This window comes from Aspergillus karnatakaensis, assembly GCF_047715665.1.
Source record: "Aspergillus karnatakaensis strain CBS 102800 unplaced genomic scaffold BJY04scaffold_60, whole genome shotgun sequence".
NCBI classification, from domain to species: domain Eukaryota; kingdom Fungi; phylum Ascomycota; class Eurotiomycetes; order Eurotiales; family Aspergillaceae; genus Aspergillus; species Aspergillus karnatakaensis.
This window is the reverse complement of record NW_027395772.1, coordinates 1-234470: the sequence shown is the minus strand read 5'-3', so window position 1 is coordinate 234470 and position 234470 is coordinate 1. Positions and strand designations below refer to the sequence as shown.

At 47.4% G+C, this 234470-nt stretch overlaps 83 protein-coding genes across 83 annotated transcripts; 54 read left to right on the top strand and 29 right to left on the bottom strand.

Moving 5' to 3' along the window:
* Positions 1–32667: 32667 nt before the first annotated feature.
* Positions 32668–37602, bottom strand: BJY04DRAFT_231180 (uncharacterized protein; the record flags this gene model as incomplete). The annotated part of the gene is made up of 9 exons (XM_073719458.1): positions 32668–33318; positions 33371–33928; positions 33988–34114; positions 34173–34356; positions 34406–35332; positions 35391–35600; positions 35659–36153; positions 36211–37515; positions 37549–37602. 9 exons carry the CDS (start codon positions 37600–37602, stop codon positions 32739–32741), a joined length of 4440 nt encoding a protein of 1479 aa, XP_073566864.1. The 3' UTR covers positions 32668–32738.
* Positions 37603–38272: 670 nt separating this feature from the next.
* On the top strand, positions 38273–39294 carry BJY04DRAFT_231178 (uncharacterized protein; the record flags this gene model as incomplete). The annotated part of the gene is made up of 2 exons (XM_073719457.1): positions 38273–39008; positions 39197–39294. The coding sequence occupies 2 exons, from the start codon at positions 38273–38275 to the stop codon at positions 39292–39294; spliced, it is 834 nt and encodes a 277-aa protein (XP_073566863.1).
* Positions 39295–39735: 441 nt separating this feature from the next.
* On the top strand, positions 39736–40592 carry BJY04DRAFT_231176 (LysM peptidoglycan-binding domain-containing protein; the record flags this gene model as incomplete). The annotated part of the gene is made up of 2 exons (XM_073719456.1): positions 39736–40243; positions 40303–40592. The coding sequence occupies exons 1-2, from the start codon at positions 39769–39771 to the stop codon at positions 40590–40592; spliced, it is 765 nt and encodes a 254-aa protein (XP_073566862.1). The 5' UTR covers positions 39736–39768.
* A 1036-nt stretch (positions 40593–41628) lies between these two features.
* On the bottom strand, positions 41629–43113 carry BJY04DRAFT_199159 (uncharacterized protein). The gene is made up of 2 exons (XM_073712726.1): positions 42672–43113; positions 41629–42619 (listed from the first exon to the last, which is right to left on the bottom strand). The coding sequence occupies exons 1-2, from the start codon at positions 43070–43072 to the stop codon at positions 41728–41730; spliced, it is 1293 nt and encodes a 430-aa protein (XP_073566861.1). The 5' UTR covers positions 43073–43113; the 3' UTR covers positions 41629–41727.
* Positions 43114–45587: 2474 nt separating this feature from the next.
* Positions 45588–45934, top strand: BJY04DRAFT_199157 (Dabb family protein; the record flags this gene model as incomplete). Its single annotated transcript, XM_073712725.1, has 2 exons — positions 45588–45615; positions 45676–45934. Coding segments are annotated over 2 exons (184 nt in total), but the record flags the coding sequence as incomplete, so codon positions are not given.
* Positions 45935–45975: 41 nt separating this feature from the next.
* Positions 45976–46365, bottom strand: BJY04DRAFT_199156 (uncharacterized protein). The gene has a single exon (XM_073712724.1). The coding sequence runs from the start codon at positions 46335–46337 to the stop codon at positions 46116–46118; it is 222 nt and encodes a 73-aa protein (XP_073566859.1). The 5' UTR covers positions 46338–46365; the 3' UTR covers positions 45976–46115.
* Positions 46366–47435: 1070 nt separating this feature from the next.
* BJY04DRAFT_222542 (uncharacterized protein) lies at positions 47436–49077 on the bottom strand (the record flags this gene model as incomplete). The annotated part of the gene is made up of 3 exons (XM_073717411.1): positions 47436–48221; positions 48269–48356; positions 48413–49077. 3 exons carry the CDS (start codon positions 49075–49077, stop codon positions 47436–47438), a joined length of 1539 nt encoding a protein of 512 aa, XP_073566858.1.
* Positions 49078–52381: 3304 nt separating this feature from the next.
* On the top strand, positions 52382–53894 carry BJY04DRAFT_210261 (uncharacterized protein; the record flags this gene model as incomplete). The annotated part of the gene is made up of 5 exons (XM_073714230.1): positions 52382–52662; positions 52726–52819; positions 52899–53170; positions 53205–53435; positions 53507–53894. 5 exons carry the CDS (start codon positions 52382–52384, stop codon positions 53892–53894), a joined length of 1266 nt encoding a protein of 421 aa, XP_073566857.1.
* A 2271-nt stretch (positions 53895–56165) lies between these two features.
* On the top strand, positions 56166–56859 carry BJY04DRAFT_138031 (uncharacterized protein). The gene is made up of 3 exons (XM_073708631.1): positions 56166–56539; positions 56618–56674; positions 56735–56859. The coding sequence occupies exons 1-3, from the start codon at positions 56249–56251 to the stop codon at positions 56738–56740; spliced, it is 354 nt and encodes a 117-aa protein (XP_073566856.1). The 5' UTR covers positions 56166–56248; the 3' UTR covers positions 56741–56859.
* Positions 56860–57811: 952 nt separating this feature from the next.
* On the top strand, positions 57812–59033 carry BJY04DRAFT_231174 (short-chain dehydrogenase). The gene has a single exon (XM_073719455.1). The coding sequence runs from the start codon at positions 57972–57974 to the stop codon at positions 58965–58967; it is 996 nt and encodes a 331-aa protein (XP_073566855.1). The 5' UTR covers positions 57812–57971; the 3' UTR covers positions 58968–59033.
* A 471-nt stretch (positions 59034–59504) lies between these two features.
* On the bottom strand, positions 59505–61118 carry BJY04DRAFT_210259 (uncharacterized protein; the record flags this gene model as incomplete). Its single annotated transcript, XM_073714229.1, has 8 exons — positions 59505–59645; positions 59679–59883; positions 59966–60061; positions 60147–60431; positions 60501–60568; positions 60637–60704; positions 60759–60795; positions 60903–61118. The coding sequence occupies 8 exons, from the start codon at positions 61116–61118 to the stop codon at positions 59505–59507; spliced, it is 1116 nt and encodes a 371-aa protein (XP_073566854.1).
* Positions 61119–62070: 952 nt separating this feature from the next.
* Positions 62071–64032, top strand: BJY04DRAFT_210258 (cytochrome P450; the record flags this gene model as incomplete). Its single annotated transcript, XM_073714228.1, has 6 exons — positions 62071–62494; positions 62543–62716; positions 62769–63112; positions 63171–63283; positions 63357–63643; positions 63731–64032. 6 exons carry the CDS (start codon positions 62071–62073, stop codon positions 64030–64032), a joined length of 1644 nt encoding a protein of 547 aa, XP_073566853.1.
* Positions 64033–64577: 545 nt separating this feature from the next.
* On the top strand, positions 64578–66409 carry BJY04DRAFT_222536 (uncharacterized protein; the record flags this gene model as incomplete). Its single annotated transcript, XM_073717410.1, has 6 exons — positions 64578–64635; positions 64686–65154; positions 65208–65366; positions 65435–65572; positions 65637–65759; positions 65845–66409. The coding sequence occupies 6 exons, from the start codon at positions 64578–64580 to the stop codon at positions 66407–66409; spliced, it is 1512 nt and encodes a 503-aa protein (XP_073566852.1).
* Positions 66410–66851: 442 nt separating this feature from the next.
* Positions 66852–68339, top strand: BJY04DRAFT_137972 (NAD(P)-binding protein). Its single transcript, XM_073708630.1, has 2 exons — positions 66852–67741; positions 67834–68339. The coding sequence occupies exons 1-2, from the start codon at positions 67067–67069 to the stop codon at positions 68215–68217; spliced, it is 1059 nt and encodes a 352-aa protein (XP_073566851.1). The 5' UTR covers positions 66852–67066; the 3' UTR covers positions 68218–68339.
* Positions 68340–68617: 278 nt separating this feature from the next.
* BJY04DRAFT_199142 (putative 2,3-diketo-5-methylthio-1-phosphopentane phosphatase) lies at positions 68618–69789 on the bottom strand. Its single transcript, XM_073712723.1, has 3 exons — positions 69713–69789; positions 68906–69654; positions 68618–68842 (listed from the first exon to the last, which is right to left on the bottom strand). The coding sequence occupies exons 1-3, from the start codon at positions 69747–69749 to the stop codon at positions 68732–68734; spliced, it is 897 nt and encodes a 298-aa protein (XP_073566850.1). The 5' UTR covers positions 69750–69789; the 3' UTR covers positions 68618–68731.
* A 688-nt stretch (positions 69790–70477) lies between these two features.
* BJY04DRAFT_199139 (putative quinol monooxygenase) lies at positions 70478–71503 on the bottom strand. Its single transcript, XM_073712722.1, has 3 exons — positions 71135–71503; positions 71001–71067; positions 70478–70904 (listed from the first exon to the last, which is right to left on the bottom strand). The coding sequence occupies exons 1-3, from the start codon at positions 71369–71371 to the stop codon at positions 70837–70839; spliced, it is 372 nt and encodes a 123-aa protein (XP_073566849.1). The 5' UTR covers positions 71372–71503; the 3' UTR covers positions 70478–70836.
* A 121-nt stretch (positions 71504–71624) lies between these two features.
* On the bottom strand, positions 71625–73729 carry BJY04DRAFT_199137 (uncharacterized protein). The gene is made up of 2 exons (XM_073712721.1): positions 73298–73729; positions 71625–73233 (listed from the first exon to the last, which is right to left on the bottom strand). The coding sequence occupies exons 1-2, from the start codon at positions 73673–73675 to the stop codon at positions 72310–72312; spliced, it is 1302 nt and encodes a 433-aa protein (XP_073566848.1). The 5' UTR covers positions 73676–73729; the 3' UTR covers positions 71625–72309.
* A 400-nt stretch (positions 73730–74129) lies between these two features.
* BJY04DRAFT_137933 (uncharacterized protein) lies at positions 74130–75168 on the top strand. Its single transcript, XM_073708629.1, has 3 exons — positions 74130–74146; positions 74213–75080; positions 75135–75168. The coding sequence occupies exon 2, from the start codon at positions 74368–74370 to the stop codon at positions 74893–74895; it is 528 nt and encodes a 175-aa protein (XP_073566847.1). The 5' UTR covers positions 74130–74146; positions 74213–74367; the 3' UTR covers positions 74896–75080; positions 75135–75168.
* A 3432-nt stretch (positions 75169–78600) lies between these two features.
* Positions 78601–79561, top strand: BJY04DRAFT_199123 (uncharacterized protein). The gene has a single exon (XM_073712720.1). It carries the CDS (start codon positions 78845–78847, stop codon positions 79415–79417), a length of 573 nt encoding a protein of 190 aa, XP_073566846.1. The 5' UTR covers positions 78601–78844; the 3' UTR covers positions 79418–79561.
* A 221-nt stretch (positions 79562–79782) lies between these two features.
* BJY04DRAFT_222529 (DUF4267 domain-containing protein) lies at positions 79783–80094 on the bottom strand (the record flags this gene model as incomplete). The annotated part of the gene is made up of 1 exon (XM_073717409.1): positions 79783–80094. The coding sequence occupies one exon, from the start codon at positions 80092–80094 to the stop codon at positions 79783–79785; it is 312 nt and encodes a 103-aa protein (XP_073566845.1).
* A 1607-nt stretch (positions 80095–81701) lies between these two features.
* BJY04DRAFT_222528 (uncharacterized protein) lies at positions 81702–82259 on the top strand (the record flags this gene model as incomplete). The annotated part of the gene is made up of 1 exon (XM_073717408.1): positions 81702–82259. The coding sequence occupies one exon, from the start codon at positions 81702–81704 to the stop codon at positions 82257–82259; it is 558 nt and encodes a 185-aa protein (XP_073566844.1).
* A 1965-nt stretch (positions 82260–84224) lies between these two features.
* On the top strand, positions 84225–84826 carry BJY04DRAFT_199120 (uncharacterized protein). Its single transcript, XM_073712719.1, has 3 exons — positions 84225–84414; positions 84467–84639; positions 84692–84826. The coding sequence occupies exons 1-2, from the start codon at positions 84354–84356 to the stop codon at positions 84616–84618; spliced, it is 213 nt and encodes a 70-aa protein (XP_073566843.1). The 5' UTR covers positions 84225–84353; the 3' UTR covers positions 84619–84639; positions 84692–84826.
* Positions 84827–85807: 981 nt separating this feature from the next.
* BJY04DRAFT_222526 (uncharacterized protein) lies at positions 85808–86389 on the top strand (the record flags this gene model as incomplete). Its single annotated transcript, XM_073717407.1, has 1 exon — positions 85808–86389. The coding sequence occupies one exon, from the start codon at positions 85808–85810 to the stop codon at positions 86387–86389; it is 582 nt and encodes a 193-aa protein (XP_073566842.1).
* Positions 86390–87157: 768 nt separating this feature from the next.
* Positions 87158–87694, top strand: BJY04DRAFT_222525 (uncharacterized protein; the record flags this gene model as incomplete). Its single annotated transcript, XM_073717406.1, has 1 exon — positions 87158–87694. The coding sequence occupies one exon, from the start codon at positions 87158–87160 to the stop codon at positions 87692–87694; it is 537 nt and encodes a 178-aa protein (XP_073566841.1).
* A 489-nt stretch (positions 87695–88183) lies between these two features.
* On the bottom strand, positions 88184–89331 carry BJY04DRAFT_199119 (aromatic alcohol reductase). The gene has a single exon (XM_073712718.1). The coding sequence runs from the start codon at positions 89296–89298 to the stop codon at positions 88360–88362; it is 939 nt and encodes a 312-aa protein (XP_073566840.1). The 5' UTR covers positions 89299–89331; the 3' UTR covers positions 88184–88359.
* Positions 89332–89643: 312 nt separating this feature from the next.
* On the bottom strand, positions 89644–90347 carry BJY04DRAFT_199118 (uncharacterized protein). Its single transcript, XM_073712717.1, has one exon. The coding sequence runs from the start codon at positions 90251–90253 to the stop codon at positions 89903–89905; it is 351 nt and encodes a 116-aa protein (XP_073566839.1). The 5' UTR covers positions 90254–90347; the 3' UTR covers positions 89644–89902.
* Positions 90348–93034: 2687 nt separating this feature from the next.
* BJY04DRAFT_222522 (uncharacterized protein) lies at positions 93035–93373 on the bottom strand (the record flags this gene model as incomplete). Its single annotated transcript, XM_073717405.1, has 1 exon — positions 93035–93373. One exon carries the CDS (start codon positions 93371–93373, stop codon positions 93035–93037), a length of 339 nt encoding a protein of 112 aa, XP_073566838.1.
* Positions 93374–94474: 1101 nt separating this feature from the next.
* BJY04DRAFT_137857 (F-box protein) lies at positions 94475–96161 on the top strand. The gene has a single exon (XM_073708626.1). It carries the CDS (start codon positions 94663–94665, stop codon positions 96076–96078), a length of 1416 nt encoding a protein of 471 aa, XP_073566837.1. The 5' UTR covers positions 94475–94662; the 3' UTR covers positions 96079–96161.
* BJY04DRAFT_137864 (uncharacterized protein) lies at positions 96162–96816 on the top strand. The gene has a single exon (XM_073708627.1). It carries the CDS (start codon positions 96245–96247, stop codon positions 96587–96589), a length of 345 nt encoding a protein of 114 aa, XP_073566836.1. The 5' UTR covers positions 96162–96244; the 3' UTR covers positions 96590–96816.
* Positions 96767–98105, top strand: BJY04DRAFT_137855 (alpha/beta fold hydrolase). The gene has a single exon (XM_073708625.1). The coding sequence runs from the start codon at positions 96944–96946 to the stop codon at positions 97808–97810; it is 867 nt and encodes a 288-aa protein (XP_073566835.1). The 5' UTR covers positions 96767–96943; the 3' UTR covers positions 97811–98105.
* Positions 98106–99088: 983 nt separating this feature from the next.
* On the top strand, positions 99089–103562 carry BJY04DRAFT_137867 (non-ribosomal peptide synthetase). The gene has a single exon (XM_073708628.1). The coding sequence runs from the start codon at positions 99553–99555 to the stop codon at positions 103369–103371; it is 3819 nt and encodes a 1272-aa protein (XP_073566834.1). The 5' UTR covers positions 99089–99552; the 3' UTR covers positions 103372–103562.
* Positions 103563–103775: 213 nt separating this feature from the next.
* Positions 103776–104206, top strand: BJY04DRAFT_137839 (uncharacterized protein). Its single transcript, XM_073708622.1, has one exon. It carries the CDS (start codon positions 103851–103853, stop codon positions 104106–104108), a length of 258 nt encoding a protein of 85 aa, XP_073566833.1. The 5' UTR covers positions 103776–103850; the 3' UTR covers positions 104109–104206.
* On the top strand, positions 104207–104782 carry BJY04DRAFT_137840 (uncharacterized protein). The gene is made up of 2 exons (XM_073708623.1): positions 104207–104444; positions 104508–104782. The coding sequence occupies exons 1-2, from the start codon at positions 104305–104307 to the stop codon at positions 104653–104655; spliced, it is 288 nt and encodes a 95-aa protein (XP_073566832.1). The 5' UTR covers positions 104207–104304; the 3' UTR covers positions 104656–104782.
* A 127-nt stretch (positions 104783–104909) lies between these two features.
* Positions 104910–105824, top strand: BJY04DRAFT_222518 (BTB/POZ domain-containing protein; the record flags this gene model as incomplete). The annotated part of the gene is made up of 2 exons (XM_073717404.1): positions 104910–105426; positions 105487–105824. 2 exons carry the CDS (start codon positions 104910–104912, stop codon positions 105822–105824), a joined length of 855 nt encoding a protein of 284 aa, XP_073566831.1.
* Positions 105825–106527: 703 nt separating this feature from the next.
* BJY04DRAFT_222517 (BTB/POZ domain-containing protein) lies at positions 106528–107517 on the top strand (the record flags this gene model as incomplete). The annotated part of the gene is made up of 3 exons (XM_073717403.1): positions 106528–106834; positions 106903–107049; positions 107111–107517. 3 exons carry the CDS (start codon positions 106528–106530, stop codon positions 107515–107517), a joined length of 861 nt encoding a protein of 286 aa, XP_073566830.1.
* Positions 107518–108173: 656 nt separating this feature from the next.
* On the top strand, positions 108174–108743 carry BJY04DRAFT_222516 (uncharacterized protein; the record flags this gene model as incomplete). The annotated part of the gene is made up of 1 exon (XM_073717402.1): positions 108174–108743. One exon carries the CDS (start codon positions 108174–108176, stop codon positions 108741–108743), a length of 570 nt encoding a protein of 189 aa, XP_073566829.1.
* Positions 108744–109843: 1100 nt separating this feature from the next.
* On the top strand, positions 109844–110817 carry BJY04DRAFT_222515 (uncharacterized protein; the record flags this gene model as incomplete). The annotated part of the gene is made up of 2 exons (XM_073717401.1): positions 109844–110378; positions 110456–110817. 2 exons carry the CDS (start codon positions 109844–109846, stop codon positions 110815–110817), a joined length of 897 nt encoding a protein of 298 aa, XP_073566828.1.
* A 756-nt stretch (positions 110818–111573) lies between these two features.
* Positions 111574–112566, top strand: BJY04DRAFT_222514 (uncharacterized protein; the record flags this gene model as incomplete). Its single annotated transcript, XM_073717400.1, has 2 exons — positions 111574–112099; positions 112169–112566. The coding sequence occupies 2 exons, from the start codon at positions 111574–111576 to the stop codon at positions 112564–112566; spliced, it is 924 nt and encodes a 307-aa protein (XP_073566827.1).
* A 1470-nt stretch (positions 112567–114036) lies between these two features.
* Positions 114037–115760, bottom strand: BJY04DRAFT_231168 (Aldehyde/histidinol dehydrogenase; the record flags this gene model as incomplete). Its single annotated transcript, XM_073719454.1, has 4 exons — positions 114037–114578; positions 114645–115012; positions 115105–115377; positions 115467–115760. 4 exons carry the CDS (start codon positions 115758–115760, stop codon positions 114062–114064), a joined length of 1452 nt encoding a protein of 483 aa, XP_073566826.1. The 3' UTR covers positions 114037–114061.
* Positions 115761–116697: 937 nt separating this feature from the next.
* BJY04DRAFT_222512 (uncharacterized protein) lies at positions 116698–117637 on the top strand (the record flags this gene model as incomplete). Its single annotated transcript, XM_073717399.1, has 2 exons — positions 116698–116794; positions 117039–117637. 2 exons carry the CDS (start codon positions 116698–116700, stop codon positions 117635–117637), a joined length of 696 nt encoding a protein of 231 aa, XP_073566825.1.
* A 212-nt stretch (positions 117638–117849) lies between these two features.
* On the bottom strand, positions 117850–119611 carry BJY04DRAFT_222511 (pyridoxal phosphate-dependent transferase; the record flags this gene model as incomplete). The annotated part of the gene is made up of 6 exons (XM_073717398.1): positions 117850–117968; positions 118015–118573; positions 118642–118890; positions 119093–119271; positions 119330–119436; positions 119508–119611. The coding sequence occupies 6 exons, from the start codon at positions 119609–119611 to the stop codon at positions 117850–117852; spliced, it is 1317 nt and encodes a 438-aa protein (XP_073566824.1).
* A 204-nt stretch (positions 119612–119815) lies between these two features.
* On the top strand, positions 119816–120898 carry BJY04DRAFT_222510 (uncharacterized protein; the record flags this gene model as incomplete). Its single annotated transcript, XM_073717397.1, has 2 exons — positions 119816–120058; positions 120158–120898. 2 exons carry the CDS (start codon positions 119816–119818, stop codon positions 120896–120898), a joined length of 984 nt encoding a protein of 327 aa, XP_073566823.1.
* Positions 120899–121401: 503 nt separating this feature from the next.
* On the bottom strand, positions 121402–123441 carry BJY04DRAFT_231161 (general substrate transporter; the record flags this gene model as incomplete). The annotated part of the gene is made up of 5 exons (XM_073719453.1): positions 121402–121754; positions 121818–122070; positions 122189–122925; positions 122958–123212; positions 123278–123441. The coding sequence occupies 5 exons, from the start codon at positions 123439–123441 to the stop codon at positions 121607–121609; spliced, it is 1557 nt and encodes a 518-aa protein (XP_073566822.1). The 3' UTR covers positions 121402–121606.
* Positions 123442–124216: 775 nt separating this feature from the next.
* BJY04DRAFT_231159 (uncharacterized protein) lies at positions 124217–125695 on the top strand (the record flags this gene model as incomplete). The annotated part of the gene is made up of 1 exon (XM_073719452.1): positions 124217–125695. Exon 1 carries the CDS (start codon positions 124223–124225, stop codon positions 125693–125695), a length of 1473 nt encoding a protein of 490 aa, XP_073566821.1. The 5' UTR covers positions 124217–124222.
* An 848-nt stretch (positions 125696–126543) lies between these two features.
* On the top strand, positions 126544–130012 carry BJY04DRAFT_231157 (Six-hairpin glycosidase-like protein; the record flags this gene model as incomplete). The annotated part of the gene is made up of 4 exons (XM_073719451.1): positions 126544–126582; positions 127903–128235; positions 128287–129039; positions 129137–130012. 4 exons carry the CDS (start codon positions 126544–126546, stop codon positions 130010–130012), a joined length of 2001 nt encoding a protein of 666 aa, XP_073566820.1.
* Positions 130013–132980: 2968 nt separating this feature from the next.
* Positions 132981–135153, top strand: BJY04DRAFT_231155 (sugar porter family MFS transporter; the record flags this gene model as incomplete). The annotated part of the gene is made up of 5 exons (XM_073719450.1): positions 132981–133347; positions 133389–133465; positions 133515–133878; positions 133926–134819; positions 134867–135153. The coding sequence occupies 5 exons, from the start codon at positions 132981–132983 to the stop codon at positions 135133–135135; spliced, it is 1971 nt and encodes a 656-aa protein (XP_073566819.1). The 3' UTR covers positions 135136–135153.
* A 679-nt stretch (positions 135154–135832) lies between these two features.
* On the top strand, positions 135833–137708 carry BJY04DRAFT_210244 (Alpha/Beta hydrolase protein; the record flags this gene model as incomplete). The annotated part of the gene is made up of 4 exons (XM_073714227.1): positions 135833–136114; positions 136180–136366; positions 136421–137041; positions 137095–137708. The coding sequence occupies 4 exons, from the start codon at positions 135833–135835 to the stop codon at positions 137706–137708; spliced, it is 1704 nt and encodes a 567-aa protein (XP_073566818.1).
* A 989-nt stretch (positions 137709–138697) lies between these two features.
* On the top strand, positions 138698–139240 carry BJY04DRAFT_222504 (uncharacterized protein; the record flags this gene model as incomplete). The annotated part of the gene is made up of 1 exon (XM_073717396.1): positions 138698–139240. The coding sequence occupies one exon, from the start codon at positions 138698–138700 to the stop codon at positions 139238–139240; it is 543 nt and encodes a 180-aa protein (XP_073566817.1).
* A 163-nt stretch (positions 139241–139403) lies between these two features.
* Positions 139404–142170, bottom strand: BJY04DRAFT_199101 (major facilitator superfamily domain-containing protein). Its single transcript, XM_073712716.1, has 12 exons — positions 141713–142170; positions 141593–141650; positions 141378–141516; positions 141229–141307; positions 140977–141163; positions 140782–140887; positions 140575–140699; positions 140461–140502; positions 140286–140389; positions 140148–140203; positions 139957–140072; positions 139404–139861 (listed from the first exon to the last, which is right to left on the bottom strand). The coding sequence occupies exons 1-12, from the start codon at positions 141912–141914 to the stop codon at positions 139639–139641; spliced, it is 1437 nt and encodes a 478-aa protein (XP_073566816.1). The 5' UTR covers positions 141915–142170; the 3' UTR covers positions 139404–139638.
* Positions 142171–142363: 193 nt separating this feature from the next.
* On the top strand, positions 142364–143071 carry BJY04DRAFT_199099 (uncharacterized protein). Its single transcript, XM_073712715.1, has one exon. The coding sequence runs from the start codon at positions 142541–142543 to the stop codon at positions 142739–142741; it is 201 nt and encodes a 66-aa protein (XP_073566815.1). The 5' UTR covers positions 142364–142540; the 3' UTR covers positions 142742–143071.
* A 2650-nt stretch (positions 143072–145721) lies between these two features.
* On the top strand, positions 145722–147526 carry BJY04DRAFT_210242 (Cupredoxin; the record flags this gene model as incomplete). The annotated part of the gene is made up of 2 exons (XM_073714226.1): positions 145722–145973; positions 146039–147526. 2 exons carry the CDS (start codon positions 145722–145724, stop codon positions 147524–147526), a joined length of 1740 nt encoding a protein of 579 aa, XP_073566814.1.
* A 92-nt stretch (positions 147527–147618) lies between these two features.
* Positions 147619–149508, bottom strand: BJY04DRAFT_222501 (uncharacterized protein; the record flags this gene model as incomplete). Its single annotated transcript, XM_073717395.1, has 8 exons — positions 147619–148323; positions 148377–148731; positions 148787–148885; positions 148946–149022; positions 149080–149089; positions 149145–149216; positions 149296–149392; positions 149448–149508. 8 exons carry the CDS (start codon positions 149506–149508, stop codon positions 147619–147621), a joined length of 1476 nt encoding a protein of 491 aa, XP_073566813.1.
* Positions 149509–152807: 3299 nt separating this feature from the next.
* BJY04DRAFT_231152 (uncharacterized protein) lies at positions 152808–153861 on the top strand (the record flags this gene model as incomplete). The annotated part of the gene is made up of 2 exons (XM_073719449.1): positions 152808–153336; positions 153425–153861. The coding sequence occupies 2 exons, from the start codon at positions 152808–152810 to the stop codon at positions 153859–153861; spliced, it is 966 nt and encodes a 321-aa protein (XP_073566812.1).
* Positions 153862–155925: 2064 nt separating this feature from the next.
* Positions 155926–156576, top strand: BJY04DRAFT_222499 (TNT domain-containing protein; the record flags this gene model as incomplete). The annotated part of the gene is made up of 1 exon (XM_073717394.1): positions 155926–156576. The coding sequence occupies one exon, from the start codon at positions 155926–155928 to the stop codon at positions 156574–156576; it is 651 nt and encodes a 216-aa protein (XP_073566811.1).
* Positions 156577–158402: 1826 nt separating this feature from the next.
* BJY04DRAFT_210240 (galactose mutarotase-like domain-containing protein) lies at positions 158403–159669 on the bottom strand (the record flags this gene model as incomplete). Its single annotated transcript, XM_073714225.1, has 6 exons — positions 158403–158544; positions 158607–158903; positions 158978–159057; positions 159100–159142; positions 159222–159485; positions 159623–159669. 6 exons carry the CDS (start codon positions 159667–159669, stop codon positions 158403–158405), a joined length of 873 nt encoding a protein of 290 aa, XP_073566810.1.
* Positions 159670–165240: 5571 nt separating this feature from the next.
* Positions 165241–166711, top strand: BJY04DRAFT_210239 (putative lipase; the record flags this gene model as incomplete). The annotated part of the gene is made up of 2 exons (XM_073714224.1): positions 165241–166436; positions 166675–166711. 2 exons carry the CDS (start codon positions 165241–165243, stop codon positions 166709–166711), a joined length of 1233 nt encoding a protein of 410 aa, XP_073566809.1.
* Positions 166712–169524: 2813 nt separating this feature from the next.
* Positions 169525–170863, bottom strand: BJY04DRAFT_199095 (class I SAM-dependent methyltransferase). The gene has a single exon (XM_073712714.1). It carries the CDS (start codon positions 170475–170477, stop codon positions 169734–169736), a length of 744 nt encoding a protein of 247 aa, XP_073566808.1. The 5' UTR covers positions 170478–170863; the 3' UTR covers positions 169525–169733.
* A 6475-nt stretch (positions 170864–177338) lies between these two features.
* Positions 177339–178310, bottom strand: BJY04DRAFT_222495 (uncharacterized protein; the record flags this gene model as incomplete). Its single annotated transcript, XM_073717393.1, has 1 exon — positions 177339–178310. One exon carries the CDS (start codon positions 178308–178310, stop codon positions 177339–177341), a length of 972 nt encoding a protein of 323 aa, XP_073566807.1.
* Positions 178311–180668: 2358 nt separating this feature from the next.
* On the top strand, positions 180669–182339 carry BJY04DRAFT_210238 (Zn-dependent exopeptidase; the record flags this gene model as incomplete). The annotated part of the gene is made up of 7 exons (XM_073714223.1): positions 180669–180700; positions 180760–180797; positions 180851–180918; positions 180981–181451; positions 181602–182134; positions 182186–182200; positions 182231–182339. The coding sequence occupies 7 exons, from the start codon at positions 180669–180671 to the stop codon at positions 182337–182339; spliced, it is 1266 nt and encodes a 421-aa protein (XP_073566806.1).
* A 1364-nt stretch (positions 182340–183703) lies between these two features.
* BJY04DRAFT_222492 (phosphatidylserine decarboxylase) lies at positions 183704–185051 on the top strand (the record flags this gene model as incomplete). Its single annotated transcript, XM_073717392.1, has 2 exons — positions 183704–184155; positions 184211–185051. 2 exons carry the CDS (start codon positions 183704–183706, stop codon positions 185049–185051), a joined length of 1293 nt encoding a protein of 430 aa, XP_073566805.1.
* Positions 185052–188189: 3138 nt separating this feature from the next.
* BJY04DRAFT_222491 (uncharacterized protein) lies at positions 188190–190565 on the top strand (the record flags this gene model as incomplete). The annotated part of the gene is made up of 2 exons (XM_073717391.1): positions 188190–188442; positions 190276–190565. The coding sequence occupies 2 exons, from the start codon at positions 188190–188192 to the stop codon at positions 190563–190565; spliced, it is 543 nt and encodes a 180-aa protein (XP_073566804.1).
* A 1767-nt stretch (positions 190566–192332) lies between these two features.
* On the top strand, positions 192333–192830 carry BJY04DRAFT_222490 (uncharacterized protein; the record flags this gene model as incomplete). Its single annotated transcript, XM_073717390.1, has 1 exon — positions 192333–192830. The coding sequence occupies one exon, from the start codon at positions 192333–192335 to the stop codon at positions 192828–192830; it is 498 nt and encodes a 165-aa protein (XP_073566803.1).
* An 824-nt stretch (positions 192831–193654) lies between these two features.
* On the top strand, positions 193655–194547 carry BJY04DRAFT_231150 (HpcH/HpaI aldolase family protein; the record flags this gene model as incomplete). The annotated part of the gene is made up of 1 exon (XM_073719448.1): positions 193655–194547. The coding sequence occupies one exon, from the start codon at positions 193655–193657 to the stop codon at positions 194492–194494; it is 840 nt and encodes a 279-aa protein (XP_073566802.1). The 3' UTR covers positions 194495–194547.
* On the bottom strand, positions 194142–196786 carry BJY04DRAFT_231148 (Zn(II)2Cys6 transcription factor domain-containing protein). Its single transcript, XM_073719447.1, has 5 exons — positions 196691–196786; positions 196529–196623; positions 196309–196482; positions 196103–196255; positions 194142–196057 (listed from the first exon to the last, which is right to left on the bottom strand). Exons 1-5 carry the CDS (start codon positions 196757–196759, stop codon positions 194512–194514), a joined length of 2037 nt encoding a protein of 678 aa, XP_073566801.1. The 5' UTR covers positions 196760–196786; the 3' UTR covers positions 194142–194511.
* A 396-nt stretch (positions 196787–197182) lies between these two features.
* On the top strand, positions 197183–203543 carry BJY04DRAFT_231142 (MFS transporter/fungal specific transcription factor domain-containing protein; the record flags this gene model as incomplete). The annotated part of the gene is made up of 15 exons (XM_073719446.1): positions 197183–197251; positions 197350–198287; positions 198332–198392; positions 198443–199042; positions 199309–200220; positions 200291–200491; positions 200744–200815; positions 200846–200882; positions 201031–201082; positions 201140–201275; positions 201628–201755; positions 201841–201940; positions 201989–202174; positions 202234–203235; positions 203286–203543. The coding sequence occupies 15 exons, from the start codon at positions 197183–197185 to the stop codon at positions 203535–203537; spliced, it is 4746 nt and encodes a 1581-aa protein (XP_073566800.1). The 3' UTR covers positions 203538–203543.
* Positions 203544–203646: 103 nt separating this feature from the next.
* Positions 203647–204114, bottom strand: BJY04DRAFT_199087 (uncharacterized protein). The gene has a single exon (XM_073712713.1). The coding sequence runs from the start codon at positions 204026–204028 to the stop codon at positions 203759–203761; it is 270 nt and encodes an 89-aa protein (XP_073566799.1). The 5' UTR covers positions 204029–204114; the 3' UTR covers positions 203647–203758.
* A 145-nt stretch (positions 204115–204259) lies between these two features.
* BJY04DRAFT_199086 (uncharacterized protein) lies at positions 204260–205222 on the top strand. The gene has a single exon (XM_073712712.1). It carries the CDS (start codon positions 204277–204279, stop codon positions 205189–205191), a length of 915 nt encoding a protein of 304 aa, XP_073566798.1. The 5' UTR covers positions 204260–204276; the 3' UTR covers positions 205192–205222.
* BJY04DRAFT_199085 (uncharacterized protein) lies at positions 205218–206522 on the bottom strand. The gene is made up of 3 exons (XM_073712711.1): positions 206477–206522; positions 205527–206405; positions 205218–205474 (listed from the first exon to the last, which is right to left on the bottom strand). Exons 1-3 carry the CDS (start codon positions 206516–206518, stop codon positions 205406–205408), a joined length of 990 nt encoding a protein of 329 aa, XP_073566797.1. The 5' UTR covers positions 206519–206522; the 3' UTR covers positions 205218–205405.
* Positions 206523–206840: 318 nt separating this feature from the next.
* Positions 206841–208180, top strand: BJY04DRAFT_199083 (uncharacterized protein). The gene is made up of 2 exons (XM_073712710.1): positions 206841–207372; positions 207433–208180. Exons 1-2 carry the CDS (start codon positions 206980–206982, stop codon positions 207547–207549), a joined length of 510 nt encoding a protein of 169 aa, XP_073566796.1. The 5' UTR covers positions 206841–206979; the 3' UTR covers positions 207550–208180.
* Positions 208181–208199: 19 nt separating this feature from the next.
* BJY04DRAFT_231138 (Zn(II)2Cys6 transcription factor) lies at positions 208200–210139 on the top strand (the record flags this gene model as incomplete). Its single annotated transcript, XM_073719445.1, has 2 exons — positions 208200–208270; positions 208321–210139. 2 exons carry the CDS (start codon positions 208200–208202, stop codon positions 209924–209926), a joined length of 1677 nt encoding a protein of 558 aa, XP_073566795.1. The 3' UTR covers positions 209927–210139.
* BJY04DRAFT_137648 (GPI anchored serine-threonine rich family protein) lies at positions 210140–211968 on the top strand. Its single transcript, XM_073708621.1, has 2 exons — positions 210140–210560; positions 210636–211968. Exons 1-2 carry the CDS (start codon positions 210353–210355, stop codon positions 211337–211339), a joined length of 912 nt encoding a protein of 303 aa, XP_073566794.1. The 5' UTR covers positions 210140–210352; the 3' UTR covers positions 211340–211968.
* On the bottom strand, positions 211475–213555 carry BJY04DRAFT_137644 (major facilitator superfamily domain-containing protein). Its single transcript, XM_073708620.1, has 4 exons — positions 213079–213555; positions 212288–213029; positions 211974–212222; positions 211475–211900 (listed from the first exon to the last, which is right to left on the bottom strand). Exons 1-4 carry the CDS (start codon positions 213291–213293, stop codon positions 211610–211612), a joined length of 1497 nt encoding a protein of 498 aa, XP_073566793.1. The 5' UTR covers positions 213294–213555; the 3' UTR covers positions 211475–211609.
* Positions 213556–213818: 263 nt separating this feature from the next.
* Positions 213819–215150, bottom strand: BJY04DRAFT_210229 (cytochrome P450; the record flags this gene model as incomplete). The annotated part of the gene is made up of 2 exons (XM_073714222.1): positions 213819–214727; positions 214827–215150. The coding sequence occupies 2 exons, from the start codon at positions 215148–215150 to the stop codon at positions 213819–213821; spliced, it is 1233 nt and encodes a 410-aa protein (XP_073566792.1).
* A 621-nt stretch (positions 215151–215771) lies between these two features.
* Positions 215772–216477, top strand: BJY04DRAFT_222476 (uncharacterized protein; the record flags this gene model as incomplete). The annotated part of the gene is made up of 2 exons (XM_073717389.1): positions 215772–216303; positions 216353–216477. The coding sequence occupies 2 exons, from the start codon at positions 215772–215774 to the stop codon at positions 216475–216477; spliced, it is 657 nt and encodes a 218-aa protein (XP_073566791.1).
* Positions 216478–216655: 178 nt separating this feature from the next.
* Positions 216656–218962, top strand: fos-1 (sensor histidine kinase/response regulator Fos-1/TcsA). The gene has a single exon (XM_073712709.1). It carries the CDS (start codon positions 216777–216779, stop codon positions 218817–218819), a length of 2043 nt encoding a protein of 680 aa, XP_073566790.1. The 5' UTR covers positions 216656–216776; the 3' UTR covers positions 218820–218962.
* Positions 218963–219219: 257 nt separating this feature from the next.
* BJY04DRAFT_222474 (mitochondrial carrier domain-containing protein) lies at positions 219220–220501 on the top strand (the record flags this gene model as incomplete). The annotated part of the gene is made up of 6 exons (XM_073717388.1): positions 219220–219283; positions 219345–219369; positions 219446–219464; positions 219522–219618; positions 219686–220364; positions 220450–220501. The coding sequence occupies 6 exons, from the start codon at positions 219220–219222 to the stop codon at positions 220499–220501; spliced, it is 936 nt and encodes a 311-aa protein (XP_073566789.1).
* Positions 220502–220987: 486 nt separating this feature from the next.
* Positions 220988–222031, bottom strand: BJY04DRAFT_210226 (uncharacterized protein; the record flags this gene model as incomplete). The annotated part of the gene is made up of 3 exons (XM_073714221.1): positions 220988–221153; positions 221208–221907; positions 221971–222031. 3 exons carry the CDS (start codon positions 222029–222031, stop codon positions 220988–220990), a joined length of 927 nt encoding a protein of 308 aa, XP_073566788.1.
* A 271-nt stretch (positions 222032–222302) lies between these two features.
* On the top strand, positions 222303–223192 carry BJY04DRAFT_199067 (RraA family protein). The gene is made up of 2 exons (XM_073712708.1): positions 222303–222402; positions 222453–223192. The coding sequence occupies exons 1-2, from the start codon at positions 222349–222351 to the stop codon at positions 223077–223079; spliced, it is 681 nt and encodes a 226-aa protein (XP_073566787.1). The 5' UTR covers positions 222303–222348; the 3' UTR covers positions 223080–223192.
* A 492-nt stretch (positions 223193–223684) lies between these two features.
* Positions 223685–224296, top strand: BJY04DRAFT_199066 (uncharacterized protein). Its single transcript, XM_073712707.1, has one exon. The coding sequence runs from the start codon at positions 223702–223704 to the stop codon at positions 224038–224040; it is 339 nt and encodes a 112-aa protein (XP_073566786.1). The 5' UTR covers positions 223685–223701; the 3' UTR covers positions 224041–224296.
* Positions 224297–224519: 223 nt separating this feature from the next.
* On the bottom strand, positions 224520–226385 carry BJY04DRAFT_231126 (Clavaminate synthase-like protein). Its single transcript, XM_073719444.1, has 4 exons — positions 225898–226385; positions 225747–225838; positions 225159–225694; positions 224520–225106 (listed from the first exon to the last, which is right to left on the bottom strand). Exons 1-4 carry the CDS (start codon positions 226039–226041, stop codon positions 224832–224834), a joined length of 1047 nt encoding a protein of 348 aa, XP_073566785.1. The 5' UTR covers positions 226042–226385; the 3' UTR covers positions 224520–224831.
* Positions 226386–226729: 344 nt separating this feature from the next.
* Positions 226730–229703, bottom strand: BJY04DRAFT_231118 (Zn(II)2Cys6 transcription factor; the record flags this gene model as incomplete). The annotated part of the gene is made up of 2 exons (XM_073719443.1): positions 228911–229703; positions 226730–228833 (listed from the first exon to the last, which is right to left on the bottom strand). The coding sequence occupies exons 1-2, from the start codon at positions 229090–229092 to the stop codon at positions 226730–226732; spliced, it is 2286 nt and encodes a 761-aa protein (XP_073566784.1). The 5' UTR covers positions 229093–229703.
* BJY04DRAFT_199057 (cation transport protein-domain-containing protein) lies at positions 229688–232321 on the top strand. Its single transcript, XM_073712706.1, has 8 exons — positions 229688–229779; positions 229838–229958; positions 230018–230154; positions 230206–230302; positions 230354–230971; positions 231024–231738; positions 231800–231843; positions 231943–232321. Exons 1-8 carry the CDS (start codon positions 229743–229745, stop codon positions 232184–232186), a joined length of 2013 nt encoding a protein of 670 aa, XP_073566783.1. The 5' UTR covers positions 229688–229742; the 3' UTR covers positions 232187–232321.
* On the bottom strand, positions 232322–234201 carry BJY04DRAFT_199055 (uncharacterized protein). The gene is made up of 2 exons (XM_073712705.1): positions 234065–234201; positions 232322–234003 (listed from the first exon to the last, which is right to left on the bottom strand). The coding sequence occupies exon 2, from the start codon at positions 233978–233980 to the stop codon at positions 232421–232423; it is 1560 nt and encodes a 519-aa protein (XP_073566782.1). The 5' UTR covers positions 233981–234003; positions 234065–234201; the 3' UTR covers positions 232322–232420.
* Positions 234202–234470: the final 269 nt, after the last annotated feature.

Sequence of the window (234470 nt, the reverse complement as noted above, 5' to 3'; positions counted from 1 at the left end):
AAAAAACTAGTTTTAAAAGTTTAAGTTATATATTAGTACCAAAAACTATAAGAGCTATAAGCTTAATTTTATTAAATATCTTGTATATCTAGCTTCTATAACTTATTTATATATAATAAATAATTAGCAAGCACTTAAAAAGTATTAAATAACTTATTAAAAACTTACTTTAAAATTACTTATAATAATATTAAGTACTTTCCACGGTAATTAGATTTATTATATATTTGCTTAATAATATTTATACTTTTCTAAATTAAATTAAAAATATAATAGGGAATAAGAGAGTAATACTTATTAAGCCCTATTATAATAATTAAGCTTTTCTTATACTAAGCTTAATTTTAAATTATAAAATACTTATATTCTAAGATTAATTAGCTAGTAAGTACTTATAAAGTAGTTACGAGCTAGTTAAGAATTACTTATAAATTAAATAATTATATTATTTTTAGTAATTTTCTTTAGACTTATAATCTAGAAGTACTACTATTCGTGCCCTAAAATATTAATTTAGAGAATTTTTATAAAGAGTTTTATAAATACCTTAAAGAAAATATACCTAATATAAAATAAGAATATTCTTTAAAATCTAGAGTTATAAATAATACCCTAGGTTAATCTTTATTAAAAACTAAGATAGCCCTTTTTAAATAGTTAGCTACTACTTAATAAGTACTTAAAAAATAATTAGAAAATACTTTTAATTTATTTATTATTTATATCTATTACTAGAGTATAAAGTCTAGTATTATATATAATATAAAAAGTAAGCTTTTTACTAGTTAATTTATAAATAATATTATAAACTTTTTTAAATATAATATAATAGCCTTCTGTTGTATCCTTAGTTATAAAAACCTAATATAAAGTAATAACTATAATTAAGTAGTTAGTAGCTACTTACTAACTAGTTATAAAATAGCTTTATACTTTTTTTCTAATTATTTAGATATATAATAAATACTAATTCCTTTAGCTCTTTTAACCAAACATACTTATATAATATATTAATCTTAACTAAAAATAAAGTTTAAAAAAGTTTAGCTTAGTCCTTAAAAATATAAATAATAAAAACCTAATTATTATTTTAGTAGATCTCCTGTACATATTCCTAAGTAATATAATTAGTTATTAAGTAGTTATAAAGTAGTTATAAGGTACTTACCTTAAGCTTTATATTCTTTCCTAATTTAAAAATTACCTTATTAATATCTTGACTAGCTAGATAATATAAAAAGTATTATTTTTTAATAATAGCCCTAATTAAGTCTAGATTCAAGAAACTATTATAAATTTACTAGATTATATAATAACTATATTTAATATAAAATAATTATAATACTAGATTTTTTAGGAAAGCACTTATATAATAATTAATAATTACTAATAATTTACTTTTAAATTACTTAGGGAATACTTATTAAGTATTAAGCTTAGACTTTAAGCCTGGTTAATTAGTTATAAAATTTTATTTATAATTTTTACTAGGGCCTTTTAAGAAGGCAGAGAAGCATATATATAAATATTATAAAATATAAAAATAAAATAAGGATTATAATTAAGATTTATAGGAACTAACTAGTAAAATATAACCTTATATTTAGTATATACTAATTTTCCTGGTCCCTAAGAGTAATCATAGGCTAAGTAAGTACTTAGCAAGTAGTTAGTAAGTAATTAGGAAAAATCTCTTAAGTACTTATTACAGAAAAGTAACTTGGATTTAACCATTTTAACTACACCGCATTTCTTAGTATTAATAATAACCTCACTAGTAAATAGTTCTTCGAGAAACTAAAAATAAACTAAGCCATTCTTAGGTACTTGATAGGTATAATGCCCGGCAGGATTAGATAGTATATTAATATACTTAACATAAGAGTTAAAACTACCTAATAAATTCTAGACTTAGTTAGCAAGCAATCTAAAACTAGTTAATAAGTAATTAACTTACTAGGATAGATAACTAAGCTAGTTATAGCTAGCAAGAATCTTAGAATTTAAAATAAGACCGTTTATTCTTAAAAAGATTCTTTACCACGCGGTAAAATCTAGTAGAAACTAGTTAGAAAGTAGTTACTAAAAGTATGCTAAGTACTTTATACCTATACGCAGTATCTTTAGTTATATCTCTCTTAACTTTGCTAATTTTATATCAAATACCTTATAAAATAGCCTATAAATTATCTATAAGATAAGTATAGTACATATTTTTAAGCTATACGCCTGCATGTTCACAGATCTTTACTCCAGAATATTAATAGGATAAGCTAAAGTAAGATATTCCAAGAAACAAAGACTAGCTACAAGGCCTGTTGCGATATTTTTATTAAATATAATACTAAATCTATTAAGTAGTTAGTAGTCGCTTGACAGGCATTTAATAAGCGCTTACGCTATTAACCATGTCCTCCACGGTTTCCCTTCGCTAATTAGGAGGCACGTTTATAATATAGCCATATCCTATTAGATTAGTTGCCAGATATTCAAGAAGATTATTACTATATTCTAATTTCAGAACCTTTAATAGGTTCCTCGAGGCATTAGTAAGTAGAATTAAGATATTTTCTTCCTCCTAATTAGTTAGCGAGCGCTTGGCAATTAGTTACTAGTAACCTACCTCGTGTAATTAATTACTTAATTCACTTTCGATTAATTAAAACAGATTATCTTATAAAGAAAAGCTAGAATTATCAAGATCTATTATAAAGCAGTTAATAAGTAGTTATTAAGTACTTCAGGAATTTATCTCTCAAATCAGGAGAAAAAAGAAACTAAAATCTAAACTAAAATTCAGGGAATTTACGGTTATTTAAATTTTTTACATACTAGGGGTAATATCAAATTCCACGCGGTCAGCTGACTTGCGAGTGGCGGGACCCGCTTTTAATATTAATACTACCTACCCTCTCTCACTCTACGAGGATTCTAAAGTTAGTGTACGCTTAGTCAGCCCGCGGCTGAGTCAGTACTGGCAGAACATTCGCGTGTCCTTACACAGAAGTGAAGCTAAGCACTGCAAAAGACTAATACTATTAATAAGAGTACCCTTAGTCACAGGGAGTAATGCATCAGCCATCCTCTCTAGAAATTATCTTTCTAGGGTTGAAATATTAGAACTAAAGCCAAAAATACTAAAGCTGTAGAGAGATATGCATACTGTTTCAGAGATATTAAAGCCCTAATAAGAGTTTTAAGATATATTAGCCTAGAGTCTTTCTAATCAAAGAGCAGACTAGTCGCCAGCCAGCAAAATAGTTAATCAATACTATCCTTATATATTAGCTGGATACTTTGTAGACATAGAAAGCATAAGAGGCATGCAGATAATACTTAGATATTATTATATTTTATTCTGGCTTGCCAATAAGCCACTAAAATAAGTATAGATTAATATATATAATAATTACTTCCCTGGAAAGCTCTATAATTACTCCGTTTAATCTCTTATAAATTCTTCTAGTATATAAACACAGAGTCAAAAATATTCCCAAGATAAAATATCTGGCTGCCTATTAATATAAGACTTATATTAGATAAAAGTTTATTATAATACTTACTAGGGTTAATAAGCTTAGGTACCCTGTAGTAAACTGCTTTTATATACTAGGCAAATATAGAGTTAGAAATATCTTCAAGGCGTCTAAACCCTAAGGCAGAAAAGGTAATATAGAGTATCTTATAAAAAATATAGAATATAGATAGCTCCAAGTCCCTGAAATATATATAACAAACTTCTCAAAGAGCCATCTTCGTCGAAAAGCTTTATTATCATGTGTAGAAGTTTGATTGGTAGTTAGTCCATGCAAGTAGATAATATAGTATATACACTATTAAAGATTAGCTAAGAAGGCCTTTATAAAGGATAAAAGAAAGTTATTTATCAGAGTCTTAATAGTAGACTATTAGTTTTTGATAATTTAGAGCTGCTTGATATACTATTTAGTGTTATAATAAGAGGTGGAGTTATGCCCGGAAGCCTAACCTATCCGCGAACTCAAACAGGGTCGCGCGGTAAAATAGGCATATTAGAGTAGCACTTCGGAAACAAATTATATATATCTAAAGAATCCATATAATAAACATGATTTGAGATACTAGATATATTTCTTATTAATATACTATTATCTGTACTTTATTATAGTTAATCCAAATTTGTCTGCTCTACCTAAGCTATCCTTACTAGATATATCTAGGTTCAAGACTCCTAGCCTTTACTTTATATAGTCCTAGACTATAATCATAGCCGCAAAGCTATATAGTATTAGGGGTATAGAAGATATAATTAATACTTACTTAGTAGATTTTCTTTAGCTTTTCCTTTATAACTAGCAAAGAGATAGTCTTTTTTCTACCTTAAGATCATGGCCTGATAATTAAAACAGCAAGTCTCTATAGTAACCCGCTATTATTCCTTTATATATTTTAAGATTTACCTAAGAAACCTAGTACTACCTAGTTTTAGTTAGACAATACCTTCAACTTGTTAAACGTATTTATATATTAAAGATAGAGAGAAAGAGAGCACCAAATGCCCGGTTGAACAAGGGACAGCGTGTGGATTCTCTTAGAGCTATTCTAGTATTATAAGAAATATATAAAGACTAGGACTCTATTAATAAGAAACTACAGGTAAAAAGAAGATTACGGTTTTAACAAGAGAATAAAGAAGCTAGGAAATAGCTTCTAGCAGCATCTAGATTATCTTTAAGTATTTTAATACTATATAGAAAACTACTTGAGAAGTAAATATATATTACTACTCTATCCTGCAGTAAAAGGAATATTAACAGAATATAGTACCAAGCAGACTACTAAGAGCCTAGTCATTTTATCTACCGCCTAGATCGCGAAAGATTTCCCTTTAGTAGTTAAGACTTACCATCTTTTTAATACAGTGGTTAAAGAACTTCTAAACTAGAAGAGGGCTTGGACTCTTGTTAACTTAAAGGTAATTATTACACAGATTAAGGAGTAATTTTAGCCTGTATCTAATACTAGCTTCTTTTAATCTTATTCTGTTAAGCTTACCGTGTCGCCTATTAGGTCTAATAACTTACTAAGCCAGGAAAGACCTAACCCTAAATCTGCGGCGACAATAATAGAGGAATTTATAGAGTCTTGTAAAGAGCTTAAATATAAAGAGACTTTGAGACTAGCCTTGAGAGATTATCAGGCAGCTGAAGGGCATACTCCATCTTAAAGCCACATAACTATTAAAAAGTAGAAATAAGAGAGAACTTTTCAGATCCTATAGTAGAAGAATTATATTATTTGTAGCTTTTCTCGCCCCCTAACCCAGGGATGTTATAAACTCATATATATGCCTAAGCTAACGTCCGCGAAGCCTTATTCTAATTATAATCGAAGCTCTCTATAACGATCTTCTTGAAAAGCCCGTTAATATGTTATTGGATAGGTTCGTCGCAGAACTACACCCTGCGACTGTCTCGCTTAACGTAGGTCTACAGCCTACAGATTTTCTACAAGGCAATTAGGTAGATATCGACGGTGATTAGTATTTGCTTAGTTAGCTTAGTACTCCGTGTACTTACGTGCTAATTAACTAGTTACTTGCTCTAGAGACTATTTAAGTCCCTAGAGACCCTTTTCACAAGGATTATTATATTTAATTATGCTTTATTCTCTTTTTTATTCATAATATACCTGAGGGCTTAGGTAATTAGTTAACTAGTTAGTTAAATAGGACTAAAAGAGGTCGAACCTTTAGAGCAGGTGGTATTAGAGGGTAGTATACTCTGAAAGACTTTAGTTATCCTGCCACGAACGTTGCGATATAGAAACAGCTCGCAGGAAACATGGATAAGTCACGTAACGTTCCTATACTAGATAGTACCACACCTGTTTAGTTTCGCAGGACTAAGCACTATTAATAGTTAATAATAGTTAAAAGCTAGTCTTCTTATATTTATTATGTAATAGTAGTGCTTTTCTAATATTCTTATACTATAATATCGTCTTTAGGTTCTCTAATTAAACTAGCATATTACCACTAAACTGCTCTTTTTAAAACCCTATTATTATTAGTTCTAGTAGAGATAGCAGTGTTAAGAACCCAGCCAGGCGGTCTACGCGGCAGAATAATACGGACCAGTAACGTTGCGACGAGATAATAGTATCCCAGAACACTATTATTAGGAGAGAAATATTATTAGCCACAAAAAATTACGCTAATATAATATTTAGGCTTTTTATATATTTACTACCTTTAGTATTAGAATAGACCTAGTAATACTAACAGGCACGGATAAATACTAACTATTATATAATAAAGCTTACCTAGCGAGATACTTACGAAGAAAAATCACGTGCGTATACTATAGCAAAGGATTAAGGGAATAGTATACTAGGATAGTACCTAGGTACCTGGTTAAAGACTATAAAGATAGTATACTAGAATAGTATACTAGTAAAGGATATTTAAGGATACTTATTACTACTATATCTAGTCTTACTTATTTTTTATAATTAATATAAATTATTATCTTAGAGTTACTTTTAGAATAGTAATATACTTGTACGAGCTACTTTATAAGTATCTTATATATAAGATACTTGGCCTTGCCTATTTTAACTAAGCTTAACCCTAATTATAACTAGTCTTTATACTAGTTAAATATAAAACTATTAGGAAAAAGGATTAAGTAAGTTAAGTATTATAAGCTTATAAGAGATTACTAGGGTTAGGGAGAAGCCAGAGGTTAGTTCTTTTATAATATATTAATTACTAGTTAACACGAGTATCTTATCTTAATTTAAAGTAATTATTATTATAGCCTCTAGAAGAAATTAGTAAGCTAATTAACCTTTTACTAATATAAAATAACTCTAGTCTATTATTTATACTATACAGGAGTAGCTTAATAATTAAGCCGTGATTATTAATAGCTTAACTAATAACCTTAATTAATATAATATTACTTTTACTAGTAAAGCCTAAGAAATAATTAAATAGCTCTAAGAGCAGGTTTTTAAACTTAGTAATAAACTTACTATAAAAATTATAAAGCTTAAAACCCCTAAGCCTTTTAATAATACTTAATCTAAGCTTAGGTATTAGCAGACCTAAATAAATACCTCTCTTAATATTAATAAAAATAAGTTTATAAAATAAGGAAATAAAGTTCTTTTTACTTTTACTTACTTTACTAGGGCAGCTTATAAATAGTTTGAACCTTTTATAAAGAAATATTAAACTACTAATATAGATAATATAACTAATAATACTAAAGAAATCTTTACAGACTATAATATCTTTAAGAAGTACTTAAAAAATACCTTTAGTAATATTAATACTACTTAAAATACTAAACAAGAAATAAAATAACTAAGGTAGACAGGTAATATATCTTACTACGTGTCTAAGTTCGCGTAGTTATAATCGTATATATCTTAGGATAACAAGGCCTTTATTAGGTAATTTAAGGAAGAACTTAAGTAAAAGATCCTTAAAAAAATAATTATTATAAATAGACCTAAGACTATTAAAAAAATAGTTAGGCAAGTAGTACAAATTAATAACTAACTCTAAGACTTATAAGTAAGAAAAAAAGGTTATTATTAGTACTAGCGTAATAAATACTAGGTATTATATTTCTATTAATCTAGTAGGACTAGAAGAAACTATACTAATATTAGATAATAATTTTAGCTAAGAAATTAGGGATATAATAATCCTTACAAACCTTAACTAATAAACCTTAATATAATACTTTCTAAGAAGGAAAGGGAATAGTGCTAAAAAAAAAATCTATACTTTACCTGCGGTAAATCAGGCTATAAAGTAGTAAATTATTCTTAGAAAAAAAAGCAGGGCTAGAAAAACTATAAAAGTTCTAGATAAAGAAAATAATTAAATACTACCGCAAAGCTAATAATACTTAATATAACTAGGGAAAAAGACCCTTTTACTATATTCCCGGAAGAAGTAGAGTATATAAAAAGTATAAACATATCTTTAACCTATAAAAAAACTACAAAAATTACCTAGGAAATAAAAAAACTAGTTAGGTATATATTATATTAAGCTAGGGAATTAAGGGCAAGGGAATACCTAAGCAACTTACTTTTAAACTAGAGTAAATAAAATAAATAAGCCCTTAATAATATAACTAATATAAAGCTAGAAGCCTACATACGTATTTAGGCTAGAAAATATAATACTAGTTATAATAGCAAGGCCCGTGGGCTTATATATAGGCGCTATACTAAAGAATATTAATTCTAATAGATTTTATAAAATAATTAAGTTAAGAGGTTAGATAGGACTTATAAAAATAAATTTATTACTAAGCTAGTTTAAGAAAGGGAGTATAATAAATTCCTAGCTATCACGTGGGATTTTAACCCTCTTAATAAATAATTTAGTACTTAAGTAGAAGGCCCTAATCCTAGTAAGAAGGAACTTATTAAGATACTTAAAACCTTAATTAAAAACCTTATTTAAGAAGGATTTAAGGATCTTTTTAAATTATTAGGTAATAAAAAAAGGCCTAACTTTATAGAATAAAATTACTAAGAACGCAGGAGGACTAAAATTAAGTAAGAGTAATAATAATTCTAGTAATAAATCGCGTTTTAATATTACTATATCTAGCTAATATACTAGGACAGGACTAATAAGGATTAGGTAATATATAAATAGTTTTATAATAAATATCCACGGTTTTATAGAGCCTGCGGGCGAGATAACCAAGATTATTATAATAACCTAAGAGAAACTAGTAAGAAGTAAAAAAGCCTACTTAATTATAAGTATTACTACTACTAATAATATAACTACAAGTACTATATTAAATACCTTAAGTATAACTAGTAATTATAGGTTACTTATTATAAATAAAAGTATCTAGTACTATAGTATAATATTTTAAAAGATCTAGTAGAATATAACCTGGTCGCGCCTAGATATATTAAAAATAATATAAAATACTCGTGTTATTAGATAAACTATACGTATAAGGAATATAAGAGATACCTAGATTATATATTTAAGACGTGGCTCTACTACTATAAAATACTATATTTTTATTATAATATAAAAAAGAAGGAGGCAGGACTAGTACTAATATTATTATAGTATAGTAGGATACCTAACTAGGAAATTAAATCTCTAGAAAGTAATAAACTAGCCTTACTAGGATTTTTAGTAGTAATATAATAAGAATAATATCTTAAACTATTAATCTAGATTAATAGATAGCTAGCAAATATTATAATAAACTTAAGAGTAACTAGTAATTTTATAAATCCTAAATTTATAAACTTTTATAAATTACTAAGTATAAGGAAAAAAGTTCCCACGCTAATTAATAGATTAAATAGCGAGAACCTAGGAATTCTTAAACTAATAATTAAATTAGTACTGCTGCCCGTGGTAGTATATAAGAAATATTATAAACTAAGTTTTAACGTGACCTTTTTAAGCAGGTATAATATAATATTAGGGATTCTATAGCTTAAGGATTATAACCTAGATATTAATTAGAGTAAGAAGATACTTTAATAAAAAAAAAATTTTAAATAAAAAAGAAAGTACTAGTTAAGGCTGGTAGCTAGTAGCGCGTTTAAAATAAGATTAAGTAGATAATTAAATAACTTATAGGGAGGTTAATACCTAGAGGTAATTATATAACCCTAAAAAAAATCTAGTTATTTTTATTATTATAGTAATAAAGCAGCTATTAGAGCGAGTATAATTAATAAATATTCCTGGTTAGGCTACTAATAAAACGAGATAATACTACAAAATCATAGAAAATAAAGAAAAAGATAGGGAAGATGCTTAGTAGCTAGTAGTAGTCACGGATAATACTAAGCTATTTTAGAAAGTCCTAAAAAAGTATAGTTAATTTTAAGATATTTTTAAAAAACCTAAGAACCCGGCGCTACTACCGCACGGGCCCTATAACTACACTATACTTATTTAGGAAGGAAAAGTATTAGATTACTAATAAATAATCCTACTAAATAATTAATATAATAAGTTATTAAAAGAATATATTAATGCTAAAGAACCTATTAGGATTATCTAGAAGTTAAAGTCTCTTATAAAACACGGGGTCTTATTTATTCTAAAAAAAGAAAAAGAGGAGTAACTTTATATTAATTACTAACTACTTAATAATATAATAATTAAAGATTAGTACATTTTACTCTTAATTAATAGTATCTAAGATAAACTACGCGGGGTAAAATAGTTTATAAAACTTAATATAACTAACGCGTATTACTATATTAGGATTAAGGAAGGAAAGAAATAGAAAACTATTTTTAGAATAAAATAAGGTTTTTATAAATACTAGGTTATATTATTCGGGCTAACTAATATACTAGTATTATTCTAGTAATATATTAAAGAAGTACTATAGAAGGTTTTACCTAGATATACATGCGTGTATATTAATAATATTATTATTTACTTAGAAACTTTCGAATAATATATACTAGATATATAAGAAATACTAGTAAAGTTATAAAAAGTAAATCTTAAATATAAGCTTAAGAAATACAAGTTCTATACTAAAGAAATAAAGTTCTTAGGGTACTAGATCACCAAGGACAGTATCCAGGCAGAAGTATTAAAGGTTAAGGCGATTTAGGAATAGCCTACACCTAAGAACCTTAAGGAATTATAATAATTTATTAGCCTACTAAACTATTACTAATACTATATTAAAAGATACGCCTATAGTATAGAACCTTTATTTAAGTTATTAAAGAAAAATATTCCTTATAAGTAAACTAATAAATAATAACAGGCTTTTAAAAGGGCTAAAGGAAACTTAATTAATTTACTAGTTTAGAAGTAGTATAATCCTGTTTTACTTATAGTAATAAAAACAAATATATTAGACTATGCTTTAGAAGTTATAATAACCTAAACCAGAACTAATAGTAAGAAAAAATTAGTAGCTTTTTATTTAAGAAAGTTTATATTACTAGAAGTAAATTATAATATTTATAATAAAAAACTACTAGCTATTATAGTAGTATTTAAATATTAGGAAATCTACCTAGAAAATATAAGGTACTAAGTTATAGTTAGGTCTGATTACAAGAATCTAACTTACTTTATAATAATTAAAGTATTAATAAAAAGATAAGCTAGATAAGCTAAACTACTATTATAGTTTAATTATAAGATAATATATTATAAAAGAACTAAAAACACGTAAGCGAATGCTCTTAGCTAAAGACTAGATTATAAAAATAAAGAAAAAAGTCTGAAACTAGCGATCCTATAAGTTAATAAAAATAAAATACTTAGAAATAACCTAATAATCCTGGCCGTAATAATAGAAGTTAGTAGACTAGAAGTCCTAGATAAGGTTAAAAAAGCCTTAAAAAATAATAAGCTTATATAATAAATCCTAGAAGCGTTAAACAACAGGATTAAATACTAAAATAATATAATTTAAATTAAGGGATTAATTTATATCCTACCTATACTAATTAATAAAATTATCTTATTATATTATAATAGTCTAATAAAAAGATACTTTAGAATTAATAAAATATACAAAAAGATTACAAGGAACTATTATATTAAAAATATAAGGAAAAAAGTTAAAAAATATATTAGCAAATATAAAAGCTATATTAGGAACAAGCCTGTGAGGCATGCTTTATATAAAAAGTTATAGAACCTAGAAGTATAAATAAAACTATAAGAGTAGATTATAATTAACTTTATAAGTCTTTTATTAATTATAATATTAGGAAGGGACTATCTTGTAGTTATTATAGACTAACTTATAAAATATATTTACCTAGTACTAATAATAATAATTATAATCACGAGGGATATATATTACCTATTTATTAATACTATTATTATAAATTATAATATACTAAAATATATTATATTAGATAAAAATAAACTATTCACTATAAAATTCTAGAAGTTAGTTATAGACTAAATAGGGATTAAGCTATAAATAATTATTATATACTAATTATAATCTAACAGACAAACTAAAAGAGTAAACTAAATTATTAAATAATACCTGTAATATTACGTAAATTATATATAAACTAACTAGGAGAATAACCTACTAATAGCCTAGTTTATATATAATAACTTAGTCTATAACATAACTAGTATAATATTATTTAAAGCTAATTATAAGTATTACCTAAGTATATATAAGGAATTATTATAAAAAGAATTAATAGCTAAGGAAGCTAACTTCTTTATAAATAAATTAAAGATAATCTAAGCCTAATTATTAAGAGACTTAGAATTTATTAATATATAAATAGTAACTTATTATAATAAGAAAAGATCTAAAAGACTAGATTTAAAAGAGGGGGGGAAAGTCTTTCTCCTATAATAAAATATTAAAATAAAATAACTAAGTATAAAGCTAGACCACGTCTGCCTAGGACTATTTAAAATTAAAAAGTAATTAGGACTAGTTAATTATTAACTAAAGCTACTAGCTTTAATAAAATATATATACCTAGTTTTTTATATCTTATTATTAGAACTAGTACCTGTTAACGCTAAACTCACTAAATATATAGAAATTAAAGAAATAAATAAAATAAAATATAAAATTAAGAAAATTCTAGACTATAAGCGAGTTAGTGGCAAAACTTAATACTTAGTAAAGTAAAAAAAATATAATATCTTTAAAAATACCTAGGAACTTATTAAGAACCTAATAGGTTATTAGAAAAAGGTTTAGGAGTACTACTAGGGATCTTAAAAGTAGAGAAATCTATATTCTACTAGAATATTAGAGATCTAATTATTTAAGTTAGACTAGTTTAGTCTAATATCGCGGCTAGCTAAGTAACTATAACCTTATCTTTATTAGCTAGGCGCTCGAGTTTAGAATAATCTTTAATAATTAAAAGATTTTTTTTATTTAACTAATCTATTACTATTATATTATAATCTAATATCTTAGCACTATAATCTTTAAGGAATTTCTATTATTTTTAAAGGTAGAGAATCTTTAATATTACTTCTTATATTTTTTAATTATATTCTAACTAGACACGTTAGGTCTCTTCTAGCTTAGAAGCAAGCCTTGCCTTGTTTTAATCAAGATTATTTTATTCTTTATTACTATAGAATTATCTTTTATATTTCTAACCATAATAAGTACACGACGTATAATTCTAATTTTTCGAATTTATAATATAAGGAATATTACGAGCAAAGTAATAACTACAAGACTATTTAATAAGGGAATCTTTAAAAGTAATTATATTAGCCTGTTAATAATATTTTTAGTAGTAGTTACGCTTAGGAGGTATAGTAAGCTATTTTTAGAGAAGAAGAAGGGGGAACCAGGACTTACAGATACGCGGGGAGTTTATAATACTTATACTTTCCAGGATAAAAAATAAGAAGAGGGGGAGATAATATTAAGAACCTAGCCAGGTAGTCTACGCGGCAGAATAATATAAACTAGTAATATTATAATAAGATAATAATATCCTAGAATACTATTATTAGGAAAGAAATATTATTAGCCACGGAAAATTATACTAGTATAATATTTAGGCTCTTTATATATTTATTATTTTTAGTATTAAAATAGATCTAGTAATACTAACAGGCATAGATAAATACTAATTATTATATAATAAAGCTTACCTAGTAAGACGCCCATAAAAAAAAGTTATGTGCGTATATTATAGCAAAGAACTAAGAGAATAGTATACTAGGATAGTACCTAAGTACCCGGTTAAAAACTATAAAAATAATATACTAGAATAGTATACTAGTAAAGGATATTTAAGGATACTTATTACTATTATATTTAGTCTTACTTATTCTTTGTAATTAATATAAATTATTATCTTAAAGTTATTTTTAGAATAGTAATATACTCGTACGAGCTACTCTACAAGTATTTTATATATAAGATACTTAGCCTTGCTTATTTTAACTAAGCTTAACCCTAACTATAACTAGTCTTTATACTAGTTAGATATAAAGCTATTAGGAGAAAGGATTAAGTAAGTTAAGTTAAGTATTACAAGCTTACGAGAGGTTACCAGGGTTAGGGAGAAGCCAGAGGTTAGTTCTTCCGTAACAAGCAGTTACTAATCATAATTTTATTAAGTATAGTTCTCCTTATAACTAGCTAGACTAATTATTTGTTAGCTTATACCCCTTATAAAATAAAATTAATATTATTAAGCTCAAGAATAGGTCCCTAATTAGATTTGTTAGTTATTATAATCTAGATACCAAAAATATCCTACTTTAGTATCTAACCTAAGTTACACACCCAAGCTACTTACTTGTTAACGAAGTATTTGTCTCTAAGGGAAATATTTAGTTTTTTTATAAAGAATAAGGTATTATATTAGATCAGGTCCGGAAGATATCTCTAGTTTTTTAGCTTGGGGAGGTAGAAGTTATAATTATTTATAAGAAGGTAACTATCCTTTTAAATATATATAAAGAATAACTAAAGCTAATACTAGTAGATCTTATAGGGCCTCTTATATATTTATAAAGATCTAAATATCTTTTATAGCAACCTCAAGTACTCGGATATTATTATCACGCGTAAAGGTAATATTAAAATTAGTAATAGCCCTTAATCCGAGTATATACACTTTAAAACTAACTAATAAAGTAGGTATTAAAAAAATATTATTTTAAAAGCCTAGTCTCCTAGGTAAAAATAGGGATATCTAGGATATCTATAATATTACGTATCTACTCTTAGAATAAGGTGGGGTCACTGCTTGTGAACCTATTTAATTATTAGCCAAGGACTTTATTAGTTTTCCTTTAACTACAAAAGCTAAAGCACTACTTAAGGTATAAGTATATTATAATAGTAATAAATCTTATTAATTTATAATCTTTATAGCACCCGTTCCTTTAGATAAGCACGCTAGTATAATATCTTAAACCTGTGCCCATGCTTTATTTAATTACTTAAGAGAAAAAGGCTCTATAATAAGGAAGAAGTAGATATGAAATAGAAAACTTAATATCTATATATAATTAAGAAGATATGTATATACTAATAAAATTAGTTTATATATATTATGTTACCTTAGGCAGTTATATTACTTAATTAGCTTAACCCTACTATTAAACCTACTATATAAGTATAAATATAGTGCTACCCTACTCTTTTCTCCTGCTTGCTCTATTAACCCTAAAGTCTAATTTATTATAAAATACTTTATAGTGCTAGACACTACTTTAGATACCCCTAATAAGTACTTAACCCTAAGCAGAAGTAATACTATATTTATTAAAACATAGTATATATAGATACTTCTTGATCTAGACTATATATCCTAGTATTATAATATAACCTCAAGCACTGCAAACTAGGTGCTTCTTACTAGATACTTAATTATCTTAGGAATATTTATCTTGTTATAGAAATCGGATACTCTAGATAAGAGTTTAAGTATAATAAAAACTAATCAAGCTATTATTACTACTATTTAGAACCTACTATTACTAGTTATTATATATTCCTTTCTAATAGTAGGAGCAGCCTGTATAACTTAGCTCTTCTAAAGGTGATATAATAATTATATCTAGCTTATTAACCAACTATTTATATAAGCCAGCCCTAAACTTAAAAAAAGCTATATTCTTAGCTAATAGGAATATACAGACCTACCTATCTTAATAGTCTAGCAGGTTTGCTAACAACTATTATTAATATATATATAATAAAAAGTGGTGATTAGTCTATTATAGTATTTTTAACTATACTTATTACTCGATTAGCTTTATTAATATTAGTAGCTCTAATTATTATTTACAAGTTTAGAAAGCTTAAGAGGCTATAACAGGAGTATAATCTAGAAATAAAAGCTAGATTCTATAAAGTTAGTATTAAGCAAGTCTAATTACCTGGCTATTAAGATATCTAAGCCTACTCTATTAACAGGCGACTTAGTCGAGCTTTATAGTTTATTAGCATAATTTGATATTATTACCTTCCTATCTCTAGTTTAATTTTGGTTTAAGATTATTAGCCCTTGACCTCTCCTACTATAAAGTAAAAGTTTTAACTAAGCTAAGTCACTACTACTGCTGCTAATATGCTATTCCTGCAAATAACTAGTAACTACCTGTATCAATAATTAAGCTCCGCGTTATTTCCTTCTTTATTTATATTAAGGTATAATAATAGTAATAGCAGGATACTAAGAAGTCCCTAAACCCTAAGCCTATAATTATAAGCTGCTTTTATATTATAGACCGCCTCCGTGCTAGCAAACATCCTTAATATCCACAGCTTAAAATACTATAATAAATATACTATAATAGCTAATAATCTATTTATATATATTAGCTTAGAGATAAGATTTAGACTTATATCTTTATTAAAATAACTATACTTCCTAATATCTATATTCTTAGTTCGTGAGTAGGTCTTTTTAAAAAGGAAACATGGAAGAATACTGCTAAAAAAACCTATATATATAGTATAAGTAAAGTGACTACATATACTTGGGAAGTAAAAGCATAATTATAGGTAGGAGTGCAACAGGCCTAAAGACTGTTTGCCCAGGGATACTGTATCCTGATCCAGAGCCAGGAGCAGTTGTTGAAATTAGATAGGCCATTATAGAGGACGATAAAGCTCTAGATAAAGAAATCAGACTAATCATGAAAGAGTATTAAGGACAATTCCAAAATCGATATTTAAATTATGAACCGCATGTAATACTTAGTACGAAATATTATTAATAGCTTTGCGATGCCTAAATTAGCTTGTAGTAGTTCTAGATAGTATCTACACGTGCTAAGCAAAGCCTATGGGTCGAGATACTAAGTTAATCTACAGGGTTCCTATGATCGCAAATCACTTTTATATAGAATAAATATTACTCTAGAGTATGTTCTTAGCCACTGCCAAAAGGGGTTTTTGTTAAGAACCTAGCAAGGCGGGGTTGCAAGGCAGAAACAGGGACAGCTATTCTAGCTATTCTAGCTAGAAAGAAAAGGACAGCAGGTTAGTTAGGACTATAATTATAAAAAAATAGTAGTTAAGGAAGGATAAAAACCCTATAAAAATAGTAGTCTACGGAGGACTACTACTAAGAGAAGATAGTAGTCTGTAGTAGACTATTATTAAAAAAAGGACCACTATTAAGAAGGGATAGTAGTTACAGGGTAGCAGCTATTATCCTAGGATAATAATCTAGTATATTTTAGTAGTAAGCTACTAGAGAGGTAGAAAAAGGCTAAGGTAAGTTACGGGTTATATAAGACTACTACAGGGACTATTATAGGGTATAATAGTTAAGGAAGTAGTTACTAAAAACTACTATAAAAACTACTATAAAGGTTAGTAGTCAAGATAATAGTTAAAATAAAAAATAGTTAAGGATACTTATTACTACTATATCTAGTCTTACTTGTTCTTTATAATTAATATTATATTATTATTTAGAGTTATTTTTAGAATAGTAATATACTTGTATAAACTACTTTATAGGTATTTTATATATAAGATACTTAGCCTTACTTATTTTAACTAAGCTTAACCCTAATTATAACTAGTCTTTATACTAGTTAGATATAAAGCTATTTAGAAAAAGGATTAAGTAAGTTAAGTTAAGTATCACGAGCTTACGAGAGGTTACTAGGGTTAGGAAGAAGCCTGAGGTTGGTTCTTCCATAACAGTTTTATTCGAGCCCGGCAACTACTTCCTGCTCAGGGACAGCTATAATACCACTCTATAATACTAAGTAATACCTTGTACTACTTATAGAAAAGTTATATACTAACTAAAAATAGTTTCTTTACTAGCAGAATTTTAACGTGCCTTGTAGGCCCTGCTAAAAAAGTATTTTAGGTTTATACTAAGGTACTTAATAGCTTCCTAAAACTATAAATTATTAAAGAACTTAGAACTAGCGCTGGTTATGTTACTATCTACTTTCTAGATATAGATAAGATAATATTTAGGTATTATTATAAGTTTGCTTATACTATGAATTATTCTATTAGTATTACCCCTGGACTAGTAACTAGGAATAGACATATTAGCAATATAAAAAAATATTTTTTTAATTACAATATTCTTACCTGCAACCTCTTCTATCCTTAGCTTCTACTATATTTCTATAACCTCTTATAGAGATATGCGAATACCTGCCTAATATTCTAGCTTTTAAAATATGCAGATAACTACACAGAAATATTATTATATTATATTTATATATATTATTATGCTTTTAGCTCTGATTATCCTATTATATATGTTTTCTCTCTTAATTACCTTGTTAAGTTACTAGAAGGTCTTGTCTTATGCCCTAGGTATATTAAGAACCTTTTAAAACTATTTAAAGTTTGTCTTTAAGAAGGGTAAGTCTAGTAATTACTTATAACATATCTTATATAATTATATAATATAGAATATTAAGGCTTAAATGCAGGATTCTATATTCCTTGATTTTCTTAACAGGTCTCCTAACTTAGAGAGAAGTATATTTTATAAGATATGGGTATAAGATACTAAACCTTCTTACCTATATATATTATATAATTTTCTTGCTATAGTACCTGACTAATTTAGTAGTTACTTATCTTACTTAGAATTTACTATATCTTCTAATTAATATATGGTTTCCGGAAACTGGTGTCACTATTTATACTCCTTTGATTATTTCAGTAACCCTAACTTTAAAATGCGCAAAAGCCCTTTCATGAACAAAGTGGAATATCTATTATCCGTGATTACAATCTTAATACGACAGTACGTGATTCACATTCGCAGGTTAGATCACCATTTATACTCCTTTGATTGTTTTAGTAACCCTAACTTTAAAATGCGCAAAAGCCCTTTCGTGAACAAAGTGGAATATCTATTATCCGTGATTACATTCTTAATACGACAGTACGTGATTCACTCCCGCAGATTAGCTGTTCAGGACAGGCGCGCGGATCAGGATGATCTGGACTGGTCGCTGACACGAGACTGAGCTGAGGCGGCACTCCCCACAGTCTCACCACACATACTCTGATTCTTGTAGGAAAAATCAGTTAGCTGGATCTGTATTATCCTTATCACGTACATTGCGGCGCAAATATTCCTTATAAGATGCACGAAGGACTTACTTTATTTCTCCATAAATAATACTAACAACTATATTCTAGGTAAAATCTGCGGGCATAATATTATTATTACTATATTATCTACCAGGGAATATACTATATAGCTTCCCTAATATTAAGCTTGGTCTTATAGTTAGTATAGCTAGCAGTGCGCCATGCCTGCATAATAATATTATTTATAATATCTAGCTTAGGGAGCTTAACAGGCCGCGGGAGGGGTAGAGTTCTCTAGTACGACTTTAGCATATAGCAGCAGGAAGGTTTTATACTAACTAGATTCTTAAACTAGCCACTAGTTATCCTTTAGATAGTAGTTAGCGGGCTAAGGTCTTAGTATAAGATACTAGCCACGGGCTCTAAGAGGCTATTAATACTAGATTATAAATTATTCCTTATTAAAGCTAGAGCTGCTCGGTCCAATCCTTCAAGCTATTACCTTCGGCCGTCACAGAAGATTATAGTAGTGTTGGATAAACTCTCTAAAAGTGGTTAGTCAGGGGTAATTAGATTACCCCGCTGCCTATTTATACTCACTACCTAAACACGCTAACCAACCCCTCCGGAATCCTACAGTGTCGCGCCTTAGCGCGACCCTGCCAGCCACCCGGCGGGTACGGCCACCCAGCTAACTTGTTTGGATAAAGCTATTTAAATAATATTATCTTAATAAATTTTAAAGATATAAAGCTGTAAATACATGGATTCAAGAGCTCTGATTTGTCGCTTTCTTATAACTTAATTATTACTTTTTTACGATAATTCCCCGTTAAATATACTTATCTAAAAGTCCGGCGATCGAATGCTTGTACTTTGCCCTTATCTTTATTTTATCCTTTTCCTTATTAATTTTTTTGTTAATTTTCTTTATTTTTTTAATATTATAACTCGAGATAATACTACTAGTTTGTATATATTATTTAGAAGCTATTACTCGCTTAGCATAAGCTCTGTTAGCCTTAGTATACTTAGTAACTTAATCCTTAAGCGCCTTAGTATATAAAGCCATCTCTACCGCGCCCTTCGCCAGCTAATTTAAATAATCTATAAAATAGCTACAATTAATATCTTATAGATATACTATCTTATCCTTTATTAATTAAAATTTTTTTATAGTTTTTGGTGTACTGCCTGCCGATTTAATATAGTAACTTTATATTATAAAGGGTGTCACGGGCGCGGGCAGAGTAAGTAATATATCTAGAATAACTAAAGGCTTAAAGGAATATATGCCTGTTAGCTTAAAGCTATGCTATATAATTATTTTCTTAAAAGTTTTAGTACAAATTTCCCTTAGGGTATAAAGAAATTTAACTTTTATAAACTTCGAGTAGCTAGAGTATATTACTGCTGTAACTATAGTTAAATAGTACTACTTATAGGCGGAAAATATACTAATATTAAGCGGCTACAAGAAATAACTTGTATATAAAAGTAAGAAGAATATAATAATCTTATGCTGCTCGCAGAACTGTATAAATTTGAATATTATATAAGATCTGTAGCCGTCGTAGATAAGGAGGCTTTTTATACCGCGTTATTACTAGTATATACTATACTAGAAGTTCTGTATCTATATAAAAACGAGTATATTTATTATATAGCTATTATTAGAGTATTTTATATAGTACTCTTTATTAACAGTACTAACTTTAAACTATCCTAAAAAAATATAGCAAGATCTTATATAATAGTTGGCGGAGCATACTATCTAGCTATATTTACGGCCTTAATAATACTAATATATTTATAATTAGTAGAGAGGCTAATATAAGGCTTTTTAGGATTTATATTACGAGTAACTATTTATTAATCCCTAGTAACGCTAATTTAAAAGCTAGTTTTATTAAAATTCTATATATCTTTAGGGGGGAAGCCCTAAATAGCTTTATATAGCTTGTTAAACTATACCTTAATTTCCTTATAATTCTCTACCTATTTCTAATTAAGTTTTATAGCTCTACTATAGTATTTCTTATACTAAAAATACTTTTTAAGCTATTAATTAAACTATTTTAGGCTGATTATTAAGGAATTACTAATTCCTGTATAGGCCTCTTTAAAAATTAAATTAGTAGCGTCCTTAGCTATTTAAAGTATTACCTTTATTAAATTCCTTTCTAGGAAATCTAAATAATAGTAAAATACTTTATCCTAGCTTGGGGATAGCTTTAAGTTCGTGGGATCTTAATTTTTTAAGAAATTATGTTTTTTCTATCGCGTATCAAGCGTCCGCGGCTTTATATCAAATATAATAATAGTTCGGGTAATATTTAGTTTTTCTTAGGTATTTAACGCGCGAATCGCCTTCTAGATTTAATCCTCGTAATCCTTGTTAAATTTAGGCATGTTATTATTAAGATATCGCGTGTTAAAGTTGAGGCGTTAATTCTATAAAAATTTTGGCCGGGTGGCCGTACCCGCCGGGTGGCTGGCGGGGTCGCGCTAAGGCGCGACACCCTAGGATTCCGGAGGGGTCGGTTAGTTGCTTCCCAGGGGAGTGCTGGTAGCATAGTGGTGTTAAGAACCCAGCCAAGGCGGTCTACGCGGCAGAATAATACGGACCAGTAACATCGCGACGAGATAATAGTATCCTAGGACACTATTATTAAGGAAGAAATATTATTAGCCATAGAAGATTATACTATTATAATATTTAGGCTCTTGACACGTTAACTACCTTTAATATTAGGATAGATCTAGTAATACTAACAGGCACAGACAAGTACTAATTATTATATAATAGAAGTTACCTAGTAATATACCTATAAAAGAAATCACGTGCGTATATTATCTAGTAAACCAGGAACTAGTAAGGAAATAGTAGATAAGGAAGTATCCTTATTAGGTATACTACTTAGTATACCTTAGAAAGGTATATAGGATAGTATATAATATAAAGGATATTTAAGAATACTTATTACTACTATATCTAGTCTTACTTATTTTTCGTGATTAATATAAATTATTATCTTAGAATTATTTTTGGAAATAGTAATATACTTATATAAACTACTTTATAAGTATTTTATATATAGGATACTTGGCCTTGCTTATTTTAACTAAGCTTAATCCTAATTATAACTAGTCTTTATACTAGTTAGATATAAAATTATTTAGAAAAAGGATTAAATAAGTTAAGTTAAGTATTACAAGCTTACGAGAGGTTACCAGGGTTAGGAAGAAGCCAGAGGTTGGTTTTTCCGTAACAAGTGGACGAATGAAACCCAGACCTTCAGTCCCTGCTTGCGAAAATCCTACATCTAATCTTGACCAGTCTTAATTCCTGCGAAATTAGGGTTTTCGTGCTAGTGAATAAGAGGCTGCGAGATATTTGCCTACCTTCTTTTTTTTATAAGGTAAGGTTTAATTTCTTAGAAGCTAGGCTTGATAAGCTCTGATAGCTTAAAAACTTAGTAGTATATCTATATATTAAATCCTTAAATTATATAGTCCTGTAGTTAATCAACCCGGGTAAATAGCTTGAGAGTATTCATGATACTACGTGGGGTAGCGAAATACCTATATAATTGCGGCTACCCCGCGGACAAATGCCCTCCATATATGGTTATTTATGAAACGCTCCGCGATCTTTTAACCTGAAAGATTTCTATAATACACTAATATGTGAGTACAGGTCCTTGTAATCTGTAATTATAAGCACCCCTGATGCTTCTAATTAGATTTCTCTTATTAATATAATTCTATATTAGCTGACGTATGTACTATGCTTCTACTCAAGTCCCCGCTATTTATATAATAAGAAGCTTAAGATAGCAAGCTCTATTATAATTTCTTCTTCTTCCCCTTAGCTTTACTAGCCATAGGTTGCGGTGGCGTTTCATTACCTATCTCTTTCTCTGCTTCCTCGGGTTGTATTTTATAACTTAGCGTTAGTTCAGGGGTGAAGTAGCAGTTATCAAACCTATTAGTAAGAGAAAATAAAGTAAATTTAATAATTATAAGTTTAGCTGCGTCTTATCCGCTAAATTCTTCTAAAATTTTAGAAGAGCTTTTGAAGGAGCTATTATAATTATCTTAGCTATAAAATTAGTTATCCTTTTAGATCTCTATTATACTATAAGTATACTCTCGTACCTAGAATTATAATACTTACTAGAGGCCCTAATTCTGATAAATTATTTATATATCTTATAGCCTGTCCTTAAGATCTAGAGTTTTTTATTTAATTATTCGCGTAGTACTTAATTCTCCTTATATTCTCCTGTGATTCGTGTGACTTTCTTGGCGGGCATATTAAAAATAGTAATAACAAAAAAGATACTAGGTAGCGCGGATACAAGTTTAGCTTTAATAACTTTATTTACTATATTATTAATAAATTATTTTAGAGTAACTTAAAAATAGTTAGCGATTAAATTCGGGCTGGGCGCTTATAATAATTTTATTTTATAATAAGAGAGCAGACAATCTAGTACTTCTAATAATAAGAAATAATTTATATTAGGCTTAAAATTTTAAGTAGATTCTTTAGAAGCTGCTTAGGGTAGATATTACTATTAGAATAATAAGGTTCTTCTAGGTTATTTATTTTAAAGAAATCTTTAAGGATATCATGTAAATTATACTTATACTGCTAAGTACAAATCTTCTACAAAGTTTTTATAAAGTAATAATTATAAGTAATTAGATAACCCTCTAATATAATAAAAGGAATTCTTTTATTTTCTACTATAGTATTTACCGCAGGTCCTCCAAGGCAGGTATAATAATCTCCTTAAGTAAAGCCTTTATAATAGCTTTATCTATAATATAGCTAATAACTAGTTAAAGAAACTCTCTTATAGTTTCTTAAATTATTATAATATATCTTATTATTAACCCTTCTTATAAATTATATTACTCTAGGAACAAGTCCCGTATAATTATTAGGTTAAATATTCCTAGTAACTCACGACCTCTTGTTTTTTTAAGTAAAGACTTAATATAACTAATATAGTTATTACAGGTAACTAGAAGCTGTCCTTCTAATATAAATAATTTATAATATAAAGAATAGAGCTGGTAATAAGCCTTATACGTAGTAATCTCTTTTATAAAGTTTTTATTTAAGTTTTAAATAATAGCTTGCAAGTGCTTTAGATATTTATCCACAGACTAAATATCTTTAAAAAAGGGTTTATTATATATACTATTAACTACAGTATAAATAAGGGATTAAAAAGATTAACTAATTTATAAAAAATAAGACTATTATTTATTAATTAAAATTTAAGGCTCTTTAAGTTTCTTAAGTTAACTCTAGTAGTCTTGGCTCTTAGTATAAATCTTATTAATTAAACTAGGTAGCTTAGAGGCAATTTATTATAAAATTAATCTACTAAGTTAATTATATAGGGCGTTAATACTAACTATACTACGTAATATATTAGCCCATGCACCTTATAAGAAGAAGTTTGATTCCTTATTATTTTAACTTGCTAGTGTCTAGTTTCCTTTCTCTAAATTTATATTCTTAAGTATATACTAGTTAAGTATAAACTTAACTTCCTAGTTCTTAGCTAAGAATAAAAATATAACCTTATTCTTAGAGTCTGTTATTAGCGCGTCTAGCTTTGTAATAATCCTAAAAGTTTAAGTTCTAGCTTTATTTATATTTCAGGCAAGCCGCAAGATAATCTAGTTAGTAAAGTTATTTTTAGCTAATACTACCACAAGTATAATATAACGCGGCTCTTAAATATAAGACTAGATTATATCCTAAATAAGCTAAATATCTACAGCTAATTAGAGCTTTATTTCTAAATAAATAAGGCTTAAAAGATCTATAATTATTAAATAAGGTCTATCAGGACCGGAAATCTCTATATAAAAAATATTATTAGAAAATACCCTTTTATTTGTCGAAATTCCTATAACTACCTTTATATTCTTAATAAGGTTTAGAAGTTTCTTAAAGTTATTAAGCTCCTCGTAGAAGCTATTAAGGCGTTCTTACTTTATAATAGTATATAATTAATAAGCTATAATAAAGACTTTAACACTAGCTTATAGATACTTATATAAGATAAGCTCTATAAGAAACTATATATAAAAATTATTTCTAATAAGAAAAGAAACCCTAGAAATAGCTTCTAATATAGAGCTTTTACCCGAAGACTAGTCTCTATAAATAATAATTTAGGGAAGGAAGATATAATAACTAATTCCTTAAGATCACAGAGAATTAATCTAATTTAAAAGTTTAAGTTACTTATAAGTATATAGGTCCTTAAAAGTATTTATTATAAGCTCTCTTAGTACTATAATATCCTAGGATATTATAAGTAAGTAAACTTAGTAATTAATTAGTAAGTAATAATAAAGGAAAAGGTATTAGTTATTCGTGTGAGAGTAGCTGTCTATCTATAATATAGCAGGGATTATCAGATAATAAGTAATACCTAGGCGTAATACTTGCTTATTAAATATATTATAAATTTTATTAACTGCAAGGGGTATTAATATGCCCGCCCGGGGTATATAGTAAGGTATAATTATATATATACTCCCCCCTTTTCTTTACCTAAGCCTTCTAGAAACGTAACAAAGCAAGGTTTGCTTATAATTATTATTAAACAAGGTTAATTAATTAATAGCCCACAGGGATGCCTAAATATTAATTAAATAAATCTCCTAGCTACCTATAATAAAGAAATTAGTAAATATAAAGACTCTAGCAGCAACTCTATTAACATACCTAGTTTAATATTTTATATAAAGTTAATACCCTGGCCGTAAGTAAGGAGTAGTATACCTAAGAAGATAATAGCTTTATTACTTTATAATATCTTTTACTATTATAAATCTCTTTAAGTAACGAGGTCTAGACCTAATAAAAGTTTGCATAGTATTATAAAACTAAGTATTAAAGAAAAAATATTTCTTTATATATTATATAATAGGCCCCCTTTATTTCTGCCCTTCTGGAGCTCTATAAAGATATTATATAAGATAGTCACGGGGATACTAGAGTTACTCTTTAACTTGACTTACTATTATTACAAGGCGCTAAACTAAAATTTCTAGTAATATTTAAGATAGCTAAGTAAACTATAAGAAGTTAGCCTAATATTACACGCAAGCAAGCCCTGCAACCTTTTTTTAAAATATATAAAAAATAAAGGTTACTTTCTTCTCTTATTTCCTAGGCTTTTAGCCTAACCTGTTTTTCTTTATAATTAATAAATTTTCTTGTCTAGTATATTATATAAGTTAGACTACTAATTCTAAGAAATATAAATAAGAACTAGCTAATTTTGCAAGTACTAAGTTCGTATATTATTATAATATTAATAATAAGCTCTAAAATTATCAAGCTCTTATTTAAGAATTAGGAATTAAGAGATTATTTACTACTATTAACTAGTACTAGAAGGTTTATTTCTACCTATTCCTAACTCTAAAATATCCAGGTTAATAAGGCTAAATAATAAAGGCTCTTGCTAAGGCGCATGTAAATTTATTTAACTTAATTAACTCTTAATATATAAGAATAACTACTTAGAAATTTCTAAATTAAGCCGCGCTAAAGAAGTATACTAGGGAAATATAAAAATATTTTTTAAGTAAGTAGCCAAGGCAGACAGCTTTCTTAAAAACCTTTTATATAAAATTATATAATTAGGAATAACCTGCAGAGCTTGTTAGTTAACTATATAATAAGTTTATTACTTTCTGTCTTAGCTGCTAAGGCATAGATCATAATTTAGAGTTTAAAATATTCTCTTACTTATATAATATGCTAGATAAGAATACTTATTAGTTATAAAGAATAGATTAGCTTAAAGCCTACTAATTTTTTATTACTTAACTACTTAAACTAAGTAATTTAGGGATAGATAAAAAAGTAGATATTACTTATTTATAGCTCTAATCTTCCTTTTTAGGCTTTAAGCCGCCGCAGCTTTCCTATAATTATAAGGTATTCTTATTTTTATTCTTATCTAGTTATTTTATCTAAAATTCCTGCTATATTTAGAGACTTAGTTATATAATATTAGGTTATTAGCAGCTGTAGCCATCTTATAAAGTAAGTTCTTATATATACTAGCAAGCAACACAGGCGATATAATTAAATATCCTTTATATATACTAGCCTTGCTAATACCCTAGATTATATAAATTAACTAGTATCTAAGCTACTATAAAAAGTATATATAAAATATATCTAGAATAATTAGTTCAAGGCGCAGATATTTATTCTTACTTCAGGAACTTTACTAGAAACTAGCTAAGCTAGTAATCATACATGATCTTAAATATTTCTCCTATTCTAACTAAAGGGAATTCTACTATAGGATAGTACAGGTAAATCTTTGGCCTGGAGTCATAAAAGTATGCGTAGAGTATACTATTTATGCAAGGTATTTGCCCCTTATACTAAAAAAATATCAGGTAGATTCCTAGATATAATACCTAGGCTTCTAATACTAAATATATAATAGTCTTAGTCAAGCTTACCTTTTAAGGGAGTAGTTAAAGAACTCTATTATTTATCCTTATATACAGAGCTATAAGGGGCTTAGAATATTTATATTATACTTATAGTAGTATTATATTAGTATTATAGCATAGCTACTAAGCCTTTTACCTTAACCTTCTTTTTTAATTTATAAGAGTTACTATACCTAAGACATAACAAAAAGTTATAGAGATTTAAATAATACTGCGATTATAGATCTAAAAAATAGGATAATTCTTGAATATAAGGAGCGAAGGGATAAGATGCATGAAGTAGTTAACAATATTAAGGCAAATATTAAGGGACAGCTATAATACGTACTGTATTCTTTAACACCTATTATATTATAATAATAATTACTTATAATAGCCTTTATAGCCCTCTAAATTAAAATAATATTATAAAATAGTGCTTTATTTAGAATTACTTTGACTGGTGCCTTAAGTATTCTACTATATCTACTAATAATCACGGGGAGGTCACGATGCGTTTATCTAGCTAGTCAAGAGATAAAACTAATAATATAGTTTTAAAGGGTCTATAAATATTATCAGGAAGTGCGGCTCCCTAGATATAAATATAAACTATAATATTATCTGTTGTGGTAAGTTAAAAAATTCTACCAGGCGGCTCTATTAAACATGGCTAGTATATTTAAGGCACAAGACGAGCTCGGCAACTCTAAGAATAAGAGAACTTACTAGGTTTATAGATTAGTTTTTATATATCTGCGCGGTGAAGGCAAGGCTCTTATTATTTCTATGATTATTATAGTATAATATATATAGTATCCGTAGCTATTTCTGTTTAATATACTTAGATATCTTTTAAACTCCTATACTATCTTCCTTGTTAATAATCTACTTTCTTTTAATAGATAAACAGTTCTGACGAGGCTCTTTAATTAAATAGGTATTAAAAAAATATTATTATAGCTAGAGGCTACTACTATATAACTTATTTTTATAATAGGGATAAGGACAACTAATTTAGTCCTCTTGATTTATTATGTCCAAGTAACTATTAATATATTATATAAGGGTAGCTTTTTTCTACTATTATTAAAAGCGTATATTAGGGTCCTTAATATAATTACCTAAATAAAACAGGCAGAATCTAGGAGCTACTAATATAGAATAAAATATAAGAAGCCTATAGCAAGATTATAATAAAAATAAATAAAACTTGTAATATTTTTTCTAATCTTCTGTAGTATAAAACTACTTTATACATAAGTAATACTACTCTAGGAAAGATTTTAAAACCTTTTAGTATACTTACTTTCTATTCTTATATCTTTATTAATATAGTGTAGTATTCTATAACTTTCTCCTGCATTATAAGATATATTAAGAACAGCCTTGTATATTAATACTTTAAGAATTAGTAGTTAGAACAGTTATATTAGAGTTAAATAAACCTAGATATTTCTTTCTAATAAATTAGGTACTTCCTATCTAGGGGTGATTTACTAGGATAATATACCACGTGTTCTTATAAGGTTATAAGGCTTAGTATATCTTATAAGTATTACCTTCTAAGGTTACTATAAATTAAGATTTCTATAAAGAGATTTTATTATAACTAGGCTCTTTCTAGCATATACCTGTAATATATATAAAAAAAGTTTATAAGATCTCGCTTATTAAAATCATTCCCCGCAACATATTTATTATAAGATATCTTCTACCAGGGCTTAATAATCTCCTATTTCTTAGTATAATATTTTTTTGCTACTTTATTATACTAAATAGCTTGCTTAGCTACTAGGTATTTATATTTATAGGGTTAACTAGCAATTCTTCTAGTAAGCTTATTAATTATCTAGTATATTTTAACTATTTTAAGGTTTTTCTCTATTTTAGCCAGACTAGCAGCGTCTAGCTTGTATAAGGAATTAATATTATAATAATAAGCTATACTTTGCTCTACTATATAGGATTTATAATCTACATCTTTATTCTAGAAGCAGGCACCTATATCAAGCTGTTTTAAAGTTAACTAATACTTAAAGAAAGTATTAGCGTTTTAGTAATCTAATACTTAAGTACGCGCGGCTTCGGAGGCCTTGGCTATATAATTCTTAGTATTTATTAGAATATATATATAGCAGTATAACTTATAATTAATAGTATTTATAGTACCGGACCTAATTCTATAAACTTATAAATTAGCGCGGAAATAGGCCTTTTCTACTAGCAAACTATAGTAATATTACAGAGATAAAAAAATTAAAGCACGAGATAAATAGGGACTAGAAATAGTTATTATCTAAAGTACTAGTAAGTATTAAGTAAACTTAGCCTATTTAAAAGTCTATAATTCCCGTCCTTTTAAAGGGGTTATTACAAGTAAATTATCTAGAGTTTAAATTCTCTTAAAGGCTTTATTAGTAATGCCGTATATAATAAGCTAGAAGGTAAAGTTTCTTCCAAGAATTTTTTACTTTCTAACCTAATTCTTTAGCCTACTTCCTATTAGTAAATACTTAAACATAAATAATAATCCTAGAAAGACTATATAGAATAGTTTTATTATTATAATAATAACCCTTTAAAAATTCTAGACTAATTATAACCTAATATTTGACCTTCTACCCACTATCCTACCTTAGATCTAAAGAGAGATACTTTAAAAATAATATTAATACATGACTTGCTTCTTGTGATAGACATAATAATTACCTAATATTATAAAGCCTTATTAGTTCTTTAATAAATACTAGACTTAATAATAGTACCTGCTCTAGCTCTAGAAAGGAAAATAATAATAAGTTAAAGGCCTATTAAAAGTAATAATATTCGTGGATATAATCATGCTGATTATCCTTATAAAGATACTTAATAAGAATATTAAGGTCGACCTTGGTTATAGGGAACTTTTCTCTATATTTAGTACTAAGCCTGTACTTAGGAGTAAGTTTATTCTTAATATATTATAACTATTAAAATAGATATAAATTAATAGGGGGGAATAATAAACAAATATTATAAGCATTATCTTTAAAATTATTTAGTAATATAATTAACCTTGCCCTTTCTTATTTACTTATAAAATAAGAGAGATTTTATAGGATACTATACTAACTTAGTAAAGGGCCCTTATAAAGTATAATATAGCTCTCTGTAAATAGTTTATAAACTTAAATAAGAAAATAAGGGTTATTTACCTTAAAGTACTAATTATTAGGCTAGTTTCTTAATAGTATTTATTTATTTTATTATAGTAATTAACTTTCTAATATTCTTAACTCTAGGATTAACTAAACTTATATTCTCTAATTATTAATAGTATATTTATACTTCTTATTAGTAACTAAAGACCTTTTCTTATAACTAATAATATTCTCTTTATTAATATAGTCCTTTTAGTATTCTTTTATAAATCTACGTAGTTCTGCTAACTTTTAAAGTAGTTTAAGCTTCTTATATTTTGATTCCTCTTTAGATAGGGCTATATAGTCACGTGAGTAATTAATAAGAGGAAACTATAAATAAAGTAAAGATAAAAATATCTTATATATAGCTAAAAAGTATTAGATAAAAATAGGAGAAGCCCTTGCTATTTATATTAGGCTTAAAGAAATAAAGTAGTAGCTTAAATTTTAGTTTCTACCCTTCTTACCTTTCCTTACCTTTCCTTACTAAAGTAAGTAATATTCTTACCCTGTTATTACCTATCTTACCTGTACTTACTTAAGTCTTAGCGTTTATTACTCCTAAAAGTAGTAACGCACTTAGGGCTTGTTTTACTTCTGGCCACGTTAATAATAGAGGCTTAAGTACGGCTGAGCGGACGGGAAGCCCTGTTCTCCTCACCCTATGGTCGTATGTACAAGCATAATCTAGTTCATGGTTTAGATCGCTGTTGTTCGCATTAGGGAAGCCAACTGTTACCACCTGCAGATCCGTGGTTTCACAGCAACAGGCCCCTATCCCGTCCTATGCCGCCTGGTTGGGAAAAAATCTTTTTTGCAATTACGGCCCTTCCTGAATCCTGGAGGTAATGACCTTTTTACCTTGCGGCTCAAATCTGTATGGTCTAGGCCTGGCGAAACCCGTTGCCCCGATCGGCAATCATATATAAAGGCGAGATCTGTCAAGGATTGGAGTAATTCGACATCAATACTTGACGATTTGACTCTTGGAGCAACCAAAGATCTTCCGTATACTTGTAGCCGTCATCACCTCCTCCTGGGAATGGACAGCAGGATCATAAAACGGGAACAGAATTGAAGGCTTATATTCTGTAATACGACCCTGGTGGTAATATTAACGAATGTTCTATAAAACCCTACCATCATACCCCTGCCAAATTGCACATCTGCGTCTGCCACAACGTAAAATGGGCCAATACCCGCGAAGGTAGAGTGCAGAATTACTTAAACAAGGTGATCTGATCTACACACCAATTCCGTTGCTGACCTGGCCCTTATTTGCTCTGGCCGTCTTCGGTAAGAGATATGAAACCCCTACGACCCAGAAAAGAAGATCTTCAGCTAATACCAACCGAGTCTCATTGGGTGGCTTCCTGTTCGGCTACCTGGAATGGATGATTTCCTGCGTCGCTATGGACGAATGGATTCTGATAGGGTCTTCTATTTCACCAACGCCCGGGCCGGACTAATCGTGGCTTTAGTATGGCATGCGCACAATCCTCATAGTAGACATTCATATCTAACCTTCTAATGTAGCTGCTCTTATAGATGCACCGATCGCTGACCAGATAGGCAGAAAATGGTCAGGAAGTGGCTGCTGTGCATGAATATGCATAGGTGTCACCATTCGGATCTCTTCACCGTCTGGCAAGTGGTATCAAATGGCCTTGGGCCGCTGCGTTGCTGGGCTGGGAGTATGAGGGCTAGGTATCGCTGTCTACATGCCAACATTGGAGAATTTTCCCTCTCTCTTTAAACCAACTCGACATAGTACGTTCCACAATGTCAAAGATGTATGGCATTATCCACAGTTACTATGCACTCAAGATGGAGTTCGCCGAAATGAAGAGAAATACCAGCTGGAGATCGAACAGGGTCCAGCAACCTGGATCCGATTTTTGATCAAACCCCTAAAGAAACACTCTAAGCTGTTCCTATCTGTCCTCCGCGTTTCCAACATCACTCCCGATCGATCATCGAATTATTCAACCCCACCAATAAAGAAAACAGCCATCCACTGCCCCTAGTATAATCCCCACTCTACATGCTGCTGCTTGGTGTTCCCATCGCAATACATTTTCCCCTTAGCTCCAACCTTGCCATCGCCGCCGTACCTCTCGATAGCGCCCTCAATAATATCCACAATATCCCCTGCCCCGATAAAGTACTGTACGTTGCCGTTGCTTGCATCCAGACTATCAATGCCAAACGCACACCCGCCAGCCTCCACCAGCTGGTGCTGCGTGCCGACAACATTCTCTATGTCCCATTCACCCTCAGTGCCCTTGATTCTCTCCACGATCGTCAAGCAATCCTCGATGTCGGGCGATGCGTCGCTTGTCTCGTTATCCCAGGTTGTCTCGCCGCACCGGTCATGCATTTCCAGCAAGTTGCACGGGTAATCCGGTTTGTCGGCGCCGTCGCCACCATTAGTGTGGTCGGTCCAGGAGCCGTGCGCTCTGCTGGCCGTGCAGACGGGGATTTTGATGAAGCCGGGCGTGGTGATGTCCTGGTTGAAGAGGTCTTCCTGCGTACTGCCGTCTTCGGGATCGGCCGTTTTGCCGCCGTTCGTGTTGCCGTTTGCTTGGTATGTTCGGACAGATCTAGTACGTTAACTTGAAATCAAACAGAGAAAGGAGAGAGAGAGGTAGGTACCCCTTGATGATATCCTCCACGGTAATCCCCCCAAAGATGTCTCCGTCCAGCGTATCCACTCCAGGAAGACTGGAAAATTGATTGTCGGTGCAGTGACTGTCGTCGCAGGTGAATGCCTCTCCATCCGGGTGGGCCAGGAAATAAAGCTTGCCCTCGAAACAAGTCCCGGTAGTCTCCATCGTTTCGTCCTTCAGATAATCATCGAGTGGATTCTCCGCATTGCAATCAAACCCGGAGTCAACAACAAAGGGGTATTTGCCAGACACCGTCCAGAGCGTCGGGATCGCGAAGCCATAGAAGGTATGGCTGAGACTACGTCGGAGGCCGCTGGCTGTATCCTCGGGGAGCTCGTCCGGGTCGGTCGGGGGCACGAAGACCGTCTCGCCGTCGCCCTCGATAAGTTTTCCGTCGGAGATGAGCTCGGTGAGGAGTTCGATGGATGAGTCGGAACCGTCGAAGAGAGCTCGCAGAGATCTTTCCGTGGCGTCGCCCCAGGCTGAGATCGACTGGCCCATATAGTTGCTGAAGGCGTCTTGTTTCTCGGGCGTCCATCCGTCACTGAAGTGTGTCAGCGCTGTAATTAGTGGACGTAACCTGAATCCTGAGGAAGATCTTACGGGTCAGAACCCTCTAGCATATCCTTGGTGATGGTGGTACTCTGCGAAATGACAGTCAGGGTGGTGTCCTTTGCATTATCAAGCGCCGAGCCATCCCGGAGCTTAAAAAAGGGCATTCTCGAGAGAACTATGAACGCAGAATTAGTCTTCCAACGGCCGTTCATCTTCGGATCTGGCAGACTGACCGTTATTGAAAAAAGGAGCTGCCACAGACGCCGAACCCAGCGTGATCATATCGATCAGCAGCAGCAGCCATCTATCATCCGGCGGTGCTGGGATCGGAGCGAACTTGTTCTCTAGGTCGTCAAGTGAGTTGGTGATCTCCGATGCGGCGGCGTCGAACAGGGCTCGGTAGTAGCTCGCGTACATCTGGATTGTCAGCTGACCCAACAAAAATCTACGCATGGGTGAGACAAACCTGATGGACAACCACGAGCGAATTCCAAATTAGCCAGCCTGCAGCTCCCGAACTCATCGTCTCAAAACCATCACACTGCAACGTTTGCCCACAGTTACTGGACTCCAGGAGAGTGCCACATTGTGCATTCGGGGGGCCCTTGATGATGGACGACAGCGACGCTGTAAATGTATATGTACTCTTATCACGATGTTCCGCCTTCCACACCTCGATCACATCCGCCCACGCATGCTTCGCATCCAATCTCTCCCAGCGCTCGGATGGACTCATTGATAACGGATTCGCAACGGCCTTGTCGGTGCAGGGGATTTCAGTCCAGTTGCCTGTTCGATCGCCGACTTGGTTCGGATCTTCTCCGTTCTTGATCGCCATCTTGAAATCCGCCCAGCTTTTCCATTCCCCAGGCGGGTCGTTATACGCCTGGAGATCTGTTGCCCAGTCGCTTGTCCCGCCCATGGCCAGGATCCGGTACATATTCGTGCGAGAGGCTTTGGTTTGGGGACTCATGGACGCCACCCATTGGTCGTTGTCGTAAATCAGGATGTCGCTGTCACTGGTGGCATCCTTATATTGGCGCGTCACTCGCGCAGCGCGCTTCGCGACCCCGTTCGCATCGAAGCTGACCCCGTTGATGATCTCATCGAGCTCTGCATCTGCGATGTACCCGCCCGTGGCGGTGCATACTCCCGGTGTTGCCTGGGAGTCATACGGACCGCCGGTGAACTTGCAGTCCGGTCCCCAACAAGAAGGATCAGACATTTGGAACCCACGGCCGTAACTGGTTACGCCGATGACGGCTTTGTTGCTCTTTACGCCGGCTTTGGTGAACATCACCATCGCGTTGATGGTCTCGGTGAGGTTAACCTGGCTGCGGAGGCAGTTGCCCGAAGGACAGCCGACCTGGGCGTGAATGTTTCCAGAGTCCCACTGTGGAAGGTTTCAGGTTAGCTACAGCAATGCCAGAGACTGGTGATCAAACCCGTACCTGTCCGTGGAGATCATAGGTCATGAAGACGATATAGTCACAGATCTTGCTAATGGCCTCGATGGGAAAGTATTTCAGATAGAAATACGACGACGCCGCAGCAATTGAGACCGACTTGCCCGGAAGCAGGTTCTTGAGAATAACCAGTAGGGAGAGGTAGTTGTCGCCAGAATCCTCATAATCCGGAGGAATTCCCGGAATATCAGGGGCCTATGGGTCGAATTAGCCAGAAGTGACAACTCAGAAACAGATCGAACAGCGAGCATACCCCCGGATACTCCCAATCAAGATCAATCCCGTCCAAGCCCGTCTCTTTGACAAAGTTGGCCAAGTTGGTGGCCAGCTTCATACGGTTCTCTGGCTTGACACCCTCCCGAAAGATCATATACGTCTCCGGCTTCGTGGAGAAATCCCACCCGCCAAATGATATGATCTTCTTCGGCCCCTGAATCCGCAGAAAGTTATAGAACTGGTACTCTGTCAGATCGTCTTGGAACTTGACCTCGTAGTCGTGCGTGAGCTCGCCAAACCCGAAATGCATGTGCGTGTACTTCGTCCCGTCGACTTGCAGGGCATCCTGGTATAGACAGTCACGGCTGCTGAAGCCGTAGCCCTGGTAGTAGGCGATGCGCCGGAACTCCGCGGGGGGTTCGCTGGGGACGATCTGCATGCCGCAGTTGGAAATGCAGCCGTTTGTTCCTGGTTTCGCGCTGCCGGGGGCTCCGGTGCTGGTGTCTGTGCAGAATTCGTCGGTGATGCCGCACTAACGCTGTCAGTTTAGCATGCTCATGTGGGAACGGGGGAAAGAAGACAGGCATACCTGGCCCCAGACATTACAACACGCATTCAAAGGGCACGGGTTTAGGTCTGCGATGTCAGAAGTATCTTCCGGGGTTTCAGTCCCGGGCTTCTGCGGTCCACAGACGGCATTGGACAATGGCGCAGGCATTGGCGGCGTGCCCTTGCTGGTGCAAATAATACTCCCAATCCAAAGAGTCTCGCAGCCGTTCCAGCCCCAAGTCTTCTTGTTGAACTCCTCGAGATCCTCCTTTTCAAGGGTAAACTGTGCGGCCAGGTCAACGCAGTTGTCATCTGTCTTGATGGTGTATGTGGCGCAAGAGCCGTCAGGGTTCGGCTTCGGTGCAAGGTCTGGCATCGTTCCTGCCGAGCAGCAGACGTGCTGGCCTGGTTTGAGCGATGAGCAGAGGTCCTTGTCTGGGTTATACTTGTTGAAGTCGGTGGCGGAGATTCCACACCGCGTCGCAAGCATAGCGCAGCTGTCGCCGCCTTTGACTTGGGTTGTTTTGCAGTCCGCGCGTGCGACAAGATGATTTCTGGATTCGATGCCCGGGGTGGGGAGAAGCACCGGGGAAGAGCTTGGGCTGGGCTTAGACTGGCTGCTGTTATTTGCGTGTTTCGGGAAAGACGTCGTGAGTACTACCGGACCTTTGATGTCCTTGGTTTCATCAAACATGAGGCACCCTCCTGTAGCCCATGTTTTAATGGCTTCTTGCACTGGGGTAAAGCTGCCTGTGCTGGAGGCGAACAGACCAAATGTGTGTTCATTGTTTAATTTTGAATCACACAGCTGCAGCGCCACATTGCTAGAGTTGACAGGTGAAATATATAAGGTGTCCTCGAGTGCCTCGAGGGCAAAAGCGCCAACCTCATCTGCCTTCAACCCTTCGCCGATATACACACCGACAGCGGTGCGGCCAGATTTGGCGAAGAGAATCTTGTTGGGCCGCGTCTCGTCCGTAGCGACATGCTCGCTCCGCAGATATTGGCGCATCTCCTTGGAGACGGTGGCAAGATCCGTGGCCGCGAGGGTCCCGTTATCCCACCAACCCAGGGTATAGTCCAAGTCCACACGCTCGACCGCCTGCTGGGTAGTCGAGGACTCGAGGTGTGCCCAGTCGGCCCCGTAGGATGTGCAGACGTAAATGCGATGCAGAATGTCAGGACGATCGACCTGATCATAAAGGGAAAAATCATAAAAGAGGGTCTTGTCGCAGGCCTGCAACTGGTCAAAGTTGTGGTACGCCGACCAGTTGCCTGGGTTGGGACCGGCGACATTGCACGCCACCGGACAGGCATCTCTGATGTTGTAGCTGGGGCTGGCGGGCTTTCGCAGCGCGGGGATAGATGCAGATGCTACCGAGAGCAAGAGGGCGGTGGCCCCCGCGGCATGAATGCGCCAACATGGGGTCATCACGATGGCGGAGAAACGAAAGAAGGTAATGAATGTGAAATACAAATGAAAGAATGAATGACTGTGTCACAGTAAAGAGTAGCTGTGGAAGGTGCTGGTGTAACTGACAACCCGGGCTTCATCGCGCCTTTTGTAGGCGTTTGCCACCAGGGTCTACAGTCGTTGTGTCAGATAGTCATTCACCTCAAGGCATCCCATCCGAGAATCAGCATGGTGTCAGGCCATCTCATCAGGAAATTCACATATCCTACGAAGAATCCATACATCCGAGATTTCACTAACATGGAAGGATGGTAGTGTGTGATCCAGCGGACTTTTGCACGAGAGAATAACCCGCCAGTTAGAAGTCAGCCTGAGGGGTTTAGTGCTTGAGCTCCACAATACACAGAGGCTGACACTCTGGGGGCTAGGAAAGCGAAGAAGGATACAGAGACTAAAGAAACTAAGGTAAGGCCCGCCATGACTCCCGTTAGGCCCTCGGACCCTCCGGTCCTAGAACAGTCGATGTCACCGCTTGGCTCTAACGATGTTAATATCTAGCCTAATTAGAGCCCTGTTCCTGCTCATCAGGGGTCAGTCGACAATATTAGAGAGCTCGCCGCCCCCATCCTGTCGGCCTTAATCCGTCTTCTTCAGTGCGACCCCATTCTCTGTTGACCTTCCCTCCACGATGTCGCCTCCGACCAAAAACCTCATCGAGCACGCTTGCTTTCTGCTAGCGCTTGTGCAGCTTGCAACTCGCAGTCAGGCGTCCACTACCCCCGGCAGCATCGAGGTGGACTTGATTTTTCCGCAGAACAGCAGCTACGCCCCCTCGCCCTTGATGCCGATTGTCTTCGCCGTGCAAAATCCGGCGCTGGCTATGACTCTCAGCCCTAGTATCTCCTGGTACATTGAGCAACAAAACATCCAGCCCAATCAGACTGACCGTGTCACCGGCCTGGTCCACCTCTCGGACCTCAATACCTCTACCAGTGACCCATACTTCCTGCATGCCACCACGCAGCAGCTGAACAAGGAAGGGCCCTTCGTTTTCGCATGGGAGCTCAGCCTGCACAATTGCTCGAGAGACCCTGACTCGGACACCGCGGTCCAAGTTGGCAGTTACGGCGATCGACGCTATCAGGTTTACTTTTCTATCGAAGAGGGCTCGTCGGCGCCGGATCTGGTGGCCGCGACGAGCGACGACACGTGCAAGAACTCTCTCGCGCAGGCTGTCGAAGTCATTGATCTGCTGGAGATTCCGGCTAAGCAGAAACAGCCCGCTTCTTCTTGTGCCGTGCTTCCCTCTACGCTGGCTACCCCGAGCCCGTGCAAGGTGAAGATTGATAGCTCGACCGCGGAGAGTCTTGCTGTAGCCATGACCTCTGCTGCATGTGCTGCTCCGACAGTGGAAGGAATTGAGTGTCCACCTTCTGAGAATGCAGGCCGTGGGGGTTTTGGGGGTACTGCTGGAGTGTTGACATCGCTCGTTATCGTATTCTTCATTTCCAGTCTGGCTTGATGGTTGATTCGTTCGGTCATATTACATTAAGTGGTCTTTGCCAATCTGTTTTTAACATTTAGTCTACACATTTTGTCGCTTTGAATATAGTGCAATTTCGTATCAATATAACCGGTCAGCTTTCGATTCCTGCAAACCAGTCGCGGCAGATAGAAACAGGTCTTGGCGATACAACTTACTCTGTATGATTACCCATGTTGCCACTTGGGCCAAGACCCTCGCTTAATGCTTGCATGTCAGGCTTCCTGCTGATCCGGCGAAGGGCCGAATCTTCCAAGCGGAGCACATATCAGGCGGTGCACGGGTGGCCCTATATGGTTCACTTGCTGCATCCCGGGTTCTCTAATTTGCGATTGGATACGGAACAAGATTACGATGTTGCATGGGCATGCAGGAGCTGTCCGATGGCTTGTAGTACTGTGCCTGTCGGGGATATTTTATCAGTCAGGCAGCCAACAATTAATCTATCCTGATTGCAGGCTGAAGTCTGAAGCTTTATCCAATGCCAGTAACGATGAAGACAGAGTCCGTACCTGCTATACAGTTCCTCGGACCCGACGGTCCAGATATAAATCCCATGCAGGCGCCTGCGATTCACTCACAACCATTTCTTCTGTCAAGCTCATGCAATTTCTCCATCTCCTCCCCCTTCTTTTCTCACCATGATCTCCAAAGCCGCAATTGTCTTCGGGCTCCTCCCCAACCTGATCTCCGGAGCCGTAATCTGCAACTTCTCCGTAGCTGCTAACCCCGGAAATACATGCCAGTCCTTCGCCGCAGCTTGGGGTCTGACCTTGTCTGGCTTTGAGGCTCTGAACCCCGGCGTATTGTGTCCGAATTTGATCGCAGGAACCAGCTACTGCGTTCTGGGCACTGTCACCGACGACCCTGAGACGACTACATCCTCCACCACGACAATGCCTTCGACGACTCTGACGACCACGACAAAGTCTTCAACCACGACATCCGCTACGGCCACGACAACCGCATCACCCTTTGAGCCAACCCAGCCAGGAATCGCACCCAACTGCGACAAATTCCACCTCGTCGCATCTGGCGATCAGTGCGACACCATCGCCGCCAAGTACTCCATCACCGAGGCGCAATTCAAGGAATGGAACACCGACATTGATGAGGGTATTTCTAACTCTTTTCTCCCTTCTCACAATACCACTGCTGACACAAATATCACCTAGAATGTTCCAACCTCTGGCTCGACTACTACGTCTGCGTGCACGTCCCCGGCGCCCCAACTGTAACAACCACCAGCACCCCACCCGAGCCCACCCCGACAGGCCCGCAGCCCCAGATGCCCGGGATTATCAGCAGCTGCAAGGAGTTTTACGAAGTGCAGTCAGGCGATAGTTGTTGGGCGATAAATGAACAGGCTGGCATTACCCTTGCGCAGTTTCGGGAGTGGAATAAGGAGATCAATGCGGCGTGCACGAATCTCTGGGTTGGGTATTATGTTTGTGTGGCTGCTTGAGTGTGGACAAAAGCATGCCCTAAGGCTTGTCGGTTGACGGGATGATTCGGAAATGGTGGGATTGCCCGACTACTGGGGTTTAGACAGAGATCTAACTAGACGGAGGAGTACGTGACATGTATTCGCCATGGCTCAACGTTATACGAGCTCAATGTCACAGTTATGAGATAGATGAAACTTGATTCTAATGGGACACTGGATCTGCAATATTGTGATTCCTTTTCATCAATTGCAGAAATGACAAAACGCCACAGCAACACATCACCTCGAGCTATCCACCAAAAGGCTTTCTATAGTTTGTATGAAGCATAAAAGGTGCACATCCAATACTTTGTCTCCGCTTGTACTGACCTAGATCCCGCAGAGCCTGCAAGCCCTCCCGCTCAAGAGTCGAGCGAATCCCGTCGTTGGGCGGTGCGTACAGCATCTGGATGGATTAGGGCGCATACTAAGGCTATTTCTATTACTTGCCAGCTGCCATATCCTTCCCTAAGCAAGGTTAACGAGTCATCAAAAGCAGTCAGGAATAATCAAATATGTCTAGCTCTTGGGTCTTCTCAAAATTAAATTCCTGTAGCAAGCAGGCAATTATGATGAATATCCGTCACTCAGCAAGACTCTAACCATTATATGCGCGCCTTCCCCAGCTAAAGGTCATGTAGCCTTTTTTTAGTAGGAAACATGTATGTATCAGGAATTTCTGCTACATATCTATTAGGGTTAAAGCAATCGGGGGCAGGGAACTCGTGCTCCCGGTGGATCGTCCAGACGTTCCCTTGAACTCAGGTGTGTTTTGGTATGATCTAACCCTGAGCCTGTTAGTATTAGTACGCAAGGCAGAACAGCTATGTATGTTATACCAATTATCCTTGATTAGTGCATGCGGCTAGCCCCTGGTAATAGCTACAGACCGCTACCTTAGAACCTCTTTAATAAAAGTATTTACGTATACTAGCTTGAGCTTATCTTTTGAAAGAGCACTTGTAAATCACGAGGCACTCTACAGTATAATGTACATAACAAAAGGGGCTAATTCGCGGCAATGTTTTTTTAATCTTCGGCTATAACCTGACCAGATACTAACTTCTCAGTCAAAGAACCTAATATATGTCGTATTCCCATAATAGCATTCTTTCTAGTCTCTTGCACCCCCCATTACACGTTTCCTAACTTCGTTGGGAGAAGGTGTACTAGGTTTCGTGCTCGGCACAGGGGACTGCTCTTCAGAACTGATTCTTGGCGAAAAGGTATTTGTCGTCCTCCTAACCTCATTGACGAATTGCGGCTGCGGAGCACCCGCTGTGGTATGGCCAGGACCACTATTTAATGCCCCAAAGCGACTGCTATAACGCTTCTCAACCAAATGCTGAAGATCCCCTGCTGTCATTGAGCCAACCAGCTGCGCCGAATTCCCAGTGGAGAGCGCCTTTCTGACGTCGAATAGATCCGCCAAAGTTGTCACCACTACCTGGTCGCTTTCACCATCAGCAACCACTTCACCTACTTTAAATATCTTCTGGTTAGAAACCTCGCTAGCCACTTGGCACACTTCGAGACACTGCTTCGATATATCGAGATCTTGCTGTAGACGTGATCGCTCATTTCTGTCTCCGCAATCTTCGTTCATAATCAAGCCCTCTAGGCGTTTTTGAAGGTGCACGATGATCTCCACGAACCGCTGCTGATTCTCATTCAGGGCTTGGCGTGTGAGATTTTGCGCTTCGAATTGCTGCTGCCCGATTTCTTCTTCGGAAAGATTCTTAGGCGAATCTTGATATAGGACTGTTTGTCGTTTGGTCAACGATTCGATATAAGATCTTGCATCTTCACAGATACGGAGACATTGCTCAGTGATTGCTCGTTCATCCTTCAGGTTTGCGCTTCCATCTGAATACTCGATATTTTCGATGGTAAGTTGGGCTAATTTCTCGTCAATCCGCATTAGGTGCTCCTTAAGACCATATGAAGTGTCCTTGATCATCTCATTGTACTCTTCAATGACCTTGTAGGACACTTTAGATGTATGCCTTGAAAGGATGTGAGCAAATTTTGGAGTAGAATGTGGGGTTGGAAATTAACATTGTAATGGTGCCTAGCCCAACTGAAATGGTAGATTTATATCCCGCAAGAGTCTCGATAAACTCGTTAATATCGCCTCTCATGAATTCCATTCGTGTCCAATCTCGAAAGCCTGTCTTTGACTTTTTGGCGAATACTTTGATAGAATCTTCAAACTCGCTGCATAATTGGCTGCATCGATCAACAGGACCTTTAAGAAGTGCCAGTACTGATGCATCAGTATCAACCGCATTTTGCAATAGATCAAGGATTTTCGTGAGATCCTCCAGCTCATTCTGGAGTCTGCCTAACGTTTTATTACGCTCCTTGAAGCGCGTAACAGTTTCCTTGAGCGTGTTTGCCGATTGAATGGCAGCTGTGATGACGGCTAGCACAGAGACAGAAATGCTAACAGGGTCCATGTTGATGTGGTGTCTGTAATATTCTATGGTAAAAAAGATGCGAGAAGAGGAGTGAGGATGTGCGGCTGATGGTGGGGTGGGATCTTAAGTATGTATGGTCGCCGCTGCGCTGCTGCCTCCATTGCTCCCGTCTCAGCCTCTTATTGGCCAAGCTAGCGCCGTGACATGACCATCTGCGTGACGAATCTTATCACACCTGCACCACCCTGCCAGCGAGCCTGCCGACATTAAGTCAATATATTAGAGTTATATGACTGGTTAAAAATAATAATGTGTCTGTCTTTACTCCGAGGACTTTGCTCTTTTCGCGGGTAGCAAGGGCCATCCTATTCACAAAAGCATTTCGCATCCCTGCGCTAGCACCTAACACTAGTAACGTTCCTGGTGCTGAATGCAAAAGACTGGACGTCACTGAAACCCATAGCAAAAAAAAATAAAAAATAGCGGACTCTCCAGTCTCCCAAGTCACCAAAAATTGGAAGGGGCAAGGCAACGAGATGTGACATTCATGCACTGAGCTCGGAAGACAAAATTCGATCTACTCAAGAGGCGGCAGACAGACCCTTCCCGATCAGCCAAAGTCACATATTCTAAGATATTTATTAGCCATTTGGCAAGCGAGTTCTTCAGCATGCTGGGAACCATCAGCAGGCGACACGATATTCCGTGTCGGGCGCGTCGATTTCCTAGGAAATTGCCGTGTCATCTTTAGGCGGTCAGGAAGGGGTCGTTCCTTTGTCATGCCTGAGCTTTGACCGTCAGAGTCAACTCGACTGGCCCGAACACCTCCTGAAACTTCTATTCGTGGCTCAGCACTACCGTGACCATCGCCGAAGCCCTAGGAATTCACATTCGACTACAGTTATACCGAACATGCGACCACAAGACAAATGCCTAATACGAAGATTATGGTGGGCCTTAGTTGCCCGAGAAAGGATTTACAGGAATGCTGGTCGGGCGTCTCTTCTGTATAGAGCTGGGCCAAGCCGACGCGGACATGCTAACGCTCTGGAACCTGGTACACGATGCCACGGACCCCGCAGGTTTACTCTCAGGCCCCACCGCGCATTGATACGCACAGTACTAGATCGGAACCGCGCATCTCTCTCTTATCATGCGCGAGATCATCACTGATATACCTCGGCCACATGCGCGCCGGCGAGCACACAGGCCATCACGACCCTTCGCTGAGACCGTCGATGCAGCCGTTTATTATATCCCCACGTAGGTGCATAGTAGTGACTAAAGGAGCCCTATTAACCGTGCTATACGAGTTATACCATGGTATCTTCCTCGCGCAGGCGGCATTCTACAAGCGCATGCGCAGCCCAAATAAATTGGTCGCGCGGCTAGGTCGCTCAGCGCTAACTCCTGCTAGTTAGTGCTGCAGGCTATTAGCGAGTTCTGGGATTGCTACATGTTTATAATATAGCTGTTCGAGAATCTGTCGAGTCGCTGTTCCGAGCAGTAGCAGTCGTGGCCTGCTGAAAACAATGGATAGGACAGCCGGGGGATAGGGGTTACCGATGCGCCTGGTGTGAGCAGCGGGATTATCTCTGCGAATAACACGGGCGTTTTTAATACCCCGCCTGAGGAATATGAGTGGCAGGGGAATCCGATTTTAGAGGGACTGTTTGATTTACCACCCGAGATGTTTTTGCCAGAATAGGCTTACGGAGTGTACCAGGTAGCTGAGACCTTCTATCGCTCTGGATTGATGTAGTCATACTGCGTAGATATTTAGTCTAGACCGCTTGGTATTCATCGCACGACATCCAGCATAGCCATCCGAACGAAGATCACTGCTAATACATCCACAATCTTCCTCCACGAATGCTCAAAATCAACGTATCGACGCACTGCCGAACCAAGGAAGCCCCTCAGCATAGATAATAGATACCCTCGCGTCGCTAAAACGCCAGACCAAAACATGTTGGAGTTGATGAATCAAGAACCTTCAAGACGTAGACTAGCGTGGCTTATCCTGTCTCCAGTCGGAAAATGAATTCCGGATTCCTCCTGCATCCCCTGCCAAATGATCTGGATTACCTTTCTTTTTCTTTTTCTTTTCATCGGACATATGGTCGACAAGACACTAAATCATAAACCTAGGTAGGATATCCGCCTGCCAGTAGATTTCTGCCGCAGAGGTTATATAAAACCGCACATGCAGCGAACTCCCGACTTTACAAGAGTCATCCTGTGCAGCACAACATATATATTCTGTGCTTTTCTTGTCGATAAATTTCAAAACCATTGAACGCGCTATTAACACCTGGAATGAACAAGACAATCACCCATATCGTTCTCTTCCAATTCAAGAAGGGTGCATCCCTGGAAGCTATTCAAGACGTACGTTCAGTCCTCGATACTGATAAATATATATCCGCCCTCCATCTGGTTCAAAGGTCTGGTTGCTAACAAGAATATAGGTGTGCAGGGAGATGCTCAATCTAAAAGACCGATGCCTCCATTTACATACTGGCAAGCCATACATACAATCAGCATCAGGGGCAATGGACAATTCACCGGAAGGCACACAGGTATGGCCGTCCTTCTTTGTCTTGCAGTACCTCTGACAGCAACACTTATGTTCGGCATAGGGAGGGATTACGCATGCATTTATTGTTGAATTTGCGACAGCCGCAGATAGAGACTTTTATTTGGCGCATGATCTCGTGCATCTGGAGTTTGTCAAGAGCTTGGATGGGCTGGTCGAGAGGGCTCAGGTGGTTGACTTTAGTCCTGGTGTCTTTTGACTACGTCGCGTCCATATGCGCTGTTCATCTTGGAAATGGTGCGTATCGTCGATGTAGATAAGTCACTGGGATTCTGATGACACCCCTCTTCCCTTAGAGTCTCAAAAAACAAAAATGGAAATCCCTTGTCATCCTTAATAGATGATTAGTGCTGATAGGCAACACGAACCACTGTATATTGCCCATTGTTGCCAATGACTTGATGGAATTGTCAACTCTTAATTTCGGACTACGCTCCAATCATTGAGCATCAAGTTAGACAGTTGAAACTAGTATCTAGAGAATCAAAGACCCATTCTAACTGCCTCTGATCGCACAATCTCGGGTAATTCCTCGTCCAAGCTCCTTTCCTGCGGCATCCAACCTAGGATCTTTTTCGCGCGCTGCGCGAGATCCCCCGAGTTCATGCCCCAGCTCGCCGCCTCGAATCTCGCCGCCTCAAATCTCGCTGGCGAGTTGACAGCCTCATCAATCAATCTACCACTGTTGGAGGGGTGGTGCCGCATTATGAATATACCCCTGCTTGAAGGCCTCTCCCCAACAGCAATGTATAAATCACCCCAGATATGTTCACCATGTTCAGTGAAATAGTAACCATGCTGCCTCCAAACCTCCGGATCATGCTTTATTGCAGGGTCCAGCGCTGCCTTCACAGGAAGGTCAAAGACTGTGCTCACAAATCATGGACATGGACGTTAATCCACATTGGAAGCCCCATCCCAATACGCGGACAATACTTCTCTAAAAGATGAAAAACGCAAGTTCATAGACCTGTCATCTACGACGAGAGCCCAGCCCGCGACCCGTGGGGTAGATAGTGGGTGGAGCGATATTAGCCGTCTTGACGTAGTCATTCTTCGTACCGCTGTTGAGAACAATTTCGTCGACATTGCGATGCAATGCATCCTACTCAAAGTCAGGGTACCGCTGGTTAAGGTGATATAGGATATCTCCGCCGATATAGCCAGTCCCGCCGGTGAGAAAGACTCTGGTCATTGTCCTGTGAGCAAGTGCGCGGGATGGAAGGTATGGAGGAATATCAGTAGAAAACTGAATTGTAATCTAGTGGTATTGAGAACTGGATGTTACCCTCCGTCGAGCGCTCTATTAAAATATGCTCTGCTATCTATGACGCAGCATACCTAGGTCGTGCCAAATCAACACCCATAGTGGCGATGGCTCATATATAGCCGGAATGCCACCGTAGGGGCTAGGGGGCCTCATAACCGAGTGGGGCGTTTGCCGGTGTCCCGGCTCAGTTCTGGTCTCTGAAAACCTTATACAGTCAACATCAACATTAATCGGAAAGTTTATAGAGAGATCCTGCTAGGCTGTTTAGCACATAACCTGGGAACACTACCTGGATTTCAGCGTCTATGCTGTACTTTGCGTTTCTCTTTTAGAATTTTGCAACAGTAAAAATTACACAATCATTCTTGCCTAGTAAATAACCGCTTAATGGAGAAGAAACAAGACTGGAAGCATGAGAAACAACATGCGGAACAAATTATCAACAAACAAGAGTAGCCAAGAGAGTATTCCTCCAGGTCGACAACGTAGCATTCGACCTATCCAGTTCGTCCCCTCGCAATGTCGGCCTTTCGTCAAAAAAGCTTTCCATGGGAGCTTGGGGTGTTTGCGGTAATAGATCTCCTTCTCGTACTAATGGAAAGCCTGTGCCCAATCGAGGGCACAGTCGTCCTTTTAGCAATCTCCTGCTCTGCGCTGATAAAGAGCGGGTGAGATTTTCTGATTTGTATTGCAAAGGTCAATGGTTGACGATCCCCATCACTGATACGGGAGATTCGAGGAAACACAGTAAGCAGGTTGCCAGTTGTAATGCTATCGAGTGGGTCGATGGTGCTTGGGGAGGCTTCTTGCCCAGGGAACTGGAAAGGGCTCCATTCATGATCGCCCCAATCAAGTGGGTCGAAATCGGGCTCATACCTCGCCTCGGCACGGTTGATAGGATGCCAAACGGCAATTGCCTTCTTCACGACGTTCTCAATGTTCTGCCGTAGGCTATTGTAGCAATCTTCAGTGAGAAAGTCACTGAAGTGAAAGGACACTTGCCGTACGACAGACTGCACTCGAGAGGCCAAAGACTCCTGCTGAGCGGCTGGGTCGATGGAGAGAAATGTTGATCGACAGATTGACTCTCTTGCGCCGTCTGTCTCGGCAAGGCGGCTGAAAATATCGCGCAGCTGAGCCCCTTCGGAGAGCAGATAATTTGGCTGGAATATAGACTTGTCAATCTCCCGCGACAGGATGGCTAGAAGCACAACCAGTCTCATCCCCTTTGCGGCAGGTGTGTTCGACGCAAGTATAGGGATCCAATGCCACGCTGCTCTTTCGCCGGCCTTACGAAATTTCTCCCATCGTGATTTATCCTTGAAATGACGTCAGTGACAGCTTTGCAAAGGCCTGTGACACAAACCTGCAGAACTGCGCTATTAAGATCTTGTCCTATAATTTCCCACATCTGAGCTTTGGCATAGTCCCAGAGATCCGAGAAGTCGTCCATCCTACGACAACCTGTCAGCTCCCATTTCACGTGGTTGGGCTTTGTATGCCGACTTACATCGAATCCTCACTCGCTGCTGTTGGACTAACTCTGAAGCTCTCCAATTTTTGGAGCCGGTTGCGAACTCTTTCCAAGTCGGCCCTCGCGGCAGCTCCCGCGTTCTCTAGCTCGGCATTCTTCTTCTTTTCCGCCGATAGCAAAGCTTCGGTGCTGGATTCTTTCTGTCTCAATTTATCGAAAGTCATCTCGCGTTCTTTCATCTTCTCTTGAAGCTCACTGATGTCCTTTGAGGCCTTCGCAGCATTGGCTGCTTCTCGAGAGCGATCCGCTCGTGTAGACTCAAGCTGTCCCTGGAGACCCTTGATTTGCTGTGCGTTCTTTTGGAGGCCCTTGTCTTTATCCGCAATCGCCTTTTGGAGACTGTCTCGTTCTGCCCCGACAGTTCGGATCTTGGCCTTTTCTTTCTCCATCGCATCGAACATCCCGTCCACTGTGTTTCGTAGCTTGACTAGCTCACCCTCTCTCTCTTTAATCTGATCCTGTTGATGGATCATCTCCTTGGTGACCGCCGCGACGATCTGAACCTCAGAGCAGGAAGCCAGGTTAATAATGTGCTTGACGGCGTTCTTAAATCCATCGCTTTCGACTGGTGACATATTGGTACCCTCAGGTCGTGTTGGGGTTTGAGGAGGGGTTTGGGACGCGTAGTCCTGTTTAGACATGGTGCTGACAAAGAGCTATTGTTTGAGAAACAGATTTAAGTAGATGTTTTGTGGACAAGAGGCCGGTGGACGGGGAGGAAGGATACCCAATTTATAACTTCAATTCGCCCTCTGTTGCAAGCACATACCGTTATGATGTGAGGAATCATTAATCTGCTGTGCTTGCGGAACCAACGAGCCTCTTTCTCCAAACTGCTAGGAGCCAACGTTAGCATCATGACATTGGAGCCTTGAACTCAGAAGAGAGGGAGGGCCGAGTCGTCCTATTGGCAGCATGCGAGATGCGAACCTGACAGGGGTCCGCGCTAACGTGGTCGTCATTGTGTGGGTGCCCGCATTCCTTATCGTAATTCGAACCAGTCCATAGGCGAGCAGCATTTGCACTTCCAGCCTGCCTCGGTGGGGCGTGTTGTCTTCTCCAACTGGAGGCTTTTGACTCTCGATGAAGCCCGGGTAGTGCGACCCACTTATCAGCCTCACATTCTTTAGTATGGGTTCACGATCCTTTCATTGCTGCATATCATAGCACCGAAATGTGAGCCCTGCCATTCCTTGGCCTGAGCCTTAGAATATAACATCGGTTGACGTGGCTACAATTGCGCCAGCTTATGCGTATAATCCATGCACCATCATATACCTACACCAACCGTAACAGTGAATAAGAACCCCACAGTTCAGTTTAATTGTCGCTCTCTTGTGACGTCAGACTTCCTTTGCCATGCTCCGACTTTGAAGGTGCCAGCGGCATAGACCACTCGCAAGCACCTCTTGTTCAAGCAAGGCTGGCATCTGACTGCAAGGCAGCCCCGCGACCAGATACCGGTAACCTAGCCGTCTCGGGGCGGAAAAAACTCAGATCTCCCGGTCGCAGGAAGTGGGCAGCTCGTAGTTATGCAGAGGTTCGGCTCCAATTATAATAATTGGTTCTCGGTCCTTGCGTTATTGTTGCCTATCACTCTGCTTGTTTGTGGCCTTGATTTCCCACGGCGTACGCCTCATGTCGAGCAAGGGCACGCTGTGAGCTCAGACATGGTTCTATGAGGCAGTCCACCCTTCACAACCCATGATAGTGTAGCTAATTGATTCTATACTATCCTTGAGCATTCTCGACGATTCAAAATGGGACACCTCACGGAAGGACCTCAGAGTTTAAAGCTGGAGGTAGATATGTCCTATGTCCACTGTGGACCACAAACTCGGGAACCTTGATATCCGCGATGGTCTCCAGGCACTCGAGCATATCAATGTCACGACCATAGCCAGAGATGCGTATTTCAAGCCCTGAAATCCACTCATAGTGGCAAGCACACCGCAAGCCCATTGCGCCTTCGGCAGGTTGTCGTGATAGAGCAGATCACCGGGTTCAGGGACGGTTATGTTTAGCCGGAGAGACCGGATTGTGCGATGTCTCGTGGGGGTAACGGTCTTGCGTACAGCCATTAGCAGCTCAAACTGAAAGATCTGAAGGATGTTTGATTTGTAAAGTATAGGGCTTGCCTCTTTCTATCTGGATTTTGCTAGCATGACTTTGTATGGATTTTCTATGTAGCTTTTTATTTCATGGTTGCTAGAGACGGAGAACATAACCCCCTGCGGTAACATGTAAGCAGCCTAAACACACTCTAGTTATAACCAATTTCCCCCCACTTTTCATCGACTCGTTCAACAGGAAGGCTCTGATCTAAAATGTATCGCATCGGCATGGGACAAGGCTTTCTGCCTAGGCCTCCACCCAGCCGCTCATTCAAGACCAGTGGCGTAGGGAAAGTAAGAATATGCTGGAGACTGATTATGCGGATTTCTAGTTGGAGTGTAAAAGGCAGAGACCAGCTCTGGTCAAAGGTGCCCTGTTTCAGCATTGCTTCGTCACGGTCGTATAGCGGGGTTGCTGTAGAGCGACGGGGATATTTTTCATAGACGTGAACCTCAGGTTTCCATCTGGTCATTTTCCCTGCTTTGCGGGCACCCAAAGCGACTGGGCAGCAAGGACCACAGAAGCAGAATTATGGTACTACGACCGTTGCCACGTCTTTCCATTCGGTTATCTCGACATTGTGATCGGTTGGATGGGGGTGGCCACCGTCTTTGTCTCTGTGGAGGCTGGAAGCGAAAGAAAGCAGAGATCAAACGGTCTAGATGTAGGGCGAGTAATAAATACTTACTACTCATACGCCATCAGAGTGGCCTAGAGGAGTACTAATAGTAATAGGTGGCAGCGAGCTCATGGGCAAGAGAAGACCACGTTCGCCAGATCAATAGTAATTAGGTAGATGAAGAGATGGCTGCTAATATGGACTATCAACGTACGTCAGTCAATAAGACTGGACACTGATTGCACGAGAACTTTGGCTACGAAAGCACAGCCACGTTCGCGCGTTGGGTAACCTCTACTTTCTCCTACAATATCTACTGCATTGTGTGGGATAAGAGACATGCTCAAATGACGGCGGATACCCAATCAAGACCTGTGTCAGCGAGTATCATGTAGCAGCGGGAAGGGTGCTTGAACAAGGAGCCTTGACAAGGAATCGCGAATATCTTTGCCAGGCACAACTCACATATAAAGGTAGAAGCCGGATTTCTTCATTGCCTGCAATCCAACAAAGAATACGGGTCATTCATAAGACGCTGGGTTCCGAGTCTGACGTTGTCACCCGAAAGAGTCTTTCGAGCATCGATGCGGAATAATCACGCCAAGCTCGTGGTTCCTCGATCAACATGAACTATTCCAGGGATTGAAGTACGGTGCCAACATTTATCAACGTTCAAGGGTAAAGAAAGTGCATGGAGCGATCAGGGCGCTTTTGAGTCGATAGTCTAATCTTGGGCCAGTAAATCTTACATGACTGGTAATCCATGGAGATGGTCTTATATATGATGCTCGGATCCTTCATCTTTGAATGTGAGCAGCCGCTCGACAGCGTGAAGCAATATCCCGATAGCCTTCTCTAGCTCCAGGTGCTTTTTTTGTTACACCCTCAAAGCCCTGGTTGGCAAGAGTAGCCAAGATCCAATCATAAAACGAAGTTTCGAGCTCCTGGCGGCCCTCTGCATCTCGTCAAACAGACAGGGTCATGGGTTCAACGCGATTATCGATAAAAAGAAAGTTCGAGCCAACAAGAATGTATAGAGCATGATCCCAAGCTGGTAATCCTGCCTGTAGACTCTTCAATGAGGTAGTTAAATGGGGAAAGATCCCGGTGGGCTAGGCTGACCGGGAAAGCAGCAACATCGCCTAAAACCTGTCAATTCAAGTGAGAATGATGTTTCGAGGGCTGCGGTTCGGAAAGCCTGCATACCCAGGATGCAGCAACGCATGTGCTGGGACGATGCTGCCTGGGAGAGAAGCGAAGCCATCAGCGACAAATGGGTTCGTCGGTATTTCGAGTTCGAGATCTTTCAGAATCTTGTCCACTTCTTGCCCAGGCACCATCGACCTGGTGATGAAGTTGAATTAAGATTTTTGGAGAAAGGGGCATACACCATCTCTTTCCAAGTGGATTTTTCCAATGCCAACACCGCCGTAAACAGGTTCCCCAACTCGGTGCCACCATGGTTTCGGAAGAGAAAACCCGGAATGAAGTCGTGACCATGCGATATATTTCCGATTTGAACTTCAATTCCCGTCCCTTTTGTCTACCATTGGAGGACAAGAAGCGAAAGTTCCTTGAATTTCGACCTATGCATTGTCATAGACTTCGTTAACCACAATACCAACATGTACGATGTCCTTAATACTCCAGTGTGTTCAAAGGCAGAACGCGGAGTGCTTGACCCCAATATCAGTGAGGCAAAACTAGGGACTCTCTTCCGTGGATCAGGCGAAATTCTGCTTTCAGCTTGCCCGGCCATCATTCCTGCCGATCGGGTCACCCAATGAGCTTGACGACTTCACGTGGGAATTGATGGAACGGCCGCTGCCGATGCCTATGAATACCAGTCGAACTGGTGTCGTTACCCCGAGTCAAATTGCCGCCATCAACCTTCGACACCACATCTTCTATTTCGAGCCGCCAGTGGACTTGCATATCGCTCACCTCATTCACCAGCGCAATGATGCAGTTCCCTCGGCCGAGACTGTAGGCGCAATCTTGTGGCTCGGCACCTTTTCCGCCAGCTCGCACGAGAACGCCGCTTACAGACCGGCTAACATCTTTCGATAAAGGGCGGTTTAACCTTTGGTGTGATGATTTTCGCTCAGCTAACATTCTCCTGGATGAGAAGCTGGACATTGTCGGTGTTTCGGACTGGGAATTCAGCTATGCCGCCCCTGTCGAATTCTCCGGCGCCCCGCCCTGGTGGCTTCTGATTGAACGACCTGAATATTGGCCTCGAGGACTTGAATACTGGTGTCGAGAGTACAATAACGTCTTCCAACTTTTCTCAATGCCACGACATATCAAGAGGACAAGGCAACCGATCAAGGTAGGCTGAAGAGGATGGAGAGGCTCTCTAGCTTGATGCAAGATAGCTGGGAGAGTAGCGATCTCTGGATTTCGTATGCGGCGAGAAACAACTTTGCTTTTGACCTGGTGTACTGGCACAAGATCGACCAGCGATTCTTTGGGCCGTCCTCCTCTCCTGTCGATAATACTAGGAAGAAACGACTTGATCTTCTGACGGCAGAAGAGAGGGATGATATGGAGAGAATTGTGGCGGTAAAGGTCGAGGAGATGAAGACAAGGTCACTGGGTTGGGACCCGGATGATTACACCAAAGAGGCTATGGAGAAGGCCTCTGTGGACAACTCAGTTGAACGGGCTGTGGAGAGTGATGGTCAAACTAGAAGGGAAGACGGTGATGATACCACGGCTTAAGTAGACTAGCCACTATCTGCTTAGTGGGTGACGTTGAATGGGGCTAGTAACTAGAGCGGGACCCCATTTTTGACAAAGCATAGTAGGAATGTAACTATTTCGACGTGTTTCCATACTCACCTGATGCCCGGTCTTCCGATGTGATCGATTCCGAAAAGATATCATGTCCGTGGGTGCAGGTTAGGTCGAGCGAAGAATCCTTCATTGCCGGAGAATTACCCTGCTTGGAGCTTGTTGCGCCGGGACAACATGCCGTTAACGTCCTCAATCATCACCTCTCTGCCTATGCATATATGTCCTACAAAAACCGGCATGTCAAAGTGAAAGCACATGGGTAATCTGCTAGTTCGCATTGGCTGATACGGCCAGTGGTTTATTAAAAAGCTGTTGTACATCGAGACCATGGCAGCCTTGAACAATGTACGCAATCATTTAGAGCCTGTGTGTAGAATATGCAGCTTGTCGCGGATCTTCATTACGTATCCTGCTCAAGAGTCATTCCATGGCGTTGGCAGAGCGTTTCAGGGTTCTCTGGCCTGATCTGACTCACTATCCTCCGACCCACAATCCGCTATTACCGACAGGAGAGGTGGTTGAGTTCCTCGAAGGTATACTTTAAAGTTGGCCCTGGCCCCAGGTTGCCAAAAGCACCAGGCTCAGCTACGTTGTTCTAGGTCAGTTACAGTATATAACCATACTGGCCCCCAATCGGAGGCTAGCTGATTATGGGAAAAACGCAGATATCGGACGCCGTAAATCATAGAACCTAGAAATCGGCTTGCAGAGGGTTGGGATCAGCTCTCCTGGGGGCGCTCGGATACCTCCAAGAATACAGGATCCGCTTATCATTGACACATTTGACCAGCTCAATACCAGAAAGAATCAAGACTCACACATCACACTCGCTGATTCTTGTATCCTATCCAGACGTGCTGTTCATCAAGCGAATCACGAGATTGATCGCCCGCTGTAACGCTTGCTGGGGGCGGTCCCTGTCTATCGAAATTGACGAGAGATGTAAGAGTATCTACCTTCCGACCAGAGCTCGGCCGGTGAAGCCGGAAAGGAGTTACGGAAAGTCTATGACAATGAGGCATCTCTGCAGGAACAACGGTAGAATGAACAATTGATTGAGCGTCGATCTGCGTCGTTATACCCGTAATTGGGTATAAGGTGAACGAGAAACCACCTGCGAGGGGGAGAATTCGTGCGGTTGAGTTCGAGATCTGCGTGCCAGCTCTTCTAGGTCACCCCCAACGTGTGCAATTGAGTTGTCGCCAGGGGAGGCTTGTTGGACTTGGTAGAGGACCCACTCGGTGGTGCCACCTGAGAATGAGGCACGGAGCCAGCAAAAGGCACATGCCAATGTCAAGTGCATGCTGGATATACCAAGCCTATAGTTCTTAGAATGGTATTTCAGCTTTATCTATCTTCATACGCTGATATCCGAGCATCGATCTTTGGCCAAGCCTCTGGGTCTAAAGCAATCAGGTTTTTGTGACCCGTCACCTGTCTCTTGCCCTTATGCCCCGAGACACGAGGGATTTTCTGGACCAACGATACGGGGAGTGGCTATTACTAGTGTCTGCACAGGAGATGTAGATCATAGCCACCTGCGTGCCCTGTATACTCCACAGTACATGGTGAATAAGTGGCTGCTCGGACTGCCAGGGGATCTCCCGAATGCACTGGGGGGGTTGGATCATCGTCGGCCTGGGCCGCTTGGCTGAAGAGCCTTGGAATCGTGAATAAGATCACAATTCCTCATCGGGCAATGGCTTTTCGGGGGTACTTGGTCTTGGATGCACGTTCAATTGCGATTGGCCGTCGGAAACCCCGGGAGCAATAGCATCGTTAGCTTGCCACGCCGCCGTCTCTTTATAATACCCAGGTAACCAAAATAAGCACCCAAACAGGCCGTAGGATCCACAGTTCAAATTCAATTGACTCTACATCGGGGCCAAAACAATATCTTGACCCCGCATCCTGACGTGGGCCTAGATGGGGGCCGAAACATGAACAGGCTCTCGCCGAGCGCGGCCGTCGCAAGAGTACGCACGCCCCGGTGGTAGATCATACAGCTCGGTGAGGAAAGGAGAACATCAAGAGAGATACACGACAGTATGACGTACGCCATGGTTTGCCATGCCGGTTAGAATTGCAGTGCATGATTCAGGTTCTACATAGTGCTTGGACTCGATGCTCATTCCATAAGGCTGTGACGCCATAACAAGGGTAGAGGTATAAAAGGCACCACACAATATGTTGATTTCAAACCAAGCAACAAGCCAGCCCGACAATCCTCAATTCCCACACCTCAGTCTTTTAATCTTCCTCTCTTCAACTCTTTCACAATGAAGCTCTCCATCATCCTCAGTGCCGCTGCCCTCGCAGTCCCTTCCCTCGCCCAGATCCGACCCCCCATCCAGTTCCCCGGTCTCGGAGAGTGCCCTGACGAGTGTATCTCCATCCGGATCCCTACCTCCGGAGCTCTTATGGCCTGCTGTGGTACTGCCGAAGGTTGCGTTGACTGCAGCCCCACCTGCACCGCATCATGTGCCAGCGGCCGCTACGGCTCCTGCGTCTCTCTTGGTGACACGGAGACAACATGCTCCAAGGGTTGCGAGGAGATGTGCCAGGAAAGTGTGAGTCTCCCCCCACAGAGATGGGCATTTACCCGATGATGCATGATTTATATATGAGCAAGGGCTGATGATTGATAGGACTACGTGCTCTGCAATGTTGGCGGATCCCCACTCGAGCCTAAGCCCGAGGGCTGCGTAAGTCACCCGATATCACTCATAGACTTCCAAGGTGATCAGACACTAACTCGAATGCAGCCTTGAATGCGGATCGGATTGGCCTTTGTCGACTGGCGGCCTGCTCCGGATTCTTGAATTTTGCGTTGTTGGGCAGTGATGTCCAATGTCATGTGTTTCGAAACATGTTCCAAGACGTTTTATGAAGTGTTGTTCAGGCAAGATCCGCTGCTTTACACAATGAAGATATTTTACATGATGGGCTTTCTTTTTATTACGTCTTGTAGAGAGTGAGCTTTTTGGTCAAGGGAACGAAAGCTGTGAAATGGGGATGAGCCAGATCCCCACCCGGCGGATTTTGTTTGTAAGACCATCTTCAATGTATACCTCGGGGCGTACCGCTCATGGGTGTTTGATCTCGGTCTTTTCAGACTCTCCTATACACGACTATTGGTGGTGTCCTGCGAGTCTAACAATATTGTGTCTCTACCTCCAAATTTTTTTGCATGGCGTCGCCAAACAGTTCGCTAAGTTCCACTCATAGTTCCCGAGAACTCTTTTAGATCTGCAAAATCTACTACTCCTTTCCATACGTTCATGTACAGACGAGCCATTGGAACCCTTGTGGGCGAAAGTCGCAAGCTACCGCAATAGCCATCGTTGGGCAAAAACTAGATTTCCGATAGTTACATTCGACCAGCCCTCCAGATCAAGGAAGAATATGATAAGTCAAGAAATACGGACTGTCCAGTCACCAACGGAGTGAGGTTGACAAGTTTGAAAGAAGTGCTTACAGGGAGGCAAAACGGAGATTTCGACAATCTCCGGATCTGTAATGCTTCCGAGAATCTTCGGCATGTCCAGTGTACATCGGGCTGACGCAGATCTTCCAGCACTTAGTGGCGGAGACTATATATTGGCAGCCAATTGGTCCCATTGCATTTTGTCTCAAGTGGAGGTATCCCGCATGGTGGGTTGAATCTTGAATAGTCAGCCAGCAGCCTGCACCTCAATTGTAAACCCAGGATGCATCTGAGGACTTTCCGGAGTTAAATACCGGTAATGACAGTCCTGACCATGGATCTATCCCGACCTACCTTTCACCATTGCAGCGCACTGGCGGATCCTCTCCGAACTGCAACGAAATCCCGAACGATTTCGGGGATCATCATGAGGGAGTGATGAAGTCAAGTCGGTATTAACGGACCGTGTTAGAGTCAGAATAGGTATAAAGCATCGCCTTGATCCCGATCGAAGTTCAAGAATTATCCATTTCATACCAACGAAACCATTCACAGGACAATCAACGATTCCAACCATGACTACCAAGTACCCAGCTGCCCACAAGACCCTCAACGGCCCCGGTGACGCCCGGCCCACCGCTCTTCAAATCATCGAAGACGAACAGCTCAAGGGCAAGTGGTCTGATAAAGTCGCCCTCATCACCGGCTGCTCCTCCGGCATTGGAATCGAGACAGCCAAAGCAATCCACGCAACCGGTGCGACAGTCTTTGCCACCGCTCGCAACTTGGAAAAGGCAAAGTCCGCCCTCGGCTCCTTTCTCGACAACGACAATGTCCATCTGCTTGAACTCAATCTCGAGTCTCTCGCCAGCGTTCGCAAGGCTGCGGAGGAGTTCCTGAGCAAGTCAAACCGCCTGGACGTCCTCATCACCAACGCAGGTGTAACGTCTACCCCCGAAGGACGCACAGCCGACGGCTTTGAAACCCAGCTTAGCACCAACCACCTTGCTCACTTCCTGCTAGTCCAACTCCTCCTTCCCATTCTACAAAAGTCCACCACGCCTCAGTTCAACTCCCGGGTGGTCGTCCTCTCCTCCGTGGCCCATCGCGATGGGGAGGTGCGCTTCGACAACCTCAACTTCGACGGCGAATACGACGCATGGGCAGCCTACGCCCAGAGCAAGACTGCAAACCTCTGGACATCCAACGAGCTTGAGCGTCATTTTGGGCCCAAGGGCGTGCATTCGTGGGCTGTGCATCCGGGCGGCATTGTAACTGGCCTGATGCAACATTTCTCTGAAGAACACATGAAAGGTCTAGGAACTGATCCTGGTCTGGCCAAGCTTCTCAAGAGCGCAGGTCAGGGGGCGGCCACTTCGGTTTGGGCGGCCACGGCCAAGGTGCTTGAAGGAAAAGGAGGAAAGTATCTTGAGGACTGCCAGATTGCGGCGCCCGTGAAGCCTGGTGTTGCTCAATTTGACCCTGGTTATTCGGCGTGGGCTTACGATGAGGAAAAGGCGGCTCGCTTGTATGAGAAGTCTATTGAGCTTGTGCAGCCGTTCCTCTCTTGAATAGCCTTGTAAATGCTAGACGCTCATAGCTATATTATAGATTTCGTCTGTTACTAGCACAGCCATCAATATAGATTGGATGCTTGTTTAAGCTAAATGCCACAATGTCATAGGTCATACTTTGCTGCTCCCGATAGAAGCTACCAAACTCAGGGTAGTCACTAGATACGTGATATATATACCATTGGATCATATTATCACCCGTCCTCATGACAACAGACATGTGCCAAGCCTAACACTAACTACCACCCGCCCATGCCCTAACCAGGTGTAAGTTGGACCATGAGGCCACTGTCGGAGGATTATAGTCCATTATTTCAAAGCATATGACAAATGCTTGTTGGTACACGTTAATTTTCAAGCATATACCGCTATGTGAGGTCCCAAAGACAACACACAGAAAGCATCTGCACTGAACGCTAGACTAGCTATACAGGTACAGATAAATAAAAAGTCCATCCGACATACCGCAGCCGACGACAGACACCAATTACACAAAAGAAAGAAAACTAAGAAAGGACACCCACAAAGTTTGAATTAAACCATCCGATGATACTCCCTCGCCATGCCCCTCGCCTCAATAATATTCTCCGTACTTTCTGTATCCCCCTCCCGGTCATCCCGCGTGTTGACATGGTACGTACTTGTCACCGTGATCCCAGGACCCACGCCACGTTTCTTCCCCGATTGCGATCTTATGAATCCTGTAACCCGTCCACCATCGTCATCAATACGGTCGAAGGGCTGCAGCTGGTGCGAACCATCTGTCCCCTTCCTGTTCCGCGAGGAATACCCGTAGTGTGCCTCGCGACCCGAGGAAGAAGAGGAGGGGAAGAGCATCGGGAGGACCAGCCGGGCGAAGGGCTTGAGAACGGCGAGGCAGTTGCACATTATGCCGAAGTTGAGTTCGATTGCGCTGTGGAGAAGAATGGGACTTAGCATCGCGTGAAGGCCGCAGGAAGGGATGGGGGGGTGGGGGGGCTGGAGGGTACACTCACGACCAGACACAGACAGTTGCTTGGTACCAGGTAAAGTCGAGCTTATCGAGAATGTTTCTGATATATGTGATGCGGACTATACTCGTGATCATTGCCCTGTGGTTTCTCAAAAGACCGTTAGATCCGATTCGATACCTGTACAGCGCGAGGAGGGTAAGATTCTAGGTAGTGAGATGCATACGCAGATCCAATGGCGAAAATAAAATCCAGCGAGATCTTCTGTAGGAGTGGGAGCTGGAGCGCCCACAGTAGCGGAATCGGAAGCAACAGCATGACAAAGTCCGTTGCGATGTTGAGGATTGCCTGCCACAGGGCAAGACTATTGATGCAGGGCGTTTTCCCTGTATTTAGTGGGTTGCACCCGGCAGCTGTTGCGATGGTTGTTGCCAGTGTGTATCCGGTGATTATGAACATGAGGAAGTATATGATGTAGCGGAAGTTCTTCGAGGGGTTTAGACGGTGGTATCTTCGGTTGAATTGTTAGTGGAGAGAAATTCCCGAGTTCGGTTATTGGTTTCTGCAGGTAGAGACGTACAGTATAAGGATTGAGAACTTGGTCATGAACGGGGCCCAGCAGTACGTCACCACGATTGGTATGAGAAGCTAGTTGTAATTATTTAATGTCCGTGCAAGGTGGACTTTCTGAGTTTAGAGGTGAATGAGTGACTTACTTTGAGATACATTGGAAGCGCTGTGGCAGGGACATCATAAAGATGTCTTCCAAAGCCATAGTCCATTGCTGGGGGGAGGACTAGGTCAGTGATAGCTTCGAGGGGAAGGAAAGAAGACTTACAAACGAAGCACAGCACGAAAAACGCTATTGAGAAGAGCTTAATGTAATGTTAGTGGTCTGATAAGCTGGAAAGCTATAGGTCTTACAGTGGATGCGATGACAGCCCCTGCGGTGATTTTGTTAGCTCTTAGACATGCTGCATACAGCAAAAGTCATGAGGAACATACAGTCATCCAACCCAAAGGATTTTATCAGAAAGAGTCGCGTGTACAGTCGCAGTACCAGGAGGAGAATGGCTATTCCCAGGGTGATGCCGTACACCGTGATGAATCTCTCCTGTAGATATGTCCGACGGAGAGAAAAGTCCGGCTTAATTCCTTCAGGCGGTGGCATCGCGCCCTGAATTTCCATCGAGGCCATCTTGCGTAAACAACCAGGCTGAATTGGTAACCCCCATGAGATCAAGACACGAGAGCGTGCACAAAGAGGACCAGATGAGGAAGAGAGTAGAAAAAAGTACAGAGACATTGAGCTTTGAACGGCGGACAATGGTGATATAGGCAAGGCTCACTGTCCTGTCCCAGAAGGTGGCACTGACGAGTACCAATCGCAGCTCTCGTGCGAGGTCCATAAAACAAAGCTCCGAAATGGATTTCGCGGAACCGAGCCGCCAAACTATGTCCCGCCATTGTCCCGCCTGTCTCTCAGGCGGAGGCCGGGGATTGATTGCGCTTAAGTAAATTGTCCAATAGACTTCGGATTAGCTGCAGGCGAAGGATGATCCCGGCCTCGAGAGCGGGACGCGCACGGTAGCGTCTTTAACGGCCAGCGGTCCGACTGCTCCAACGCACCAACGGCTGCACATTGTCTGGATACGCTCTAGCGCAAGCAGGGGTTAGGTTGGGCGTTTGTCCACAAGGAGTGGCTTCTCCATACCCCAGAGTGGTTTCTATTGGGCTTAGTGGCAACAAGGCGAGACACCCGACTCGGGAAGCGCCGTCACTGCCCGCGATCATGCATGAAAACGGTTAGTAGACACGAGAATTAGATTGACATATGGCAGGCCATGGGGTAAATGCGCTAAAGTTAGCATCTTGGCTGCCAGACAAGACCGTGGTGAAATTTTGACGTGCCGCTCTTAGACCAGCGCCGGCTTGTTATATTAGGACGTAAGACTAGCCGAGCATGCTAGGGATAATAGCCCTGGTAATAATATTAGTTCTCCCTGACCATCGTACGTTGCTTTTGCGCTTCCTAACAGGGGCGAACGGAACTTCTCACACTTCTGCCCCTCGCTCAACAAGGCTTTGTGAATATAGCCATCTTCCACGCGCTGATCCTGTTGTTCTCTTACCACAGTCTACCCTGGGTAATGGCGGAAGACCAGCGATCGCTGACGCCCACAATTTTGGCGACGGCCAGTCTGACAGGAGTCGCTCTCCATCTCCTCTTTTTCAAACATGTCGAAGTCGACAAGCGGCCTGCCTCGACTGCAGGGTCTTTTGTCTTAGCTTACTTCTTGATTGCCAATGGACTTCCTCGAATTAGCAGCGAGTACGAGGGATTCATCTGGAAGCATACCATCGCGTCCCTTGCTTGGTTTTCTCTGGTTATCTCCCTTTGGACAAGTATTCTCCTATACCGCGCCTTCTTCCATCCCCTAAAGAACTTCCCCGGCCCCTTCGGCGCTCGATTGACCAAGCTCTGGAGCCTGAACAAGGTGTTAGAAACTAAGATCCGATGGTATCGCACCCTTAATGAGCTACATAAACAATATGGAGACTTCGTGAGGACAGGTATGTAGCCATACAATGATTATCTCTATTATGTTAACATCCATCCAGGTCCCCGTGAGCTTGTTATCTTTGATGCAGCAGCCATCACACCGGTCCTAGGCTTCGCGTCGCCGACTGGCAAGGGTCCCTTCTATGACTCGATGGAGACATCAGTCAACACGACCCGTGATAAAATCTTCCACCGACAGAGGCGAAAGGTCTGGGATCACGCGTTCAAGATCTGTAAGCGATCCACATTACATTTTCTAAACTACCAGGCCAACAACCATGTCAGCACTTTCCGACTTTGCCCCACGAGTTGAAGAACTCACAACCCAACTCCTCTCGCGCATTAGCAAGAATCTACACAAGCCCATTCTCGTCAACGAGATCTGCATTCACTACAGCTATGATGTGATGAGCGCGTTGGCGTTCGGTGAACCCATGGGCTATACCGAGGGGAACTCCAATGAGACTGCCAAGTCGGTATTGGATAACATCCAGAAGGGTGTTGATGCTATTGGGCTTCTGCTTCACGTGCCTTGGCTGATGGGTATGCTAACTACGTTTTCCTGGGCAATTGGTCCTATGAGGGAGTGGAATCAGTACTCAGAGAAACTGGTTATCAAGCGGAAGAATGTGAGTCAACCTATGGCCGATATATATATTCTCGGGGCATAATCTTATAAAGTGCCAGATGAAGATTCCAAAGCCGGATTTGTTGAGCCACCTCCTCAACAACACGGAGGATACTCCTAGCGGCCGTGCCCTGCTCAACTCGGAGTGTCGTTTGATCGTCGGCGCTGGAAGGTAAGCAGCTCTCAGGGCTACAGCCACAGCCCCCCTTTTCTGCGTTCAATCACTAACGTCAACTGAACAACAGTGACACCACTGCAACAGCCCTAACGTTCCTCCTGGTAAACCTAGCTCTGTATCCGCAGTGGCTCCAACGCCTGCGCGAGGAGGTCGACCCCATATTTGCCATGGATGGATTCAATTGCGGCCGCACACTACCCGTCCTCGACGCAATTATTAACGAGAGCATGCGCCTCTACCCGTCCGTGTTCTTCGGGTCCCAACGGGAGACGCCCCCTGAGGGGCTGAAGATCGGAGACACTTTTATTCCCGGCGGTACCATTGTCTCTATCCCAGCGTACCAGCTTAGTCGAGGTACGTACTATCCTAATTCCACCTCCCCGTGCCTAAATTCAGTCCGTCTTCACGTCATCAATGATCCGTCTAATTTTGCTCATCCAGATGAACGAAACTTCATCCGTGCAAAAGACTACCTCCCGGAACGCTGGACATCAAATCCGGAGTTGATCATCAACAAGGCCGCTTACATGCCCTTCCTCACTGGCCCGGGGAACTGCGCGGGGCGAAATCTGGCGATGATGGAGCTGCGCTCTGTTGTTGCGCGGATCGCGCACGAGTTTGACATTGCGTTTCCACCGGGGCAAAAGTTCGATGCCGAGGATTATTTCAGCCGGATTAAGGATCATTTTGTCTCGGGGGCGCCGCCACAGGAGCTTGTTTTTACGAGACGGGTGAATAGGTAGATGTGGAGTCAATGCGAGAATGGATGTATGTGATGTTCAGCAGCCCTACTCAAATCCTTAGTTTATTCATGCTAGGATGCAAATTGTTCTGCGGTTTCTTGTGCCTTTCGTGGGAGCGGCTTCTATTGATATATATTCAGTGTGAATTGCGTGGTGAAGATAGAATATGAATACTCCTATCCTTTACTTTCCAGTGGGAACACCGGACTTCACAAGTGATATCCGGAGCCTTCCAACATCACTTGCAATCAAACCTCTGAAACTCCACGAATAACCACTCACCACCGCCGCCGGGCGCGCCAAACGATACCCTATCCGGAGTCCGATGGATCTCACGCCCACGCTAGAGCAAGCCCTAAAGCAGCCAAGCCCCTGAGTGTCCAATACCACTGCACGCCCTGAACGTGCAATTTCATCATCGATCTCGGTTCCTGGCTGGATCCATTGTCTATAATAATCCCTTGGTCCGCTGATCCCTTGCGGCTCTCTTTTCATCTGTCTTCCACTCCCCACCCGATCTCGGTTGTTAGCCATCAGCCGCGACAATGAAGGTCTCTCATATCGCCTCGCGACTGGTGTTAGTCGCTTGCAGCGTCGCTCTAGGTAAGTCAAGCCGATAAATAAAATTTATCCGACCAACACCAAATCCGCAGGCACCTTCGCCCGCGAATGCGAAACAACCAGCGAATCCGACCCCGCCAGCAACGAGAAAACCCTCCACGTCAGCTCCCCAGATCAGCTGATCGCCTTCGAAGGCTGCACTTCTATCACCGGGCACATCCTGATCCTACCTGAATTCTCCGGCGAGTTTATCCTCAACGGCGTCACCGATTTCGCAGGAAACATCTCAACTCCAGTCCCCGAATCCTCGTATTGGTGGCGACCGCCCAATGAGTTTTGGACTCCCGAAGATTACACCCCGCCGGATATCACGCGGTTTGAACTGCAGGATTTGGTGCATGTCGAGAACATCGTGCTTTATGGCCTCAAGGGTGATGCGATATTGCCGAACCTAGAATCCAGCGGTGACGTGGTGCTCGTCCAGGACTCTGATGGCGCGGAGGTTGATCTGGGCAAGCTAGTCGGGGCAGAGAATGTTAAGGTTCAGGGCAGTTGGACGACGTGAGCTTCCCTCTCTCCCTATATCATTCAACCATCCCCTGACAGTCTTCTAGTATCAACGTGTCCAGCCTGAAGAAAGTGAACGACGAAGCCCAGTTCTGCGGATCGCGAGGATGTGGGATCTATCCCGACGACGATTTCCCGACCCTAACTGTTGATCTTCCGGCGCTGGAGACGGCCGGTAGGTTTGAAGTTGCGGGGACGGTGGCAAGGTTGGTTTACCTGTCTGATATATATCTACCGTTTTTACATGTGGCTAACGGGCCTGGGCGCATTCCAGTGTTTCCGTTCCGGAACTACAGGTTCTCTCGCGGGCGCTGAGGATAAATATCCAAGAAGGAGGGGAGGAGCTCGACTTCGATGCGCCGAAACTCCACTCTCTAGGCGGGTCGTTGGAAGTCTATGGCGGTGTTTCTAGGTACATTCTTTCCTATATCTAGCCACCGCTGTGTCTGACGATATGTGATTCTAACATTGTGTAGAGTGAGCCTCGGCGCTCTGGGCGACACCACGGTTAGCGCGACAATAAACGCGCGAGCAGACCTAGACTTCTACTCGACTATTAAGACTGCGTCGAACTTCTATGTGTGGGGTACATTACACAGGTTAGTCGGTCATCTTCTGGGCCGTTGGGGCTCATTCCCCTTTGGCCCTGAGTCAGCAAGCGGTTATTAATTGGCCTTGTTCTAGTATTTACCTCCCCGGCATGGCCGATCTGGGGTCTGTTAGTCTTGACTACGAGCCTGTGATCCCCTGCAACGAGACGTTGTACCGTTTGTATGAAGCGCAGGGCAGTACTGGCAGCAATGACCCGGCGATCTGTACCAGACCTGATGAGCCGGAAGATCAGGAGCACAATGGGGATAGTGGTTCCACTCCGGATGTTTCTGAGACGCCTGATGATGAGGACAGCGATGATCATGATGACAACAGCAACGAAGATACCAGTGATGATACCACCAACGAGGATAGTATCACTGACGATACTGCCGATGACGATACGACCTTCGAGAGTTCACCGTCTGACGATAACCCTGGCGACACCGGAGAGAATGGCAATACCACTACCGCCGGAGGCAGCGATGAGGAAACGGAGTCCAGCACCAACAGCTCCGATACAGGATCTGATGACACCGCCAGTGCGAATGGAGATGACAGCTATATCCCCGAAGATGGTGCTTACCAATCTGCTCGCTTGCCTTCTCTCATGGCACTGGTTGTTGGCATGATTGGTGTGCTTTTTGCTTTCCTTTAGAAGCGATGGTCTGCGCTGTACATATAGTCTCCTGATGCAGTTCTAGCTCTCTATAGAATGGCTCTTACCAGGCCACTGTAGTGGAATTACCCCCAGATCAGTTTGATCGACCTGCGTTTATCGTCCTATTATATGATTTGTTCAGCGAGTTCCATGCGTAGTCTATGGCGAACTCACGACTCGTCTGGCTGCGTCTATACTTGCGTTTCTAAACCCTTCGCTAGCGTCCTCATTCAATACCGTGCCTTTTATTTCAACCCGGTTAAAGCTCAAATTCATGGAACCCGAGGCTATGTGTCCACATTTGCTACAAGACAACATCTTAAGGAGGAGCGAGAGTGAGCAGAAATGGATGGTCCGAGCACCATATACCAGTGTTTTATCGACTGGGGCCAAAATTGCTCAGCCTCAACGCTAGGGCCCTGGAAACGACCATGCTAGCTCGTAATAGTATAGACTTATCTCGCTAGCTTGATATTGCATTTCAGCTCCTCAGCCTCAGCTTCCTTTTCCTATTCTCAAGTACTTCGCAGACCAAATCGCCGTCTTCATAAAGCGACAAAGAATACAAGATTCCATCCAGATCTGATAGAGCACCATCTTATATCTACCACCGCACCTCAACTCAACACCAACTACATAAGCCCCACAGCCACAATGAACATAATAAAAGACATGCTCCGCGTCACCCTCTTCGGGTCTGACAACGCCGCCTCCTCCACCGGCACCCGCGCATTCGATCCCGCGCGCGACATCCCATCTCTGTCAGACAAGACGATCCTCATCACCGGCGCAGCGGGGGATCTCGGGCGCCAAACAGCCATCGAACTCATCCGCTACGGCCGACCAAAGCGTGTATATATCGCTGATCTCCCACTCAACGAAAGGGAACAGGAAGCGCTACTGGCTCGGATTAATGAGGAGGCGTATGCCCTCGACGATCCTTCTTCAACCTCATCCTCAGCGAAGCCTCGCACGGACATTCGCTTCCTAGACCTCGATCTCGGCTCGTTTGCTAGTGTGCGGCGATGCGCAGAGCGGTTCACGGCGCAGGAAGAGCGGCTTGATATCCTTATTTTGAATGCGGGGATTATTCGTGTCAGTCCGGGGGTAACGGCAGAAGGATACGAGGTGCATTTTGGGATCAATTATCTTGGTCATGCGCTTTTGACGATGTTGCTTATGCCGGTTCTTCTTCGCTCTGCGGAGCGGGTGTTTAATGATGAGAGCAAGAGTGATGTACGCATTGTTGTTGTCTCGAGTGAAGGATACGTTTTTGCGCCGGAGGGGGGTGTTGATTTCGAGGCTGTTAGGACGGATTGTGCTAGCTTGGTAGGTCATCTTTCTTTTACATCCTTGCCTTAATAGGCATATATCTACAGGTGGACAGCACGCGACAGATAGCGAAGCTAATGATAGATCAGCCCTACTCCAAACGCTACGGCCAAAGCAAAGTCGCCCTACTCGGCCTAATGCAGAACCTAAGCCGCTCGTGCCCACAGATCAAAACCGTTGCGATCCACCCCGGGCGTATCCTTACGGGTATGGCAAGGTCCCTGCAGCAGGAGAGCTGGCTTGCGTACCTGACGCAGCCGATCGCGCCGCTATTTTGCGTGCCTGTGTCGACGGGGATTAGGAACCATCTTTGGGCTGCTACGAGTCCGGATGTTGTTAGCGGAGCTTATTATGAGCCTGTTGGTGTTAGGGGGGTTCTGACGGGCGCTGCGAACGGGGAGGGGTTTGCGGAGCAGCTGGGGAAGTGGACGGATGGGGTCTTCAAGGGCGTTGATGGTTTGAAGGGTGTATAAGCTGTGGCTATATATACCAACGTCATTTCATGGGAACAGGATATGATTTTCAGCCACGAAATACTTATCGGCGACTGTCGGTCGTGTTCAATTTCTTGTAATTATAACATTTAAAAGAAGGCGTATGAGAGTGCATCAATAGCGAGAAACTACTCTCAGCCCAAGTCTGAGCTTAAATGGTGAACAGCAGTCGCCACTCGAAATCCAGGATCCGCCAGCTTGGCTTCCTGAGTCCCGCTTTTCATGCATGCAGCCAATCAGCATAGCAATTCAGGCCACATGGTGAAAGCTTCTCAAGCAAGGCGTGTGGGCTGAATGAATAGTATCAGGATAGATTCCGAAGGTCGGCAATGGCGGTTTCCTGCGAGTGGGAGCTTTCGCACCATGAAGGCATGCGGGATTGATCTTATAATTTCATTAAGTTTCGTGATATATATCTACTCTATTTTCTATTTACAGGTGTATTTAGAGATCAGTGGAATGTCATCTGGACGAATCAGCAGATTAAACATCTTCAAGCCGGGACATTGCCAGTCTGGGCTGGTGGTGCATATTCTGAGAAATTCTCAGGCCACAGGAACATCTTGTCCTCTCTTGATGGGGTGGCAGCAACAAATTGAGGGACCTGCGATAGTTCAGCATCCAGCACGCGCATAAAGCGCAATATCAATCGTTGGGGTAGACTTACAGCTTTCTTGCTAGACACCCGGCGCCACATATTCGCACGGGGATTGAAGCGAGCAGGCTTGCCCACGCCACCAGTCTTCTGCTGGTCCTCCTGCATGATCGCCTCAACCTCGCGCCTGATATCTGTGAATGAGTCAAACGCATGATACGGAATGTTGTTCTCAATGCAGTATTCCTCTAGCCGCAATCCCCTCCGAGCAAAGAGAACATCTGCCTCCCGTGCAGCCGGAAGATCCGACACACCATCGCCAATAAAAATAATCAGCGGAATCTCCCCCTCCTCCTCAGCGACCAGCGCCCGACCCTCCTTCACAGACAACTCCTTATCATGCCCCAGCGGGGTATCATGCCGCCAGATCGGCTTCCACTCCGACCCATCGTCTTTAATCTGCGCATCATTGGCCACAATATCGATACTCGCGGCCTCGGCATCACCCAGGTATATCGACAGCACTTTCCGCAGGATCGGCTTAAGTCCAGCACTGATCACGTTGAAGTCGATGTCGTTGGCGATACAGAACTGGTGGAAGTCCCGGAAGCCGGGGTCGATCTCGAGCTCCTTCTGCATGATCTGGAAGCCGTCTTCGAAGGGGACGCGCAGCGAGCCCCACATTTCTTCGGAGACTTCGCGGAAGGAGCGCTCGCCAGACTTGATTTGCTCGTCGAGGATGCGGCGGCGCTCCTCGCCGCAGCCGAGGTTGTCGAAGAGGACGTGGCCGGTGTCTTGCATGAAGATGGTGCCGTCGAAGTCTGCAGGAGGTAAGGGGGTGAGTATTTAGCGGGGGTGGGGAATGTTTAGTGTGCATACCTGAAAAACAGACGATCTTTCTTGTTGTGGGGGACATTATGGCTGATTGGTTTAGTGTGAAGTGTAGGAAGTAAAGTACGAAGTATGAAATGAGAGTCGAAGGCGACGCGGGCATGAAATAAGTTGTCGGGTCGAATGATGACGTACCGATCCGAGGGGACCGATTTGCACCCCCCGTGGGCCCGTTCCGCATATCCTGCAGAGAAGGTGGGCCGAGTTCGCATCCGGATTCTGAACGTCATGGTACAGGAACAGGAAATGTGATGTCAGAAAAGTCCCTTGAAAGGGTTAAGCGATCCCCGATCCACCGACCAGCAAGCCGGTTCTAGCCCGGTAGTCATTTTCGGCCGACCGGGTCGCCGCTCGGACAAGATTCCCGGGTCTGTGGTGGCAATTGGTTAATTGAATTCAAGCAGTGCCTTAACTAATAGACGCAGCAGAATTCGCTTTCTCGCCCGCACTGGCTGGAAGTAGTGACTGCAGAGAACCCCGCCTTTTTCCCACGGGGCACTGGATTCCCCCGGGCCACCCTTGTTAGTTACCCCGCCGGTTCGCGAAGTATAACCTCCCACCCGGGTCTGTCAATGGCGTAAAACCTGAGGCAATATCATGATGTGAGCTCTGATATTGCTTTGAGTGAACGCCTAGCTGATGAGATCTCAAGACCGCTCTTTACTACCCAGGTGACGGTTTTATGTGATCGTTCGGTAAAATATCATGGCACTTTCGCGCCGTTATAGCTAGCCTTGCTCACTGCTAGGAGATACTCCATCGAATCGCTTCTATCACCTCAGCATCGTCACAGTAAATTCCTTTTAGTTTGCCTCTGATGGTATATACGATGGCTTTATGGAATTCGTCACAAAAAAACCCCATGTAGAAGCATGATCTGAGATGCACGAAGCTTGATTCAATGTAAGCTGACAGGACGATATGTGCTTAGACCAACTGCCAACATGCCGCAGAGGAGCTTATGAAAGACTGGCCAAGCAGATATATAACCGTCTGAGAAGAACCAATCCCCCGAGTCAAACGGGCATCCCTTCATCTTCAAGTAAATCATGGCCTCCGCAATTTCGACGCTGTAGCAATGCCCGCCATTCTAGCCTCAGTCATATGTCGGGTTACCATTCAAGGTATTTCTCCTTAACAGCAAAGCCCTCCCCCGTGCGCTCGTAGTACTCGAATTTCTCTGTCGTGTGAATGACAAATATAAGCATTAACACCAATCTATCTACCATAAACCCCAAAAAGACGGAATGTCCGCTAAGGGGGTGGAATAACGCACTATCTTCAATCCACAGCGGCTGTGATTCTTCCCAGAGAATACGATAATACGGCTTCGTGATTTGTTGCTTGATTGTCCTGTCAGTAACCCTCATATCAAATCAACTATATTCGTTCGACGCAAGGAAAACAGACCGTCTCAAACCACTCCCTCCCCTGATTCCACACCTCTACAAAACGGAACCGACCCGGTGCATCGAGATCTTCGAAGACATCGAAGAGAATGTTCTCCGGCTCGGCTGCCACATACTTCCATAGTGGGCGATGAACGGCTTTGAATTTCTCAATGTTCTCTACTGCGACGCGGAGGGTGACGAAGATGGTGAATTGTTTGCCCTTGTAAGAAGCAGAAGATGAGGTGGAGATGGCCATACTTTTGTGGCGTTCGTGTTGTGACTGCTATAATGTTGACAAGAAAAGGGTGTAGGGTTAGTGACTATGAGGAATATACCTACTTTAGGGTAGGTGCAGCTGTTTATATAAATGCTGCTATACGCATACGAGCCATGCGGATATGGCCCGGATATGCCGGTAACTCCGGTTCAGCGTCGTGGATGATTATAAATACATATTTATGAGGGTAGTCATGTGACAGGTTAAGAAAATGGAATGTTAGATGATATTGGTTATGTGCTTTAATGGTCGGATGTTTTTTAATTGACAAAAATAGAATGAGGACTCCTGAGAAAGTTATGCATTGGGACTGCCAGGTGCTGCCTTCTGAGAGCTTACGTTAGCATTCATTTCAGAGTCCTCAGCTCGTACACTAGAAGCAATGTGAAGTCAAGACATATAGGTACCATGTATGCGTCATTGTACCCATTGTAGACAGGATCGACCGTGACGACGTGCCGGTACAGAAAAGGGGGTTTTTCATGACCTCCTGCTCAATAGCATGGACGGTCTTCTAGCCGGTACCCCGCTGACTGAGCGGATGAAGCATATCTAGCAAGGGCTGGATAATATGTCCATGAACTGCAGATACAAAGTGATCATCATCCAAACTTAGATTCCCCTCAAAGGGACAATGAAGGCAGTTCGACACGATATCGGCCCAGATAGGGCCAGCCCTGCCGCAGACCTCTTGCTCGAGACGCCACGCAGTCTGATCTTCGGTTTCGGTCAAGTTGGTGGCAGTTCGCGATGCAGAGAGAGAGGCTCGTTCAGAACGAGCTCTAGAAGTATGATGCCGAGGTTGTATAGTACGCGGTTTCGTACACCGAATGTTGCAGTCACTGAAGTCCGTCCGGCTGTTTGATAATTCGCATCATCCACAGAGTAAGCCCCCGGCGTCACTGTATGTTCCTGCTTCAAGTAAGGGTCCTGCCACGAAGCTGTGGTGATATCGTCCTTTTCGAGCGCAAAAAACAGCTGCTTGGCAAAGGGCACAGAGTTAACCACGGAGATCTATCCAGATATACAACAGACAATGCAATGAGCGAGGCGAAGAGGAGCCTGTCTCTTTCATAGAAGTATCCCGGAAACCGGCGGAATTTGTTACCACCGTGGAGAACATCATGCAGCGAGATATCTCCGGGTCGAGAGCCACAGCGAATCATGCTGAAGGTATGGTGGCTGGCCGCCGCACCCTGGGAATTGGTAATTGGACTGGCTCTCTCGTTCGATGCTGTTAGTGATGGACACAGGCCTTTGGACTTTGGGCCGTGTCTATGTGCGATATAGCGGCGCGGGCGCCGTTCTGTCTGATTAGTTGGGACCGACACGGGACACAAAGAGCCACTGGTGCAGTTGAGGTGCTTGCAGGGCTGAATGCTATAGACTACCCTTTCACTCAACGCTGGCCCGGGCTGAGTGGGATCCTGCCAGCGCGACTCAATCCATATCTCAACGGGTGTTTCAACGAGCACTTCCTCTTCGTCATCCGATTTCATCGAGTGACCGTCATTGTTGTACGGCTTGAGAAACCCCAGCGATAAGCCCAGAGAGTGCTCATGCAATTGGGGGCAGTCCTTCAAATGGATCTTGAGCAAGTTCAACAATGTCGTGGTCTCTTCACGCCGCCCTCGATTTGATTTTAGTTGGGTTTGATGTGCTAGCAGCCCGCCTAAATCCTTCAGAGCATCTTTCTGTTCCACGAGCCTGTGGAAGTCAGCATTTGCTTCTTTTATCTTCTGCAGTAGGCCCTGGCGGTGCTTAACAGTAAAACTAAAGCGTATTGGTTTCGTTGCGGACGAGACCTTCGACTTCCAGTCTTTGGCAGAAGTTGGACGGGTCTGCGATCAACATTGCTGTGTCAACGATAATGAGCATAGCATAAAGGAGAAGGCACGATATTACCCTGTCAACGTGGAGCCGAAGAGTGGTCAACAAGTTACGCAGTTTTTCCATCAGCCTTGAATACATCTGCCACTGGACACCGAGGTGTCGTTTCAGGTGCGGCGCAATCAGCGCACTGTGCTTCTCAAACCCACTTGGCTCCATCAAGATCTTCACGAGGGACTTCTTGTCTAGGAAGAGCCGCAGTAGGTTCAAATACGTGTTTCGAAAGATTGTTGATTGCACTTCAATTTCAAGGCGAATGGCCCGGATCTCATCTTCGTAATGTTTCGTCTCCCAGATGCGAAGGACCTCCAGCCCAGTTGTATACTGGTCGAGTGTAGCGATGACGAGCGGAAAGACGGCTAGCACTAGGCCACCTATTTCAATGCCGGACATTGTATGGACCTACAAGAACTCTGACAGAGCAATCGGATGAGGACCGGTGATGGGATGGACGATGGATGGATTAAAAGCGGGGTTGCAGAGTCGAGCCCAAGGCTGAGGCTGAGCGAGAATCAGGTGATGCGGGGTCGGCAGACAGAATAACACTTCAGCTGCACCTTACCTGACAGCAGATTGATCCTCCTAGCACTTGTGGAAACAACTATACATTATGCTATCAGAGTCAGTGCAGAAGGAATGCCTGGCAGCTCTTGACGGGCTTCTCCAGTCTATAACCGTTCCTAACTACCCAGGCATGCACTCGCCGACCTTTAGGCAGTGGGAAGAGAATATGGCCTTGTGCGAGCATATCGGAGATCGCCTTCGAGTTTTCTTTCACTCCGTTGGGTCTGTCGACTCTCAGACATTACCTTATCCTTGGTTGGCTATTAATCGCATTCTGTGGGATATAGTATCCCGAACAAAGTATGGTAAATGCTTCAATTATTACAGCTTCTGATTCGGGCATATATTCGTGTTGACTACTGTGAGGCGCAGGGATTGGCGATTCTGAAGGCATCTCATCGATCAAGACCGGTCTACTGCAGCTCAACCACAAAGTAGATAGACTCTTCGAGCTCTCTGCAAGCTTCGTCATTGAGGCAAAGCCAGAAGAGCCGACTGGCGTGCTGCATGAGCAGCTAGCAATGCGCGATATAACTCCTGGAAATCGAGGCATTGAGAGCGACGCGCCTTCCGATATGGCGCATTTCATGAACACTCGAACCGCAATCTCATCAAGTGCATCCCTGGATTATTCCGGATACGAGCAGGAGATAATCGCCGAGCTGGTACATCGTCTCAATTTAGTCCTTAGATCCCAGGAGGTGAGCCCTGGTCATCCAAACCATACCTTCGCCCAAGTCCTATATGCTTTTGCCGCCAGTTCTGGGACGACACGGGATCATCTAAGGCTCAATCATATCCATGTTCTGGGGGAGCTTCCGACCCCAAATCTGAAATTAATGGAGAGGGATATCTTGCAATGCGGAAAGAAACTTCGCCTTCACAGTGTTTTGCCGGCACAGTGCAGCGTAAACATTGTTTTAGTCGGTGCCAATCCCTTCATACGACGGGATATCGAGGCAATGCAGCACTACCTGCACCAGGATAAGGCGATTGCAAGTACAGTGGTAGTCCTTTCCAACAGCCATTTACAAAGCCTCGCTGTCTAACTGAGACACCTATAGGCTGTTACGACCACTATGTTTGACATATTTGACGTACACTCCGACACATATGAGAATATTGTCCTTTCAGTTCCGGCAACCTTGAAACCACCCAATCCCGAAGTGGGATCTTCACGGCACAGAGGCTCTATTACGACTTAGCCTGCAGGAAGGTGCGAGATTGGAGTTCAGTATGAAAATTCAGCGGTTTAATTATATTGCCTCTAGCCCCTAACTTTCCACAGAGGATTGTCCACCCACACAGCACGAGAAACGTTACATCTCGAGTTCTCCGCTTATGGACATATTGTTGAAATAGCAGTATGTCATAACCCATTCTGCGCTCGCGGTAATGATTCGAAACACATCTTTGACATTGCCAGTTAAGTCCAGCAAATCTCGAGGTGCAGTATTCCCTCAACAACCCCAGACACGAGACCGGCTTTCCCGAGTAAGTGGCACCTTCTCATACACCAGTTGCCTTGTTCAACTTGGGAATTGCAGGAGTCAGTTATCAGAGAGATCAGGTACAGCAAGAATCATATATTCACGGGTGGAGGATGCCCAGTACGCGTGTGCCAATATGGATGGTGCTAGGTACGTGCATTTCTTGCGGTTCAACAGTGTTTAGTTTAGCGTCTCCTAATCTCACTCCGTCGACCAGGTTTGACGGTGAGTTTATCACCGTTTGGCTTGAGCGTAGACGTGGGGATGCAGGTCAGAGGCCCCTTGTTCCTATTGGCGATGGCGCACTTGCGAGGCTTGGGTATTAGCCCGTCAATATACTGCCCTGTCATGAACATTTCTTCAACAGAATCGTGGACATCTTTTCGTTCAATGGAAATTCAATTTCAAATTTGGCGTATCTCGCACCTTTGACTAGAGTTATTAAGAAAGCCAATACTACACGATTATGGTACCTGTCCCTGAACTCTGGCAAGCGTTTTACTGGCCAACTACGCGGGGGAGCTAAAGCTGGAGCCGCAGAGGATTTCCTGCCGAAAGTACTGCAGTGAGTCTCACCTCAGTGGGCCGGTAAGGTTAAGGACCTACCTTCTTGGGGGATTGAATTTTACGGAGGCTCCATCACGTCGCTCAGACGTCAGGCTGATATATGTGATTAATGCAGCTTTCATCCATGCACTGATCATGATCTAGAGTCGTGGTCTAGTACAACTTTGATGGTTATATCATCCGCGTGTGCTTGACTGGCTAGGAAAGACCGTCGTAGAAACTGTAGAGGTACTCCAGCAGGGTAGAGCATCGGGCCGTAGAGATAGTTTCATCCACAAAGCAACTTAGCATTCCAATCCACAGGGCATTTATGCTGTGCACTTGTCCCACCTTTGATTATTTGAGATCTAGATAAATTAACAGATATATATTCAGATTCAGAGTAGACCATATTATGCCCCGAGGCAGGTCTGCGAAGAATCCAGCTCCTGGGGTATTGCTACCCCTTCATCGGTCATCTTACAGTGTGCTTGTGCGTGAATGTGCAGTATATAGTACTCTTATCTATCTAGGTCTTGAAAGGTCAATACATCCATCTGTTGTCGCGAACCTGGTGCTATCCCTGCCAATTGTCGAAATGTGCCTGGCTGGGATGTGCCTGTGGCAAGTATCGCTGGCATTAATAAAGTGATGGAATTCTACTGCGGACATATACTAGTGTATATCCATTCCGACATGCAGCAGCCTGCCTCCGAGGCTATTATCTCAATTTGCATTCCCGGAGGTGGTGCAGCGTATGGATGGCGCTATCAGTCTGGTCCCGCTGCCGATACTCGTGCTGACTATATGCCTTCATATGCGCGGAAATGGTATTGCGGTGGTGATGATAAGATACTTATTATTAGAGACCACCCAGCTCATTGATGAGTCTCCGGGAGTGCTGCTTTGACTCTGCCTGGGCTGGCTGCGTTGGAAGATTGGGCGCGAAATCGGTTTGGCTCGTACTTGATGGATCAAGCTCTCAAAACTGTTACGGCATTTGGTCATGTCTAGGCTAACCAGTTGCATCCAGTCGCAATCTAGGCCTTGGTGACGGACTATGGCCATCAAATCCGAGAACAACCATGTGGATGTTACGAAGGTCCTGGTGGAAATCCAACTTGGCCTTGAATGTGAATTGAATCTTATATCCGATCAGATATCTAAGTATTCCCGCCATGACACCTTAAATGATGCCCTTGGCTATACATTAAATACAGCATGAAACTGCTGACGTGCGGCTAGGGGCCGAATTGCTGGGCGTATCTCTAAGCTAATCATACCACGGTCAGAATATATGTGCAGGTTGTTAACCACACTCGAAAAAAAGTGAACATTCGATCTCTCCCTATATCCTAAGATCGCATGTCCTGTCTTCCGCCTAGCAGGATTCTCTGAAACTACGAAATGCCAAACTAATTCCATATGCATGATCCATCTATTTAGGCCGCGCATCCAGGAAGATATCAACTACCTTAGGCTCGTTCCGGGCCGTCCAGGGCATGGACCAGGACCAGGGACCTGGGGTCGTGTTAGCTGCAGCTACAATGCGGCTATTTGGTGGTGCAACGATGTGAGCTTTCTTGACTCTTCCTCTCCGATGCGATTGAGAGAAATCATAGTATAAAGCTGACAGATTGATTGCTGTGCAAAGTCTCCCCAGTTCAAGCAGCTCGAATCGTACGGTAGTATCGCTGATGGGGCAGATGCACTAATGAGTTGCGTTGTGTCCATCGGGTGGTATGATCAAGTGGCAGGACAGGCCTTTCATAACACTAACTGGAATGTTATTGTTCGCGGTGATAGTTGCTAAACGAGTCATCTGGCCTTGGAATGACAAGGGCGAGGTGAGAATAACCTGACGAATAACAATGGGGGTCTGTAATTGTTTTCCATGTCATTCAGTCGTTACAGTGCGTGCCATAAGAGGAATTTGATATACTAGATTATCATGTACTGCTTATGACCAAGCGGGGGAGACGAAGAGTCTAGACTCTCCTCGCTTTCTATTCAGGAAGATTCTATGCAAACTTGAGCAACCAATCTACGGTCGCCGAGTTTGCAAGTTGTGGACAGCTCAACTTGCCTTCTAGCTGCCACGAGGCTTGACACAATCTTCAGTCGCTTCATGATGTTCTGCAAGAGCCCGCAGACAAGAAGGCATATCACATCTCGAAAGATGGTGCGAGTTGATTCTCAAAAGCCTAAATCGTAAGATCTACCATTCGGTGAATAATTGGAAGAAGGTAGACCCAGCACTCGACATTTGCAACCAAAGAAATGGTGACAGAGTATCTCTGCTGTTAATGTTCGCTTTTTAGGGTCTTGTCGGCATCAACGAAAGGAGTGATGCAAGCCGCTCAATGTTCTTAGCTCCAAATTCGGGGGCCAACCTGTCCGTCAGATGCTTACAAAGGTCTCATTCATATTATCACGCCCGTTAAGCAGGTGACCCATGAGGCAAAGGTGCTCTTTGCCAGTCTGTTCTGCTGAGAGGCCGAACACCTCCAGTGAAAACAAAGATTCGTTTGGCGATCAAATAGCTTATGCAGGTCAGGAGGAAGTAAACTGAGCTTCGGCGGAACAACACAGCCCTGGTCAAGCCGGCACGTTCTGCTTCCTCTCCTCCTCGGCCTCGCAGGCCTAGCAGCTCCGTTTGCAACCGAAGCCTCACCCCGCCTTTGTCCCGAACTGACTACCCCCCCGCCCCCCCCCGCGCATCTTTAGCAACCGCACCTCCCTCTCCGCATTCATCTTTAGCTTCCTCCACGGCACCCTCCTCTACTGGACAATCTACTGCCTCCCGGTATACTTCCAGTCCATCCTCCAAAGCAGCCCCACCCGCTCAGGCGTGCAGCTCCTCCCAACCGTAATCGTCGTCATCCCGGGTGTAATCCTCGGCGGCGTCCTAATCACAAAGACAAGCCGCTAAAAGCTTATCCTGATCACTGGGTTCGCACTCATGACCCTCGGCCTAGGCCTATTCACCCTCCTTGACAAGTCCACCTCAACAGCCGCCTGGGTCGGCTTCCAGATTCTTGCAACCCTCGGCTCCGGCCTGATCATCACATCCACCCTCCCCGCGGCACAGGCCGAGCTCGCTGAATCCGACTTCGCCTCCCCCACGGCGACATGGGCGTTTCTGCGGTCCTTTGGGTCTGTCTGGGGCGTCGCGATCCCGGCGGCGATCTTCAATAATCGGTTTTTGGCGGGATTGCGGGCGGCCGGCGTCGACGGGGATTATCGGGTTGCGGCGCTGCCGGATGCCCGGAATGCGTACCAGGAGGCGTCGGGCGAGATCATTGCCGCGTTGCCGGTGGAGCTGAGGCCTGTTGTTGTGCGTGTTTATGCGGGGGCGTTGAAGTGGGTGTGGCGCGTTTCGGTTGTTTTTGCGGGGGTGGGCTTTTTGGTTGCGTGGATGGAGAGCCACGTGGAGTTGCGGAAGACGCTGGAGACGGAGTTTGGGCTTGACGATGGGGCTGCTGGTGGTGAGAATGAGAAGGGTGAGCGACAGGAAAGCCAGGCTGATGTCTGAATTCGAGGGGATTTGAGGACCGAAGAATAAACAAGGTAGATTTTGCTATTCAGTAGATAACTATGAGTGTGATATTTGAGTCTCGTAACAAATAGACAATCGCAAAGAACCAGCCAGAATCACACTGACGAAAGCTGACGATTCACGATGTTCTCTCGCATCCAATACCTCACTGCATTACTATGACCAAGCAGCCTAGTGTCCTATCGCCTCCCTAGAACGAGCACCCCCTCCAAGCAGCCCACCCCAAAAGCCCAACAAACTTCCCCCAGTGATTAAACGCCTTGCTCCTCCTGTCGCCCCCGTGGGCCTAACAAACCCATCACCGAGCCCAGCCAGCGAAATGACCGCCGCAAGCGTTGTAATTACCCGTTCTTCCCCGGGTACTGCAAAGCGACGAGGGCGAGCCCATACGTGATTTCGCGGATCGATTTCAGGTAGATGAGCGGGGAGACTGTTCCCGTGCCGTTTCCGGTTGAAGTCAGAGAGGACCTAGTCCTGCGGCTTGCGTTTGGAGAAGCACTCGTGATGGTGGTGCCGGTTGAAGCCGGAGCGGGAGGTTCGAGCGGGAGACCGAAGCGCGGATATTCTTCCTCTGGGCGAAAAAGGCCGTTGACGCCGAGGGCAAGACAGAGGGTGCCGATGAGGTAGGCTGGGAGAGGAGACAAGATGGCCATTTTGTTTTCGTTGGTGATTTTCAATGGAGAATCGCCAGGGGTGTACTGTTGGTTTAGCAAGAGGCGTTGTCTGGAAACGGGGACTAGGTAGCCTACTTATTATCGACGGGAGGTTAGAATGATAAGGATGGACTCTGGAGAGGGGGACAGGTGAGATATGGCTATATTTATGGTGGGCCAGTGTTACACCATGCAGCCTCCTTTCTTTGTCTGCATCAAGTGAATATCGGAGTCTGACACTTTCTCACAGTGGGACTCATAGCGCCAAACAAATGACAGACTTTGATTTCATATCTGTCTTGCTAGAGAATGTACCCTACTATTTATGGTGCCCGCCCCAAATACAGGTTAAGTCCTTCTAGCCTCGCCTCCTGGGCCCTTTATGCCAGCCTTCCTACTTTGTGTTTACAGCCTTATCTTCCGAGATGCCTAGGTTATGAAGCTGGGAATCTATTGGTCCCCAGGCGCTTATACCCAACTCTTGGCCGGGTACAGACAGCATCTTATAACACTATGCTAGGTGCTGGTATTTCAAGTGATAGTCAATCTACCCAATCTCACCCTGATCTCTTAGAGCCGTGCGACCATAAATCGGCCTCACCCTATTTTCACCCGGGCATAACCGCGTTCAAGCCTCACGCAAGTTGGCTAGTAGTATAATGCGTGAGCACATGCAAATTTCTACTCTTGTATGGTTCTGTTGCGAGCGGGGGGGCCCTGGGTATCATTCTGTTGTATCAAAGGCCTCTGCCCGCGGAGCGAGCCTCTAAATTTATGCTGTTGCTGTTCGCATGCCAATCATCATGTGCGGGGCATTAGCCAGACAGATCGTCCAGCCGAATCTGAGGACTTTGCTTTTGCTCGCGCTATAGCTGGACACGGATTACGATACATAATCGCTGTTTACACGGTGTCTATGGTGAATATCCGGGCGGTTCTCGAGGTATCCAGCCTAATCAAGGTAGCCCATTAGCAATATATTCTCGAATGCTGGTAACAGGAAAGCAATCACTGCGCAGGCGGTACGAGGCCCGGAGACCTAACGTGTAACTTCCGGTGTGTAGTGTCAGTAACATGATGGTGTTGAAGGGATGGGAATACCAGTGCCCACCATCGCGGTTACTAAACAACTTTCTCGTTTAGCTCTTGTACGTGTTAACGAAATGTACCCGACTCGTCAGGAAGTAGTGACAAGACCAGAAGAAATAACCCAAGGGCGCTGCCAGATTGGAGAGCGATTGTTTTCTTTGTTTTCATCCTCTCATACAACTTTAACCCAATGTACAGAATGAGTTACTAAAACAAACAAGCAATGAGCATTATATACGCAGCGTCATGCTGCTCAAAGAAGCTTTCAAATTTCCATACATTGAGCCAGGTTGGTTTAGAGATGATCCGAACATTCAATGACCTCTGTCTCGATCTGATAGTCTGCTTTGAACAATCCTCAAGCCCTCCATCATGATCTTTATAGAATCCCCGACTGACATTTAGAGTATAAAAGCACCCTCAGATGCTGGTCCTCGGCTATATATTTCCGTTCATGCTCCATCACAACCAAAATATCAAGTCGCAGTTAATACCAACTACTCTATCAAGAACCAAACATGACTTCTCTTCACGGCTTACATCGTCGCCTAACCGACGCAATCTCAACTCTAAACGCCAAAGACTTCGTACCCCAGGGCTCCCTTGACGGCCCCGCAAACACCACCCCCCGGCTCTACGAGTGCCAACCCCTCCCGGGCGACGATGTCGAGGCGATAGAGTTCGACGAAGACCAGATCCGCATAAGCTTCACCACGGTCCTCAAAAAGGCAATTGGGGATAACGGCCGACGACCCTTGAGCTTCCATGTTTGCTGCATGCGCTCGGCTGCAGGGAGATCGCTAACACCAATCTCAGTGCTCGTCGATTACCCCAATGAACTGGCGGTTTCGCGCCTGGGTGAATTCAATATTGACACTTCGATGATGATGTTTCTAGGTTATCAGTGGGTGAGGCTTGACGCGGGCTTTTCGAATCAGTATCGCACTCAAAAGCTGCGTAGTGATTGGTTCAAGGTGAATTGTACTGAGTATACGGGTGGTCAGTCATTTCGGATGTTCAAGTATGATAGCATTGTTGACGAGAAACGGTGGTCGTGGGAGCAGAATTTCAACTGAGCGGGTTGATTGTATTGCTTCGCTGTCTTCTTTGGTTGTGCGTTTCCGTTTTGCTTCTATTAGAGGTGTCTCTCGTTTAGCTTAGGTTCTAGATAGGAATATATATCGACACCGGGTAACTCTGGGTCAGCGTGGACGAAAACTACAAAAGCCGATAGGCAAATATATATCCTAGAACTCGGCAGAGTGGTACATGAAGAAGGTTGAGAGAAGTGTACTTGATTATCACGCATGTACGAGTCAGACTTACGAGAGTCATGTGGTTACGCTTGCTAGGATACAGTTAAGAGCGCACCAGTAACTCCATAACAACCACTTATATGGCAGATGTGTGGTAGATAAATAGGAATTGTAGGCCCACACCTTCCTGATCACGCTAGACCTCCAGGGCATGTGACTAAATGACCATCGACACGATGTGCACCCCGGTCCCTGCCGCACAAGGGATGAAGCATTAAAGAGGGACAATGTAAACATACAACTACATCTCAAATAACGAATGAATAATGGGGGATATCGACATAAATGCTTTGATACTAATTTGCTCATGCGCAAAACTTAAGCCCGTAACCTCTGAGATATACCTCGGTTGTGTGCAGTCAGTAATACGCAGTGTGGGAGCCGCCGATGTTGGTATCACACACATCATGCTCTATGACTTTGTCCTTCTTCAAGACCAGATACAGGGCACTACTAGGCATTGGTACAATCAGGGATATGACGGCGTCAGCTCGATACCTGGCATAGACAAGGATAATAAACTGCCAAGGACCACGCCAACCGTAGCCTCAGCCGCACAGGGCACTGATATGATTGCTAGTTTAGCGGATGAATGTTCCACAACTACTGTACGCTACGCAGCAGAATGTGGGGCCTGGGCGCGAAATCATACTCAAAGGGTAATTCGAGTGCGAACTATACTAGCTTTTCGCCCCAACTCCGCATCTGACATCGCATACCCCAGTCGTGTCGACTCACAATCAAGGCATCTGGGATGCTAGACAATTACTATATTGCCCAGTTATACCACTTTAGTCACGGAGGCTACCTTGGCTGTTCGAGGGATGAGGGGTCGTAGGTGTAGCAGATTACCGTGCCATACCTCAAAAGCCTCCAAGAGTTGAGAAACTATGTAGTCCGTTGGGTTGTCGGACCGTATAATCTCTGATATGATTCGATCTAGCGGAGGATATGCGAAGACGTGACTTTGACAAATGAGCAGGGTGTGACTTCGTAGTTCTCTGTCAACACAATACCTGGTCGGGTTCCATTAGGTACTGGTTTATACATGCGGTTAACTAGAACTGTACATTACACGGAGCCGCGGGTCCGCGTGCCCGACTTCAGTAAAATCTATATCCATGTCTAGACGCTACAAGAAATACTTGGATTAGAACGATATCCTTGCTCAAATCACCACCGTCCATGAAAGGACGGTGACTTTCCACCAATGCAAAGCCCAAAAGATGAAGGCAGCAAGGATTGGCGAATCTCCGCCCACTCAGCCCGATTCCTTCTTCCTATTGTGCCCTGAGTACCCCGGATGATGACCGGATTGCCCCACTGGCTGTCAGTTCAGCTCTTGGCAGGATGTAACCTTTCAGCCCTAATATATTGGACCTGCCAAGCCAAGGCGTACTCCTCTCTCTGAGATTACTTGATCGATCCCGGAGATGCTTCCGGCATGTACAGCTCTAGAAGGCGTGGCCAGTAGCAGAGCATATACCTACTATGCAATGGCTGTTTTAGTGCGATGCCTCCTTTGCCAATGTGCCCTCGGAGTGCTGCCCCTCCTCTGCCTCTGGAAACATTATTCGTCGGGTTTCGGCGTTTAATAGATGGAAATCTTTCAACACAGTTCCACCAGTACTGTGCCCAGAGGGGTGGATTGCGATGTCGCACGCCTGAAACTTCAAAGATTCTGCGGTAAAAGTACTATTAAAGTAGGATGCCTACCAGCCTTGGAGTGCATATAAACCCTCCTGATGCCCCAACCCAGATGAGCTCCCAGACAACCCTCTACATTCTTCATAACCTACAGCGATCCTTTCAGACGAGCAACTTAGCCCAGCCCTCAACACCATCTTCGTCGCAATGCGTTTCTCGTCCGCCATCTTGCCCCTCGCCCTCATTGCAGGCTCCAGTGCCCTGAAGCGTACATATCCTTCCAACCATCTGATTCCGATTGAAACTGACTCTTCGTACAGCCGAGGCCTTCAAAGAGACCGAAGATGGTTTTGCTGTCATCACCGCCGAGTGCGCCTCTGGCTACTGGGACTGCCTCACCAACTGCCCGTTGTTCGCGCCTCCTCAGTTCTGCATTACATGGCCCGCTACCTGCGCCATTATTTACTGCTAGAACTGGCTCTGAAACCTGAGGGTATGTCCTTCCGAACCTTTGAGATTCTATAAGATCAAGACTGACTTTGCAGAAAACCGGGTTGCTCAGTGCACGGGGCCTCCAGTTTGATAGTTGTTGCTTGAGCTAGCTCTTTTGTTGTCTTGCCTTTCTTTAACTCTATACATTCATTATGTCTATTACACAAAATGAAGACTGATCACTTACCATACAATGGCAATATGCCAGATGTTACAATAAAGGCCGTAGTATAGCTTCCCTACTAATCGTACAGGTGATAGAGAGCAATATCTACAACAGTCTCGGGGATTGTGTTGCTTTACTTAGTACTATCAAACCAATGGGAGTAATATTCGCTTTTAAGTCTAACATGTGAGTGCCATTATCAACCTCTGGCTGAGGAAATTATGTGTGAACAAGTTCAAACAGTACACTAACTTGACCCTAGCCGGCCGCACTTTTGGAAAGTCCTCACTAAGGTTCACCTCACACGCTGCTACAATTCAGGGAGATTCAATCGCTGATCTCCACGACGAACTGCAGTTCAATGGCTTATCGCAAATACCAGCGCCGTGCAATTAGTATGCTCTGGGTCCACATATCTCGGGGCTAGGGCTCACAGGCTAGGACATGCATCGCGTTCTCTCGGGAATTCACTTCAAAATTGCTGCGTATAAAATCTCTCTCGCGCCGTTCCTATCAGTCCGAGGTGTTGAAATTGTTTGAGAACGCCGTTTCAACGACCTACGCGGACAAAGTAGGGTCTCCTCCTTAAACGCGACCACTTCTTTGAGCTTCTTTGCCTCTCCATTCGATGTTACAGGTTTTTATATAATGGGCTTTGTTAGTATCCCTGTTCCAGGCTTTCCATGGTTGAGCTGTGGCAGACTTTGCCTTTCTTTATTCCTTCTATTCCGCGGCCTTGAGATGCAAGACAATCCACGACAAACGACAAAGCAGTAATTAAACCCACAAACACTACTCGATCAGTGTACAAAGAGCATTATGGCGATTGTGACCCTCTTTCTGTACCAGCTACACATTCACCTTACCCTAATGGTATAAGTAGCACCCCCAACGCATCTCTGATGATCTTAATCACACTACACCCAGCCATCATCTCGTCAATAAATCACAACCAGCTCCAGAAAAAAAGACCGGTCTATACAAAACCACTAACACAGATAAAATGCCCTGTACAACGTCCAGCTCTAGCTGCGCCTCCTGCAAAAAGCGCTTCACAGCCCTCAAAGACACAAAATTACTAGCCAGCCAGCTAAACTACACACAGGGGACATGGCCCGTCATTTTCGAAAACGACATCACATTCAAAGGCCCCTTCAATGAATCAAACACCCGCTTCCCTGACGTCGCAGCCTTACGGGATACCATCAGCGACCGCCTCAAGACCCGCTTCAGCCCCGCTCCTGTCGTGAATGCGAACTTCGAAGCGGAGTTCGAGGAAGGGAAAGCATTGCATGTGTTTCAGAGCGTGCTGGTTGACTTCCCCTACAAGTTTGATCTGCAACCTGAGTTTATTAGTTGGCTGGTTCTTGATTTGGAGGTGCAGGCTGGGAAGAGGAAGGCTACTAAGAGGGAGAGGGAGAAGGAGCTGAAGGGGGATATGGGCAGTGGGTGGAAGAAGCTTCCGTCGGTTCTTGTGCGGATGGATCAGTGGGAGGTGTATCTTCCTGATGAATCGCACCCGTGTCTGGATAGGTTGCATTGGTTTGTGGAGGCGAATGGGCTGGGGGATAAGGTTGGTCCATAGACTTGTTGTGGTTGCTTTGACGTCTTCCAACTGTTAGTATGCTTTTAGTAAAGATTGATGCGTTTTAGAGATATATCCATCAGGCGGCGCCAGCTGGCCAGATGGGTGGTTTTACTTGGACCTTTGAAGCTCATTGTCTAACGAATACAAATATGAAGCTTTGCTCTATATCACATCCTGGAGGTAGTGGGGTAGTACTAAGATTAGGCCGGTGGTTGGACACCGAACACATGTTTACTCAATTCCTACATACACTCTGCTGTGTTCATATCAGCGGTTGCGCTCTTTTACACTCGGATAGCCCATAATTGCTGTCATCTACCAAAATTCTAGAGTCTCAGCACAGAGTCCCTCGGTTGTTGCGTTACCGTACAAAGGGCATCAAGCCCACTACGCGGGCTTTCATTGTGTCGATTGTAGCATTTGCAACAATTCAACAGATGAATGCTTCATGCTCATTGCTTTTACCCTTTGAGCCATGGTACTTATTCATATCACGTCTCTAACTATCTCCGTTGTGCCCACAACATGCCCTTTGAGCGACCTAGACATTCCCTAACAAGGCAACAAAGCCAAAGAGTAACTTCAAAGCCATCATGACACACAGATCTCATTTTGCAGTCTATCTCTACTCTTTGTGTATACTAGAAGTGCGATGTATAAATAAAGGCCTAACATCATCTCCCCCAGAAGTAGGACAAGAACTCAACCAACACTACACATTTACCAGAATACCTATCCAGAGCAGTACTTTACATTTTCCTCCTAATGGCCCACAGCGTCGACCCCTTCGTCCTCCTCCACCAAGAAGGCACATATCCCATCGTCTTCGAGCACAGAATGCGAGTCAAAGAAAGCTCCCTCTCCTCAACGCGCCGAACCCCCGACGTGCACCCCTTAGCAGACGCCCTCCGCCATCGGTTAGGGCAACGCTTCGGTCCCGTTCCGGAGCTGCAGGCGTTTGCACGGATGGAAGTTGAGTCCGATGAGCGCTTGTATCTGCGTCTTTGCGTGTTGGTTGATTTTCCCCGGCGCATTGAGCCGGATCAGCGGTTCGTTGAGTGGTTGTTTCAGGGTGTGACCCTGTACGCTGGGAAGGGGAGGAGGGATAGGGAGGTTGCGGGGTTGAGTGGCTGGAAGGCTGGACGGCCGGCTAATGAGTATCATTTGTGTCGGACGAGGTTGGATTGGTTTATTGAGAGTGAGAGGTTGACGAATTCTTTTGAGCGGGAGGTGGAAAGGGCTGAGCTTCGCGATATGGGGGTTGAGGTTGAGGTTGAGGAGAGTGAGGATGATTATTATTGAATTGAGTAAGGCTTTGTCTCGGTAATAATATGACTTCTTTGTGAACTTTGAATCTACGAGCGCGGTTATTACCTAAAATACGATACCCTAGTCCTATTGGTGTGTTTGATCATGCTCAACCCAGTGTACCTCCAGCCACTCTCGCTGTCCCTTCCTGGTAGAACTACGGGATGTCAACAGGGGTGACAGGTGCCATTCATTGTGGACACCAGTCGCTCCTGCCATGTCCATTTCGCAGTCGGTCGTTCTTTCCTTCCTCCGAGTGCGCTAGAACTTCCTTCGAGGCAGGTACGATGGAGGTGCGAGCCTGCGTTCCTTCCCCTTTATATTCTACATTTATCTCTAACAGAAAAGCATGACCAACAGGGTTCTGGACGGTTTTCCAAGCCCCTTCCTGACATGCCCTACCGATAAGTAGTGCACTGTACCATTATCCATCACCACTATGGAAGGGGCCCGCTGGTCTCGAAGCTCGAATCATGCAATCTTGTGCTTGCAGACTAAACGGCGAGGTCTTCATATTAGGTCAAATAATGATCAAGAGTCGCAGGTTTAGAGCTATCAATGGTACTCTTCGTCTCTGGACACGCTTATGTTAAACTGTATGAAAAATATAAATATAAAGCCAATACCAACTATCCAAATCCATACTGTAAATATCAAGACTACACAAGGTTCCTCCTCACCCACCTCTCAACATTCTCAAATATGTATCCCCGCCTAACATTCCAACTCCTCTCATGAGACCACGCAACACCCGTCCTTTCCTCTCCAAAAACAACCTCATACTTATAAAGTCCATTCCCCGGATCCCTCTCCAAGTCCCTCCTCGCATCCTCTACCGTCCTAACCTTCCTCTCAAACTTCCTCCCGAGCACACCCTCCAGGGTATCCGCAACGCGCCGATAACTCACCGTATCCCCCGCAACCCGAATCGCCTTATTCCCAAACTCTTCTTTCCCTAGAATATCCCGAAACACAACCTCCGCCGTAACCCTCCCGATATCTTTCACCGACGTCACCGTAACCTGGACATCCAACCCCCCAAGCGCCCTAACAACATTCTTCTCAAGATCAACAACGCCTAATCCCGGCTCAAACAGGAAACTCGTAAACATCCCCGTGCTGATAATCACCCACTTCGTCTCTTTATTCTTTTCTGAGCGGAGGAGATCTCGCACATCGAGCTGCTCATCAAATAAATCCTGCGCTGATCCCCGCCCGATGATATCATAGTCTACCCCGAACTGCCACGGGATAAACCGCGGGACTTTTGCGGCGAGAACGGCATTTGCGATTTTCAGCTGCGTGCCTCTTCCCGCGCTGAAACCTGTGCAGGAGATTATCGTGTGGTAGTCTTTGAAGGTTGAGGAGAGGGTTGCCGGGGTGTCTGTTGCGACGTCGCCGGGGATGAAGGTGATGTTGTTTTCATTGAGAGTTGCAAGCTCTTTTTCCTTCCCTGGCGATGGCGACGAGATTGTTGAGGGCCGCAGGAGGACGGATATCGGTGCGTTGGTTTCTTTCGCGGCGGGGTGCTGGGCGAGGGAGAGGAGGACTTGGGTGCCTAGTTCGCCGGCGCCGAGGACGAGGATTCTGGGGGACATTGTGGCAGTAGAATATAGTATTTTGGAAGTGTTCAAACGACTAGAAAAAAAGAAGAGGATGATGAGGTAGGGTTAATATACTCCGTGGCGTTGATAGGGTAAGCGGATCTGCACTCGGCGACTTTTTGTCATTCGTGGGGGCTGCTTACGCTGCTGTTGGCCCGGGCTCCGATGGCGTTTACCCGGATTTAAGGTTGATGTGTAAGGGGTTTATTATCAAGCTATGTTCGGGTCTATTTGGTTTGGTTTATTCCCAGTTGGCATTACGCCCGCCATGAAGATAACCCTACCTAGGACCCTACCCACCCTACTAGGATCTTAATGCATCTCATGCTTCTTAGCATCTTGGGGCGGCTTCATTGATTCTAGGTAAGAGTCTGTATCTTGCCAGTCTGGTTATGTCGCATATTCCCATTACATACAACTCAAGGCCGTGATCAGACAGAACCAAGAACCGGCGCTGACACAACCATAACCCAAACTATATGTCTAGCAAGTTGGACCCAGAGTTCAGTGATTCGCTCCTGAAATACGTATCACCCTCAACTCCAAACACTGCACTGCACACGTGAAAGACCCCCTACCATATGAACCTCCAAACCACCTACTCCTCCCCCTCATCAACCTTATTAACATCTTCAATATCAACCTGAATAACATCAACCCCCTTCCTAACCCTGAGCAACTCCAAAACACCCATCCATTCCTCCGCCGTAACCTTTGTGGAACCCGGCAGAATGTCTCTCGGGTTATCCCAGAACACGATAACACTGTCCTTCATGATCTTGTATTCTTCGACCTCATAGAAGTAGCCCTTTGGTATCTTGGGGCGCAGAGCCGTGTAGATGTCGGCGAGATCGTCGGTGAAGGACCCCCCGGACGGATCGATAAGGGCGACGATGTTAGCAGAGGTGACGCCCTTGAGTTTGATCAGGATGGGGGTCGCGTCGGACATGGTGTGGGAGGTGTAGTTTTTGGTGGATCGATTCTAGTGGAAAGATTTGATGGGATGATGGTATGGTAATTATGAAGAGGTTGGTATATTGAGGATGGTTGAACTGGTCGGTTTTGTTGGATTGAGAGAGGGGTTTATATAGGTTCGGGGCCTCATTTCGTTGACTTGACGCTAGAGCATTGGATCGCGCGATACGGACCTCATCATACGCTCAGCCTGCCTGAGAGCTGCTGCGGCTGCGGCTCCAAGGATCCAAATACGAGGCTGCTAAGGAGCTAGCCATGGCTTGGTGCGCCGCGCGTGCGGCTTAATACGAAAGTTGCCTGTGCCAAGAATACCAACTCCTACTGTTGGATGCTCAGCAAGTGTTAGTGGTGGACTAAACCGCAGGTCACCTTTTGTAGAAAGTCGGCTCCGTTGGGCGCATCGTGCACCTCGTATCCGTGTTCGAGGGTATTTTGCTGAGAGTGAGGTTAGTCCGGTGTTGATCTTGAGAATGTCCTGACGCCCGCTTTGAGAGCAAATCCAGGGAGAATGCTAAGGGGGAGGGGGAGAAACAAAATCCCTTCCGTCCAACCAAGTGCAAGGCCATCCCGAAAGCGTCTGTAGTGGCCAATGGGCCAGACACCCATCAGCGTTCCAGGGCAGCACAACGCACTGCGCACATCGAGGTTATGGCACAAACGAAAGAGCCAGGGAATAGTACACAGTGGCGTTGTCAGCCCCGGGAGGATCATCCCGTGCATCGGGGGAGAAGATATGAAGATCGTCTTGAGCCAATCGACTCATTATGTACATCCGGAGATCGATTCAATGTTGCCAAAGCGGATGGCAATGAACGCGTTCTTGCCGTGAAATGCCTAGATAAGCAACAGAGGTGTACCTATTCACCTTGTCATGACATAGATACCTGCCTTAACCCAACTGTAAACTATCGGATGATCTGAGTAGAACCTTGGACAGGTTGAGGCTTAAGCCACCCCCGCAGTTTAAGCAAGGGTTCTAGTGGTATGAGTTTATTTCCTGCAAAGGTATAACCCTCTAAAATCTTACATAAACTATCTAGATAGCTGCTGGAACCTTTTCCAGTCCTACTGCCTATCCCACACCCTCTATGGCATTACGCGCCCATTTTGTCAAAAGTACGCATCATAGGCTACGTCGAGCGGCATACATAATAGTTATAGGCTTGGGAATAGATATAATACTCAGCGGTCGAAAATTCAATTGGCTGCCGCAGCACCAACACGTACGCCCTTGTTTTATGAAGTCTCATTTGCAGTACGATCTGAGTAGTTTTGATACAATCATTTATCATGGAAGCTTACTAGTAGATACCCAATTATAGCTAGCAATCATGAACTAGCACTAGTATCAGAGCATTAAGATCAGTCCCCAGGGGTGTTTGGAGGACTTTCACAAAGCCATGCGTCCTTAACGAGACTCTCGGCCGCCAGTCAACAATGGTAGTATAGAGAAACATAGACTGTAAGTCACGGACAAGCGAAATTAGATGTTTACGAAAGGATTAAACTGCTAGTTTGGTAATCCAATTCCTCCAGACATGCAATACGAAGTCGAACTTTGAACCCATGGCCACAACTGCGCGTTATTCCTTTCTGCGCACTTGAACCCTGGGTGATGCCATTCGTCTTGCAATTCCACAACCACGGATATACCAGTATCATCTTCGGTATCTTTTTTCTTTCTCTTTCTTCTTTGTCCCTTCAGAATGTGCCACCGAGCTAGCTGATTGTTGGCCTGATCGGAGCAAGCCGATCCTCTGACAACAAATGGCTATGCAAGGGCTTTTTTCAAAACCGTCTTGGCGAGCTAGATTGCAGCTGATTTCCTCTCCATTGATGCCACATCTTGTAACTAGATTGACAACATATAGCATCTTTAATTGCTCTTGATAGTCCCCAGCTCTACCTATTTTTCATGTCTTATAGGAACAACCTCCTCCGGCGTCACCTCTAAGACAAGATAGTCCTTACTATGGCTAAAATAATCACGAGTATTACACTTCTTTTTCATAAAAGAATTTACCGCTTCCACATTAGCCTATCGACTGGACATCACCATGGCAGCTCCATCCACTATTCTATGCCTTGGGCACGGAAAGAAATAGATACCAGGGTGCGCTTTCTGCTTTGGCTTATCCAATATTTTTCGAGCGTCGCGCTTTGGTCTTTACTCCTTCGAGATGAACCCATCAGACCCGGGGCTGAAGAGTCAAGGAGGAACACTATACAGACTTTCCGGTTTCTATTAGTCTCTCAGCGCCATTGCCCGCGGTGGCGAGGAATCAGAATTCAGCCGGGATCCCAGCGAAAGTCGGTCGGGTGGGTCCAGGTCCAGGTTGTATCAAAAGCCCTAACACGCTCTCCGGCTATATGTGAGGAAGCTATCTCTACTATTGATCAATTTGGTACTAACTATAGGTACTGCGTCATAGCTGGCTAAGAGGATAGATTAACTCACTGGTTAGTGTGACTATCCAATGCTTACCATAACTCAGTTTTCGTATGCATCTAGGGATACTGTCAGAAATTGGACATCCGATGATATTCTAGCAGTTCTTGACGACAAGACTAGACTAGTCATGTACACGAGACGACCCGGCTGTTCACCGAGTCCCATTCAATAAGTCCAGGGCACCGTGGCAGTCCACCTAAAGACCAAATCGAAGCAGAAGGTCGTCCTATAACAGCCAATTAGCTCCACCCCCTTAACCTTTATCATCAAGCCTTAGACAAATATACCGAAGTAAGCCCTTTTCTACTCGACCTTACTCGCATCCCCAATAGCAACCTGGACAACATCCATACCCCTCCGAACCCGAATCAGTTCCAACACGCCCCTCCAATTCTCGTCGCTGATTTCGGTCACGGCCGGAAGCAGCTTATCTGGGTTCGCCCAGACCACAACCACCTCGTTTTTCTTGATCCGGTACTCTTCAACTTTGTCGAACCACGCGGAGGGAATCCGTGGGTGTATCGCCGTGTAGATATCTTCGAGCAGGTCGGCGAAGGAGGCCGTGGAGAGGTCGAGTAGGGCGACGGTGTTGATGGCAGTGCTGCCTTTCACCTTGATGAGGATGGGGACCGGGTCGGCCATGGCGGTTTAATTCAGTTTGGTTTGAGATATAATGTGATGTGGTAGTAGGGAGGGATAAGTTTTTTCAGATAGGAGTATGAGATGGCCGCGTGGATGGAGTTGAGATTTGCGGTGGGATTGAACCGGTTCTTATAGTCTTTCAAAACCGTCCGTCCTTCCGTTTCGTTCCTAAGTCTCGCAGCTTTGGGTCAGTCAGTCTCTCCCTGGAGCACAGACCCCATCACCTCCACTGCTGAGCCTCCCGCCCAACGCCCCGAAATAGATTGTATACGAGCCCCAACATCACAATTTACCGCAACAGGCCATGCCATCATCCTCAGAAAGCTCTTTGAAGTCGCTTAACATCTTCCCCGCTTTTATTTGGATCAAATTGCACCACTCGTACAAGCTTGGCAGGACCAGAGCCCCGAGAAATGCGGCTCGAAGGAAGCAAATACGAGGCTGCTAAGGAGCTAGCCACGCCTTATGTTAGTTGGCTGCTGCTGCTGCTGCGGCTCAATACGAGATTTGCGCCCGCGATGGTACGTGAATCGTGCTGTTGAAGGCTCAGTAAGTCTTACTGGTAGTTCAAGCTTTGGGGTGGTATTTAGGACCTCGGTTGCGTTGGACGCTTCGTGTTTGTGCTTGTGCTCGTGCTCGGGGTGGGTGTTACTGAGAGGTTAGTCCGACTATCTAACTTCTATGTCTGGACTGGATTTGTTAAGCTGATAGGGGTGGTGGGATCGCGTGCTCGAATTCTGAACAGCTGCTCGATACCAAGGTCAGAGGCCGGGATGATGTGGCGATGTGAATTTCAATCTCAGCTGCTTCGGGATCTAATGTCCGGGATGTTGACAGATGCAATGAACAAATGGCACAACAAACAGAGGAGAGTGGTATGTGAGAATGAAATAGCACAATCTTGATACAGTTGTTTTGTTTGCTTGTTGTCTACTTTCCGTGATGGATGAAGATTTTGAGAAGGTGCTGATGGCGCGGGCGCGTTAAGGCACAGGCTGGTACCAATGGGGACTGCAAGAACGTGATAGGGGCACTGGTGTCTAATCTTCGGGCGTGGACTATCTGCCTAGCTTTCTAGGCTTATTATCTCTCTATTTTACGGCGTTTCTACTTAATCAGTATATAACGTTCATGCCAAGAACATATGCCCCAGGCATCAAGTTGGGCAGACACGCCAAGCCATCACAACACGTCATAGCTTGTTCGTCATTGCTCGATCGTCAGTTCTGACTGCATCGATTCTTGGATTGTTTGCCCCATACAACGCCCCCAAGGGACGCATCCAGAGCATGTCCTTCGCCAATCTCCCCGCAGAGATCCTCCTCCTCATCCTAGACTGCATCGACACCCCCGCCATCCTCAAAGCATTCTGCTTGCTGTCCAAGCGATTCCGCGCCATTGCCCAACCCCTCCTCTATCGGGAGCTCGTCCTCCCAGCAGAGGATATCCCGCTGTCACTACTGCTCCTCTGTCGGACGATCACTACATGTCCGTCCATAGCGACACAGGTGCGACTTCTCGATATCGATACCCAGTTCAGTGAACACATTCTCAGCGCCAGCGATGCAGAACGGCGTGGTCTGTCACGTTCTGACATCGGGCTCCTGAAGATAGAAGCCCAGAAGCTTAGGTTAAATAGTATAGATTCCTTTGAGTCGGTCTTCTGGGCGACAGACTCCATAATCCTGCCTGTATTGCTGATTTCGAGGTTTCCGAATCTCCGGGAGCTGTTCATCACTCTGAATCCCGCGGGGCTCTCGCTCCTGACTGGTCTTGCGCAGGCGCGGAATTCAATTATTTCCTCTCCCTCGCTGTCATGTCTTGGTAGCTTTGATATACTGCACCTGGGCTGCTTTCAGGATGAGCAAGGGGGTGAAATCGATATCAGCGACATTACTGTTCTCCTTTCTCTGCTGCAGCTCAGTAAGATCGAGATTAGCGATTATGCTTCACCTCTCGATGAGCTGTATTCTGCTCCGGTAGACATTTCTGATATCCCGCTTGGCTCGCTTTCCATCTCCACGATCTCGCTCTGCTTCAGTCCCATTGGAGCGGTGGGAATCGGTAAGCTCGTTGAATCGTGCAAAGCACTAGACGCGTTTTACTGTGGCCAAAGCGACTCGCAGACTGTGCAGATGGATCCTCACGAGCTCTACTCACTGCTTCTGTGTCAGCGGGACAGTCTCCGGGTGTTGCAGCTCGCATTCCAGGATGACACGTTTGAGTCCTCTGCTGCTCCCATCTTCAACGCAGCTCAGTTTGGTTCGCTGAAAGAATTTGCGAGTTTAGAGTACCTCACCGTCGACCAGGTGTACCTTGGCCTCGAGCCCGATCTTCCATCATCACTATCCTACCTAGCAATCCAAAATTGTCAAACTCCAGTCGCGGAGTCGTTGAACTACATCGCCAGTCTGGCTTTGACGGGTCATCTTCCTAGCTTGAAACGCGTCTCGCTGCACAGCGACAACATCCATCCGGGGGGGATGCTCGATTTGCCTCGACGAGGAGCGACGGACTTGCTATTCGATGCAGCGTGTCGGAAGCTTCGTGGAAGTTTCGAAGGCACGGGGATCAAGTTGCGTCTGGAAAGCGATCTACTCGCTAGTACCGTCCGGGGATATGCTGATGCATTTGAGTTTGGCCAGCCTGGCATGTTCTGGCCGTTCATTCATCTTGAGCAACCGAGGCAGCTGTCGATAGTTTGACATGAAGAGGTAGTGCTGACGAGATCATTCTTTTCTTCCCATTGCAGGGCGCAACCGCGCTTCTGGTCTGCTCAGCTAGGATTCGATGATGCGGCGCGTAATTGAGCATCGCGGATAACAGCCCAGTACCTCCTTCCATTTAAGCCTATTCAAACCCTAGGGTGAAATGCTTGCACTTCTCATCAACTATACCGTTCTGTCCAGGCTCCAAGCGGCAGGCTGCTGTGCGCCTCCCAGAAGTCATTTACGAACATGCACCTTGATCTTCTCATTGGGCGATAAGCTCGTATATCACTTTCTAGGAAGGCCGGAACAATTCAGGTGCATCCTAGCTTTACTTCTCGCCAAAAAACAGCGACGACCTGACATCAATGACTCAAACCCCGCCCCCGGTATAGAGGGCTCTATGCAAACATGCGTCCGAGCTCGCTCTTTACAAGAGCAGGAGTCAAGAGCGATGCAAGTCCACCCGCCGGTAAAGATATTCCAAATGCTTGATCATCGTGCATAGGAAGATAGGTTTGTCCCGTTTGCTGGAAGACCAAACATCGCCCGGGACGGGAAGCGACTCGATGATTCGTCGCAGACAGTCAAGAGCTGGACAGTTTGTAAGCAACAGCTTATTTGCATTGCGCCACCAACCAACCAACCAAACAAATCTTCTCTGCAAACAACAAGGATTACAAATTGGGTGCTTTGTGATATGGTGATCAGTCGCGGTGCAATCTGCTGGTCAGGTCAGCATATATAAACATGTCGGCTATCTGTGAGCTTGATCTCCCACAAGCATCGCAGAATCGAACGAAGCATCTTGCTGACACGATCTCTCCACAACCAACCGCTCAGATCAAACACTCCTCACAACATGTCGCGTCTCAAGCTGCAGTATCGGGACCTCCCTTCCCAAGCGAAGGTTTTCTACCGTGAGGCTGGCGAGACTTCTGCCCCGGTGATCCTCCTGCTTCATGGATTCCCCTCATCATCTCACCAATACCGCAACCTTATTCCCATCCTGGCTACAAAGTATCGAGTGATCGCGCCAGACCTGCCCGGGTTTGGATTCACCGAAGTCTCAGAAGGCTTCCAGTACACCTTTGACAACCTCGCCGCAGTCGTTGGCGAGTTTCTAGACGCGCTGTCTATCGCGCGATTTTCTGTGTACGTTTTTGACTATGGCGCTCCCACCGGCCTCCGACTAGCCCTGCAACGACCAGCTGCTGTGCAAGCCATCATCACACAGAACGGCAATGCGTATGAGGAAGGCCTAGGCGGTTTCTGGGACACGATTCGTGAGCTGTGGTCCAGCAACAATTCAAGCGATGTCCGGTCCAAATTGACATCGGGGTTGCTGAGTTTTGAGGCCACCAAATGGCAGTACGATGAGGGGACCCAGAGCAGCCGGGTGATTGCCCCGGAGTCCTACAACCTCGACTACACCTTGCTGCAGCGTCCTGGAAATTCGGAAATCCAGCTCGACCTGTTCTGGGACTATCGGACCAACATTCCGCTGTATCCCCAATTCCACGAATACTTTCGCCAGTCGCAGATTCCTTTGCTGGCGGTTTGGGGAAAGAATGACCAGATTTTCATTCCTCCCGGCGCAGAGGCATTCAGGCGGGATTTACCCAAGGCAGAGGTGCATCTGCTAGACGCAGGACATTTTGCAGTCGAGACTGAAACTGAGGAGATCGGTAGATTGATCGTAGAGTTTTTGAACAAGAATGGCATTTAGGCGGGGAAATGCTCGATGCGGTAGTTGATCGCGTGCCCGGGCCCGGCCGTGATCGGTCGACTTGAGTTCAGACGGCAGCACAAAGCGACTCGAAGATTCCCATTGATTTGACAAATTCTGATTCAGAATCCATTGAACGTGATTATATAGTACTGTTAGCAAGTCAATTTCTTGAACATTGTCCTTGGATACAGCAGTTGAGTCCATATAGGTATAGTGAGGTGGTTGTCTTCAACCGCACTAGCACAGATATATATTGTTGCTCGATGGTCTACCACTGCGAAAAGTTTACCGGTGACTACTCCAGTGTACTGAACCGAAGCTTGGGAATCCCTCTGCCAGCTCTGTCAGCATATCCTCACAGATCATCGCCCGTACTCCGATAAACATATCGAATATTCATGCTGCTGACCACATGATGCGCCATTTTACCTGACTTGACAGAGTCTTGGTTGGCTGCCTTGAGTCGAGAAGAATACACAAGAATACAACCTGGAGTGCATCCCACTCGCTTACGTGGATACAGCATGGATAAGGAATGTGGCGACAGGGATTAATGGGTGTAAAGTGAAGCTATTCGCACAGGACCTTATGTCTATGTGGTCAGGTGATCGTCCATCCCCAATGATACATGAAGGAATCAAAAGCAGGGCCAGACGCCGCCGATTCCATGGTCCGAACCGCACTATACCTGAATGGGGTTTGTTGGGCACCAATCTCGGGACTCTCGTTCGCTGTTCGCGCGGGATACGACCCACTTCCTCTCCTTCGTTCTGTCGGCGTTCTAGAATGACAGGGACAAGACCGCGATAAGATCGTTTAATTCTGCCGTAGAGGGGCAATTTGCGACGGAAAGAGTCGGGACCAATGCGGGGAGGGGCTCACGGTCCTTATACCTTGCACTTGGGCCAAGTGTCTCTTCAAGAGCCCGGTGATCATGACTCCTTTCTGGTGTTCGCAGGGCTGCAGGTGGCGACATTTCCTGGGGTTCTTCCGCCACGCTGAAAATAACACGAGTTGAGGTTCAGAAAAGCAAAATTGCGACTTTCTGCCCACGTTGGTCGAAGCGTCAGTGCCGTTGCTTAGTGGCTTGGATGAGGTCGTGGTGGGGGTGGATCAAGGCGGAGTGGATGGAGCAGGCAGGGTCGAGAGCAAAATCCTTGGAGGCTTGTAAGGAACAGCCAATCTCAGGAACCGGATCCAGCCATGATCTCATCAGTATAGATTGACTTTGAGCTGCCTTGAAGAACCTCAAGACAAGGGCGATTACAGGGCAGACGTTGAGGAGATGCTGTCCTTGGGCGTGCTGATTCGGCGTTGCAGCAAGATGGGCTAAAGTAGCGTGCTTGCACTAAGCAGGAAGCAGTTAGCAGCAGGTCGGAAAAAAACATGTGAACCCCCACAAAGGAAGAGAAAATGGAGCGATAACGACACAGCTCAGCTATCGGCGGTCAACTCTGCCTGCGCTGCAAGGTCACTCACTGTGTTTGCTTCACTTTCTTTCTTTTCCCTCCCCCAAACCTTCAATCCCACTCTCTGCTATTGTTGCTTCTTCCTCGCCCTTCCCTTTTCGACGCCGACCGTGAGGCTGCCAATGACCTCGCCCTTCTTCATCCCACTCTTTGCTCTTTCCTTCTCTATTTAAGGCAGCTTCCTCTCCCGTGAGCCATTCGTTTGGACTTCAATTTCTTTCTCCTAGAACGGTCACAGATTTGACATCTCATCGGGATTCAGCATTGAATATGGCCATCATTGACATCACGAAAGACCTATCGGCGCTTTTTTCTAACCAGGTCCGTGCGACCCCCGACGCTCTTGCTTTGGAGGACGATAAGACCACATACACATATGCGGAGCTGGATAAGGAGGTCGAGGCTCTCTCGCAACGCCTGCGAACATATGGCGTGAGTCGCGATAGCCTGGTTGGTGTTTTACTCCCCCGCGGCGCTCACTATGTGATTGCCTGCCTGGCGGCATTGCGTGCGGGTGGAGCGTTCCTCGTTTTGGAACTTGCATACCCCCCAGACCTGCTGGCAGACGTACTTGAAGACGCAACCCCGGCAGTGGTCGTCACCTACAGGGCGGAGACAGGTAAGATCAAGGGGAATGTTCCTGTCATTACCCTGGACGAACCCGCCACCGATTCCAATGGACACACCACCGAACCCGGGCCGTTACCCACCGATGACGACTTGGACCGACTGGCTTTTGTCTCGTACTCCTCCGGCACGACCGGCAAACCAAAAGGCATTGCCAACCCTCACCGAGCTCCTGTACTCTCGTATAATTTGCGTTTTGGTGTGCAAGATCTCCAACCCGGCGATCGAGTCGCGTGCAACGTCTTTTTCATTTGGGAAATATTGCGTCCGTTGCTGCGCGGGGCGACCGTTGTCGCCGTTCCCGATGACCACAGCTACGACCCCGCTGCGCTGGTTGATCTCCTTGCATCCAAGCACATTACTGAGACGCTGATGACCCCAACCCTTCTCGCGACCATCCTCTCTCGAAACCCCCATATCGGAACTCGGTTACCGGAGCTTCGCACCCTGTGGCTGAATGGTGAGGTTGTCACCACAGACCTTGCCCGTCGAGCGATCAAAGCCCTGCCGAACACACGCCTACTCAACTGCTATAGCGCTTGCGAGACACACGAGATTGCCTGCGGCGATATTCGAGAGATCGTTGATGACGAGTCCCAGTACTGCCCGGTGGGACCTCCTTTAGATCCAAAACACGCATATATCCTGAACGAGCAGGGCGAAAAGGTGACCGACGGAACAAGCGGCGAGCTCTGCGTAGGTGGGCCTATGCTCGCAAGGGGTTATATCAACCGCCCGGAGACAACAGCTAAAGCATTCATCCCGAACACATTCGAGCCGACACCAGGTGCTGTCATGTACCGCACCGGAGATCAGGCGCGTATGCTGCCATCCGGTCTTCTCGAGATTACGGGTCGCGTAGGCGCAATGATCAAATTGCGAGGATACTCGGTGGTACCTGGAAAGGTCGAAAACGACATCGTCAAGCATTTGGCTGTCCGTCAGTGCGCTGTTATCCCGCACGGCGAGGGTTTGGAGAAGCAACTCGTGGCGTACATTGTCCCCGACAAGGAGCAGTCCGATGAACGTCCGGCTGTAGAAATCAATGCCTCTGGACACAGCCCCGGTGCACGACGGGCCCTCACACAATTCCTCGCCCACTACATGATTCCTGCGCTGTGGGTGGAGGTAGATGAATTGCCGACCCACGAAGTTTCTGGTAAAATCGACCTTAAGCGCCTTCCTGCGCCGCCAACCGGAGCTGTCACGAACGGAAACGGACCGAACTCGGATGATCCCATCCAGATTGACGACATTGCGGGGGTTTGGGCGGTCGCATTGAAGGTGCCAAAGGCCACATTGCAGCCCGAGGACAACTTCTTTGATCTGGGTGGCCATTCTCTCTCTATCGCAGACCTCTCTTCCAGGCTGTCCCGCAAATTCGGATTCCGCGTACCCATCGCCCGTTTGGCAGAGAACTCAACCCTCTCGGGACATCTTGACACTGTGCGTGCAGTTAGAGATGGGCATACAGCAGCTGTCCAAGCGGACTTACCTGCGGTACTGAGAGCTGATGCCACACTGGACGAGGACATCCGACCCATCGATGCGAAAATCTGCGCGCTCACTGACGCAAAGACTGTTTTGTTGACTGGTGTTACTGGATTCCTTGGAGCCTTCCTCCTCAAGGATCTCGTTGAAAGCACAACGGCGCACATCATCTGCTTGGTGAGATTCACCGAGCCAGAGGATGATGATCAGCCCGGTGGTGTCGCACGTATTCGTCGAAACCTGCTAGACCTGGGGATCTGGCACGACTCAATCATGGAGCGTGTTCAGATCCTGCCCGGAAACCTCTCTCGCTCGCGATTTGGCCTTGCCCCAGACGCGTTTCAAGAACTGGCGAACCGAGTTGACGTGATTGTTCACGCGGCGGCGTCGGTCAACCTTGTTTACCCGTATGCTGCCCTTCGTGCTGCTAATGTCGGCGGCACTCGTGAGGTCCTCCGCCTCGCCGCTCAAGGTGGTGCAACTGTGCAGTATGTCTCAACCAACGGAGTCCTACCCCCATCTGGAGAAAAGGGCTGGTCGGAGGACACTATGCTGGACGTGGATGATGTGCCGACGAAGCTGCTGGACGGTTATGGACAAACCAAATGGGTAGCCGAGCAGCTCGTGCTGGAAGCCGGCCGTCGAGGCATCCCCGTAAGAGTTCACCGTGCAGGAACGATCAGCGGCCACAGCCAAACCGGTGCTGCTAATGCGTGGGATCTCCTATCCGCATTGATTGTTGAGTCGGTTAAGCTGGGTAAATACCCTGACGTGGAAGGCTGGCGGGCAGAGATGACCCCGGTCGACTTCGTCAGCAAGGCCATCATCCATCTCGGCAATCAGACCCTGACCGAACAAACCGTTTTCCATCTTGGAGATCCGAACCCCGTGAACACGCAGTCCGTATTTGAAGACCTCAGAGTTCTCGGTTACCCAACGGAACCTCTCTCCTGGGAGGAGTGGGTTGCGCTGTGGACACGCAAACGCGGGTCCGTGAAGGGTGGCGACGGTGGCTTTACCGTCGATATCTTGCGCAGCGGTATGCCATCGATCGAGTTCCTTCGTGGAATAGTTGTTCTCGACAACGCCATCACTCGTCCTATTCGCCGGGAAGTTGAGCGACCCAAGGTCGACCGCTTCTTGCTCGAGACCTATACCCGTCATTGGTTTGCTCGAGGATGGCTTAGAAAGCCACCAACTCGCCAGAGGGCTTTGACCCCTGTCCCTCGCGGCCCTCTGAGCGGGAAGGTTGCTGTTATAACCGGTGCCTCCTCTGGAATCGGTGCTGCCGTTGCGACTGCTCTTGCAAGGGAAGGCTGCCATGTTGCGCTCGGTGCTCGTCGCATCGATGCACTGGAGTCGCTCAAGGCGAAGCTCTCTGGCTGTGGCGACAAGGTTGTTATCAGGAAGACTGATGTGACAGACAAGAAGCAAGTCGAGGCTCTTGTGAAGGCCGCAAGCGATGAGTTGGGTCCTGTTGACATTCTTGTGGCTTGTGCGGGCGTCATGTATTTCACGATGATGGCGAACACGCAGATGGAAGAGTGGGAGCGAACGGTGGACGTCAACTGCAAGGGTATTCTCAATTCTCTCGCATCTACAGTGCCCGGAATGCTGTCGCGCGGAAGTGGTCACATTGTCGCGATCTCGTCCGATGCCGGTCGCAAGGTCTTCCCTGGCTTGGGAGTCTACTCGGCTAGCAAGTTCTTCGTGGAAGCCACCCTACAGGCGCTGCGTTTGGAGACCGCTGGTCAAGGTCTGCGGGTCACGGCTGTGCAGCCGGGAAACACTGCGACGGACCTTTTGGGCATGTCAACCGATGCTGAAGCTGTCAAAAAGTACGGCGAGCCATCGGGAGCGCAAATCCTGGACCCCACCGATGTCGCCAACTCGATTGTTTACGCCCTTCGCCAGCCAGCGCATGTCGCCATGAACGAAATCTTGATCGAGCCACGGGATGAGCCGATCTAATTGCTTTGTCGCTTTGGGTTCTTGTTGCTTTGGTTATTTGTCCCTCAGTGATTGTTGCTTTGGGGTTCACGTTACGCCATTAGACATAGGTAGAACATATTAGTTGTGGTATTGATAGAATCTCGGCCTTCGTTTTTTCTAGAGCAGTAGCATATCGAATCTGTACCTGTTGTTGTCACCTTTCAGATTAGCGAACATCTTTCACAGTCTGTTAAAGGAGGGGCTTGGGGCGATGCCGTCTTATATGACTGTTATTCCGACCCCTGCTCGTCTCCGCCTATCATCGACTCCAACCCCGCACATGGTTTCGTTGGTGTAAGCGATAGGCCCGGGTGGTGGCCTGAGCAGCGTAGCATCAGACAATATTCGAACAATGTCTCCATATCTCTAGCGCAAAACAACCGTGTAGATCTCACCTTCTTTGTAATCCTCCAGAAAAGACATCAGTCTGCGACTCCGCGGGAGTAAAAGACGTTGGCATGTCGTTCATCAGAAGCCAGGAATTCTGGCAGGATCCACCAACGCCACCCCGCGATGACCCTCTCGAATCCCAGACGTTTGTTCCACCACTACAGTGCGAACCACGGAGGATTTTTTCACCGAAGACGGTTGTATACGACGATAGAGTGTTCTTTCGGGAGGAGTGCCGATGGTTGACGGCTCGGTGTGGTCACCGACCGGTTCGCTCATTGTTCGGCGATGGATTCGCGGACGAGAGAATGCGGAATGGGAGATGATGAACGACCGACCTGCTTCTGCCTTACAAAGGCAGCATTAGACAGAGCTTCTGGTGAGCCGGACAGTGGGGGGATGGTACTCACTTTCAACTCCTTCGGCTTGTCTTCGGAGCTAGGACAACCAGGTCCACAGCGGCCTTGAGTAATCGTGGTAGTCACCAGAAGCTAGAGAGTCCGAGAGTGTGGACGCAGCCAAATGCTTGTGTGTTCGATGACGGTGAGTGTAGCCGGCGAACTTGAGGTAGGAACTGCTTTGGCGGCGCCGGCGCGAGGAAGGCAAGCTGCAGCGGGGGGATCAAACGACACAAAGAAGACAATACGGACGAGCACATCCGTGTAAGTAACCGAAAAGTCTATGGAGGAAAGGAAGTTGGAAACTCACTGCTGAACAAATGGAAGTTCCTGTTGTGTTCTTGTCCAGACCGCAGGTTGCGGTCGTTTTCTCGGCTCACCAGCTTGCAATGGCGCTTTCTCTGAATTACTGTGGTTCCCTACCATATATAGACAATATGCTTTCTACAGCCGAGTATCGCTGATGGCCTGGTGATTCTCGTGGTCGAAAGGTTGATGACAGAGCTGATGAGAATGGAGGTGCAAGAGGGAGAAAAAAAACACTCACGGGTTGGGAAAGAGTGAACCAGTGTCTCACGACTCACGAACTCCTTTCAGCACTGCCGCCTTCTTGCCTCTCCCAAAACACTCAACCATCTTGCCACCTCTGGGTCCTCCTCGATGTGTCCTCTATGAATTCGATAGCTGAACTCGCCGAACAAAGGTTCCATCAGCACTCATGCAACGAAAATGGGTACTCGCGTTATCGTACCAGACGGAGACCTCACGATCGAATGCTCCGGAGCGTGTTACCTCGCGTCGAGCAAGGCCCTTTGCGCCATATCGCCGTTCTTCCGCGCCTACACCTACGTGACCCGTGTCCTAGCCAGTGGCCGATCGAAGCCGCCGGTGCTGAGCGTCCCCGACGACCCAGATATCTTTTGTATCTTCCTCAACATGGCGCACAGCTGTCCCGTAACACTGAGCTGGCATTACAAACCGGATATACTGCGGCGAGTGGCAGATTTGGTGGAGAAGTACAGGACCAAGACGGCAATGGTGCGGTATGCTCGTGAATGGCTACGAAGGGACCTGAGCGGCCTGTCGCCGGAAGACCTGTGGAGCATTCTTCGATTCTCGCATGCGTTTGCGATAATGGCAAAGGTGGAAGCTACGATGCCCATGCTCATTCAGACATGCTCTGTGCCATTTGAATCCTGGGAATTTGCGAAGGAGAATCTGGGCCGGTTTCCGGGAACAGTACTAGGTGAGACCGGCTATATAAATGGAGACCGACCCCTGTTGCTAACCTGTTGCGTTGTATTAGCGAACCTTGACAACCAGCAGCGACGACTGAAATCGAGAACGACGGAAGCCTTATTAAGTATACCCAACGCCCTATCGGAGTACGATTGCGTCAACGCCCAGATCTACACTGGAGCTTACGTCCAATCCCTGATCAAGCTGGATATTCTGCCGGGGACAGGAGGCTACAGCCAGAAGACGTATCAGCAGATTGCTCGCGCCGCTGCTCAGCTACCGGAAGAGATATACACAAGTCATGAAGGATGCAAATGTGCGGCTTGCAATGGGCTAGAGCAGAAGGCATATTTGGCCAACCAATTGGCGGGTTGCTTGGAGTGTCTTGGTTTCCTGACTGTTTGATAAATTGGCTTGCAACCGGTAGTTTCTTGCATACCTTGGTGTACTTAGCGTGTACCGTTGGATGTTCAGTTTTTGGAAATGAACAATACATGATCGTGAAATACTGTAAGGCTTGCTAGCAAGTGCCTACTAATTCTCTATGGCTCTCTTCAAAATACAGCTTGGCACTCTAGCAGAGTAAATCTATTCTGGAAACAGCACAGGGCGACCAATTTTAGTTTGATGCCGATGTGCTGCACCGTCGTGTACCTAGAAAGCCAAAGAGCGAATAGCAAAGGTGGGGAAACCCAAGGAAGGTAGGTAGCTGAAAGGATAGTGAGAGAAACCTTGGATTTCTTGCATGAAAGATTTTGAAATGCGCGACTGAGGGAGCTGCCCAACTCTACCTAGTGTTACAGACTGTCAATCTATTTCATCGAAACTGTGTCTCTCCTGCAACTACTCTCCACCCTTCTGATATATCCAGGTATGAGGCCTTCTGCTTGCAAGCCTGTCTCTCTATCCTCTAGAGAGCTACATAGGTTCTACAGGTATGGAAGACTCTCTATAGCCCGTCCATTCGCCAGTGGTTTAACGTTCTGTTCCAAGCTAGGGATACAAAAGCAGACACCTGGACGCCCATTTCCAATCGACTCACTTCCTCGTCACCCCTTTCGTTTCGAGGTCGGCCGACAGAATCCATTGATTTACACCAATCGCTACAATGTCAGAGATCATTTACGATGCCGATGGGGATGTCCTCATTTACTGTTGCAACACCTCAATTCGCGCTTCTTCAAAAGCATTGGCACTCGCCTCACCCACCTTCCGCGCCATGTTTTCTCCTGAATTTAGGGAAGGACAGACACTTCTCAAAGACGGTCAGTGCGTACTGGATCTACCAGATGATGATCCGGAAGCTCTCACCATATTTTGCAAGATCGCCCACCACAGATCAGCGACACTCCCGTACAGGCCCAAGCCGGAGTTGCTGAAGACATTGGCAGTTTTCATTGATAAATACCTCTGCCGTGAGGCGTTTCTATTTTATGGCCATGAATGGCTACAGCAGTCATGGAAAGGCCAGCCTATAAAATAGTCTTGGATGTTCTCCAGTTTGCATACGTCGTGGTGTTGCCTGAAGAATTTGCAAAGATCACTCGAGATATTGTCCTTACAGAGACTGCTCAACTTCGTGGGATGCTTACAGAGAAAGACACGGGGCTTATTCCCGAGGCACTCCTAGGTGGGTTAAGCGACCCGGCTATCACCATCATGCTTGCTGACACGGAATCCTGCCTGACTAGGAGCGCTCGATACGCAGCGGGAGCGCTTGGTGGTCAAAGCGCACGAGGCCATTGCAAACATTTTCCAAAAGACCGCCGACTATCTTCAAGCGTACCCCAAGTGCGAAAGGGTCAAAAGCTTCGTTGCCTCTTACGCCGAGGGGTTGGTGGAATGTGGCCTACTTCCCGGCACAGTGGAGTTGAGAAGCAAGAACTTCAGAGAGATTTGCGTAGCTGCAGATACATTGCCCCAGTGTAGAACACAGCATCCGGTTGACCACAGGAGATGCGGTTGCACTGCAATGCGCAACATTGAGCAGCGAGCATATCTGCAAACTCGACTCAAGGAGTGGAAAGATGAGGAGGAAGGACTCTGCCTGACGTGCGTGCGCGCAGGGGCCTGCGAGAAGCACGCCGTTCAATCATAAAATAGGACCTCCTGGATCGCTTGAGCTTCGCTGGAGGTGGGATGATAAGCCCACGCTTGATCGTCACACTTCTTTCGCTACTTGGAGGCTTACTGGGCGCATGACGGAGCACTGAGAGGGAGGCTTCTAATAAATAGCCAGGAGTCAGATTTGAAGCATAGGACGCCGTTAGGAATAAAAGCTCCAGCACCACGAAGCCACGCCCTCGTACTCTATTGACGTAACCAACCTCGGATAAATGTAAACTACAAGGTCCTGAACTTGCTACCGACAAGCAACATGATAGTTTTTCTTACTCCCCTCCTGGACTCTGTTAGGAGGCAGCGGTCGAAGAGAGTGAAATGTTCGGTTGACTGGGGTGTCACGGGCTGGCCTGGCCTGGGTTGTGTTAATCTGTTATTGACCTTCCAGCTTCAGTTCTTCCCTCTTCAGACCTCGTTCTCTCAAACTTCCCCGTCGCACCACAGAACTTCTTAAGCCAAGGTGACGTCCCGTCTGGAAGGAATTCACTCGTGCTGACGCTCGCTATCTGCTAGTTTGTCTTCAGTCGACAACGACTCCCGTCTTAGAGCCCTCGCGCAACAAACCCCACCGTTCATATTGCTCCGTCACCTTTTCCACGACCCACTACTGCAATACCTGCTTGTATGTTGGAGATGGAAGTCGTCGTTTACGATCCCGCCGGTGATGTTCTCGTCACTTGCAACAATACCACGTTTCGTCTTTCCTCCGCCGCTCTTTCCCTGGCTTCTCCAGTTTTTCGGGCCATGTTTAAGGGAGGGTTCAAAGAGGGTATCTCATGTGCCAGGGGAGAGGATGGTACTACCGTCAACCTCCCTGAAGATGACGTGGACGCATTTCGTCTTTTCTGCGATATCGCGTACCACAAATGCGACTCGCTACCTGTGAACCCGACACCCGGTTTCCTACAACGCTTGTCGGTGTTTATCGACAAATACATTTGTCGCGAAGCCTTGCGATGTGTTGGTCAGATGTGGCTGGAAAGACCTCTTCCTGGGCAAGTGGAGGACTTATTGAAACTAGCACAATTTGCCTTCGTTTTGGATCTCGAAACTGAATTCGCGAAGATCACCCGCGAGATTATCCTCAAATGCTATACCCGATCTGGTGACTGGAGTCGTCATTTCGCAGCCGTTCCACTGCTTCCAGACTCCATGCTAGGTTTGTTGAATTCCTGCTTCCTGGTTGATATGTTCATTACTTAGCTGTTACAGCACTACTTGATTCCAAGGGAACCGCCTTGCTGTCAGCAACTGAGAATATTATCACGGGTTTTGTTAAGAGCGCCACAGCCGGTTCTTCAGAGCCACCGTGCGGGATTTCTCAAAAGATCCTAGGTTGTTACTTTATGAATCTGGCCAACCGTGATATGCTTCCCGGTACAAAAGAATTCAACAAGCAAACCTTTGCAGCAATACTTTCAGCTGCAGTAACAATGCCCCCACTGAAATGCTCGTCTCCACCAAGCCATACAGGTTGCCAATGCCGTCAAGCCATTAATGATTATGGTTCATACCTGCAATCCAGGCTCCGCTATCTCCAGAATGCTGGGGACGGATTGTGTCTATCTTGTGACGCTATACTTTCCAATCATGTTAGTCTCCAGTCTGGTTTCTCATCTTTCTTATGAACAATTATGTGACTAAAATACCACGTTCTTCAGAGTCAGCCGCCGGGAAGGACTTTTCATTAGCTTAGCAAATGTGTTGTCTTTCAGCTGATGAGCTCTTACATTCTTCCTCAGCCCGTTTGGTATATGTGTGGAGTTGTAAGGCTAGTTTCTTATTGAGTACATGCTCCGGAAATTAGTATATCATGCATGAGGGCCACGGAGCTTAGCAACAGATCCTCATAGAAGGCTTACGATCTAGGGACCATGGGGTACATGGCGCAGTTTTCTCCCTAAGATCATCATCATCGCGTGTGTCAAATTCTCTAGCATACCAGTGGTCTTTCCTTGTTTGCAATACTTCGCCAGTACACCCGGAGCGTTGAAACTTACAGCAGCATGCGATGATCTAGCACCACTGGCTTTAACAAGAGGCAATATCAACCGGTGCTTGAAGATCAACTAGCTCAGACTATATTCTTCCTAGTGCCTTTTACAGTGTGCAATTTTGACTAGCTGGTTCAGCACGGCTGGTACGGGTAGCAACACAGAAACGAGCATGGATGAGGCCATTCTTCCTCTTCACCTTCGTCATCCCAAGTTCGCTTTGCAGTGGTTCGTTCTCCCATCTTCTTTTATCCCACCACAACACATCCACTTACCATTCCGCCCCTCCACCCATCTCATTATCCAGGCATGGAGTTGGAAGTTGTTGACCCGGAAGGGGATCTCTACATGGTATGCGCTGGAATTGAATTTCTCGTTTCCGCCAAGGTCATCTCTTTAGTCTCGCCCGTTCTCCGCGAAATGCTGAAAGGGCAGCCAATGACCGAGGCCCCGGTCAAGACCGAATACCGTGCGCAACCTGTCCTCAATCTGCCTAATGATAACCCCGAAGCCCTTCGCATCTTTTGCGCAGTGGCACACCACCAAGTCGACCCTTCAATGCCTACTCCAAGTGTTGAATGCCTTCACCACCTGGCACACCTTGTTGTCCGATACAAATGCTCGTCCCTCTTGGGTGATCGGAGTCGGCAGTGGCTCGCTCAAAACCTCACATCTTTGACCGGAAGAGACCTTTGGAAAGTGTTGGAATTTGCCTACTCCACGAATCATATGAAGAGGTTTACTTATATTACGAGGGAGCTCGTGTGGAGGTCTATCCGGGATTCGTTTCGCTTTTGGGACTTTGCAACGGATAACCTCGATGTCTTACCGCGTGCCATACTCGGTACGTTGCCCTCCGCTAGTTGTGTTGCAAGGATCGGGTCTGCTAACTAACGCCCGGTAGATGCGCTCGACGCTCAGTTAAGCAAGGCAAAAGACGAATACAGAAGATAATCATGGAGCTCCCTGACAAAGCTTCCGAGTTCGAATGCAAAAGAGCCAACGCCTTCATCGCCGACTATCTCCGGGCTCTCAAGGAAGTTGGCCTTCTCCCAGGCTCAGAAACACTTATGGATAAGAGTCCGGCTGAGATCCTTCGAGATGCAAGGAACTTACAACCAGCGACCTATCTTAGCCATGATGGGTGCGACTGCTCTGAACTAGCCGGCCACAAGCAGAGGGCGTATCTTGTATCGCAGTTGCGAAAATGCCATAGCAATATTGGGTTACATCTGGGTCCTTTGAAGGAAGAGCACGCCGCTGAAGGCTATTCTGGTGTTTGATGATTCCCGTCTATGCATTGCTCAAGGCCGGATGTCTTATGTTCGACATAGGATCGTGAATGGACATATGTCTCTGGAGATTACAATTCAAAGAATCCAAATCGTCTCAAAACCATTCTTGGGTCAATTCTGCCCAAAAGCACATCAAATCCAGACCCTTCTGTTATAAGGCATAACCAGGAGTTCATACATCATCTGTCCTATTGAGGGACTATTCGACTTGTTCCTCATTCTCCTTGGGCACTTTTCCAACTTCCCCCGTGTACGGGTGTACGATCGATAAGCCTTTTCGATCTTGGGCACTCCATTTCTGATCACTGAATCTCTTCCATACCTGTCACTATAAGCTCACTTGCCATAACATACTCCTCATCAATACTACCTTTCACTCTCTCTTCGCTCTTACTTGCCTCGTTGTAAGGCCCCACTAATCACCTCTTCCCCTTCCTCTGATTCCCTCCATCACTTTTTATTTTCCACCTCACTCAACCATCCAAGGCGATCACCAGTCAAAACTTTCAACTCTCGTTCAGATCAGCTTGCTTTCCCTCATTCATCTAAGATCTGCCACAAGTCTTCCTGGCTATTCTGCTACACTCCAGCAAGTACTCCTCCACGCCCACCGAGCCAAATTTACAACAATCAAAGTGCGAAAAGGCTTTCCTATCCTCAAACGTTCGAGACTATCATTTCCAGGGCAGCAACTCATCGAAGAGCACACGACATCTCAGGAGCACAATTACGCCTGACACCAAGATGGCGATCGCCATTATCGACCCCGCAGGAGACATCATCGCCAACTGCGCTGGGTCGAAGTTCCAGGTCTCATCGAATGCTCTGTCCCTCGCCTCCCCAGTCTTCCGTGCTATGTTAACTCCGGGCTTTAAGAAAAGTCTGCCTGTCGACAAGGATCTCTCTAGACTCCCAGTCATCGAAGTAGACCACGCATTGCCCTCCACATTTGCCTTGTTCTCTGATGTCGTTCACCACATCTTGGAACCATCACCGGTTTCCCTAAAGCCTGGGTTCCTGCATGATCTGGCGCTGTTCGTGGAGCACTACAGATGCCAAGAGGCAATGAAGGACCGCGGGGTTATGTGGCTCAAGAACGCGTGCAATGGCGAAGATCTCTGGAATATGCTCATGTTCACCTACGCAATGCGCCTGCCGTGGTACTTCAAGGAAGCCTCAAGCCTGCTCGTAACCGTCATAGGTAAAGCTCGAAGATTTCGACCCTCGTCTCTTGCGAGAGATACGGTTCTGATTCCGGCGCATGCTATAGGTACCTATGGGCTTCCAGCTTTGGTTAAACCTACTACCTATCTCCACAACTAACGCACGATCTTTGCAGATCTCCTCGACAACAAGCTGGAAACACTGCGGGAAAAGACAGAAAGTGCTATCATGGATCTGCTCAAGAACATTGCTGCGCACTCCTGCTCCAACTATGAAGCCCAACTCTGCGCTTGGTTTGAATACCTATCCATGCGTGACCTCCTCCCCGGCAGCGTTGGATATCAATCTTTTAGCTTCCAGGACATCCACACTGCAGCAAAAACTTTACCAGATGGCAAGCAGTCTGAAATTGACGACTGCGATTGCCCAGACCTTCTTGGAATTGTGCAAAGGGAGCGCCTGCTTGCCAAGTTGAGCAGTCTGTGGAACATAGACGATCTAGGGCTATGTTTGTCATGCGTGAAGGATCAGCGTTGCGAAGACCATGATGAGGAAACCGATGAGGATGATTGATACCTATGCTCTAGAGATTTCTCGCGAACAACTTTTCTTTTCATTCCTTTCTTTGTTTACCCCTTGATTTCTGGAACCCCCATTTTGCATCTGGGATACAAGCCATGTCGTTGGTTTTTGCTTTATTGTTCTGCGCATTTGAACTGCCAGCAGTAGCGGCAAGACTGACGCTCTTCTCACCTTCTGCACGGGACCACAAAAGAACATTGTATCATAGAAAGCACTAATATTTTGCCATTGAAATGCATGCTCCTCATCACAATTATCCCCCTGTTCTCTCTCTAGATCAACCAACAAGCAACACGGAGCAAGCACCGTCTATAGATGAAACACTCCGCACAACTGAGATCCCACTATGGATGGTGCAAGGTAGATACCTACCTAATATATGGGGAGCCTTCGCACTAAGAGACTACACATCGTTCGTCGCTCCTGCCTAAGCTGTCTCAACTCGGCGTTAGTACCGTTGACTCCGCGCAGCCTCTCCAGGAGGTCCTTCTCTATTACCTCGTTCTCGTGTCTTGCGCCATCGCGACGATCCTCGAGAATAGTCAGCCTCGACTCGATCCATATCCAGGACAGTCTTGTCTGCTTGAAGACGGACTTGATCAAGGCGATCGGAATTTATATGACGCTGCTGCGGAGGAGATATCATACAAGAGGATCGGGATGATCAGTATAATTCCTGTAGGTTAATTTTCTACCTCAAACAAGGCCCGCTCAACGTGTCGGACATAAAAATCCGTCTACAACCACTTCCACCGGAAGGAAAAGCGAAACTTCATTCATTGCTTCGACACAATGGGCATCTTGCAGCACAACGATATTGCGCCGCAGTGGTATCCGATTGCTGTCGGGCATATCAAGGTTGCGACGCATTTTATGCAGTGGGTTAAGCTTACGTTTGGATGGGAGATGGAAGCCACAGGTCTGATGGTGCATTTTGGGACGGAGTATTGGAATGATTAAGGGGCTTATTCAATGGAATAAAGAGGTACGGGTTCTTATTTGAAACCCATAATCCTTTGTCCCTGTTCTTGGTCTATACCTCAACCTTCCGCTAGTGCTAGCTTGACGAACAGCGATGACATGCTTGATGCTCGCAACCTACAATCACAGGGCCTGCATGTTCCATGAAGTAGTACACCCTGGCTCAACACCTTGGGTTTACTCAAGAGCATCCCGAGCAGCCCGACTGGGGAGATCCTAAGATGCGAGTTGAAGCAGCGATTGACGACAAGCGCTGGCAAGGCACGGTTGTAGTATACTGTGTTTTAGGAGATATGGAATTTACTTTGTGGTTGTAGTTTCTATCATATCTAGGTGCCGTGCTGAAGAAGGAGGAGGCAATCAGGTTTATGCACAGTTATGGTTGGCTCATTCGACAGACACTAGGGCTTGCAGGATGTTGACCTCACATCTCTACATAAGGGTTTGATTCATTAATTCCCCGAACCTGCAAATATTCCGTTCAGAAGCCTGCTCGACATACAATTCAAATCTTAAGACCTAGATTCACGTAAACGCTCTTGACAGTCGAGTACGCCTCTAATCCAGCTTGGCCAAGTTCCCTGCCGATGCCGCTTTGCTTATACCCGCCAAAGGGAGCCCGAATATCGGCGTCCTGACTGCTGTTGACCCAGACCGACCCAGCCTGAATCTTCCGAGCAACCCGATGTCCCTTAGAGATATTCTCTGTAAAGACCGCCCCAGCCAATCCGTAGATGGTGTCATTGGCTCTACGAACGACTTCCTCCTCAGTCGAAAACTTGCACACAACCACTACAGGACCGAATATTTCCTCTCGGTAAATCATCATATCATCGGTGACATCCGCAAACACAGTCGGGGGAACGAAATAGCCCCTACCCCCAGTCTTCACCTCTCCACCAAGCAGGAGTGTAGCACCTTCTCTCTTCGCCGCGTCGATATACCCTAAAATTCGCTCATACTGAGCGCGACTGACCTGCGGTCCGTGGGACACGTTATCATCAAAGGGGTCCCCAACAACACTTGCCAGACGCACCCGGTCAAGAAATTGCGGAACAAAGCTATCGTAAATCGTATCCTAGACAAACACGCGACTAGTAGCCGTGCAGATCTGGCCTTGATTGCTCATAATTCCAACATGGGCCCACTTAACTGCTTGATCGAGATCTGCGTCGTCGAAGATAATCAACGGCGACTTTCCGCCCGTCTCGAGGGTGATGTTCTTGAGTGTGCCCGCGGCAAGTTTCATGACCTCTTTCCCTGTGGTTGTGCTTCCTGTGAATACGATCTTATCGATACCTTCGTGAGAGGCGATGGCTGCGCCGGCCTCGTAGCCATATCCGTTGATAATATTTACGACACCCGGCGGAAAGCCCGCTTCCTTAATTGGGGCTGCCAGATACAGCGCGCTGAGGGGTGTCTGTTCAGCTGGCTTTAGGACGACTGTGTTTCCGCACTATAGACGGACTTTGATTAACAGGTGGACCTCATCGAAAGCATAGCTGCTCGAATCGACAGGGAGCTGTTGAGACAGAGATAAAAACGTACCGCAAGTGCAGGCCCCAACTTCCAAGCCGCCATACTCAATGGGTAATTCCACGGTATGATCTGTGCACATACCCCGAGCGGCTCTCGAACAGTGTATATCAATTTCTCGACGGGGCCCTGAACAAACTCCCCGTGGACTTTATCCGCCCACCCGGCATAGTACACTAAACAGTTTATCATTTCCTCGAGATCCTCCTCCAAGGCAGCAAGATATGGCTTGCCATTGTCCCACGCTTCGAGCGTGGCGAGATCGGCTTTGTGCTCCCTCACGAGCTGTGCGAGGGTGTAAAGTAGTTTTCCTCGTTGGACGAGTCCGTCTCTGCCCAGGATGGGTCTTGGAATGCGGCGCGGGCGGCAGCGACCGCAGCATCGACATCTTCGGCTGTTGCGGCGTGGACGGTTACGATAGGTGTCTGGTTGATGTTGCAGATATAGCTATACAGCCCGTCAAATGTTCCGAGCTCCAACTCCACAAACGCCAGCAGAGTGTTGGCCGCTTTCAGGAGACTAACGTCTGGGGTGTGTTGCGGCGTCGCCAGGGATAAAACCTTTCCCACGTACCGAAAGGCGTTAGCCCGGTGGCGACTCTCGTCAACACCTTGCTGTAGGAGTCCGGTACCATGATGCGGAATGTATCTCACGTGTAGGTTTGTCATACTAGCAGCGCCAAGAGCGATTCCGGTATAGATGCCAGTCTGCGAGCCATTGATGAAGGGACGCATTGGCTCAAGTCCTTGCGGAAGCACCTCATTCACATGAGTGGCAAAGTGTGCTAGATAGAAAAGATCTGTAGTCGTCAGGCGTGGATCAGAAGGCCCGGCAGTGACCCGCAGCTTATCGCTACAAGCACCCGCCGTTGGAGACGATTTGTGGATGTTATGTCCGTCCATGGAGGCTGATAATTGAACGAGGGGCTGCGCATGGTGAACCGGGTGCATAGTCTCGCCCCGGGCCCGCCTGGACTTGACCGCAGCCCATGAGGTAGCATCGAGCCATCGCAACTCCGGGCTATCGTATGAACAGATTGTACCGTTGTCTTTGCATCGCACGCACCCGGGCTTTCCCTGGTCACACTTTAGAGATGGTCAGCCGCTGGTGGAAAGGGCGACGAGAGCGCTAAAGGGACGGAAGCGAACCTTTCTGCGCACTTTGCGGCACTGCGGACAGCCCCCGCAACTGCGAACTATACTACTCTTCTTCGGACGTGCCGGTGGGGTGCCGTCCATATCTGGTTCGTGTTGAAAGAGGGCTTTCCCTTGGTAGCGCTGACGATGAAAAGTCGTTAGGAGATTGAGGGCAGGTGGAAAGGCCGGAGCAGGGGGTTCTTGGTATGTTGGAGTTGCTGGAGGCTGACTCGCGTTGCCACTATGGGCCGATCCACTTCCTGAAAGACGCTTTTCCTAGAAGGGTCCGCCCAAGCGCACGGCGATCAGATCTACAAGAGCGGGAGTTGCACTGAGCTTTCGAAAGACTATGCTCGCACTTGCCTTACCCATTATCCTCCGACATTCTGATCATGTAAGGACTCCGGGCCTTATGGTGACTCTGAAACGCGCAAGCCAAGCTAACACCAGCTGTGAGGGTAGGCCAAATATGACAGACGCGGCGTACGAATGGCTCGAGCAGCCGGAGGCGGCTGAATGCCTCGAGTGGGTGCACCGCGAAAACATGTGGACTGAGTCTACACTAGGTTCCCTAGAGCAAAAGGCACAAGTCCAGACCTGCTTGGAGGAGCTAATTGCGAAAGAGGCGCAATGCCACGGCCACTGAATTTCAGGTGACAAGGTCTTTCGTCTGCGCAAGACCAAGGACAGCAAGCAAGGGATTTTGGAGGTCAGCCAGCATGGGCCCGGAGGCAGGTGCGACCAGTGGTTGAAGCTCATTGATATCAATGAGCTCGGCAGGCTAGAGGGCAAAGAGTCCAATCTTTCCAGCGTTCTTCCAGAGGCAGATTGCGCACGATGCGTCTCGCGTCTTGCTTTTGCTCTCGGATGGAGGGTCGGATCTGCTTGAGCTGCGCGAGCTCGATATCCCGAAAGGCAACCTGGTTCCCAATGGATTCCAGACCAACTGCCTGAGTCGCATGTCCACAACCTGGCTCAACGGGGACCACATCCTGATCAATCACACCCTCTACGGAGCCCCGACAACCGCTGCAGGCTGGCCGGCGACCACGTACATTTGGAAGCGTGGCACCGACCTCCGACAGGCCACAGCCGTCCACACTAGTCTAGCAAGCGATGCAATATGCTTTGTTGGTGCATTGGAACCTGCAGACCACGATCGGGTATTGATTGTTCGTGTTCTGGACTATTCGAATATACAATACCTCCTGGTAAATTTGGATGGGACAATCGAACGAGTCAACCTGCCGACACGGGTACCAGTCTCGCTCAGTCCCATCATTGCGGCTGGGAATATTGTTGTATCGCTGGCTGAGCCAGCAACGGTTTGCGAGCGACAACTACCGGGGGGGTCTCTTGTTGCCTACAATACCTCACCGAGCGTCCAGAGGCAGAAAGGGTGTCCGTAGTCCACGTCCCAACTCCTAGCCAATTCTCTCCGTTCCTCATGTCGGGTGGATTTTCCTCCAGCAAGACACGCGTGCACTTGATCGTCGTTGAAAATGGCACCCAGGCGCGCCTGGTTCTCCAGTACAACGCGGATCGCAGGACGTGGCAGCAAATCCGCATCACCGACAGCGTCCCCGGCGTACACATTTCCATCGCTTCGGCAAGCCCAGTCTCAGACGCCATTATCGTGACCCAGTCCGGGCTCCTCCATCCGACGACGGTGCTTCTCGAGCACGCTGACGGCACCGCGCAACCGCTCTTTGCCCAAGCCGCCGTGGTCAACCAGGACGACTACCACCTAACTCAAAACGTCGCACACGGTACAGCTTCACAGTACTATTGATTCCATCCCGTAATTTGTCTCCTAGAGCGTTGGCATGCTCAATCCCCTCCCGGGTGAGGATCTTGGGTGCCGCAACCCCCGCCGCCATCGTGAAGAGGTTGTTATTGAACGCCCCTGAGTGTGGAAGAGACCGTGAAGCCATCCGCGGGTCAAATAAATCTATTAGACTCGCCTTGCCGCCAAACGCGTCAAACGACGGCCCGCCCCCAATATATTTGCCCAGTGTCGTCAGGTCGGGCTCGATTCCGAAATGTCCCTGAAGCCCGTTAATATGCAGTCGCCAGGTGACCACCTCGTCAAATATTAGCACGGCGCCGAGGCGCGTCGCGGACTCGCGCAGGAAACGGAGGAACTCGGGAGTGCTGACGGTGATCCCACCGGCCCCTTGCATGGGCTCAGCGATTATCGCGGCGATGTCGGCGGTCAGCACGGACTGCGTGTAGGCGATGTCATTAAAGCGGCTGAGGATGAACTCGTGGGGAAGGGTCATCGGCGTGGCCTGTGTAGTGAACGAAAGAAAGCCATCGTGGTACGCGTTCTCGAAGGGGAGGATCTGTGGCCAGATGGAGTCAGCACGGGACTATTTAGAGGCCGATAGTTGTAAGAGAAAGCACGACAGACCTTGCGCCGGTTAGTGACATGCGTTGCCAGCGCCAAAGTCATCGTGTTTGCCTCGGTGCCCGAGTTGCAGAAGCGGACTTTCTCAATTCTTCGGAAGGGGGCCTTGATCGCTTGCGCGAGCTCGAGTTCATTCGCCCCGGGTGCACTGAGGTTGACTCCACGCGCGACAGCGTCTGTAATAGCGTTAATAATCACGGGATATAAGTAGCCGAACATGGCTGTAGAGTACTCAGAGACATAATCTAGATACTTAACATAATTAGCTAAGGTTACGTAGCACCCGCGGCCAGATATTATAGCCACTAGAAAAGGGTCATAATACAAGATAAACCAGGTATTTCTGCCGGGGAAATACTCGCGGGCATCGCGCTAAATACGCTGTAATTTAGGGTTCTTGCGCGGGTATTTATCTAGAAGAAGTTTGCAGACGCTATCGAGCTTAGCAACTCACGAGGAGTCTGGGTCCTGGATGGACGGTCGTCACCGGGCGAAAGGCCTGTTCAACATAGAAAGCTGTGAGGCTTTTGCTGCGGACACGGGTATTGCACGAGTCCATGCGTAGCCAGAGCACACTGCCTGCGTTGGCTTGGAACTCACGGCCCGTGGTGACGTCTTGCCAGGTTGATTCGCCTAGGTCGCCATGAGTTGACGCGTTGTAATAGATTATGGCAGGGCCGGGTGTACGGACCGCTAATGATGTATTTGACCTCATTGCACTCAGGTTCGGAAATCGCCTTGTTGTCTTCGAGGTCATCTGCCTCCCAGATCCCGAGCATCATCGGCTGAGAAGGGTCACTGCAGCCGAATAGTATGGTCAGTCTGGTCAACCGGTTCGATTTGATGGCTCACAAAGCAGTGAGTCTTACCTGGACCGCGCAAACTCGGAGAAAACACCGGCTCCATGTCTCACCAGGGTCGGAAACGTCTTGACGTCTGGGAAGATATCTGCACAAGGGGTATCTTGAGCCATTTAAAACTTGCTTTTCTTTCTCTGCCCCGTTTCTTTGTGTTCCAAATGGCAAAACACGTGTTTAATATAGTCGCTCCCAGGTCTACTGCCAGATAATGTGGATGGGGGGAAAATTGACCGACGGTGATTTTCCATACGCAGCCTCAGTTACTTAAACTCGGCAGACCTCTGATGCCATTGCTCCAACAGCAGGAGGCATACACCATGGCGACGCATCAATCCATCCATCTCGCTCACCGATCCAGCGGCCCCATCCTCGCTAGCGAAACCTTTGCATTCCAAAGCCACACCACACCCACGCACACCGACCTGGAAGATGGCGAGGTCGTCCTCCAAGTTCTCTACCTCAACATCGACCCGGCGATGCGCGGGTGGTTGGACGACAAGCGCTCCTACCACGCGACTGTCCAGCTAGGCGAGGTCATGCATGGATACAGCATCGGCGTGGTCGGCGCCTGAAAGTCCGGGTTGTTTCCGACAGGCACGTACGCGGTTGCGAGCACGGGGTGGACGGAGTATGCCAAATTGCATGAACGCCAGCTCCAGAAGATTGATCGCGCCCTCGGGACCGGGCTCGGGGATTGGCTGGGTGTGCTCGGAATCACGGGGATGACGGCGTACTTTGGGATGACGGAGATCGCACGGGTCAATCCCGGCGATCTGGTCGTCGTCACCGGGGCCGAGGGCGCAACGGGGTCGCTTGCAGGGCAGATAGCCAAACTGCGCGGGGCGGCCGTCGTTGGGATTGCGGGGTCGGACGCGAAATGCTCGTGGCTCGCCGACGAGCTGGGCTTTGACAAGGCCCTGAACTACGAGGCTCCCGGGTTCCGCGCCGAGTTTGCCAGTGCGACCGCTGATCTTATCGATGTCTTCTACGACAATGTCGGCGGTGAGCTGCTCGACCTGGGGCTTGAGCGGGCGAAGGCTCATGCGCGGTTTGTGCTGTGTGGGGCGATCAGCCAGCATAATAATGGCAATGCGTATGGGCTGAGGAACTACCTGATGATTACACGGATGAGGATTACGGTTCGGGGATTCGTTATCTTTGACTACGCTGATCGGTTCAACGTGGCGCGACGGTGTCTCGCCGACTGGCTAAGGGAGGGCCGGATCCAGCATGCTCAGACTGTGCTCCGGGGAGGGCTTCGTCAGGCTGAGACGGGGCTGATTGGGCTATACAATGGGAAAAATACAGGTGAGATCATGTTTTCCATGAACCAGCACTTGATACTCATGTCCGCGGCGGCAATAGGGAAACTGCTTGTAGAGGTTGCTCGTCCTCCTTGATGGATAAGTGTACTACTAAACTGAATAGACATAGGATATAAAGAAAGAGTCAGGGTTGCTGTTAGAAAACGGCAAGAATCATACTGAGTTCAGCCATGTACATTTCCTATAAACACATCTATCGTATGGCCAAATATGCGTCCAGGAAGAGCCCTGCCAAGTGATATAGCACAGGCACTAGATTACAGCATAGTATTCGCCGTCGGCAATTTCCAAAGCGCACAAGACAAGTTATCGCGCCGGAGATTAACAACCACCAATCCTCCCATTCATTCAGGTGGGTAGCGCTGCTCAACGACTTCTGTAAGGTGCCAAAACCGGTAATATCTTACTCGAGCCTACTTAGTGCTAACTAAGCCCACAAGATGAACTCCCTACGACGTTAGTGAGAGGGATTGCTCACCTCCCAATGAGTTAGTCGACAAGATAAGACAGATGTTGCCGACTGGACTTTTCTTGCGGCCTTATAGGAGAAGCCCTAAATATTACGTATGAAATAGGTACTCCGACACTCGCACATATGTTATTTACTACTGAGCGTTGTGGACTCCAAAGTCGACGGGAGACAAACGCGTTGCTCGCTCCCAATGCCCGCTTGGTTTCCAAACAATAAAAAAAGGTAGATGAACTGTAGACCCAAGTCAGTCCAGGATTGGTAGGGCATGGAGTTAGACAGTGCTATGCTCCTCAACCCTCAGTTTCTCGCCCTCAAACCCCCTGGCTCGCGTCACGCTCAGCATTCGCACCGCCGGCCTGTGCCGCAGCCACCATCTGCTGTGTGATTGTCTTCGTCTTATGGAACCGCCACGGCTTAATTTTCCGCTCAAAGAGCTCATCAAGCTCAGCTGCGGATCGCCTAACCCGTTTGAACAAGTGTTAGCCTGGTTATTCTCGTTCATGATCAGACTAAAGTACTCACCCAGCCGTCTCTGGAATCGAAAACCACATAGCAATCACAAAGGGCAGTCCGAGCCCCGAGAAGAACCAGCTCGTTTTGAGGTTCCAGTTCCACTGGTTTGCGTTGATCATGTACGGGATTAGCACGCCCAATCCGATTCCGACCACGCATGTGGACGCAGCTGCAAATCCGGCGGTGTATGGGCGCAGGCGCTGCGAGGAGATCTCGCCTACAAAGCCCCAGCCTGTCGCGCTGTTTGCGGTTAGGCCGATGTCTGGTGTTTGCTGAGTTAGCTGCTAGTGAGAGTGATATGGGTGAGAGCCGGAGGGTGAAGGGTAAGAGGTCAAGAGTGCAGGAAGGAAGCAGGAGAGAGGATTTGGGGGAGAACATACTCCAGATGCAGGTAAAGAAGACCAGTAAGTGGTTGGTGGCGCCGACCTTTGGCGCCACTCCAAGGATGCCCACTGCCACTGTGCAGACCCAGCAGAGAGTGGTTCCAGAACAAGAAAGCCAACGGCGGCCGATCACATCAGCAAGATAGATAACCAGAATACTAAATGCAATATTAATTCCCGAGACAATACAGGTCGTCTTGAACGGATCATCAAGCCCAGCTTGCTGGAAGAAGTAGGCCACATAACCGAAGAATATCCCCAGGCCAATGAATTGCTGCGCCATCAGGGTCCACAGGAAGATGAGGGTCCGCAGCCCATCGCTGCCTCGGAAGATAGCGTGCCAGTGCTCTCGCTTCTGCTGCACCGCTACCTCGCGCTCGTACTCAACATTCATCACCAGAAGATCATACTGGTGGTCGATCTCGATTTCACTGATACCGAAGCGCTTGAGGGCGGCTTTTTCGTGCGATTCTTTGCCGCGGGATGCGCACCAGGCTGGAGACTCTGGAATCCAGAGGTAGATAATGAGCATGAGCCCGATTTGAGACCACTGGGTGTAGATAGGGGTTTTGTAGTCATACGGGTCCTTCTCGGTGCAGACCTGCAGTGCTACGGGGGCGAAGAATTGACCGGTAATGAACCACAAGCTATAGCACATGAGCAGTGCACCACGGATTCGGATCGGTGCCACCTCGGAAATATAAGTCGGGATTGTGGATTGCAGACAGCCGACGCTAATGCCACCAAGAGCTTTGCCACCAGCCACGATTTCCAGTTGTCTGAAATAGATTCAATCATGACGCTAATCGCAAGAATGAATAGATAGTAGAACATCGCCGCCTTCCGGCGTAGCCGGTCAGAGAGGAATGGAAGCGTAGTCATTCCGATAATCTGGCCTACGCAGCCGATTGCGTTCCAGGCACTCAGGATTGGCGAGGCTAGGTACGTTTCGCCTGCAGAGTTGACCTTTGTGCCGAACTGGTTGACAAAGCCTCGGTTGGCAATGATATTGCCAAGCATGCTATCTCAGTATTTTAGATGCAGACCAATGAATCCACGTGTAGTGGGACATGAAGAGCGACTCACGCAATTTGATAGCCATCCGCGCCGGCGCTCAACGTGACCATAAAGCAAATGAGGGCGTTGCGCTTGAACTTCAACACTGTTTGCCAAGGAGTCAAGGCCTCATAGCCTGAGACTCCTTGACCCTTCTTCTCGAAATCTGGAGTCTTTTGGTTGAATCTCGTCATGGTGCTCGGCGGCAACTGTGTCCATCTTCTCGAGCATTGTCGGGGCTTATAACTGAGAAGGTTGGATAGCTGGGATTTAATAGAACAGAGGGCAAGGTGCAGCAAAGGACAACCAAGCTTGATCTCTGAGCAGTCGCGGTCTGAGCTTGAGAATTTGGATCGAACCTCGTATTTATGTAGCAGGCCTACCCCAGCCCCCGCAGCTGAGCTCGTGGTTTCCCCATGGGCGACTACTGACTGACCATTGGGCCGGATATTACCCCAGAATTGCGCTCGGCTAGACTTGGCCATTGTCCAATTGATTTCGCTTCTTGTCCCAGACTCTCGCGATCAAATGCAACGAGGTTTGGCAACAGCTGCCGATTCGGGCTAACCACATATCGTCCAATCAATCAACCCTTCGGGCAAATAAATACCGGGGGCTACAATTGCTGTTTTTGGGCTGTCAATGTAGAATCCTTTGGAAGAATACCAGCCTGTTTAGCCTGATTGCCGCTGGAAGGCACGACTGAGGCTTGACAGGACCTTTGGCCACATTTTGCGGGTGCTCCGAATGCGAATAATCTGTGATTGGCCAACCCCATTACCCCAACATCCAGCCATACACAAAGGTTGTTGAGAAGAGGGAGTTAGTCGGGGCTGGGATTACCGAAATGAGCCACAAGCGCTTGCGTGTGTGTGCATCAACCTATGGGATTGGAATATTAAATGCCCGGCCCTTCCGTTTCTCCTGGGAACCTATCCAGATGAATGCCGCTCTTCCTTGAATCCTATTGCAAAAATGGCCGACGACTCCAGAAGCAAACTGCGGCAGGTGCCGTATAGGCCACGCGTCTTCGTGACAACCGATATTGGAAACGAGCCCGACGACTCAGAGTCCTTTGTTCGCTATCTCTTATATTGCAATGAGTTTCGGACAGAAGGCCTCGTCCCATGCACATCCACGCACCAGCGCACGTTCACCCGCCCGGATCTTATGGAAATTGCCCTCCGCGGGTATGCTCAGGTTGTCGATAACCTCAACGCCCACACACACCCGAATAACCCGTATCCCGACCCAGAAACGTTATTCGCTCTTGTCAAATGCGGCCCCCCCGTGTACGGACGAGAAGCGCTTGAACCCAGCACGCCACTAGCAGAGGGGACAGAGCTTCTTATTCGCAGCGTCGACTCGTCGAGCGAACCTCTCTGGGTCGTATGCTGGGGCGGAAGCAACGTCCTCGCGCAAGCGCTGCACCACGTCCAGCAGACTCGATCACCCATGGAGCTCAAGGTATTCTACCTAAAGCTACGTGTCTACATGATCTCCGACCAAGACGATACGGGCCCCTGGATCCGCGCAAACTTCCCACAGCTTTTCCTTATCTGCTCCATTCACGGCTGGTGCATGTACAAGACCGCAGCGTGGTGGGGAATTGCCTGTCCAGAGGACGGGGTGGACCGTAGCCAGTTCTCGCGCGAGTGGCTGGACCAGAATATTAGACTGGGGCCCCTGGGACGCACGTACCCGTACCCTGCGTGGCAGATTGAGGGGGATACCCCATCGTTTCTGTATCTAATCCCTAATGGGCTGGGGACGCCAGACGAGCCCTCATGGGGCAGCTGGGGCGGTCGATACGACCCCGTTGATTTGACCTTCCAGGTCAAGCACTTCGCGGATACCCTTGACAATGTTATCGGCAAGGACAACAAACAATACGCTAGTAATTTCGCCACGGTCTGGCGGTGGGCTGAGGCGTTTCAAAACGACTTTGCGGCGCGGATGCAGTGGAGCCTGCACGCGGATATCAGAAAATCAAACCACGCACCCGTTGTTATTGTAAACGGCGACACTAACGGCCCGCAAGCTCTGCAGATTGAGATTGAGGCCGGTCAAACTATTTTCCTCGATGCAACCGCCAGCTACGATCCGGACGGCGACGCCCTCTCCTTCACGTGGTTCCACTACTCCGAGCCAACGGTTGCCATGGGCATCAACGATCTCGAAGTCCCTACATTCGATATTGTTCCCGTTGAGGCCGGCGACATGCGGACGGTGAAAATCGTGATGCCGCCGCCTGGAGTATGTGCAGTTGACCCCAAGTCCGGCAAAGCACGGGCAAAGGGCCACGTGTACCATTTTGTCCTTGAGGTCAAGGATGCGGGATCGCCGCCGTTGAGAACGTACAAGCGCGTCGTTGTGCAGACAACAAACAAAGATTTGAAGGGGAGCCGAGCTCCGCTTCCGCGAGTGGCGAGCTGGGAGCCGAAGTAAGGAGCAAGATACATGTCATAGACTGTGAATAGAAAGATCATCTAGCTTAGATTAGCCTCCTGCTTGCTGTCTGTGTCTCTAATAAATCTACATCGCTCCATCACTCCATTGTATACGAGTTCTCAGGACTAAAAATACTGTGTGCCTCAGCTTTCGCCGAATAAGTCGTCAGCGAAATAGATAATTTGCAAAGACAAGCGCCAGAATGGTCTTCTGACCAGTAAGAAGTTCTAAAGGATCCTGCTTATCAGCCTATAAACTCATCTAAATGCGTACGCACGGCGGCCGCAGCTGATTGAACTGAGTTGGTTAACCAGTTCTCGGGACCTAGTGAACTCTTTCAACATTGCCTCTCACGACACAACACATGTTGCAGTAATACTTTTAAGGAACAAATAAAGACCTAGCCCCTTATAATCATACCTTCCCTGGAACCTATTTGAAAAGTTCCGGCGAAACCACTTGAGGCTCTGTAACATTCATAAAACCACCTCTTTAAAAGGCAGCTCTTGTACAGCAATTAATGCCTCCAAGAATCCCTATGAAAGGCTTTGTGACTAATCAATAAATACTTTGACAGCCTTTGGCCGTTAACAATCCTGTCCGGTCCCAAATCACCCGATGCTTGTTGGCTTAAAGAGCTGCCCTCGTGATGCCAACACACGAGATCCGTGCTGCTGTAGCAATTGATATTTTGCAAGGTAGTTCCGTGGGACTTGTCTTCACCATGCCAGTAAACACCGAGCCAACTTTGATAATGCCACCACCATGCGCCTGGATAAGGCAGTCCAGATAGCCCCTAAGAGGTCACATTAGCATTTTATTATATCCGATTGCCAAGCAGGGCTATGGAGTTACCTGGGAAATCTGTAACTTCGTGGCAGAAAGCATCCATGTTCAAGTCTGTGGTGAATTTTGCAAGGAAGAGGCGTGATTCAGGTGTGTCTATGAGAAGGGAGCCATGCTTGAAGCTGATGTAGAGGGGTTGACGACAGTGAAGACTGTGTCGATCTTGATCATGTATAGGACTCGGATGGAGTTGCCACGAAGTCCGAACCGGAGGTCAGGCGGGCGTTTCAATCGGAAACGGCTTCAACTGACATCATCATTCAGCATGGCAGCATGTACCTGAGATATGGCCCAGGTTGAAACGGACAGACAAGTCATCCAATCGTACTCATACATCACTGGCAAGGGTCAGCAGAAATTAACCGACTGGTTCGTGGACGTGTTCCGACGCCCAAAATACAACCCGCGTGACCGACGAGACATTGCTGTGTCTATGCCACTGGTCGCCTGGTTAGTAAAAGACATGTGGTATTGAAACGCGCAGTGGCCAGCTTTAGTATCACCTCCTCCAAGCCCACATTTTTAGACGGGCCAGGCCAGAGCCAGAGAGGACATGGGTGTTTGGACCATGCCCCGCAGGGGTACGGTAGTGTTGGGCGGCGGCTGCCCCCCTCTCAATAATACAAAGATATTGACATTCAGCTTTCAGAAGGGTTGATCATAGGCACTCGGTGGCATATAGACCGAGTAGACCTCGGAATATTTGGCCGTTGAGATTCAAATGCCTCGCTCATAATAGTGCGTCCCCTTACACCTGGTGGTCTCGGGTAAAAGAGCGCTTCTTCAAGACGCAGAAGCCTATTTTTCCCTTGCCCGTGGGGCGGTCTCTCTGACAAAATAATCCCTCTCTGAATGGATGCCTCCACTGCTGGCCGGGAGCTGGGCCAATTAGAGATTCCTCGCTTTCAGTTTCTCCTTCCCCCACAGAAGTGACTGGTTCTGGACTCAATTGATACAATCCACTGTTCCCTACTGGCGGGTCGCCACAAGTAAGTATGGATTTTAGGCAAAGTTCACTGGAGAGGAGCGCGATTGGATCAAGCATGGTTAAAGGAAAGCCAAGCGCTTTGCCATTTTCCAAACCCTCGCCATCAGCTGCACCGAGACAGATGGGCACCGTCTTGTAACCGCGATAGCAGCTGCCTAGATTGCGTCCTGCCCTTTCAAATGTCGTTTGGCCTGCTCTCTATTGGGTTCACTATGAACAAGGATTACGCGAGAGTAGCGTTACCCTCCTTGACTTATCAGTCCATAAATATTCTCGGTGAAAAAGTAGTCTGCTTTCAAAATCTCTTGCGTCCATACCGAACCTCAGCCAGCATGCCACTTCCTTGGAGACTAAAACCAACCGGATCTAGGTACCTAAATACGACGATACCTGTGATCCCGGAAAGGTTGTGCTGTTCCGATGCGAAGTTGATCTAACTAAGGAGCAGGCACAACTTATGATCAGGGTCTCTGCTGACTCGAGGTATCGCCTTTTCCTGAACGGTCATAGTCTTGGTATAGATCCCTGTAAGGGGACTCCACTACACTGGAATCATGAAATTCTAGATGCGACTCCCTGGACGCGCACAGGCAAGAATGTTTTAGCCGCTCAGGTTCTGCGATATTCGCCTTTGCATATTGGGAACACTAATTTCATGCGGGCGAAAATACCAGGCTTTATTCTGCTTGCTGAAAGCAGCAATGTGTGTCTCTATTTTGGATGATATTGAATACTTCCTTGCTAACACTCCTAGTTGTCGATCCCAACTGACGATAGATGGCGGTGCATCGTGGATCAGTCCGTCTTGTTATCTAGCTCGCCGATGAACCCTTGGCTATCTATCAATGAAACCGTTCATGGACCCTCACGTTGTTTTGGATGGACAGAGCAGGGCTTTGATGACAGCAAATGGGCATATGCCACTATTATTCCCAAGAGCTTCCCGGAATCAGCCATATCGCTGCTGCCCTGGGAGCTTCACGAGAGAGAGATCCCTCCTCTTACCGAAATTCCCAAGCGTTTTGACAGGGTGCTGCATATTCGAAAATTACCCGGGGATGCTGACCTGGACCAGGCGATCAAAGATTGGAATCACTTATTAAGACACGGTCGGCGCCTCACAATTCCACCGCACTCGACGTTCGAAATTGATATCGCTGCCCACGAGTATTCCACCGGGTATTTACAGCTCTCCTTCCACGGTGGCTCGAGGGCAACCGTACACCTTTTGTGCGCTGAATCATACGCAAAAGAGGAGCGTACACCGGGGAATTGGAATGTTAAGAAGGACGACAGGATGGACTTTTTACAAGGCTATCTAGGAGGCGTACCTGACTCGTATACTATTGCGGGGCGAGAGACTGAATCCTATGCTCCCTTCTGGTTCCGGACATTCCGAGTGATACGCGTGTTCGTAAAGACTCGGGATGAAAATTTGGACATCTCTGACCTCTCATACCTCGAGACAAACTACCCGTTAGTGATTACTGCGCGATTCCAAAGCCAAGTATCAGAATTTTCGGCGTTTTAGGACATTCCCTTGCGGACACTTAAGAATTGCATGCACGAGACATGAGGACTGCCCTTACTACGAGCAGTCGCAGTTTCCCTTCGACACGCGCCTTCAGATGCTGCTAACCTATCTTGTATCTGAGGATGATCGGTTACCTCTCAAAGCCATTCACGACTTCCATACGAGCCTTCGACCAGACGGACTCATCGCCATGCATTATCCCGGGGACTCTAACGTGGTACTACCAGCATTCTCACTCTCATTCGTCTTCATCGTCCATGACTACCTCCTTTACAGAGGAACATCAGCTGTGATAAAAAGATATTTTCCCACAATTCAGGCTATCTTGGGCTATTTTGAACGCCAGCTTACCTCAGACGGGCTTGTTGGGGAGTCTTCACCTCGCCACTGGTCCTTCGTGGATTGGGTAGATGGTTGGGACTTTGGCACACCCCCAGCAGCCCGCCGAGGTCTAGGAACGTACTTTAGCCTTATTTATGCCATCGCATTGCACTCGGCGGCTGATATTGCGGAATTTCTTGGTCATCCGTCTACCGTACAGGAGTTTCGCAACCAGAAACGCTCGCTGCTTTCTGCTGTTAATTCCTACTGTTTTGATGGAACTTGGTATTACGACGGCCCGATCGACGAATCGACCACGCGGACCCCACCCGCAAATTGGCTGAGCCAGCATTGCCAAATATACGCTATTCTCGCAGGAGCTATAAAGGGAGCGGCGGCACAGGACCTCATGAGGCGGACACTCCACGACCGCTCTTTAAAGCCTGTCTCACTTGCGCAGAAGTACTACCTCTTCAGGGCGCTCGATATAGTTGGTCTCTACGATCTTGCTCACCGCGAAAACCTCTTCGACCCGTGGAAAAGAATGCTGATGCAGAATCTGGATACTTGGCCAGAGGAAGAGCACCGTCCCAGAAGTGATTGCCACGGCTGGTCAGCAGGTTAGTTTTACATAGACAAGACCCAAGAACTAGCAATGCTAAATAACCTACAGCTCCCCTTAATGAGATCATTACCCAGATCATTAGGCTCAAGCCAGGCAATCCGGGGTTTTCTACAGCAGAGATTACACCGCGTCCAACGTTTCTCGATAAGGTAAGTGTGACCCTACCGACGCCAAAGGGGGCTATTGAGATCCAGTGGGCCCCTGATGCCCCTGTAGAAGGGCATTCGCAGGAACGACCCGTTAGCCTTTCAATACAGGGACCATCAGAGCTTCCGATTAGACTCAAATTGATGGGTGTGATGGGGTGTGAAAGTCTGTGGTTTACGGAATGCTACGAGGGGAAGATCAGGCTAGCACTCTAGGTTGGGAAATGCTTCAAGGTTCTAAAAAATTACTGTTAAGCTGGTTATGCACCTGAAGCACGTACTGTCTTTATATTATAAGCGCTTGTTCTGATTGGTGTTACATTGTCAAACTTCGTGGCGTACGTAATATTTGGCACACACCTATAAGGATCTGAAGGTCTGCTTCATTGAATCTAGGAGCGATACTACACAAAATACTAAAGAAACAAGCGATAATCTACCTAGCTAGAATAATGTAAGGAATGATTAGAAATAACTAAGCGGGCGTTCGATATTAAACGTCAACTTCAAGTCATTAGATACTTCCATTTTCTATTGCTTAGCAATACATCAAGATAAATCCCATTCACTATTCTAACTGAGCTCATATTGTCCCGCACTATTTAGTCACCTTTTAGTCAATACCAAGCTGATTAAGGCGTCCTCACCTAACCCTCACTCCTACCCTGCACATACTATAAAATTATTACTCTACCTACTATGCATGCCACTGAGTTACTTGGATAATCTGAGACGGTTGATATCATAAACAGTCCCGGTTCCGGTTTCCTCGGCCATCTCGCACCTTCTAAGTCATTCAACACTACCCATATCTCGGCGTCGAGGGGCGAGTGGTTCACCCTGTCTATAGCGCACTCATCCAAATCACGCGACTGTGAAGCAGCCTCACCTTAATCTCTGCCGCCCAACTTTTGGCCACGCTTAAGCCACACACTGCCTGGCTAGTACACATGTGAGTCTATATCTACAGTGTCCAAGCATTCGACATGGAGGCGAAAATATATGCACATCTAGGAAGACATGAACGGACTGCCCGATGCGTTCGGTGCACCGATGACTATATCGATTTACGCTATGAGCCCAACGGGAACTTGGAGACCTACCTGCAAGAGAACACAGTGTCTGATCAGTCTGAATACCGAATGGCGCGACCAGCAATCGAGGCGGTGGTTTATATCCACCAAGAGAACGTCATCCACTCTGATTTAAGCGCTCGACAATTCCTCGTGGACAGCTCTTGCAATCTTCGCTTGTCGGACTTTGGGGGTCTGCCCTAGATGGCTCGGAGGCCATTGTGATGGAAAACGCGACTCATTTTCTTCCCCGAGACGAAGAGTTGCCAAACACGATCCAGAGTGATCTGTTCGCTTTGGGCCCGACTATTTACGAGATACTAGTCAGTCGGAAGCCCTACGATGGGGTGGATGATGAGGAAGTGCATCGATTGTATGCAAGTGGGGCGTTCCCAACACTTGAGCTTGTCCAAAGTCCTCACTGGCGAGATGTTATTTCAAAGTGCTGGAGGACTGAGTATAAGTTTGCGTTGGATATTTTGGATGATCTATCACCTGTAAACTCATTCGGCTCCAGGAAAGAAACATCCGCCCTTTGAGGGAGGGGCGTCCGTTATATATAATTCGGTCGGCATGAAATGGGTTAGGCCAATTTCCCTCGTTCCGCGGTCAAAACATAATAGTGGGAGTAGCAAAAAAAAAAGTCACAAACAGCAGCAGAGAGGTCAAGGATATGGTGGAAGCAAATTCTACCTAGGTATTTCATCGCGATGGGCATCTAAATTCGAAGTTGCTACCGCTGCCTCAGTCCACAAAGTCATGACGACCGTTGGATGTGGCTCAATGAAATTTCGCGTTTGCCACTCGATCACCTGGATTGCTGTGGAGAGAATATACTTCGATGCAGTCTAGGCCTTTGAATCTGGTGTGTTATTCTTCGGTCGCAACCAAAACCCGTTAACATTTTCTCCCTCCTACAGTCGCCAGAATTCTCCGATCACATCGTGGGTGATGGATCTGAATCATTGATACTACTGTGACAGTGCTTATATGCTGAGATGGAAGCCACTGACGTCGACAATGACTGAAACCCCGTGGACCGGCAAGTGTCTATCTTTTAGCGCCGCTCAATCTGGAGGGGGCGCCTCCCCCGCATGCACCATGGGACGTCGCCGTTGGCATATCTGGGGGCGCTTTTGAGTTTATGGTACACACTCTATGAGAGCCGGTGGTTCCGAACAAGAGAATTGGCCTAGGCGCGCATTGTTTCCCGCATTGTTCTCCGCTTGGAGACTACAATGGAGGTGTAGTCTGCGAGCCGTCCTCGAAGGATCGTCGAAAAACGGGATCTTCCCAATTGGCACCAATGAATGTCGATACTGTTCGTGACGAGAGAACAATTGTGGGGGCTCAATCTAGCATAAGCTTCTCCAAGGATTCTTGACAGGTCTTGACTTTCTGGATCCCTTGGTCGTACTCTAGGTATGGAGAGTTAGAGACGTGCTCAGATGACCCTCCCCGGGGAAAGCATCTATCATGGCCTTGTGATAGGTTGACAGCCCACACCAACTGCCAGGATTTACGATCTTGGCTGGAGCCGCTGCACTGACTGGGGCTGAACTCTACGAGCATACCCAGTGATGGGCACCCCGCATCGGACCACGCTATCTCTTGCTGTCATTCCCGTGCAGCATAGCTGTGAGTGACGGCATAGACATACTTCTAGTAGTCACCAGGAAATAAAGCAACCGTCCATGGCCCAACCTGCAGCCCACCTCTTTCATCGACATTTTCACTCACCTATCCAATATGGAGCCCTCACGCCAGTCTTCCGGGAACAGCAAGGATGCTCAGCGTGTTGAGCACACAGAACACCAACAACCGAAGACCCACGGCATCTACGATGTCGAATGCCAGGATCGAAACAAGCTGAGTGCAGTCTTTGAGAACCCACTCGCCGGGGTTCCGCGTGAAGAGCTGCTTGACGATGTCGATCGATTTTGCGACAGGTTTGGCTTGATGGAGTATAGGACGCTCTTTCGCAAGGGCGCCCTGATCTCTCAGAATCCGGCTGTAGCTGAAACCCTGCCGGAGCTGACCAAGGACGAGCGGGAAGCTTTGCGGCGGGAGACCACCCACAAATGGTCGCAGCCATGGCAGCTGTACTTTATGGCTTGTATGCTACTGTCTCCATTATGTTGCTTTGCTAATTGTTAGCCATGTGCTCGTTGGCTGCTGCTGTGCAGGGGATGGATGAGACTGCCAATAACGGCGCCGTTGTCATATATCCCAGGGTGAGTTGCAATCGAGCTCACTGCTTTATGCTCGTTCTCACCAAACTAGCTCCTCGGGATAGAGTCCGACCGCTTCTCTCCGCAGATGCAAGACTACATCACTGGCCTCGTTGTCGGTGCTCCGTACCTTGCCTGCGCCATTGTCGGCTGCTGGTTGACCGAGCCGCTGAACCGATACTTTGCGCGACGAGGAACTATCTTCATCTCCTGTGTTGTCGCCGCCGTGGCCTCGGTCTGGGAAGGTGTTGCGAACTCGTGGGTCAACCTCTTCCTAGCCCGCTTTGTCCTCGGTCTCGGTATCGGCTCCAAGTCCTCCACCGTGCCTGTCTACGCGGCCGAATGCTCACCTGCCCCGATTCGTGGTGCGCTCGTGATGATGTGGCAAATGTGGACGGCCTTCGGAATAATGCTAGGTGAGTTTGCCGTAAGTACTGAGACGGAGCAGGGTTGACTTGAGTAGGTAACATAATAGGTGTTGCGTTCATGGGTGTTGAGGAAGACCTCAGCTGGCGTCTTATGCTTGGCAGCACCGTGGTGCTCCCGATCATTGTCTGCGCTCAAGTCTACTATTGTCCCGAATCACCTCGCTGGCTGATCCAGCATAACAAGATTGCTGGTGCCTTCAAGTCGTTCCGGACGCTGCGCCCTACGGATCTGCAAGCCGCTCGCGATCTGTACTACGCGTACGTCGGTGTCGAGCTCGAGCGCAAGGTCAACAGAGGCAAGAACTTTTTCACCATGTTCTTTGAATTGTTTTCCATTCCCCGAAACCGCCGAGCCACCCTTGCAACTTGGATCGTTATGTTCCTGCAGCAGTTCTGTGGCGTCAACGTGATTGCCTATTACTCCACGACGATTTTTGTGGAATCCGGGTACAGTATCCAGGAAGCTTTGCTGGCCTCAATGGGCACAGGTATATTGAACTGGGTCTTTGCGATTCCAGCCTTCTTGACTATCGATACGTGGGGACGCCGAAACCTCTTGCTCTTCACATTTCCCTGGCTCGCTGTCTTTCTCTTCTGGTCGGGTTTCTCATTCTGGATCGAGCCTCACGTGGGAGATAGTAAAGCTCGAGTGGCTATGGTCACGACAGGCATGTACCTGTTTGAGGTCTTCTACTCCCCTGGTGAAGGCCCTGTACCGTTTACATATTCCGCCGAGGCATTCCCGCTGCATGTTCGAGAAGTCGGCATGTCGTGGGCGACCGCCACAACATGGTGCTTCAACTTCATTCTCTCGTTTACCTGGCCTATGCTACTGCGGTCCTTCAAGCCACAGGGTGCCTTTAGTTGGTATGCCGCCTGGTGTCTGATCGGATGGATATTGGTTTTGCTGTTCGTGCCGGAAACGAAAGGTACGCTGTCCCCCTTTGCTAGAATCACGGTATGCTGATGATAGCAGAACTCACCCTCGAGGAATTGGATCGGGTGTTCTCCGTCTCCACCCGCCACCACGTCATGTATCAGCTCAAGAACGCGATCTGGCACTTCCGGACTTGGATTCTCCGACAGAAACTCGAGCCGATGCCGAAGTTGTATGGGACGGTTCGCCCGACGAGCGAGATGGGGACCGAACGAAAGGGGAGGCCGGAGCATGTGGACGAGGTCACGGCCACAGCGACCGTAACAACAGCTGATTCGAAGAGCGAGGACGGGACGGCTGCGCAGTAGGAGTAGCATTTGTGTGTTCGTTGTTGGTGAGAGTGAGGGGCTGGAGTAATGGCAGTGGGTGGTTGGAGAAGACGCGAGTCATGATTGGCTTTGTTCTTTGCGTCATTGAATTATGCGCTATAGTATGTTGCTAATATAGTAATTATGCACAATCTGAGTTAAGCATTGCCGGAGTAGGTAAATCCCGTGTATGAAGGTAGGCGCTTTGGTAGACAACGGCATGCAAGGCAAGGACATGACTCGCACACTCGGCACAGTTGCAGTAGCTAGCTACTCGTCCAACCAGACTCTCCAGTATCTATCTTGCCGCCGGGATTGACATTCCTCAGTCCAAAACAGGGACTGAAATTCCAGACTCATGGGGAATGCCACGGCAAAACATCGGAAATACCCCCGCTAACCATGGCCACTCCCCACACCGAGCGACCCCGACTCTCCAATGCTCCTTCCATATGCGGGAACCGTGAAGAAAATCCATCATGGATCTCCACATCCTCCCCTCGGAGGTTACCCCAGATCAGACTGGGTTCGGACGCTGTGCGGCGGTGACCTTGAGCATTGACCTTGCACAGCGCACGTCATTCCGTCTCCGCAGTGCGGGTGAAGTCCGTTCAAATCCGTATATATACCCGTCTTTCGTCGCGGGGGTGAAGGAACATTCGTTAATGACTTTTCCTTACAGGTTTCCTAGCTTGAAATGATTCTCAAACCGTTGCTGGGACTTGCTGTCCTCAGCGATATCGCACTCGCTGCCCCAAGCGGTTTGCTCACACGAGGAGCACAACCCACAGCACACGTCCGAAATGGTACCTATACCGGTGTCAGAAATACACACTATGGCCAGGACCTCTTCCTCGGGATTCCGTACGCGCAGCAACCGGTTGGAGATTGGCGGTTTGGACTACCGCAGTCGCTTAATGAGACCTGGGAAGGGGAGCGGGATGCAAAGGCTTATGGCGATATCTGCGTGGGGTATGGGGTAAGTAGTACTCCAGAGCTCTAACGAAATAGTCTCCCTGCCGAATCTAACGTGAAGACATATAGACCGACTCGATCTGGTATCCAATGTCTGAAGCGTGTCTTACTTTGAACGTTATCCGCGACTCCTCTGTTGAAGAAGGGTCGGATCTCCCCGTGGGAGTTTGGATTCATGGCGGTGGCTTTGTCATGGGCTCTGGTGCGGACGAGCGATATAACATGTCTGCTATTGTTGCGAATGCACATCGCATTGGTGAGCTCTTTTCCCGAAACTATATGCGTACGCATCAAGCTTACAAAGCATCAGGAAAACCTTTCATCGGCATAACTATCAACTACCGCCTCTCAACATGGGGTTTCCTGGCTTCCGACGAAGTAACCGCTGCTGGCGCAACAAATCTGGGTCTCCGCGACCAACGACTCGCATTGCAGTGGATCCAAGAAAATATTGCGGCCTTTGGAGGTGACCCTTCCAAAGTGACAATCTGGGGTGAATCTGCTGGTGGCATGTCCGTCGGAGCTCATCTAATCGCGTACGGTGGCCGAGATGATGGCCTTTTCCGCGGGGCCATCATGCAGTCTGGTGGCTCTATCATGGCGAGCTCCTCTAACACCACCCAATCTCAGCTGCAGTATGATGAGATTGTGGAGAAGGCTGGGTGTTCGGGTGCAGAGGATACTCTGCAATGCCTGCGAACGGTGCCGTTCGAGGAGTTGAATGCTCTTTTCAATGGCACGGAGGGAAGTCCAGCATACGACTTCTCCCCAGCTGTCGACGGTGACCTCCTCAGGGAACAGGGTAGCATTCAACTTGAGAAGGGTGCATTCGTCAAAGTGCCCATCATCGCAGGAACAAACACAGACGAAGGGACCTCCTTCGGCCCAACAGGAATCAACACTACTGCTCAGTTCTACAACTACCTTACCAGTATGACCACTGTTTTTATTCCACTGCGCCAAGCTAAGCTAACAAATTCGAAGACAGCACATCCAGCTACACCCTTCCTCCCACTCTTGCCAGCCGCATCCTAAGCCTCTACCCGGATGATCCATCCCAGGGAATCCCCGCCTTCCTCAACGCAACCCGCATCCCCTCCAAAGGCCTGCAATGGCGTCGCACATCCGCCTTCGCCGGCGATGTCAGCATGCACGCCCCTCGCCGCGCACAATGCGCCGCATGGGCTGATTTCAACACACCAGCCTACTGCTACCGCTTCAACACGCGCGGCAACGACGTAGACTACCTCGATGGCGTCGCACATTTCACAGAAGTCTCATTCGTGTTTAACAATGTGCAAGGGCTAGGTTATCACTACGGGAAACCGTTCGGCGGTTTATCGAGGGAAGACTTGAGGAAGCATGTGGGGCTGAGTGAGAAAGTCGCAAGTATGTGGGCAGGATTCATCCATGATCTAGATCCGAACTTTGAGGAGCATGGTCCGAAGGGTGGATATTGGGAGCAATATGAGACCCGCAGGCCGGTGGACCTGGTTCTTGATGCGAATGCTACGGGCGCTGGGGTGTTGGAAGAGGATAGCTGGAGGAAGGAGGGGATTGACTTTATTAACTCCATTGCAGGTGTGCTTTTGCGGTAGCTTGGAGGGAATTATTCTAGACTTGAGAGGGTAGACCTAATCTATGTCTCCTTAATCCGAGGCATAGCCTGCAAGCCATACATCTATTCTAAGCCCTGTTCTTCATTCCGATTACCTACCTCTGTGTAGACGATCTGAAGAATTCAATACCAAATAACTAGAATCATACTGCCAAAGCCATCGACCTAGAATGGACATAATCTCTTATCTACCTAGGATTGATATGTAACAGCCCTATAGCCCTACTCCTTGCGATCCCTACGATACAACAACCGCAGTCCATTCTATTCCAATACCAGTCTCACATCGGAAGCTCATCCCCACCACCTACATCCACAGAGGCTCAGAAGTCTAGGTCTAGCAGACTGACATCGGCGATCCCGAAGTGGGCGCTCTCGTGCATGGGCCCCCCGGATTATAGTGCATTCCAAGTGAAGTGCTCAGTAAGTGAACCCTGCGGCGTGAAACTCGGGGACACAGAGGCTTACTAGGCAGCTAGCTACTCTGATGACCAGCCTAGTCACGCGGTGAGTATCGGACAAGCATGCACGCCGAAAGGGGGCTGGAAATGGATGGATCTCCGAGAAGATAGCAAGGTTCGCAGGCAAATATGGGTGATTTACGCGATTCGATTACCGCACTGCATCTCACCTCTACCCCGGACGTTCATGGCAGTGGCTTCACGCATATCTGTTACACGGATTCCTATTTTAAACTAGACTGGCCTGTAGTATTGCTTGTCATACCTCCAGTCCGGCTGACTTGCAGATCCAGCCAGCCACAGTAAAGGGTTCGATTATCAGTCTAGACTGGTAGGAAGTTACTACAGAAAGGAAAGAAACGTACGTGTGTATCTGGGATACGGCTAGCAAGGCCTCGAAAGCTATATAATTAAGCTAAGGTCCTTGTAGGCGGATCCCCCAGCAAAGACACACCCAGCCACACTCCTCGCGTTCCCTGAAAAGAGCGTTCTACCTCCACCCAATAAAATGATCCGATACGGAAACATCCTCACCCTCATAACTGCAGCCCTTGGTGCTACCGCTCCCGCCGCAACAATACCCCCGCGCGCCGTTCTCCAGACCCCTGTCCCCTTCTACCGAGCCTTCCACCCGTCCGTCCACGACCACTTCTACACCACAGACGGAGCCGAGCTCCTCAACGCAGTCCAACTTTACAGATACTCCGCCGAGGGAGAAGCATGCCGTATCTACGAGGCCCAGGTATCCGGTACTGTCTCGTTCTACCGACTATACTCGCCGTCCCGGGGCGACCACCTATACACTACCTCGGCAGCAGAGCGAGACAGTGCCCTGCAGGACGCGGTGTATAGAGACCCAAGTGTCGCTGGGTATATTTATCCGACGGACTCCACAGACCGGCTGGTCGAGGTGGTTCCGCTGTTTCGGCTCTATAGTCAGGACGCTTTGGATCACTTTTATACGGTCTCTGCGATGGAGAGGGATGCTACGATTGGTCAATTTGGGTATTATGATGAGGGGATTTCGGGGTATGTGTTTCCACCGGAGTAGTCGTCCACTTGGTGCCGGGACATCTATGCAATAAACAAGTTTGGGGTTTGGAAACTGGGCAGTTATACGCAGTTGGGTATGAAGGAGGTTCAGTCAGTGTCTCCAACAGACTCTTGAATACTAGTCATAGTAAGTCTTCAATTACTTGAACTTAGCTTGATTTGGGATTTTAGTTTATTTTCCATCGCGTAACCCAATTACAACCACCACCCAGCAGTCACTGTCTACTCTGGGCGAGCAATTTATAATATAGCGATGGCAAGTTCATAGGTAAATATCACCGCCACGATGAATGAACATCCTGCAACCTAGACCCGATCAGTGCCATTTGTCGATACACAATATACCAAGACGAGGCTCTACCAGATCGACGTAGCTCTGTCTGGAGAGGCCTCTGTTCAGGTACTTTGCTTCTCCTTCATCCGCACAAGCCAAACAAATCCCACCAGCCCCGCCGCCATCCCAGCACAGCTGATATACCCTGCTGTATACTGCGGCGCATCAATCTGCTGCCAGACGATCTGCGGCAACCAAGCGTTAAAGACATGGGACATGGTGTTCATTGCCGCGACGACCAGGGCGCGCTCTTCGTTGTCGGCGGAACAAATTTCTTGAGCCCAGCTGTATACTGTTAGTCACGGCTAGGAGAGTGGCTATTGGGGCTTTGAATCGAAAGGAAGAAATGTAAGGGCATCGAAATGAGGGATGGTACGTACGCCATGCAAAGCCCGCTAAGTCCGTATCCTGCTCCCCAGAGGATGAAGCACGACCATTTTGCTGCAGCGGGGATCCTCCATATTGCCAGTGGGACTGTGCATGCGATGTCGACAATCTAAGGACACAAAGACTTTTGTTAGGTTTTTCGTTTGCTCTTCCGAAATATTGGGGAGGTAGGGTGGATGCATACTCCGCCGCAAATGATCAGGGGCCAACGCCGTCCACTGAACGCAGAGTCGGATAGCCCTAATATTGTCGATAGCCTTTGGTTAGCTCTACTGGCCATTGCCTCTCCTGTGCTTCTTTTGCTTATTGAGAATCAACGTACAGGCATAAGCTAATGTCGTTACCACTTGGACTGCGTATGTTGAGGAAGGGTAGAGGTTGATTTGAGAAACTGAGTACGTGGGGTCGACGGATGCTTTAAGGTATCTATCTCGATGTTAGACTTCAAGATGTACTACCCTATCTGATGCAATCATCAGGGACTGCTTCTAGCGTACTGTTGAAAAGCTGGTTGTGATGGCGTGGCGCTGCTGAATGCGCTTTTCTCAGAGAGGGGTTTAGTACACACATCCACTCTAGGACATAACAGAAGCAAGATGGAGGTGACTCACATGTACATAGCGACAAGGAGAGGCAGATGCCACGAAGTGAAGATCCGCTTCAGCTTGGCTCGAGAGAATGGCTCTCTGTCGTTCCGGCCCTCAAGCTTCATTCTGGTCTGGGCAAGTGCTACTTCCTATAACCAGAACCAAGGGATAAGCAAAGTTCCATATAGATCGCACACAATTGCGTTTGATTGATGCAATAATAATCCATACCTGCTCGCTCAAATACCATGGTTTCGCAATCTCCGGCACATCGGGGATCAGAAAGAAGCCCAAGACGCCAATGGGGATGGAGATGATTCCATCCATCAGAAACAGCCTAGAGTGGTAACGCTGTTAATCGATGATTTTGAAGACGTAGTGTCATCACCCACTGGGTGTCAAGGGGATATCTGGACCATGACATACCACTGCCACCCTTTGAACCCTCCAATGCCGCCTAGGTTATACGCACCGGCCATCAGGCAGCCGGATAGCATGATTGCGATTGCGCCGCTGGCTTGGAATATGCAAGAACGCTTTGCTAGCTCATCTTTTCGATACCACGAGCCGATGATGTATTGCATTCCTGGGTAGAATGTGCTTTCAGAGAGACCTACAGGCATTGCCGTGTTAGTGCTGGGTTCGATTCTCATGATACATCAGAGGTAGTAGTTTTACCAACGAAGAACCGTATGATGTATATTTGAGTGGGCGTTCGACATCTCGACAGGGAGAATGTGAGGATCGTCCATATTATCTAGATAAAAAGAGACATCGAAAGTAAGCTGATCGTTTAAATAAGGAGTAGAAAGTCTCATCATGCATACCTCCATAGCGGGCAACCAATATCGCGGCCGGATGCGCGTGAGGAGCAGGTTGCTTGGAATCTCGCCGATGGCATAACCGACCGTCCAGCAGGCTTGCATGTAGTTGAGTTCATTTTTGTAGAGCGATAGGTCTTCTTTCCTGTCTTGCCATGTCTCTGGTAAGTTTCTTCGACGATTCCATATTCTATAAATGCAGAAATGGGGTTTGTTCTCACATTCCAGATACAAAGGCACTGTTGATGTTGTTTTGGTCCAGAGTTTTGACGAAGTATCCTGGCAGTCATTAACAAAACATGTACCATCGCGACTTATGGGAAGCATTTGATGATGCCTACCTAGAGAAGCAAAGGTCAAGAGCGCAGCATCCAGCTTGAAGAGGAATCGGCGCTCCTCCGGTGTCTTGTCAAACGTGTCCCATACGTAGCGCCGCCATGTTTGCTTGGGGACTGGCGCTGGCTTTTCGACAACTTCGGGATCCTCAGCGGAACTTAAGGTAACAGTTTCCGTAACGCTGATTTTCTTCTCTGCGTCTGCCATGATAAGCTAGGTCTCTGTACCCGGTTGTGCCGGTCCGATGATAGCGTCGACGCGTCGCCTTTTTTTTTGGACCAGCCATTAATTCACCAGCTGCGCCTGGACTGGCTTTAAGAAGACTGAAATGAGTGAGGGGAGGAATCTAGACCGTCCAACAATCGTGTGCAAGGGAAGCCGTCAAGTCAGCAGGTATGCGAAGAATGTAGGGTTATTCGCCTTTGCGCCGTGATGTAACCCCCGCAGTGGTCTGGACTACGCCACATTCTAGATAGAATCCTGTATTTGCCTCTGTGCTACTATGGCCTTCCTTGATATCGCGGCTCATTTGATAAGAACTTGACATCACGCAACATAAATGAAGACATGCCGCTGCTGCGCCCGACTCGTATTGCACCCAACTCCACCACATCAAACCCACAAGGAGCTTCACGTAGCTTCCGCCACAGTTGATCCTCGCCATAACACGACATCAAGATGTCGCAGCTTGCAATGCGCTCATCCAGACCACCAGAATCTTTGATGGCCTGCTCACACCCCAGCTTCACGCTGCTGGCCTAGAACCGACACCCGAATTTGACGACTGGCTCCAAGACAAGGTGGGTAAACCGCGAGCGCAGTTTACTCGCCGTATGCAGGGCTATATGCATGGATACTTGGTCTTCGACATGGCCGATGAGCTACTTCCGGTTGAAACAGCAGTCGGCCTACGTAGCCTTTCTCATCTCACCTCTTGTCAATGCGCTTGCTATTCTGCCACCGACGCATGTGCTGCCAATGACCAGAATTGTCGCAATATTGCGTCAGCTCATTCTCAGCACTGGCAACCGTGATCCGCTGGACAAATCTCGACGGACCCCGCTGCAACATGCAGTAAGCCATGGACACGCCGAGAGAGTTCTAAATTTGCGTGGAGCTGGCGCGAATGTCCTGGCAGAAGGCCTAGAAAGGGTTACAACGGTGCATACCGCGTGCTTTGGCTCGGGGACCCCAATGCTGCGTTCACTAGTGATAGAGGCACCACGCAATGCTGGAGGTGAGGTGATGAAGCCAAATAAATTTGGGGACACTCCGCTTCATCTCGCAGCACCTATGGGAAACAAGACAATGGTAATGTGCTTGCTCGAGAAAGGGGCTAGTCGGTCAGATACAGACAAAGATACCAGGTGCCCTTGTCGAAGGCACTGGTATCCGGCCACGCGGAGATAGCGCTGCTCTTGATTGAGTGGATGGTTGCTGCTGGGGGCAAATGTACCATTGCCCTAATCGTAATGGATGGACTCTGCTACACCATGCAGCAAACTGGTGAAGCAGTACCCTTGTTTGTTTGATGCTGAATGGAGGCGCAAATACATTCCTCGTTGACTGGGATCGCAAAATGCCGCTAGACGTTGCCTTGGAGCGTCAGCAAACGAACAAGTCATCAGCATATTCCTCAAGTAAAGCACCCACACATCGATACTAGATCATACGAGGACAGGCATGATTGCGGATGCTTGGATCGCAGGAAGTCTGGGCCGCGCACATACGTTGCTAAGGATTTGCCCACCACCATGGCCGCAAAGATACATAAACTGCCTGCTATGCAACTTAGCGGGCCAGGCCTCAGTGTCTGAGTGCCAACAGGTTAATCCGATGATGGACCTAGCTCAATCAGGACCATCCGCACTATATTTACGAATGAGGGAGGATGGTGCGCATTGCAATACCTGTATTTTACACAGCCATGAGACTCGAAAACCAGGATATCCGCGCTTTCTAGACTCAGAGTCACAGGACTATGAGCAAACCAGGCAGCTGAGCTCCCTCTTGTACAGCAACTTTGCATAATAGATCTGACAAATGGCATCTCCTTCCAAATCTCTGGACAGTGCCTGAAGACGCGAGACACATAACTAGGGGCGTACTCATCGTGAGTATAGTACCTGACTCCACAGAACACCATTTTATTTCTACAAGCTGCGAACTGAATAGAGGGAGACATATGTCACGTCTGGAGCACCCGGCATCTTCCGTGCTCCCCACAGTTCCAGCCTGCCTGACCAATAGGCGTGTCTTAGGGCCTGCTTTCTAGTTGCAAAACTTCCCAGCGCATTTATGACCATGCCAGACTCAATTAATTGCGGATATCTGCAGGCATAAACGACGGTTTTATATACATGCATGAAGAGCAATTAATGTAGTAACTAATTAGATGTGTTGTTGCTCAGGTGGATCTTATGAGTTTGCCTGACTAGGGACCATGGTTATGACTCTAATATCGCGCTGAAGGACTGGTCATCGGTGCTTGGGGCAAGTGCTCGAATGCGTACCAGCTTCAACATTGTATGGATTCCTTGGTGATCCTGATCGTACACGAGTATGCAGGCCATCGCATGTACACCGCCTGTGGGCTCCAATAGGATATATCAGAATATCCAATCTTTGTCTGCTGTCCACATCTCAGTACATCTATTATATCATAGGGCCGAGGTTCCCCGATGGCCTTAAGTACTCAGCTTGAAGATGGGATACGCAGAAGCTAGTTCGCCAGCAAATAGTAAGGGATCCGGCCCCTGCGACTGCAATGGGAAACGAGCCAACTTGGAGCAGGGCACTTTCTGTGATCGTGTAGTTCTTTCAAATATTGCTTTTTGCTTTGGATGATCGGGTTAATTGTCGGCTATGACAAGGCGGTGTTGAGCTGCAGACTTGGGTTTACACCGTCGGAATATAGGATAGGGACAACGGAAGGGTGATTTTATTCTTAGACTTGGTTGGGGCTCTTGCTCTAGATCTTTCTTCAATTTGTTCTTGTGTCTCAGGGTCCTATTTGACTTTGACCGTGAATGGTCCAATGTCATGTGTTCAAGATCCTCGTTCTTGAATTGTGCATAACTACGAGTGCTTAAAGGAAATAAGGCGAGGTAGGTCCGTGCACTTCTGGACTCGTTCATAACCCTTCTCATGCGTGTTCCGGGGTTGATTATTCCACCCGCTTCGTCTATGTGTCGGGCTTACAGGCGGAGCTAATGAGCCCTGCTCAAATTGATCTTCACGCCAGGAAATAGGTGACGAGTCGCCATTGACGGCTATAATAGAAGAGAAATAATAGTAAGATGCGTGATTGTCTACCCCCCTTTACTGGACAACGTGGAGATGTAGATTGCGCGGAGAACAGGAAAGCTATTTGGCTGTTATTGAAAGCTAGTCGACCTGCTGCCAGAGAATTTATTTATATGAGTGTGTATAGTGGCACTCCGATTCAATTAGGAACTAGGTCTATGGTGGTTGTTTTCATAGGAAAAGCAGGCTGCTTTGAAGAGATAGATCACCAGGCCATTGACTCTAATGTCAGTAGTATTCTAAGTCAGTTTACAGATGTGTTAGGCTGTGTCAGTGGTGCTTCCAAACACACTTTTTAAGCGCATCCAATATCCATCCAAGCGCAATGATAATGAGCCTAGTAGCTACTTTGTGGTGGCGCATCGGTGCGCAGAATTTGAGCATTCGGTAGTAGGTGAATTTGATACAAATCCCGTTCTTCATTTCCATACACTGTGGACGAACTTACATCACGGTTTGATAACTATTACGTCTAAGCGACAGGAAGATGTCACTGGCTTACTTTGACCATATTTTCCGGGACCCGGCGGTTCCGCAAACAGACATCGAAGCATGGGCCTCATCAACTCTGTAAATGAGGCCCGATCAATACGGTTCCGCATTGCAAATGGGCGATGCTGCCATTAAAGCCGACATGTCCTTGTGTGGGTGCTTCCTCTCAATTGAGGAACTCTAGAGAGGGTTACTCGTCTTTCACTAGAAACAAAAATGCGTCTAACTGCTTTCCTTCTCATCTGGCTGCTCCCGCTCATCAGCCAAGGGGCGCTTGTTCAGCATGATGGCTCTTTCCAGCCAGACTACATTCTTCGAGTAACGGCGCAGAAATACAACCAGGCATGCTCAGATAGATACTCCGTTTTGGTGAACGGATCCTTTCCGGGGCCGGAGATCCGTATTCAAGAAGGACAGACCACCTGGATTCGAGTTTGTAATGACCTGCAAAATATGAACACAACGATGGTGAGCAGTAATCATAACCCGTGCGCCTCTAGTATCCAGCTGAACAGCTTCTGAACTACCCTTAGCACTGGCATGGCTTGTCTGCATTTACCGCACCGTTCTCCGACGGGACTCCTATGGCTAGTCAATGGCCGATACCGCCAGGCCACTTCTTTGACTACGAGGTGAAAGTAGAAGATGGCTATGCCGGGACATATTTCTACCATTCTCATGTTGGCTTCCAGGCCGTCACTGCTGCTGGTGCCCTTATTGTGGAGTCCAGTCGGCCACCGCCATATAAGTATGACGAGGAACGCATCATCGCCTTGTCTGATTTCTTTCTCAAGACGGATGAGGAGATCGAGCATGGCCTCATGTCAAGCCCTTTTAATTGGAGTGGGGAACCCGCTGCGGTGCTCATGAACGGCCATGGCCTACCGGTCGCAAGCTACGATCCCACCGGTTCGTGTCAACGTGCAGCTATACATGTCGACCCAGGAAAAACGTATCGCTTCCGGCTAATTGGAGCAACTGCCCTATCCCTTATTTCGATTGCCATAGAGAGTCATGAAGTTGTGATTATCGAGGCGGATGGTCACTATACTCGCCCATTACCGACGACCTACCTGCAGATTGCTAGTGGCCAGAGATTCAGTGTGCTTCTCAAGGCAAAGGATGAAAACGATCTCAAACAGTCTAACCGGCAATACTTCTATATTCAGATGACGACTGTTTCTAGAAACCAAAGTTTGACCACATATGCGATCCTGCAATACCCGTCCGCGGCACCAGCTAGTTTGACCACCACCTTGCCTACGCCACCACTTCCGATTGCGAAGCTCAACTACGGCTGGCTGGACTACCAATTACGGCCTCTTGAGGACGATCCGGATTTTCCGAAGCTAGGCGAAATAGACCGGCGAATTACTATCAACGTTCACCAGAATTTCAGTGATCATGTTCTCTGGCTGCAGAGCGGGTATGACTGGGTTGAGACATTTCCAACATCACCTTATCTTGTGCAAATACAGGATAATAAGCTTGATCTCATGGATTCGTACAAGAAGGCAATCGCCGCAGGGAGTGGATTTGATAAGGACAATCGCATCTTCCCCACCAGGTTTGGGGAGGTACTTGAGATTGTTTGGCAGAATCAGGGTGCTTTTACCAAAGGCACCGTGGAAACTCACCCCTTTCATGGCCATGGCAGACACTACTATGATCTTGGTGCAGGACAGGGCCAGTATGATCCAGTAGAGAATGAGAAACGACTGCAAGGGACACAGCCTGTCTTGAGGGATACGACTGTACTATATGGGTTTGAAACTAATGGACAGGCTCTCGCTCCCGCTGGTTGGAGGGCATGGCGTATACGCGTGACAGATCCTGGTGTCTGGATGATGCATTGTCATACACTTCAGCACATGGTGATGGGAATGCAGACGGTATTTGTATTTGGTGATCAAGGCAAGATTCAAGATAACCTGGGTACCTACAACCCAGGGTATCTGACTTTTGGGGGGTCGGCCTATGGTAACAAAACGTTTTCGCCGATTGTGCAACATTTCTTTTGAGAAAATAAAGATTGCTTCCGGCAGAGAGTAACTATATACTTAGATATTGATTATTAGAAAAGACACTATATAAAAGCTGGTAATGAGCAAAACTACGGCTCTGATTCGTCACTGTCCGGCTCACTTGGATTTGACCTATCGTCGCTGGTGTCGTCCTCAACACATGAGTTGTTGCGCTTCAGCTGGTTCCTAATCGCCTCCGCACCCTTGATGGCAAAACACATGGCAGTCAAGGTTGGATTGGAGGCGTTAGACCCTGGAACGACATTAAGGCCGCCGAGGTAAAGATTATCCACGCCCCAGACTTTGGAAGTCTCGTCACAACAGGACTTGTCCTTTTGCTCTTCGTCGGGCAAGTTTGGATCGCGGCGGCTTGCAACAGTTGTACCGCAGACATGAAGGGCTAAGCCAGGAGCGAGGAACTGCGGCTCTGAGCCCGGGAGATAGCCACCTAAAACGCCGGCAACCTTTTCCATATCCTCCATCATTCGGTGTGATTCCTTCCGGTCTTTCTTGGAGAGTCTGAAATCAAATGTAGGCTGCGGCATGCCGTACGCGTCCGTGAGCGTCTTGGAAAACTTCACGCGGTTCTGTCTCTGGACCTCGGCGCCTCCAAAATAGCGGAGGTCGACAATAGTCCGCTTGTCGATGGCGGGTGGCACTGCCCCATAAGAAAAGGCATCCCGGTGGATTTGAGTATGCCACTCGTGTCCCTCCCCGAATGGGAGGGTGACCTGGGGGTCCAGGTCGTCGAAGGGAATCCGCAAGGGATCGGCAGTCTCGTTTGTGCCTTGATCCTGAGCCTGTCCTCTGGATCCTTTTTGGTTTTCGCCTTGGCGAGTCTCTTTACGATCGCCCCGCTGACTCTGGAGCCTTGGAATTCCAGCTTTTCGCAGATATGCTGTTGTCGTAATATCATTTTTTTCTGCTTCAGAAGGTCCTGCAGGATGGTAGCCGACGAAGACCAGGTTATGAGATTTTTGCCCTCGACCTTTTTCGCGGCCAGCGGGAGTGGTTTGACGTCGCGGTCGGTGAATTGATCGCGCAGGATTTTCAGAACTAGCCTTTGCCGGATGGAGTCTTTGAGAACGTTCCCCTTGGTATCGGTGGCGATTAGCTTCTCGGCTCTCTCGTAGAGGCCATCGAGATTATCTAGCACGTTCGATCGCTCTTTCGGGTGCTGTCGAGGTGTCGCGCAAGTCCAGCTGGGTGAGGTCAACGTTAAAATGAAAGCTTCTCTTACTGTTGGTGCGCACTCACTGGGTTGACATGCCACCAACATTGCGAGAGACTCCATTGGAATCCAGGTTCCGGTAGATGTTCTGCTCTTGATTCTGACCATTGAAGTTTTGTGTCCCGCTGGGCGACTCATTAGCAATGAATGTTAACCTAACGATCTCTCCTTTGGGGGGAGCTCACCGAGGAGACCAGGAGACCGGGGGCAGTTTGAGATTCGGATTCACTACTGTAGGCACAGAGCTGGGATATAGACTGCCCTTTAATCGTCAAATCAGAGGGTGCCTCTTGGTTCAAGAAATGGGGGGACTGGCTACCTGGATGATACTTGGACTTGTAAGTCTGGGGACATTCAAGGGGATGTGTTGATGAAAACACTTACTTCACGAACGAATCGATATGTTTCTGGTAGACCACAGCATTCTTCTTGTGATCACCCGGTATCTTTGATTCCCTAGTCAACGAATAGTCTCGAAGTCAGCCAGCTGAAGATCCAATTCAATATCAGGAGACGAATGAGCAGAATTACGCACTGTGCTCCAGTTTCTACCATAACGACCGAGGGAGATTCTGTCCAGCCTTTGAGGATCTCCCTTGCATAGGTTGCCCCAATTGGGCCGGAGCCGATGACTGAAAATTTAAAGATCAGCGTTATTAAATTCAGGGAGGGTCAGAGCCGTCTCACTTAGGACATCGCATTCCAGCTCGGGCAATTGATTGTTGCGCCGTGATTCGGTTGCAGGCATGATGCCAGAAATAATGGAAAGACAGCGTCTTGTTCCTGTACTATGGTTGCGAGCAGGTTGGGGGACATGGCAGAGGATGATTAGGTTTTATAATCATTGAACTATTGCTGGGGTATAATCAATGATGTAAACAGGCTGCTAAAACCCTCAAGATGATCTAATGACGTGTAGTTTAGGATGTAGAAAGCGTCATTGATCTTGTCTAGTATCTAGAGGGCATACTAGGATGATCATGCTTGAATCCTGTGAAGGTTTCAGGCAGGCCATGTTGCGTTCGGCCGAATTGCTGCGAACGCATTATCGTGAAAACGCAAGTAACAGGACGTGGAGAATTTGAGGTAACATTTGGGGCACATACAACCTGAAGAATCCAAAGCCCTGTGGTTTGCATGCACCGTCACTCGGCCGGAGGCTGGAGATAATCCCCGGCATCCAGAAACAAACCACTACGACGCACCGGATCCATTCAAATACTACTATGCCAGGAGCCAAAGATAATTAGAGGAAACATGGGTCGCTCAGCAAAGTGTGCCAATCACTATGGCGTAAGAACGAGTCTCGTATCTTTGCAGCATGCAGGTGGAATGATGTGTTACACTGATGCAGGGAGGCGCCTCCTGGATTCTTCTCTGTCTGTCATTTGCTAAGAGTCCCGAGACAGACAGTGGATACAGTAGCTGAGTGTTAAGCTTAGCGAACACGACAGTCTACCTGAGCCGGGTGAGAGCAGTTGCTCGACGGGTTGTCCTGATTAAGATAGTACAGCCTTAGGTATTATTTTCGTTCTCTTTTGGATCTCCTTTTCAGATAAACCTGACAATAACTTGCTTGAGATTACTTGACGTGAACTCAGGTTGAGTCATGGCATAGGTCCGACACATCACAACTTTTCCTCGCTGTCGCTCGGCGGATTGCCCCAATCAAGATATCACACTATCAAGTGCTATTTTCGGCCTCTTTCGGAATTGCCATTTGCGATAGAGCCTAGAATGACTTGCTTCAAACTACCTTTGGGTGGCCTTAAGCTAAATTAATCGTCCGACACATCACCACTTTTGCTCGCGGTAGCTTGGTCTGGTCGAGGAATGCCCGGGAGAGGATGTCTAACGCGTTGGGACTGCCCTTAGAAGTAGAAGAGGAAGCAGCCGTTCCTTATAGACACTTCATCTCTGTTTCTTGTCTGATCTGATATCACCTTACTTTGGTTCCTCCATTTTGCCAGAAAGGAAATAAGCCATGATGTCTACTGTTCGCCCACCCAACTTCGAGCACACCGAAATCCATAAGCGCAAGGATGGTTACTGGATTGACAAGTTCTATTATCACCAGGATGATCATGCCCCTGGGCTTATTGTGTATGTTCCTGCCAAAGGTCTCGGTTTAAGTAATGGTTATATATCTAATGTCACCGACTTAACTCGTTAGATCCGGCTTGCAAGGGGAGATAGAATATCTTGAGAATCCACGTAGGCTAGATAACTCTCGTGGTGAGGGTACGTCTTCCGCCGAGAAAGATTTCAACTGGGTCGATGTGGGTGATAAGGTAGAAAATGATGATGAGCCGCTCTCTGGTAATAGCGACGCAAATGGTGAGTGGTAGTGAGCTTTACTTGACCCCGTCGTACCCTCGGGCACCGAAGCTAAAGCGGCATCGTGATTTAGTGGATGAGGATAGTCATTCAGACAGTAAGTAATAGCCTGATCGAGAACAAGCCAATCTGCCCATATTAACTGAGCCGTACTGCAGAATGGGCCACGCGCGTTATTTGCCATATACCTACTCCCGTCCCCGCCGCTTCCATGGATATGCTTGGCGATGGCTATAATGATGTGGTAGTTGGGTATAATTTTGGCAAGACCATGATTGACTGCGATCCCGAGGGCGGGGATATCATATGGCTGGAAAACCCTCGCAAGAACCCTGAAGCTCAGTGGAAGCAGCACTTCATTGGAAGGTGGCCGGCCGTCCACCGACTTGCAGTGGGGTACTTCACGCAGAGAACATTCCCGGAGATCATTGCTGCGCCTGTCGTTCATGGAAAACGTGATAAAGTAGGGCAGGCTTCCGCTAGCTGACAGGCTTTCGCTTGCCATGTCAACTAACAACGCATGCAGAGTACCCCAGCGCCCCTCATCTGCTTTCAAAAGCCGGATAGCAGGGTAATTAAGGAAGTGTAAGTGACATCCCTGATCACCCTGTACAGTCCATTGGACTAATCCATCTGGCTTATCTTTTAGAAAGGAATGGAGGAAAGATATTGTGGATGATGGACATTTCCGGCTCATTCATGAGATCTATAAGAAAAGGTGATTATTGCCAATTGTTATGGGTCTCCACAAGTGCTACACTAACTAATATAACAGCCTCAACGGTCCTCAGGGCCTTGACTCGTTGCTCATCGCATCAATGGACGGTATTTGCCGTCTTTACTATGAGGATGGCCATTGGAAACGAGAATTCATTGGCCAAGGCGAACAACAAACACGCTGGCAGCGCGAGAATTCCTTTTTCCCCGCAGCCGGTACTCTCTGGGGTGCTGGGACTGTCGATTCGGGAAAGATGGGTAGTGACACATTTGCCTATGTTGTCGCTGGTGAACCATTCCACGGGCCGTACCTTAGTCTTTACACCAAAGCAGAGCGTGGGCAAACAGGAAATCCGTGGAAACGCCATGTCCTTGATATCTTTGGAACACCGACTCAGAAGCAATGCTGGGGCGATGGGCCGGTACACAATATTGTCTGTGCGGATATTGATGGTATGAGAAAGTGGTAGGACCCGCGGTGCAATGCAAATGGTTAACATGAGCAGGTGATGGTAATGATGAGATCCTGGTCTCCATGTTTGGCCCTGTGGATCGCGATCCCGAGGGCAACACTCCTGTCAGTATTTTTTTTTTTTTTTTTTTTTTTTTCGTGATTGTCTGACACTAATTCGTACGATCCTAGGACGTGGATGTAACGGGTTTCTCTCCCAACAAGGTACGTAGAAACAGCAAAATCCTTATTATAGCACGCTATGAGCATTACTGACTGGCAGCATTTAGGGAATCTGGTGCTACAAGGTCATTGATCTTGAGAACTGCATCGTGGCCAAGTGGCATATTGCACCAGGGTCATCAGCTCGGTGTGTAGCCGGTGACTTCTCTGGAACAGGAGTCGTTGATCTAGCCTCTGTGAGCTACCATGTACAGAAGTATTATCGAGAAAAAAACCCTGTTGTGACCCTACACCGGAATCGGCTCACGCCCTCACCAGCAAAGCCACAAATCATGGGTACTCTCTGGGGAGGCGAGGGAATGGTTTTTCTGCCTCGCCCTGAGAGCATCAACGACCCTTTGGTGAAGGAGCTGGTTGAGATTGCCAATTACGCAATCACGGTGGAAGTTTACCCTCCAAATGCTTTCGTGCATGTTGGGGCAAACGACGGTATCAAGCCTATATTCGGGTCCCTGAGGGATACGGTGCGTCACAAGCACGAAATAGTACGGCGGCCTCTCCGACATGAACCGTTCCCGTTCAAGGAATCCCTGAAGCCACGCAAGTACGGTTCGCTGCAGGCGCACGGCCGGCTGGGAGCAATTGTTCTACGTCTAAAACAGATGGCTAGCCCAGGCCGGTGGAAGAAGGCTTGTCAGGTACCGGTTAGGACCACATTTGACTTGCCCGAGCAGGGTATCAAATTTCCTCCACTTGAGTTTATCAAGGTCTGCGAGCTGTGGTGGGGCCATGACTTCAAAAATCACGATTTTTACAATCTAAGTGGGTTCCAATTCCGCCTGCAGGATAACAAGCAAAACCTATGCCACATGCAGTTCTGGACGGCAGGTAAGTAGCGTTATTCTCAGCCCTCATCTGGTTTCTGTCGGCGAAGGTGGGGAGTGCGAAGAGATTTATGCTAACAAAGCAACGGCAGGACACAATGTGAAAGCAGAGTACCATGACCACCACGACAATGCCTTTAAAGAGCTCCACACGTGCCTTTCTCAGGGCACCCCGAGTAAGCCAGGGAAAAGGATTGGTGGTATGTGGGCGCCGAAGCCGTCAACATGCGACTCCATTATCCCTGAGTCCTCATCTTCAAGTTGCTCCAGCATCCCGATGGAGTCATTGGGGCTTGAGGATGATGCATTCCCACCTGCACCTCCTGGAGTAAAACACTGCGGTTTAGAACCTCTGGAGGAGCACGGGCGGATATGGCATGAGGATGCTACCGGCAACGCAGTCTATCGGAGAAACAACACTGTTTCCTACCCTCGTCACCAGTGGGCTGCTGGCGATGGCGGCGAAGACAAGTGTATCGATGTGTGGATGGCGCTAGAGTTTGATGCGTGGTTGGATTTTGATATGTAACTTATGGGTCTTTTATTTACGCGATTCAAGAATGTTCGATAGGCAAAAGAAAAGTATTGGTGCCCGGGTTTTGATTTATCCAGGCCGTGCCATAATGTAAAGTAAAAATGGAACATGCTTGAAGCTGGACATTTTGTGCCAAAACTCCTTCTTTTATTCGCCAATCCTCGCGTTCCATCTCTGCCGAGATGTTTTGAAGGATTCCAACGAACACTTACCGTCTCCATTAGCATGTCTTCCATTCAGCATTCGTAGTCTGCAGTGTCCGGCCACAAATGCTTCAGAAGGGCGGCTTCAATATCTGACGCCACCCTCCAAAAGTAGCAGAAACCGCAAAAGAACCTTCAACCTGTCCAAAGCACAGCATATGAATCATAAATATGACGCTCTTGAGCTGTGCATTGTCACACGTCACCGTTCCACAAAATCCCTTGTATCTAAAATCCTTACATTCCGAAGAGCCACCATCCCACCTACTTAAAGTCGCAATTCGGATGCAAAGTTACAGCACCGCGTGGGAGTACTCACAGATATGAATCGTACTACGCCACAACGTCGGTTTTCAACCAGAAACTCATCAGCTCAACCGGAACCCTAACAATCATCCATACTCCGCACATTTCCGTGCGGCTTGAGCCAGGTGGAGCAGCAACTAGCCGACGCTCCGCTTGAAAAATGATGGGAGAGTCCGGCACACGGCAGAGTGTGGACCTCGTTGAGAATCCACGTCACTAGTAGACATCGTACTGACCATTATAGTCGGTTAGGTCTTACTCTGGCGCTCTTATGATTTAAAAAATGCCAGATGGTTTAACACCTGGCCTATCGGCGTTTCATACTGCTGATGCATACGGTAATTGACGGCTGGACTTTTTTTGTTCACGCCGCTGGGACCCATGAACCATCTGGACTGATTCCAAATGGAGCGGCTGGGACATGGAGCTTGAACGATAGATGTGAGCGAATATGTGAACGAACAGCTGGTGATCTCAATGACGTCCCCATTATTCGCTCTCCCGTTATGGGTAGATCCGAGCATTCCACAGGAAAAAGCGGGAAAAAGAATCCGGATTTCTTTTCCGCAATCAGCAACTATATCAAATCAATGTAACAAAAACACAGCAGTTCGACTTGCTGCATTCAGGAAATCTGCAGGACATATCCGCTTCCACGGGACTCTACACTCTGTCAAGCTTGCCATCATTGATGTCAGGAGGTAAATTTTCTGAACCACCGGTAAACCTGCGTTTATGAGCGCAAGACCTTCTTCGTCCTAATCTGTTAGTTAGCATAACGACGCCAATTTTAACGTCTCCGAAGGCTGGAATCGTAATTCCCGTCCCACATACCCTGCATTATGATCAGGATATGGAAGTGTAGCGATACCTACATCTGTTTACTGATTCCAGCTAAAATATCCCTTTTGCTTAGCGAACGACTATTGGTATCATTATTATCGAACCCTTTGATAGTATATCAGCGATAGCCTAGGCCATGCCTTTTTTAAACACCAATCCTCTGTCCGATGGCTTCATAAAGGCAAGCCCTTTTGCCCACGCCTTTTCCTGCATTGGAGGCCGTGTCATGTCCATGCTGTGTAAAGTGAGGCCCGGGTATTCAATTTGATCAAGGTTGACATAATGGAGTAGCTATAGTGGAGAATGTAACGGTGTCCATGACTGAATTTGCTGATACGAGAGCGCCAGTCTCAGTCAGTCTCGCCTGTCTGTGCGAATTGTCATGATGCCACAAAAGACCTGTGTCGGTGTCACCCACTGGTATGATATCATCAAGAGTTGGTACCGCAGTGCTTAGACCATTAGTCCAGTGGGCCTATAAATAAGGCCCGAGGTCTTCGGTTCCTACCTCTCAACAAACCTTTGCAAAGCCTTTTCCGTTACCAACCCTCTCACCCCAATACAAATACCATGCCTAGTCTGCTATATACTATCAGCCTTACCCTAATTTTACTGTTAGGAGTATACGGCCAAACAGAAGTAAGTAATGACTCATTTTGGTCAGAAACGGGTTCATGATAACGAACCCAAATGCCCAAAGTGCCCCATGGAACCATGTGATGATCTCAGCACCGGCTGCAACGAGTGTATTTGCAAGAACAAGTTCCTCGGTCCTGCTAGCTATAACAGCAGTGTCAATATCTGCGGCACAGAGATGGCATCTTTTTTCAAGGATTATAAACCCCTTGGCCAGATCTGTCCGCGAGAATTCTTGCCCGAATTTACCAAATCACAATGCAAGGATCCCAAGAAAGACGAGTATAACTACCCCCCGAGGGATGGCTTCGATGGCCCAGCGAAACCCATTATTGTCAAGACCGGACAGCTTTTGGATCGCTTTGGCCACCCCAATGGGAGCTATTTGTCGAAGAATGGTGATACCTACGCGAGTAGGGCTATACCGCCGAATGGTATTACAAAACGGACCGATGTCAATAGTCTCAATTACTACTTGTATAAAGTGATCAAGGATTTCCCGGCATACTATGGAAAGGTTGCGCCGTGGTTTGGGCAGCCCGGGGGTGGAATGCAGTATTTTGTACCGGGGAACATCACATTGCTCGTCGACGCGGGCTACTTGCAAAAGTCCTGCGTCAAACATCTGACCCTCGAGAACGGAAGCTGGGAGCCTGGTGATGATGACAGTGACATGGAGTTTGATGAGGACTTGTTCGAAACCGTTCGGAACGCTCACTGAGCAACACCCTTTTGATCTTTTCTATATTAGTCTCTATTCCATGGGCTTAAAAGTGTCAATTACATTACCTAGTAATCTGAATCATGCAATCTGTCATTAATTTTTTTTATCCTTCTAATGAAAGCAAGCAACTGAGAATACTAAAATAGCCTAGGTTAGTGACCAGCACCCGTCTTGCTTCAAGCAAAGAGTCCAGGAATAGACCACCCTAAAGCGCAATTCCTGTTTAAGCTTATAAGATAAAAGGTCTTGATAGCAAGCATTGATGTGACTCCAAAACAGGCGCCAGGATTGGACACAGAAGGGTTATTTAAGTAGCACGCCCTCACGTGAAAATAAACTCAAAGGTATTCCCCTTCATGTCTTTTCGCCCAATCCTTTCGATGGGCCTTGACCAACTCATCTTTCAAGCACCATGGTGCTAGCCCTTGCGGCTCTGGCTTTGGAGATGAATCTAACTATCAGAAAATATCTTGATATAAAAGCTTTGAGTTTACCATTATAACTCACTTGGCAATTCCGTGCATTGCTCCATCCATGAATATATAAACTAGCGCGCACATACAGCACAATTTACAATGATAGCACATCATGAACACAAAGTGCCACGATGAACACAAAATGATCTCATACTTCTTAATAAAATCACCTGTCCTTATTCCCTGAGAGGTAGGACGGCCCTTTACCTTGCCGTCTAGCTTTAGCCTGAGAGACCCCTATGTCCTTCGCTCGATACAAGAGCGGACCTGTCTATTAGGAACGATGCTGGCAGTTCCTCGTGTCCCAAAAAACCATTCCTGGGATGACACCCGGCCGAGGTGGAAATACATTGGATAGCGTAGTCTCAAACGTGGCCGCGTCAATATGTTGGGCCGTGCTTCAGATTCTAGCCAGAAACGGTGATCCCCGTTTTCAGGAAGGGATTGGCCATACGCTGCACTTAGTCGCCGAGTGTCGCGGAGATTGAGATTCTTCAAGGACTGCCCGACTTTGGTGCAAACATTATATCGGTGTCAACACTTCAAAACATGACCCTTATAAACGCGGCTGCAGCAGCAGGACACATAAACCCCCTTAACCTCGCAGAGCAATATCATATAGGCCCAGATACCCGAGACGTTCAAGACTAAACTGCGCCTCATCATGCAATCGGAGTGACAAACCGGTGTCACTGACCTTGACCTGTGAGCCACATGGCAAGAAACGGTATGTGGTTTGGGCAGTGGTCAAGCCCAGAGACCGCAACCAGGTATAGTGGAAGGATCAACAAGACACGGATATACGTAGCATCACTTCTATGTGAACATTGTCCACAGAAACAGCGAAGCAAACATGATCTGTATCAGGAGGGACTTAGTGTGGCTCAAGATATATATATACGACCAGACTCTAGCTATCCTGCTACCTCAACATTGTAGCTATTGTTGCTCCATGACCTATATTCCTCTTTACACATGCGAAAGGTTTGATGCTAGTAAGAACCGCATATCAAAATTCGCAATGATATAATATTATTGCTGAGAGAAGTACACTTAGAACAGAGCTACCTATAATCAAGTATTTCTCCATACCCTAAAAGCCAGATTACTAGTCTTCCAGTGGATTAGTTCTCAATCTCCATATCATATCTCTCATGCAGGCCGTGGCCACCTAATTCCGTAATACTACCCCTACTTTGGCCCATAGTCTTTAGGAATTCTAAGGCTTAGCAGAGACTGTCCACAACCCATACCATTTCCCAACTGGTCTTGTCCACGTTCTCAAAATCGGCACAATTCTTTAGATCAAAACCACAGAGCCCTTGATTCAAACTTTTATACCAAAGCTCATTCCTTCCATGACTCATAAACAATCTTGCTCCCGTAAACCTGTCCTTTCTTCAAAAGACTCATAGTTCGCCATGCAGGCTGATTAATTGCATTGATAAACCGGCCAGGCTCAACACAGAATCCCGCTCGAGAGCCATAGCTGGGATTTCCCGTGACATTTTATGTGATCACCGGTGTAGAATTGAAAGGCTGGCTCCGTACGTACTAAAAACCTCCAGGTGAATGCCCGAATCTGGATGCTTGAAAAATCCAAGCAACTGGAGATCCAGCTGGCGTGTATCCAGGGGCACCTTGAATGGATCAATCGTGGTGTACGGCACGAAGCAGTTATCAATTGCAGGGCTAGACTCTTGTAGTAGAAAGTGACTTGTAATATCAGTTGGAAAGTCCTCGACTGTACCGATTGGGATGCCCGCCTGGTTGATGGGCAGGTATTTGCGCGCAGATAGCTGCGCTACAGTGCCGTCAATCGTAGTGTTTCCCGTCAGTTTGAAGTAACTGGAGGTAGACATAAGGTCAGTATCCCATAGAGCTTTGACTCCTGACAATGGCCATGGGCATGGATGGCATACCTGTGATTTGTGACACTAACTGACGTCTGATCGCACTCCATATGCCGAGCCGACACCTCGTATTCAATCTCGAGCACGGCCTTCCGGCTCGTGCTTGGTTTCTCATACTTTGTATACTAAACAGTCACATCGACCGTGCCCAGGAACCTCCCATCGTTATCTTGGCTAGTATAGTGAAAATCTCCATGCATCTCTGCCATGAAGCTTCTCCTTCACTGTATGAAAACGCTGTTTCCCCCATCACTTGAATCCCGAATGAATAGAGTTTGGTGGGTAATTCTTATCAAGCGTGTAGTCCCGCTCGTTGAGGTGTACGACGGCATCCTTGATTCCGTTGGCTACACGGCCAATGGTCTCACCAAAACGGGGCTCGTTGCGCTTTATATAGTCCTCCTCAGCAGGAAAGTTGAAGACGATGTTCTCGCCACCGACAATGAAATTCTGGATGATGGCTCTGAGTGGGAGATAGTTAATCGAAGATTGAATTCGGATCGTGTAGACATAGCTACTAGTGGGATTGCTCCTTAGGCCAGTTGAAATGATGCGTTTATTTGACGGGTTGGTGTATGCACCGTTTGAGCATCTCATCTGGGGGGAAGTCTGTTCTAAATACAGAGAGTAGTAATCCTTTTAAAGGGCACGTACATATGTTGCACGGATATCACGTCGAACGGGTGGTGTCTCACGTCCATGATTCGGGAGACGGCAATTAGGGTTCCGCCGACGGAGAGCAGGATAATAAGAATAGCTTCCGCACTTCGCCTTTATTATCTATAATATAAAGCTTTCCGCCTAGCTGGAGGTAGAGGTAGAAGAGGCTGGTAAAGGAAGCTTGAATTTAGGGGTTAGTAATATTATAGCTAAATAAGTAAATAAGGCTTCTAGGATAATAATTACTTATAGTTATTATAGCCTAGGGATAGTTAGTAACTATATAAATACTTTAAGAAAGCTATTAAGAGGCTATTAAGGGCAGTAGACCTAAAGGCTATAAATAAAACTTATTCTTAATAAAATTATACTTGCCCGTGTAAATACTAGAATCTAAAAACTTAAATAAAAACTTATTATTACTATCTAGTTAAGGCTAGTATTAGTTAAGGAAATCTAGTTTTAGCTTACTAGTTATATTTTTTAAGGCCTAGGTAATTATAAAGTATAATATCTGCGATAGGGCAAGTCTAAGAATTCTATAGTTTAATTATTATAATCTACTTTTTTAGGTATATAGGGCTGCCGAGTCCTGTGCCCTGTTCTTTATACGAGAAAAGCCTGTTAATATATAAAGTATACACGGTAATTATAGTAAGTAGGGTACTACTAGAGCAGGTAATAGCCGCCCTAAACAAGATTTACTTATTCTTAGAGTATAAATATTAGGGGGATATATTATTTAGGGAAATATACTAGTAGTATAGTTTAATTCTATTAAGAATATAAAAGCTAACAGCGCAGGCTCTAAGAAGTATTAGTAGTTAAGAAGACTAGGCTTAATAGAAATATAGAGGACAAACACTATAATAGCGTAATTAAGGTTATATCTATGGCTTAGAATAATCTCAACATCTAACATTATTGGAATCTCCGGTACTAGGTTCATGTTCATACAAAATAGCTTGGCGCCCGCGGCCTGGGTGCTCCAGAAAGCCAAGTTTGATCCAGTAGGGAGCCATTAGATGAATGACAGATACTAGCAGGCTCAGGCCAGGGCGGGAAACAGGAACAGGTGACGGGAATTCGTTTTGTGGCATCAAGCCTGGTATCAAAACAGCCATTGTCAGCGCCTTTAACGCTTATATAGCTACGGTTGACGCGCTAAGCGGTCTGTACGTCCTATCTATGCCCAATGGAGAAGGAAACATGCTGCCCATGGCTGTCAATTAGACAAAGATACTCGAGCAAAGATCGAAGAAAGGGGGCAAGCAGCAAAGCCTTTTTCAGGCTGAGGTTAAACTTGCCCACCGACCGCTTCACTTAGTTTTCTTGGCTAAAGGTCCTTATATTATTAGAGCAGCTGAGCTGAGCGACTAACCAAGAATCGTTGTTATACCGCAGGGAGGTAGTCCGATAATCCTCCTGCGGCGATGCAACAATCCTATAACGCTGCTCTTCAATCCGGACATACCATTTCCCTCACTCTCGTCAAAAAGGGCAAGGACCGGATAGCCGGATGCTGATACCCCCTGCTGTTACCAGGTGTAATCTGCGCATCGTAGGACTCAACTACCATATATAATATTTCGACAAACCCCTTCAGATCTATTAACGGACTCCGCACCCCGCCGTAACATTGGCCGGGTGGCATTCCCGCACGCGTCCATAAAAGCGTGCAGAGGAGAGGGTCTTCTTATCAACAATAAATATGTATCAACCGGGAATTGATACGGGGTAGGAATCATAGTGGCAATGGAGTGGATCTTGTAACCCTCCGATTGAGTCTTATCCGCACAGTCAGCAAACCATTCAACGTTTATTCGGTAGCTCCTGTGGTTTGGCATGGCAAGACTCGAAGTTTGGTAACAATAACACCCATAATTGCCAACCAGCTTATGATATAGAGTATGAAAGGTCTCGAAAGTCCCATGCTCCAACGGCTTCTCGCCACCACGGGCCCAGGCAGCATTACCTACATATCAATCAACAATAACACAACCTGTCCAGAAAGCTTAGTAACTTTTCTCGAAATCTTCCTGTATTGCGTCCGTACCCACATCCCTGCTTCATCAACCGCTTTGCAGACCCTCTAAATCTGTCTAGCTGGAGGCTCCGCAAGGTCAAAATAAGTTCGGCCGGGGTCGAATGTGCTAGTACCAGTGTCTTTCAGCTCTGTACTTTCCAGATTTAAGCTTCGTTCGTATTACTAATGCCTCACGGACATGTAAATAACACATGGCATCCGCGAACTGATGGGTAGTTGGATTTTCTGGCGTTCCCTAGCACCAATTTCTAGCCACCGTCAAGCGAGTCGATGCCGCCGCTGCTCGGAGGTGTCATCCTCGAAGCCTCTCACAGCAACAGGGGCAAATTCGACGACTCGTATATTTTTATACTCGATTGATGTGTAAGAAGTTTGCTGGGGGGATGGAGTGAAGACAGAAGGGTAGCCAAGGTGCCAATGTCAGGACCTCACCCCCAGAAGTCTTAGAAGTATTGGAAGTCCCGTAGCGCGTAAAATTGCGACCCCATTGCCGACTGGCTTAGATAACGTACGGAACACTGCTAATGGTGGGTTTTCCCGGTCCTGTAGAGATTTCCCACCTTCGCTGATGACTTCGACTTGCTACAGATATTATTGACAACTTTTCCAGAGGGTGAAAATGAAAGTGCGGAGCGAGCTGCGGTTAGGGGCATATGGCTGAAAGGGCCGTGGTGAAGTTTAAGCATCAGAGCGAGCCTGGGGTTAAATCAGGTGGAGAAGAGGGTGGTTTCATAACGACCTTTCTACATGAGTGTTCATTCCAGCCGCACGATTTGAAGAGATGTATAAAAGGTCTCTGAAGATACTTTTATTTTAGTTATTTGGTGCCATCTCCTACTAGTGTCTTATCCTTCTGTCCGACTGCTTCTCATATACATTAATTGTCAATTTAGCACAGGGTTTAGCAAAGGAACAGAAGCTGTTTATGCTTTCTATTGCACATGCTAGTAGTACCAGTGAAAAGTATATTATTGGTCAGTTTCCCGAATGTGTTATATAGGAAGTTACACAGATCCTCTCTGCCCTCGCCCACTTATACTACAACTTACACAAGACCTGCACCATGTAGGCTTGTTTGTCCGTTCTAGATCATATGCTTGAATGACTACAGAATGCATTTCAGTTTCAAATCCAACGTCGTAACCTACAACTTATGCTTACATCTAGGTGGAGCTCCTAGTTTAATCCGTGGCTGTCATCAGCATGACAGCACAGACCAGTAGGGTAACCATGAACGTTCTAGCATAACTAAGTCATTACACCATACCTCCGTCATCCACTAGAAGTGTAAATCCAAGGAGCAATGAAAGCTTTATTAATCATGGTTCCAGCACCTCCCATGGACACGACACCTTTTGTTAGTCTCTATGGTATCCGAGATCTTGCATATCCACTGGAACCGAATAGGTCGAGCTTTTGTGTAGTGAAAGAACCAGACAGGACAAGTACCCCCATCTGAACAGCTAGTGACCAAGGCGGTTTTCACTGGGAATTCTCTGCGCCACCATCGCCTACTTCCAATACTTCCCGTCCCTGTTCGGACCCTGGACGAAGGGCAGCGCATACCTGATCCGCGAGTGGGGCGCATAGCCGACAGATCCCACGACCAGCGTGCAGCGCGCAACAGACAAGACTGGAGACGTGATACTACCGCTCGGAAGGGCAATTGAAGGTCAACATTGCCTTACTAGAGCAGAGCAGCAGAGTGCATCTGTTCACCATTCTCGGCATCAGCAGCTGCCTACACAGCGGCAATACGGGAGTGCTGCCGACGCCTACGAGCTGCTGCTGCGGCAATAGCTGCATTGTCTTTCTTCTCTATAGCAGAAGCTCAAAGGCTGGTGGAGCCAGATCGCGACGTGCGACAGATGCCTATCGCGTCCAGGCACCGTTAAGACCGTCTCGTCGCAGAAGAAACATAGACAGGCGCCTTTGAAGGTGGCTCCGCGACTGAACGGTGGCGAACTTGGATCAGTCGGGTAGGATCATTACTTATCAAGAGAATGGGCGTCAGCATAAGTAAACATTTACTCCGATGCAAGTCCGGCAATTATAAATATTCGAGAGCCATCAGGTGGATTTTTTTTCTTTGATTCTACTTATATATTCCTTCTAGTCCCAATTCTAGTGAAGCTCAAGTAAGATATTACCTAGGTACATAATATCTAGGTTCACTGAATGATGTAGAACAGCTGTCTGGAGAAGCTTGTACTCATCTGTAGGTACTCAAATTTTATTACGAGCTATACAGTCAGCAAGACCTGGAAACAACGACCTCCACACTTACATAGGTGTAGATCAAGATATTTCGCCGCCTGTGATTGAACCGTGATATAAATCCTCGCAGCAAGCGGGTCTTGGGCAAATGATAGGGAATGAATGATGACACCAGTGCTTAAGTAGGTTGACCAAGCGTCTGGTGGTATCTGATCAGAACTCAAGCCCGGCAGGGTGTTTTCTTCCAAATTATCGGCATGTGGCCTGAACAACAACCTTGACACTACGACTCCCTCCTATGGAGACTAGAAGGCATCTGTTTATTGCTTTCTGTGTTGTTTTATAATAATACAAATAACCAAAACAACCTATTTCTGATACAATATAGTACTACCTTAAATAAAAATAGTATTTTCTAATATCTATCTGGTAATTATATGCTGAGAGTGGTTGCCACTTGTGTCAACTCAGTCCAGTACCCAGGTCTAAAGTAGCCACAACGTGAACCATGGTAACTCCAAGAACACCTACCTTCTGTTGCTAGACTCTCACATTTACCTCATTCTTGATCGGACCTCGGGGGTATAGATACCGAATTTCCATCTAGATGAAGGAAAAGGAGATTTTACCACGTTACTCGTCCAGCTGCGTCCACCCAGCGCTCCAGTCGATTTTGTCACGCAAATGTGTAGATATTGCACTCTGATTCTAACTCCGGATCTTGGGCGTCATCTGCTTCCTGGTATCCCGACCTCGAGTCGAGGCGCCACTCCAGGAGTGGGCCCTTCTAGAGACATCACTAATTTTGGTACACAGACCTAGGGTAACCCCAGTAGTCTGTGATACACCCCCCTCCAAGAACAATCGTACAGTCGCAAGAATGGGATGGATGACATCCGGTGCTTCCGTAAAGTAAACATCACCGACGGGTTATTTACTTTAGACGCGCTGCGAAAATACATGACTGCCTAAATGCCTTAGATATCAGACTTTGGAAACGGAGAGAGTTCATGTTTGATCGCTCTTGGAAATTGGATAAACAGCAGAAGGGGGCAAGCCGGACATTCGGGCTGTCTTGATGAACCATGGGACTGGAAAGTTCATGTATAAAGTTTATCCAGATGCACTCCAATTGGTATCTTGCGATACGGGAAGGAAAATCAGAAGGACATTGGTGATATCATGCATCTTGAGCATGACATCAGGTTGAACAAAGTAAGTTCCTAAAATCTCTACCTAAATATCATGATGCTTTGCTGTTCTCTTCGCAATAGAAAGCACCGATACTTTACTCGCCAACACAGGGCTATCAGGTAGACAACCTTATAGAAGATTCTTCTCACACATAATGGCGTCTACTTTTTTTATCTTACTACTTACACTTATTAACGCCTTTCTGTGTGAATGCTCAGACGAACAGGCCCGTTTACCGAGTACTGATGCTTTTTATACACCGGACAATAGTGACTGGGCCGAACTTCCTGCCGGCACTATCCTGAAGCATCGAGAGGTAAAGCTGGGCACCCTAATCCCCAACGCCCCCAGTCAGGCCAAAGCATTCCAACTGCTCTACGTTACCCAAAATGTGACGGAGCTCCCGGCCTACACGGTCACAACCATTATTGTCCCTCCGCGCCCGAATTACAACAGACTGCTCTCGTTCCAAATTGCGTACGACGCTCCTGACATTGACTGCTCCCCCTCCTATGGCCTCCAGTTTGGCGCCGAGGGAAACGCCGTCGTTTGGAATATGCCCCAGCGTCTTTCCGTTCTTCCATTTCTCATGAGGGGTCCCATACTCAATATCCCGGACTACGAAGGCACCAACGCTGCCTTTACTGTCGGCCCTCAGACAGCCTTCCAGACATTAGACTCTATCCGCGCAGCGCTTAAATCGACCGATATAACAGGCCTTGACAAGAACGCTGACACGGTCATGTACGGCTACTCGGGCGGCGGGTTCGCAACAGAGTGGGCGTCGGAGTTCCACGCTACATACGCACCGGATCTCCGCATTATCGGCGCTGTGGTTGGTGGCCCCCCGCCGAATATCACCAAAACGTACCTTTCCATTGAGGGGGGCGAGATGTCGGCCATAAACGCCTACGCCGTCCTCGGTGTGATGAATGCGTTCCCCAACGTGTCGGATTACCTTCATGAGCATCTTCTCCCCCAGCACAAGCGTACCTTTCTTAACTCGCAACACCGATGTCACCCTAAGAACTGCAAGCCGCCGCTGTTGAAGGGGATCAAGATCTCAGACTTCTTCGACAACGGGAATAAGTTCTTGAACGTATTCGAAGATGTCCTCAACATAAATGGGGTCATGGGGCGGCGCGAGGCGCCCAAGTTCCCACTCTTTGTCTATAAAGGATTGAACGATAACATTACCGTCGATAATGAAGATGTGGATGCCTTGGTCGAGTCTTTCTGTACGAAAGGAACAAAAGTCCGGTATTACAGATACGAGGATTTGGGGCATGCTGATGCCCTTGTTGCCGGGATGGTTCCAGCATGGAACTGGATCTCAGGCATTTTCAACGGGTGGATCAAGCCCAAAAAATGTTTCACGTGGACGTCCAAGCCAGGCGAGAAGGAGCCTGAGGAGGATTACCTGGGAATAGTCAGGGAAGAATTGTGAATTCGATCTCGGGCCTGTCTCTCTTGTGTCTTCATGCATGGAGCAATCAAGAGATCTAAGAGGACAAAAAAGCAAGCATGAAAATACCTGTATCTGATTCCGCTTATTACATATCGCTCGTTGTTACGATGTTTAAATTAGTATACTTTATGTGAGGAAAAAGGGACTAGCTATTTAAATCCACTGCTTCATCAGACATGTAATAACATTTCACATGGCGCATTTCCGGAAGGAGTGTACCCCGAAAGTGAACTCGCGGGTATGTTATGGAGAGGCACTTGTGTATGTAATTCCGGGAAGCGGGAATCGGCGTACCTGGTAGGATTGTATCGTGTGAGGAATCAATATCAATGCCAACGGCGGTCGTTAGCGCCTCCCGAGCAAATCGCATAAAACCGTCTGGTACTACTACTACTAGCAAATATGCTTCAAGCACACAGAGATTTGTTTGAAGAATGGCGCTGCACCTACAGTGGTGCCAAGGTGAGGCCGAGAACCCCTACTGGGTTTGGGCATGTGATGGCTCTAGACAAGCCCGTAAATCAACATTTAGGCAGGAAGAAGCAGATCCTTATTGTCTTTAGTAAATTATCCGCGTGGCCGGTTCACCCGGGACCAGTTCGTATACTAAATCACCGTTCGAGGCCATATTAGACCATCGCAGTCTCCACCTGCCAGTGTAGGCGTCATCTACGCGCCCCGTCATGAATGAGGCATGGCCTAGAGCCTCTGCTCTTTCAGCATACAGTGCCATAGTATATATCGGCTACAGAGAAGGGCTTAAATAGAGTCTCTCATAAGATCCATCCCAAGGCAAGATGTGTCAAATCCGGTCTTTCGCCGTCAAACTCGCCTCGCATGTCGACGTGTTCTCGCAAGAGCTAGCCGCCTAACGATATGAGATGTCAAGTCTAACAGGTCAGAATAGCCCGCTGGACTATCCGCTTCTAACACCGGAGGGCGCCGCTGCGAGAGATGCGGTCGTGTCTGCGGCACACGAAATCATAATGCTATCTACGGCGCCAATTCACAACCTAGCGCGATTCGGTGAATCGATGAGTTGCAGGCCTGAAAGCACTGAAATAGAAGACTCGATATAGAGATCGTTTATATCATACCTAGACCATTCTGTCCGGAGTAGTTGGTGCGCTGATCGAGCGCCGAATTCCCTCAACAATCCCAGTCGGCCAGTGATGTTCCTATGATGAACTCGCCGCAGCAGCAGGGGTATCAGAGGCTCTCCTGAGGCGGCTAATTCGACTCGCTATTGTCGGAGGCTTTCTAGACGAACACAATGGCCTGGTGACGCATAACGCGGTCTCATCCATCTTGTCCAGGCTTTTGATTGGGCGAAATTAGGCATCTTGATCGATGTATGTTCCAGGTCCTTCGAATATAAAAAAATTGAACTGGCCGTTGTATAGAGGTATCAAAGAGGTGAAGAATGAAGGTCTGATTTTTCCAAATCTATAGAGAATTGAGGCCGTATTTATCCCTCAGGATCTTGAGCTGGGGAATCTGCACTGGGTCTATATAGGAAAGAGCTGTTGATTCCAAATAACTGCATGAATCTCCTCCAATCGCTGTTCCTGAATTGACCAGGTAGGCGCTGATCATTTCATCGTGAATGGAACAGGGATCTGCCTAGCTTATAGGGTAAATGTTTGGAAAGCAAAGCTTACCTGTAAAACCCACAATCTAGGTCGACGGCTCCCGCGGGCCAGCCGCCTAGTCCATCATGACTAAATTCCTATATATCAAGTGTACAGTGCAGGAAACCAAAGAGGCGATCGCGAATGCACCTGCAGAGTCCGCCATTTGATTCATGCAGCACAACTTTTTTTAACCCCAAGCCCTTACGCGCCGACGCATTCCTTTACCGTCTCATCTTCCACGACTCCTCGGATGGAGATGCGAAGCGAATTCTCTCGGCCTCTCGGCGCTTGATGGCGCACTCACCCCTGGAAACCGTCTAATGGTTATGGATATTGTTCTGCCGGTTGGGGATGAGGTGTCGGCGATTGTAAAGCACCGGCTTCGAATCCACGACGTTCGGATGTTTACCTTGGTCGCTGGGAAGGAGCGCACATTACAGGAATCTTGGGACCTAGTGAGCGTTTCTTTGCCCAGGATAAAGTGTGATGGATGTCGTCTTCCTGAGGGGAGTAGTTTTAATTTGATTATTTGGGTAATTTTACAGCATGTCGTATGAAACCTCGTGTGGAGATTGGGTTTGGGCTAGCATCTAGGAAGATCAGAAAAGTGGATTGTACATCCATAACCTAGATTTAACACAGAGGAAAGAGCGTATATAGTCTATAGGCGTTCCTACGCAATGCACTATAATAGCAAACAGAGGAGCAGTCAAGTGGCGCACCGTGTTAACGGTATTGATGGAGGTGACTCTACCTGATTTCTAAGTATACACTCTGGGCGCAGCAAGAAAAATACATGAGGACTCCGTACTGGCATTTTCATCCAAAGCATTGCCCCGAAGCAGAAGCTTTTTCCATGGTCTGTGGATGGAGGGCTATCCTGGGCGCCTTCGCCCTACTCTGAGGTCGTGTGGGTAATCATAGTAGGTATTCGTGACTTGGAAGTCTGAAAACCTGACCCTAAGTAAAAGTGATGATGTGGATGAACCCATATGAGCCAGGCCACTCATCTCGGTTTTTCATAGGGGCAACATTAGAGTAAAGCAAACGCCTGCTTTGGCTGAATGATATTGAAATGATGAATCAAGTGTTGATGCCGCCGTACTGGAGCTCCTTTCTGCGTGCGTCAAGCATTTGGGCTAATCCCAGGAACCTGCGGCCCACTAGGGCTGGATTAGGTATGGTAGATGTTTATTAGTTATTGACTAGTATTTACTTATTTTGTTACAAAAAGTTAAAGCTTTACATAAGCTATATGTTTAGTCTTGATGTTCCGCGAGTCTAGCTTGGGTCCTCATTCGTATATTTATCCACGAGGTACCCTTGATCGAAGGGTGTTGTTTGAGGGTCATCGCTCAATATGTATTTTTGAATCACAGATTCTGTGGTAGGTGACACGGTGTCCCATAGCACGCGACGCATACCGATCAACCAGCCTGCTGAACAGTCCAATATAGATGAGGATGTATCTGAGATCACACCAAACTCTAAGAAAATGCGCGTCCGCGGATGAATACATCATCAGAGAGGGGTACCATCTAAGGTTCAAACATCATCCCAAGCTCCACCGCCACGGCAAGTAAAGGCCCAGAAATGCGGATATTCCACAAAACGTGGAAATTCAATAGAAGGATCCTCAGGGTCAACCGGCGGCATCCACTCCAGATCGCGAATACCCGCCCTCTGCGCACTTCTCTCACAGATGCCGCGCTCTAGCATGTACGACTCAAACGAGAACTCCGGAAAAGAATGGACACGAACATCAAGCTTCAAGCCACCAACGACCCGTTCGAGCTGCTTTAAACTGATTCCGAACGTCGGCTTGGATGGAAGGCCAGTTTCTAGCATCCCCAAATTGACTGTAATCCCGACACAGCGACCCCCGGGTTTCAGGCTCCGCGCAATATTAGTCCACATGTTAAACATTTCCTCTTCATTGCGCGCATAATCAAGGAACCAGGAAGCGAGCACTAGGTCGAATTTGCCAACATCCAGGCCTGGCTTGGCACAGTCCGTAACGCGGAAGTCGACGCGGCCCTCGCATGCCCTTGCACACTCCCGGCGCGCCTCGTCCACCATGGCTTGCGAAATATCAACCCCGACCACGGTTTTGGCTCCCCATTCGATGAGCTTCCGTGTGTAGCGCCCCGTTCCGCAGGCTAGGTCGAGCACCTCGAGGCCGTGGACGTCTCCGACGTGGGCGCGTACTGCCGCGAGCTCGAGGGTGCGTATCGGTAGCTGTTCGACTGTGTTATACTCCGCACCGAGCGCGTCGTATTGCGTTGCCATGGTGTAGTGTTTTGGATGGGTGAATGGAAAGTATGGGTTGAGTTTGGAAACTGCTCGGGTTGGGTTTCGGCTCTAGCGGCTGTGGTACTGGTGTAACGGACGGCGCGACCGGGGACCGGATGTAGAAAGGATGGTTCGATGAATATGGCCCTTCTTGATCTATTGCGGTATAAAATGCTAGATTATTGCAATCGACGGTTGCTCATCGCAACGAGATGACTTTTGATGGTGTGCCCTCGCTCATTATGGCGTCACTCATGGAGGAAAGGGTCGGAGAACTATGCAGAAAACTGGTGGGGAAACCTTTAACGGGGAAGATGCTATTCGGCCTTAGTTTTGAGTTTTCGAACGCGGAGAACCACTACCTGGAGGTAACATGATCTAGGTCTCTCAAACCTGGAGCAGGACTAAGGGGAGAAACCTTTTCTCAATGGGCTAGCAATGTCGGATCACATGACAAAAGGACCCGGACTAAACCAAAAACATAGCACTACCTGTTTGGTTTGCGTTTCAACCAATGCTCATTTTCCTGCCTTTGAAATCCTGTCCCCAGTCTAGTCTATCGTCTCGAATTCAACAATCCAATCTATCGATACAAATAGACTGGTCATCGTTGCGGCCCTGGGATTTAGCAAGCTTCGACCGCGCCCAATATGCCACCCATACTTGAAGAAAACAAACGGAATGAACGCAAGATGAGTTGCCAAATCGCCAGGATAAGTCCCGCAAACTGACTGCCCACATCATGGAAGAACTGCGACGCGAACAAGGGCGCAACAGCACCAACAGTGTTCCTTAATAGTCCTTGACCAAGATTGAATGAAAGAGAAGCGTTCAGGTCTACTACACTGCCAGAAAGTATGATATCTATGGTCTGGACGTGCTTACCCAAGACTACATCATGACTCTGGGTGAATATCTGTTATTTATTCAGATCCTATAAGGAGCTAGCCTAATATATTCAAAACTACTAGAAGATAAGGAATAGTTTTATAATTATCTATACTCTAAACCATCCAGCAGCTTTACAAAGGATAAAATAGTACTCTAGCTAAATAAATTTATAAAATTCTGGTTAATCTAGTAGGATAAGCACTTACTACACTTACTTCTACTTACCTAAAATTATTGTATAACCGGGCCAGGTATCTGAGGCTTTTTCACCACCCTATCCCTCCATCGTATTACTATCCTTCCGCGGCCGCAACCAACAATAACAAGTACACCCTATAATCAACAGCAACCCCCCTCCAAGCCCCAACGCCAAGCCTAGGCCTAAAAACAACCCCATAATCTCGCAGCGGATTATCGTTGTACTCCGACGAACTGTTGAACAAGCCTCAGCCAAAATCACTCGGAAGAGCATACTTTCTCCAGCTCTCGGCTAGGTAGTGTATTGTTTCGTAGGGCGTCAGTGTTGGGGGCGCGGGGGTGAGTATTGCGCGGTCGGACGCGTGCCGGCTGATGTGCCATGGATGATGGAGGTGGAGGATGTGGCCTGTACCTGGCGGTTTGGGCGTAGGAGTGAGGCCTGAACAGGGGTTAGAGAAGCCGGGGGTGGAGAGGGGGTAGTTATTTGAGTGGTACAGGGTGTGGTCACTGTCCCGTGACAAAAGGAGGAAGGTTAGTTTGGTGTGTTTGAATTAGATTTTCCGTGGGTAGTGGTCGGTATTGTATTTTATTCTTGACGTGGTAACAGGCTGTAGGGCGCTTGTGCGTGACCCAGATTATCATATAAATATTCAGATAGAGGGACAGGCTACCAGAATGAAAACGTGGTGGACAAGAAGACAGACTCACCCCGCGCAGCAGTAGGCGGTTGTCACGATCTCGCCATGCTGGGTGGCTGTTCCAATCTCAAAGGTAGCCCACCCAGAGGGACAGACAGCTAAGCTAATTGAGACTTGGCTTTCGGCGATTACAGCGTCCCAGCCTGATGGTTGGCAGCTGGAAAATCCGGGAGAGCAGGATCGGAGATAAGGTAGCGCTCCGTGCTTGTGGTTCCGTATGTAAAATATGTTAGTGTTCGTGCTTCGTTTACTATACAATCGTTGGGCTGAGAGAATGGGGTTGTGAGGAAGAGGAGCGATGTGGCTGTTGGTGCTATCGTGGCTATGGGAGTGGTGAGTCACATTCTTCTGGATCTATGCTGCAGGGAAGGTTGAGTCAAGGCTCTGGGGTGTTATTTCTATTTATTCTGCGAATAGATGTTAGCCCTGGATCCAGAGATAACCCAGTATTGCAAAGGGCTTGTCTGGCGCAGTCGTTAGAGATGCAACGTGATAAGGTCCTCTTATCTCTAATGCCAGAAAACAAGGCCCGATAATCGTCAACCTATCTTGCACCAGCATGGTACTTATTACGAATCGTTCAGCGAATATGCTGCAGATACCAATCATACTTTGTAGGGCGACTTGGAAGTATCCGCAGGTTCCTAGGCCTGGAAAATTAGGTACGTTCACAAGTTTTCCGCTCTTGTTGAAAGAGAAAAGCGAGAAACTTTACACATATAGCTACAGATTATTCGTCAATCGTCATTGCTCAACTAAACGCGTACGAGCCCAGGGTATCTCAGGATCCAAACCACGTAGGTCAGGTACACAAATCCCTGAATGATCGGGTGATCTTAAAAGTCACATTAAGCTTCACGGACAATGACAGCTCCTACCTTGAGATGTTGGTCCGAAGCCTACACCAATACCATAATCATAGTCTCCCCATCACCCATAGCGCCTCTCGCGGTTGGTTCTGGGATATACAGCCAACGCAATCGATCCAGTCTCCAACAGCAAAAATTAGAGATAAAAAGTATATTACCTGCTCAGAGACAATGAACACCTTAACATGGCACACGGACTGCAGCTATGAAGTTAATCCTCCGCGTTCTTTTCATTCTCCACGTCCTCCAAGATGATTAGTATAGCGGGGGCGTACTCTCTGTGCTCCAGGTCAGTAGTCTTCTGTCCCGCCTTACAACCACAATAAAAGAAGCATTTTCAGCACCTATATACAAAATCTAGGTTCCGCCGGAGTTCATTAAACGAAACGACAACATGTAAATGATCAGGAACTTGCTGTGATTAGGATTGCAGCCTTACTTGTGTCTGAACCGCGGGCGGCTATAATAATTTGGGCGGTTTAACATTAACCTCCGCGGTAAAATTATTATTAGGAAGCAAGGTGGCCCCGATGACTCTCACGCTCTTGAAAGTGCCCGGGACTAAGAGGTTATCAGCATAATTGCATACCTTGGCCCTTGATGTAACAGGAATATCACAGAGGTAACGAGCTATTATAGCTAATCAGAGGACCCTGCGTGATTACCTTATAGTATTCTCTGATGGTGTGTTATTATTCTTACTTACATCCTCCCTAACAAGGTAAGACTTATAAATACTGTATAGCTCCCTGTAATATCTATTTTATATACTGAGGCTGTGCCTTTTCTCAGTGCCTTAAATAGCTATAGTCTGCTGGCTGCAGATATTAGCACGGATTAGTATGGAGGGCAGTTAGGATACTTAGGTATCAAGTATAATATAGGCCTATTACTAGAAAGCTTAGTTGCTTACCTTATCAATATCATGGAAAGTTTAAATGTAGCTATAGAGTTATAATATTATAGGGATTATTAATAAAGATTCTGATAATAAGGCTGTTATTGGGAACTATTATAATACTCTGGGCACTAGTGCGAGTGAACTGGACAGTAGCTCTACAACTTTTAATAAAGTAATCCGCAGCTTTAGTATTATGATAAAGGGAGGCTGGAAGCTACTTTAAACTATCATGTTTATAAGCTAGGGTAGGCATGGGGCCAGCACATGGGGATCTAGTTTCTGGGTAAAGTATTACCTCCCTTAGCTTCCCCATGCAAGTGTTGCATTCCTAGAAGTTAAGACTGCAGGAACTGGAACACAGTTCTTTACTAAAGCAAGTCCCCTGTTATACACCGTCCTTCATCATACAACTAGGCAAGTTGTCTCCCCAGATCAGACACAGCCAGGCCAAAGGGTGCGAGATGGATGGGATAGCAGACTAAAACACAAGCCAGTGAAGACAGTACATACTACCTCCTAATAGCATAGCATTGATAAGCTTTGGGTTCGCGCCAGCTGATACAGACCCCATGTTCCACTGGTACTCTGACTACAATACCATGGAATGGGTAGACCAATATGGCGATCTACCCTGGGGAACCATGGTGTAAGCACCTAGATGTGGGCCCTAGCTGCAGCCTGGCTAGCTGACCATCCCATAATCCCCTTCGATGCCACCGCATACGCCGTGGCGCTCGATGGCTACCTCAAAGGTCTGAGGCAAGAGACTGGAGGCCCAGAAGAACGTCCACAAGCTTTCCAGGTCATGCCCTCGCCACACTCACTCCACCTCGGGCCACTGAGCGATGCCATCTCGCGCCTCATAGTGGCTGCCACGGCGTTTGACACAGCCGCGCAGGCATTGCGAGAACACCTCAATTCTCACAGTGGTACATCCGAGCACATCCAAAATTGCAACGGCGACCAATCGAGCCAGATCGCAAGAGTAAATAATAGATACAAATTTTTCGACCGCCAATTCGTCTACAGGGCCAATGCACCCGGGGCTGCCCCCCGGCACGTCATATACTCCCCGAGCTTACGTTGGCAATAAGGCGAAACGACTGATGTGAGGCTGAGGTTAGTACTGAACTCCATGTCTCCCTAGTACCCCGAGAAGATATTTGACTAGATTCACGCATGCGTTTCGCTGTTATTGGCGGTAGATATGGCAAGAGATTATTACCGCCGAGGTTGAGCAAGCAGCGCGATTTTTAGAGTCATAGCCTTTAGTTTACTCTTGAAGAGGCTCATTCTTGATCTACCAGAGGCTTGTTTATGGGAGCCGTCTATACTAAGAATCGACTTCTAATCAAAGAGAATTTAGCTCCGCAGCGATTGCTTGCCTGTGACTTATCCCTTAAAAGTTAGTTAGTTATTGGCCAACTTGTGGAGAGGGAACAACCATTAGCTGCACCAATCAAACTTGCTTGAATTTGGAGTTTCTGGGGAGCAGAGAAACAATATCAAGGGGTGACACTAGTTTGTAATCGAGTGTACGAAATACTCCAGATCAAGGTCTGTCTTCATCCCCGGCATTCTATTGCCCCCCTTAGACTCCCCACCATATGCCTCAGCAAACACCGACAGAAGAAGCCCATTCTGGCTTCCAGATCGATAATGCCTCTGCTGTGATTTTCCCGCGCTTCCGCTCCATACCTCCATGCTCATACCAGCTAACCCTCACTTCTTATTGGGCGCAATCACGTTCACCCTTTATACTTATTCGCCGCCAAGCTAGGGAATGGGAAAGCAAAAGTGGCGACTTCTTCACCAAGACAGAAGCCGACATCACATAAGACGAGATCCGTAACTTCGCAGACATCAGCGTAAACGGACGGCAGGTAGATAAGTCCCTCTGCAACCTAGATTACATATACATACGAACCCAAGGATTAAAGATAAAAAAGAATCATGAAGCTAGTATATAATGTTGCGATGTCCGATGGGGTGCAGATAGGCAGGTATCACGTTTGATCTGCTCTTTCTGCAAATGGATACAGGAATTCCGCTCCTGGCTCGTCCATAGACAATAGCCTCAATGATGAGTAGGAGCAAGTCAGAGGGCTTGTTTACAGTCACCCTTTCGCCGATCTGGCTTAATAATCATATTCTTCCTCCTCGCACACTCACTTGTCTATTGATTCCGTTTTCCTGTACTGTCTATATACAGTAAACTATATGGTCCTGAGAAGAAGGAAGAACTGAAAGAGCTATGCGTCGAGCGCATTTGCTGAATTTGGCTGTAAAGCGAAGGAGGAGGAAGTTCTTAACGAATGAGGCTTGACAATAAGGATGGCATGCCCAAAGATATCTTGACTACGGTACGACTCTGCTGACCATGCGGACGCTGAGCTACATAGCGACTTCTCGAAATGTCCAGGTGAGGTCTCGTGCATTACTCCCTGACACTTGCTACAACAGATGAATATTATCATTACTGTTAGCGCTAATAATCTTACCTAGGACCTTCCAGTCCAGTTAAGGGACACAGATTATCTGGTCCAACACAACAGGCTGTTGCGCTACAATATTCCCAGACTTACTAAGGCTGTCACCTAGTACAATTCAATAATCCATAGATTAAGTGTAGCCCATTGCTCTTTGACCGTCCCCGATGTCAGAAACTGTTGGTAAATTCCACCTGCAAGTGCTGTCCTAAGCAGAATCATCATTGCCCGGATGCTCTGGAGATAACTGCTCGAAGTTCCTTTGGGTGGCCTTTAGCACCATACTCTTCAGCAGCAGCAGGATTTCTTAAGCGTCTATAATTTTTCTTTTTGTTGTTCTGAAGTGCAGCGGCAAGGGCCTTGGATTATTCCTTTGCATTCGTGCGAGTGTCGTGAGCCAACAGCAGCCGCACCATTTTCAACCGGGCATGCTCTGACGCACGCTGAAGGGCGGATGTTGCCTTCGCGCCACGATCTAGGAGTAGTTCTACTTCCTCCACGTGACCTAGACGGGACGCAAGACAGAGAGCTTTATTTGCGACTCGTTTGGAGATAATTGAGGGTTCCCAAGTCAGAAATAACTCCAGCGCTTCTAATCTAGCATCAGTGGCTAGTTCACAGAAGGAATCGTCGAGTTCCTTAGCTCCACCTTCGAGTAGAAGCTGTAAAACCCTCATGTCGCCGGTCTTAGCTGCATCATAAAGGGGACCGCAAGATGTACTTGGATTGCTCAGAGCCCCTTGCTCAATTAAAAGCTGACTGCGGAGGCATGTCGCTGCTGACATGCGCGCCGCAAGCCCTGAACCAGCAAATCAGTGCTGGGGTGTGTTTTCTCGCAAAAAAGCCTGATTAATTTCCGGATTGCCATTTTCGCAGACATCCAAAAAGCATTCAGCAATATCGGCTGTCAAATTATGATCCCCAGGGACGAATCCTCGCAGTAGAGCTGGAACAACATATTTGAACTCTAGTCTAGACAAATAAGTTATTGGGCCGCATGTGTGAGACTGGTAGAAACTTGTTCCGTATACCCCCATATACACGTGAGACCAGAGGGACAAGGGAGACTGAACATCACGAAGTGCGGCGATGATCGATTTCTGTATGGATCCCTGGTCCTGGACCTGAAAAGCATGTCTGGCCCAGTTATAGGTTGCGTAATTCGCGAGGGGACATTCTTTTTGAATTCTGGCCGTGATCTCTGTTGAAAGCTCTCTTCGTTTCTGTCCACCGTGGCTGTTCAATTCTAGGGACTCGCATTTGGAGATGTAAGCCTCCACTTCAGATTGATAGGAATAGCCAAGGTAGCACATATATTCCAGACAAGTCTTTGCAATCGCCATTGTTGCTGCGGTCCTCTCCAGGCCTGCTCGGAGGACTGCGACTGGGACACGTCCCGAAAGAAGGTATTCTCTAACAGATAAATGCGCTATCTGGAGTTCTTTAGCCATGATAAGTTCTTTTTGTACCGGTGGATCAATGGCTACTCCGGTTTGAGCTGTATTGCTCCACGAGGAATCGTCCGAATCATAGTCCGAGTCCGAGGCCCATGGTGGAAGAGACTCGTGCGTTATCCTAGTGATAGAAATCAAACCTGGACAAATCGTAGCAATCTCTTCGGGGTCGGGCATCCTAAGGTCTGGATCAAAAGCCGGGTTGCTACCGATGTCGACCAGTATTGCGTCCATAGCCTCTTCAATAGTCAGTGGCCATACCGAATAAAGTAAAAGTTGTAGCAGCCGTAATGCATCAGGTTGGTGGACCTTGTGAATCTTGCGTAACATTCTCGCATATGTTTCATCTAGGCCACTGGGGAGAGTTTCCAGGCAGTCGTCTACCTGTGGTACTGTTGAGCAATCCTTCAAGACGTCAAGTTGGCAGGATGCCCATCGAAACCTATGTCGATTCGCGCAATATTAGCAACAGCGTACCGTAAAGTCATGGACAATGGGAGTCTATACATTCCTCTGGCCTTTTTCATGAGTTCCGCTTCGACTTTTTCCAGGACCTTCGGGCTCGACTTCCACCTTTGAAACTTGCGACCGGTTCGAAGCTCCTGACGAACATAAGATCGAATATCAATGTCCACGACGTCCTTGGGTATAGGAAGCCATATCTAAAGAACTAAGAAAGCTTATTATTATTAGCTATCTATATATTATTTAAACTAGTTAGGAATAGGCTTATAGTAATATATACTACTAGACTTCTTATACTTTTAAGGCTTCTAGGGGTAAGGGCCCTATAATAGTAATTTAGATACCCTTTTATTTTTATTCTATTCCCCTAGTAAACCTCTTATATATTAGTTAAGTAGAAAATTATATAAGCTATTAAATATATAGCTGTAGCTGCAAGAGGCTTTAAGAATAAAACCTCTAAATAGTAATGTTATCTACTTGCTTGACCCTGATTAAAGGTTAGTATTATAGAATACCAGGATATTTAACAACCCTCTAGTTCGCGGCTAATATATTTATAGAGATATCTATGAAATACTCTTACTAAAATTAAAGCTTAAATCTCGAAATTACAGAGCTTAAGGCCCTAGTATTAGCATATCTAATTCTATCCAAACTTAATAAAACCATGCGTAGCCTCCGGCCAGAGCGGCCTATAGGTTATACAAAGTGGTAAATAAGGCAGGGATGTGGGTGGTGATATACCTAAAGAGCACTTGGATAAAGGTTCCTAAGCTCTCTAGATATGGTATAGAGGACGAATGAACTTTGAATGATCTACTGCCCAGATAACATTTGCTCGGACAGATACAAGATATGCTCCCTCAACAATATAGCTTTAGGTGAGACAAGTGCGAGGACTTGGAGCTTGGTGGGCATGGGAGGTTCAGCAAAAGAATCAAGCAAAGCGAACAGGTTGAAAGCTGCTCCCTGGCTTTATGTCTATTTTGCTGCCATTGTCCTAGCTCTGACGTAATTTAAAGATGTCAGTGGTTCCAGTCACAAAAAATCCCTTAGCCAATGGTAGAGAGATTAAGTTAAGCTCATCCAGATCCCAATCACCTGCTGATCACCTGCAGGCAATCGCCGCCTATCCTGAACAAGATATACAAAGTATGTGGAGTGCACTTCTCTGTTTCAGACAAGGTTTGTGTCTCCTTCTTAAGCTTCGGTCGCGCGGGGAAGGTGAGCATAAGAATATATATAGGTCTGAGCTTGCAAAGCTTTACGCCTGAGGTACTCGCTCTCATTCTATCCTGTTACCTGTTATAGTTTCCTAAGGTAGAAGCGAGCGGCTTTCTACGATCGAACGTGTCTCCTACAGCCAGGACATCGCGGATAGGTTTAATGCTGTCGAAACAAATTGCGCAGATAGCTATTTTCTACCTCTCATTCTGATTTTCTCGGCCAACTTTACAGTAAACAGTCAGAAGATTATTCATGACAACCAGAACCCCTCACAAGGGTCACTTCTCCATACAAACAAACCCACGGTGGGTGCTTGGAAATCCTGACAACTCAAACTCGAGTGAGCTAACATGTGGATCTCATTTACACAAACAGCCAAATAATTTCGGCCGTCTGACATTTGCAAAAGACAAAACAGGGGGCATATCTATATTGATACTTTCCCTCTATTATCTATCCTGCTTTTTAAGGATGCAAAGCCAACTCAGTCGTTGCGTGCATTTCCTATATATGGGTGGGAGTTATGCATTTAGAAAGACGTAGCGCATTGATGACCCTTACGGGTAGTCAGCTCTTGACGTCAGATATCTCAGTCCTGCAGCGCAGCGGCAGAGAGCAGCTGAATAGCATGTATGGAAATCGAAGTGACGCAAAGGCTTCATTCTACCAGACATGATCTTTCATGGATCGCCAACTTATGCTTATTTTACCAAGGCAACGCATTGTAGCTCCACCCAGAATGCAGAAGGTGACTGTAACACTACCCCATCTAGCATAATACTACAGTTTGTAAGAATTTTTGTAATTAGCAGAGCCGTATGCCCATAGCAAATAGAACTCGAGACTGTACCGCCCAGGAGACGGATGAATAAGAGGTACATATATAGATAGGTACCCTCAATTCTCAAGGTCATCGAGTTTGTCTCTAACCCAGTATCCTACATTACTATCTATTCGAGCATTACAGTGACTATCTTTCTACCTTGATTAATCATGTCTGAAGCCTTGAAGAGATTTTATGCTGAGTTTGCTTCAAGCTAAGTGCAAATGATGTTGTCTTGTTCACTAACATGCGTCTTCTCAGAGTCGATGACCTCGCAGATACCGAGTTTATTAACAAAAGTAAGTGACTCTATTTGATGAATATTCGAACTTGTAACCCACACCGACTTTAGGACTGGCTACGGCTATTTCCCTCGAGTCGATTTCCAGTGAGGCAAATAAGCGCCCAGATGTCGTGAAGGTAAGTAATCAGTGGCTGAGCAGATATGGGTATGCATTATCAAAAGCTGACATTCTTTCCAGATGGAAAAGCTCCTGAAGGTAGAGCTGCGCCTAAAATTCGGAGCTGAAGTGCAACCATATTGCCTGGGGAAGCAAAAGAAAAGGCAGCCAACAGATCCAGACCTCGATCTGCCCCCGATTCTTGTTGCCTGGTATTCCCCGAGAAAGAGCGCTTCAAATAACAAGAAAACCGTTCTCGTCTACGGCCGCTATGATGTTCAGCCAGAGTTGACCTGTTGGTCGTACCCGGCCTTTACGCTTACCAGAGTCCAAGGCCCTAATGGGGAGCGACTATATGGACGGGGCTCTACTGATGACAAGGAACCGGTTTTGAGATGGATAAATGCAATTGAAGCCCACAAGAGTGCCAGGGTCGAAATTTCTGTCAATCTCATCTTCTGCTTTGAAGGAATGGAAGAGAGCTCGTCGGAGGGACTCACTGCCTTTCTTGAGAAGTATGGCAATGATCTTGTCAAAAACGTGGACGGAGGTGTTATTGCCGACAACTACTGGAACACCGCCAAAACCCATATCTGACCTATGGGCTTCGAGGCATCAACTACTTTAGGGTCACCATCATGGGGGCCCCCAAACAGCTCCATAGCGGCATCTATGGAGGCGCTGTTGCCGAGCCCATGATAGACCTTTTTAGCCTTTCTTTCCAAACTAGTTGATAACGAGGGCAAGATTGTGATACCTGGCATCAATGACCAGGTAGAACAGTTCACCGAAAAAGAGAAGACACTGTACAAGAAAATCCGGTACACGTTGAAGGATTTCACCGACGCAATCGGCGATACGAACGTGCCACTCTACAAGGACCCAATCGACATTATGATGCACCAGTGGAGATATCCGTCGCTCTCGATCCACGGGATCAACAGGGCGGATGCAAGCGACGACCCAGGCACGGCAATCCTGAACAAAGTGACAGGCGCGTTCTCCATCAGAACCGTGCCAAACATGGATAGCCAAACCGTCAATGACACGGTCACAAAGTATCTCCAAGACGAATTTGAAAAGCTTGGCAGTTATTGTCAATTCAGCATAGGGGTTTCCCCCGAACATATTCCATTCTGGTTGGCTAACTGCGAGGAGCCCAACTTCGCAGCGGCTGCCAAAGCTACCAAGGAGGTTTACAAGACTGATCCAGACTACACCCGAGAGAGTGGAAGGTGAGTTTCGACTCAAAAACTTTAATTGAGATTCTTTACTAATGCTCGAAGTATCGGGCCTGCATTGTATCTCTAGAATCTTCGGGACAAAAAGAGTCTTCTGTTGCTCCCGATGGGTGCGGCGGATAACGGACCTCATGGGCCCAACGAGAAAATCGATAGAAGAAACTATATCGAGGGAACGAAGCTGTTTGGTGCTTACTAGCACTTCTTTGCTAGAAAGACTTAGCGGATGCATTCCATAGTTGTTTTGCACCAGATGGTGATAGAAACCGATTGATTTGGCTGCATGATATCATGACTTTCTATGGCTTCTCTGTTAAGCTGTATTTGATGCCCAGATATTTTCTGCCTTTCCAGAACTACTATTTGCCTTGTGTAGAGATATCATGTATGTAGAGGTCATTCTCTTCCTCGACCCCTCGAATACCATGATGAAACGTCATAGATGTCATGGCAGCGTAGGCACCCCATCTTCGCGCTGCAAACAGTGCCCAACTCAACAATCTGCACGAAATCGGGTAATCGATGACGTTCAGCTTAAGCTGCCATCTCATGCTGCATGAAATAAACAGTTAATCTTCTATGGCTGCAAGTTCAACCGAATTAGGTTGAGGGTGAGTTCACTCCTCCAACCTGCTCCACATGACACTCTGTCTCCGTGGAAAGATTTATTCGAATTTGCTTTCCCTCGACTATTTCTTAATCCGATTGGTTGTTCCACCATCTTATTGTAACCGTGTCTGTTGAACTTGAAGCATTATGTGTACATCCAGTTAGGGAGCAAAGCTCATCCCCTGGATCAAGATTTGTCAACCTTGCCTGTCTTCCCTGATCTTCATATTCATTTTATTATCTAGAAGTAGTCGATCATTTTTTCCTGAGATTGTCATGGAAAGGCTACTAATCATTGTCGAGAGCTAATTTTGACACCACCGCCGTTTTCGAGGTGTTCACACACCCATTAACAGTTCCTCACTTTTGTCTACGCCTCATTGCGTGATCAGTACACGAAAAGATATGACAGTCTCATCATGTATGAATTTCGTTCTTTGGTTAGTTGTGGGGTGCCTGCGTCGGGCGGAAAGCAATGCAGCTTCCCCGTCCTTCCGTACATGCAGGTTGCATTTGATATGTCGCCATAAACTACACACTACATGAGTAATCGTAGCGAGCCAGCCACAATATCAGTGTCAGACCTGTTGCATCTATTGCGATCGATGCAAGAAGGAAGATGGACCAGTCCGTGGTTATGCTCTGCATCTACATCATGACCCATCTAGTCACTTAGCTGAGGTCGACAATATGGCGTTTATTCTCACTGTGAGTGTGCAATCTACACGAGATCCTTGAAGGATGAGACTGCCGTCTAGAACTGATGACGCCGTAACTGTGACGTTACCACCAACCTGGCACCGTTCTTGATGGTCAATATTATCTATAGAAGCCTCCTTCTCCGGGGTTGTTCCGCAATCCAGACTGAGGCATTACAGTTCATTATTCAACTTCTTTCGCCGTGGAATTTACACTTCTCCTTATGTAAGAAATATTTCCTTGGACTTTCCCATCATGACTCCTTCCAAAGATAACACTCTGGAGAAGCCCATCACCTACCCGCCTAAACATCCCATTGTTCGGGACCTTGTTGATTTTATCAATCGGCGGACCCCAATTTACAATACTAAAGAAACGAGAGACTATCCTCTTCCAATCAAGGTGGATAGACTATTCTTATTCAACTGGGCCATTGCAGACGCAGTTGCTGGGGGCGAACAGGAAATGAAGGCTGAGTGCATTGAGGATCTGGATGGCTATCTCAAATTTCTCGACCATCTCGTTGAGTGGACTCCCACAGTCAGCTCCACGGGAGACGAAGTCCTGAGAAAGATCCTTGTGTTCTACTGGCCATTTAATCAGCAGGCGCTCAGCGACCTTCAAACTCCAATCGCGCCTCGATTCACCAATACCGATTTGAGATGGCTTTCTTACTGGCTTGTTGCGTTTGCACGCCGAGTTGGCGAGTACATGTCCACACCTGAGTCGGTTGGAAATATTTGGAGTTTCTACACCAGTCAGCAATATCCAGGGCGCAGATTCAGTGTTCAACGGCCAGTGGGACATTGAGGACGGGTCTGTACATATCGATCCGGCTGATGTTAAGTCCGCTGAGGTGACTGTTGATATCAAGGGTATCACATGGCCCATCAAAGACTTGGTCCGATCCATCAGCGAAGATACGGTGTATGACAACGGTAGCTTCACGCATGCTTTCCTCGGCCCTACCGATTACCACCGTCAGCATGCCCCGGTGGAAGGAAAAGTCATCGAGACCAAGAATATCCAGGAACAAGTTTACCTGCAAGTCGCTCAATCCACAACCAAGGATGGTAAAACGACCATCTATCCCGAGCGAGGTGTTGTCATCAGTCCCCAAGAGCAACAGCGACGATCGGTCAACACTTCGAACCTTGAGAAGAAAACCAATTCCGAGAGTCAGATGAAACTTCTTGCGCGGTATAAGGAGACCAATCACCTTGAGAAAAACCAGTCTGAGCAGCCTGCTGCTAACGGTCCAAAACCTGACGCCGGTATCACTGCACCCGATCACGCTGGTTATCAATGGTGCCAGACTCGTGGCCTCATTGTGATCGACACCAGCTACGACAGCAAAGGCAACAAAAAATCCACTGACAATGGCTTGGTTGCGGTTTTGCCCATGGGAATGGCCCAGGTCTCCTCGGTCGTTCTCACTGTGAAAGAAGGACAGTTCTTGGAGAAGGGACAAAACATTTCCTACTTCCAGTTCGGCGGGTCTGATATAGTGACAGTCTTCCAAAAACGACCTACCTACCGGAGTGATCTCCAAGCTGGCCAGACCAAGTTGCACATCCGAGAAAAGGTCGCTGAGTGGAAGTAGTGAGCGATATACAGGCATGACATACGGCAATATTCTCTTGCAAATAAAAAAAAGCTTTATTGATTCCGGATTGCCCTCTCGGCATGCTTGGAGCAGATGCTTCAGTGCGTATGAGTTTCTTGATGGTATCAATAATATCAGAGATCCTGCTGTTACACGAGGATGCGAATACCTGCCTACCTCCAAGTGCTCCTTTTACCGTAATTCTGAAGCCCTCCGGTGCCCTTTCGCAGCACGGCAGATGAGGAGGTAAGCAGAACGTACTTTGCGGGCCAATAACGAGATGGGCTCCGCCCTCTGCCGTCAGGTAGAGATGATCTGTTTCTGAGAAAATAACTTAGATCCAGATTACCATGTTCTTCTAGCTACATTCATCGTTGTTCTGTAATGTTAGGTGAAGTGGTTCGTACTTCTAATCTCGCTGGCGGCTCAATGAGCTTAATCTGCTCCGGAGGTTTCTGACCACTACACAGGCCTTTGACTATATATGCAGCGTCTATCTCGCGTTGACATTTCAAGCAATTACGTATCTGGATATACAACCTTCATGGATTATTAGGTAGTGTTGTCTGCCCTGAGCCTGTAACCCATTTTGATTTCCTTTTGCCACGCCAATCGCATGCAAACACGTGTTGAACTTTGTTTCCCTTGGATTCCCTGTCGTCTTGGACACATGCACTACACAAGCACCAACATTAGTGGTAGCACATGCCTGCTATTTCCACCGTAAGATCAGCTGGACAGATAGTCCTGAGTTGGCGGAGTCAAAGAGGGGCCCCAAGTGCTGTTAATCCCTGTAATTTGTGCCATCCAGCGGAGAGAAAAGAATCAATATATATATAGTCGTCCAGTGTCCCAACTCTTCTCAGGCGCGCATTCTCATCCATCTTCCCTCTACCTCCCACCAAAGCCTCATTACAAGACCAATACAGAGACAGACAGCTCTCCCCTTCAGCATGTAGTCCAATATATTTCTATCTTTTACACTTTTTCTGGCAGCCTCTTATGCTGCCCCCTGGGAGATAACCATTGTCGAGCAAGAGAGCCGCAAGCCCACCTTGCAGACCGCGCCAGTCAACCCAACAGTGCAGCTTAGCGAATGCGCGGGACCTGGATCCGTCTGCACCGTATTCACCAACGTACGTATTACACTGAATTTGCTTGTTGAGGGGCAGCCAAATTACTAGCTAATAGTCTATCGCTGCGTAGGATGGAGAAGTGGTGAACATATGTGGATGCGCCGAGGCAAGTCACCGTCCCTGGCGCCGCATAAACTAGACTACAGTCGGTTTACATAACACTTCGATTAAAGATAAAATAACAAAGCATAGGGCGCTATGTGCTTACGTGTGTTTGACGCGCAGGTTGCCTTTTGTGGTAGTTGAACAGGTTAGTGGTCAGTCCCGAATAACGCACTTCGAGCTTCAGACTAAGGTTGGAGTTCGAAAGGAACATCTCCTTTTCGGACTTGCTTGGGGCTCTTGTTTCTGATGTTGCTTTAACCTTCCATTCTGTTTCGGGGTTTTAGGTCCTTTACCATAGTGAAATGGTCAAGGTTTTATGTTTAGGATATTCATCATTGAACTATGCAGAGTATTCATTCGACCAACTAAGCGGGAGGAGGTTGGCTCGTGCACCTCTAGTCTCGTCCACGACTTTTGCCTTGGAACTTACTGGCGTAATTGGGAACTTGACCATTTCACTTGGGTTTCCTATGTGCCAGGCAGTCATGTCAGCTGGTGACACTCGAGATTCGGTGCAACGGGGGGGCAGCTGCTGGATGGTCTATACTAGGTAGTATTGTGACATCACCGCGCGGTATAACAGCCATTCCTGGTTATTCAACCTGACGGTGGCTGTACGTGCGAGACCCTGTTCACTGAATACGAATGCAGCATCCAATGGGGACAATAGCGGAAAAGACCCCTGCCGAGTGACCACTATCAAGCGGATACCGCGTTCTTTCCGACGTAACATGTGTTGTGTCCACGACTAACAGCCGCCCTCTAGTATCGCGGAGGTGGTAATGGTAAACCGTTGGAACTGATAGCCAGCCCAAGGCCACGCTGGCGTGGTTTGAGTTCACCAGGCAGCGCATTTCCTCCTCTATTAGGCATAGATAGGACGTAGAGGGCTCGTAGTATATATAAATGTTAAGGCGTTCGAGTACCGCTCTCTATACCTGTTCATCGTCACTCTCCCTGATTTCCTGCTTTGATCTGTGCCTGCAGTTGCTTCAATTCATCTAATGGCTCCTCCCTGGATCAAACTGGGCTCTTTAGAGTACTCAGGCCGCGGGCGACAAGCTATATCGTGAGACCCAAGTGCCGGAGATCCCAATGCTGCTAAATACTGACCTTCTTCTTCCTCATAGATATATCCTCGATTACGCCATTATCGTGTTCGATCTCTATATTTCCATCAAGCCTAGTCCTCCTGACCACTAACGCTTCTTAGAACCTGCACTGTCGGGTTCTATATCCTTGATAGAATTAAACTGCACCACTAACACTTTTCCCTAAACACCATATCCCTCTAATATCTATACGCGGAACATGAGCGAATCTCAATTAGTACGGCTATTGCCTGCTCTAGTAGTGCACTATTCCTGATAATCGCTATTTACACTCTATTTATTAACGGGCTTTTCTCACATAGACAACAGGGTACGCGACTTGAAAGCACTTATTCCTAGAAGAGTAGACTATGGCAACTAAATTGCGGATTTGTCGGTCTCGCCCTATCTCAGGCATTATACTTCGCGATTACCCAGGCCTTAAAGAATGCAACTAGCAAACCAAGACCAGACTTCCTCGATCAGTGTTAGCCCTAACCAGGCAGTAAAGATAGGTTTCTATTCAGGCTCTTAGATTCGAGTATTTGCAAGGGCGAGCATCATCTTATAAAGAATAGATTTTGTTCGTGGCCTTCAGGTCCGTTACCCTTAATAGCCCCTTAATAGCTTTATACAAGCCCCTATACGGCCGCTAACTGTCCCCAGGCCATAGCAGCTGTAAGGAACTAAACGCTTAAGAACCCCACCCACTTAATCACTCGCTGCCTCACTAACCCCGAAATCTAGCATCCTTCGCCGGCCTCTTCTACCTCTCCCTCTAGCTCAGCGGCAAGCTCCACATCATGGACAAGAAAGGCGAAGTATGGAAGCTATTTCTTGTCCTCCTGCCCTCCGTCGGCGCAACCCTAATCGCCGTCTCCCGGATCATGGACGCAAGACACCACCCGTTCGACGTGATAACCGGCGCCCTGCTAGGAACCTTATGCGCCACCATCGCCTACCGCCAGTACTTTCCGTCCCTGTTCGAGCCCTGGAAGAAGGGCCGTGCACACCCGATCCGCGAATGGGGCGCGGAACCAACAGATCCCACGATTAGTGCGTCTTGCTCCATAGACAGGACTGGGGACGCGGTGCAGGACGGTATTGCCGAGTCAAGTACCTCTGCTTACCATTCTCGTCATTTCCAGCTGCCTACACGGCCGGAAAACGGGGGTGCGGCTGACACATACGAGCTGCAGCAGCGGCATCATCTGCATGGTCCTTCTCCAGTATAATGAAAACTCGACAGTTGGACGAGACAGATCGTGGATCGGTACACGGCGATCACGCATGCTTATCACGCCTAGACTTTGTCCGGGGCTTTTTATCAGGGCGGAAGATTAGATAGGTATTATCCAAGGTGGTTGCACAGGGGACTATTGAGTCGGATTATTGGCCATCGGATGAATGGGCGCTTTAGCATAAATTAACGGATATTACTGCGCAAATCTACCGTTACAATGATTTGCGAGCCACGAGGTGGATATGTTTCCTATCACCATTCCTTTCCTCATTTTTTAGTCCCAATTTCGCTGTAGATTTGGTATCAACTAGATAAGGACAATTTACCTCCGCCAAATTGATTGGGAGTCAGGGCTAGCTCATTCCCATGCCGCGTATGCTCCATGTCCTCGATACTCGTTAGAAATCAAGTAGCACCATTTTCCTTCGCCAAGTGCCTAGAATAGTTTACATGATATACCAGCAACCATGTAGCCCTACTGCGCACCGGCTTGCGCGAACCGCGGCTATCTCCCCGTCTGGGCTGTAACTGAAGAGCGTAGCTTGCAGAACAGGCAAATAAGAAGTATAAATGCTCGCTACGCTCGCAAAAAACATACAACAGCTGGGATTCGCATGTGGTCACCCACCATACTACTAACCAGCCGGCGAGTGGCTTAAGTACGGCTGAGCGGACGGGAAGCCCTGTTCTCCACTCCCTGTGGTCGTATGTGCTTGAACCTCCAAGTAGAAAGCCTATAGGCAATGTTTCTATTCGCAAGCGCTATGTCCAAGAATCTAACACAATCCGGACAACAGTAGGGAAGCGATCCTAGGCAGACATACAATAATCAACAACAATTTCCTTCCAGAACCTAGCCCCAAGTCTAGGCCTAATCCAACCCCGTAATGCTGCTGCGTCCCAGTCAGATATCTGGCAGCTGGCAAAGTTCGGGAGAGCGGGAATGGAGATACAGTAGTGCCCCCTACTCGCAGTTCTGTCTGTAATATATGCAGAGTCTTTACATCATTCACGATATAACGGTTGGGTTGGGAGAATCCTGTTCTCAAGGTATAAATCAGGATGTAGCCGGATAACATCGCACGAAGATGATTGTTGTCTTAAGAGATTTGGTATGAGAGCTAGTACAGGTTAATGCCACTCAACACCCTGGCGTAGCGGGATGTTTCGGCTCAGGTTGAGGTGCAACTCGAAGCAACAGGCGTATACGTGTACCTGTAGTAGGCATGCGCAGGAGCTTATTGCAGTATATCTCAAGACTTATAATACTATGTTACAGCTATTGAAGGCCACTGTTGCTTTTGGCGGGTTGATGCTTATTGATCTATCCCATCCCTACACCCTCAACTGCAACACGTTCAGTCCATGACTCGCTTGTTGGTGTTATGACCTACCGTGTCCAGTACTGTAGCTTGCTGTCTTCGAGTTCAACAAGACCAGCTGAGGTAGCAATGTCTGGCGGGAAAAAAATAGATAAGATATATCTATCGGACGCAGCTCTCACAACTTGAATTCCCTCCTACAAGACCCCTGAAAGAGTTACATACCACGGTAACAGTACGTCTTATTACAAGTATCAACCATTGCATTGCCCTAAACTATCCCTCCTATCAGGAGGCTAAAGGCCACATCTGACCCATCTCTAGTTCTCGACACAAACCACAGAGCGGATCCAGCTGATCTGTGTGTTTGTACACCCCCAAGATTCACCGTCGTGAATGCCCATATCCTGCGATTGGCCCTGGCAGCCATAGTTCGGGAAGACGGTACACTTGACAGTCTGTTTACCCACTGCCCCGGAATCGCTAAGACCCATCGACCAGGAGTCTGGAAGGTCAATGCAGTCGCCGAACGAGGTGTCTCCGAAACTTCGCTTCGCGTTGCAGTTGCAGTCCTAGCAGTCATACGCAAAGACATTCCCGACTGCAAGCGCTGATGTTGCGTAGAGGCCAAGCGCGAGGAGGGGATAGGCGGACTTCATCGTCGGTAGTTTGGAGAGCGAAGAAACCGACTTTTATTTCTTGTTTTCGCTGTGTAGCCTGGCTTAATACGAGCCTATCAAGTGCTTGGATGGGGGTCATACTGGAGGAACGTTGGAATTTGGTGTCAATTTCACTGTGCGCTGGTGATGGGAAAAATCGCATCTGTTGGAGAGAAAAGGGTTGGTACTTATAACTGTCCTCGTGCGGCTTCTGGCGTATACCAAAAGGCTATCCCTCTGCGATCTACATCCGATAGGCTACTCGGGGATTGGCGATATTCTATTGTATCCGCTAGCTTAGTGTCAGTTACTCAAAATATGCAGATATCAAGACAACGTGTAATCATGCCCTGGAAGGGTATCAGTCTCTCCATAGTATGAACCTTTACTCCGTGAATAGCAAAGGTTAGCATAGATCGAGTACTGCAATACCTATTGTTTCCAAGCGTTTGCAAGTAATAGCAATGGACGTTGACAGCGAACTAAGCAGCCATTAGTAGAACCATTAGGTATATACCAAGCCTGTGCCAAGGGTGATTAGAATTGCCTAGATATTTTTGCCTAGGGTGGTCCGGTCAAATGTCGTCATGGCGGCGTTGAACACAAGAAGAATAAGAGGCCGGCCATTACGATCATGGACAATAGCATTCCTCCTAACACTATAAAACCACAGAACTAGCATCATAAGAGCAGGGACGCAGTTTACTACACCCTGCCCGAAAGCACCAGCACGCGTTCTGATACTCCCCCGGTCCACTTCGTCAGCTTCCTCCCTCGACACCCGCCCTCGTCGCCCCCAGAAATAGGTACTTTAGAGGCTGAGACTTGCCGTTGCTAATGTAACTAAATATAGCAAACTGGTTCAGAATGTCTGTCGGACTTTGCTTTTCTGCCACATCCTTTATCTGCCAATAGAATGTCCAGCAGATCAAACAGCATCTTGACTACTATAACAGCCCTCTCCTTTCTTCCTTAGTTCAACTAGCTCTAGGTAACTAAGGATAGCTTAGGTATTGCCTTTCATTATATCCATATTAATGTAACTACTATAACAAGCTCCCTTGAATTTGTACTGCATATATCAACCACCTTAATAATAGTATTCGCTTTTTGTATTGTCTCCATCAAACGTCTGCCCTGCTACCCCGGGCGACATAGACAAGTGCTGTTATGTCGAGCCTAGTCCATCTATGATATCATCCATTGCGATATTTCCTGGCAGCCCTAGAACACTCTGAGGCTTGGTTCTATATCGGCGCTGAACATAACCCATCTCGTACACCAGAGCACGTTGGATCTGCTGCCGGCCGAACGGCCCCCAATGCTACCCCGGAGACCATACTCGAAACTAACAGGAACCCGAAAGATAGCCTGCAGATCACTGACAAAATGAGTAAGATTCTGCGCGGGCGTACCCCTCTGGGGCTCTTGTTCTCCACGATCAAGCTTTAAACAAGAGATGAGATCACTGGGCGCGAGATCGTCTGCACCCTATCCGGGGCTGTGTAGTATAACTTTGTATACATCACGAGGGTAGAAGTTTTGACATCATACCTTGATCGTGTTGATCTCAAGCTCAGGTATAAGTACAATCAGCATGCTCGTGTCAATGTCAAACCATCCCAATCTCAATCGTCAATCTCAAACAACAATACAAACTGCGCTCAACAGCTTAAGCACCCCATCAACTCCCGAACATAAATCAATCTCTCTAAAGCCACAATGCACTTCTTTATCCCCATCAGCCTTCTCCTCGCCGTCCTCAGCGCAACCCCGACCCTAGCCGGCCAACCAGTCCAAGCCATCTGGATGGGCACCAACTTCAACACGGTCTCCGGCCCCGGCGGCTCGGGCACCGCAAACCACGACAGCGCCTTCCGGCTAATTGACAAAGACGGAAAGGACATCTACAACTCCAACTACCCCGACGGGTATGTCCCCTGCGCGCACGTGGGCCAGGAGTTCCGGCTCGACGGTGGCTGTTTGAAGGACGCGGTTTACTCGTTCCGGTGCAGTGCTGGGCCGACAGGTATTCCGAAGAAGTGTGAGGTGCTTAATGGGCGGAGGGGCAGTTTAGGGAAGGGTGAGGGAGATAGTGGCGTTGAGTTCTTTGGGTTGGGGATCGCGGATGGGGGGGCTTGTGCCGTGAGCTTTGAGTTGGCGGATGGGGTTGAGTGTGGAGAGCAGGGGGGGTTGACTGGCCATCATGCGAAGTACTGAACAGGGTATCTATGTGGTGGTTTGAATCTTTTGTCTGATTATAGTCTGTATGTGTAGATGATTGTATAGACAGCTGGGAGAGACTTGTTACGAGGATGGCGAAGGACATGTTAGTGATTTTGAATAGATTCTTTGATAAATAGCTTCAATCTCTTGTTTTTACATATACCACTATGAAAAGAGCGTCGGAATATTGTCTGCACAATTCAAATAAGCAGACATAGAGAGCGAAATATATAGCACGCGTCGAGGTATGCGTCATGAAGCACTGACTGCCTTTGACGACCTACGGGACGCTTGATCACCGGTCTTGGAATGACGGTTAATACAGGGTCATATCTTGCGAGTGATGCTTCCTCGTTACGGCGCAGAATCCAACCTTGGAAGCAGTCTTGTGTTATTATTCCTGTTCTATTATAATGTTGAGTTACACTCACTCCACATAGTAGCTTCGGGGGTGCCGAAAGTATATATTTTATTTAACCTTGACAGTCGGCAACGCGAGCAATCCTGCCGCTTGACCTCGGCTCGCTTAACAGGAAAGATCGCAGTATCACCGCTACCCAGTGAAGCTGCGACTCATTGCAATACTGCACAGACCATCAGGGAGATGGATGTACCTAGAGGTTCCAATCGGACGAAGCAATTGGAGAAGAAGGACCGGGGCCGCCCCGACCCCCCATCGGAAAAATCCCGGCGGCTATATACAACTCCAGCTCGACCATACATTCCATTCCCATTTAAGAGCCCTCAACTCCACGACTTCGCTGACTTGCATGACTACACTATTCTCTTCAGTCACAAATCCAAACAAAACCACCACAATGGGTTCCCTCCCCCCCGAAACCACCGTCACCGTCACCTCCCCCTTCCGCACCCGCATCCGCTCCGGCCAAATAACACCCCTCATGTCCCTGAAATTCTGGACGGGCAACGAAATCGCCATCATGATGCGCCAGGCCGGCTTCCACGCTACATTCATCGACATGGAACACTCCGCGCTGGACTTCTCCACCGTCTCGCAGCTGATCCTCGCTTGCCACGCCGCAGGCGTATCCCCCGTTATCCGCTCGCCGTCGAAATCACACTGGCATATTAGCCGCATTCTGGACGCCGGCGCAGCAGCAGTCGTTATCCCACACGTGGACTCGGTCGAGGAAGTGAAAGAGCTAGTCCGGCATGCGAAGTACCCGCCGCTGGGGATCCGGGGGAGTGCGAATAACCAACCGATCTTGAATTTCGCGAACCTCCCGACAGTTGTGCAGAATGATGTGCTGAATCGCGAGACGATGTTGATTCCGATGATTGAGACGCCCGCGGCGGTGGAGTTGGTGGATGAGTATCTTGCTGTTGATGGGGTTGATGGGATTCTGATCGGGTCGAATGATTTGTGTACGGATTTGGGGATTCCCGGGCAGTATGATAATCCGATTTATCAGAATGCTGTGGAGAAGATTGTGCTTGCGGGGAAGAGGGCGGGGAAGCCGATCGGGATTGGGGGCATTGGTGGACGGTTGGATCTCTTGGAGAGGTGGTTTGCGTTGGGGGCGACGTGGTCGCTTAGTGCGGGGGATATGGGGATATTGCAGGCTGGAATGAAGGATGTTACGAAGAAGTATGGGGATATTAGTGGCAGGGTCGAGAAGAAGAAGGCTCTTTCATAGTTTGTGCAGGGTTGTATTTATAATGGAAAGGATGCATCGTCCCAGAGAGATAGTCCGTGCGGGTTACCGTATGCATACTCGCCTAGTCCGACTTCCATGTTCCACATCGTATCATCCCAGAAAGGTGCACCGAAGGAGAGGAGTTCGTCTGGTAGAGTGTTGGTGTCAACGGTTGGTGCATCGGTTCCAGTAGGAAGGCTGTTCGGGGTCGGTAACGGCCAGTCCCCGAGATCCGTACTATAAAGAAGCTGTGTATGCGAGAGGGCATCCTGTACTGTATTATCGATATTGGCCATTGCAAGCTGCGACTGATCGGCTTGGGATGTCCGGACTCCAGGCCAACGCCCGCTCTGGCGGAGTTTCTGCACGGTATGACGGTACAATGCCTCGTAAACCGCAACGTAGTGCGATGCGTCCGGTAAATCCTGTCCCAATTTCCTTAGACTAAGCTCACACTGCCCGAGGGCGTCCACCGCTTGATCGAGAGCCCCAGCGTCTGGATCTGTCAGCACAGACAAGCAGAAGACGACAGAAAGGCCAGCAGTGAACAGGGTCTGGAAGTAACTTCTGGTGTAGGTAATCTGCTGACTTTCATACAGACGGCAGAATATGATGATAATATCCGTCGCATTCTGTAGGCAGAGGTTGAGCACGTCGCGGGGCGGAACATTGCTGCGCTTTGGCACAAGATCCATGGCCTTGCGGACGACGATTAATCGCTCGCGCATCCACCGAAGATCACACCAGTCCTGCGTTTCATAGACGCAGCGTGGATTGTCAAAAACGGGCACTGAGTGTCGCCAGTCGTCTAGCTCTTGAAGAAGACGGTACAGGCCTGCGTAGATACGACCGGTGGCAGTAACAGATGGCACACCGGAAGATGGTTCTTTGACCTGGAATAAAGCATGGATTTTGGAGGTAATTTGCCTGTGGCGAACGGAGTGGAAGAAGATGGTTAAATCTGTGCTCACTCGGCTATTGGGGGAGATTTGAAAGAGATTGAGATCCGCAATGGTTCCTTCCGCGGCCTCTAGTTGCTCATCGTTGGCATCGACTGGAAGCAGAACATGAATGTCTCTGTCCGCAATGGCGAGGGGTCGATCGAGAGTGATGGAGCTGTATCGATCAATGACGTAGCATGCCCAAAAGACCCTTCGCTCTAGCTGTTCTTGCACCAGCGTTCTGTGGCCTGTCGGAGGTTTGTGCAAGCCCTGCTCAATACACAAGCGCATACAGAGTTGGGTAATCTCCCAGATTGATGTCCCGATATGGTGGTAGATACCAAACCGTCCAACGAGCAATAGATCTTGAATTGATCGGATACCGCGTGATAGAATGTCCGATTTGGAGTGCTGCATGGCAGATAGGAAGTAGCCGTATGGATGCCACGGATGAGAGCCACGTCGGAAGGAATGGATTGATCCAATTGCTAGGATCATGAAACTACGAAACAGGTCGTGATGCGAATGGGCTACACCGTTGTCGGTAAGAAAGACTCGCCGATAGAGATCTTCTACATCACAACGGAGAAGAAAGGGGTTGAGCACATGGCTTCCGTTCAGACTGCGGGTGTCAGAAGGTACATCCTATCAGGATTATCGTACGTACTAATTGTCGAAGAGAATGCGCGCAGTTTCAGCAGATGGTAAAAGATTGGGAGTGACGGTGGCCTCAGACAGCCGGGCTGAGCGCGAAAGATTCTGCAGTAGAGAAGGGTCGTGTGCTCTCCAGCCAGGGTCCGTAAAGAGTGGACGCATGAAACTACGATTGTTAGAAAGAGTCCCGGTTTCGAGATTGGTATTAACTGGTGGTACCTGATGCCCGCGCCTTCCGTAAAGCTAGGGGAGCTATAGGTCGACCACGTGCTGTTCCTCCGCCTCTTCTTCTTGCCCGGCCCGTCATCTGTTCCATCGTCGGGGAGGTCCTCGATGGCATTCCGAAGTTCACTTTGGAGCGCCCGGACTCTCTGCTCCAGATCGTGGATGTAGCTACTGCAGCTTAACATGGTGGAACAACAGCAAGGGGAAGACTTACCCTCTTGACACCGGTTGATGGCCATCAAGACCGAGGGTAATGCACTCGGAGCCACTTCGGACGCACGGAGCGCATGTTGGCCGGTTATTATCGCACTGGGGGCAGTCAGACAGGCAGGACAGCCAGGGGCAGGAAAGGCAAAGAACAAGGGCGGAGACCGACCTTTACTTTCTTGGTGTAGCAGATGTGACAGGCAGGAAGACGTGGCAGACGCGAATCCACAGCCGTCATGGCGGATGTTCGATCAACAGAGTCCGGGGCTGATCTGGAGGAGAAGCAAGAATGAGGGGTGGAGGTTGGGGAAGCTGGGGGTGCACGTCGGAAAAGCTCCGTCCTCGCTCAAGAGCTTACTCATGTTGTCGTTGGACAACCACCCCACACTACGAGATGCTTCAGAGCGTGTTTTTCCTACTTGAAATGGCAAAGCACAGGCAACTGGTCTCGGTGCATCCTGATCATCGACAGCATCATCGACATCAGCTCCACCATATGCAACCATTTTGAACAAAACTGAGAGAAACAACAGAATGTAACGGGGGATATCCGATAGCGAGACCACATCGGAAAATGTCCGACGCCAAGAAAAGGCTTTTCCGAGGTAGACCAAGACCAAAAAAAGACCCTTGACGGCCATCAAAGGTAGGTAGGTATACGATGTCCGCTCAATCTACCCCGTCAAAACGCCCGCAGGCATGTGAGCGCTGCTGGAAGCGAAAACAGAAGGTGCCCTCCTACCCACTTGCCGTGATACTGTAACCAGTAGCTAATGACGACAGTGCGACCGGCTACTGCCAACTTGTTCAGCCTGCATCGAAGCCAAGGCCCGATGTATTCCGCGACAATTTCGAGTACAGCCCTCTGCTGCAGAGAGCGGCCTCTCACACGCAGCTCTGCCCAGCTATGTAGACTCGCTGAAGCAGACTCTGCAGGCCCTCGAGGCGCTGTCGGTGCGGAAGCGTCGCCGCGCCGCTCCAGAAGACCCAGCCCCGGACGAGACGCCAACTGCCTTCCTAGAAAGCCAGAGCGGGCTAGATAGCTCGGTGCAGGCAGCCATGGGAGAGATTGGGTTTCTCTCTCGGAGTGCTATGGCGGAGCCACGCGACGACAACGGGGGATTCCCTCGCCAGCTCTCAACAAGCCAGATGCTGCAAGCGATACTGAGTCTCGGCGGCGGGAGCCCCTCCCGCTCAACCATGACAGAGGAAGAATCCTCACACTGGAACATGCTGGCACTGAAAGATCCCCTGCAGGCTATGAACAAGGAGGTCGCCGCTCCTTTTATCCGCCATTTCCTTGACCATGTTGGAATTTCCTATGTGCGCTTCGATCGAAAGGAGCTCAAGGAACAATGTGAAGCATTCTTTTCGTCGGATCGGCCTGCCTCTGGGGGTGAGATCGACCCCGTGCAATGCAATCGAGAGGTGAGCGTGTATCTGGCCATCGCTATCGGAATGCTAGTGTCTCCGCAGTCGAGCCGTGTTGAGGTCGTAGCGCAAGGTCTTCATTCCGCCGCCGTCAAGCTGCTACCACGCATGCTCCAAGGAGGAAACTGTACTGACCTTATACATTGTCTGTTGCTATTGACTATATTCTCAATGCTAAGTCCGACCGGCGGATCGTGTTGGCATCTGCTCGGTTTAGCGATGAAGAAGTGTGTCGCGTTCAGGCTACATCGGGCACCGGACCCGGGATCAACACTGTCGACGGATGAGGTGGTGAAGAGAACCAGTCTTTTCTGGAGCATGTATATCATAGACCGGTAAGCATTATGGATTCGATGAAGGCCCGTCTGATAAGTGATAGGGCGTTGTGTACCGTGATGGATCGGCCATTTGCGATCCAGGACGAGGATATCTCGCTACCGGTAAGTGCAATCCGCCATGGAGCTGTTCAGATTAACCCTGACTCGTGTAGATGCCAACTGAGCCTGCCCGGGACGATTCTGCTGAGCATGCATTTGGATTTCATATGGTCATGTATGCACAACTCACCTCTAGCATACGTGACGACACAAATAGATGTCCTCTGTTCCACTATAGGAATTTGTGCTTTTGGAGAGATACTCCACATGAGCTGCGAGCCTATGTAGAGTCCAATCCTGTTGCGCGAACCCATCTCCGGCGGCTGTCGTGTCGCGCGTTGGTGCAGCTCCTTATTCTCCAGATAACAGCCAGGTACAGTTACCCGGTTTCTGACTCGACAATCCTGGAGATTTCGCAAGATGTACGCAGTAGTTGCGAAGGCATGATCGATCAGATGTACCGCGGTCTAGACCGACCGTCGTCTTTGGCCTCATTCATCGACGGATACGACATCTTTGCCGCCGGAGTAGCCATCATCTACGGTAGCGCCCTCTCCACCACGGACCGAATGCTGGCAGATGCAAACACCATCAACAAATGCACTGCCCTTCTGACGGCATTGGGCGAGCGGTTTTCCGGCGTCCGGGTCTTTCGGAAGGTCCTGTTGGCGATATCAGATATTGGGTTGGGAAGAGAACCAGACGACATCGGGGTAATTGAGAGTCATTGAATGCGAACGGAAAGAAAAGCTGACCTGAGTAGCTGCTGCAGTCGCTCCCGCCAGAGATCCCAGACGGACTACGATTGCTGATCCAGGACTTCCTTCGGAAATGGTCCGGCCCCAGTCCGACGGTCCGAGACCTCTAGGCCCGCATGGACAGGCACACTATATATGAATGACTTGCAGCATCGGGATTTTGAAGATTGCAGCATAGAATATCACTCACGATGGCACCTGCAGTCACTTACTCCCCCGAGCCAACGGCAGCTACCTTGGCGTCCACCAACAAGCGAACAGTATACCTACTTGATACCCTTCATCCCGACGCTGTCGAGCACGCAAAGACTCTATGGAATGTTGTTCTTCCTGGCGATAAGGAGTTGAACAATTGGCGAGAGAATGCTTCCGCAGTCATTGTCCGTAGCTCATATGTCACCGCAGATGACATCTCACGCGCCCCAAAACTTATCGCGATCGGAAAGCACGGCGTCGGTATCGACAAGATCGATCAAGCAGCGTGCGCCAAGCGAGATATCAAGATCCTCAACACGCCAGGTGCAAATGCCCGGGATGTGGCGGAATTGGTGGTGGCTCTCACGATGACTGTTGCACGAGGCATCCGGTCCATCACCACTCGGCAGCTGACAGCTCCGGTGCCAAAGGAGACTTGTACCGGTCTGACCCTGCAAGACAAAACCGTTGGAGTGATTGGCATGGGAAATATCGGCCGGACGGTCGCGGAGATTTTCCATGGCGGTTTCTCGGCAAAGCTGATCGGTTTCGACGCGTTCATGCCAGACAACGCATGGGCTCATCTTCCACACCGTCGCGCACAGAGCATCGACGAGATCCTGGAGGAGGCAGATGTCATCACACTACACATCCCGTTAACGGAAGAAACTCGAAATCTCATCTCCTATAAGCAACTTCGCCAGATGAAGCCGGATACCATTCTCATCAACGCCGCTCGGGGTGGAATCGTGAACGAAGACGATCTCACACGCGTGCTTTCAGATGGCCATCTCTGGGGCGCTGGGCTCGACTGCCATGAGCAAGAACCGCCATCGGTCGAGAGGTATGGCAAGCTATGGGAGAATTTGAATGTGGTCAGTACGCCACATATCGGGGCTGCTACGAACACAGCGCAAAGGGCAAGCTCCATGGCGGCAGTTAACAATTTGTACAATTACCTCCGTAGCATCGAACAGTCATAGAATTCAACACACTCCATAGTTATAGCTTATTAGCCTTCTCTCCCTGCATCCTCTTCATCTTCAACCACTCCACCCCCCTACAATGCCACTCAACGCACTGCACATTCCCCTGCATACTATCCGTAATGAAAAGCGTCTTCCCCTCACTCCCTCCAAAACAACAATTCGTCAAATTCTTCCCTCCCTCCTCGGCAGTAACAATCCTCGCTTTAGGAACCCCTTCCTGGTCAACCACAAAAACACACCCCAGACTCGGATGACAAACAAACAAACTCCCCTCCTCATCAACCGCCAGCCCATCAGGCCCCGCGTTCCCAAACGACTGGAAGAACAACCCCGCCTTACTTGTCGTCCCGTCGGCGTGGAGTGGAAGGCGCCACACGGCGTTCGCGCGGGTCATGGCTACATACAGAAATCGCTCATCTGGCGAGAGGGCAATTCCGTTCGGAGAAATCCCGTTTGAGACTAACGTGTCGAGCTTTCCGGTTGGAGTGAGACGGTAGACGGACCCCGTTGGGTCGGTGAGGCCTGTTTGGCCTTGGTCCGTGAAGTAGAGATCGCCGTTTGAGGCGATAACTAGATCATTGGGGCCTTTGAATCGTTCGAGGTTGCGGCGGGTGAGCAGGGGGGTGATTTTAGCTGTGATGGGGTTGAATTGCAGGATGCCCTAGATCCCACGTTACTTCAGACACCCGGAGAGACAGAGTATCATAGGGTAATCCGAACATACCTGCTTGTAATCCGCCACAACAAAAGACCCATCAGTTTTCAGAGCTAGTCCATTCGGCTCGCCGTCCCAGCGCACAACCTCCGTGACGTCCTTCTCGGGCGTGATCCGGAGGATCCGGCCGTAGGGGATGTCGACGACGTACAGACTTCCGTCTGGGGTGGTGATCGGACCCTCAAGGAAGATGTCCGAAGGAGGGGACGCGGATCCACCGCGCCATTCGGTTGGTTGGCCTGTGCAGCGGAGGGCGTCGGGGATGCGGAGGTGGATTTTGGCGCGGATGGTCGGGGGTGGGGGGTAGAAGTTCATTTTGGTGGATTTATGATTGTCGGTGTCATGTCTAGTTCATGCAGGCTTGGAAAAGTCTTGTCTTGTCTTGTGGCTAGTTGGCTACTAATAACGTTACTCCAGCTTCCTCCCCGACCGGATTATGTCCGACTGGGCTGGGGTTGGGGTAAGCTACTAGGTAAGTTATCGGACTTTAGCGTCTCTGGAGTCTTGCCGGGTCATGTGGTCCGATTGAATCTACGGATCTAGGATTTTGTTATATTGACAAGTGCAGGACAGGACAAGAATCCAAGAATCAGCCCAGCAATTGGCGTTTCTCAGCTTTCTTGTTTTCACTTGGCTGCAAGATGGGACTAATTGCGGACACGAGAAAGGCATTTCGTGATGCCCCCAAGGGAATCTTCAACGCTTATGTCTTTAGTGTGACTTGGGTGTTTGCCTTGGCTGGCGTTGCTAAGGGATTTGATGAAGGTTTGTTGTCACTCAGCTATTTCCAGTTATATATGCTAATTTAAGATAGGAAATATCGCTTCCCTTGTTGTGCAGGAACATTTCAAGAGGAAGTTCGGAGTCTATGATCAATCTGCTGATGAGTATGCCGGGACAAAGGGCTGGATCGTGTCGATTGCTACAGCTGGTGCGGTATTTGGATGTTTAGGGGTAGGTTGAGTTCAGAGAACATTGGGGCATCTATACTGACTCGGTCAGTCCCTCCCCATTAGTGACCGTCTTGGACGACGATGGACGCTCCGGCTAGGAACGATTGTATACATTGCCGGTGTGCTCGGACAGGGACTGTGTGACGGGAACCTCGGTGGCTTGTATGCGTCGCGAATCATCACTGGTATGGGAATCGGTGTGACCACCATCGTGCCTCCAGTGTACATCTCAGAGGTATTTGCCGTACTCCGCTCCGCACTCTCTTGCAAACACTCACACCAGCGTTACTATAGATTGCTCCTAAGGCCATCCGAGGCTTGTTGACTCTCCAGTATGCGGCGTGCCAGCAACTCGGCGTCGTTCTCGGCTTCTTCATCAACTACGGTGTGACGAAGCAGTATGCTGGTAGCGATACTCAGTGGATGCTCCCTACCCTACTTCAGCTCCTGCCCGCAGCCCTCTGGGGTATCGGAACATTCCTCTGCCCAGAGTCACCACGCTGGCTACTATTCGTCGGTCGTCGAGAGGAGAGTGCCACCAACCTGTCTAAACTCCGACATCTCCCTATCGAGCACCCCGTGGTCGCCGCAGAGCTTGACGGCATGGACGCACAGATCCTTCACGAGCACGAGTCCGTCGCATCTGCATCCCAATGGCAACTCCTGAAGGAGACCCTAATCCCCGTCCAAAACCGCCGGCGGTTCTTCCTCCTCTTCATGGCAACCCTATTCTCACAATGGTCCGGCGCAAATGCCATAACCCAATACTCCCCGACCATCTTCGGTTACCTCGGTATCGTCGGCGATGAGGCCACCTTCCTCGCAACCGGCATCTACGGCGTCGTGAAATTCGTCAGCACACTCATCTTCGCCGTCGTGATCGTCGATTTCGTCGGTCGCCGCCGCTCCCTTTTGACCGGAATAACCCTGCAAATCCTCACCCTCGCCTTCGTGGGCGCATACCTCGGCGCAACAAAGAATATGACCACGGACGAAATAACAGCATCTCCAAACGCCGAACGCGCATCCACCGCCGCAATCGTCGCAATCTACCTGCACGCCGTGGCGTGGAGTATCGGCTGGTTCAGCATCCCCTACTTGATTGGGCCGGAGATCTTCCCGACACGAATCCGGTCGCTGAACATGTCGATTTCGATGGCGCTGCATTGGGCGTTTTACTTTGGGTGCTCGAAGGCCATGCCGAGTCTCCTTGCTGCTACGCATAGGTGGGGGGCGTTTTTGTTTTTCGGGGTCATTTGTCTGGTGGGGTTGGTTTATGTTTTCTTTGCCATGCCGGTAGGTCTGCACTCTTTTATTTCTGGGGCTATTTCTGATGATGTGTTTAGGATACTACGGGAAGATCCCTTGAAGCATTGGACCAGCTCTTCGACCGGCCGTGGTACACGGTGTATCAGGTGGCGTATGCTAGCAAGGATGACATCAAGATTGAGAGCTCTGGGAAGGGAGTAGTGACGAAAGAGGGAGAGCAGGAGAGGTCGGAGCATCTGGAGTCTGCGAAGGGAGAGCTTAGGGCTGGCGGCGGACTTGCTCTCCGTTGGCCTGATTCTGCGGAAGTAGATTCCGACCACATCATTTAGATCAGTCCATCAATGCAACCATATCTACATCTCATCCTTACATCATTATATCACGCTAGCTATAAAGTATCTACTCGCCATAATTCCATCCCCATGACTGTCTCCCCTTCTACCCCTTTGCTTAGCGTCCGTAAACATATCACCACTGTTGATATCCCCAACAACCACCATGCGTCCTCTCATACTCCTGCTCGGTTTGCTTGTATGTGCTGAAGCATTACCTACCAAGCACAATGAGAGATCCTCTGAGGACTCCGACGATGACGACCACTCCGACGACTCCAATGACTCATCCCACGATACGTCCAGTCAACCCAAAGCCGCCGCTGTCCCCCAAGCAGGGTCCCCCGTAGTAGTTGACCAAAATGGCTACTACAGCGCCCCCTACCACGGCCCCTACACCGGAACCCCCACCACCACGGGCGCCGTCCAAGCCCCCGGAACACTCGCCGCCTCCATCGCCCCCAAGCCCCCGAACCCAACAGCAACATACTACAACGCCGCCGGCGTCCCACAACAGCCCATGCCAGCGCCCTACACCCCCGCCGGCGGCCTCGGCACAAACGGCACCCTCCCCCGATACATGGTCAACAGCGACTGGGACTTCGAATCCCTCGCCCTAGGCGTCTACCAAGAATACATCGAACTCGACCTCTTCCACGACGGCCTCGCCCGCTTCAGCGACGACGAATTCAAAGCCGCCGGTCTCGGTCCCGAGGCACGATACCTAATCCAATTCATGGCGGAGCAGGAAATCGGGCACGCAACGCTGCTAAGCAACATGCTCGGCGAAGCCGCGCCCAAGATGTGCGTGTACAACTACCCCTACACGACCGTCCGTGAATGGATCGACTTCATGCAGAGGGTCACCCGCTACGGCGAGAGCGGCGTGTGGGGATTCCTCTCGCACTTGGATTCAAGAGAGGTCTCGCAGATGCTCTCCCAGTCCATCGCCATTGAAGCCCGGCAGCAGATGGTCTTCCGGCAGATGCTCGGGCTTGCGCCCATGCCCGTGTGGTTCGAGAACGGCTGGCCGCAGAGCTGGCAGTGGACGATGCTCGCGCCGTATATCAGTTCCTGTCCGGCGGATTGCACGCGGCTTGCGTGGCAGAATTTCCCGACGCTGCGAATCCTTAATAATCCTAACCCGAACCGCGTGGATGCCGGCGAGACAGCCGAGGACGGAAGTGAGGCTATCGGCCAACGCATCGTCGACCCCTCAACCTCCGACATCAAAGACGACGACAGCTGCGCCAGCGCTAGTAGCAGCAGCATCGGGAAGAACTGCCTCTCAGCGATCGCGCGCAACCGGACAATCCCGCTGTCGTACCCGGGCAAGAAAGTGTATTTCGAATGGGACAGCCCCGGGCAGAAAGTCGGGCCTAATAACTCCTACGTCACGGCTACGACTGCGGGGGCGCCCAAGTTTGTGGGCTGGAGCAATCAGTTGAATTTCACGTATTCGGCGCTGACGGTTACGGGGGAGAGACAGGGGTGGACGGTGCAGCCGGGGGGGTTTGTTTATGGGAATGATGGGATCATCAATGATACTATGGCTGTCATGTTGACGGATTTGGATCTTTATGTGACGCCGTTTAATTTGACGATGCTGAATCCGCATATTGTTGCGTTGGGGCTTTACCAGGCGGGCTAGATAGGTTGATTCGGGGCTAGCTAAAAAACAGTGGAATGTGGAATAGTCATACCTACCTAGTGAGGTGTGTGATGATTGGTAGTGTGTGTAATGTTTCTTTCAGAATGGACTTGTATACTGTTAATTCTTGAAAATCGACATGGGGTGTGCACCGGTGTCGCATCCAAGTGCCGTCGATACTTTGCTACTTTGTACCCCAAGTTTGTCTACAATCCTACACAACAGACCAGTCCTCACTCCGGATATACTCCTCAACAGACGTAACAGGAACATCCACACCCAGCTATATGCAGCACGAATTAGCAACATTTGCAAGTATACTGGGGCAAACCAACCTCTTCAGCCGTCAAAACACTCTCATCCCCACCCCTATACCCAAACTCCTCGACATAGCGAAACGTATCCCACAGCTCCTTCTTCAGCGGCGTCGGTACACTCTCGAAATACTCATCGGGCGATACCTGTCTGAAGATAGCCTTCACCCCATTAACCTCGCCCCAAACCCTGGTATACTCTCTCCAGCTCATTATCTCCGAAACGCCAATAATATTTGTCCCAGGCGGTAGATCCACCAGCGCCTTAACGAACGCCCCGGTATCCCTATGCGCAACCATAAACGGCATCGGAAAGTCAGGGGAGAATGTATGGCGAATCAGATAGCTCCCATCTGTTTGCTTAGCCGGCTTAAGCTGCGGTGAGTGCTGCCAGTTCGTGACGTAGTGCGCGAGTTGCACTGTACTTAGTCTCTTTCCAACCACTGGAAACCGCTCATGGATGAGATTAATTGTGTCGATTTTGCAGTTGTTGTGGTAGACATTCGGGTATTCGCCGTTACTTCCTTTTCTTGCGTCGCTGAGCGAGGAGTAGATGAACCGGTTGAGGGTCTTGAGGACGGTTTCACTTGCGGCTGCTTCGGCAATGTTGAGACCCTGCTCGACTTCACGGTCGTACGCGTACTGGTTCTCGACTCGACCGTTTAGAACTTCTGGGTGTCTTAGAGCGTATGTGAAGTGTGTCACCCAGTCTGTGTTGGCGTAGATGACCGTTGCGCCGACGAATGCAGCGGCGAGACTGGATTTATCATCCAGATCACCCTGGATGATTTCGACTCCGCGGGATATCAAGGCCTTGGATGCCGTACTATCTGGGCTGCGTGAGATGCCTCGGACTTTCCAGTTGGGGAGGGCCAGGAAGGTCGTTGCTATGGAGGAGCCCTGGAGTGTGTATATTTGTTAGTATATGATGGAGTTTCGGATGAGAAAGTCAGTAAGGGTGGGATTTGAACCTGGATACCGGTCACACCGACTATGACTATGAGCTTTGCCATGGTGTGCGCTTGGTTTGGGTGACTACTGGGAGAGATATCGGCTCTTATAGATCTGCGCTGCCGGACACCGTGGAGCTACACGAGCCCAAGACATTATTATAAATCAACCACGGCCCCGGGGCAAGCGGTGACCGAGAGGAACGCCGTCCGGCGACACTGTGTCCCCGATCCGTTCCAATACGCCATCTCGTCAAGAAAAGTTGACGGGGTCGGGGTTGGCGGAATTCTCCCACCGTGTGGGAAGTCCGAGACTTGATGCTCTAGTGTGCTACGGGGCTAACTATATGGCACGCTTTATGATGTACGGTGATCGCAAGGATATGGTTCAAGTAATCAATCAATAAGTCATTATTCGTGCACGTGTAATCGATCCTTGCATTCCAGACAACCCCTTACATAGACTTGGTCCCGCGCCCTCGCTGTCTTTGAACACTCCCATCACGCGCTTCTTGGTAAATTGAATGTGGCTCAAGAGTCAGGGAAGGAGCGACGGGGAATGCCATCGATCGTTCCTTCCTCGTCCAGTGTATCCAAGGTCGCTCCTTCCTGTCCTTTATCGCCATTACACCTTCCTCGTCGCAAATCCGGATCGCGCCCTGCGTAGCAGTTCGTGGTCATCAAGCAAGGAAGGGGCCATCATCGTCACTGTCCGTTGTAGGTTCTCAACCAGTCATTCATCTCATTCATTCGTTTTCGCATCGCAATGGTCGGTTTTTGTATCTCAGCTGGGTCGCGTTTCGTTCATCTTTCTTCGTAGACACGCTCTGCGTCGACGTCGCGCCCGCGGTCTAGAAAACATGCGAGATCATGCGCGGATTGAATCCCCTACATCGTCAGCGAGAACGTCCACGTTGGTATAAGCTGCGAGGCTGGATTGCCCGTGTGATGGGACTGGGTCGTTTACCACTTACAAGTATCCAATAATGTCGGCGCCAGTCAGGACAAAGTATACGAGACCAGCAGACATGATAAACAGGACAAGGTATGCCACAGAGCTGGCCAGAGTTAAGGTCTTGGGCTTGTTGGATTGAGTGCGGGGTTTGTGGTGGGGAGTGCCGAGAGCGGAATTGTAGATGGTGGAGAGAGCGCGCATGGTGGTTTTATGTTCGATTTGATGGCTGTGAACGATTGTACTGGTAAGATGGAGATGGTGAGAGGTTGGCGGGAGGTTGAAGAGAGATGAAGAAACAAGGAGGGAAGAGAAGGAGAGTAAAGTACAGAAGACAAAGACAGCATGAAGAGTACAGGGCTGAGATGCATGCAGTGAATGCTGCATGTGAGCGACCAATCAGCTGTGCCTGTGACAATATATATCTGGTCGCTCACCTGACCTGGGAAACTCGTGAATTGTTGACCTCTGGAAGACCATAACACTTCCATCTCCAGTCACTGTCTCCCCTTGATCTCGACACAATCAATATACTCTCAACACTCGGAAATCCAGTCCTCCAAATCCAAGCAATCAGGCGTCCAACCGAGGCCGATCTGACGAGAGACTCCACCACCGTGGCTGAGGGAGCTGAGCGTGGGGGCTGAGAACCATCCAATCATCAGGAAAGACAAGAGCTTTATATTATGGAGTCGTCATCTAGCGCATTGTCAGAGCCCCGGCGTTTTAATCGCTGGCTTTCGCGAAATTGGAGCTGCTCTTCGCAAAACTCCCAATCTCCAAATCCTCAAGATGCTCCAACCGCAGCCAAAACGGAAACGAGCCTTCACCAAGCGATCGCGAACAGGTTGTCGCACCTGCCGGTTTGTAATAATGTAGCGAGCGACATCTGAATTTTGCTTACTACTCCCAGCATCCGGCATGTGAAATGCGACGAGACCCCCGGCGCCTGCCGCAACTGCTCCTCCAACGGCTGGACCTGCGAAGGCTACGAAGTTAATCGACTCCCACGACGAACCGAAGTCCACCACTCTTCCTCCGATGAATCATCTTTTCGTTCCATCACTCCTCCTCTCGCGACCGGATTTCGCTGGGCGACCACCGCCGATGAGAAGCGATGCGTCAACTTCTTCCTGTACCGGACCATCCCCGGCATAACTAGTTTTTACGACTCTTCGCTGTGGCAGAAGCTCATCCTCCAGATGAGCTGCACCGAACCAGCTGTATACCACGCCGTCGTCGCGCTAAGCGCTATCAACCAACATTTGGAAAGAGACGGTATTCCGATCCCCGGCTCAAATGCCGAAAGCACCTGGTACCGATTTGCGCTAGAGCAATCGATGCGTTCCTTTGGCCTGCTCAATAAGCGACATATCCTGAAGGATCCGCAGCTGCGAGAGGTACTGCTGGTGTGCTGTCTTCTGTTCATCATGCTGGAGCTGGTCTGCGGCCACTACGACGACGCGACCGTCCATCTTCGGAGCGGATTGGCGATTCTTAAAGAGATGAAGATTCAGCGCCATCGACTTGGTGCCTCGCTGGTTCCGGTCGAGGAGAGTCTCCTCGAAGCCTTTCTCCACCTTGAAGCCCAGGCCACCCACCACGGCGTCATGAGGGATGGACTTCGTTTGGACAACCAGCTCATCCTCGAAAACCAATATGAGTTATGCTTGTATGAATTTAAGAATCTGCACGACGCGCAGCAAGCGTTCAACCCGCTGATGAACACCGTTTTCCCGTTCCTTGAGCGGTGTTGGAGCCGACCGGAGGCGGAAATCATGGCTAATTACGGCACTCTACATGCGAAGCAGCAGCGATTGTTCTCGTGCGTGAATCAGTATGGCACTTTCCTATACCGGTTTCGCGAACGGCAGTATCATCGCTTGAACGCGAAACAACAGCGCGCAGCAGACATGATCAGACTCAACCACATGACCCTCGACCTCAATCTCAAGACTTGTCTGTACACCAGGGGCTGTCCGGAGCCGGTCTGGTTTATAGACGACTACAAGGACCTCATGGCAGAATCGCTAGCCGTAATGGAACGATTCAAAGAGCGACCACTCATGACGATCGACGCGGTTATTACTCCGGCATTGTTCACCGTGGGCGCTCGATGCCCGGACTACTCGCTCCGATACGAGGCAGTTGACGCTCTGCGGGCATGGCCACGCTGTGAAGGCTACCTTAACTCGCTCCTCATCGCGGATTTGGTTGAAGAAGGTATGAGAGCCGAACTGCGGCATTTGTGGAGTGAAATTCAGACCGGCGTGCGATCAACACCTCCTGGCTTGTATTTTGAAGAGCAAAAGGATGGCGGCGTCGTAGTCCGCGTCGGCGTGAAGGGTAGCCCGATGGCGAGGTACCTTGCTCTAACTCCAAACGCGATGCTGCGTACGGCACTCATGTCGGTGCAGTCGTCGCCGTATTGGACTTGCGTCCGCGCTACTGGACTTTTGCCGGCTACCGGTAAGGGGCTAAGCCAGAAGAAGTTTCTTGAGATTTATGATTATGAATAGAGCAGGAGTAAGGTTGACAGGTCTGCGTAACTCTCGGCAGTCGCACTTCAACAATGTGCTGGGAGCAGGCTCTGGCGGCCCTTCCCAGGAGATTTTCGTGCAAGCTCTTACCACCCATCCTGACCACCCAATCACTAATTCCGAGCGGCCACTCACTCGTATTCAGCTTCGCTTGACTCAGCCTTGATTGAAATTACCCCTGCCAAGAGCTTTTCGTCTGCAATCGCTAGCCGACGCTGCAAGGCGATGTCGAATACGAGGAGCAGTGCTTGGCTGTCAATCCTCACTCGATAAGACCCTATTTTCCACGTGTTCACAGGTCGAGTTGAGCGAGAAAATCTGCAGTGCCTCTCGAAGGATGGCCTTTTCTCTTCTGCATCCTCACACACGACAGTGTCATGACTTACGACTAAGAAAGAAATCGACATGATTCTTGCCCTCCTCATCGGCCTATGGGTGCCTCTCTTAACCGCTGCCGCGGGCATAGACTTCGAGAAACCACCCGGAGGCTATACCTTTACTGCAGGGAAACCAACGACCATCAACTGGAAGCCTGTTTCCTCCAATGGAACAGTCACCATCGACCTCCTCTGGGGCCAGATTATGTGGGGGACTGAGAGTGAGAAGATAGAAGGTAAGTGATGACCTACCCTCGCATGTTACTCTACCTTTCGAAACCACTCTGACTTTTTCGCTCTTTAATCCGCAGAGGAAATCCCAGACGCGGGTAGCTACACCTGGACACCTGACGCAGCCCTTCCCGATCGCGACCAATACACTGTTTGCGTTACTACAGACCAGCCGCCACAGCAATGGGGATGTGTTCCCCGATTTTCTATTTCGGGGCTGGGAAATGACTCGACGACCGCTACGACGACATCGACACCGACACCGACATCAACACCCGAAGCAGATGCGGGGCCGACGGGGAACAAATCAACCAACGACGAAGATAATAAGAGTGACGAACAGCCGGCAGACGGTCTCCCCCCAGCAGCAAAAGCCGGAATTGGCGGCGGCGTCGGCGTCCTTGTGGTAGTTGTCGTGGTTATAGGCGCTTGCTGGGTGAAACGTCGCAAACAAAATAGACCCGATGTTGCGGCTGGAGACCCCTCGATTCCGCTAACTGCGCACCCCAACCCAAGTGTTGCGAAGAATGAATGGATGGTTACTGAGATGGAGACTCCGACTCCGCTAGGGGCGGATCCACGTGATAACAGGCAATGGGGGAGCCAAGGCCTCACTCAGACTCATATTCAGAATGGAAATGCGGAGGCGACAGAAGTACCGAATCATTCCGTATATGAGATGCATAATCATTCCGTGATGGAGTTACCAAGTGGTGGACTGAGAGAGATGGATGGCAGGCCGGCGCCGGTTGAGCTGCCAACTATAGAGCATAAGTTTGTGTGAGCGTCAGTATTGAACATGAGATAGATGTACTATATATGTCATTGTCATTCCATCGTTCAGTCTGTCGAGAGAAAACAACTCTCTACTTTATCGAACCATCTACCTCTCATCCTCGATCTCTCACGCCCAATATCCCTATCAGCCTACTATATATGTACTTTCCATCCATATCTACCATCAGCCAAACCCCGCACAGTCCATCCTCTCATCTCCAATTCACAGCCCTCACCAGCCCATCCCCCACCACGTCACAAACCCCAAACCCCCAAACTAAGTCGCAAACCTCCACTCCGTAACAACCCCCGTTCTCTCCTCCTCCTTATCCAACTCCTTATTCTTGCGAATAGCCCACCACTTCGCAACCAAACACCCAATCGCCGTCAATCCACAGCCAGCAATTATAATCCCGCCGCCCGTCTGGTACCGTGGCTCCTGCGACCGAAGGAAGAAATACGGCGTGAACCAATGAGACACGGAGGAAACACAGTTCGCGATCGCGATCAACGCGGCGCGTTTTGTCCTTGGCCTGGGGACGACGGTTGTTTCCCAGGAGATTTGGATCTATATCAGCAGCAAATGTGTTAGTTGTGGAGAAAAGGTGGGGGGTTTGAGGAGGAGGGGCGAGGCGACATACGTTCAAACCGACAAAGGGACCCGTGCAGAGCAGGACAAGACTGAAGTATCTAGCGCCGACATTCAAAGTTGAGATCATGAGCACTGCCCCAGCGAGCGCGACGAGAATCGGGACGATGATGTGCCAGCAGTGTTCGAGGAAGCGGCCGGAGGACCAGGAGATTGCAAGCGTTGCGAAATAGGCGATTAGGTAGGGTGGGGCTTGGATTAGGTAGGTGACTGTTTCGCTGAAGCCGAGGGTGTCGACGATCTAGAGGTGCCAATTATTAACACAATACACTGATGCCCGCGGGAGCGAAGAAGGTCTGGACATACCGATGGGAAGAAATCTTTGAAACTCTGCGCGATAATCAACGAGAAATGAATGGCTGCAAACATCCACGTGAAGGGGTCTTTTGCTGCAAGGATCACACCACCCCAGTAATCGCCTTCACCTTCTGACCCCTCGAGAATGCCTCCGGCGGAGACAACCTGGCGGTACTGTGCCATGGCGGCCTCTTCCTCGGAGAACCAGCGGCGGCTGGTGTTGTCCGGGAAGTTGGGGATAAAGCGGAATGCGATGACGGCGACGATGATACTGACGATCCCCTCAAGGAGGATGAACCATTGCCATGCGCGGAGATCAGCGATGCCATCCATATTTGTTAAGATGCCTGCGGCTAGGAGGCCAGAGAAGACGTTCGAGATGATATTCCCGGCATGCCAGATACCCATTCTAAGCGGAGACTCCTGTTTGGTGTACCACGAGGATGTGAGCAATGAGACAGCAGGCACGAAGGGACCCTCCGTAAACCCGACGATAAAGCGACAGAGACAGAAACCCCACCCGCTGGTTAATGCAGGCATGCAGATTGTTGTCGCCGACCATCCGAGCATGATGCACGGCATGAGGATACTGGGTTTTCCTTTCGCAATGAAGACGTTGGCTGGGACTTGTGAGATAATGTATCCGACGTAGAACATGGAGATTCCGGCGGACCAGGTCGTGTCGTCCATGCCGAGGTCTTCTTGCATGCCAGCCAGGCGGGCGTTTGAGACGTTGATGCGATCGAGGTAGCTAGCAGAGTGTTAGCACAGCGTAGAAAGCCTTGGGTGGAACCATTCACCTCATAAGCAACATCATCGTGACACAAGGCAGAAAGTACCAATCCAGCTTTCTTAGTACAGCCTTGTTTAAGGCCGCCAGTTCCTCCGGCGTCTTGTTCTGGAGGATGGGAAAGTGCGCGAGCATACGGTCAGTTTCGGAGACGGTCTCCAAAGCCTCAAGGGCGGCCTTGGTGTCGCCATCCTCAAAGGTCTGTTTTGGGTCTGTAGACGCCATTTCACCTGTGTGCGAGAAAGTTGGTCTGTACTCCAGAACTATCGAGGGCTTCGGATCTTTTATACAGCATGCCGAGCAAGAGCGGGGATATCTGCCGTGCCCAGCCCCGGATTTTTTCTGAGCTCAGAGGTGACATGGAGGAAGGGTCTTCCCCAGAGCTGTGATCTGGGGAACGTTGTGTCTGTCTGGAGTTACCTGAGCGGAGTCCGCCTGGGCGAGGGAGGAGTGGAGAGCACAGCCCCAGGCTGCATGTTGATGTCGGGGATTTTCCGCTTCCCCAGACCCTGGTAGGTACGTGAGTGTCCGACTTGGCGTGTCCGGCTGGCCGGAAAAATCCCGGCTGACTCGAGATACGCGTTGCTTATTCTGTCGTACAAAGTAGGGATTTCTCCACTCAACTCGCATCTATGCCTCGGACAATATCAGTCCAGTTCCAAGACGCAACCCCACACTGTCTGTCCCCAGGGTTGACGGATCGCGTCAATGTCACCATCCTATTGGAACCTACAAACCAAGATAGCGCAATCAGAGAGGGTGAGCAACAAATGATACAGGAACCGTTGGCTCTGCTACCGGCCCTAGCCTCTTCTCAACTGCGGCCGCGTTTGTCACCTCCAGATCTGTCTCACGCAACAGCACAGCGAGAAACACTTTCACCTGTTGTATGACAAACCCAGTGCAGGGGCATCGTCTTGGTCCTGTTAGGAACGGCAAGTACTTGCACTCAGACTCCACCGTGTTAACTAGAAGTCCTTCCCATCGTTCTGGCCGCAAGTGCGCAGCATCCTCTCCCCAGATCTGAGGGTCATGATGTAGCATGTCCAGTGAGACAGCCACTCGAGCCGTGATTGGAATAACGAAGTGAAACCCTGATTCAGTTTCCATATCAATTGATTCGTCGATCGCTCGCGCGGTGGTGGGAATTGGTGGATAAAGTCGGAGCACTTCGTTGACCACAGCATCCAGGTAAGGAAGCTGCGACAAAGTCTGGAGGTTTGAGTCGCCGTACCAGCTACTTGCTATGAGTTCGGCGCGGAGTTTTTCCTTGACTTTTGGCTGTAGGGTCAGCTCTCTCAGGGCCCACAGGAGCAATAAGGTTGGCGCAGGAAACCCATGAGAGAATATTTGCTTTGCATGGGCGAGGACATTGTGGGTAATTGGGTCCGCGGCGGTTCCGCCGCTTTCATGCGATATTCTCTGGAGGAAGTTCATTTTGTCCACTGCGGCTCGCTCAGGGTTGATTAGGTGCAGGTTATCCTGCAGGAGTCGAAGCACGCAAGCGTCAATGCGGTCGTGGAGGTTTTTCTCGCGATAGTCTGGTTGGGAGAATTTTTGACCAGCAAGGAGGCTGATCAGGATATGCTGCAGTGGGTACGACATACTCGCCGACATGTGGACGTACTGGTTGAACGGTCCGTGCCAATCCTGCGTGTACTGAGAGGCATTGTCCGATCCCAGCCCGAGCGACCACACGGTATCCATGGCATAATCCCGCAGCAGAATTTGCAGGTCCCCGCCAGCCTAGACCCTCACGAGCTTACGGACGTGGGTGGATGAGATGGAAATCAGCTGAGAATGAAACACCTCCATGGATGAACTGTTGTGAAAACCCCTCACCATATCAGCGTGCCATTGCCGGGCCACCTCTCCATCCGCGGTGATCAAGGCGTTGCGGATGATCCGCTTGCCAGTTCCAAATGGACCTTTAGTCTGGCTCCCACATCGGCTGATGGAGCTACTGCTCTTGATGAACAATTGTCGGATCAAGACAGGGTCTCGGAGGTAAATCAAGGGGAGGCCGCCGACAAGTGTCCACGACACCCCTTCGTTTGCAGCAGCATCAAATAATGCGCCCATTGACCTAGAGTAGAAGTCGTGAGACCATTTTTCCGAGACGAGGCCCAGCATAGGAAAGCAAGCGGTGTAGGGGACGCCCGGAAGCGGGTCATTCCAGATGCCATAGACCGTCTGCAGCAGCGACGTGATTGTCTGAAACATTTTCGATGGATATGAAGCGATGCCTAACCACTTGGTTGAATGAAAAAGATAGCCAGGCCGTAGAGCCAATTCTGGATCCGGGGTGAAATTTAGGCGAGGCTCCCCAAGGCGACCATCTTACCGGCAGTGTCCGGAACCAACAGGGATAGATGCGAACTTTATCCTCGACCTATAGTCCTGGGAGAACCATTCTTGGGCGTCAGGCGATCATCATGACGGAAAGCAAAAATGATGCTATTGACAGGGTGCACCCTACGCGATTCGTTGAGATGACAAACGATAAGCCGACATGGGTACATAATGCGCGCCGGTCACCCTGGTGGTATTTTCCTCGCAAAAATGACCAATTGTCATCTCAGGAACGATCGGACCCGGATATATCTCGTGTTTTGGAGATGCAGAAGCATCTAAAAGAGGAAAATCGTGGACAATGATCGACAGAGAATGGTGAGGCTAGCTGACAGCCACAGCCACAATACGATGTCAGCTGTCAACCCCGCTGGATTGCGAACAGTTCACCTATCCAATACATATACCCACCCTCGTGCAACTTACACTCGAGCTATATCAAGCATCATGGTTCAGTACAAACTCCTCGCGTTTCTGGTGGTGGGTTCGTTGCTGACGATCAACTGGCGTGCCTCCAACACCCGCACAGTGACAGCCTCCATCCCCGACTCCGCCGATCCCAAAGCCGTCCTCACTGCCATCCACGACCAGGTGGGTTTTATTCGCTTGAACCCGGTGGTTACCACAGTTCGCCAGGTCGACACAGAGCCGGAAGCTCATAACGATGAGTGGTTCAATACCGCTGAGGCTGACCACCCAATCAACACCTATCGGCTGGGCAATGCGATCAAGGTGATTCCGGGGATCGGGTCGTGGGGCGAGAAGCAGATCGAGTTTGGCACCTGGTTGAGGAATACGGCGACAGGAATCAAAACTAAAGCGGATGCGCCATTTGGAGTGACTGTGCGGAGTCACTACCGTGTAAAGAAAGATGATTTTTCAGGTGAGCGTCTAGTTGATGGAAACAGATATATATTGTGCTAACTGATCAGGCTGGGTGTTGGAGGTCGAACGAATAGTGGAATGCTCATCGCTAGTGATGCCGTTCGTGACGCGGACATATGACAAGGTACATGCGGACGTGATACGAGATTTGATAGCAGCTGGAACGAGGTAGATAGGAACCTAGTGGGCAGTCACTGCAGTGTCAGTGATCAGAATAAAATATGTTGGCAGTTACATGTAAATAATGTCCAGTTATGTCGATGACTAACCAAGCGACCCAATGGAAGCGGCCGGATTATCTTCCCGCCAGTCACAAGCAGGTGATCCGCCACTTTCCCATCGAGCAGGTTATCGATCGCTTCAACCAAGGAAGGGGGTTCGTTTCCTCTCAAGGGAGGCGATTTTCGCTTTGCTCTTTAATCTCCTTGACTTTCTCCCCTTGCTCTCTCCCATGAAGCAGTGTCGGGCACCATGTTGCTCAACGCCCAGGTATCCGAGCTGTCACTCGACGATCAGCGACCGTTGACGACCAAAGACCCGGACGTCACCACCACCACCACCCCCAATCGTGCGGTCGCCTCAAGTTCTCCGTCGCTGTCGTTGGGTCGCATTTATCGCCATACCCCCATTCCTACCCTCGTCCTCGATGCCTCCATGTCCATCGCCGAAGTTTCCGATAGCCACCTCTCCCTGTCCGGCCTAACTCGCGAGTCCGTCCTGCATGCGACCGTTGGTAATCTCGACCCCGCCGCCATCCCCGCACCTAACATTCCGACTCTGTACGGTGCTCTGCGAGCCGCCACCATCACGCGCGAAGTCCAGGTCATCGAGCATATTCTGGTAAAAGGAACCATTGCACACAACCTGCGGGTGACTCCGATTTTCGACGAGTCAACTCTACTCTATGTCGTGTTGGAAGCGCAGAAACTCACCGAGGGAGCCGCCAACCAGCAACATGTCTACATGAACGAAACCTACAAGATCTTGGTTGATACGGTCAAGGATTACGCCATCTTTATGCTTGACCCGCACGGCAATATTGCAACCTGGAATTCGGGCGCAGGCGTCTTGAAAGGATACAAAGCGGAGGAAATAATTGGCAAGCACTTTTCCATCCTCTACAGCCCAGAGGATCGTGAGAGCGGGAAACCGGCGCGAGCGCTGAAGGTTTGTGTACGCGAGGGACGCATCGAGGATGAAGGCTGGCGCTATCGACGTGATGGGTCCAGGTTCTGGGCCAACGTGCTCATCACCCCGATTTACCAGTTTGGACAACACGTCGGCTTTGTCAAGGTTACTCGCGACTTGACCGAGCGTAAAGAAGCCGAAGCGCGCATGATCTCTGCGTTTGAAGAGTCATCGCGACTGAAAACCGATTTTTTGGCCAATATCAGCCATGAAATTCGGACTCCGATGAATGGAATGCAGATTGCCATGAGCATGCTGGCGGACACTGGTCTCTCTGAGCAACAGCGCGAACACGCAACCATCATTCAAGACTCCATGTCGCTGTTGCTGCAGATTGTTAATGATGTACTCGACTACTCAAAACTCTCTTCCGGTTCCTTCTCCCTGCATGCGGATATTGTCGCCGTGAAAGAAGTAGTTGGTGCGGTTATCCGCAACTGTCGATCTTCGCTCAACAAAGGAGTTGAATTGACCACCGTCATGGCTCGCGACTTTCCCAAGCGACTCCGCGGCGATCCCCTCCGGTACAGACAGATTCTACAAAACCTGGTTGGTAATGCTGTGAAATTCACGGAAAAGGGCTACGTGCGTGTGTCGACCTCGTGTGTACCCGATGCAGAAGACCCTGCTTGCTGCGTGGTTAGGACGGAAGTTGCGGACACCGGCATTGGCGTCCCTGATAGCGCAATCAACACACTCTTTACCCCGTTCACTCGATTTGCCAACTCGAACACTCGGAAATACCAAGGAACCGGCTTAGGTCTATCCATATGCAGGAGTTTGGCGGAGCTGATGGAGGGTACAGTGGGATACGAGCCTAACACCGATGGCAATGGCAGCGTCTTTTGGTTTACCGCGAGAATGGGGGGTCGCTCGGTTTCTTCGCCCCCAAAATCTCGCAGCGCATCAATCACGCCAGTCAGCGGCGATCTTACCACGAACACGAGGAACCTGGCACCGCACAAGCATGTTCTTCTTGTTGAAGACAACATGGTAAACCATACTGTCATGCTAAAACTCCTTCACATTCTCGGCTTCCAACGAGTTGACGGCGCGTGGAATGGCGCTGAAGCAGTGCGCATGATCAAGCAAAAGCCGCTCTCCTACGACGTCGTACTAATGGATGTCTCCATGCCGGTCATGGACGGCCTAACTGCGACAGCCCACATCCGCGAGATGGGTATAACCATGCCAATTATCGCCATCACCGGTAACGCACTCCAAGGCGATGCAGAAACATACATAGCGAAAGGCATGAACGATTGCATCTGCAAACCCGTCCACCGCGACCAGCTGCTCTCTGTTCTATGGAAGTGGATGCATTGACGGAGCCGAAGAGGCATGATGTACGAGATAACGGACGGTGTACAAAAGGCGTTGACTGTGGCTACTATATACCTACACATACTTGGCTTGGCGCATTGGTCTGATTTAGTTAGATTATACATGAGCAAATCAATTCATTCCATACACGTCGCGGCTTCGGAACCGGTGACCCTAAGGTCTTTCTTCCCGCGGGTGCTCCGTTCGTAGCCGCCGATTCTCGGAATTCAACGAGGAACTGCATAAACGCCCGATATTAATATGGGGCTATGGGGCTGTTTTATAGTTTTGAAGTCGGATTCATCCGACTATCGGATGGTACAGATCTTGTACTTCACGCTGTGGTATCCACGAGACTGACCAGTGTCTGTGTCGCAATTACCTACCACGCCATTGATTCACCATGTCCGCCCAGCAAAGTCCCAGGACGATCAAAAAGAAAGATGTCTCCCTGAGCAATCTTCTCCGTTAGTGGCCTACCGTATTAGTAAATGGGTAGCCATGAGTTCTAATGGCAATGGTGTACAGTTGGTGCCTCGCTCAATATGTTCGAGTACGTTCATATCACCACCCACCCGCGACTACCCAGGGACTACCGAACAACTAACATGCATTGAATTGTGATTTAGGGTCACCTCACTAGGCCAGGTACTCCCCCTGCCTCACCAAAACCCCTCACATACCTCCAACTAAGACTCCATATAGCCCCTCGAAGTCATCAAAACCACCATGGCCGCCCACCGCAACGACTCCTTCCCCTCCGCCATGCGCCGTGTCTGGGCCCGAGGCGGTTTCGCCGGGTGTTCGTCCCCTATGTCTCCTCTCCCTTACCCTCTCATCACGAAACGAAGCTCACATGCGATAACCAGTCTACCAAGGCCTAATCCCCTGGGCGTGGCTCGAAGCCTCCACAAAGGGCGCGGTACTGCTCTTCGTCGCCAGCTCCGCTGAATACCGCTTCAAGAGTCTCGGCGCATCCGACATCCTCTCCGGAATGGCCGGTGGCATGACCGGTGGCGTCGCGCAGGCCTACGCAACGGTGGGCTTCTGCACAGCGATGAAAACCGCTGAGATCACGCGGAGTAAAATCGCTGCTAGCGGCGTGAAACCACCTAGCACCATGGAGATGTTTCGTAACATCTGGCAAAAGGAAGGGATCAGGGGGATAAACAAGGGCGTGAACGCCGTTGCGATCAGACAGGTGACGAATTGGGGCAGCCGGTTCGGACTTTCTCGGGTGGCGGAGGATGTTATTCGGAAAGGGACTGGGAAGGATAAAGATAGGTCTCAGCCGCTGGGCGCGTGGGAGAAGATTCTTGCGTCGTCGATTGGCGGTGGGCTGAGTGCGTGGAATCAGCCGATTGAGGTGATAAGGGTGGAGTTGCAGAGTATGAAGAAGGATCCGAGCCGGCCGGGGGATTTGACGATTGCGAAGGCTGCTAGGTATATCTATCAGGAGAATGGGATTCGGGGGTTGTATAGGGGGGCGACGCCGAGGATTGGGCTGGGAGTTTGGCAGACGGTTTGTATGGTTGCGCTTGGGGATATGTATGTTCCTCGCTTTCTTACTTGCTTCTCCCCTATAAATTAGGGAGGGGTGAGGTTGGAGTCGGGCTTGCTGACGGTTGTATAGGGCCAAGGACGCGGTTGAGAGGGTTACGGGTGGAAGGGCTGAAGGCCACTGAGGTTATAGACTAGTATCAAGGGGGTGATGGTTTGTTGATAGACCGCGTGAATGATAAAGACCATAGAATCCAACCTACCTCTTGGAGAGATTGCCGCCGAGTTAAGATCTGGGCTTTCTATATCATGATTTGGAATTTGAGCTGGACAGAATATAGGGAAGGCACAGCGGAGGGATGGAATACTGAACTAGGAAGGTGCGATGGAAAGGGCTCCGGCCCTGGGTCGCTCCTGCCTTCCATTGCCTGCCCAAGACATCGTGCCTTCCTGCCCAGGTGTTTCAGCCGGCTTCATTTATAAGGAAGGCGCGGTCGGCATGGCCTAAGTTGCTCCTTCCTCGTATCTATCAAGTGCCGAGGTCCTGCTCTTGCCGACTACGAAAGAGTGGGATGAAAACAATTATCAGTATGATAGGAACAGAAGAACCCCTGTAATACGCCGACGCATGTTGCGCGTGCTTGTCGTTTTATTAAGCAGCAAAGCAGGAATTATGCATACAGGGACTTTGGGTTTTCAACCATCAAAGCATTCCACTCCTCATCAGACAGCCATGATCGCAGACTCCGTAACCACGCTAGATCGTCAACTTCGAGATACGGCGTCTCTTTCAGCGCCTCCTCCTGTGTTCGTACCTTCATGTGCGGTGTATGCGGCCTATCCTGTTAACTTTCTTCCGCAATACCCTTACATGATAACCTGGGAACTTACCAGTCACTTCCCCAAAGAACCTGCTTCGGGTTGGCATCGAAAAACGCACGGACTAGCGGTCTGAGATCCTCATACCCCGGTGCCTGGCTGCTAACGCGATACGGCGCGCTGATCTTGATGTACAGATGTCCCGCACGCACAAGGTCAATGATCTCCCTAAAGCCCGGCTGTGTCGTAGCATCACCGACCGAATTCTCCCCATCAAGCATACTGCTCCCCTTCAGTAATGCAAAATGATCCGTCACCAGCCGGATCCCCGTCGGAACAATCTCCTCTTCAATGACGGGCTTCAGTTCAGCCCAGAACTCCGGATGAGTATGCGTAAATGCCATACTCCACCCCGGGCATGTATCTTTGATCGCATTGACATGCGCCCGAAGTGCTTTCTTCTGCAGCTCAACATCGTGCATAGCTTTATACAGGTATAGGTTCACGCGGATCCCGCAGATACCTGCTTTTTGCATATCCCGGAGTTGCTCCGGGGTTGTTGTCTCCGGGTCTATGACACCAATCGCTTTGGTACTTGAGGATCCGAGCTCAGATGTGAATTCTTGAAGCGAGGTGCAGTCGGAGCCGTAGGAGAGGCCATGGGTGAGGACGGAGTTGGTGATGCCTAGTTTCTGTTTGAAGGCGAGGAATTGGGCGATTGTTGCGGGGGGCGGAGTTAGGTGGCGGGTTGGTGAGTAGGCGTATCGCTCAGCTGGAGTGTATCAGTACTTTTGTATCTCATGATGCTATGCGAACCTATCTTTTTGAGACGTACAATCAAAAATGTGGTGGTGGACATCCCACCCGCCGTTCGGAAAGAGCCCTGCGTCACCCATTCTGTCGGATCAAGTGTGACAACAGAAACAACGAAGGAATGAAATCTTACATCAAAAGGACCATGATCCTTTTCTCATGGACTAATAACACTCCAACATCCCGAGTCCCGGTATCGGCTAATTTCCATGATGCTGCTAGATTCCCGGAGGTGCCATTCGGACTACTCCGAAGCAGCCAAAATTAGCGCATTCGGATGGATCCGATGACTGTGGGGGAGCACAACCCGCGATAGATGGCCTCCTCATCTTTCTCCAACTTTCGCATCTAACTTATTCTTCTGGCTTGTTGAGACACACCTATACACAATACGCACATCATGGCCCTCCGACCAGAGTCCATTCGCGCCCTGCGCAAATTTGCCTCATGCGATGTACGTCCCCATCGCCAACGTACACTAGACAACAAAACTAACAACCCCAGATCGGCGACGCCCTCGTCAAACTCGGCGTCCCAAATGGCGGCTACCTCCCAGGGCTAAAGATGTTCTCCCCCGGCATCCGCGATCTCAAAACCCGAATCTTCGGCCCCGCATACACCGTGCGCATGGTGCGCGACAGCGACAAAGCCTCCCCTAAACCGGCCACACACTTCGCCGATGCAATCCCTAAAGACAGTGTGGTCTTCATATCGCAGCCCAAAGGACTAGTTAGCGCATGCTGGGGCGGACTAATGAGCACGCGGGCGAAGAAGCTCGGTGCCGCAGGTGTGGTGATTGACGGCCGGTTCCGGGATTTGGCTGAGCACCAGGAGTTAGGAATTGGATTGTTTGCGAGTGATATTAGTATTTTGGGGTCGAATACCTTTACGCGATCGTCTGAGTTGAATGTTCCTGTTACCTATTCTAATGCGGAAGGTGGGGAGAGTGTGGTTGTTCGGCCGGGGGATTATATTGTGGGGGATGCGGATGGGGTTGTGTCGGTGCCGATTGAGAAGATTGAGGGGTGCGTCGAGCTTTGTCAGGAGAGGTGGGAGATTGATGAGAAGACGAGGGAGTGCTTGGAGAATGGGGAGGAGATGGGGCCGACGATTAAGAAGTTGAGGAAGTAGGAAGTACTTAGTATATAGCCTTATGAGACTAAATCAACTATAGGCAATCCGAGCCGATGATAGCATGGATGCTATCAGGCGGCTGAGGCCGTGCTCGTATTCCCAGCGGGGGCATCCATCAGACATCTCTTTGCAAAACATCAACTGTCAGTATGTTCCAAGCACTAGCCAAAGCAGCCGGGATCCTATTCGGCTCCAGTCCAAGCAAGCTGTCAAACAAAACAGATCTCCTCTCAACCCTGCCCATAGAGACCCAACTCTTGATAATCCAGCACCTGCACCGCCGCGACAAGCTCAACCTCCTCCGAGCCTCACACCACTTCTTCAACCTCGTCCAGCCCCAGATCTACACCCATCTCACCGAAATCCGCAACACCCAAACCCTAGTTGGCACTCTCATCCGCAACCCCTCCCTCTGCCAATATACACAAACCCTCCGCCTGAAAGCCTGGGACACACCGCAACCATGGGCCAACTCCTCATACAACAACAGCAACGCTGATCAGAAACTAGACCTTGACCTCCTCCTACTCCGCTACGACCTAATTCCCATCCTACACGCAGCCCGCACGGCAAGCCTAACCTGCACAGAATCAAGCCAATGGGAACACGGCCTCAAAGCATGGAATCCAGATGCTTGGATCGCCCTCCTCCTAACCCTCCTCCCCAATCTGGCCAAGCTCGAAATCCAATTCCCAGATTGCGGCACATACGTTCCGCGAATAATCCGCCGTGCCGCGCTGCGGCAATTCAACATCCCCCTCTCAGACTCCGTCCTACAGAATCTCGAAGAAGTCTACATATCCGCCGCATTCGACCCCCCTCCAAACACGCAATCACTCATCACCCCCTTCTTCGGCCTACCGAAACTCCGCTATCTATTCACCGACATCCTGCTCGAAACCGACGAGCCACTGCCTTCTTCACCGATAACACACCTAGCCATCGGAAACTGCCATAGTCTGGCCGCCTTGGATAAATTGATCATCAACATCCCAAACCTCCAATCATACCGGCACGGCTACTTCCCATATACCACATGGCATACATTTGACAACCACCTTATCTACCCAGCCCTGCTGCAGGCGCGAGCAACCCTGAAAGAAATCTGGCTCGATCTCGACAGACCGCACGAGAACGCCGTGTGGCCCGGTTTCAAGGAGTTTGGTGTGCTGGAGAGATTGCACGCGCCTTATTTCATCCTAGGTGATTTTGACACCGTTGGCGCGGTAGAGCCGTTTGGGCGGTTGACGGCTATTCTTCCGGGGACGTTGATGAGGTTGCATGTTACGCAGATTGGAAGTATGGACTCGTTGGATCGGGTGTTACCGTATGTTGTTGACTATGTGGAGGCTGGGCAGGGGAAGCTGGCGGAGCTTGCGGTTATCACGCAACGGTTTATTGAGGGGATTGAGATGCATAGATCGTTGGATCCGCTGGAATGGACAGGCGGTAGTATGATTGGGGGTCCTGCGGCGCGGTTGGGGGCGGTTTGTAAGGAACGAGGTGTGGAATTGCTTGTTACGGACAGGAACTCGCCATTTTTGAGGGAGTGGAGGTTTGAGGAGGCTTTCCCGAGGAGGGATTTACGGTGATTTCGAGGGGGTTATAGGTAACTGTGGGATCACTTTGAAGTTGATGCGGAGTATTCCATGGAATGGGGAGTTGAAGGCCAGGGCGACGAAGTTGAATAAGCTGATTCGACTGAGGTATTTGATGGGTTCCGGTAACGAATGGATATCTGTGTGTCAACTAGAACAGACGGCGATATAGTACTCTCACTTTCTCCCAAACCCCCGCCCACCCTGACGCCGCATGCTTTTCAACAGAGACCCCCGCTGGAGCCGGTGGAACCGGATCCAACCCCAAATAGTTCGCAAGCCTGTTATCCACCTTTTCCACATCCCCCTTTCCATCATCGATGGTGCTACCCCACGTAAGTCGAATCCGAGTTCGGTAGTAATCCTTATAGGTGAGCGGTTCCCCATCCGTGTCATCGGTGCCAGTCAGCGAACGCAGTTCGGTGTCTACCTCAACATCAGTCAACATTATTCCTGCCAGAAGGGAAGAAAAACGAACCAAAGCTAGGCTGTGCAAAGTACGGAATACTATACCGGTCCTGATGGACCGGAACCTTCTCCCACGAGATACGATGCATGGTAGATTTCAACTTCTTGCCAGACCAGAACGAGAGGAGGTCACCGATATTGACCACAATACCGCCCGGGATGACAGGCACATCGTGCCAATTTCCATTGGGGTCACGAATTTCCAGGCCCGGTGACTCGGTGAACAAGAGGGTAAGACTTTCCCAGTCTGTGTGGGCGGAGAGTCGTTCAGGGGTATCATCCGGCTTCGCTTCCATCTTCGGGTATTTCATGAGTTTGAGGGCGTTTCCTGGTAGACCTTGTCCATGGGAAGCTTCGAAGAAGGTGCGCGGGAGGTTCAGATGTTCGGCAAAGCAGGAGAGGAGGAGCAGTGTGAGGTCGTTGCACTGGGCTTTGAATGCTTCAATCTGATTTATTTTCACACAGTCCCACCAATCGTGGATGTCCGCGCAGTGGTAGAGCTGGCCAGCCGGGAGACCGAGGGCCATTCTCTCTGATGCGGCGAAGCTTATATCCTATTAGCCTGCTTCCGAGTACTGTTAGCCGTCAAAATCCTCACTGTGTAGCATTGTGTCCGTCATATCCAAGTCCAAGCTCGTTGAGAGTCTTCTCACGTTTGACCTCGGGGGTAAGATCGAAAAATTGGCGAGACTGTTCGGACAGAACTGATTGTCAGCTCCGGAATGCCATCATCATGCGCCTGGACTTACGATAGTGAACATTGACTCAACACCGCTGATACCGTGATCTATCACGATGAAGAACCCCCGTTCCTGGCTGGCTTTGAAGACATCCCTTGAGATGGTCGTGAAGTCGGATTTGAGGTTCTTGAGACTGATGATTGGAAAATGCATTGCGGCCAACAGCCAGGTGAGTTCAAGTCCCTCGTGAGAAAGGAGCGGGATTGTAGCCTGGCGAAGAAGGGCGAAGGCAATTGTGTTGTTGAGTGGAGTGGGAAACACAGCTTCGGATAAGGTTTATGCTATTGTTGGCTCGCCTCGCGAGAACAAAGAACTGCAACAAAAGAAACCAACACACAATGTTGATTGGAAGATTGCTCCCCCTTGAGTCAGTCTCCCCACTGCTCTCGTCCAATGATCGTGACTCGAGGCTCAAAACCAAGATGTGATAAGTTCTGGTTGAGTCCAAGCGCCCTGCGTTGAAGCTATCCTGAGCCGGCACAATCTCAGAACCCCGACGCTGGGTCTCGACGCCGGCACTGGCTCTTCAGGAGTATGTGGTGTTGAAAGCATCTCCATCTCTGCTCGTAGTTAGTAGACGAGCAGAGATCTGTCCTGAAGTGGAAGATTGCTAGAAAGCAAGGGTCAAAGCCTTACGTTGCCCAGGTTGGGTCCAATCTTGCGCTAGGTGCGGTCCCATTTTCATGGCAAAGCGCTTCGCTCGTCGTGGTCTGATATGGCCTCTACGTTGGTTCTCCGACGGTCTACGAGCACGTCATCATGCACAATGAACGCGCCAACTCCCCGCATTCTAACGTGAACTTTTTTGAGATTTGTTCTTCTTTCGGATCAATCAGAGTATTTATGTATCGAGAGAGGCCGAAAACGGGTCCCAGCCCCAATCGCCGTGTAAAAACTCGGTGAAAAAGTTTTCCATGACGGAATCAACGGATGGTATGGCGGCGTTTTGATCATCGAGTGTGTCAAACGGAAAAGAATGCGGCGTCGCAAGATAGTTCGACGCTTGCTCCGGTTCAGCCAGTGGAGGTAATCCCTCAAAAGGTGCGATTTCAGCCGAGGAACGATGAGGCTCGAGGTTGCCGATACGGCGTCGATGGTGTGGCGGTTGACCATCCGCGGAGGCATTGCCGCTACCGTGCAACTGACTGAGCCTCTTGATCGTCAAGTCAACGATACGATCGAAATTTTCTTTCCCATTTCGAACGGTCGGCCACCACTGACCCCCAATACTCAAAAGGTTCGAGCAAATTCGGAGCGTTCGCAGTGCCTCGGAAAACGGGACCAGCGACTGAATTTCCGGCGACGCCCAGAAGCAATAGACGATTGTTGCTCCGGAGGAGAATATTCCATGGATGTTGCGCCAGTTAAAGTGAAGGCTCTCTTCGTTGTTCAAATGGTTGTAAAGTCGAACACGCTCGCTGGAAGAATGGTAGCACTGAAGAAGAGCCGATTGTACTGGAGAAGGAAAGGCCTGTGATGGCTGGTAAAGCAACGTTACAGTGCCATGATAGAGAACCTCCAACTTGAAAGGCTTGCGGCCCCGTTCACCATATATGTTCGAAGAGCAAGTCTCCCTGACCTCAACTAACCAGTCATCTAGGCAGGTCTTGAGGCGGGTTTGTTCCGCCGCGTGGTCAGTCGGCCAGTGAAACACTCTGCTCTGTGTCGGTAGGTGGTAGAAAAGCATCTTGATCTCTGATATGTACTTGTCCATCCTAAAGCGATGTATCGTGACCATCATATCTTCAGGAAGCCGCAGGGTACGGCCGATGAGCGGCTCTGGCTCGCCAGGGATCTCAGCTACGGTGGGCAATCGAAGGTCGAATGTTTCATCCCGGATTCCCAGGGGCCGGCCCTGGATTGTGGATATGGAGCGGTCTAAGTCGTAAACCGTATAGAATATGAACCGTCGCATAGCAAGCGCTTCGCTCGAGAATTCGGAAAGGTCTTTCGGTTCCCGATGTAAGCCCAGATCAATACAATGGGACATGGCTATGTGGGCCAATGTCCATATATTGAGATTTGTAGGTGAAATCATTCCTTGTACCGTGAAAAGTATGATGCTTTGGAGCCCGGGCACAGTAATTGTGGACAGACATTCAGGCGCCGCACTTGCCGCGAGTTTGTAGAATCGAGCGGGAGAGAAATCGAAGTTTTTGTTCCGAGTAAGAACAGTAGCCGCAAGTGAGAAGACCATGAATACGTGAAGGGTCGCTGTAAAGATAGTGACTGGCGTGGTATCCTTATCATCTACTCTATCGTACCGTCCATTGTACGAAAACGGCGTCATCTCCTCCGGCCAGCCATTTGAATCTATGTAACTGCCAGCCCGATCCACGCAAACACATAAGGCCTTATATGCTTGGAATAGTGAGGTTAGGTGCATGCACGGGTGATCAACATGGATCTCCCGAAGATAAACCCCAAGCAGCACACAAGCTTCCTCGGTAGTAGGCAACTCTTTCGAGAGCTTGCGGTACAGCGACCGGTGGTTTTCTGATGGGGAGCTGAACCTATGGGAGCTATGGCTCTGTATAGGCCCTGCAGGGCTCGCCGGTGTAAGCGCCTCGCTATCAGCGCCGATCAGATTGGTGAAAAATAGCCCGGAGGATGAGCCAAGGTAGTGTTTCTGTCGAGAATCCGAATGAAGGGAAAGCATTCCAAGGTCCATTGCGACTGAACGCGCCTCTACCGTTGGCGGAGGCTCGATTTGTTCTGCTTCGGCTGCTTGAAAAGTGGCATGGGATCTTTTTCGCGATGAAGCAGGCTCAATAGGTTGTTCTGAAGACGGTCGCTGAAGAGGATCCTCGACAACTGCCGATAGAGCGCGAGCTTCCGGTCCCTCAGAGTCGAGCTGGGGTCCTTGCGAGAGATCGAAGTCGGGATCGAGGCGCCTCACTGCCCGCTCCAGCCAGTTGATCCGGGCATGGCAACGGGCAGCGTAACTATGCGATAGAGTCAATGAGAAGTTCTCAGTAGGCCGAGGGATGAGCAACAACAGCACGAATAGCCAACAACATACTCCCGAGGAATTGAACGATCATTGTTTCGGCCGTCGACATCGACGCAGGAAACGCCAGCACGGGCGCAATGCGAACAGGCAGGGACACCTCCGTCGCACTTGACGCGCTTGGCTCTGCACCGCCGACAGGCCAAACGAACCTTTTTGGGCGGTGTGGACACCGAGTCTTCAGCAGACCGCATGATAATCGGTCTTGATCTGATGGCTACTCATGAGCTGCAGTGCAAAGGGGTGTTTTTGCTGGTGGAGGTGAAGTTCGGAACAGCCCGAGCGAAAGAGACGACCCGCGCCCCTGACAATTGCTGCCCCAGGCACCGAAATTTCTCTCTAGGTCCAGGCGTTTTTATTTATCCTACAATTTTTGTCATTGAAGTGATCGAACTATATTTATTTCTTTGTTTTTTCTCGTAGATAAATCGATGTAGGATTCTTTTGTATGGCACTGGCAATGATGGCCGGGAATGATTGCTGGGATGCGCACTGGTGTCTAAGATCCCCACTATCGCTCAAATAGACTCTTCCTCGGATATATACTATTATTCTTGGAGATTAATTGGGGCCCTTTTATGGAGTACGTTATTGTAGGCAGAGTATGTTCTATGCGAGAATTTCCCTTCCAGTAGAAGATGACTGACTGCACACTAACTACACCACTCTATATAGGTGTGGCGCTGCCTTGATTGGAGCGGAATAATCACGCACGGAGCTCTACCACAACCAGTAGTAAGAGACACCACCCACGTGGGATGCTTTCAGGGAAACTTATAAACCTGCAGCGGCTGCTTATCTGCGGGATTTACTGAGCCATGCTGGATAGTTGAACGCCGTAAACATGTGGAAGCCGTCAGTCAACTTTATCAACTTGCACTGTGAGAATCTGAGACAAAACGCCTCAATCAATCAATCATCCGCGGCTAACACTGGTAGATGCTTATATCCTTTTTATGGGCATATTGGGCCTGGTGGTGCTCTACCCCTATGGCAATTTGCGAGCAATCGACGCCTACTTCTTCGGCGCCAGTGCGTCCACCGAGTCCGGACTGAACACGTAGGTCACCCTCTGTGGTGCATCGCGCAGCGTTGCGCAAAGCGAGCTGATAACCGCAGGGTTGATGTCAAGGACCTCAAGACATACCAGCAGCTATATATCCACTTCATCCCCATCCTTACAAATCTTGGGTTCATCAACATCCTGGTTGTGGTCGTCCGACTGCATTGGTTCGAGAAGCGCCTGAAGGAAGCTGGTAGGTTTGACGCCGCTCGTCACAGCTACTACTAGGCTGACTTTGGCTTAGCAATTACGCTTCGACCGTCGCGAAGCAGAGGTGCGGATCCGGAACTTGCGTCCGCGCGGGTTGTAGCAGAGGGAAAGTCTCCACAGCCAGAAGCAAGGTAAACGCTATCCGGTATGGCGAGATCTTTGATGCCTGACACCAGCCGCAGAGTTGAGGACACCCCTTCCAACAAGGTAAAGCGCCAAAGGACGATTACATTTGCCGAGAGCCCTGCCTGTACCAATGAAAACAAGGCTCTGTACATCCCCTCTCCCCGAGAACTCGACCAGGGACGCCGTATTGAGGAGGTGGACTTTGAGGGCAGTGAGCTGGCTCTAGAACAGGCAAGGACCAGCGATAGCATTGCAAGCACTACCGTTACAGGGAGTGTCCACCAGCGCAACGTGACCCGCCAGCGCTCGAACAATCTTTCCATCGCAAACGTCGCCTCGTCCTTGTTCACCGTTGGGCCAGCGCCCAGCACCGCCAAACGAGAATCCATTGCCGAGCCGCAGGAAGAGCAGCTCTCTCGACAGCTGGCATTACCAGAGCTGTCGTCACAAGCAACAGTGGGTCGGAACTCGAACTTCCGCAACCTTACTGCAGATGATCGTGAGATGCTGGGTGGGATTGAGTATCGCGCCTTGAAGCTGCTGCTCAAAATTGCGTCCGGCTATTTCTTTGGTCTTCATCTCTTCGGTGTGATCTGTCTGCTGCCATGGATTCGCAATTCCGACCCCAAGTACCGCGAGTATCTCCGCGAATGCGGACAGAATAGCGTCTGGTGGTGAGTTGCCATTATTAGTTACATTTGTTATCCACTCTGATCAGTGGCTTAGGGCTTTCTACTCAGCCCAGACAATGGTAGACAACCTCGGCTTTACACTGACCCCGGACTCGATGATCACGTTCCAGGATGCAGCGTGGCCCATGATCCTAATGAGCTTCCTTGCATATGCGGGTAATACATTCTACCCCTGCATGCTCCGGGTAGTGATCTGGACTATGTCCAAAGTCTGCCCACAGACTTCCTCCATACGCGAGCCGCTAGATTTCCTCCTCAAGCATCCGCGCCGCTGCTATACACTTCTCTTCCCTAGCAAGCCCACCTGGATCCTCTTTGGCATCCTCTTTGTTATGAATGTTGTTGATATCATCCTAATAATCGTCCTCGACCTCGACAACACCGAAGTCAACAAGCTTCCTGGTGGTCCCCGTCTCGCCGCAGCAATCTTCCAAGCCGCGTCCGCCCGCCACACCGGAACTGCGAGCTTCAACCTCGCCAACGTAAACCCGGCCGTGCAGTTCAGCCTGCTGGTCATGATGTACATCGCCATCTATCCAATCGCCATTAGCATCCGCGCCTCCAACACATACGAGAACAAGTCACTGGGCGTGTACCAACAGGATGGCGAGATCAACGAGAGCAACAGCCGCTCCTACGTCCTCACGCATATCCGCAACCAGCTCACGTTTGATCTCTGGTATATATTCCTAGGAATCTTCTGCATCTGTATCGCCGAGTCGGAGCGCATTATGGATCCCGCTGAACCAGTACATCCCCTTGGTCTATCCCCTTACCAAAATCCCGAGATACTAACCTCTTTTCCTCTAGGCCTTTGCCGTCTTCCCCATATTCTTCGAGGTTGTGTCCGCCTAGTATGTCCCCCCTCCACTTCTCTCTTCGAATCCTCCATTCTCTATACACAAGATATCCCAATTTGTCTTTAGCTAACAATTCATGTCTTTGGCATCTAGCGGCAATGTCGGCCTCAGTCTCGGCTACCCGACCGTAAGCACTTCGCTGTGCGGGCAATTCAGCGCCTTCAGCAAGCTGGTAATTTGCGCGATGATGATCCGTGGTCGCCACCGCGGCCTGCCGTACCAGCTGGATCGCGCCGTTATGCTTCCTACGGAGAGATTGGACACGGAAGGAGCGGAGGGCGAGTCGCGCGTCACGATTCAGAATTTGTCCAAGTTGAAAGCCTCATATACGACTTAGAATTTTAATTTCGAGTTCAAGGAGGTAGAAGGTGTTTGTGGAGGATTGCTGGTGATTGTCTAGACTAAAGGGGGGGGGGGGGCCAAATAATCTTGTACAGCAGGCCATCTATACATAGTATGTAGATTTGAGCAATTTTTTTTCTGCGCTGGACCGCTGCCTATCTGTGGATTGTTATAGGCCACTCGAATATTGGCTGGGTAATCTATTCGCCTATACTTGTTACTGATAAAGTCAACTCTGCAAGACATCTCCTGCCACATGTAGATGCAGGTCTTTGGGAGGCTCTGCATCAAACACCGCATGGATCTCCTCGTGCGGAAACAACCCGGTAAACATCCACCGATATAGCACACTCCACCTCGACACCGGCCTCTCCGGACTCGGACCCGGGCACCGGCGCTCATATCGCTCATACGCGCTAATCGCCAGCAGCAGTGGCGCATTCAGGAGCCGCGTTGCGGCAACATTCACAGTGTGGAACCGCCGCGGAGAGAGCAAGAGCTTCAATGGAAGAAGAACGACCAGCGCGAGGATGTTAAACGGTGGCCAGTACGCGAAGATCGCATCGCTCTTGACACCCTCGAAGGTGAGCACGGCACGGCGGAACTGGATTTCCTCGTGTGCATTGGCGGCGATTTTCGAGAAGGTATTCGTGAGCATCGCGACGAGGATCGTAAGGAAGAGCGTGTTTCCCAGGAATGCAAACGAAATCATGAGCGCGGGACCGAGGATCGTGTGGAACCGCACGGATTCTTCGATTCCTGTCCCGTCTAGCCCGAACCAGATCCAGAGCATCCATTTTGAGATTGTGGGCCAGTCGGGGTCGTCTGGGGTGTTGTGGTGATTGAGTTCGAATAGCCATTTCATGGAGATGAAGAAGCCTGCGAAGCACCAGATGGCGAGGAAGGTGAGGACGGTAAAATCGTGCATCATTGCGCGCAGAGAGATAAACAGGAGATTGTCGGGCATGAGGCTGAATGCGAGCCGGTGGAGGAGGATGGGAGCCGCGACGGAGAGGATGTTCAGGGCGCTCCTGGCGAGTTCATCCTGTGCACCGAGTAGACTACCGAGCCGCAGTATAAGATAGGCGGAGAATATGAAGATGAAGGTCAGGTTGAGGAATGACCAGAGGTTTTGCATATGGACGTGCCAGCCATGCTCGACGATCGCGGCAAACTCCTCCAGTATCCATCCGCTCGTGTATGCCCAGAATGCCATTTCAGACATCGTTACCTCCAGTCCCTCCCGGCAGACCATCGTCAGCACGTAGAGAACGAGCAGGACAATAAACTGGCACACCTCGATCATGCCCCTCAGTTGTGGGACGATGAGACGGTAGTGGTTCAGCCGCGGCGCCTTGCGCGGGTTGTACAGCGAGATCGGCAAGTGTTTATACCGGTCCGGGAGGATGTCCACGGACGACAGCGGCGTGTAGGTGATTTTCCCGTGGTACACGGCATCAATCACCTTCTGGCAGCTCGAGGACGAGAGGAACAGCTTGCTATCAGAGATGATTGCTACTTCCAACGCCGTGAGCTTCCTGTCGTAGCTGCGCTGCTTGTAAGCTGGAAGATTGCCGCGTGTAGTACGCAGGACCTTTCTCGGGGCATTCTGGAACGGGTCGAAGCCCGCGACGAGGCTATTCGCCAGCATCACGATGCCGTCGGAGCCGGGGTGGTCGTCGTCAAGCCGTCGTAGGATTCGGCAAGCGACCAGCTCGCACAGGGCGGCGCGGGCGGTGCTCATCGTCTGGAGGTGAATCCCAGATGACCGCTCATGAAGGAATTGCATCCGATTCACCAGCAGGCAATAAACTGCGTGACCTTGGTCAGATTGATTTCCTTGTAGACTGGCGGAGTGCTGACCAAGACACACATTGCGTGGATCGTACAGCCGGTTCACTAGAGGCCGGACAATAACCGTGTTCATGCGGACTTCCTGCATCTGCTCGATGGTATACGGGTCATCTATAAGCTAGAGTATGAGTACCTGGTTTACAAAGAAGGCCGGACTCACCGAGAAGATCGATGATAAGCGGGCGGATCCTGTATACAAGTTAACACCGTCCGATCGGTAAATACTGATTTGACAAGGTCGACGCTCACCGATGGATTGTGTCGAACACGGGCAGCCCCGCGTGCGGATCGCCGTCATGGTAGTGGCGCTCCCTGCTTCCCTCTGCAACAGCATCATGCCAGTCGTCAGCCATCGTGGCTGCCCCTTCAAGTAGAAAAGTCCTATCGTACGCCATTTCTGCTAGCCGAGCCGTTCAAATTTGAGA

What these genes read in the sequence shown, in the direction of transcription:
- BJY04DRAFT_231148 (XM_073719447.1), bottom strand. Translation starts at nt 196,759, where the DNA reads ATGACGGCTGTGGATTCGCGTCTGCCACGTCTTCCTGCCTGTCACATC. An exon ending in CATCAACCGGTGTCAAGAGG is followed by an intron (nt 196,483 to 196,528) that starts GTAAGTCTTCCC and finishes AAGCTGCAGTAG; the next exon opens with CTACATCCACGATCTGGAGC. An exon ending in CGCATTCTCTTCGACAATTA is followed by an intron (nt 196,058 to 196,102) that starts GTACGTACGATA and finishes TGACACCCGCAG; the next exon opens with TCTGAACGGAAGCCATGTGC.
- BJY04DRAFT_137972 (XM_073708630.1), top strand. Translation starts at nt 67,067, where the DNA reads ATGAACATAATAAAAGACATGCTCCGCGTCACCCTCTTCGGGTCTGAC. An exon ending in GGACGGATTGTGCTAGCTTG is followed by an intron (nt 67,742 to 67,833) that starts GTAGGTCATCTT and finishes ATGATAGATCAG; the next exon opens with CCCTACTCCAAACGCTACGG.
- BJY04DRAFT_199142 (XM_073712723.1), bottom strand. Translation starts at nt 69,749, where the DNA reads ATGTCCCCCACAACAAGAAAGATCGTCTGTTTTTCAG. An exon ending in AAAGATCGTCTGTTTTTCAG is followed by an intron (nt 69,655 to 69,712) that starts GTATGCACACTA and finishes TACCTCCTGCAG; the next exon opens with ACTTCGACGGCACCATCTTC. An exon ending in GGGTGTCTAGCAAGAAAGCT is followed by an intron (nt 68,843 to 68,905) that starts GTAAGTCTACCC and finishes GAACTATCGCAG; the next exon opens with GTCCCTCAATTTGTTGCTGC.
- BJY04DRAFT_199099 (XM_073712715.1), top strand. Translation starts at nt 142,541, where the DNA reads ATGCAGGGCTATATGCATGGATACTTGGTCTTCGACATGGCCGATGAG.
- BJY04DRAFT_137855 (XM_073708625.1), top strand. Translation starts at nt 96,944, where the DNA reads ATGTCGCGTCTCAAGCTGCAGTATCGGGACCTCCCTTCCCAAGCGAAG.
- BJY04DRAFT_137648 (XM_073708621.1), top strand. Translation starts at nt 210,353, where the DNA reads ATGATTCTTGCCCTCCTCATCGGCCTATGGGTGCCTCTCTTAACCGCT. An exon ending in TGAGAGTGAGAAGATAGAAG is followed by an intron (nt 210,561 to 210,635) that starts GTAAGTGATGAC and finishes TTTAATCCGCAG; the next exon opens with AGGAAATCCCAGACGCGGGT.
- BJY04DRAFT_137864 (XM_073708627.1), top strand. Translation starts at nt 96,245, where the DNA reads ATGCTTGCACTTCTCATCAACTATACCGTTCTGTCCAGGCTCCAAGCG.
- BJY04DRAFT_231174 (XM_073719455.1), top strand. Translation starts at nt 57,972, where the DNA reads ATGACTACCAAGTACCCAGCTGCCCACAAGACCCTCAACGGCCCCGGT.
- BJY04DRAFT_137839 (XM_073708622.1), top strand. Translation starts at nt 103,851, where the DNA reads ATGTCGTTCATCAGAAGCCAGGAATTCTGGCAGGATCCACCAACGCCA.
- BJY04DRAFT_199101 (XM_073712716.1), bottom strand. Translation starts at nt 141,914, where the DNA reads ATGGCAGACGCAGAGAAGAAAATCAGCGTTACGGAAACTGTTACCTTA. An exon ending in CTCCTTGTCGCTATGTACAT is followed by an intron (nt 140,503 to 140,574) that starts GTGAGTCACCTC and finishes CTCTGAGAAAAG; the next exon opens with CGCATTCAGCAGCGCCACGC. An exon ending in AACGACATTAGCTTATGCCT is followed by an intron (nt 140,204 to 140,285) that starts GTACGTTGATTC and finishes CGACAATATTAG; the next exon opens with GGCTATCCGACTCTGCGTTC.
- BJY04DRAFT_137840 (XM_073708623.1), top strand. Translation starts at nt 104,305, where the DNA reads ATGCTTGTGTGTTCGATGACGGTGAGTGTAGCCGGCGAACTTGAGGTA. An exon ending in ATACGGACGAGCACATCCGT is followed by an intron (nt 104,445 to 104,507) that starts GTAAGTAACCGA and finishes AACAAATGGAAG; the next exon opens with TTCCTGTTGTGTTCTTGTCC.
- BJY04DRAFT_137857 (XM_073708626.1), top strand. Translation starts at nt 94,663, where the DNA reads ATGTCCTTCGCCAATCTCCCCGCAGAGATCCTCCTCCTCATCCTAGAC.
- BJY04DRAFT_199086 (XM_073712712.1), top strand. Translation starts at nt 204,277, where the DNA reads ATGGCGGAGCAGGAAATCGGGCACGCAACGCTGCTAAGCAACATGCTC.
- BJY04DRAFT_137933 (XM_073708629.1), top strand. Translation starts at nt 74,368, where the DNA reads ATGCGCGATATAACTCCTGGAAATCGAGGCATTGAGAGCGACGCGCCT.
- BJY04DRAFT_199118 (XM_073712717.1), bottom strand. Translation starts at nt 90,253, where the DNA reads ATGTCCGACGCGACCCCCATCCTGATCAAACTCAAGGGCGTCACCTCT.
- BJY04DRAFT_199066 (XM_073712707.1), top strand. Translation starts at nt 223,702, where the DNA reads ATGGAATCCAGATGCTTGGATCGCCCTCCTCCTAACCCTCCTCCCCAA.
- BJY04DRAFT_199159 (XM_073712726.1), bottom strand. Translation starts at nt 43,072, where the DNA reads ATGGACCCTGTTAGCATTTCTGTCTCTGTGCTAGCCGTCATCACAGCT. An exon ending in GGGCTAGGCACCATTACAAT is followed by an intron (nt 42,620 to 42,671) that starts GTTAATTTCCAA and finishes CATCCTTTCAAG; the next exon opens with GCATACATCTAAAGTGTCCT.
- BJY04DRAFT_199083 (XM_073712710.1), top strand. Translation starts at nt 206,980, where the DNA reads ATGTGGCTCAAGAGTCAGGGAAGGAGCGACGGGGAATGCCATCGATCG. An exon ending in CAGCGAGAACGTCCACGTTG is followed by an intron (nt 207,373 to 207,432) that starts GTATAAGCTGCG and finishes ACCACTTACAAG; the next exon opens with TATCCAATAATGTCGGCGCC.
- BJY04DRAFT_199085 (XM_073712711.1), bottom strand. Translation starts at nt 206,518, where the DNA reads ATGGCAAAGCTCATAGTCATAGTCGGTGTGACCGGTATCCAG. An exon ending in TCGGTGTGACCGGTATCCAG is followed by an intron (nt 206,406 to 206,476) that starts GTTCAAATCCCA and finishes TACACACTCCAG; the next exon opens with GGCTCCTCCATAGCAACGAC. An exon ending in GTGTTTTGACGGCTGAAGAG is followed by an intron (nt 205,475 to 205,526) that starts GTTGGTTTGCCC and finishes TGCTGCATATAG; the next exon opens with CTGGGTGTGGATGTTCCTGT.
- BJY04DRAFT_231126 (XM_073719444.1), bottom strand. Translation starts at nt 226,041, where the DNA reads ATGCATTTTCCAATCATCAGTCTCAAGAACCTCAAATCCGACTTCACG. An exon ending in TTGAGTCAATGTTCACTATC is followed by an intron (nt 225,839 to 225,897) that starts GTAAGTCCAGGC and finishes CTGTCCGAACAG; the next exon opens with TCTCGCCAATTTTTCGATCT. An exon ending in GACGGACACAATGCTACACA is followed by an intron (nt 225,695 to 225,746) that starts GTGAGGATTTTG and finishes ATAGGATATAAG; the next exon opens with CTTCGCCGCATCAGAGAGAA.
- BJY04DRAFT_199137 (XM_073712721.1), bottom strand. Translation starts at nt 73,675, where the DNA reads ATGTCCGGCATTGAAATAGGTGGCCTAGTGCTAGCCGTCTTTCCGCTC. An exon ending in TTCGGCTCCACGTTGACAGG is followed by an intron (nt 73,234 to 73,297) that starts GTAATATCGTGC and finishes TGTTGATCGCAG; the next exon opens with ACCCGTCCAACTTCTGCCAA.
- BJY04DRAFT_199156 (XM_073712724.1), bottom strand. Translation starts at nt 46,337, where the DNA reads ATGCGGCACCACCCCTCCAACAGTGGTAGATTGATTGATGAGGCTGTC.
- BJY04DRAFT_138031 (XM_073708631.1), top strand. Translation starts at nt 56,249, where the DNA reads ATGAAGCTCTCCATCATCCTCAGTGCCGCTGCCCTCGCAGTCCCTTCC. An exon ending in AGGAGATGTGCCAGGAAAGT is followed by an intron (nt 56,540 to 56,617) that starts GTGAGTCTCCCC and finishes GATGATTGATAG; the next exon opens with GACTACGTGCTCTGCAATGT.
- BJY04DRAFT_199123 (XM_073712720.1), top strand. Translation starts at nt 78,845, where the DNA reads ATGACCCTCGGCCTAGGCCTATTCACCCTCCTTGACAAGTCCACCTCA.
- BJY04DRAFT_199087 (XM_073712713.1), bottom strand. Translation starts at nt 204,028, where the DNA reads ATGTTGCTGTTGGGTTCGGGGGCTTGGGGGCGATGGAGGCGGCGAGTG.
- BJY04DRAFT_199119 (XM_073712718.1), bottom strand. Translation starts at nt 89,298, where the DNA reads ATGTCCCCCAGAATCCTCGTCCTCGGCGCCGGCGAACTAGGCACCCAA.
- BJY04DRAFT_199055 (XM_073712705.1), bottom strand. Translation starts at nt 233,980, where the DNA reads ATGCAATTCCTTCATGAGCGGTCATCTGGGATTCACCTCCAGACGATG.
- BJY04DRAFT_199067 (XM_073712708.1), top strand. Translation starts at nt 222,349, where the DNA reads ATGGCCCTCCGACCAGAGTCCATTCGCGCCCTGCGCAAATTTGCCTCA. An exon ending in GCAAATTTGCCTCATGCGAT is followed by an intron (nt 222,403 to 222,452) that starts GTACGTCCCCAT and finishes TAACAACCCCAG; the next exon opens with ATCGGCGACGCCCTCGTCAA.
- BJY04DRAFT_199139 (XM_073712722.1), bottom strand. Translation starts at nt 71,371, where the DNA reads ATGGCCATCTCCACCTCATCTTCTGCTTCTTACAAGGGCAAACAATTC. An exon ending in GGAGGGAGTGGTTTGAGACG is followed by an intron (nt 71,068 to 71,134) that starts GTCTGTTTTCCT and finishes AGGACAATCAAG; the next exon opens with CAACAAATCACGAAGCCGTA. An exon ending in GCCGCTGTGGATTGAAGATA is followed by an intron (nt 70,905 to 71,000) that starts GTGCGTTATTCC and finishes TTCACACGACAG; the next exon opens with AGAAATTCGAGTACTACGAG.
- BJY04DRAFT_137867 (XM_073708628.1), top strand. Translation starts at nt 99,553, where the DNA reads ATGGCCATCATTGACATCACGAAAGACCTATCGGCGCTTTTTTCTAAC.
- fos-1 (XM_073712709.1), top strand. Translation starts at nt 216,777, where the DNA reads ATGTTGCTCAACGCCCAGGTATCCGAGCTGTCACTCGACGATCAGCGA.
- BJY04DRAFT_199095 (XM_073712714.1), bottom strand. Translation starts at nt 170,477, where the DNA reads ATGGCAACGCAATACGACGCGCTCGGTGCGGAGTATAACACAGTCGAA.
- BJY04DRAFT_199057 (XM_073712706.1), top strand. Translation starts at nt 229,743, where the DNA reads ATGTGGAAGCCGTCAGTCAACTTTATCAACTTGCACT. An exon ending in ACCGAGTCCGGACTGAACAC is followed by an intron (nt 229,959 to 230,017) that starts GTAGGTCACCCT and finishes TGATAACCGCAG; the next exon opens with GGTTGATGTCAAGGACCTCA. An exon ending in GAAGCGCCTGAAGGAAGCTG is followed by an intron (nt 230,155 to 230,205) that starts GTAGGTTTGACG and finishes ACTTTGGCTTAG; the next exon opens with CAATTACGCTTCGACCGTCG.
- BJY04DRAFT_199120 (XM_073712719.1), top strand. Translation starts at nt 84,354, where the DNA reads ATGCGTTTCTCGTCCGCCATCTTGCCCCTCGCCCTCATTGCAGGCTCC. An exon ending in AGGCTCCAGTGCCCTGAAGC is followed by an intron (nt 84,415 to 84,466) that starts GTACATATCCTT and finishes CTCTTCGTACAG; the next exon opens with CCGAGGCCTTCAAAGAGACC.
- BJY04DRAFT_137644 (XM_073708620.1), bottom strand. Translation starts at nt 213,293, where the DNA reads ATGGCGTCTACAGACCCAAAACAGACCTTTGAGGATGGCGACACCAAG. An exon ending in TCAAAGATTTCTTCCCATCG is followed by an intron (nt 212,223 to 212,287) that starts GTATGTCCAGAC and finishes TGGCACCTCTAG; the next exon opens with ATCGTCGACACCCTCGGCTT. An exon ending in GTCCCTTTGTCGGTTTGAAC is followed by an intron (nt 211,901 to 211,973) that starts GTATGTCGCCTC and finishes CTGCTGATATAG; the next exon opens with ATCCAAATCTCCTGGGAAAC.